Source organism: Lagopus muta, chromosome 1 (assembly GCF_023343835.1).
Source record: "Lagopus muta isolate bLagMut1 chromosome 1, bLagMut1 primary, whole genome shotgun sequence".
Lineage (NCBI taxonomy): Eukaryota > Metazoa > Chordata > Aves > Galliformes > Phasianidae > Lagopus > Lagopus muta.
The window spans coordinates 13,427,926-13,636,989 of record NC_064433.1 but is presented as its reverse complement, the minus strand read 5'-3'; the positions used below and the strand labels follow the sequence as shown (position 1 = coordinate 13,636,989).

Below are 209,064 nucleotides of genomic sequence, written 5' to 3'. Positions count from 1 at the left end.
GTCGTTAACTTCAACACATATAATTTGTCTTTCCTTTTCAGACCCTTCGCGGCGCATCATAATGGTGACCAATCTCATTCTTTGCCAGGCTATTAATGCCACCTCTTAGCTTCTTCTCATTCTGTAGTCATCTGTTATCCTGCCCCTCTGCTCTGCACTGTGAGACCTCACCTGGAGCACTGCATCCAGATGTGGTATCCTTTGCACAGGAGAGACATGGACCTGTTGGAGAGCATCCAGAGCAGGGCCACAAAAAAGATCCAAGGGGTGGAACACCTCTGCTATGAGGACAGGCTCACAGGGCTGTTGTGTCTGGAGAAGAGAAGACTACAGGGAGACCTGAGAGTGGCCTTTCAGTATCTGAAGAGGAGCTGTAAAACAGAGGGCAACAAACCTTTTAGCAAAGTCTGTTATGAACTGGAATTTCACACTTGGAATTTCATCAACCTAATAGAAACCAGGAGAGGGAAATTGGTTTTGTGAGCCTCTGCAGATGGCTCAGCGGTGGACAGGACCCACTGACAGACATGGAAGAGTTTGGTGCTTCTGACAACTGTGGAGCATCACTGAGGATTCCAGAGCTGTGACTGCAGTTTCCCAATTCCCAGGCTGTCTTGGCAGTAGAAGAAATGCGAAAAAGAGCTTTGTGTCATTTTAATAGTGCTGTCCTCCTACCAATTACTGCTATAGCTGCTGTGCAAGGTCATACCTTCACCCATCTGAGGCAGACATGATATTATCTGCCTGAAAATATCTGTCTGGGCAATCCTTCAGCAAGACTTCTCCCACACATCAGTCCAACTTTTTTTTTTCTCCTGTAACTTCTTGTTTCTTTTATGTTGCACAAGAGGTTCCCTAAAACATTTTTTCCTCCCCCAGATTCCTACAGTAAGTACGTTAGTCTACAAAATCCCTGTCAGTAATTAAGCAGCTCATATGTTACAACCTCTGCTTGGTATGATAATTACCCTACTGCTAGCTCTCCCTGTTGACTATGTTGATCTTCCATCCACTACCATTAGCTTAAATTGAATAGAATTTGGAGTGGTATGAAGTGCCTTGCACAGGGAAGAACCAGCATTTTGAAGGACCTGCAGATGCTACCTCAAGGTAAATAGCAAATACTATCATTTCTATGCATTTCTCAAGTTTTCCAGTATATTCAGCAAATTTCATTACAACTTTCTTAAAACCAGTAAGCAGTCTCCAACTTAAAGAACTAATTGCCTGTGTTGAAGACTGTACAGGCAAAATCCTTGAGACTGACCTTTCTACAGCTTGGGGGCAGGAAGGAGGGAATCTCCAGTTCTGTTTCTGAGATAAAACAGGGCATTATGATCAGTAGAGAACATCATGCCTTCAAAGTGGCATATTTGGTCATGTTCTGTGATGATGTTTCTGAGTGCAGGCAGGCAAAGAACAGAGCGTGTTCATCACCACTTTCTCTTTCCCTTAGACAAATGCTCCTTTTCACATACAAAGGTATAAGAAAATATGACTGCAACTCTAACTTGATTTTTTTTTTTTCCTCCTCAGGTTAGTTTAACAACTAAAAATACTCTATCATGAATGGCCTTAATATATCATTCAGGTGGTATTCTTAAAATTTTATTTTAATCTCAGTTAAAATGTGACTATTGGTTATTTAATGCAACTTAAAGTAAGTAGTTTGTTGTTGTTGTTGGAAAAAAAAAAAAGACCAGCCGTGGTCACTACAGTTCTGGCCTGTAATAAGTTTAAGCTTATGATGGCTTCATGTGCTCAGGCTCACCAGGAAGGGAAATCAGGACAGCATGTGTTGGCAGGTGGGAGTGTAAATCCGGGTAGGAAGAGAATTCATGTCAAGAGCATGTCAAATCAGTCTCTTCCAAGCAAGATCCTCAAAAACCCAAAGGTGTATTCCACTCTGTGGAAAAAAATAATAAAGGAGAGCATCAATATCAGTACTCACTCTTCAGCTTTAACCCCCCAGGGGCACAGACAATCAGGCTGATAAGTTGTAATTTTACACCCTTTGCACCAGCTGCACTTAACTTGTCTGATTTTTACCTATGTCACTAATAGCACCACAGAGAATTAGGATGAAAGAACTATTAAAAGCCTAATGTATTTTTTCATATGTAGGTTGTTTGCATTTCCGATGCCTATTTTTGAACCTTGCGTGAAATGAAAAATGGAGGTGATAATTCATTAGCAAGTAAAATCTAGAAGTAAAGCATTATGAAAAATAACTGTTACGGAGGGAGATGGAGAACTTAATGCTCAAGGTAAACAATTTCAATTAGGAAGTTCTTTGAAGTATGATGAGAGCAGTCAAAAAAGAATCATACAGACTTCCAAAATAAAGACCAAAAAATTATTGAAATTTATGGAATCTTTTAAGGACCATTAACTCAAAGGCCATTGCCTTTAAGTTGATTCTTATTTTTTTTCCTCCCCCCATTCTATTTTAAAAATGAAAAGGCGTTCATTTTTCAAATTGATCTCTCCAGTTCCTTTGATCAATTAGTCTGCAACAGGAGAAAGGTAGAGAAACATATTTTGTAGCTATACTATCAGAATTTTAGGCAGAGAAGATTGTTCTGACCAAATTTCTCTTAAAAATATATATATATATGCATATAAACAGCTGTAAACAGTCAGGAACTGTGCTATACAGAGTAATTTTAGGTTAGGAATATATGTGTCCAGAATGTTAGGTAAAACTTTAATCACTGAATTTGTGGGGTAACTGTGAAATTCATTTATACCTCTTGTTTCTCTGTTAGAAGTTTGTTAGATGCCTGAAGCTTGGCAACACTGCACACAAAACAGGATGTTACTGACCACGGGTCCAATGTCTCTGTCTTCATGTGGCAGCACTTGATTTTTGCAAGGGCAGTAAAGAGCAAGTGTTGCAGGGAATCTGAGCTGGGGGAATCATTTCATATTTCTGCCTGCACCCATAATTATCTCAGGAAGCCTTTCACCTCCAGGCTTTGGAAGATCTTTCTGTATACTTATGCTAGAACATTGTGGGTGGGAAGAATAAAACAACCAAGGCAGTCTGCATACAGAGCCTGAACTATTACTGCCAGTGGGGCCAGCTGCTCTCTGCTCTCCTAAGGCCACTGAGCAGCAGGTGTACATGCATGGTGCTGGGTGGGACCACCTCCTGCAGCACAGCTGCTGCCTCATGGGCGGGGGGGGGAAGCAGAAGGCTGCAGAAATGGAGAGAGAAAACGAGCTGTGCTGCTGCTTGGCATGTGCCTGCCGGCTCTGACCGTATCTGCTGTCATACCTGGTTTTCCATAAAATTTCGTTGATTGTTTTTGATCACTGGTATTGGTGTGAAATGTTGTACCCTAATAAGCTACCAGCAAAATGCCTGTTGTCCTTTGCACAACTGGATCTAGCCATTAAAAATGCTTTAGAAGTCACAGCATAAATATCAAACGTTGATAGACACAAAGCTGAAATGGACTGTGGCAATACCCATGATATGCTTTTAATCACAGCAGTGAATTACATTAAAATCTCACTGTCCAACGCTCCGTGTTTTGCTCTCTTTTAGGCTGTGGCGACATCTTGGCATTCCCTCTTCACATGCCTAATTCTTCACATTGTTTGAGGACAGTATGACCCAGAATACACGTAGTCCTTTACCTGTCTATCAGCACCTTCTTTTCTGCTCTCAGGAGATACTGTTGATCCTTCTTTCTCCTACAGATTTGTCCAAACTTGTTAGCGCTGGCAAAAGTAATCTCCATTTCCTCCTGGCTACTTGACAAAAAGAGGACAATGAACTTCTATCTGCTGCCTAGAAATACAGTAAACATTCATGATTTCAAGTACGGTGATAAGAGCGTATTGCACCACAGTGCCATCTCGTAGCAGTTTGTTTGGCTGAGCATTCACTGGGCCAGCACATCACCACTGTCAGCATGCAAATAAGCTCTCCCATGCAGCTGAGAATGAGGGCCAGAAGCCTGAAAATAAACCAGCAAAGTGTGCATGTTGTAAGGAATGAGAGATACTTGCCAACTTTTAATCACTGGGCTTAATGACTGGCAGGACGACATTTTTCTGATGGGGAAATTATTTACACGCAGTTGGAAGGTCAGGTGGCTGTCTGAAACACTCAATGGCAAAATTGGAGTTAGCCTTTCAGTGAACCACGTTGCTCAGGTACCTGCTTGGTGTTCCAATGGGAACGTGTAGTGCATTCTAAGTGCAGCCACCTTCACCTTCTTCTGTCAGACATTTGCCAGTGTTGATGATGGGGGAAAAATACTGAAAAAGCCCTAAGTGATGAATTAGAATATTACTTTAAGTATTTCTGCTGCCAGACAGTCATGTAGTCCCTGCATTACTACATAAGGTTTAAAATGTTGAGAGAGGTAGAGGAATTTCAAATATGTTTATTCTTGTCCAGATAATCTCTGAATTTAAACTCTAATAAAGCTTTTCACCAGAATGAGATGTGAACTAGCCAATACTTTATTCACACTTCAGTTAAACAACATTTACCTCTGCAGAAAGGCACTCGAACTGTACAGTCTGTGCTACGCTGTTTCTGTGGAAACTGTGTGTTGGAGTGGAATAGGAAAAGTGGTGGAGAAAAGGAGAGCAGTAGCATTTTTGGCTGAAGTCCTGTTGGCCAGTCCCAGTTTCATCTAGGATAAGTCAGCCAAGCAAGGCCTCAGTGCTGAAGCCCTGACAGTTCTTTTTCCTCCTCCTCTTAATTTGTGCCGAGGGAGGAGCCTGCTTCACAGACACCATTCAGAAAGTGCTTACTAAAGCAATTTATCTGTACTTTTCATGCGACAAGAATTTTAGTCAGCCAGTAATGTTAGTCAATAGCTGCCTACGCTGGTAGGGTAAGGTTTGTTCTGAAAAGAACTTCCACTGACGCACATATTGCTCAGTCACTGGTCTTCTAAAAAGCACCACTGTATTCTTGGAAAGAAACTGTCCTCTTCCAACACTGAAAAGACACAGTTTTCATCATTCAGGGGTTTCCAAAATATGCATATGTTTGATGGAATGCCAGGAGAGACACGCAGCATCGACCAGTAAACTCAGCTGTCTTATTTTCTCTTCTCTGGTAGCTGTTTCACTGACATTCATATTGTTTTCTCCTGGAGTAAGACATCTTTCTTAAAAGTAAAATGAATTAACAGAAAAATATATTTTATTGTTCTTTCTGTTTTTATGATTTTGTTTATCAGTGATTGTCTGCTACCTGTGTGTGTGAGTCAGAGTGAAAAATCTACCATGGTAAAGTTGTGATTGATGTCTTAATACTGTCTGGGGGGCTGGGGGTCTATTTCTTCCACAAACACACAGAAAATGACTGGCTTCTGATTGTAGTCTGAGGCTCCAGGTTGGAGGGCCAGGGCTTTGTGCTTCCTAGCTTCAATATACACATTGCCACAGAGTACCAAAAGGCACTGTGCAGCACTCATGACAACAATCAGTTCAGTAGGGAATTCTAATTTACTGCAGGAGAAGAGACAACAGAAAAAGCAGTTTGCAAGAATGGACAGTACAATATGGGAGAAATTTCAGTAAGGAAACAGCATTATCTTTTCAAATTCAGGCGTTAAGTGTGTTCAGACCCTAGAATTTCAACAGAGTTTCTTATAGGTAGAAGCTAAACGGAAGAGCCTAGATCATGGTGATGTTGACTGTACGTGTTCGTGCTTCTGTATGGAATCAGGGACACCTGCTTCTTAGTCTGCTGCTGCTTCAGCTTCTTGCTGAGACATTAAAATTTCTTCAGGTCTCTCTTTAGTCTCCTGTGTGTGCTGGAATTGGCAGTAGAACATGAAGAACTTTAACTGCATCAGTTCAAGGAACCCTGTGGGCCTTTCCCATTGTGTGCCTGTAGTGCATTGTGCTATACATGAAAGAAGCAGGAAGGGAATAGAGAGAAAAGCAGAAAAGCAGGCAGTTGGTATCAGGCACTGGTGCTGCCTTCTGTCTTTTCTTTAGTAACATTTTCATAAACTACAGCCGAGTTGCAGTTCAACTGAACTTTTAAGTTTTGTTTGATTTGTAACCCATTCTACATTTTTTAGAATAAGTGTTCATTGTTTCCACTTGGCAGGTCTGACTGCCCTCCTTATGTTATTCGGGCCTTAAGTTTGACAGCTTAAGGAATATCTGTTTGTTGAAGTGCTTATTGATGCTCACCCATTTGTAAGCAATGGCAAGTTCAGGCCATTCAAAGACATTGTTGATACAGACAGAGCACAATGAAACAACACTCCATTAACCCAAGTTACCTAGTGCAGAAAACGATCACGTTTATATCAATATATGCTTAAAGAGACAAATTAGCTTTTTATTCACTGTAATCCATAAAATTCATTAGACACAAAACATTATCAGCAATAATCAGTAGCTGTTTGTCTCACACTCCTCCTTACAGATCTGGACCTGCCCTTTACAAATTGAAGAAATGTGAAAAACTTTCTCCAGAGCAGAGTGAAAAAAAAAAGTCCTATTCCTTCAAAGCTGTGATACCCACATGAAGGAAACGATCTTCACAGCACACTGTGGCTCACCACTGAGCTGCAATATCACACAGCAGCCATAGGTGGCTAATTTCTACAGTAACTCCCATGCACGACGTACTCTTCTATGAGTAGACTATCCTTCGCTTAGGCCCAAAAACTACTGATGTGACAAGGGTATGCCATGTGACTTGGGCTCCAAATTACCAACATGCTCAGTAATGGCTTATGAGCAAAAATACACAGTCTGTCCCAGCCAGACTTGCCAAGTACACACTCAACAAATTGCAATTGAAACAATGTGCCTTAAGACAAGTTGCAGCTCAGACTAACAGAACAATGGTTTGCTTTAAAAAAGAAGATACCAAATTCAGAATCTCTACTGTGAAACTAGACAGATCACATAGCTGACTGGAGACTGTTTTACTTAAGAACTAAAAATATTTGCAAGAGAGGCAGTTTTATTCTAATTCAGGTATATTTGAAACACACTGGTAAAAATGTGAAGAGAATTTAGGCATTAGGAAGAGTGCAGGTCAACTAGTGCACAAAAAATTAACTGAAAAGAACAGAACTTAGTGCAAATGAGAAAGTATTTTTTTACAATCATTACTGCAATTTCTCTTACATCCCTGAATCAGAATCAAAGTGTAAAGCTCAATGCACATTTTAAAACTATTGCTATTTATAAATTGTATGTTCCTAAGCTGAAAATAAATGCGATGACAACTGAACCAAATTCTTTCTGATTACTCAGCTTATCAAATTTGGAAAGCCAGAACTCTGAATTGCAAAAAAGCTATTTTCTCAAATGTAAAAAAGATACAGAAATTTCAAGTGTACAAATTACACAATAATTTATACCAATCTTGTCTAATTCTAAACGTTGAGTCAGCAGGTACATTTTTAAGACAAAACTTACGAATCTCTGTCTGAAGTTTCAAAAGATTTGGCAATTCAGGTGCAGACAGATTCCATTACAAAGTGCCAGGAAGACTCTGACCTATCAAGTCACTACCTTGTTTTATAAGCAGTAAAATTAATGAAAGTTGATTTTTGATTAATTGATATCCTATATCCCCTACATCTTCGTACTATTATACTATCAAAGCATTCTCCTATCAAAGACATGAGGTCTTCTTCCTCATGTCCTGCACTTCCTTCCAAGACCCTCAGCTATATTTCAGTTCCCCGTCTTGCAGTACTCTAAGCTCATTTGTACATCCTTCTAGACACAACCTTTTCCCCCTAGTTGCTCTTTTTCAACTAGTTGCCTGGTTCATAGCAGCAGAATGGGTTTCACTCACTGGTGAGGATGAAACAACTCCTGTCAAATAGGCTCCTGTGTTCTTTCTTTCCCGTGAAAAGAAACATTATTAGTGTCTATCCTTAGTTTCTCTGTAGTAACTTTGAGACTTCTAACCTTCTGCCAGATCAATGTGAAACTGGAAGATGAATTAAAAAATTATCGGATGGGAACTAACCCTTCATATGAACCTTGTTTTCTTATCAAATAAGAAAAAATTAGTAAATCCTATGAAAAAGATTAGGAGTAACATAGTAATTAGAGTAGCTTTTGACATGCTTCACTTAGATATTTTAATTAATTTGCAGTATTACATTGCTTGAACTCAGTACAAATACATAATTTTCCCCTTCAGGAAAAAAAAAAAAAAAAGAAGCTTAAGATGATCAATTAGGGAGAGGTAAAGCAAGTTACAAAATGTGTAACTTATTCAGAGTTAAAACTTTAAGAACCTAAATTAAAGTTCTGACATTTGCAAATGTTCTGGTGCTAGAGTTTTTGGCATTTTAAAATGACTCCATTGCAAGCTGTTCAGTGTTCATGCAGGGGAATGCAATTTGATACGTATTTCTATTTACATTCAGTATCTTTGGGTATACAAAAGGATGATTTTCCTACTTAATTAAATAATGTTTGAATAAAAAACTGCTGAGTGCCTGAGTTAGTTAACTGAGCAAATTAATTATATGCTACTTGAAGAAAAGCAGGGAAAGCATCTGAAATATCTGATTTACTGTCTGCTGGGGAGGCATGATTAAGCAGTGTGGTTAAACTAGGAGAAAATTGTTTTTTATGCACGCAGTATCCAACAAACTCATTATTAGTCTATTATAATCCAAAATGTCTTGAGTCGTATCTGAAGTGCAGGGCAGTTGTGGTGCACGAGGTCCCTACTCTGATCATGCAGTTCTTTGGATGGTTGCCCAGACCAGAGCATGGCACAGCTGCTTTCCTGCCTCATCTTGTTCTGGAACCTGCTTGGTTCCCCTTAGAATTGTAGAGTAGAATCATAGAATCACAGAATGACTTTTTCAGTGTGGAAAAGACATCGAAGATCATCTAGTCCAACTGTCCACCTACCAACGAAATTCCCCGTTAAACCATGTTCCTTAGTACCATATCTAACTGCTTCTTGGACGTCTCCAGGGACAGTAGCTTCACCACCTCTCTGCACAGCCTATTCCAGTGCCTGACCACTCTTTTGGAGAAATTTTTCCCCGTATCCAGCCTGAACCTCCCCTTGTGCAACTTAAGGCCATTCCCTCTCATCCTATTGCTAATGGATCACTACTACATGAGATTACTTGCTAGTAAATTATTCTGAAGCTGTAAAATTTGATATACAAGTAATTAATATTCATGCATTTTCTAACAAATTCAGTGAAAGCAGAGATTGTTTTTATGGTACTCCTTCCACACATCCAAACAAGGCGCTGGGGAAGGTTGGGCATGGCCAGATTGCATTTCAGTGTACAGTTGAGAAATCAGCTCTTCTGATCCTCTGTAACTGCAGCCTGTGTTAACAAATTTAAGCTAGCTTTAACTAGTTATCTTGGTTTCTTCAGCAGTGTAGCATCTAATTTTCTATCTTACTTACTCTTCAATTCAGTAATATAGCCCACAGCAGCCAGAGACTGCTGCTATTGAACCCAGGATAGCTGATTCGCAGTTAACATAAACCTTCTTATGCAACTGATATCCATTTCTTTGTCTGCAGTGGATGTTTAAACATAATTTCAGGAACACAAGTTTAGCCCTGATGATAAAGGGTAAGCTTGCTAGGCTATGGTGGAAAGCTATACCATGTCTTTGCAGAGATATGAAAGATTAAAAGTTACATAAAGCTACTGATGTGTGAAAATGGGATGGAAGAGGACACGTCTCACACTTACATACCTTGTGATCTTGTCCTGAAAAAGTCACATTAGGAAATGTTCTCGAAATCCTCTAAGTCTGGTCTTATCTGCATAGCCAAGGGGATAAATTTAAGTTAAGTTTTGCTTTCTTACTATCCATCCCATCTATTTTACAACAGTAGATGAATTACAACATGTGCACCTGGATATTACTCTGGAGCCCACACAGTTATCAGTCTAGCTCTTCATTTTCCATTTATCTCCTCAATACGAGGGACCGTACAGCAGTTTAAATTCCTGTATTCACACGGTTTTCTCAATTTCTGTATAGCTATTTCAAGCAATGCAAAAAGATACTCTCAGCTGTGTTTCAGCACATGTGAACTAGATGGAGACTTGCACAACCTTCTAGTAGTCCTCTGGGGTAAGCTCAGAAAAGAAGGTTATTTTGGATGACACACACTTACAGATGGTTACTTTTTATAAGTTTGAGGAGGAAAGGATCGAGCAGGGAGTAATTCAGTGCCAGGACAAGAAAATTAAAATCTGCAAATACATCTGCTGGAACAGTCACACTGGACAGCTTTTGTGGCAGAAGAATTTGTCTCAAATTTTAGATGAGGGCAAAAAGGGCTGTTACTGTAGGAAATACAAGCAGCAGAAGATGTGAAGTGGTAGCCTATGCATGAAGTAGACCTGAAAACAACCAAATGGACAGATAATCTATACTGTGATCATTGATTTATCAGCAATGGACTCAAAAGTTCAGTCAAGAACAAAAAGTTCAGTTCAAGAAACAGAACTGATGACAGGGCCACCAGGTAAAGGTTTGTTCTTTTTTCTGTATAGAGTTACAGCATCACCAAATGCTGTAGCCAGTGGAGGTACTGCATAGCAGATGGTATAGTATGACCCTTTCTTTAGTCAAGAACGCAAGTGGCATTACTTACATGTCTCCTTCTCCCCTCTAGACCCTTTGTTCTAGTACGTATCTACATAACTTCCAGCTGGGGAAAATGTACCTATGCAATTAACGAGTTACTCTAGTCAGGATTTAACTGATACCTATTAGATTTATTCAAAGCTGAGATTAGAGGCTTAGCAAGATCCAAGTGCACATCTTTTTATCTGTAACAACTGAATTCTGTGAGTGTTACACTGACGCTAGCATTGAAGCACTATCCCAGAGAGTGTGCATGGTGTGTCCCTCTTGTACTGAGTGAAGAAGTCATTTTGTGCTTGCTGTGGTGTCTTGTCACTTTTAGTTCACAGTATGCTTTGTGGCCAAAAAGATAAGAAACACATTTATTTTTAGCTGACCTTGGCATCCCAGCTTAATGTCCTGTTAATGTTCACCTGCATGTTTTTCCTGTTGCTGCTTGATGAGTCTTACAAATAAAATACGAGAAAATCACAGTGGTCAGTTAAATTGCTAGAGAGAGCCAACTTCCCATGTCCGTTCTACAATTTATTAGCTCTCTCCAATTAGCAGTTTGCTAATTGGTCATCAGATCATAACAGTCTTCTGCCAGATGCCAGGAAAAATTATTCCTTCTTTCAGTTTGGGACCTCCAGCGGATTAATGTATTCTCATGGCACTGCTGTTTGAAACCATGACTGGTAAACAGCCCTTTTATCTGAAGGTCCCAGTCCCTCAACAAGAGCCTCCTTATCATCACAATTTCTTCATAAGAATACATTAATATGAAATACTACAAGCTCTGTAGACTGGCAGCATGCAGTGTAACTGTTTCTAAGCACAAGAGGGAGATGAACTGACAGCATTCTAAGCATATAAAATATTAATTTAAGGCTTAGTATGATACAAAGCATAACAGGGATGATTTTTTTTTTTCTTTCATTCTTTCTGTGGGAAAAATCAGACAGGTACTTTGTGAAAAGGACTCTGATTCAGCAAAGACACAAACCAACTAACAAAAGCAGAAAAAAAATCAAAAACAGATTTCAGGATAGTCTGCTGCATATAAGTATTGGACACAGATCTAACATGAACCTTAAAGTGCAATAGAACAGGAACCTGGAATGAGGAAAAAGTAATTTCCAATAATTTAGGCAGCAATTGGAAAGTTAGAGAATGTAAGTTACATAATATTGTCTTGAGTCACTCTTTTCTATCATGTCCAGCTTTCCATCAAGCTGCAGAACAGATCTTTACCAGGCTGTATGTAATATGAAGGCACACGTTTCACACTATCAGTATCCTCGGCTGCATGAGGCAGAGTGTTGCCAGAAGGACCAGGAGGTGAACCTTCCCCCCCAGCCAGCCCCACTGAGGTCTCCCCTGGAGTGCTGCATCCAGTTCTGGGCTCCCATCACAGGAGAGATATGGGCATACAGAGCCACCAAGATGGGTTAGGGACTGGAGCACCTCTCCTGTGAGGAAGGCTGAGAGAGCTGAGCCAGTTCAGCCTGGAGAAGAGGAGGCTTGGGAATCTCATCAGTGTTTACAAATACCAGAAAATAAGGTGCAAAGAGGAGCTCTTTTCAGTGGTGCCCAGTGACAGGGCAAGAAGCCATGGTCACAAAGTGGAACAGAGGTGCCACTGAGCACCAGGCTGCACTTCTGCACTGGGTGGCTGAGCACTGGCACAGGCTGCCCAGAGGCTGTGGGTCTCCTCACTGGAAATATTCAGAAGCCACCTGGCCACAGTGCTGGGCACCCCTGCTCTGGGTGTCCCTGCTGGGGTAGGGGTGCAGGATTTTCACATAAGTCTTTAAAATCACACTGCCTGCTTATCTCTTGTTTAAACCTTGGGGATAGGGATCTGCAAGGTCATCACAAAGAGCAGCTGAAGGAGGAAGTCTTGTGGCAGCAGGATGGTCCTGTTTTGGTTTAAGGCTGTGGGAATAAGCAGATAATGTTTCAGCACAGAATCCTGAGGGCCACAGTGCCTGAAGTGAGACCTTTTACTTCATTAACCATGACATTAATATTAAAGTTAACACCCCTCAGTATGTTAATGAGCTCTCAGGAGTACGTGCTGAACATACATAACTGTAGTGCTCAACTCTCATCTCAAATCATGCCAAACATCACCCCAAGATAAGGGGTTAGGATATAAGGTAAAGTTTATCTCCGTGGGGGTAGAAATGGGGAAGAGAAAGGAAGACAGATTGAAGGAGAGAAGAGATATGGGAGATAAGAGATGGGAAACTGCATTCCTCTTCTTCCACCAACACAGGGACTCTTTCTTGCTAAGCACTGAGCCTCACCTCTTGGTGAAGAGCACCTGGGACAGCATGTACTGTGCTGGCACCATTATCATATGTTAGCACTATTGCAGCATTTATCAGAAGCAGTCCCAAACTTATGATGTTCATTGTTTCAATACATCATTTTTCTTTTTAAATGTTTGTGAATATGTGCAGTGAAAGTCTGGGCAAGGGGGAACACTGGCAGACAGGCACTGCTGAAAATGTCCAGTGAAAATCCTGGTGGGCTGTGACAGAGAGGTGTTTTGTCAGTCTGTTCAGTGAAAGCCCTTGGCAGGGGAGCTCCGGCATGCAGTCAAACTGCTCTTGTTGTGACAGGGCTTGGACCAAATGGCTCCCTGACGTCCCTTCTCATCTCAGCCATTCTGTGATTACGTGGTCAGGTTCTTCAGCTGTATAAGGAATTCCAGAGTTTAAAGAATGACAGCCAACCATAAGTTCCTGAAGTGGAAGATCACTTGGACAGATGTGTTTTTTTCATATGAACACAAGGCTGATTCTAGAAACAAAGAACAGTAACATGCTGGCCATGAAAATTTCTATTACCACTGAGATATGCCCCGACCCTGGAGGTGTTCAAGGCCAGATTTGGATGGGGCCCTGGGCAGCCTGGTCTAGTATTAAATGGGGAGGTTGGTGGCCTTGCCTGGGGCGGGGAGGTTGGAGATTTATGATCCTTGAGGTCCCTTCCAACCCTGGCCATTCTGTGATTCTGTGATTCTGAGAGATTACTATTAATTTCACTGCAAATAGGATTAATGTGTATTTTTCTTATTTGCAGGTTTTTAACTGAATGTTTGATCTATTATTTTGGAGAAAGGGAGAAGATCCAGGGAGCCTTGTTCAAAGCTTTGAACAGGACAGACAAAGATGATATAACCACAAGAGTAATTAGATGAACTGGTTAGTAAAGTACTGAGTGCTCATGAATGTGAGTAAAAATCCCAGTACTTACAAGTTACTGACATATTGTATGAATGCAGTTTTACAGTGTAGTGATTTTAAAGGCCTGGATCAAATAAATATTGCAATCAATGCATAATCTTTAGTGACAATATTTACATTCTTAAAGTTTATTATAAAAGTTTGCAGCTCTGAAAGCAAAAACATGTGAATATTTCCTACCACAGTCATTTATGTCACTATAATGTGGGTGTAAAACATGGTTAAATCAAAACCAAAAAAATTCAAGCCCCATGAATTCATTTCCAAGGAACAATGCACAAGCCAAATTGCAGTGGATTAGTTCTCTGTGCTTTGAATGAAAACATGGCTGACTGTTTAGAATATTTTTACTGTTATTTATTGTTATGAGTCTTATAGCAGGAGAACAAGGAATTCCAAGTGGCTGGAGGTGGATGATTAGTCTTTATTCAATGCTATGAATCTAACAAAGTTCATTCATTCATGAGTGTTCTTTGTGAGGGATGGAAGGAAGTCCTGGTTAGCTAACAAGCTAAACCAGTTCAATTCTAATGATAAGCTGTGGCACTTTCTGCTTCTAAAAAATTAATGTTGCTGTTTTATGTGGGATAGATATGGTATAGGCATATCCAGACATAATGAAACTGAATGGTTAGTTCAGACATATTATGAACCAGGCCAGCTATGCTAGTGACTATTGAAACTGGCATTTCACTTTGTAAGATCCAGTTGCTGTTACTTTGTAAAATTTTAATCATACGGGATGAAATATCCCATGCTGTATGATGATACAATCCATGCATTTTAAAAAATGATGTTTTGATCAAATTAAAAGAGATCTGAGGTACTTCTTCAAAATGTCCCTCTAGCAGAGTAGTTTCCTGACTACTTTTTGTGTAATCAAGCCTAATTAAGCAAAAGCAGCACTGTTATGTACCTTAATGGTAAACAACACTGTACAGATCACTAGCTGTTAATGCACGTTGCCTGTGTAACAAAGACATTATTTACCAAACGGTGGCTTCCTACAAAACAGGGCAAGCATACTGTGCCATCTAGATAAAGTTCTCAACCTATATCCAGGCAAACCAGCTTGACTAGTGCTTCTTTATTGGCAATCCCACTGACAGAAGTTCATTTCAAAAGGAGTCCTGTCCTTCCTGAGATACAGCACAGCAGGGCAATGGTTATTTGTCTCCCAGAGAAGAGCTGGCAAGGGCATTGTAGCTATGTCACACTGAAGGATGTGCTGAAGAGGCATCTGGGACACTACTGACACAACATGGTACCATCCTACTAGTCAGCTGGTGTCTGATTTTTTTTTGAAGGCTGTGAAAACGTATCAAGAAAAAGTACAGAGGAGGTTGTGGGGAAGAAAGAGTCTTTGCTCTTCAACAAAAATGAGTCGGCTGCTTGCTCTTATACTGAGCTTACAGTTTGTCCCCAGTTTTCATTGTGACTGTTGTTTGTGTAGTCTGAGCCAAGTGCAAGGAAACAGGGTAATCCCTACAACTAATATGTAATGCATTCTCATCTTGCTGGTTGACAGTCTCTACGTTTAAGTAGGAGCTGAGATTTCTTAAAAAGAAGCCTTAGTATCAAAGATATGGCTTTGCATTCCTATGAAAATCTGAAGTTTGTCAAAATTATAAGACTCTGTAGAATGGCATTTCATGTGTTTGATAGAGACGTGAGACTTTAGTGCATTCCATGCTCAGATAAATCTCTCATGCACGACTAGACTGCGCGAGATTTGGAGAGAAATAGTAGGCATGAACCCAAACTACACTGTTGAAGAACCTTCCCTATAATTGCTTATGTTGTGTTTGGTAAGGAAACTGAGAGCAGTCACTAATCTTTCAGTGATCCTCTCTCATCCCTTGCTGACATTTAATCAGCAGAAGAAGAAACCATCTGATTTAAACAGAAAAAAAAAGTCAAGAAATTGGAGCAAGAAAATGAGGGAGGTTGAGATGGGAAGGGCAAGCTGGGTAAAGAGTCGGTAACCAGGAGGAGTGGGAGCTAATGAAGTAAGTTAAGGCAGGAAACAGAAGTGTAACTGAAAGGGTGTTTGGAAACCTGCTTTAAGTAATGAAAGACGAAAGGAGTCAGTGAGTCATCCCAGAAATATGAGTATTTCAACACTAGATTGACTAAACCTAGAATAGATATTATCATAAAAATATTGCTACAATCTATTTTAATCCTATTTCAGGTCTGAGTTAAGTCATGCCAGTTCATGCCCTATTTTACACTAGAACAATACGTATCTGGGTTGAAACAGCTATTTCTGGGCATAGGTAAGTCTGCAATTTGATGTCAAATTGGTTTTAAATTGGTCTGCTTTGAACTTATTTTTCTTCTTTCATTAATAATCCCAATATACTTGATAAACAAGAATTCTCTACCAGTGTTAACTCTGCAACTGGCATACACTCTACCATTTTACAGGTGAAGAAAATCAATCAGCTGAGTCTTGGAATTTGCTTTAGGGAGAGCATGACGAATCAGTCAATGAGCCAGGAATGTAAATTCAGGAATTTCTGACCTCTTGCTTTCTTTCTAGAAATTCCAACTCTTGCTTCCTGCTACATTTTTATCCAGTTATGGTACAAAGATAACAATCCTGCTTTTCTTGTTTAATGTGTTCATTGCTCCTACTGTTAATTGAAGTCATTTTCAAGCTGTGATGAACCAACAGTCCTCTCATCTTAAAAATCAAACACAGCTTACTAGTCACTGTTGGTGAATACTTCCTATCTGTAAATTTGTTTTCTGTGTTGCTTTATCTGCATCCTAGAGGTTGGAAAAAAAGAAAAAGAGCACATTGGCAGCAGAAAATTCTTGAAGTGAACAAAAGGACAGACTCATTGTTAGTATGCACACACAAGTGCATCACACTTACAGAAATGTGGAATGGGGGTGGGAACTGTAGGAACAAGAGACAAACGTGAAAGGCGAGAGGATGAGAAGTCTGGACTTGCATGTTAATAAGAACTCCCATTTAACTGGGAATTTCCTATCTCTACAGAGCTCTTTTCCCACCATGCATGTTTTTTTTCTCTCTTTGCCTTACATGTTATTTCTTATCTTATCCATTCTGTGTAAAAGCAGCATACAATTAGTTAATATCCTGATTTCTGAGGAAGTGCAATTCAGACAGCATGCTAGCACGCACTGGGAAAAGTAATCTGAAAAGAACTGGTTCAGTAATCAGGGCAAAAGCTTTCAACATCCTTCTGCTGAAGGAAGAGTTTTGAATTATTCTCAGAAAGCAGACTATCATGTTTTCAGGACCACTGCTATTCTGCACAAATGTGTTCCATTCATATCTGAGAAGTAAATGTGTTTTTGTGTAAGAGGGATATTTCAAAGCTGAATGAAAGGGAAACAAACCAAACACCTGTGAGGTGTCAGATGTCTGATGCAAATGACATTAAAAAGAGGTAAAAGCACCATTCCATAATTAAATATTTTTTCTTATCCTCCCCCTCCTCCTCCTCCCCCCCCCCCCCCCCATGCTTGCACCTAAGAACACGTAAATCTGTTGTTCTTCTTTTCTGGGTAGGTAGCATCACCTAAATCTCATCTTGCCCTTCCCCACTGTGCATGAGGCCCACGGTAATCCTGGTAATAGAACAAACATCTGTTCCAATATTGTGTTCAAAGAGAGACAGCCAGAAACAATGGCATTCTGCCCTAGATCACTGTTCTTTATGTTGTTTATTGATTTTATAAATGCATTATTTTACTTTTTAGTCTGTATTCTCTCTTGATTCATCATTTATTTTTGAAAAAGGTAAGTTACATACAACAAGACACATATTGAGATAAGGATGGAGAAAATCACAGAATTAATGGATTCAAGTAAACGTAATTCAGTGCAGATCCACTTGTAACAACGTCTTGAATTCTTTTTGCAACTTTCTGCTTACAGCTTGGGTTGTCAGGGAGGTACATTCTCAAGAGTCTGAGGCATACCGTTTCTCTTTTTTATATCTTTTTTTTTCTGAAATACATATAGCTTCCACTGAGTTTACTCTCCAATTTAGTTAATTGCAAATGGTAATCCTCTCAATATATACAGAGTCTCAGTGGATTTCTGCACTCCTGCCTGAGCATTATCTGAGTGGCTTTTCAGGAAAAAAAAAATCACAACAAAAATCAGTAAGAATACAATCATAAAATATATGCCTATTGAATAGAAAGAGATTGACTGTGTGGAATACACCCACCTGGTCCTACCATAATCCCTTCTCTGTGCGCTAACAGATTGTTCCCAAGCCCTGATTATGTTGCTGACATTATGCTCATGAGGGAAATTCCTTCCCGACTCCAGATTTGGTGAATTTTTAACCCTGCTGATGTAAGCAAAGCACACTGTAGTTATCTAAGACCCCATTTTCCAATCAGTTCTACGTACAAATCTCCTACTGAAGTAAACAGAATTGTACATGAGTAGATGAGAAAAAGATTGAGACCCTAATATGATTTCTGCTTTACAGCTAAATCTAAGAAATGACTTTAAGCCATTATTGCTGAAAATAATAAAACAGTCTCACCATTTTCTACATTATCAGCTACTTGTTTCTACCATCATCTGTACAGGCACAAGTATTCACGCAAACCAGTGCCAAATCAATGGAGTTAAAATTAGCCTAGAAAAAAAGGGTAGATTTATAACCTTCTTTCTAACATTCAACTACTATTAATTTTCATGCACCTATACTTTTTGAGTAGGAGGACTTCAAAATGTCAGTATACTCTTCAGTTGCTTTATCATCACACTGACCAATCACTAAAAGACAGACCACAGCCAAGGAGATGCGTAATGTACCAACACTGCATGGTACCCGAGTAGTATATTAAGTTGGAATATATTTTTTGTCTTTCCTTATGATGGAGGATGGAAAACAGATTTTTTTTTTTAATTTAGAAATGCAGCTGTGGTGCCTCATGTTGGCAGCGGAGAGCTGAAGATTAGGACTTCATGGTCCTATTGTTCTCTGTTCACTGGGCTCTCTAGCCAGACAAAAAAAGCATTATATATTGTGGTCTGCCCTCTCTGAGTTGTCTAGCTTTGTATTTCTCTTCCTGTCCCATTCCTGCACTGAACTAACCATTCGATTTGCTGTCTAGTTGAAATCTCTATGATCCAATTACGATGCCTGATTACTGCTTCCCTTCACTCTCACAAGACCTTGACTACAGTTCTTTTTAGATCTTCATCCTTGTGGATTCTTTGTTTTGCCATTTAGGGAGGCACCTCTCTTGAAATTTAGTGACTGCTCACTGTTAGCTTTCGTTATTATGGCTTTGAATTCCAGTCTCAAGTGAAGGCAAGCAAGAAGATGCACCAGCCTCACACTCAGACTGGAGCTTTCGGCGTGACCCAGATCATACTCTGCATAAAGCATCATTACAAATTATGACTATGCCAAATTTCAAAGTTACAACAAGTGTCAAAAATTGAGCACCGCAGAAATAAGTGCCAGTTTTCATCAGGTCAGATCTGAGAGGAACCTGGCATCGTCGGCACCAAGATACTGCACTGCTGTCGCGGTCTGCAGGAAGGAATACACCTGCAGGGCTGTTGCTCGTGACAAATAACTTAGTAAGAATCAGAACGAAGGACACCTAACTTCCCTTGGATTTGCCATGAGGTTAATTGCTTCTGGCACCTGACCCCAGTCTCACCATAAGCCAAAGCCGACCTAGCTTCGAGCGGCTGCCGGGGGCGGGCGGACACGGGGCACGGCGCCTCGCTGCGCTGCCACAGCGGGCGCTGCCGGGGGCGCCGCGGGGGGCGGGAGGAACGCCCAGCATCCGCTCAGCGAGCTGACAGAGCGGCCGCACGGCACCCCGGCGGCTCCTGGAAGGGGTCAGAACTGCCCCAGGCCTGCTGCGACACGGAGCAGTTCTTACCCGCCCTGCATGCTTCGGGGTGGTACGAAACGGGACTGGGAGGGCGCGCAGGGCCACCACCCCTGAGAACAGCGCACTGAAGTACATACAAACAAGAGAAGCCCAACAGTTCCCGGCGCGGGGCCGGTCTATTTACCAGGACAGCCGGGGCAACACGCCAGCACCGCACCACGCACCTACCCCTCCGCCGCCCCTCAGGTGCGCTTCGCCACCTGCCGCCGCCCCGCCCCGCTCCCGCCTTTCCGGCCGCGGCTCCGCCACCAGTGCCGCGCCTGCGCACTGTGAGGCGGCGTGCAGCGGGGGTGTCGCTGCTGCCGGCCGGTGCCCGGAGCGCGGACGCGGGGCGGCAAGCGAGAAGGCGGGGCAGGGCAGGGTCGGGCACGACTGGGCTGGGCTAGGCTGGGCTAGGCGAGTCGGAAGCGGTGCTCGCACGGGCCCGGCGGGAGCGTGCGGCTCGATGAACTCACGCAAAGGTACCGCGACGGGAAGCGGGGGGTGGCAGCCGGGGGCTGCGTGGCCATCCTAACACTAACTTCGGTTGTTCTCCTCTCGGCAGTATTGGCCCTGCAGGCTCGCAGGCGGCGGCCGAAGCAGCCCGCGGCGGCCGGCAGGAGGGACAAACACCCGCCGCCCCACAAAAAGTGAGTACGGAGCGCCTGGGCCGCCCGGGACGGAGCCTCCCTCCCCCAGCTGCTCCCCGTGCCCCTCCCGCTCCGCTTCCCGCCCCATAACGTCCCGCCCGCGCCGCTCGAGATCGCGCCTGGTGCAGGGCTCGGCATCCGCACAGCGCTGCCCCGCACGGTACGCCTGGGGCTCCGCTGTCTGTCTCTCGGTTGGCCCTGCTGTCTGGCTGCGGGCGGCCCGGTGCCGCGGTACCATTGCTGCCTGCGGGCACGTCCTGCCCTGGAAATGGCGCGTCGGCATCTTCAGACCCCGTTGGTCCCGCAGAAACTGGCACAAGTTTGTGTTTCTTCTCCTGACTTCATGTAACCCTTTACATTCCTGTCATCCTCCACATTTTCTTGTTCTCTGATACGACTTTTACCATGTGTTCAGGAACACTCCCACATCTCTGGACTGCTCCTCTGCCTGGGATGCTGCTGCACTTTTCTCTGATTTGTAACTGCTCCCCATAGGATCACATGCTTCTTTCTCTAGCTTTAACTGTACTTTGTTCAGTGAGGCCCTATTAGTGACCCAGTATGTGCAACCTTGTCTCTTGACTTTGCTTTTGTTTCATGGAGGTCCTGGTGTTTGTACACCTCTCAGAACTGGGGAGCTGGCTGTGATGGGTGGGCACGTGTGTGTGATGGGGTAAGGACGTGGCCATGGGGTGCAGTACGTGATGCAGAGGGGAGTGCCTTTCCATTTTATTTCTGTGAAGGAAATAATAAGTTACCTCTGATCCCAGTGTTTGTTTTCTTAGAAATGCTGAGCAGGTTTTTTATCTCCCTTTGAGATGAGTAAAACCCTTGTAGGATGGAATTCCATTACAGTGATCATCGGTCTCTAATGGTTGTCTTTCACCTACATCCTGTTCTGCTGGTGCTTTTTTTGTCCAGGGGTGTGCAAAAAACATCCTTTTGCTTTCAGTTGTGTGAAGCTGGAATTGCTGCAATGAAAATTAACTTTGTGCACAGGAGGCACATTGTGATGGAATTGGTTCTGTTGTTTCCCAACACCTTTTGGATTGTTGGTTTGTAACTTTATGTACATTTGTTTTGCTGCTTTGAAAACACAAATATATCTTATTTTATAGGAACTGTAGGTTTGGAATTGCGTTTGCAGCTTTTGGATGAGTCTTAACCACAAGTTTATTCATTTTTGTTCTAGTTAGATGATCACATTTAGTACATTCTTTTTTTTTTTTCTTCTCTTTTTTTTAAACCAGGGCTGACTTGGGATGTTTTGCTGAATGAGTTTGTAAAAAATTTGCTTTCGCAGCCACGTTAGTAAGCACAGAACTGGTGCTTTTTTAGTTAGAAGAAACTGGCTGCTGCTTCATCAGGGAGCACAGCCGGCTGCTGGCCGGCTGCCATCCTGAGTCGGCAGTTCCAGATGCGGTGTCCCAGTCTGCTCAGTTGCCTCGGGAAACGGTGGTTTTGCTGTGGTAGACAGTGGAGCCGTTGCTTCTTTTCTGCTATGTTTTTCTTCTTCAAACTGCTCTTCTACTATTGAGACCGACTCTGTTTTGTGCTTCTTGGGAAATGTCTTGCGAGAATTCTAGTCTATACAGTGCAATAGTTTAGGATCCCAAAGTAAAGTGAGAAAACAAATGTTGACAGAAGTGTCAGGTTTGTTCAGTTCTTAGCCTTGCTTTAAATCCAACTGCTGCTGCACGTACTGGTGTGCTTGAGCTGCAGTTATCTGATACACATCAAATGCATTGGAGCTGCAAATGAAAATATTGTTTTGGGGGTAGAAATTCTGTACCAAGTTCCTAGTAGCAAATTACATAATTATGAATTACTCAGTTTCAAACCAAAAGTAGGGTGTTTTTTTTGCTTGTTTTTGTTTTTTTGTTTTTGAACTGTAGTTCTTAGGCATACCCTTCTCTGTTGGGTTGAGACTTTATAGAGCAGCTTCCATTGTTGCTGGTAACAATGTGCTTCAAAGGAGCTGTGGGATTCCTCCTCTAGAATTGGCAAGGGGAGCTACATCACATTGTAACTTACATGCAGGCTTTTGTTTGAATGGTATTAGGATAATGACACAAGAAGGAGAAAAAAAATTGCAGTGCTCTTTGATGCTGAGTGGCCTTTTGTCTGTTATGACCTTGATTGCCTTGGAGGGCTGTGTAATCAGTCCTGGGATTGCTCAGTATTGACCCCTAAGTCAGTGATGAGAGCTGGTGGAGGTGAACCCAGACTGCTTTTGAAAAAGTGAGAGTAGAAGGTAAATTAATTGTGTTATGAAAATAAATTTGTTTTGAATCAAGTCTATATCTAGAACTATGCATAGTAGCAGAAATTACAAATTGTGGATCTGAGGAATCACAACCGCCTGAAGCTTAACAAGAGCGAGCACTGGGTTCTGCATGTGGGATGGAGCACCCCTGGCTCTGTGTACTGACTGCGGGATGAGAGGCAGGAGAGCAGCCCTGTGGAAAGCAGTCTGTGGGTTCTGGCTTATGGCAAGTTGAGCATGAGCCAGAAGTGTGCCATGGCAGCCCAAAAGGCCAATGATGCCCTGTGGGGCAGCAGCCCAGCACTGCCAGCGGGCGAGGGGAGGCCTTGTCCTGCTCTGCTCTGTGCTGTGCAGCCTCACCTCCTGCACTGGGTGCAGTGTGGGTGCCACAGCATCAGAGGGGCATGAAGCTATTAGACAGCGTCCAAAGGAGGGATATGAAGGTGGGGAAGGCTCTGAGGGCAAGGTGTGAGGAGCGGCTGAGGACTCTGTGTTTGCTCAGCCCAGAGCAGAGGAGCCGAGGGGAGGCCTGATGGCGGCTGCAGCTCCTCAAGGGAGCGGAGGGGCAGCGCTGAGCTCTGCTGTGTGTGACAGCGACAGGGCCCGAGGGAACGGCATGGAGCTGCGTCAGGGGAGGGGCGGGAAAAGGGGCTCGGGAAAGGCTCTGCACCAGGGGGCGGTGGGCGCGGAACGGGCTGCCCAGGGCTGTGGGCACGGCGCGGAGCTGCTGGAGTTCAAGGAGCGTTTGAGCAGTGCTCTCAGACATAGGGGTTGAATTTTGGGCGGTCCTGGAGCTGGGCTCAATCTTAGAGCTTCTTTTCCAACTTGGGATTTTCTATGGTTCTATGGCCTTACTTCTCATTCAGTCATCCAGACTACTGGAAAAGAATAATATCTTATTAAAAAATAATGGCTAGCTCTTGACTTTGATAATAATAGATGGACTTGTATGCATTGTGTACGAACTGCTAATGTATTTTTTTGAATCCCTTTGCACAGTATTACAGTGACTTTAATTACTTTTTGCTTGCAGAGCTTATGAAAACTGTTTTCATCTGCTTTTTTGTAAAAATAGAAGTATGTCTCAATATATGTATGTTATGTGAAATGTTTCATTTGCTCATTCATTTTTGACTACCAGCGGTCTGAAGCCGTAGTAGGTGGGTATCCTGAATACACACCCTATTCCAGAGTGGATAAATTTAAGACGTCTGCTCAATGTTGGTTTTAGGGGTTTATTCAAAATGTCAAGTTGATAGGATTGCAGCTCTTGTTTCCTTTCTTGATAACCTTTTGCCTTCTTGCTAAAAATAGTTAATTGGAACTTAACCTTCCTGTTTCTATCAAATTTTCCTAACATTTCATTAAGCTGCCTGTACCACAGGGCTGCAGCTGTCGGTAGTTATCGTTACTTGTCCACTTCACATATGTAGGCTTTGGGTATTTAACACTGTGCTTTCTTAAAGAGAGCAGCATTCAGAAAGATCTGGCAGAAAGATATGAAGTTGATTTTAGTTAGCTAGCTATAATACTGACATCTTCTTTAAAGAATAATTTCATAGATTGATTTTGGAAACTTAAGCAGAAGATGTGATGTGTTTGAACATGAGTAGCAGAGTCAGTCTAATGTTCACCTTTATAATGTGATAATAGAGCAGATACTGGACTTTTTGTGAAATCTAATGGAATCTAAAGTAGGTTTTGATGTAAAGTAGCATGTGTGTATTACTAGACTAGATATGTTCATTTACTTTTGAACTTCTGGTGTAACGTACACAGAAAGCATCACGCATCTCTACTACATCTGATTTCTGAAATGGAAATAGCTCCGGAGTTTCTCATATGCTCAGAAGATCCATTTGCAGAGTTGTGCACTAAAAGTAGTTATTGTCATATAAGCCTCAGCACATTCATTATCTTACAGATGTCAAGATTTGTGCCTTTTTGATTAAGCAGTGAGTGTAGAACCTGAGACTTTAATCTCATTTATAATAATTACATTTGATGAAATAACATTTCTATTGAATAAAAAGAGTGTAGCTCAGCACAAACCTCTTGAACAAGAGTGCCTTAGTTGGGAAAGGAAAGTGACTGCATTTTCTGTTTTGAATTGTATTGAGATGAGTGGTTAGGGTGTAATTTCAAAACAAAGGACAGGGCCACTCCTTCTGCAGCTCATTTTGTTTTGTTCAACTTTTACTAACTGTAACTATAGAGTAGGATGGTAATAAATTTTATGGGCAAGTCCTGGATGTGGGTTTTGAAATAGAAAGTCTTCCTTTTGTTATTAAGATGAATACAGCCTGGAAGTTATTGGCTTCTATTTTTAAACTAAGGCTTGAAGATATATGTGGCAATTTTTATTGAATGAATGAGAATGCCAGATTGTATCATGAATTTAATTTGGTTTGACAAAAATAATATGATGGTTCAGCGTTTAGTTTTGGATAACCTAAATTCTTTCCTTCATGTTGGTGTGTAAGAATTCATTCCTATTGCTTGGCTTCTTGATGATGTCCTAAATATCCTGTTTGGCCATTTTAACAATTCATTGTGTGGGAAGGGGAAAAATGGCTAGAGGATGCAGAAAATGTTACGTATCTTGACATAGCACAGAAGTAAAACTAGGTAAGAAATCTGTTCTCACAGGTGTGCTAGGTATGCAGTTCTTTTGCTGCTGCTGTACAGCGTGGTGTTTCTCAGTTAAAGTTAGTATTCATTCTCAGGCATTTTCTGCAATAGGAAGTACAGTAGAAGGGTATGTGTCTAAAGTAGAAATGTGAGACAGTGAAAACGCTAGATGAAATCATTGCATCAGATCGAATGATCTCAGTTTCCTCATGTAGAGGAGAGGTGCTGGTCCTGCTGAGGAGCAGACACGACATTTGTGTTATTAATTTATTCTTAAGGATTTTCTGTTTAAAGCTGATTTCTGTTCTAAATTTCATTAATGTTTTTCAAGGCTTGCTATCTTCTATTGTGTTTTCAGACAGCAAGCTAGAAGTGGTCTTGACTAATGAACCATGGGGCAGCAGTGCAAACTATGTATGCTGCTTGTAACCATTCCTGTGCTTGGAGTGCGTTCACTGCATGCTGGTCTATTTGCTATCATAAAGTCTGCAGTGAAAGAGTAAATCTACTGAAAACTGTTTTTCTTTGGTCTCTGGCTGTGATTGCCTAAGAGGAGGACAGTGAGCTGTAAAACTTACCTAGCTTCCTTTTCGTGCTTCCCTTGAAAGTGAATATATTATTAGAAAATACTACTAGATCTTAAAGTAATCTGACATATGGAATTTGTATATATACACAAATGTGTACAGAATAATGTATATAGAACCTTAAAACTATTTTAGTCCTTCTTTGAAGCCTCCGTCAAGATATGGATGAGGAAGACTAGATAGTTGGTGTCAGGAAGTTACAAAAGTTTTAATGCTTCCTCAAATGTTTGTTGTGCTTGGATAAAATCATCGCTGTGACAACTAAGTGGTTTCTCTTAAGAGTATCATCCATCAGATAGTTTCCGTGCACTTAGGTGTTTGTTTGCTGGATGGGTTCTGTTAGTTGACCCAAGGCTCTTTGTATGCCTCTGAGGATTCCTGTTTGAGAATGACAGTACATTCTCACAGTTGGAGGCAATCTTGTGTCGCTTTCTCAGTTGCAATGTGTTCAGGGGCTGTGAGTGTAAATGGTGACTTAAAACATACTGTCAGGTGCCCCTCTGTGCTTGTTGATGCAGGCCTGCCCTGAAAACGCTCTCACAAAGAAAGAAGCTTTTCCCTTCTTCCCACAGAAGATCACTTCTGTGTCATACCTCACAATTTTTGTAGTGCAGTAAAGCTTTCTCAAATTCAGAAATAAAACAGTGAATCCCCTCTACGGATGGAGGTGTCATCCCCCATGGATCTGAAATATGATTTTATGCTGTTCTTAAGCAATGCGTATAGCTGTAGGTTCCTGAAAAATCTTCAGTGTGTAATGTACTTCTAGCATGAGTTTGAGACAGTCTTTCACGTCCTGACGTGTTGAATTGTATTGAGAGAAATGCTGCTCAAGAGGGCTGGTCAATGAAAATTGGTTTTGGCTCTGTATGGTTCTCAGGGTGGTAGCTTTCTGTCCTAGATGGTGTGATATAAAACCAAGATGATAATTTAGATTCAGAATTTAAGAACTGTATCAACAGTGAGCCATGTTTTTGTTTGTTTGTTTTTGGACTTGGAATAGTTTGCTGAAGACTGTCAGAAAAGGCTGTGTTCATTTTTAGGTGCTTTTAAAGAGGATTGGGAAGGATTCAGAAGGCTAGTACCCCAAGTTATGCCAATATCTAATGAAGGCAGGTGAGGTGATCTCAGTCCTGTACAGAAAGATAGGGATAGGATGGTTAATAATAAAAACATAGATCGATAGCAGTTGGATTCATAATCACTTCATTTTCTTAACGGATACAGTTGTAATTCTGTCCAACTCATACTTCTGTAATATAGCCTGCACTATAATAAGCAGTAACTGATTCTGTTTCAGTGGAGAATTTGATATTGGGGCCCTTTTTGTTAGGTAGTTTAAAAAAAAAAAAAAAAGAAAAAAAAAAAAAAGATTTGAAGCAAAAAAATTGTCTTTACACCTGTTTTTCCACTATGCAGTGTTCATACCTTTAAAATACCATTGGCTTTCCTGTATTTGAAGTGATAATCCCAGCTTTCTGGTTTTTCTGTCTGTACCTTTTTGTCTTTATGACTCACATTTGCTTTCTTATTTCTCCCTTTTAATTCAGCTGTCATGTTGTAAGCAGGTAGTATTCTTCCTTTTGTGCCCCCTTCTGTACATCAGTAACACACCCTTTAGGATGAGCTCTGTTGTTAGAAACTATTGTTTGGATGGTTTCCTGATCATATATGTGAGAACTGGTTGGGAAGATGAACATAATGTAATGAAGCACACACGAGGGAGAGTAATTGCAGCAATCTATATCTGTTGAAGAGGAAGTTAACCGTAGAAAAAGGTTTTGTGAGTAAGTTTTGGGCTGAAAAGATGGTCAAGTAAATTTCAAAGTGAACCTCTGTCAATGTAGTAACATTTTTGAGTTATTGTGTACCATTTTTAAGTTAGCCTGGGTATTTGGCAGTCCTGTGAGAAAAACGGAGTAAGTTTAAATACTGTCTATTATTTCTGTCCAGGAAATCAGCTGGCATGTTTTTAACTTCTGTTTGGCGTCCTTTGTAATGAAGTCATATTCTGGGGAGTCTCTTGGTGTTAATGCTAAAGGAATGTTATCTTGGATTTGTTGGCTAAAGACAAACCACAGAACTGACTCCTGTGAGGCAGTGTTTCTTGATAGTGTTGTTGCCTTATTTTTTTTTCCTCAATTCTAAAGCTAGTCAATTCCAAATCAATAATTCAAATGTAGGAGGCTAAAAGAATCAAGGGCTTCAATTGCCTTCAGCTATTGTCAATGCTTCGTTTGCAGTTTTTGAAAATGGAAGTGAGAATTCCATAGCTAAATGTCAATTATATTTTCCTATCCCTGAGGAAAAACATTTAGTATTTCTGTTGCTTTTTGCTGAGATAGAGGTCAGAGCTGGTCAGGTACAATATCTCTATCTTAAATTCTGACATTAAATTCAGTTGTTGCTAATTTTTAAACTGTTCTATAATGATGCTGTTCTTGTATTCATGGTTCTAAATAAAATTCTCTCTGGGGACGTGTTTGTTTTATCTCTTCATTGATCTGTTTCTTCTGTTTTCTCTCCCCATTCTCCCCAGTTATTTCTGTACTTGATTGTTGTTCCCTACTTGCTGCCCTCCTGCTGCTGTCACCCATATGTGATGTTATTCAGTCTGGAACACCTGCATTGGTTTGTATGGTTTGTAATAAGAGATGAGTCTCCTAGGTAGCTGCATTGAGTTTGCAGATGTTTGGCTGTGGTGCCCCTGTGACCGGCTGCCTTGGAGGTTGTGGTGAGAAGAGGAAATGCATAACTGAGCTGTATCTGCAGGGCAGTGCATGCAGTCAGCAGGACAGGATGCCTCCTTCCTCCTCTAGCCTGTGTAAGGAAGAAGCAGCTGTTTGCTCTACAGAACTGCTTTTGGTTCAGGACTGGATAGTGATAGGACAAGGGGGAATGGTTTTAAACTGAGATGGGAGGTTTAGGTGAGATATTAGGAGGAGGTTTTTCACACAGAGGGTGGTGACGCACTGGAACAGGTTGCCCAAGGAGGTTGTGGGTGCCCCATCCCTGGAGACATTCAAGGCCAGGCTGGATGTGGCTCTGGGCAGCCTGATCTGGTTGTTGGTGACCCTGCACATAGCAGGGAGTGAAAGTAGCTGATCATTGTGGTCCTTTTCAACCCAGTCCATTTTATGATTCTGTGACTTCCCTGCCTAAACTGTTTGTGAAGGATTCAGTGTAAAATTCTGAATTCCTTTTAGGCAGCTTCTGAAGCTTAGGCTGCAGCCAGGGTTTGTCCTGCTGAGCTCCGGGCGTTGAAGCAGGCTGGGTTGTGCTGTTGAACAACAGGGAGCTCTGGAGCTACGTTAAGATAGCAAGTTTTATTTCTGAATAACTGATTCCCTGAAGAAAATGAAGCATTATGATCCACTTGGAAAGTAATTGAAAGAATGCCAGTTAAGTGCAGCTGAGGGGGTAGGTTAGGGAGGTACACAGCAAGACAACTATATTTGAACAAGACAAATAAAAGGAACTATTATACAGTAACACAAATGAACTTGTATTTCTGTTTGAAAAGGGGCTGGTGATACACAGCCTTGGAGGTGTGATGAACAGGAAGTGATGCTGCAGAGAGCGAGCTTTGCAGCAGTGGAAGAGTACTGAGGTAGGAGTGAGCTTTATCTTAAGCACAGAGTGAAACACATTAAGCATGAGCTGCCTCAAAAGGTTGTTCTTTATGGATTGAAATTCCATGGTTACTTGGAAGAAGTATTGTGTTAAGGTTCCTTCTGACCAACTGTGCAAGAGAAAGTTTAATAGAGCAAAATGTGTGGTTCCTGATATAACTGTTGAAAAGCACTAATGTAAGAGCAGGCTAACTTAAAAACAGTGAAAGTGGAAATGATGGAGGCATTTAGGAACCATCTAAATATGCGAAGTAAGAAAATCCCTGAGTAGAAGAGATTTGCACTTCTTTTCTTGCACAAATATTTTTATTTTTGAGAGCTAATTATAAATAATTTTAAACAATTTATGTGACTGTTTAAATAGTTCTTGATATTTATGCTTATGTCACGTGGTTCTCGTCTTACCATCTCCAGAATGATGCAGTAGAACATGAAATTGCTGAAAGGTAGGGATAGCAAAGGTGATCAAAGGGATTGGACAGCTTCATTTATGACTGGTGCTTTTCAGATACATGAGGATGGTTAAGGGATGTCCTGTGGTTATGCCCGAAAAGCAATAACTGGTATAGAATGTGGATTACAAGTAGCTTGTTGTCATTTTTTGTTACAAAGCAGTGATATCTGGAGAGTGACTTTCATGTGAAGATTTTATTTTTTTTTTAATGCAGTGTGAACAGCAGAATGACTCTTCGCCATATGTTGTAGAGGCCAAGCTGTAATGAGTTGAAGAGGGATAGAATTGTAGAACCATCAGTACTTCTTAGATATATTGTAGTAGAGGTGCAGTCTGACTTTCCAAGCAGGTGTTTGCTGAAGCAGTCATGGAAGTTCTTTCTAATTTAGAGCCACTTCTGTACTTATCTCTGATTATGTTTCTGGCACCTAGTGGTATGATACTGGCCTGGATAGACACTTGATCTGAATTAGTGTGGTAGCTCTTTGATTTGTAACACCTCCTTAGACGATCACTTGCAGTATCTGAAGCACCTGTGATCGGTATCTTTAAGTCCAGATGCAAAAAGGCTGGAGTTATCTAATGTGCTGTTCCCATAAGCGGGGAGAAGCTGGGAAACTGAAGTTAACAACTAACTCATATTCTGCATTGAATGAGTAGAACATATATTTGGAAAGAGCACTTGTGAACCCAGTAACCCAGTGTAAAGAAGAAGGGGCTGCAGGCATGCCTTAGCCAAGGAGTACAATGTGCTGAAGGAATGGGAGTGCTGGAAATGCTCCTTTTCCCGTAGACTTCGATGCCATCTGCAGGTCTGAGTGTGATGCCGAGGTGAGGCTGGGGCTTCAGATTGTCAGTGTGTTTGCCTTCGTTGCTGTGAACAGCTCTGTTTTAAAGCTCTGGTTCTCATGGTTACAGAGTGGCTTGGTAATTCACTTGCCTGTGAAACAGGAGTTAAGATGCCTGAGGAATTTCAATCTTGTTATTTCAACCTGCCTTGAGCAAGTGTCAGTCACGGGATTACAGGCTGTGCTGGGTTTTGGGCTCTGGGAAGGACAATACTTTACATCTTTCCTAAATAATCAGGAGCAGAAGACTGATGGAGGTAGAGGACAAGTGATTAAAATGGAGGCTTTGCTCTTGAGGTTTTCTAATACTCAGGCATCACTTTGCTGACTGGTTGAGGCCATGTAACTCTAAGTTGCAAAATGAAGGTAATGATTTGGACCTGGATGTATTCAGATGCTTAAATCTTTTTTTTTTTTTTTTTTTTTTTTTCTTCTTTTTAGTATAGCAGTCGTAATTCATCATTTTATGAAACAAGGAGTCCTAAAGGAATCAGGAACTTACTCTTCTTTCAGGTTCCCTTTTGTGGTGCCACACGGCACAGTATGACAGATCCAAGAATCTCTTCCCAGATGGGAATGGTTTAAAAATCTTAGCAGTGTCAGGGGAAACTTGAAAGGGAGCAGCAGCTTTGTGATACTATTATGAGATCTAGGTCAAAAGAATAAGAATGATCTTTGCAGATGAGTATCCAAAATCATTTTACCTCTGTCCTGTTGCTTGGGGCTACATGTCTAGTATATAAGCAGCGCAGGTTGGTTTCTGCATCTCACGATGCTGATCCTGGATTTTAATAACATTCAACTAGAATTTGATTAAGAGCTTTGCTTCTTTTTTTCTAATGTAAATTAGAGATTCTCGTATACTTGGTGTTTCACAGAAGCGCTTGCTCTGTATCAGCTTGTAAATCACGCACTGTGTCAACAGTCTTGAGAAGATAACACAGCAGTTCTGGTAGGTGCTTCCAGCATTCTGTGGTTTACAGAGTCGCTTTTTAATGGGGGACTGGCAGTCTTGGGAACAGGGAGTTAAGTCACGGTCAGGGCTCTAAGCAAAGCTGGATGTGAAAACAGTGTGAATATCAAGCTGACTTAAGATGTGAGGCTGAGGCTGCCAAATTTTTAATTCACCAGATACTTGTTTGATAACTACTTTGATATTTAATATGGAATGATTACTTTTAAGTATTGCATTCTCATTGCTATTCCAAGTTGTGTTGCTGTTTAGTAAATCCAGCTCCTATAAACTAGGTAAAAGCTAATGTATTCAGTAGACCTGATTTCCCTCAATTGTCTAAAAACAGTTTTTGAGGGTTGATGAGTTTATCTTAGAATGTTAAAGGAAAAGTAGTAAAATTCCTCCATATTCTACGTGAGACGCATTGTAGAAAATCAAATTATTTTTCCTGTTATTTGTACTGAGAAATAGAATAACTGTTTTCTTTAATGCTTATTTTTGAGGCCAGAAATGCCTGTTGTGTATAATAAGAATGTTTATCTTAGGGGTGAAGATCTCATGATAAACTAGAAGTATACCAGACTCCCTTCCCTTGCCCTTCTCTGGGACATCTATGTCTCAAACCTTGCCTTGGCTGGTGAAAAGCTTGCTTTTAGTAGCTGTGGTTGAAAAGAGCATTACAATAAATTACAGGTCAATATGTGTATTGAGGGGAAAATATTGAACTTTACTCTTAAATTTTTCTGTCTTTTTGTCATAGCTTTTTCCACGTTATGCCTGATACACAGAATTCACATTGTAGACCACTGGTGATTAGAAGGGAATGTGATTTGGATAGTAGAATTGGACAAGATCAGTGGACAGCGTTTATTTTTAGGGATATTTGACTCAAGCAAATGCTTTGTTTTCATTTTGATTTATTTGAAATATCCTTTCATGGGAAGTTCCATCTATCTCAGTATGTTTTGTAGGAGAGTACAGGACAGCATCAGGGGCACCAGATGTGGTCGGCCTAGTTTTGAGATGCTTAGCCATTTAGCCGAAGGTGTCAAGTTAGACACTCAGTATGAGTTGACACTACTGGGTGAATATGATGGAGCAGTTGGTAATTTTGGTCTGTCATTCTTTCTGGTAAATTAGGAGTGTTTTCTCTTCAGGCTAGTCTATGAGAACGCATGGCCGGCAGTCCCACAGCTGGCCTGTGGACTTTGCTACTTCTCTTTTGCTGCTGTTTCAATGTCTCAATCCCCAGATGCAGCTGACTTTCCTTGCAGGGCAGTCTTGAACCTTCTGATTAATTCTGGTGTTTGTGTGTGGAATTGTCTGTGTCTGCTGCCAGCTTCTCTGACCTCAGATCAGCTGGGAACCCAGAGATGTGTGCCTGAGCTACTGCAGTTGCAGGAGAGCCAAAGAAAATAAGCACTGGGAACAACTGCGTGCAGAATCTGTTGTTTTGGAGTCCTGAAGCAACTGGAGAGTGCAGTGACAAAGCACTTGGAACGACCAAAACTGAAAGTACCTCAGCATTTGCAACTTAAATAACAGACAATAGGAGAGTGAGTGTGTTGAGGTAGTAACTCAGGTAGTTTAAGAAAAGGTTAAAAAGCAGAACAGAAAACAGCCAAACAGTGCCTTACATTTGTAATAGTTCTTACATGTTCCAATCTACCATCATGTGTTTGTTAGTTCTCTGACATATCTTTTTTTTTTTGCAACAGCTTGCTAAATGCTAACATGGTGGTCTGATCATAAAAAACATGTAAATTAAGCACCTTCTGATGTTGTAACTGAATTCATTACACCACAGCAAACCAAACACTTGAAGTATGTTAAAGTTTTAGTGAGTAAAGTGATTAGTGATTGTTGCAAGAATTAGCAAATAGTTAAAAAAAAAAAAAAAAAGCAGAACCAAAACAGCATGTGTGATATTTCACTCATAATATCAGAATGTAGTGGAGAAAATGTGGAGAACTTACCTGACTTGTTTATTTATTCAGAGTGTTTTTAAGACAAAGTTCTATTCAAGGGCAATGGAACTGAACTTGTGCTATCTTCTTCCCTATTAGAGTTCACAGCCGGAGATATTAACTTGAACTGAAGCTGCACAAGGCTTAAATTAGTATGATTTGTGCATGGTGGAGTATTGGGAACTGGCATGTTTGATTTTGCAGTGATTGCTGTAGAGCAGGAAGGTGAGCTCATAGCTGGTTCTGAGAGGCTTCTTCCCAAAGCCCTTATTCCAATCTTGTTCTGCAGTAGTATTTCAGTTTGGTGCCATGAATTTTACATCAGTAAAGTGTTTGTATCCTTAATTTTTTCCCGCAATTGATGATATGAAATTGACTTTGCCAACATGTTTGTTTTGAGAAAAATGACCTTAATAAAAACAAATGGTGTATTTCATAGTTTGTAGGTGATTGGTGTAGATAATAAATAGCATGTATGTATGTATACTTATACAAAATATTGTCTTTACATAAGCAACTTCATTTGGGGATCTTCATACATAGTTTTTACTCAGTCTCTCACCCCTCTATGAAGGTAACAGTCCAATAGCAGGGATGAGGTTGGCAATCCAGTAACTTTAAAAAAAAAAAAAAAAAGTTGATAATAATATTGCCTTTCTTTGTGGGTTGGCTTCTTGGATTGTACCTCTCAAAGCATGGCAGTGTTGTAGGCAAGTGTAAGAGAACAAATTGCTTTGTTTCTGTTTAAGATGGTTCCCTTCAAACAATTATTTGGATGGAATTAAAACTTAATCAGGAATTAAAATCACCTTCATCATATTTCCTGATATTAATTTCTGTTTTTTTATCAGAGTGATGGAGAACAGCAAAGCTTGGATTTGCTGAAAATAAATTCATACGAAGAATAAAAGCAGTGTGAATGGTGACATGTCTCAGTGACATATACTGTCAGTATATACTTGTATGTGTATAAATAAATAAAAAAAGCTATTCCCTTCCCTAGCAATACATTGTTTAACTTTTTTTTAGAGGACAGTAAATTAACTGTATTCTGAACTCTTTTCTTTATGGAGACTGAGAGATTGAATCTGTTTGGGCTTCCATATGCCAGCTGAGTTCTTTCTCAGCCTGAAGTTGTTCCCTGCTCATCTCCCATACTGGCAGTGTGGACTTCCCCCAGTGATTGCTGCAGCATTATAGAAATGAAGCTTGGACCTGTGTTTTCGCAGAGAAGAAGAGGCACTTGTGCATCCATCTTTATGCCTTCTCCTGACTTTGAGAACCTCTTCTCACTGCGTCGTTGCATCTCAGTTTCAAATAAGGCTTGAGCCTGTTATGTTCAAGGTTCTGTTAAGAACAGAAGAAATGGTCACTGTTTGCAGAGCCAGGATCATCAGGATGCTGGCAGTTTGTTCCTCTTGACTCTGAAAACTGCCTTGGTTGTATTCATGTGTTTGGCAGTGCATTCCACAGTTGGTTCTTTCTTCACTTTCTTTGCTGTCCTGTTAATCCATATGACAATCCAAGTTAATGCATGAGGATTTTTGTGTAGTGGTGTGTGTTGTTTGTATTCTTTGTTATCCTTGTTACCCCGTTACCCAGCTCCTGGGCTGCAGTCCTTGGACCTGTTGCTGACCACAGGTGAGCTGTTGGTAGCTCTGGGCCTCTGTATCACCCTGTGACTCTTCTAGTCCTCTGCACTTTTTCACATCTTTACTGCTTTACGCTGCTTTTTATTCCAGCATGTGAAGTAGTTCATTTAACACAGAATAACTAATATTTATTGCTATGTTATTCACAGATGCACACAATAGTTGTTGCAATAAATAGTTATACAAAGCTAAGCTACAGCTGCGTTTAGCAAGTAGTGGTCATTTGATCAGTAGACTGTTGCTCTTAAATACTAAAAGCAAATCTCCAGGCAGGTTGAGACAAGTGAGGCAAACCTCAGTAAATCACAGTGCCTTTGTTAGAACCTGACCGCAAAGCCCATGGCCAGTTAGGAGCAAAGGCAGCACCATGTTTACTGGGCTACACTGGCTTGCTTTGTGTGGTCTGTAGAGAGGAGTAACCATTGCTTTTTGTTCAGGTAACTTCAATGCAAATATACTGAATTCATGCTTATTAGCAGCAGCCAGGAAATGACAAGGAACAAATTCAGTGCTAATCTGGTGATGCCTCGATTAAATCGCATTTTGTATCTTTTTCCACAAAAATGGATGACTGTGGAATTAAAAAGATGAAGCTCAGGACTGCACATCTGAGGGGATGCTTGCAAGTAGCTCTCCTACTGTGCCAGCAGTACATTTGGAGAAAGCAGCTCTTTCTGTCTATTTGCAAAATGTTAAGGGGATTGGCTTGGAGTTAAAAAACAAAGGATTTAAATTTTACAGGAAATCTGTATGGCCTTTAACTGTTTTCTGAGCATTCTGTCAAATGATCTCAGTGCTGAGAAGCAGTATTAGATAACAAGAAACTTCTCATTTGCTACTTGTATTTGTAAAGGTCTCTTCAGGTTGAACCTTTTTGAAGTGGTGTCTGCAGTGTTGGTGGTCTGTGGAGCAGCTTTTGGCTTTATTTGTTTAGATGTTTTTTCAGCATTTCATTAGAAAGCTGTCATTTCTTCCTAAAGGAGCTCTTATACTTGTGCTCACTGAAGAAGCTTTTTTAATATTTAAGTGGACGAAACTATGTAACATTGCATATTGAATAGAAATTTTAGCTGAAATCATTGAAAAGGCTTTGACAGCGCTTGCAAGGTCTGGTCTGTCTTTGTTATAGAAATTCTGACTGTATTCTGAAGTAGTAAATCTATGTCAGGAAAGAGAGATCTTAGAAATACTGTAGAGAATATATAGTGTATTTCAAGGTTGAAAAGAAAAAAAGAATGATCTTAGTAGCATTCTTCTAAGATTTACAAGAAGTATAGTTATAATACCAGTCTATTCTTCACATTTCTATGTAAATATATAGCATATAAGATGTGCTATAATGATACCAGTTTGATTAAGGAGAGATTAAAAAAAAAAAAGAATGCAAAGTAAATAATTAAGCACTATTACACATCTCAGAGTGCTGCACAGATTAAAGAGAAGATGTATGAAAAATTTTGATTTTATGTTTATGTAATCCCGTATCACAGATTTCTTGGCACTGTAGTAACCTTGGCTCTGTTTTGCTTTTGCTGTAGTTACACCTCTCTACTTGCCATCACAAATCCCAAGTACTTCCAATTCTCTTCCTTTGCCCACTAACTCATATCTTAATGCTTTTACTGTCTCCTGTTCTTCACTTGGGCCCCCCTCAATAAATGCAGCTGTTTTTTTCTCTTAGGCTTTATGTACTGCAATGCTGACCCTTCTTTGCTGAAGTCAGTCGCCATCTGTGTGAAGATCTGAGCTTCTCCTGCAGCTATCCCAGTGTTTGTGATGTGCTAGCTGGGCAGGCACTGCTTGTGGGCACTGCCTCCAAGTTCCGCCTGTTGGCCAGCATGTGCCTGCCCCTCAGCAGCTGGGCAAGCCAGGTGGGAATGCTGGGCTTGCCCTTGTTTTCCATTAATGAGGGACTAACAAGGATTTTTTTCTTCTTGGCTGCCGGCAACAAACCGAGGCCCTCAGCCGCTCCTCACACCTTGCCCTCAGAGCCTTCCCCACCTTCATATCCCTCCTTTGGACGCTGTCTAATAGCTTCATGCCCCTCTGATGCTGTGGCACCCACACTGCACCCAGTGCAGGAGGTGAGGCTGCACAGCACAGAGCAGAGCAGGACAAGGCCTCCCCTCACCTGCTGGCAGTGCTGGGCTGCTGCCCCACAGGGTAAGGCTGGCAATTGTTTGAGAGAGTAAAAATAAAAAATTGTTTACTAGAAGAAAAGCGAATTTAAAAGCAAACTACTGGTTGAAAATAATTGTTCAGATTTGTTTCTGCATGCTTGTTCTGTTTCCAAGAATAGGGAAATAACTGCTGCTATACAGTTTGAAAACAGTGTTGCAAGTCTTTGATTTAAAATGTAATTGATACATTTTTTTGTCTATTTGTGTTTAGCAATAGGGACAAATGAGCAGAAGTGCCAAAGTCTTGTTGATCAGCCATTACTAATGCTGCATAATAAAGAATTAGATTCCTGAGATGTAATATGAATGAAAAACAGGGCTGTGTGTAACCACAGGACTGTGTTATGTGTAAATGTTGGTTTGGATCAGAAGGAAAAAGCATTGGAAAAGCTGTGTAAACACTAAAAACTTATTTTCATGTTTGTCCTTTTTTTTTTCTTTTTCCAGCTAGTAAACCTGACTTAATAATAGGAATGTTTGAACATTGCTTTATCTCTTGTTAGATAAAATAGGGCTTGTTCTGCATTTTAGTTAGCATAATTAGGGTGCTCAGATCTTCTTGCCATAACAGCAAACCCACCGTAAACCAAAAGCAAGGCAGGTGGGAATATGCTCTCCTCCACTTAGTGTTCAAGGAAATGAAAGGGATAACTTCTAAAAATCGTGTTCAGTAGCTGTATTTTTTTCCTCTGAAATTACATATTTGAAACATATTTGGAAACTTACTGAACGTTGGTTTATTACATAATGTAAACCAAATTATTTGATAGTAGTGTCTTATTCTGTCCATAGAAATTATTTTATTTTAAAAAGAATTTACTACTTTAGGCTTAATTGACCTTGACCATTTCCTTTGTTTTGGGTGGACAGGAATATTAGACTTTTCTGTATTGGGGAAAAAAATTGTACTCAATAGATTTCTCAACCTTGCTTGAATGTTGATGTTTTCATGTTGGCTTTTGTGATTATTCAGTCCTGTTGAAACAAACCACTAGGTGGCAACATCAATTAAAAAAATTCTGAGAAGTGCAATTAAATTTGTCATCTAAAATGGGACACTGAACAGTAGGTTTGGTTAAAGTGAAAGCATAAACTTTCTTGTATGTTAATTTATCCTGATCTGGGAAGGAGATGCTCTGCAAAAAAAAGTGCTGGTTATTCTTAATTAAGAACTGTTAAGTGTGTACACTTGGATACAGAGGAAGTATTGTTTTCACTTTCATATGTTTGCAGTATATATTACGCATTTAGAAGAATGAATTGCAGCCATACTACTTCTTGATGAAGCTTGTTTTAGCTTGCCAGTTAGAATAAATTAGGGGGGTATCAGTGCTACTTGAAAAACAAATTCCTTTTGGCGTGCATGTAACGCTGATTGGGAACTCAATAAAATCAGTCGGAATTTACTTACTGAGGATAAACTTAGGAAGTAGTGAATGTGTCTGTTACCAACTGACTCCTGTTAGAGGATGTGCCAGTTGCATCTTTGTTGCTTTTGGTGCTGCTGGTTCTGTAAGGTAGGATGGGTTTGTACTGAGACTTATCATTAAATAGCTTGCAAATGCAGTCCCTTTCTGCTTTCAGCTTAGCACATTTAGAAACCATATCCGTATGTCAAAGTACCTGTCTTATCAAGGGTATCTTGTCCCTTTCTCTAGCTATGTATATTCAGATGCTGCCTGCTGAAGTTGATATCACAGCCTTCCTTGTGTTATTGGGAGTACATGTAGTGAAGCTGATGGCAAGCAAACAGTGGTGTTCCCACTTGAGTGCTGTTTTACTGAGCTCTTATGCACCTGCTCCATCGAGTCTGTACCATTCCATGTGTATTTTTAAAAATATCTATATAGGATGCTGATTGCTTACTTATATTCAACTTGTGTGATAATCTATCCCTCTTCCTGGTATCTTTATTTCTTAGGATTTATTCCAGATCCCTTGTACTGTCACTAATGGGTAAGTTGCTGTTGTGTTCCTGGATATTTTTGAGAAAGGAGTGGTTTCTTTTGCTTTAATTCTTGGCAGGTTTTAATTTGGTCAGGTTTTGTAATCACTTTACCAGGCAAAGACCAGAGGAGCTCATTTATCTTGTATTTTTGTAGGGAATAAATGTTTTCCTGTCTGCCATGTATTGCAGTGCCTTGGCTTCTCAGTCCTTGCATTATACATCTTCTCCTGAAGTATTTATGGTATGGGTGATGTAGCAGAGGCATTTCCTTAAAGTACTGTTTCTCAGGTAGTGTTGGAAGTGCTAGTGTGCTGCTCTGGGTCCAGTTGGCTCTGTCAGAGATCAGGTCATACTGCTTTTTAGAGAGATTGGGTGGTGCTTCATAAAGGAAGTGTTCCCAGAAGTTCCTTTGTCAACACATGTGAAGTTCAGGTGAATACAGATGATGCTCGTGTGTTTGTTTTCTGTTTTGCTGTTTTCTGTTCTTACAGGTTTGATCAATTCTTTCATCTGTTTAAAGATAAGTAATTACGTCATGTATGGTATTATTGTCAGGGTAACTTGATTCTGTGCATGCATTTCCCTCAGTAAATGTAGGTGACTTACTCTTGCAGTGTAGACATTTAAGCACTACGGGGCGGTGGAGAAGATTTCAGAACTTTATTCTGCGGTAAGATCAACTTCTGTGGAGTTCAGTGCTTAGATTTTATATAAAGTTTACTGATTCATAATTCATGTGGAGTGCCCTCAGGACATGCAGAAAGTGCTTCAGGGATGTGGGCAGTGGAGCCACATCAGTGCTGTGTCTGGGAGAACTGAGTGGGAAAGGGAACGTGAAAATTCAGTTAGACAAAACGTGTTGGGAAATGCTGTGAAGAATTGTAATCCTCTGCTGACCCAGAGTACAGTTCTGACTTTCTTGCTGTATTTTTCTTCTTTTTTGTAATTTGTTGTTGTGTTTTCCTGTAGGTGATGGATCTACTTGTGTTTGAGGTGGTCTGTTAGTGCAGGGTGGCAGCTTGCCTGCGTTACCTACTAGGATGTGGTTTCTGCCATCATGTCTGAATTCTGGTGGGTGTTTCTTCTTCTGTTTTAAAGAAATATCTGTGATTCTTCCAGCTGTTCATTTTTCTAGGGTGTACTGTAGCCAAAAATAATGCAGTGTCATTTCTCCGTAGCATCTTTCCTTCCAGGTGTGGCACATAACTTCACACAGCATGTGTCCGTGCCCTTGTGCTCTTCCTGCTCTGAATGCTTTGCTTCGTGTGTGCCTTTCAGAGCACTGCCAGGTTTGTGCTGTGAATATCACAGTGCCTGCATTACAACAAGCATACCGTGTCCAAGCCTTGCCAAATGTTTTGCCTTTAACACTTTTCTGTAGTTAGTACCTTGCTGTTGCTGCCTTACCTCTTTAGGCAGCTGCTGCCCAGCTGTACGTGTAATGCTGCAGAAAGACAGGATGTGTACTGAATGTTCCTCGTCCTTCAGGTGTCTGCTGTGGTTTGCTTGTTCTGGCTGGTTTTGTTCTGATGATTAAATGGCCCTTCAGTTTTCATTTTCTGCTGGGGGATCCCATAAAGACTCAATCTTGACTTCCACTGTTCCTGTAAAAGTAGGGTTATATTGACTTTAGCTGGGTTTCTCTCTAAACATGTCCCTGCTCACAATTGTGTCTGTGAAAACACTTTTTTTTTTTTCTTTCTGTAAAGGAGAATCCTTACTTAGGTAAAAGTGAACCAAAACCAACCAACCAAAAGGTGCAACATGTGGATTGCTTTGAACTGCTGCCTCAGGAAGTGTCGTGTCAGGCTGGTGCTGGGTTGATATCCCTGCATTTTTGTCCAAAGCTCATCGAAGTGGGAGGTTTTGTGGGACATCTGTTCACTTGTCTGCCTCACATGCAGCAAATGTCAGCTCTGATTAACTCCTTCCATTTCATCTGATTAAATTCTTTTTTTTTCCCCCCAATATTTTCCAACCTAAAGCCAAATTATTTACCTTTCTGCTTTTTGAAGACAGAGTAAATTCTGCTGATATGCACTTGGTTTCTGGCTTCCACTCTTCCAGAGGAACAGGAGCTGGTTTGGGAACTGCAGGTCCTTTTCTGGTAAGGGCGATGAGAATTTCTGAAGAGAAGACTGATGGAAGAGATGGTCTCAGGCAGTACATGAACACTCAGTACCCACTGTCTCTTTGGAATTTCTTAGAGTAGTTTTACAGCTTCTTGTTAACTTATTTTTTGGCATTCAGGAAGTGCTACCAGTATACATGGTGATTGTAGACCACAGAAAACAAAGTCTTTGGGAATGAATCACTCCGTGGCAGTGGTTCCTTAAGTATGACAGGCTGTGAAAAATGATTTGCAGTGAGTTTGCAGAATGCCATGAAATGAGGAGTTGACAGAAAGGGCTGGCTGGTGGCGGTGGTCTGTCAAACTTTGAGGAATGTCAGTAGTCTTGGTTGCAAAATCTGTAAGGTCCATCTGTTACCTGTGTGGTTTTTCATTCTTCTTCACTGCTGCTTGCTTTTGAGAAACAAGATTAGCAAAACTGGGCTCAATTCTTGGTAGCTGTGATACAAAAACATTCCTTTGTGTGTAGTAGAGCTATTTTTCTTACTTGCTTTTCCTTTGAAAAAGAACAGCAAATGCAGTGCAGTTTGGCTGCAGGGAATTAGATGACTCATTTAGTAAGTACTGAATACAAAGGCAAATAGTCTTTCTATTGTATTACAGTTTTCTCTTGTATGTTTCTATTCTCTCAGATTTTAATAGGGAAATCAGCCAAGCAGCCTAGTCTCAAAATGTTTTGAAAGATAACTGAGTTGCACACTACGAAATCTGGGTGCTCCCTTTAAACTGAAACTTCATTCTATTTGTGCTCAAGTATTTGTTTGTGTTTACAAGCTACGTGTTGAATTGTGCTTCATTTCCACCATAATAAAATGCAACTACTCTGTCAGACATAAAATCGAAAATGTTAAGAGCTGTGTAAATGATAGAAATGTTAACTTTGGTAAGTAAAATAAATAAAATGTTAAAGGCAAAACAGTTGGCTATTTATGTGCTATGAATGTCAGCATAAGGACAAATGCAGCAAGGGAGAGTCAGTCCTACATGCTGCATCCCTCCCACCAAAGGAAAAAAAAAAAAAGAAAAAAGGTGCACTTTCTTACAGTTCTCTTCAGTGGGTTTTTTTTTTTTTTTAAATTATTGAATTGATTTCTGATAAACTTGCCACAAGGGTCTGGGAAACCCATGGGAGTAAGCAGGATGCTACCCATCACTTTGTGGTGCTTCCCTATTCTGTTTGTATTGCATGGTCAATAAAAAGTCACATACTCCTTATTTAAAATGCTCAGTGGAGCCGGGTATTCAGTTGATTATTATTAGGACTGTGGGAAGTATATAGAAAGGTGGCTGTCTCTGTAATTGTCCTGATGTTACAACCATTGTGGTTTTCCTCACTTGCAGGGTGTGTCATGTTAAGTGTTATCCTGCTCTGAGGCTGCCATAAAGGATGTGAGCTGTTGAACTGTTCATGTTGTCTGTGAGCACCATCGTCTCCTACAATAAGGTTTTCTTTGAATGAAAGTTTTCTTTTTGTTTTTCACTAGAACAGTGATGTTTTGATGGATTTGAGAGAGTGCAGTAGCTGATAGTTTTGTCTGAAATAGTCAAGTGGAAAAGCTCATGCTTCTTCAGGTTATGGTATGTGCAGAATTCTATTCTTACTTGTTTTAAGCTGTATGGATAAATGAAACTCTCCGTGATAGCCACTAAGTATACAGATGGGGCTGCATAAAGTGGAGCTACTTGGTTACTGCAAACCCTAGAGACTTTTGAGATCTTCCGGAGACCTAACAGACTTAGCAAACAAATTTTCTTATGAGACCATGAGACCTTAAATGGAGTTGGAAAATGGTGGTGTAACCATGTGGTGTGTCCGCTGGACTGAGGTTTCTTGGAATTTTGTAGTCATCACCTTGCTGTAAATGCGAAGGCTGTTGTGTGCAGCTCTTTGTCTTGGATAGCTGTTTTGTGCTTGGCTTATGTGTCTTTTTACCTTTTGGAGAAATCATTTTTTTCTTCTTCAACATTCAATCTAAAGGGAATTCCAGTGGTGGCTCTGTTGGGCTGCATGATAAAGTAGGGTGGTAAAACTAGGGCTGACTTGTCAGACTTGAGACGCAGCCCTTTGTTTGGCATTTGTTTGCCATTTCATAAACTGAAACATTGTCTTACTGATATACCTATACTAATTGACAGTTTTGTTATAGATCATTGATGTGCAATTGATTTTTATCAATAACATTGGATCTGCCTGTAGGAGTGGAATTTTTGCCCTGGACTTTTGCTGTCTGGTTGCAGTACTGCTTTGATCTGATGGTGCTGTAGATTTGCCTGGCACTTGAAAGGGAACTATACTGCTGCAAAGATAATTCCTGTGCTGCAATTGAGATGTACAGCTTTGGAAAAGAAGTATCTGCTTTCTTCAGACATGGAGCTTCTGTTGAGCAGGGCACTGGATCTATGACTCACTGCTGGGTGACAGTAGGAGGCTGCAGAGGAAAAGCTGATGGAAGCTCTCACTGCTGTGTTGTATATGACCAAATCTTAAAGGGTATATTACTTGTACTGGTGCTGCTTTATTTTGGGCTTTAGACTGTGAGTACATGTGAATGTCTCAGCTGTGCTGACCAGGAGCGTGATTTTACAAGCGTTTCAGGACCACAGCGCGCACTTTCTGACCCACTGGGGTTATCATTTCCAACAAAGACCCACTGGGGTTATCATTTCCAATAAATAGCCGTGGTTCAGAGGCTCCCACTGCAGTTCTGTGAGCAGAGCAGTCCAAGCAGTGCTCTTGCTACGTCATAGGAAAACACCAGAAAGTACAATGAGTCACAGCTTGATTTTAATAACAGAAGACCAGGGAGAAGAAACTAATTTTAATTTAAATGAATTAGATCACTGAGAAGGCTGCTTGGGGATTATTTAGAAAAAGTAATCATAGAAAATGGCATATTAAATTTTTCTAGGTCACATTTCGGGAATGAAGTTTTAAAACAGACATTAGGGTTTTTATTCATATTATTTGTGAACATTTCCATGGAGATATAAAAACAAAGCATCCAGGAATACTTAGCTTCTTATTTAGGCACTTATGGGGAAAAATATCTCAGACTTGCAAAGATAAACCTTACAGTAGCTTATCGTGGGCTGAGGCATGCATAATTAAAATATTAAGTCACAGTGGATTATTCCAGCATGAATCTACGTCTGAATTTGCTTCGTTATTTGATTATGACGCTGCTAGTGATGAACTGAAATCAAGACCTTTGATAATAAATCCAGTATAAGAAGCTAAATATGATTAGTATCTAAATATTCTACTGATTTTTAGGTACTCAGAGCAGTGGCATATGTTTGAATCAAGTGTTCTTGAGTCACTATTTTAAAGGCATCTGTAAATCAGACTCTTACTGTGCATAAGACCTGCATTTAATTCTGTTTTAGGCACTTCAGGTTGTTTGGTTGTTTTTTTTTTTTTTAATGTTACGTGTAGTTTATGTGTAGCATGTGGGTATACTGGACTGAATTTGACACTGTCCCTCTGCTGCCATCTATCGCATAGCAACAAAATGTGATGGAATATTGGTGGGAAGGTTCAATGTCTACTGCCAAACCATCGACGTCTGTCTCTCATATCAGAGGAACAACATAATAAAATAGGAGGCATTACTTACATTGGCCCATGGTGTTGGAGGTAGGTTTTGGTGATACGGCATAGAGGTTGAGACTTTCCACCAATATTCCATTTGGAACAGATTGCCCAGAGATGTGGTGGATGCTGTGTTCCTGGAGACATTCAGGGTCAGGCTGGACCATGCTCTGAGCAACTTAATCTAGCTGAAGGTTCTCTGTGGAAAGGCAGCCGTTGACGTTAATCGATGCTTGCTGAATCGTAGAGAAATAGAATGGTCTGGGTTGAAAAGGATCTCGAAGATCATCTAGTTTCAACCCCCTTCCGTGGGCACGGTCACCAGCCACTACACCAGGCTGCCTAGGGATGGGGCATCCACAACAACCTGTTCCAGTAAGCTACCCTCTGAGTGATAAACTTTCTCCTAATATCTAACCTAATCTCCCCTGTCTTAGTTTAAAACTATTCCCTCTTGTCCTATTACTATCAATCCTTGTAAGCAGTCATTCCCCCTCCTGTTTATATGCTCCCTTCAAGTACTGGAAGATGTTTATGGTGACTAAGCAGTGGATGTGAGCACAGCGAGATGGTGGATGGTGCGTTTTGGCAGTGGTGACTGAATTAGGGGGTCACCTCCACTGGTGTAGATGTTTACAAGTGTGGCATGCGGACTCTTGTTCATTGCTGTCCATGGTATAGCAAACCATGGTATCTGTTGAAAAATAAATGTTTTGGAAGTAAGAATTTGCTCTATCAAGCAGTGTTATTGCATTCTTTGTCTCTGTTGTGGTTTGAATAAAAATAAATAGAAGGCATTACTTTTGGAGCAACCTATGTAGATCATAAGCTCTGTAATTGTTTTCTGTAAATAACACTGAATATTGTGGTAGCTCACCATCTGCCAGCTCTCCAACAGAGATAAATACTTTGTGAGAGGGTAATTTAATAGAGTACAGGCTTTATGTTCTTTCATTTGCATCCTCCTAAAAAGTAATTTCAAGCTGAGGGCACTGGAGGCCCTGTTGGGACCTTGCTCATCAGCCTCATGAACTCTGTCTACAACGACGACTGAATTTTGCAATGTGAAAAATACTTCAACCACAAACTCAAGTGTGATGATTGCTTGTGATGTCTTTCATTGAAGACAATCATAAGTAATTCTTCTAAATTATTGTATATTTCAGTTAGAATGAATAAATGTACAGTAGTCCGTGCACCACAGAATCACAGAGTGGCCAGGGTTGGAATGGACCTCAAGGATCATGAATCTCCAACCCCCCTGCCACATGCAGGGCCACCAACCTCCCCGTTTAATACCAGACCAGGCTGCCCAGGGCTCCATCCAACCTGGCCTTGAACACCTCCAGGGATGGGGCATCCACAATTGCTTTGAAAGCTGACTGCCTGGGGTATTTCTGCTTTTTTTTTAGTAGTGTGCCACAAATATTAAAACATTGTCCTACGAAACCCTGTTCTACAAGTTGTATTTCTGCCCCTTCAGTTGCCTTCTCTGTTTTCAATGGGACATAATTTAAATGCACCATGTTAAGTTAAAGAGCTTGTCAAAGAGGTGAGATGTTGTGCGATTCAGACTTGTATTGCGACTGTGCAAACATGAAGCCAACAGAGTCTGCAGAAGCTTTTTGAAATACTGTACAGATGTCCCAAAAACTTGAAAATCTCTGGTGCTTAAAGCTCAGCAATTTAAATAATTTCATTCTCCTTTGTTTTTCTTACTTTTGGACTTGGTTTAATGGAATTTATTTTAATGGACTGCCTTGTTGCTAGAAAAGCAAGGAAATTGAACTGCATTGTCCTGGTGCTAAGGAGAGTTGGAGCCAAGTGTAAGATCAGAGAATTATTACCACTGAACTCTTCAAAGACTTTCTTCAATGCGCAGGTAGTGATTACAGCAGCGATAATGCAGTGAGATCATTACCATTCAATTATTTTAATTTGACTTAAAGTAGGGCTTTCTCTTCAGTAATGAGAAGAGAAGCAATTGATTGACAAAAAGGTTTCAATCTGGTTATTAGCTGGTGTTTGTTTATAGAAAATCATTCTGTGAATGCTTTTGAATTTGATATCTACAAAAAGCTGTTGTTTAACCTTTTTCTCGCATGAATCAGCAGGCCACACACAGTGAGAAATTTTGCATGCTACGTTTGCCCTTGGAATAAGTGGTGCTTAGAGCTCTCTGCTCTTAGGTGGAGTCTATTATAGCGCAGGCTGTGAAGAGAAGATTTAGAGTGAATGCTGTAGCGAGTAAAGGCTACTATCATTTCTTTAGTGTCATCACAGAATTGAGCCAAGAGACCCGTGGCCCATTTTTAGAGGGCTAGTTGTATAATTTAGTGTCTTTTGTGGTTTGGGGTCAATTGCAGAAAGGAAATGTTGACTGGTGGTGTGACATTGCTAAGAATTACTACCAATCAGTAATATGGTGCAGTTACTGATTTCCTGAAGCAGAAACATGTGAATTAAGAAAGATATCAGAATATAAAAGTACTGCAGTGTTCTAAAATTGCTGCGTCCATATGGGCAGAAAGGAGATAACCTTAAATTTGCACAGCAGTGTTCTTGAAGTAAACTGTTTTACTGATAACCTTGTAACCTTACTACTAAGCAATACAAAACAAATACAGAATTCAGTTAGGATGTATAAGAAATGTGGATTTAATTGAGAAGTATATGTATCCTCATCCTAATGAGGTCATTTAACAACTAAGAGGAAAGTACTTTAAATTATTTGATAGCAGGGTAATTTTTGAAGACAAAATCATTTAATAATACTTTCACATTCCTGCTGTATGTCCTGTGAGGCAACACTGCAAGGAGATGATGAATCACTTCTTCAAGATTCTGTATTTTGCATACTGTTAATCCACTATATTCAAGATAACATCTTGCAGATGAAGCTGTATTGGACTATCAGCTTATTTTATCTGAAGTTAGTTTTCAATCATGAGAACGTTTTTTTAAAAGTTCTTTGTGAAGTTCTTCATGTGCTGTTGCTGAAGATTGAAATGCAAAGGAATCTCAATTGAGGTTGGGAACAATAAAATGTACTGCCTTTCTGAAAGGTGACTTTTCAAGTGGGAAGATATAGTTTGAGAGGAAAAATATGTATGCCTTATCCACCAACCTGATTACTATAGGATCGTCCCTTCTAGTCCTTCCAGGAAGCACATGGAACATATTCTATTTCTTGTTTTGACTGAGTAATCCTTTAAAAATGTCTCCATTGACATTCCCTGTTTTGCTAATCCAGCTCATTTTTCCTTATCTGCACTTGCCCACAATCTCCCTCCTTCATGTCCTCATCTGTCTCTTGTTATCTGTCAATGTTGCAAACCTTGCCCACTCATTCCTTATCTCCTGAAAGTGCTCCATTCTTCCTCTTGTGGTGTTCCTTTTCCTATAAATACACTCCAGAATGAACATGTAGTTGCCTTACTTTCTCAGTCTGCTAAGGCATTTCTGCTCTCATACCCATAAAGAATTGAGGATATGATGGATATGGTTGGCAATCGCATTGCTCTAATAATAAATGCTGTGTGTGGAGATGCATTTATAAGTGCTTTTATCTCCCTGTGTCTTCCTTCTCTCCCTCTGGTGTATTCTTTGCATTCTTAGATTGTAAACTCTTCAAGGAAGCAGTCTTGTCATTGTGCTTTATATGGAACAGTGTGTTCTAACCCTAACTGAGGCTAATGTAACGTAAACGCTATATAAGAATACATTATTATGTAAGATGTTCTGGCTGGTGGAGAGAGGAGCCTCAGCATTTGCTAGGAAGTCTGCGTCTGGTGGCGATGTTAGAGCTGGAATATGGGAAATGGGTGTCTTAGGGAGGCTTTGAGGTCTGACGCGAATGATCCATGGCTGTAATGCCAAGGGAGATAAAAATAAGGACTTAGCATGAAAGCATATCTTAAAACAGCTTTAATACCATAGCGGTGAGATGTGTGTAGAGCATGCTTAACCCAGCATTACTTTGCAGAGGTTCAATAAATGCCTACAAACACGCGCAGGAGAAAAGCTAAGTGATTGTAAAAGACGATGCAACAATCCTCAAAAAAAAAAAAGAAAAACAAAAAGTAGAATTGTCATCTTGGGTTCTCCCTGACAGCTGGCAGTCTTTACAGTTGCTAAAAATAAATGCGTTTTGTGCTTTGGGTGAACCTGTTCTGCAGTGCTTTTTCAATAAAACAAATGGAACCCGACGCAGGGCATGGTGTATTTTAAAATGCTTGTTTTCCTAGTTACTGCCTAATAGTTGATACACTGCTTTTCAAATTCTGTAGGTGCTGCTGCTGGTTTTTGAGCCATTGCAATGCTGTGTTGTATCAAAGCTATTTGAGAAAATGAGCACAGCCTGATAAAAGTTGCCATCTGAATAGATAATATTTTCCCTGTTTTTAATCCATATTTATGATTTATGCTTAGACTTATACTGCAGGCTGCTCTTCATCTCCTGTGCTCATATATTCAGATTCTGGCAGAAGTACCTCGATAATTTCCTACTGCTGTCGCTATGTAACCTGTGCTGTCAGGAAAGAAAACATTCTGTTAGAGTTCTCATATTATGCACCGTGTAAGAGAAGACAGTAGGTCCAAAGCACATTTTCTCTGAGCATGTTTTCTCTGAGTGGATCTCAAAAGCTGTCAATATGTGGCTTAAAGCGTACGGATAATCTGTTCAGTGTATAAACTGGTCAGAGGGAAGGCCAAAAAGGAGGAAAAAAAAAAAGAAAAAGAAAAAGAAAAAAACCCACAATCCTTGATGTGATTTAAGAACACATACTTAAAATTGAGTCAGGAGAGGCTGGGGAAGGCCTGCTGGAGGGCTGACTAATACAGTAATGTATGTGCATCACAGGCTTGTGTTGGAATGTCGTAGCAACTGATGCTGTGCAGTGTGTTGTCTCCCCTTGTATGGCCTATCCGTCACTTTAGTCTCATAATGGTGTCAGATTTAGCCTAGCAAAAAGATCTTTAACTTACAGAGGGGACCAGATCTTGGCTGTAAACTTCCAAAACTGTGTGAAAGCAAGATTGTTAAACTAACAGCTGTCTAAAAAATTTGGTTCTGGTGAGGAAGGAGCATGGAGGAAAGGTCTTTTAAAAAGCAGGCTAATGAAAGTGAGGGCTTTATGTGTGAGAGTTATTGAGAACAGTTTTATCCAAAAACTCTTGCATGAAGAGAGGCCTTAAGGCGCAGCCCTGCCCAGCTGCAGAAGCCTTTCTGTCTTTTGTTTCAAAGAATCGATAAGGGAAACCTTTCTGGCAGAGATAAAGGTGCACTGCCTGTGTTTCTTGAATGCTGAAACTCTGTGAGAAGGGCCAAACACTGTGGTTAATACCCAAATCGTTGAATTTTGAGCTGTGTTGTACTTCCTATATATTTATGACCTTGTAATAATGATTAAGGATTCCATGTGTGTGTGGGCACTCTGCTATTCCAGGCGGTTTTGCAGTATGCTGATATTCCCATCTGTGTTACTTCTCAAAACTGTGAATCTGATAATGAGAATGAATGAAGGAAATAGTGCTGAAGTGTTCTCTTTTTATTGGCTTTTTTTCCTGCTTAGGTTTTTTGTAATTATTTTTCTCTGCTGACATTTGTGTATTCTTATTTCAATATTATTTTTTTCTGACTTCTGTGATTGCATTTATAACACTATTTCTTCTCTGTTACCTGCCTGATTTGTTTGAACATTTCTTTGAACTTTGTCATATCCAAGTTATTTTCTTTTTCAAAGAGGAATAAATGTTAATATTTATGCCCCATCCCTGGAGGCACTCAAGGCTGAGTTGGATGAGGCCCTGGGCAGCCTGAACAGGTGGATGTAACCAGCCCGCAGCAGAGGTTGGGGCTGGTGAGCTTTAGGGTCCCTTCTGACCCAAGCTCTTCTGCAGTTCACTCTGATTGATTGATTACTTGCCTCTATATAGGAGGATTTATATATTAGCACAGTGTAGCGTATTAGTATAGCTCCTTGTTTATCAAATGTGGATTGCAATGAATAATAGCTGTTTTAAAAGGTTGTTGAACACCTGATGAATCCACTGTCAAAACGATATGCAAAAAACCGAAAACAACAGCAACAAAAAATCTAAATCCATGGCCTTCTGTTTCTAGATAGGATAGGTTGCTCTGAAAGTAATGCCTTCTGTTTATTTCAGTGGGAAACTACAACAGATACTGGCTCCAGGGGATGGGAAAGGCCTCAGCAGGCACCGGCACTCATCGGTCAGCACACGGGTGGTTGGTGCAGGAGAGTGTCTTGCTTCAATTATCAGAGTAAGAGGGGAGGTTCTTTGGCTTATCTGGTGTGAGACTCAGACACAAGTAAGGTCAAATGTTGCCCAAATCGTTTATTTTGATTAAAGTGATGGGGAAAGGGAAGGCTAGTGATTATTGTGAATTAGGGCAATGGGGAAGGGAAGGCAGGGGATAAGAATGATAGGAAAAGAGCAAGAATTATGTAAAATACCTATGGTGACCATCTACAGGCAACTGTAGGCTATATGCTGGTTCTTTGTAGACTGAGCCTTAGACTTATTGCTCTATTAGTAGAGCAAATTGAAGTGCAGATATGTGCAATACAAGCAATTGAAGATATTACTGTCTGAGCTGTCTCTGTTGGTATAACAGAGCAGTCAAGTTTGGACTCGTACCTTTGGGGTCAACTGCCTTTCTGAGCACCTCGCTCAGCGATCAGGCAGAACGTTCTTTTGTTCTCTGGAGGTCAGTAGCTCCTGACAGAGAGCACAATGGATAGCTGGGTTTGGTAGCTTGTGAAACTGTTCCAGCTTTCTGAAAGGACGTTTGGATATAGCCAAGTGAAACACAAAATAATTTATTCTGCACTTTCTTACATATTCTGGATCTATCCTGCCGCTTTTCTATCCAGTCATTTAGTTAGGAAAGGAACAAATTAAGGATGTGGTTTCTTGGGGAATAAAGCAAGTCTGAATATTTTATCTCTTTCCGCCACCTTTCCTGTTTATATTTTGAAGTGGAAGTAATGCGGGGCTCTGTTAAGTCTTGCTGCTTTTTTGTTCTTGTTGAAGAAGGTTCTTGGTGACTTACATCAGTTGGGAGTTTTTCCAACTTTAGCATAGCAACTGGGGATGTTGCAAGTTTAATTCCTCTCCTCACCCCCTTGTCCTCCCCCCCCAAATCCCAACCTAACAGAACATACAGAAGTCTGAGGAAAACTTTGTTTCTGAGTTCACCTTTTTTTTTTTTTTTTAATTTGTGATGTTATTCTACAGTCTTAATCAATTTTTGTTTATAAATCAAAACTTAATTTCTAATGTAAAAAAGCAGATACAACAGGTTCTCTAAATGCACTTTGGGCTCTCAAAGTAGGTACAAACTGTATTCAAGATACTGTACTGCCCAGTATGCAAGTACCTACGCAACAAGGTTTTAAATATAAGATGCTGTGTGTGCCTTGTGGGCCTGCTGCCCTAGCTGCTGTTCTTGCTTGGTTGTGGTTGGAGCAGCAGTGTTGGGGAGTAGCTGTGAGCTTATTGTCACAGCCCTGTTTTGGGAGGAAAGGAAGCAGGTTGTATTTTTCATTGTGTGTTCTAGTGTGTCTTGTAGTTGCTGCATAGAAGAGCACATGCTAATCTTCTTTAAAATGTTGAAAGCACTGTTGCCTGCCTTCTCCTAAGCAACCATACATTGACTCCGTTAAGTTGAGCAGATTTGCTGCATTCACTGTCTTCCCTTGCAAGATACAGTCCTTTTTTTTTTTTAGTTTGCCTTTCTTCCTACACTCTTCTGAGCTCTCTCATCCTTCTTTTCTCACTGTTTTCAGCTATTTTTGCCTTGGCAAAGTACCTTTTCATCGTCTCAATGTTCTTCTCTTGTCCTCCCAGAATCTTTTGCTTTATTTTTCTCCTATTATGATTTTTTTCCACGCTCTGAATGAATTCTGCTGATTTTATTTTGGTCCATGTCTCCCACCAGTACTCCTTTATCTCTCTTTCTTAATCTAGCTCTCAATATTTGGAAGTAAATTGTTGATTCTCATGACTTAACAAAATAACACTTTTTGAAATAAGTTTGTAAGGATTGCTTCTTCTGATAAAGTTCATTACTTCTTTTTTTTTTTTTCCCCTGTTTTCATGCATATAGAAACAATCTCATTATGGGTTTGAACACCAGGAGCAAATAACGCTTATATAAACCTATATTCAGAGTATCATACACATGGAGTGAAGTAGTTGTGTGTAAAAATGCACATAAGCTCTGAAGAATATTTCCTTCGCTGTGAGAGGAGCCAGGATGATCATCAGTCAGCTTTGTTGGGGCTGAGCTCACCGGTCATGTTGGAACTTGAATTATCTGATTTTCAAGCATGTATCTTATATGACTGTAAACTTGAATACATCAGGGAATGCTAAGGAGGAAAGTGAAACTGACGGAGAATTCAGGTGTCTTTTTTTTATCTTCTGATGCTCTTTCATGAGGTTTTTAAATTTAACTTCTCTTTAATTTTTTTCCTACCTCTATTTCTGTGCAGGGAAATGCTGCTGTAAGTAGAGTATCAAGGGGAGGTTTTTTTGCAGAGCCTTAGAATCATAGAATCGCAAGGTTGGAAACAACCTGCAAGATCATCTAGTCCAACCACCCTCCCATTCCCAGTACCACAAGCTACTACCTTCAGTGATTGCCTGCAAGTCTGCTTTTTCTTCCTGCTTGCTCTTCATTTCTTGAGGGCTCTCTATGTTGGTCTAGTTTTTTTGTGAAAGTCATAGTTAGTGTGATGGCTCCATGTTCAGCATTGTATGCTACTTGAAGTGTTGCCCCACCAGCTGCCAAAATTAGGACTATGTTGTTAAAAATCGTGATTTACAGAGGCTTCTTGCCAGTAAAGAAGGGAAGGCATCTTGCTCTGTTTATCACTGGAGGAGGACAGAAATGTGTGGGAGTTCTGACTTTGTGGCTTGGAGAAGAGGAGGCTGAGGGTGTATGGACGTGCATGAGGGACAGTAGCTGATAGCTGTATGCTAGTTGTATGCTTTTAGAGGCATCACTCAACAAAAACTACTTTGTGCCATGTAGAAGGAGAATGATGAAGGACAGCATGATTAGCTACTGAGGTGTCACCACACAGTTGCAGTGGATGGCAATGCTTTGCCACCTACACGAGTCCTCAAAGTATTTGCAGCCAGCTTCTAGGCAAGACAGGTGTCCCATGAAATTGCTTAACAAGTTATGGGGAAGTTGTGGAGAAGGGCAGAGGTTGTTGGAAGAAAGAAGGCAGAGTTAATTTGCAGAACATGCTCTGAATTTTTCATCAGTAGCAGCTGATTTTGATATGATGTAGATGAGACTTAAAATAGTGGAGATGTAAATTGCCTTACTGATTATAGGATGAGATCTCATGTCTGGACAGCCCTCTGCTTTCTATAAATTCCTTTATGGTTGTCACTTTGAACTCCCTTCTTTCCTATATAAATATTTTGTGTCTAGCTGCCAGAAGACTTTCACAGCACTTCCTTAATTGAAAGCACCCCATCTTTTTTCATTCTGTGTTTGAGTATAGCAATATGCTTATATCCTATATATGCAATGATAGATAATCAATGTGTGTGTGTTATAACTACATTCAGATTTTAGGAAGACATCTGACAATTCTTTACGTTCCCTGCAGCAAAGAAAGTGTAAATTGAGGAAGGTTATGGCTGAAGTCTAAATTAACAGAGTTAGGGTGTTTAACATTTGTATCACTTTAAATAAATACCATCCTGTGTTACTACTCTCTCCATGCAGAGGGTAAGGAGAAAAAAGAGATGAACCTTCTGGTGTCATTTCATGCAGCTGTGTAAAACCAGGGCATCACAATTGGTGATTGAAAATGGCACATGCGGGAAGCACACTTGCAATATAATTAGAAAATCTATTTATATGTATCTTAGAAATAAGTAGATCTATTTAGTTTACTAGAGTTGTATTTTAAAATAAAAAAGATGTTATATATGGGTGGAGAGCCACCCTTGTGCTCAGAGATTTTTGTTCAGGCTTTGCTACTAGTTGTCTGTTACCATAGACTGATGCAGTGTGTGGTCTCATGGTAACGGTCGCAGGCTGGTTGCTGTTAATCTAACTGGTCCCAGCGGAGTATTTCAGTGCCCTTGGAGAGTTTGTATGGGCCATCAGTTTCTTTTTCAATGACAAATTAGCTGGAAAGCGTATGCTGAAGGATGCCAGACTCCTCAGGTATGGAATGTTGAGGTTTGTTGCGATATTACAAAGGCTGCTCTGAGGCAAAGCCTTCAGTGACATTGATTTCCAGCATTTGGTCTACACGGCTGATGTGGACACAGACTAGTCTATTCTACAGTATTTGTACACTGTCGCAGTTGAGGAACTGCAGGAAAACCCCTGAGTGTTTCGGTGTTGCTCAGTGTGTGGTGTATGGGTCCAAATGCCTTGCCTTTGGACTACCCCTGACTGCTCTGGATGCCTCTTGTCCCGTCTTGCATATCTGCTTTTCCAGTTTTCCTGTTGCTTTGTCCCGCATATGCAACAAGGGACATGCTTAACTGCTGTTTGACAGAGTGCTTTAACCTTTCTGCTGAGCTGCATTTCAGGCAGAAGCAACAAAACAGCCCCAGGTCCCACTGAGAAAAGGTGGCTGCAGGCACGGAGATGGCTTGGCTTATGCTGTGCTCTGTGTGACACGTACTTCTTGATGGAACTTTTTCTTAGAGCTGATTGTCCTATTATATGGAGCTCAGAAAAGGCCAAACAGGTCCTGTCTTGTTTTGTGCAAGAACAGAGCTGAGGACACCCTCTTTACCATAGTGTAAAAATCCAGTAAAGCTATTTGCTGAGTAAGAAATGTGAAAATCTTGCAAGAATATATGGAGAAAATGGTCATGTAGATACTGTGATTATAAGCATAATACAAAACATTGGCAGAACATACTAAAAACATATAGTAGGTATGCTGTAATTTTTTTTTACCAGGGGATTTGTAACAAGAAGTTAAAACTTTAAGATCTTCAGAACACCAAGTAATAATTTAGTCAAAGGAGAAATTTTAACCCAGAGTTTTAAGATTATGGCATGTATCTAATAGTCGTGACCCAATGGATTCCTTTTGGGAAGGTAGTGCAGCTTCATCTCCAGTATCTACAGGTCTGGGTCAGCCTGTAGGTGAGGTTTTCTGAACCTCGCAGTCCTTAGAAGAAAACATGTGTTTGACTCGGTCTGGATGAACAGAAAACTATTTTGTTTGAGACTAAAATTTGCTTCATTTTTCTACAGTGTTGGAGCAATTTAACTTCTTCTTGCTTGGAAAAATAGTATCTGAAAATGAGAATGGAATGCAGTATTTAGTTGTGTTATACACCTGCAACAAAATGCTGCTGTCAGAAGAATCCTAACCCAGTAATGATTGTACAGTGGATCACAGAAGTGATGTGTTAGGAATACTTCAGACTAGAAATCAGAAGTTATCCATTTAAGTGGTAAAGACATTAAAGCGATCCAGTTTGAGCGTCGTTATCACGTCGGATGTGGCTCTTCTTTCAGCTTTGTCAGAAAAGCTGACCCTGCACACTCGTGAGCCATCTCCCTGCCTTTAGCCAACAGCTGGAAAATACTGCTGGCTATTTGCTGTGTTAGCTGCAAGACTGATAACTTCTTAACTCGCTCCCTAGCTGCATTTATTTACAGCTGTTCCCTTATGATGCTTTAATGATGGTAAGAAGGAGAAACCAGCAGCTGATTTTAAAGGACAGGAGAAAATGTTTTTAAGATATTGAGTGAATGTCTTGCTGTGTTGTTGAGCTATTTTTATATTGTGCCCAGAATATATATGCTATAGAAATAAACTTTCCCTCTCAGCACCTCTGAAATATGTTCCTAACTCTGTCTTTGTCCCCTCCAAACATAACCTTTCTCATAACAAGGATGGATAAATGCATACACATGGTTAGAAAATAAGCTCAGTGATATTTGGGGTTAATAATTTTTTCCTTGGTTTGCTTTACTAGTATTTAATCTGACAAGTAGTTATGCAAAAATATGCTTGAATATTGTAGTTTTTCCTTTGAGGAGTAGCTTTCTGTCCAACCGCAGGTTTTCAAATGAACATTGGGCAGAGTAATTATTGGGTCTTTATTTTTTCCTCCTCCTTATCCACATTTAAAGATTTCTAAGCACCAGGGGAGGAGGAGGTGGGGCACAAAGGGAGGTGGGAAGAGGGAGAGAACAGCAGCAGTTTGTGCTGGAGGGCAGCTGGGGCTGCCTGCATCATCAGCCCGAGAACTGGGAGAATGAGGAGTTCCTCTTAATGCCATCTTCATTTTTTTCCAAGGTGTTTTAATGGGCAAATACTACAGCCTGGCAAAAGATCAAATGCCAGGTTATGTCAACGAGACTTAGCTAAAGTTGTGTGGACAACTTAAAAATAACATTCAAATGCATAGTTACACTCTGCTGTCACGCTGCTTCCCTGACTGTATAGTGGGTCTTTTTTAGACTATATCATATCCTTAGTGCATTTCTAATGCCGACTGCTTTCTCAACTTCATCTTCAAACTTCAAAAATTTCCGTATACAAACTTTAAAATAAATTCAAAAACTTGACAGTGTTAAATTATTCAGAGGTATTAAGCATGAGGCTTGGGCTGTGTATTTATTTGAGAACAGAATATTTCAACAGATAAAAGGCATATTCATCTCTGTATTTTATATGCTTTTTCCCCTTTTAGAGAGGCTTGGATGGTTTTGAAGCTTCTGGTTTCCACCCTGCCTTGCTTTTACAGAAGTGAGAAGCAACCACTGAAGATCTGTGCTGTCTTCAGATCATCTTTGGCTGCCCTTGGTGTTAATGGGGACAAAGCTGAACTCCTGGCAGCGTGCTGACACACGGTGTCTGTAGGAGTTAACCTTGTTATGTCACTGGGTACAGGCAGGTGGTAGCAGCTGTTCTGAAAGAAGACAGGTGTTCTTCAGAGTTTTTTGTACAAGTACTATTTTTTTCAATCTTGACTGAAGCTCAGGGAACACTCAATTTGAGAGGATACCAGTGATACTCCTATAGTTTCTTAAGAATGAAGAAGGAAAAGACATGATATTGTTAACGTGAGGTAGGGAAAATGTACCTGTGACTCCTGAGTAAATGAATCCTTCTTCTGATGTAAGGGAAAGTGAAAGACTTTGTCACATTTTTATCCTAACTTGTACATATGTGTGTGTACACGTGGGGGGGTTGTGTTGTTAAAAACAAACATGTTTACATTCTGAGCAGTAACTGCAACAGCACTGGTGCAGAAGTGTGCAGAATACAGCAACTGTGGCTACTTGATATGCCCCATTAGAGAAGGAGGAAGTTAGCTTTGTCAATTCAAAGTGGACAGTTTTAGAGTGGTGATTTTATCTTTTGAATATGCATAACCTTAAATGTTCTGCTGTAATTTCTTCATGCTGTGAGCGTGGATAGGGTACTGAATAGGAATAAACTGAAAATATTAGTGTAATCTCCGAACAGGAGATTGCAAACAGCAGGTTTCTATTGCTCGTTCTTTATTTGGGAAGTCGCTGTCTGATGTATCAGTATTGCTGTGAAGGTTGTGTGTACCAGACCTGAAAAAGTCTATATAGCTACTATGTTATTTTCCAGTGTTAAACTGCTAGAACTGCTATTTCTGCTGGTGAAAGAAGGGAATGTTTGAGCTTTTTCTGGATGCCTGGGCAACCTCTGTATTCTTCTCAGCATGTATCTTCTAGACATCTTGGAAACCAAGATATCCCTGAATGTGCATGAACCTGATGACCCCCATGAAACTTTATGACGTGATTGCTGTGGTTATGCAAATCAGGAACCTCTTCTGCAGAAGGAACACACAGAATTATCTGCTGCAGTGGAGTCTCTTGTTCCGTTCATAAGATCAGAAAATACCAACCAGAAATTCACTGAAGACTGTATGGATTTCACACCTTTAAGAATGTAACAAACAAACTTGCTGTTAGCTTCTCAGAGTCTGCGGGATGACAGTGCTGGCATCTGGCTTCAGTCCCATTGTATTCACTGCCACTTCAGACTGCTTTTTACGTTCCGAAAGTTGCTTAGGAATTTCAGTTACAGTCTTGAAATTCCATGTGAACTAAATCTTTCTAGTGTTTGTAAAGATGCAAGAAGGAAAGATGTCCACTTTATACTTCGCAAGTTTTGTCCTGTTACAGTAGTACTGAAGCACTGAGGCGATCCCTCTAATTCTTGCTGGCCATGTCACGTTGTTGGAAGAGAAGTTTCATCATAGAGCAGCACCACTGGAGGTCTCGTGTCTGTGATCTGCTATCGGACTCACCTGAGCATAACAAGCACTGCCTTGGGACACATGCACGAATCTTTTCCCTCGTTTTGGAGGCTTAGCAACACCTGGAAGAAGGATTTGTTCTAGAGTCATTATAATTGCTGTTATTCTGCACTGCTCCAGTTTCTAGTTCATCACTCATTGGTTAAATGTAGGCTTGCTCTGAGATTGTGCTGTCTTCCGAAGAAGCCCGTGGTATTCAAGCAGTTCACTCTGTAGAGGTATGTCTTACTTTGCAAGTACGTTAGCTTAACGAAGCCAAGGAGCAAATCTCTCAAGCTGTGTTTAGACATGTACTTGTTGATTTTGTCCTGCTAACTGGTGTCTTGGCAGGACAATTTTAATTTATCACCACAGTGTAAACTGTCTAATGCATCACTTGTACAACGTCCAGAGCTCAAAAGAGGGCTATGTCCACTTAAAATCAAGTTAAAGTTCACAGAATCATAGGGGTTAGAAGGGACCTCCAAAGATCATTGAGTCCAACCCCCTGCCAAAGCATGTTCCTTACGCCAGGTTGTACAAGTAGGTGTCCAGGTGGGTCTTGAACATCTCCAGGGAAAGAGACTCCACCACCTCCCTGGGCAGCCTGTTCCAGTGCTCCGTCACCTCACTGTAAAGAAGTTCTTGCGCACATTTGTGCAGAACTTCCTATGCTGCAGTTTCCGGCCGTTTCCCCTTGTCCTGTCTCTGCACACTGCAGAAAAGAGTCCATCCTCGCCATTCTGCCCCCCACACCTTAGATATTTATAGACCTGGATCAGGTCCCCTCTCAGTCTTCTTTTCTCAAGGCTGAACAGACCCAGTTCACTCAGCCTTTCCTCATAGGAGAGATGCTCCAGGCCCTTCACCATCTTCGTGGCCCTCCGCTGGACTCTTTCCAAGAGATCCCTGTCTTTTTTGTACTGGGGAGCCCAGAACTGGACGCAGTACTCCAGATGAGGTCTTACTAGGGCAGAGTAGAGGGGGAGGATCACCTCCCTCGACCTGCTGGCCACGCTCTTTTTAATGCACCCCAGTAAGCTATTGGCCCTCTTGGCCACAAGGGCACACTGCTGGCTCATGGCCAACCTGTCATCCACCAGGACACCCAGGTCCCTTTCTGCAGAGCTCCTCCCCCAGCAGGTCATCTCCCAACCTGTGCATGCAATTATTCTTCCCTTGATCCCTTGTAGAGCATGACTCTACACTTGCTTACCTCATCTGTTTTTTTTCTGCCCAGCTCTCCAGCCTGTCCAGGTCTCTCTGAATGGCAGCACAGCCTTCAGGCGTGTCAGCCAATCCTCCCAATTTTGTATCATCAGCAAACTTGCTGAGGGTGGCTACTATCCCCTCATCAAGGTCATTGATGAAGATGTTGAACAAGACTGAACCCAGCACTGGCCCCTGAGGAGCACTACGAGTTACAGGTCTCCAATTGGACTCTGTGCTGCCAATGACAACCCTCTGTACTCTGCCAGTCAGCCAGTGAAATGCAGATTGAAAACTTACTTAGAGTATGTTGTCTGATTTGTTTTGCATAATGTTTTCAGGTCTGTCTTTATGGGATTGGGAAGTGGGATTGTTTATTTTAGCGCTAACATTGTAAAGACAGTCAAATTACAGAAGGATGAGTGTTTTCATATGCAAAATGTAGGATTCAAGCTGCTGTAGTTCTAACATGACTAAAAGAAGCAAAAGACAGCAGAGAATAGATGAGGACACATTGGTGATGAAGGAGATATTTAAAGATACCTTAGAAGGAAAGCTAAAAGCATCTTCAGTTCATGTCCTATTGTATGTGCAGAAATGGAAAGAAAGGCACTGAAGTTATTTTTTGATTAGAGTAGATCAACAGAATGAGACTGAGTCTACTTATTAATTAAAAACTGGGTATATTTTTATTGCTTACTTTGTTTTTTTTCCTTCATGCACATCATAGAAATAAATAGCTTCATTTCTTTAGCTTGTTGGGAAGATTTCTTCCATGATTCTTTCTGACGTTGTTCTAGATTCCTTGTGCAAACTTTGTTTAGGTTTCATGCTTGCAATCTTTGGCGTGATGCTTTCCTAGAAATCCCTCCTGAGTTTAAAAATTCTGGCAGCACTTCTTTGTAGAGCCCACCCCTTCAAGCTTCTTGTCTTTCCTTTTCTGACAGAAAGCTGATTGCTCTCAAAAAGGAAATCCCTCCCCATTTTAGCATTAGCTGATGCTTTTTGTTGGTCTAATGCATGACCTCCACCTGAGCTTCTTGAAGGAGATAAAAAAAAAAGGTTGTACATAGCTTTGCTTTGATTAATAAATATAAGAAGTTGATAAAAGGAGATGATTATGCAACCATTTGGGGCATTGCAGAGCGTTTTTGTTTTCATTCAATTGAAGTTTGTGTAGTATGGCTTTAGAGACTTAGTGCATCTGCTTTGCTCAGGGCTTGGATGTGAGCCAGTTGTCTGATACCTGATCTCTATACAGTGTAAAATTAGTCAGAGTGAGCTGATAAAGTGTATGGAGCAACTGAGGGGTTAGCTGCAATGCTGCTGGTTTCCCTCCCTGAACTGGTATTTTGTGGCTTCTTTCTGTTATCTGCTGCTTTTGGATTTGCTGGCACAAATTTTCACTAATTTTTCATCTTTTTTGTTTTGTTTTTAAGCCACACTATTATGGTCTGTTCTTCTTGATGTGGTTCCTGAATAGGCCAGTGTTTGCTTCTGGTGCCACAGCAGATGGGATTAAACAAAAGTTGGAGTGTTGGCTCTACATGAAGTTGGAAGGGCTGGAGGCAAGAGCCTTGAAGGAAGAGCTGCTCAGCTGTAGGACTCTTTTTTTTGAAGTTAGCTTGAAATTTACCAAACATCTCTATAGTTCACATTCTTCTGGCTGTGAAGGCTGGCTGAGTAGGTGATAGAGACCACTTTTTTTTTTTTTTTAATAAAGGGATTTTTTTTATTTGGACTTGTGCTGCAATTTGTGTGTTCTAATAAATTCTGTAAGAGAGCTCAGATTTCTGGATATGTAATTTAGAAATAATCAAAATACAGAAATGATCACATTGCTATTTCTGCAGCTGTCTTTTTCCCATGGTTTAGAAGGCACTTTGTTGGAAATAAAACTCAAATAGACTTCTATCTGTCTTATCTGGTGATATCATCTCTGTGATCAGTTTTGTATCTGGAGTGATAGCTGTGTGTCAGCATCTCCTCAGGGGTGTGGTATGCTTGTGCAAAGGTACAGATTTGCTTTTAGACATGGGGGAAATGGTTCTCTTGCAAAAATCTCAAATAGCAGAGACGTAAAATGGTGCAAATCCCATCTCGAATTCATGAGAGATGGGCAGAGATGGAGAAGGAAAAAAAATCACTAAATTTAAATAACGTTGTAATGGAAATGTTGTTAACAAGTGAATGGGACTCCTCATTAGTAATACTAGAAATTATTCTTACTGTGAAGTCTCATCTGAGTTAAATTCTTATCATTGTGTGAAATAAATCTTAGTTATCACTGAATAAAAGGTAAATTAAAACAATGGTGCAGAAAAATGTTTTGTAACTCTTAGAGCATCCAGGGACTTCAAGTTTGCAGCAAAGGAGCTTGCATCTTGGATTTTTTTTTTAATATCTTTTAGAGTGTTGGTAGCAGTAAGACATTAATGTAATAATACGTTCTATGTGAAGATAATATGGAGGCTTGCTTATGTAATGAATCCGCTGATCATTTTAGTCCAAGCTCTTTGAATTTTGTTTTGCCATAGTCCCAGTCTTCATACTATCTCTTTATATCAGTGGTTTTGATTTTTACGAGGGTTAAACAAATTCAGAAGCAATACAAAGTCATGTTGGATTATTGAGGTATGTTCTTAGTCTAAGATCAGTGGTAGGCAAAGTGAGCTTCAGCTCACACCTCTGTGTTGTCAGCTTCATCTCTGTCCAGAAAGGCATTAAGAAGCTGACAGAGCTTCCCTCAAGCCCTCAGCAATTCCATTCATACTGGAAAATAAGAAAACACGACATCCCAAAGCTGTGAGCTTTCTCCAACAAAGCTGTCCAAACCTTTCATCTTCTCTTTCCCACAGAAGTAGCTATTAGCTTCCAGTGCTGACAACACCAGTCTGTTACAAAATGTGTAATGAGGTGTCCTGTTCTTGTTGAACACTATTGGGTCAGAACAGAAGGAGAATCAATTGGGAATGGTGACTGTGCTGGTCCTTAAGAAAAGAGGCCGTGTGAAGCTTAAGTTACCAGCTGTGTGGATCAGATCATAGTGAAATGCAGTACAGATCTCCAAACCTTGATATGCCCTGTGTTGAAGGGAAGCAAAATTCATGCTCTGAATGCAGGTGGGCTCTTGCTGTGCACTTGGTTGTGTTCAAGAATAAGGATTTCTGGCCAGTGGGATGCTCAGAGTAGAGGAGACATGTAGGAGGGAGGGCCACCTGCCTTTTGTGGAGCAGGTATGAGTCTCTGCATGTATGTGTTTTATAGCAGTGCATGTTAGAAATGCCTGTCAGTAGTTTTGGCAGATACTTGAGAACTCACAGGCATTCTCTTTCAGTCACAGAGGTCATGGTGCTGTGCCCTATCTGGGGCTGGCCTCAGGTCTGGTAGGTGACACAGTGAGTTCTGCACCACGGCTTTCACAAGAATGCTATGTGCGTAGGGTTACAGTGGGTGCTGGGGGAAAATACAGTGGTGTAGACTTCGTTTTAACCTGGGCAATACAAGATAGACAATAGAGATTTCTCAGAGCTGTTTTTTGCCTCAAGTATCTATTCAGCTTTAGTCTGAAAGGTGGTCTCTCAATATTCAGGCTGAAACTTGGTGGAGTAGCTGTTCATTTACAGTACACTTTGAATTTTAGTGCACGTAAATATTTGGCACTGAATTTGAGCCCTGCAATAAATGTTTTTGCTCACACCCTACCACAACTGTGTGATCTGTTTCATCTTTTGCACTGCAGTTTAAACACAAAGATGCTGTAAAACACTCCTTTACAGTAACCCTAAGATTATGGAGTCTGCCTTCCTTTGTTTCTTTAGAACAATTTTTGAAATAATTATCAGAGTATCCAGTGCATTGTATAATTTGTATGGTGAATAGCAGTGGCATAATTTGCACTAAAAATCAGTTTTAAAATACTGGTATAATTGTATATAGCTAGAAATTAGGAAGTGTTAAAGATTTCTGTGGAGTCTTAATTTATTACAGCGTAGTTCTTAGTGATGCGTAAGAGTTATTGGGGTGGCCAATAATTCGTATTAAAATAAAAATACGCATGTGGCCTAAATAGGAGCTGCTCTGGGCTTCAGGTGCTGGGGCCTGGAGGTGGATCCGGCCAGCTCCTGCTCCAGACAGATGCAGAGCTGTTGGAGTGGGTCCAGAGGAGGGCCACAAAGATGCTCAGAGGGCTGCAGCACCTCTCCTGTGAAGACAGGTTGAGGGAGCAGGGCTTGTTCACTATGGAGAGCAGAAGGCTCCAGGAGGACCTCACTGTGGCCTTACAGTACTTGATAGGACAAGGGGGAACAGGCCTGAGCTAAAATAGGTGAGATTTAGATTAGGTATCAAGGAGATATTTTTCACTGAGAGGGCAGTGAGGCCCTGGTACAGCTGCCCATAGAGCTGTGGGTGCCCCGTCCCTGGAGGTGCTCAGGGCCGGGTTGGATGGGGCCATGGGCAGCTGAGCTGGCGGGGGGCAGCCAGCCCACAGCAGGGGTTGGGGCTGGGGGGCTTTGAGGTCCTTTCCAACCCAAACCATTATATGACAAGAGAACTGAGGTCATTTGTGGAGGCCTCTCCAGTCTGTGTGTTTTGGGGAGAAGCAGTGGTGTGCACTTAGACCAGGTGCTGATCATTGCTGCCCTGCCAGCAGGGCATGTGAATGCTGAACCTAACCAGCATTACAAATTTTTTTAATGTCTATTTAAGAAAAGTACATCCAGTTTCTCTTTTTTGTTTTCAGAGAATTCAGAGACTTTGTTGTGTCTGTAACATTTTGAAAGAAAGAAAGAAAGAAAAAAAAGCCATGTTGAAGCCTTCCCATCCTAGAATTCCCATCCCAAATAATAGAAATTTACTTGTGTGAAAAAAAAGTGTGAGCAACCGAACTTGGTCTTAATGTTGCCCAGGATAGGTGAGAGCACTATTTCTAACTCTTCTAGGGTCTTAAAATGATGCTCGCATTCATGGCATTATTCCTTGAGGTTGTTTTAGTCACAAGCGTCTTTACCATACTGCTCATCATAATTCATTTTTCAGCTGTCTCTGTACATTGTTTCTGGAAGATCCCATGGAAGAAGCCACAGATGGCACAGGAGTGCCTTCCCCATAGCCAGAGCTGAGCTGCTGTGTATGCTGTGGTGCTGGAGAGGCACTGGGCGGCTCTTTTATGGCAATAGCATACACCAGGTTCTGTAGTGGACGTTTCTACTCTTTTGTTGTTAGTGCTACAGTGGTAATAAACAGATTATAAAAAAAAAAAAAAAACCAGAAAAAAAAAAAGGAGGAAATTTAACTACTAGTTCTGAAAGTGATTTGAAGAAAATTTAACAGAGCACTAAAAAAAGAAATCGCGATGTGTGGAGCATTTTCCCTTTATGATTTCTACCCCATGTATTAAAGTACTGATTTAATACTTCATTCTTTGTGACAAAAATGATTCAAAGAGCCATATTTTTCAGGGCTTTTGAAATGGATGTTTCTGAGGGTGTCGATCCGCATTTAGGCAATTAAGGGGAGAAATACTATGTGCCGTGAATCATCAAGTCCTCTTTTTTTCCCCAGAAATTGGAATTTGTGCCACAATTAGTAAGCGTTGCGATAAGAATCACCTCGTGCGTGTGTCAGCTCTGCCTGAAGAAAGGCAACACCCCTCTGCCTAAAGAAATGGTTCCTCCTGCTTTCATAAACAGTCATGTGCAGAGTTCGGCAGGGCCTGATGCCCCCGGAGCTCTTTCCTTCCCAGCCTGATTGAATCGGTCTTCACAGAAGTGCTGCGAATCTTGTGGCCTCGTTTGAAACAAAAGGGATTAGGAAAAAACTCCTTTGGTTGTAAGACTTTGGAAAGCCAGGGCAGGCAATCTCGGCTGTGAATATTTTCTGATTTTTCCAGAAATCAAGCAGAAGATTGAGCTGCTGATGTCAGTTAACTCTGAGAAGTCGTCCTCTTCAGAAAGGTACAGCCACATCTTTTGCATGAACAATTAATGGTGTAGCATTGCAAGCAGCAGCACAGGGCTTTTTTTTTTCTTTCCCATGTTAAGTTTGCTCGTGTCGTTTCTGCATTGCATGCTGGTGATTGTAATGTGTTAATTGAGCCTCTGGTTTTGGTTAAGCTTTGTGCATTTTTGCAAAGATTTATTGATGGCTTTTTTTAATGAAGTCTACTCGGCTGCAGCATGCAAATGGCAATACAGCAAGCAAGGCTGCTGTTTGTGTGCTGGGGTTGCAGACCTCCTTCCTTTTCACTTCTGTGCAAACGGCGTCGTGATTTCTAAATTCATTTTAAAGATTTAGTGTTTGTGTTGTGTTACAGGAGACCATTCTCCAGTTACAGAGGGTTCTTTTGAATTGAGATTAACAGAAAACGTAACTTGATGAAGCATTTCATGTCCTGTTATGGGGAAAGGGAGTGCCCTTTGCAAAGTAGCTCAGGAATCACAAATTCCCAAATTAGTCACATTCTGTGAGATAGATGTGATCCTTGTTCAAGTCTGTGCTAGGAAATGGAGCAGTCACTGCATGCAGTAATGGTTCATGCCTGCAGGTAAGGACAAAATGACTCAGAAGTGTTTTTAAAGCAATTATTTTGTCTGTCAATCAGATGATTATGATTTTAAGTAGCTGTTTCATTTTAAAGAAATATTTGGAGGCACTGAATGCACTTTAAGTTTTCTGACACAAAATAACCTCCTTGTGATTATTTTGTTGGTTTTAAATTATCCAGTCTGTTTTGCTTGTGACTGGATTTCAAGGTAAATTTTGATTGTAAGAATTGCTTAAACCTGGAACAGAATAATATTTTCATCAAGTTATTTACAGCAGTCATTTCAGCTGTGTGCAGAGGACCATCCAGATGCTATATTTTGCCATTTTGATATTGGGCTTTGACATTAAAAAAAAAAAAAGGATATTAATTTTATGTACTCAAACTGCATGGTTAGCTGAAATTATTACATAAAGCATATTTTATTGAATGTTTCATCATATAAAGACACAATCTTGTATTGAATGCTATCTGAAGGAAGCACAGTAAAAGATAAACCTTTCAAAATGAGCAAGGACTGTGTGGCATGCATGATTGAAGAAGGTCAAAATGAGCATTGTGCTTTGGTTTATAAGTGTATTTCTGCTAAGGCACGTAGAAGCAAACAGAATTGCCTTTCAGTAGCTGTGGTATAACAAAATACCAGCAATGAGAAATCCAGAAAATGGTGGGGGGAGTGGGTTGTTAAGTCACCTTTCCAAAATGGAGAGATGTAAGAACAGCTTTGAGATGTATTTTGTTTGGTTATTCAGAATGATGAATCAGAAAGGAAAGAGAATATTAGTGTTTATCTGTTTGCTTCTCTCTGACTGTGATGCCTACAGTTTTTAAATGCAAAGCTAATAAAATGGTGGTGATAACAGAGAGGATGATGGGCTGAAAACAGTAAAGGAAACAGGTGTGAACTTGATTTTTGGAAAGGTTTTTACTATGGAGTTGGCATTGCTAAGGGGGATTTCAGCATACGATTACACATTAATGTATTTAGAAATGGGAATTTTATGCAGCTCCCTAAAACGGATGGGTCTCATTCTGAGCGAAGCGTGCTCTTAGTTGAACTGATGGCAGTCTAGATGAATTGGTCCCCGTAAAGGATTATTGCACATAATTAGAAATGGATGCATGTCTGAGATTAATTTAGATACCATTCATTAAAAAGTAAGATTTCATAACAGCACGATGAATAGTTTTGCAATAAAGATTCAAATGTGAATGCTCTGTATACACACAGACTTCTCTCTTTTGAGGATTTAATTATGTGGTAAAGTTCACCTGGAGAGGGATTTGGCACATCAGCTGCACAATTTGTATGGTCAGTTATAAGTAATAAAACCCAATTTAATGTGTTATCTGAGATTTTTTTAGAGTAACCACATTCTTTTCCTGTATCTAAAAATAGACTGAATTCTTTTTGCAAGCTGTTATGAAACAGTGCTGTCGGTTCTGTGAGCTTCCAGTTCCTTTCGGGGCCCTTTCCAAAATTACTGTGTTTTGAAGAAATAAATACAGTACCACTGAGTGTCTGAACTGTAAAGCTGTCCTCGGTGTAGTGAAATTGCAGCGTGTTTGTAGCTCACATGCACAAAAATGTTTTTGACAAACACATTGAATTCACACTTGTATATTTTTTTTATTACCAATTTTTACCCTTCCTCATTGTGATTGATCTGTTTAAGAAGCTTGAGTTTCTGAAATACTAGGTGGGAGACCTGGAAGAGAGCATGGCTTGTTTCTTGTTTCCCACACCAGCAGACTGCTAGACGTGCTCGCATGGCAGGAGAGGAAGGGAGAGGAGCTGCTTTGTACCGTACAGAAACAGGAGGAAGGAGGGAGCCCGTCACTGGCCTTCTGGTTTGTTTGCTTTGTGTTTTTACTGCAGAGTTGAGTGTTTGTAGCTTTTCCTGCTTGCTTGGCAAGTTCAGTATGTTACCCTATCCTGGAGGGAAAAAAACAACAAAGTGGGTAGGAGGAAGCTGGGCTCTAATGGGTGGTTTGGCTGTTACAGGAGCTCAGAGCATGAGGAGTCCTGCAGCATTCTCAGGATAGTTGCTTGTTGGGTTTTTAAGAGGCTTTTAGGAGACATTAAGAAGAAAGTGAGATGGACCAATGTGCTGAGTATCCTCTGAGATGTTAAAGATAATACAGCCCTGAAAAGCAAATGAATGCAGATCTGAGATGTTTTTCTTAATGAGATTCCTCCTCCCTTTCCCCCAACTACTCCTAGAGAAACTTGGACTTGGGGGTGGCGTAGCACGGGGGGTTAAGGTAGCTGTGTCTTGGTATTCTGTGGCTATTGCGTCGGGCAGATAGAATGAGCCAGCATGTTTGAATCCTAGCAATGTGAGCAGTGGGTGCCTGGCAGCAGCCTGAGCCAGGGAGTGCAGGTAGCTGGGAGCGAGGGCACGGCGGGGCTCACAGTCTGCCCTGACTTGTCACACCAACTCCGTTTGTTTGCAGAGCTGAGATCTGAAAAATACAGGGGGAAGTTTGGGGTACACTGAGAATGTTTTTGTCCAGCGCAGTGCCTACCTGGTTTATTTATTTAAGGAGCAGCGATGAAGCCCAGGGGTCTTTGTGTGAAATTCCATGAAAGCCCATGCCTTGCAAGTGCCATTAGCAAGCCAGCAGCAGGCAGAGCAGGGTGGTCTTGGGAAAAGCCTCAAAGAAAGCAAAACTGTCTTTATTTCTGTTGTGTCAGCTATACCCTTATCCCCTGTACAGAGTACTTGGGCCTTTGAGCTGTACAGATTTTCTTTTTGCCTTTTTAAGGGCTTTGTAGAACTTCTGTTGTGTTTCTGTTCCATCTTGAAAAATGCCAATTCTTCCACCTGGATCACTTTTTAATGTTTGGATTGTTCCTCATGTATATAACAGTTTTCTGTGTCACAGGACAGGACAAAACACTTGGCAGTCTTTTTGTTCTTCTTTTCTAAGCTCTGATTCTGGATTCTAAATTTGTCAGTGATGCAGTTTTACCACAAGATGTTACTGCTAAAGGTTATTAGTAAGGCTGGTATGTCTGACTGACTCTTACTGCCTTTCTGCAGAGGCTGCGTTTGCATTTTGCTTTAAAATGGATTTCTGCTTCAGTGTTCTTCCACAGCACTTGGAAAATAACAGAAACAAATGATGACAGCCGAGCACTCATGAGAAGTTTTAAAGTAGATAACCAGTACTTCTGTAATTCAATTTTTGTGATTTTTGAGGGGTTTTGTAAATGTCAGTAAAGGGAAAATATTTTAAATTGACAGCAGGACAGCAAAGTTCTTGTTGCACAGCTTGCAGAAGTATTTGGGGTGGGGTGGTGCAGCCAAAGTTTAAGGACAGCTGTTCTTTGCTTTTATTTTTGTTTCTTTTGTGTTGTTCTTTTTTTTAGCCTTGAGCTATGTAAACCCCTCTCTGTAATTTATCTTTGCAGAGAGAATTAAATGCACGTCTTCATGCTTTAACGTGGTTTCTTCATCAGGTCATCCCAAGAATGCTGTCAGGGAAAGTAAAGGAGGAATAAATCTCAAATAATGGTTTGGAAGAAAAAAGTTGGAGACTGAGTACTGTTTGTTTCTTTTCCTAAGAAGAGATCTAATGTTAGTTGATATAAGAGGCATCGTGAATCACTGTGATGTAGGATGATTCCTTTGGGTGTAGGAACGTGTGTCTTTTGTTTTGTTTTATTTTTAACTTAATTGTGGATGCACTGCATCTCCTAAGGCAGAAGTGTCATTTGTACTGAATAACAGAAATAAAACATGTTTAGAAGTAGAAGAACCATCAGCTCACAACATCCAGTATGACCTGACATTGCTGTGTCAGATAAATGCTTTGGAATAATTACTCCATAGCAGGGCATTATAAGATAATAATGTGTTGTTATTCTTGTAACTAACACTGAAGCAAAAAATCGTTATTAGAACAATGGAACCATTTAATCAGTTCCACTAAGTTCTAAAAGTATATTTAAAATGTCATTTTAGATGTCTTCCCTCTTTATATTTTTTAAAGTGTAAAAGAAATATTACTTCAATTTCCAGGCATTTCTGTTTATTTCTAGTAGTTGTACAACTTCAGTTTTTTGGTTTTGCTTATTACAGTATTGAACAATGTATGTTAATTCCCTGCTTCCAGACTTCCAACTAGTTCTGCTATTTGTTGTACTTGATCTTAGAAGTAGGGAGGAAATGATCCTGTCCAAATGTGGGATGGCAGCTGTTTATCCAGGGCGGCATTTCCTTCACTGGAGGATGACAGTGTGCCTGTTGAACCAGACTTAATTGTAGGGGACTAATATTGGCCAAAACAAATCCTACCATTTGTGTATTTTTTGTGTCAAAGGCTTCACATGCTCACTGTTTTTGTGTGGCAGACTTTTAAGGGAAGTATGAAAGGAATGTACAGACAGGGAATGCTGCAGCTTGTCATTGTGCATGTGTAGAAAAAACAACCAGTAACACGTGTAGAAGCAGTCTTTTTCTTTCACAGTGATACTCTGAACTTTCTTTTAGAGCAGTCAGTGCCTGTATCGGCTCATGAGTATGTTTTGAAAAAGTTTAGAATTGGAAGTATTTTATTTTTGCATGTTGGATTTTGTTTATTCCTGTCCGGGTATGGAATTTCTGCCCTATGTAAGAAAACCACATGTTGGTATTTGATCACAAGTGAAAAGTGTTGTTAGTATTCCTGTTATTCATTTATCTCCTGTGTATGACTTGATCTTTATTTGTTTTTGATCTTTAAGAAATTTTCATCATACAGTTATCAGTGAGATATTTATTACAGGAAAGTTTTTAAAATACCTTCTGAAAACGTGAATGTTGGTTGTTGGCACTGGTGGTTGGTATTCAAATGAGAGATCTTTGGGAAAGGGAGGGACAGATGGTGCTGGGTGGTTGCATGAGATTTTCCTGTGTGAGAATTGCCCTTTGCTGGAAACAAATTCAAGCAATCCAGTCATGATTATAACACAATAAATGGCTAAAAAAAAAAAAGCATGTAAAAATTGGAAATAGATGTTTTGAACAATATACTTTCCCTTTCCAAGGTAAATTAATTGTATCCAATTCCACTTCAGAGTAAAAAGTCAAATAAAAAGTAATGTATAGCTGTAAGCACAGCCTTTCCTATTACAAATTTAGTCCAGTTTTATGACTGGAGACTCTTTTGCCTCTCACTGTCTTAATCATGACTTCACTAAATATCCACTCTGGGCCCAAGGTTGTATGGGTGCATTGTCTGATAGATTGTGCAGAGCAGAATGTACCTATGCCTGATTACTGCTTTTCTGTTGTCAGTGCACTGTGTTACAGAGTAGATTAACTTGAGATTTCTGCATGTTCTTGTTCTGTATTTGCAAATGATTAATAAAATGTTTAGATGTTATATAATTCCATAAATTCACTATGATGATACTTCTGCATTTTCATTGGTACTGCAGTTGAGGTACTAAGCAACAAGTTAAGCAACTTTATATTAGTTAAGCATTCCATTTTCTTGTGTATTCTGTGTATTATCAGGATGATTGTGGCCTCTTTCAGAATATGCGTTCCTGTGAGTGTTGCCATGCAGAGGATATCTGCCAGTCTTACTGTTTGGTTGAGGAATAGCTTTTCTGTCCAAAGGTTTTACGGCGAGAAGCTCTGACACAAGAAGCCCTTAGAAATGCTGCACTCCTTAGTTTCTCTCCCAGATGATTCTGTATTTTCTTCAAGACTCACTCTTAGGCTTGGGTGAGCTCTCTGACAAAATCCAAACTGTCAGTGTTGACCTAAAAAAAACATATGTGAAAGTCATTTCATCTAGGGCACCTACCAGAAGCATGCTGCTGATAGTGACTGGATGGATGATGTGCTATTTCTCTTTCCTTTGCTTCTCTCTTCCTCTCTCTCTTTGTTCTTTAACAACTCCAATTGGAAACAAACGCATGCAGCTCCAAGTTCTGCCTATTGTTTATGTTACAAACAAAGGAGCCAGTTCTCTACTAAGTTCCTTGACACAGTGGCTTTCGTCCATCAGCCTGGTTGATCGCCTCTCATCGTGGCTGGACAGTGCTCCAGGGCAGGACCACATCCCAAGCAGATGTTTCAAATGGATGAAACTTTGGCCATTCTGTTTATCAGCCTGTTCTAATAAATGTGTTCAAACTGTAGCTTTATATTGATGTCCTCCAAAGCAACAAATTGCTATTACATAAGTTTGTACTGTAAATCATTCATACATTTAGTAAACGATCATATTTCTTCTCTTGAAAGCTCATGAATGTGGATACTTCAACATTTTGCTAGTTAATCTTGAAGACTTATCCTCCCAAAAAAACCTTGGGCAGCACAATTCCATGGAAAGAGAGAAGAAGTTTTTAGAGCTCCTTCTTTGGCAAAAATGTCATTGAAGTAATGTGAAACATTTTTAAAGTTCAGTGCTTTGTTTTTCGTGAAGTAACTTCTTAGGCCCAAACAAAACCTACTGGCATGTTTTCACAGCCTTCCAACAAAGGCAGCAACCTCTTATTACTTCTGCTCCACAGTACTACTGTACATGGGAATAGCTTGTATCTTTTGGGGGGTCAAAGAAGGCCATAGTAGTGTGGAAACTATTCTTAAGCTGCATGTTTTTTCTGTGTTGTCAAAGCTAAAATGCTAGAACAAGTTTTGGCAGAAACAGAACCATTTTTGTCATTAATAATACTATAAAGACACAATGTAATTTTATTTTGTAACCATTACTGCAGGTAGTGTATCAAAATATCCAACAGTGATTTTTTTGTTGTAATGGAAGGAGACTCAGAAATGCACGAGGTTTCTGGTGGACAGCCAATTTGGTATTTTCTATCCTAACATCAGGGCCTCAGATTCACAGAATCACAAAATCGCAGGAGTTGGAAGGGAAGAGATCACCAAGTCCAACCCCCTGCTAAAGCAGGTACCCTACAGTAGGTCACACAGACAGGCATCCAGCTGGGTCTTGAATATCTCCATAGAAGGAGACTCCACAACCTCTTTGGGAAACCTGTTTGAGTGCTCCATCACTCTTACCGTATAAAAGTTCTTCTGCATGTTTGTATGGAACTTGCTGTATTCAAGTTTTAGGCCATTGCCCCTTGTCCTGTCGTTACACATCACCGAGAAGAGCCTGGCCTCATCCATTTGTCTCCCACCTCCCTTTAGATACTTAAACATTTATCACATCCTCACTCAGACTTCTTTTCACTATGCTGAACAGACCCAGGTTGCCCAGTCTTTGCTCACACAGGAGATGCTCCAGGCCTTTAATCATCTTTGTGACTCTCTGCTGAGCTCCTTCTAGGAGATCCCTGTCTTTTTGAACTAGAGAGCCTAGAGCTGGACACAGTAATCAAAATGTGGCATTACCAGGGCAGAGTAGAGGAGGAGGAGGAGGAGGCAGATTGCCTCCTTTGTCCTGTTGTCCATACTCTTTTTTTTACATCCATGTCTCTCTGGGTCTTGTTGAATTGGTAGCACAGCCTTCTGGTGTGTCAGCAAATCCTCCCAGCTTTGTATCATCAGCATTTGTATTATCTTATTGTCTCTCTTCTCCAGCTGCTACGGCTACTGTTCAGAAGCATTCAGTTCCTGCCATGCCCATGTACCAGATGAACATACCAACCTCTATTTATTCCGTTCCATAAACTATAACGGAAGATGTTTGGAATTACCTCTATTCTATATGAATCCTTCTATAAAAGGATTGCCTTTCCCACTGGGAGCATGTGTAGTGGTCTTCTCAGAGTGATACTTTTTCATCTTTGGTTTTGTTGGTCTTTCTGATGGATTCTGATGCTTATGTAACTAGAATCAGGAATTTTCACTGCTGTTAGGTGACAGCTCTGAGAGATCTCCACTTCTGAGAACACTGAAATACTACTTTTGACCAAGACTTTCCTAAGAGACAGGGAAGAGTTGAATAAGCACAGCGAATATGAAATAGAAGTTTATCAATTAAAACATTGAGTTCTAAAATAAATAAGAATCCAAAGCCTTTGTATACTTGGTTTGAAATCTCACTTGGCTGCTTTCCAGGTAATTAATATTTTCGAGTGTTAATCTAGAAAGCCAAATAAAAAAGATGGTCTTCCTCAGAATGCTTGTATTTCACAGTGGAAGAGCACCTACAAGCAAGTTGTTGGTGCACAAGTAAATAAGTACTTTATTAAAGTTTATTTAATGAACTGACTTTATTACAAGTATGTTTGAAAGGGGGGATCTGGGTGGATTTCTGAGGCTATTAATTCATGTAATCTTTTCTTCTGACATTGTAGCTGCAGTATGCATGATTTTTCATACAGAATAATTGAAATTAAAGATGCTGTTATTCTTTACGGAATGATGTTCACAAGTTTCTCTAAGGCATATCTTAAATATGTTCCTGAAATTGAATTTACATCTACTATGTCTTATCTTTTTGCTTTATTTGTGTTACTCTTCTATTATAATGGTATATAATCGAGTCCTGACTTTGTAAGAAAACATAGGAAAGGTGCAGTGACAATTATTTTTGAACGTGTTTAGCACTCAGGAATTTCAAGGGCTTTAAAAGGATGCAGAGGACGTTCAGTTGAAGCTAAGTAGCACCTGAGAATGCTAATATTTTTTCTGCTGTCATTTAAATACTGAATTGTTAACAAAATGTCAAAATGACAGATTTATACTCTTCACCTTCAAATGTTTACTGATAGCTTTGCTAAGAAATTTGTGTCCTTTTAGCCATGTCAGTTGTTAGAATGATCAAATCTGGAAGGTTTTGGGTCCTATGGGCATACCTCCCATCCCAGCTAAATAGCTAAATGCAAGACTGCTGCAGCTTTGTGTCCAGAGCCAGCCCCTGATGAGACTGAACACTTATTCCCTGTAGGTGTATGCACGCACATAAGATGCATACGTAGCTGGCCACACAGACTAGCAGAGATTCAGAACAGAGCTTTTGGTGGCACTCACACAAACATATATGGAGCACTCAAAACAGGATCTGCATGGCCAACCCAGTCCTCCTCCTGCTTTCCAGCTACTCAGCTACTAGGTCAGATGCCCTAGTTGTTGGCCCATAGAACCTCTGAGGTTTATTCTTGTTCCAGTTGTTGGTGCTTGGACCTCTTATCTACCTGCTGGCTAGTTGGGATTAAGTTCACTGGAGTTCCCACACTCAAAATACAAAGTGCACCCACAGAGAACATAAAAATAGAGTTTAATGACACTGTAGGATAGACTGTCATGATTAAGGGCAAGGCTGTCAGACAAGTGTTCTGAGCCATCTGCACTGGGCCTGCCCCTTTCATCCTCCTCTTTCCTCACTCTTTTTGTATGCCTGTTGTTCCCTTATCCACCTTTATCTTTCTCCACCTCTAGTGCCTTTCCCTAAATATTTCGTATTGTCTTGCATATTTCCACAATCCTATGGCAAATTTTACCCAATCCCAAAGTATTATTCCTTCCCACATCCCATAAATCTTGTATTCCTAAGGCAGTAACCTTTAACGTTCAAGGTGCTCTTTGGGGAGAGAGCTTCCTCCTCGTTCATCTTGGTGGGTTTTTCACTGGAAGACAATGATTTAATTGATGGTGTTGGGAGGAGCTGATTCAGGAGCTCCCTATTTGCAGATTAGGTTGCTGGGATTTCTCTACCCTTTGTTTTTCCGCTGATTCTTGCTGCCTCTGTATTTACAGTGGTTGCCCTTTAATCAGATAATCTAACACCAGTCTTCAGTCGCACCTGTCAGAACTGGACTTGGGCCTGTTTGGATTTTTGACAATCTGGCACGGACATCTAAAAGATTACAATCAGCTGAAGATGCAAAATCATCAATTCCTCTACTAACATTTCTCTGTTTTATTTAATTTTGAGCTGGAGAGTTTTGTCTACTTAACTGTGTTTTATAGACTTGTGTGTCTGGAAAGGAAAGCAAGTGTCTTCTTACGAAGTGTGTAACATATATCTGTGCTTCAGACTTACACCTGCTGGAGTAGTTAGGCTCATATGTCTAATGAAGGCAGAGCTCAGTAACGACCACAAATGAGTAAGTGCTACTTACTCCATCAAACTTGTCCTTTGCATTTGTTGCAAAACCCAGTTGAGGTAAAGTAGCATATGGACACACAGTATAGCAAGTAAGGAGTTCTGGAACATAACCCAGTTCAGACTGGGCATCTTGCCTCTGCTCATTCTGGTCCAGAATATAAAAGAGCTGTCTGATGGTGGCAATTAAAAGAAATTTTTTGTACCAGTAAAAAACTATACAGGCACACGTGCAAAAACAACCAGCCCCAAAGCAGTCATATATCCTTGCTTAGAAGAGCCATCTTTAAAGTGGACGGGAAGGCTATCATTAATTTGACCTGCAAGTATCAAGAGATTGCTCAGTTCTGTTACAAGGTAACTTTGCAGGCAGAAAAACAGCCCACAACACTGGTTAGCCAATATTTGCCTATCTGACATCTGTATTTGGAAAACCTGGCAAGTAATGTTTCTAATGTAAGAGCCCAAGAGCTAACTAATGCTTGAGGCTTTGCCAAATTGCTTCTCTCAGGAAGAAAAATAGATTGTGATTTGAGGATTGTGAGATTTTTGTGCCTGTGTGTGTGTGCAGCCCTGTTTATTTACAAAGAATGTAAACAGAGCTCTGTTTGCAGGAGTGGAGCAGAAACACTGTGCAACAGGCCACTGTTTTGCTGATGTTTTCAAGTCTGCCTGTCTAGCTAGTACTGTGCTCAGGGAAAAATGAAAAAAAGGGAGAATGAGAAAAAACACCCAACTCTCCTTCCTGAGATCACAGATGCAGTGTTTTTTGCTGTTTCATTTATGCCTACTACATCGAGGCATCTGTAACTGCAAGTAATTTTTCTCAATTCCTTCAACTTTGTCATTGATATTTATGAAATTCTTTAATCCGCACACCTTAAACTCTGACAGGATTCGATGTGTTCATGTGTTGAACAGTCCTTTTCTCTACTTATTTATCTTGTTTATTTGCAACTCTTGTATGAAAGAGCTGATATGACTTTCTTTTTTTCTTCGGACCGGAGGTGTTTAGCCCAGCAATCAGCCTTGATGGCAGCTGGTGCACAACTACTGAGAGCTCAGAATGATCACAGACATTAATGTGTAGGTACCAGTGTCGTAGTTGAAAGACAGTTACAGAAGCAGTTCTGTGGAGCCTGCAGTACCTTTCTTTGCATGCTGCTCTCCGTTCCCTCCCAGGTCACAGCGCCTGGCAGCTGAGGACTCCTGCCCTTTGCTGAAAATAGCCTGCTTGGGACTTCCTTGCAGACAGGTGTGAGCTGCTTTGGGCTCCGTCTTCCCAGGCATCTGCCAGCTCTTTCCTGGCCTGCTCTGAAGCAAAATTTTTTAGATTTACTCCACTCTGCATTTTTGTGTTCCTTCTAGCTTGTTGCTTTTCTCTCACAGGCGGCCTGCCCATGGTTATTGCATGGTACTTGGTCACTCTGCTCTGCTGGTCCGAGCTGCTGAGAAGTCAGCAGAGTCTGATTGCCATGCAGACCTGTTTCCTTCTGGAACTCCTGAAAGCTGCTGTGGTGCTATTAGCTTCCTGGCACTCCGAACTTCTCTAAGATGTAGTTATTCTGTCCACAGCTAGCAGTTTGTGTGCTGCTGCCTGTGAGAAGAAATCTGAGAGTCATTTATAGTGCAGCTTTATGCCAGAGCTTTCCCTTCACCCTGCCCCAGGCCTCGTTTTGTTGTCCTCTCCATGTGTTTAGATACCATCTGCTTGCTGTCCTTTGCAAGTGCTTGCCTTTATTATCCCCTGCATTTGAATTGTCACTATTTTTTGTTTTTAGATTTGTTTTGAAGTAGTGGCGCATCACAGAAAGATAGATTATGCAAAGGAAAGCTATAGACATATATGAAAGAAAATATGGTGGTACTTAGTGTACTTCTATATGTGTGTATTTTTGACAAAGGTTTTGTAATAATCCAGGTATCAAAGAATAATTAATGTTAGAAAAGGCCACTAAGGTCACCTAGTCCAACCATCAACTCCATCACCTCCCTGGGCGATTTCAGAGCGATATATTACTATTGCGTCTTACTTTCTGATGCTCTGAGTTATTCATAGTTAATTATGCTTTCCATCTATTAAATGTTCAGCAGATTCTAAATAAGATTTTTTTTTTCTTTCTTTTTTTGATTTGTGGTAAATTTATATCCATAATTGTTACAGAGAAAGCTTTTTACTGAATTATATTACAATGTAATAGTTTAACTCCTTCAAGACGTGTGACTGATTTGCCTGTCATAAACCAAGTAATACAGAAATGTTCCTGTTCTTGGGCAATCTCATCTTAATTCACCAATAGCAAATGTGGCTAAACATCATTTTGGTTTCTGTGGAAGCTGTTGTGAGACAGTCACTGGACAAACTGTAGCTGTTTCTCCGTAGAAAACTATTTTTGCCTATGACTTTTGTATTTTTGGCTGGTACCAGCTCATTCTAAGTAATCCAATGTAAACTGCAAATACTCAAAATTACAAAATATATGCAAGACTACTCGTTGAGTACACTTAGGGTCAGAATTTGGTAATTATATTTTTTGATAGAAAAGGAACATACAGTTTATTGGAGTGTTTTATCCTGAAGTGAAATGATATCATCTGTATTTTAGTATGAACAAAAATGGCTAAAAACTGCCAATTCTGAGTGTAATGCAGTTAAGTGTCAGCATGGATAATGATGCACAAGGATTTACAAGGATCGTACAATACATTTGCTGCATTTGTGTTAGATAGGCCCATTGTGATAATTAGTGGATGTAAACATGAGTGATTTACATTGTGTGTACTGAAAACACTGAACATTATCAACTGGAACATTGTCTCCTTCCTTTTAGCCTCACCTGCATCTGTTTTGTTCCTTGTGTCAGTTGGTGAAAGAGACCATGGGCAACAAGGTAGCTTTTCAAGTAGTGCTGATAATCTGTTCTAAGATCTGAACAATGAAGAATCAGGAGGCAATCGAAAAAGAAAATAATTCTTGCTGAGTGAAAAAGTAGAAGTGGTTTTTTTTTTTTTTTTTTGGAAGAAGGATTATGTAGCATTCATAGGGGAAAATATTGGCAGGAATTTAATATTCGTTTTGCTGGTCTGCAGAGTTCAATTGCACACTGCTTCTGTGATTGCACAAAGTATTTCTTATTTTCACTGTAACAGCATTTATGTTGTTTAAAGAGAGTTTGAGGTGGTGAACTAAGAATTATATTCTCTGTAATCCCTGTGCTCTGATCTTTTTTAAAGCCATGTGTAAATTAGTGCTTGGTTTGATGAGAGGCTTGATGGTTGAGAGAGGAAGGTATTGCTGTGTCTCACCTGGTGTGTTTTTTCAAGTAATGTAGTTCTTTTTTAATCAAGTCTTCTTGAGATAGGAATCAAAGTTTTGTAATATAAAATTTAAGTAGAGTTTGAAAATATTAAAGTTTCTTTCTGGGTAATTTAGGCATATTTGTTACTGATGTTAGCCTTCAGTGATATAATTTTATCATAATACAAAAGTCTGCTTTCAGTTACAATTTTGTCCTTGTGCATACAATAGAAATCCATCAAAACACAGACCTCAGTTTCTTGGGCCAGACTGGAGTTCTTTGCTGTTGTGTAGAGCTGTGTCATCAAAGTATCAGAGGAGATGATGTGTTCTGAGTGAATCACTGACTGAATGTTAAGATGAAAATTTAAGAGTTTGTAAGTTTTTTCATTTTTATTTGATATGTTAATTTCAGTTCAGAATGCAAATCTTAAGGGAAGAGGCAATTTCTATAAATTACAAAATGTACTGTTTGTGTTAAACTTAAGGGGCAAAAAACATTAGTTTTATGCCCTTCATGCTAGTTAAGTTTGGTGGCTATGTTTAGGTGCTGATAATTACTGCTCTGGTGTTGCTGACATGACTGGTTTCTTTTTTGTAAATCAGTTAACTCTACCCTATTTTGCTTAAAGGATATTGTGTATTCCTTAGGGTTTCTTGCTTTCATTTATTTACTTATTTATTTCACATTTTTGGCAGCTGTACACTGTTATATCAGCATACTTCAGAGCAGGTCTACCTCATGTTGAACTGGAATCTGCAAACTCGTAATTAAGATGGTGGTGCTGTTACGTAATCAGGTTCAGTGAGGATATAAGCACAAAAGGGAAATGTATTCACAGGAGATGCTTGCCTCTCTTTTGTTGTTGGATTGTCATTTGTTTGCTTAGGAGTTTCCCTTTAAGTGAGTTGGTTCTTTAAAAATGGGGCTTCTCATGTGAAAGATGCATGTTTATATTTCTTCCAAATGAAGGTGACTGGTGAAAGGCAGGGGGTATATACTCTGAGGAGGACTTTTTTTTTCAGCGTTTGCTTTTTTAGAAGGAATGAGACCTCAGTTTTAAGAAATGACATTTAATGCCTTCCAGTAAAGCATAATAATACACGTACATGCAGTGTCCTGAAACGATCATTCTGCATAGCAATAGCTAAATGTAACATTTAACTTATTAAGTATTCCTTTGCCTTTTTATTAACAGGAGATGCTGAATTTAAAAATTCACCTGGAGTTCTCTTGCACTTCTATGAAGTTAATCTTAACACTTCAGTGCTCTTTTGTAAATGTTTTTTATTGCCATTCCCACTGTTGCTACAAGTGCTGCTTGCAAACATTTAAGCTAAAGGAAACAGCTGTGGACTGAGGCTGGTAAAGCTCTGATTTCAACGAGCTGTGTCAATTTGTACCTACACTGACTGAAATACTCATCTTCACCTCACACTCCTTTTTCTGTCTTATTTTTACTTGTGCTGATGATTATAACATTCTTGCCTTAGGAAAGCTTGATGCATCTCCCTCTAGGGCTCATCAGTGCTGTATTTGAATTATCCTCGGGGTTTTCAGCAGCACAGCAGAAGTCATTACTTTGCCTCAGGATCTGATTGTGCTATGTCTGAAATGATCCCAGCCTATGGTAGCAAAATGAAAGGGGCCCATGTTCGATTATCAAACCCTTTCACATTCACACTGCTTTCACTTCAAGGACATTTTGTTAATTCTTCAGACCGGTGTCATTTTTAAATCTCCATGTCTTGTGTGAGGTGTGGATCGTGGAGGCGGGGAGGTTTCGCAGTGGTCATTCTGTACTGCTTTTAATGTACTCCAGTTTACTTTTAGTGCTGCTTGTACTCTCTTGAAATTGTTGGATGTCACAGTGGGACTTGGCAGTTGTTCTCGAGCCCTTGGCACATGCTTGCACAGTGCCGTGGGGAACAGCTGCCTGCAGCCAGCAGAGCAGTGGTGCTGCTGCGTTGGGCTGCTGGGATTAGTCTTCAGTCCCCCCCCACTGAATCCTGGGTGCAGTAAAGGTTGTCCACATCTCTTTTCACTTTGCTGCAGGAGGATTCATTTCTGGCACAGAAACAGATATCAGGAGAACCAGTGATAGCTTAAGCTGCCCCAGCTGTCTCCTAGGTGGATATATCCCGGATTTCCGGTTGGCCCCTTCTGTAGCAGGATTTTGGTGCTGATGTCAGGACAAGCTTACCCAGATTACTTATGGTTTCTACTGAACCACAGGGGGATAAAGAAGTTTTGCAAATGATTCCCACAGAAAGGCTGACCTCAACCTAGCAATTTGGCAGCTGCAAGGTGTGATTGTGCCCCACCACTGCCTTTTGGCCTTGCACCAGCTGTCCTGTCCCCCTCTGCACAAGTTTGCACCAGTTTACCGAGGTGTCAGGAAATGCCAGAGCCTGCATGATGGGCATGATGGGGCATGGTGGAGTGAGGAGAGAAGGTGTGTGAAGGCAATATTTGCATATTCATTGAGATATATTTTTTTCCTCTCTCTCTCTCTCTTTTTTTTTTTTTCCCAATAGTAAAAACATTTATGCTTAGATCTTAAAAATTCTCCCAGGGTTTACTTGCATTTGTTTCAAGTTGTTTTGTGGATTTTTATTTTAATTGTAGTCCTCACTATTGCTGTAACAGCAGTTTGCAAACTTTAACACATCAACTAAAAGAAAATGTTGTGTTTCAACTCTTGAATTCAGCAGCAATTCTGGACAGAAAACAGTGTGTTAATCTGGATGAATGCTCATTTATTTTGCCCAGCAGAGTTTATGCATCACACCTTATACCCGAATTATGTAGCCCAATCCTAGTAAGGTTTGTGACTCTCATCTGCCAGTACCTTCTCCATAGGCAAACATTTATTTTGTCTTATTGAATGATTAGATATTGAGGTTGTCAGACTGTCACAGTGCTTAGATATTTGGGGTTTAATATATATTAAAATTAAATAAGAATAATAAGGAAGAGTCATCAACTGTTCTTGGTTATATGGTTCCCATTCAATAATTGCAAAGTCAGCTGCTGCTTGAGGGTTGAGGTGAAAGAGCCGAGTTGCAAAGGACAGGCTTGTTTGCACTTGCAGAGCCTTATCACCCAGCTCCTTTCAGTTTGAGGGGATGAAGGTTAAGACTTGTTTTCCTTTTGCTGGATCCTGAATGTCTGCTGAAATGTTCAGGAGAAGAAATGATGTTCCTATCACCTCTTCTCAAAAATGACGAGCATAGCAGGTTATCCTAGCCTTGTAATAGTTTATTTTTTTCAGTCTCTCTCCATCATTAGTTAATCCAGTATCATTCTTATCTTCTATCTCACAGATCAATGGCAGCTGTTGATCTGTGTGGTGTAAGGCATTTAACTTGCTGTCTCAAGAGTTCTTCTGAACAGCGGTGGAACTGTAAAGCTTTGTTGAAACGTTCTTGTTCTTTTTGACAAAGGTTTGAGAGTGAAGGATGGAAAAAGGAGAAGGCACAAAAGTGCAATCCGTTTAGCACAGATTTTCGGAACTGCTATTATAATCCTCCAGAGTAGGGACTTCATTCTTGAAAGGGAAAGTGGAGGAGGAAGGGTTAACAACATCTGTGGTTCCCTGGCTGTGGAATTCCAGTAAGATTTTCATTAGTGGTTTAATTTAGCTATAGACTTATAACTAATGTAGTGTTTTCACCTTTGAACTTAGCATATATGGCACACCTTCCTTGATACATTGCCCATGTGTTTCTAAAAATGAAAGCACTGAGACAAGCCATCCTATTAGAATGCATGTCAAGTAGCAATGTGCTCACAGTGTAACATCCTCCTTAGTTTGTCATGAATGGCAACAAATAGTTATTTGTGAAATGAGAAGATCTTTTTATCTGTAATCAGTATTAAAGCTGTTAGACAAATCTTGGAGAATTCTTCTAACTGCTGGCCTCGTCCAGCAATAACACTGAAAATAACATTTTAAAAAAAGTTTTCTGAATTTAAAGAAAAAAAACAAAAAAAAAAAAGCCCTAGAAAACAATCTTGGAGTGTGTTTGCCCAATTCAGTGATCTGGGTACATCAGCTGGGAGCAAGAGATCTAAATGCCATCAAAGACATGTTTGAAAAATGAAAGCACCCATTATAGATCAGAACAAATGTTTTAAGTTCACTGTGCCCAAAATCTGGTATGTTTTTGTTACAGCAAAGATGTTTAAGCTTTGAAGTTAGAACAGAACAGAACTGGATCATGTTAGGAAAGTCATCTGATCTAAGGCTTGGTAAGCCCAGTCGGCAGTGTTGATAGGCCTGCTGGGATGCAGGAAAATGATATTTGCAATTCAGCAGGCCTTTGACAAGGTGAGTTCCTGGGCTGGGAGTTGCATTTGCTCTCTCTGGATTGTTTTAAACGATAGAGGGATCTGAGAAAGTAAGGTTCAAGTATCAGTGAATAAAAATATTGCATGATTCACTTCCTTTCTGAGAAGGAAAAGGCAACAACCGGCAAAGGAATCCTGTTTGCACAGCGCAACATAGGAGCTTTTTACCTGTGGCAGACTGTTCCAGCTCAAAATTGAGATCATTCTCTTCTTTATAAAATTTCCACTCATGGGTTGTCAACATTGTTAAAATCTACACTTGTTCAAAAATGCTTTGTTTTTTCCTTGTAATTTACAATGTAGAATGTCAAGTTAATCAAGTCAGCGTTCTGTAGTTAAGATAATCTGAAGCCTAAGTAGTTTTCTAAGGCAAGGCCACTTGTACTGCACAGACTGAGAGTATGGGAAGATGCTGATGTGTATATGTGTGTGATTCAGTGTAACTACAGGAAAAATGTCAAGGGACACTCACTTGCATTTATTGTAACGTCAGAATTTTGTTCCTTCTGAGAAATCAGCAATGAGTCCAGTGAACCACATGTGTTTAGTCTTCAAGTATTTGTGCTGCGTATGTTACTACACAATTTTTGAGGTGTGGTAAAAAGTTCAGTGGAAGAGATCCTTCCTATAGTTTTACAGATGGCTTAAGTCCATGTTTAAAATCTCATTTTACTCCCAGCTTCTGTGCTGGCACCAGTATGCTTGATGCATTTCAGTTTGATCAATCTGAAGCCCCTTTCAGTGGAGCAGCAGGGGGCAGGTTTCCACTGAATTAGGGCTTGTATGGTGGCCTAGGCACGAAAGCTGACAGAAGCGGTGCCTGGAAATGTGCTGGACATGAGCAGAAGGACGGTCTCTCTCTGTGGAAGCAGACTGAAGCCCAGATTCACCCTCAGTCCCAGGGGGGAAAGAGGCAGGCGATGAGCTCCCTGCCACCAAAATAAGGAAAGAAGAAAGGTGATGACTTATTCCTTCTTCTGCTGCAAATATTCATCTGTTCTCTTCCCTATCTTGCCCCAGCAGTGTTGCTTGTGGGGTTCTTTTGCACACTGATTCTAAATTTCGGCCAGCTTGATTTGCCTTGGGGATTTTTTCCCTGGATTTTTCTTCCCTTTAGCAGAAAGAGAGGTTGCAGTTGGAAGCAGGTGGGAGAAGCCAGAGTAGGAATTATGGCCTCCTGCAGTTGTAAGCTAAGCACTGATCATACTGACTTGTTCTGAGTTGAAAAATGGAGGGGTTACTGGAAAAAAAATAATAAGGAAAACTCTAAGAGAGAGATACTGTGTGCATCAAAGTGTTACTAATGTAAAATGAAGCTCGTGGGGGAAAAATGTTTGCATTTACTGGTGGTGTACAGTGTCATTAGTGTCAATATTGGAGAGGTACCAGCTCCATGAAAGTCACAGCTCAGTGTTGTAATAGGATCATAAGCAGAAAGTTAGGGAAAAGTGACCAACGTATCAATATCTAGCATCCCATCTATAAAATATTTCACTCAGTGCTGTGCTTACCATCTCATGTAATAGGGAAAGGATTGAGAAAAGTGATGTAGTTGTTGGAGGATGTGAAACAAATTCTGTACATGGAATGGTGAAGTAGGCTAGGACTCCATGCTGGCATGGGAGTGTCAGCGAGGAGATAAAAACGTATAAAATTGTGTCACAAAAAGAGTAAATAAGAAACAATTTTTCACTGTTTCTTCCAGTATAGGAAGCTTGCAAACAGCATCTGAACAAATAAAAAAGGTAATCAGTCAGTCTTCAAATGTGGGTACTTCAGTGCATGGAAGTCCTTGCCACAGTGCTAAATCTTCATCAGTTCAAGAGGTGATGGTTTAAGGTCTTCAGCTTCTTCACTGAAGACTGTTAAATTACCATGTGTGGCCCGAGAAGTCTGTATGGTAAATTATTGCAGGTTGGACAAGTTATTTGGCTGCTGTCATGTTTGCCTCATTTTTGTGCTCATCCATTTTGGGAAGATGGACGTTTCAGCCACTGCCAGGAATAGGGTGATGAATGAGATGCAACTTTGATCTGACCCGGAGTGGCTGTACTTCTGCTAGCAGAGATTGAACTAGCTTTGTGTATAGACAAGATAAATTTTATATTTTTGGGATGATTGATTTGTAATGTGAGAATGGCCCAAGTGGGGCTAGACTTTCTGTTACTGAAAACTAAGGACCTTAACTGGCACTTTCCACTTTTGAACTGATCATTTAAGAAAAGTATTTTTAATATGTTTTTTAGGATAATTACAGCTGTTGATTGTTGTTTTTCTGATTAACAGTTTTGCTGTTTTGTAGTTAAATTTCAGGATTTTGGCTAGATCACTTATCTGCATGTGGAGCCTCTGCAATTTCATGGAAGTTTTTGAAGAATTTAGGCCATGTAGATGAGTGAATATAGCTTAACATTTCTAGATAAGATAAAATGGGTATGTTGGTTTTGAAATTGATCATAAAATTAAAATACAAACTTGAAATTCTTGTTCTAGGAAATAGTTCTGTAGTAGTCCTTTCTTGTTAAGAGCATTCTAAAATGCCGAATGGTAAGTTGTTGAAGCCATTCCAGGTGATAAGCAAAAAGATATAACTATTTTCTTCCCAATTAATATTTTGAAACTACCACATATAGAAGAAAGAAGAAATAAACTTGTACCTTATTTTTGAAATGTATACAGAAGTTACGAAGGTGTTCTGAACTCTTCCCCTCCTACTCTCCGAAATGTTTTTAATATTCTCATCCAGCTTTTTACATGTTTTAAATAGAATTTCAAGTCTGGTATCCCCTCTGTTTTGCTGGTTTTGCTTTTTTTTTCTTTTTGGATGAGTCAGATGTGCATTAGTAGTTCTCACTGTTTTAATTAAAGTGGCAGAGTGGTTGAATCCTTAACAAGCCAGACTACGGTAGGAGGGACAGAACAGAAAAAAGCCTTCACATCTCATCTGGATTCTTAGGTTAATCATCCAGAGTCTCTCCAAAGTCATAATCACATAATTCTTTTAAACACCTACAGATTTTTCTACTGTAGACAGTAGTTTAACATCTGAAGTAAGAACAAGGAAGAAAAATATTTAAAATTAAAACCGATAAGTTACAGGTTTTCAAACATAAGAAATTTGTGCAAGGGAAAGTATATCATTTTACATTTTCACGTTCAAAATATCTTTTTTTTTTTAGCTTAGGGCATTAATATGGTGAGCAGGTACAAGACAATTTTTGGTGTCAGTAATAGGGCACTTACAGTATGTGTGTGGTAGATGTGAGGTGATGGGCTTCACATAAACTGTCTCAGTACTTACCTGTTTTATGGTTGCTTTACACGTGCATGGCATGTGTCTTAAATATACCTTTATAGGAGCAGGTGAACTGGAAATCACATGCAGAACGAGTAAAGCCACAATACTGTTTTCAGATCCTTCTTTAATATGAAGTTAACCAAACCCAGGCCTTTCTGTTGTGAGAAAAGTAACCATCCCTGGAAATTTTCACTTGTGTTGTTGTCCTTATTTGAACAGTTGCTGAATTAGGCTCAGGTCTCAGTGTTAATGCTTTAGGTTGCAATCCTCATTTTGTGGTGCTCTAAAAATCAAAGGCATTTAAGATTCATTGGTTCTTTTTTTTTCTTTTACCATGCATTCAGTAATTTGCTTCTGCAATATTTAAGTTTTAAGCTACTATGTAGCCTATTTCTACAGATAAACAAGGCTCCGATTTTTATTTAAATAGATTCAACGGCTGCCTTCCTGTTTACTTAACTGCTATGTAAATTGCATGTAAATTCCACTCTGGTACTTACATATGGCAGCTGGCATCACATCCGCCTTGTCATTTATGTATGTTTTGGATCTTAGTGATTTTCCGGCTTAATTTCTACCACTCACAGCAGTTCAACTTGAATTTTTACAGGTTAGCTTCAGCCTTTGTTTGCGGTAGTACTGCCATAAGTTCGTTGTTTGCACCTGTATCATGGAATTGTTAAGGTTGGAAAGACCACTGAGATCATCCAGTCCAGCCGTCAACCCATTCCCATGACCGCTTCAGACCATATTCCTCAGTGCCACATCCACCCTTTTCTTGAACACCTCCAGGGATGACGAATCCACCACCTCCCTGGGCAGCCTGTGCCAGTTGACACCATTCGAATTAGTGACAATCCGATTGTATTTCCCACAGAAAAGGCTGGTTTATTCTACACACTCATCTTTTTGGAACTGCTAAAAAAATACTTTACAAAACAGAAATGGTTGATGTAAACTGAAGGAAATTGAAGATTTCCTTAAAAACAAACAAAAACCAGACCAAGCAGAAAATCCAAATAGCATTAATTCAGCCCACTCTGAGATTTGTAAAGGCAAAACTAGTTTTTAAGAAAGTACAGAATTGTAACTTTGTGGTTCTTGAACCTGTTTGTTTGGGAAGTTAGGTTTAAAACATGGATAATTTAGGTCCGTTACTTTTAAAAGGTGTGTGGTTGTGTGGGACCACAGTGCAAAGTTTTGCTTTGTGTCGTATCCGTGACTTTGGAATTCTGTGAATGCCAGCTATTTCTTGTTGTACTTTTCTCCATGCTTGACAGAAGAATAGACTGTTCTTCCTTTGTTCCCTTAGGAAAGGGAAGTAAAAGTATAGTACAAGTGCAAAAATCTGCTAAAATTAGAAACCTGAAATAAATACCAAGGCAATAAAAGTCTTGTATATCTCAAGTCTGGGTTTTTGTGGATGCTCTTCATGTGAACAGCTCCTTGTGGTCTGCTAGGAATGGAAGTTCTTGTCACCACAGGCTGTGACCAGTCTGCCGTTTCAGAGGCAGGAAGTTTAACTCTGGATATAGGGTGCTGTATAAGTTGTCTAAATCAGGGAAACTGTGGTTTCTCCCTACTGTCAACAGGGAGAGTAAGTTGTCATAAAAGCATGCTTTAATTCATTGTGTTTTATTAGACACTCTCTTTTTTTTTTCCCCACAAAATTCAAAGTTATTTTTAGAGTTGTTTTTCCACAGAATTCTCTACAGCACTGTTATAAAGAACCTCTTCTCTGTTAACTGTCAGGCCCTGCCAGTGATGCTCTATTTTAACAAGAACTCTTTTGATTTTGGAGAGTACAATATATTGGCAAGTGACTTAAGCTCCAGGCTTTGTTTGATATTAGTGTAGAGACATTCAGAAACTCAATCCATGTCTAGAAAATGCAATGATCCTCTTCTTATGAGACTTTGTTTGTTTAATTCCAGAATGAGAGTATAATTGCATGCTTTCATGTTATGTTTGAGTAATATTTTGTCCCTTTCACTCTGTTCATTTCTTAAATTAAGAAAAGAGAAAATCCACAGCACAAGTAATAAACGTAATATAATAATACTTATAAAAAAGCTTTCAACTTTCTACATCCAAAGATCCATCCAAAAAAGAGCATCTCCACTTCTGTGCTAAAGCTCCCTGATTGTACTGATGAAGCTCCAAATGTTGGTAATGCTGTGACCTTACTGTGAGGACGGAGGAGTTAAAAGACTTGAAGAGCAACCTAAAGCACCTCTTATGGTGCATTTGGTGCATAGCCCACATCCCACCGAGGAATGTCTCCCCCAGGAACATCTTAGCCTGAAGTGCTCAGTATCATCAGCGTATATCAGCTCAGGCACACCATGCAGAAATCCATGGGACCCTCTGGAATAGAGGCTGCAGAGGCTGGTGCTGGTGCTGCTGCAGTGCCCTGTTGGCCATCGGTGAGTGGGCACTGGGGCATGTAGTGAGCAGCTTACCCTGCATGTACTCTGCTCTGTGAGAAAGGACAATGCTGAGCATGTGGTGGCAAGAAACTTTCTGTTAAAAGGTTACTGATATTCTTGGTTAGTCTTATTTCCTCATATCTTTAAACTTTTCTGACTTCAGCAACACTATGGTGTGCTGATCTTGGAAGACCTAAATGCTGTTACAAATGCTGGATGAATTTGCTTTACATTTTGAGATTCGACCATTTGTTTGAAGTTTCCATAAAACAGTTCTTTGTCCTACCATTCAGGGTAATCTCTCCTGTTTTCACTAGCTGATATTTGACCTGTTTCCAAAACATCATAATGCGCTGGAAACAGTACTGCAGAAAAAAGGTTAAGGGCTGTTTGTGTTACATTTTAAACTTATTATTTTAAACTGTTAGAGCATGGCTTACTGTGTCTTTTGAGTTCATTTGGGAAAGGCGTTTGTTGAGGATTAGATCTCGTGTTCAGAGGTGTTTTGACATAACCACAGCCCCTGTCCTGGAAGGATTGAGGGCATGTTCTGCTGGTTTGGATGCAGACTTGCAAAACTGTCACTTGCTGTTCTATTCATGCACTCTTGGAGCACTAGTTTTTACATTTTGCTGTCCTTCTTCTGTGCTTATTTTAGGATGATATTTTGCAAAATACGGTCTCCTTTATTTTGGACTAGAGACTGATTTGTAAATGTGGAATCTACAGAGCATATTTTTAACAAAAGTTTATTTTTAATTAGTTTCTATTTTCCTTTTTTTTGTTATTTTTATTTTTTAATAATAGTATTCCTCCAAAGACCTACATTCCAGATGTTTTTAGGATTTTGATTTAGAAGAAAAAATCAGAAGAATGCTTTGTTTATTGCCACACTCTCCCTTTTTGACCTTAAGCATTTAACTTCATGCAGAAGCATTTGTCCAATCTTAGTGGTCATTCATGCAGCAATATATCTAATATAATAATAATGGCACAATTATTTGGCTTGCAGAAGATGAATTAGTAGTCTGACTTCAGATCAGCCAGTGTGCAGTAAAGAGGAACATTTGAATAAAGTTTCTGTGAAGTTTTAAATTTAACAGCTTTATGTGGGTCATTTGGGTGTAGTTCCTCGTCATTATTTGATCCTAGATAGAAGAAAAAAGCTCACAGAACTGTTATTTTATTTTCAGCTGCAGTCTAAATAAAACTGTAGTGCAGTTAAATAGAAACTATAGAAAATGCATTTCTATTACCTGCATCTTTTAGGTGGGGTGCTTGGTAAACCTGAGCAGTTTTGTAAGAATTTTAGCTGTTTAGGCAGTCAATCTATTTTAGAATTGGTCCTTCCCATGAGAGAATTACTTCCCATGAGTACATTTTTTCCACTCTCTTTCAAAGAATAGAGCAATTTAATTGGGGTGGGGGGGAGGAGGAAAGGTGGGAAGCATCTGAGCATTGCAGGCCTGGTAGGGATTTCTCTAAGTCTATATCCAAAAACCTTTTTTTAGACATAGAATTATACCTTGTTACTCAGCTTTGCAGAACTGTTACAGGCTGGGAAAATTTAAAAAATAAATAAATCTAGAAACTAATTTCATTATGTTGCTACGGTAGTATTCTTCTTCATAAAGCAACGCATGGCCTGATGGGTTTCATCCCTTCCCTCATTTTCTATCCTGTCTCCTCCATCCCTGCAATTGATACAGGCACTCTGTGTGTGCCTGCCTCTCAGGTGGGCACATTCTCTGAGCAAGAGAATGTGTTGAGTCTGTGCATGAGCTGCCTTGGGCTCCTCTGTAGCATCACAAATCCATGCATCTAGTTTCTTAGTATAGTGTGCTTGCAGGTTCTGTTGCTTTTGTATGTGTACTTTTGCACATTTTCATTTCATTACAGTGCTCAGAATGGTTCTGCATTCTGATCCTTATGCTCATACTGCTGATGAAGCTTCTAGGAGCTATATTTTGCTAATTAATTAATTCAGGATGGAGGTTAGCAAATAGTTCTTTTTCAAGAGAGTGGTCAGGTGTGGAATGGGCGGCCCAGGAAGGTGGTGGAGTCACCATCTCTGAAGGTGTTTGAGCAACATTTAGATGTTGTTCTCAGGGACATGGTTTAGTGGGAAATATGGGCGATAGGTAGACAGTTGGACTGGATAATCTTAGAGGTCTTTTCCAACCTTGATGATTCCATGATTCCAATTTTCCATAGGCTGTGGTTGCACTAGATTCAGTGGAAATTGGAAATATCTAGGAAATGTTTCCTGGAACATTTTATCCCTGCTTAGAGTTTTACTAATTTTTCATTTAGAGTACTTTGAATCTAGTATGTTCCATTTACTGGTTTTATTTCTGTTTGGTTTGCATGCACTGATATAAATGCAAGAACTGTCTCTGATAGGGTGTTTAGCTTAAGTAGTAAGGCATTAAATTAAGCGAAAGAAAAGTAGAAAATAAAGTATGCCAAAGTGAAGATGCTTTGAAAGCCCACTCTCTAGAAATTAAATAACAGTATCACAGTAAGGTCCATGGAGAATCCATAGCGCTGTGGAGGATGCCAGAGGACACCTTGCTTCTGGTGACAGAGGCTGTGGCTGATCTTATAGGTTTATAAATGTATAAACTGCTGGAAGTAACTGCTGTGTTCTCTAGGCTGCTTAGTCAAGATTTTCTTGAAGCTCTGAGCTGGCTGTCCTGCACTAGCTGAAATGATTCTGGACTGCTGTGAAGAGATAACAAGGCAGCCCGTGCATCTGCTTTTAAAACTACTCACATGTACCTTTGCATTTGGTCACTATGCTATTTTTTAAGTGCCTTTTATTAGAGAAGTATTGTTTTTTTTATCATAGCATAACTCTGTAAAATGTTTGATTAATTTTGGTCATGTTCAGGGAATATAAACATTTAGTTATCACTGGAATTTATAACTGGGAGATGGTAGTTTTTAATTTTGTTCTCTACCAATAAAAACCAAAGTAATTTTAATACAATTTATTAATATTCCATTAATCCTTCATCTGAAGTTAAATACTCGTCTTGTTACTTACCTAATGCGGAATTGCCCCTTCTTTCTGCCACTGTAGAGGGAATTTAGGACAACTAGGTTTCTACTTGGTTACTCTGTTGGGGAGGTGATGCTTTCTCTTCCTGTCATGTAGTTTCAGAAGTGTAATGATGAATGATTTTCTCCACTTTCAGTCTGATCTGTAGCACTGAGGATTTTCTTGTCAATACTTTCTTCCTGTTTTGTCGATGACAATTATTTCTTCTTTATATATGAGTCTCTACAGATGTGACGACTATTTTGAAGTCACAGGTTGTGCTGATAAACTGTCTGCGTTCTTTTCAAGCTCAGTGATGCCCAGATATTATCTTTGATGCAAACGAAATTATCTTAAAGAGCATGACTTCATTATTTTGCAAAGTATATGTTCTGATACCCTCTGTTGCTAATTAAAGTACTGAAGTGTATGACTTCAGTAAATATTCTGTAATTTCAAATATCTTTACAATTGTAAATCTCATTTCTTAAATCTAATGAGATACAGAATTATTTTTATATAAACGATATTTTAAAAAGAAATGTCATTTCCTTTTAGAACTACTGATTAATCTACTTCTATTCAAAGAAGTGATAACTCATATCATAATCACACTCTCATTAGAAAATAATTAGGCAGTTCTAGGGAGCCACAGTCTGTATGAGGTAGTCATAGATGTAGAATCTAAAGAACAAGCAAAAACTTTAGTCAAAACTAGTTCCATGTTTTCCAGAAAATATGCCAAAACTTATTTTGATTTTATTATGATTTTATGCAGAAGCATTATGCATTTATTGTTTTCTTTTTTAGCGGGATGATTCTTGGTAAAACAAAAAACTGCATCGGGCTTAGTTCACTATCTTGGTACTAGCATTTTGGATGTCCAAATGGCAAAATGGGATTCTATGTAGCTAAATGTCAGTGGTATTTTGTTAAAAAATAATCCTAATTTTTACCTATAAAATAATGGATTTTGAGGTGATAATCATTTAGGGAACTGACTCTGAAACAGGTGTTCCATAAATTTATGAGTTTTGCATTCAGTAATGGTCAAAAGAAGCAAATACGTGATTAGGAGCAAAGAAGATGCCAAAGTAGAAAATATCATAATAAAATATCATTAAATCATTGTATAAGCCCATCACAGTGCCTGAGTTGCATACAAAGGGTATGAAAGAAGAAGGTTTGGGAAGAGTGGAGGGGAGGATCTTGAATTACGGAGCAGGTTTCCTGTGAGGAAAGACAGAATTGAGTAGGATTCTTCAAGACTGAAAAACAGATGGCAGAGGGGGATACAGTAGATATCTATAAAATTGTGAGCCAGGAAGAAGGTGACAGCAGAATGACTGTTCACAGACATTTTCTGTATAAGAATCAAGGAATGTCATTTGAAACTACAGGGTGACAGCTGCAGAGCAAACAAAACAAGGTGATCCTTTGGAAAAGTGTTGTTATGCTCTGGAGTTTCATGCCACGTGGATACTGTAAGTTTCCATGTGCTCAAGGACAAATTGGTTAGAATGGTGCAATAAAAATGAACTAGAAGTTGCAGAATGTATATGAATCCCATCTGGCTGTGTCAGAGGTGCCATTTCTTGGAGACCAGGAGACTGCCTGGGGGAAGAAGGAACTTTCTGTCTTAGCTTGTTTTTACGCTTTTCTTTGGATGTCTGAGCATGGCTGCTTCTCAGACATGGCATACTGGTGTGTGTGGATCTGCGATCTCTCCTGTTTGAGCCCTTCTAATATAATTGCACTCAAGTTCTTGGATCTTCCATGGGATTTCTCTTTCAGGAAGGATAAGTTGTTCTCGCTAATGTTTGCAACTTTAAGCATTTGGAAAAAAAAAGCTGTATAGATGAGAAAGAGTAAGACACTGTATTCTGCTAATAGACTGAGTATTGGCTTATGATATATGCTTGAACAGACACATATGCTTGAACTAAAGCCTGTTTTTCAGATCATGTGGCTCATTGACTTGAACCTGGCTTTGAGACTCCTTCCCAGGCTGCGTAGGTGTAGTGTGTGTGTGGGTCCTTCTCCTCCTCTCATATTTCTAGTCATGAATTCTTCCAGACAGAAAAAATACTTTAAAACTTTTTTTCAAAACATTTTACCTATGAAAGAGCGTCCAGAGAAAGTCTAACAGAGGTGAGGGAAATGCTTTTTTTCTTCTAAGCTTAAAAATATCCGCAGCATTTACCAGCCATTTAAATAGACTCTGACAGTAATTTCCATTCCAACTCTTGTTTACAGTAAGCTGTCTAATTCAGTTGGTTTGGTATTGAAAACATCTCTGGGACATTAACCACTCGTTGTGTTGTTAGGCATTTGGAAGTTTGAGTATCCTGATCTCACACGTGATGGAAAAAGGTGAGCACTGGCACAGCTTTCTGATGGCTGTGGATCTCCTCCTTGGAGATCTCTAGAAGCCACAGGCCGTGGCCCTTGGCACCCTGCTCTGGCTGTCCCTGCTGGGGCAGCGGTTGGGCGGAGGGACACAGAGGGCACTGCCAGCAACAGCCGCTCTGAGAAGCTGCACAGCTTGCACTCAAAAGAACCAGAACTGCAGAATTCCTGCGGTACTTGTGCCTGAAAATTGTTTGAAGGATGGAGGCAGGGAGGGTAGGAGAGACATATCATGTCATCTTATTAAAACAAGGGAAATAACGAAAGTTAGGTTGGCCTTCCTTTGTTTAAATGTTCTGTGACAAATAAGAATCTCTGTAGTCATCTGTTGTGGCTTTTTGAGAGTAAGATATAGGAGCTGTCTCAGTTTAAGGAATGAATTTGAGTTTTTTCATGGTACAGTGCAAAAATACGTGATGTTATTTACTAAAAAAATAGGGGCCTGCCTTTCTCTTTGATCAAAAACAAGGAAAAAAGTGGAATAGTGAATTCCGCTTCCATATATATTTCCTATGATATAATTTTGAAGCTAGTAATATAAATACATTCTGAATGTCTGAATGAAACAATCCAAGAATTCTTGAAGCCACTTTAACCAGGCCTCCACTGAAATCATAAACCTTGCATATATGGGCTCTGTTGCATATTATATAAATATGACTTAAGCTCTTTTCCTGCTCACACGGAGCCCATGTTGGCAGAGGAAAGCAGGGCCAGTTTCCATGGCGACGACGAGGCACTGTGAGGAGGCCTGCGGTTGGTATTTTTATGCAGGCGAGGAGATGCAGACCTACATTTTTAGCTAGGAAATGTTTCAAACCGCAAAAACATCTAGCAACGGTTATAAACCTATTGAAGAGGTAGATCTGCCTAACAGTGGAAACAGAAACCTCTTGTTTGCTTTTTGCAATAGAAAATTTATCTTCATTATGTTTCTCTGATGTTACCGAAGAGCACTGTTGAATACATACACAATTATTACTGATGTATTTACGTGGAAATCAGAAGGAATTTTCTGTACTTAAGGGGTTTTGTGCTGTGGCAAAATAGGGACAAAACGGGCTGATTTTTGGCCCAGCCTTTTAGCCTTTTCCATCTACTTTTTAACCTTCTCCAATCTTGTCTTTGAGGACTTTGAGAAAAATCTCATTCTTTATGGCAGTCTTATCTCTATGTTTATTTTCTCTGGGTTATTGGAAGATGATCCTTACTTGCTTGTTCTTTTAACCTTCTGTTATCATTCAGTGGGACTTAATATATATATTTTTATTTATAGCACAACCGTAAGGATGAGGAGAACTCTTACTCTGACTTCTTTATTTTCTTTTTCTCCCTGGCACTGAACATGTTAAAAGATACCAGGCCCCTTATTAGCTGAAGGCTGCTCAGTAAAGTTTTACATTGCTCCTCTCTGTATGTTTTTGCCTGCCCTTTGTGTGTTAGGTACTGTCAGTATTTCTTTAAATAAAAAAATAAAAATGGTTGTAGCTGATGTGCAGATTCCTAAATGCAAGTCAGATGAAACTGGAAAAATTAGGGATATCTGTTTTACAAAGTGTCTTCTGTGTACCTGTGAAAGTGTTCACATGGCAGGCTGGGACATTACACAGAGGTAAAGATAGTGAAGATGTGTTTAAAACAAATAAAAAAGGCTGCTTCGTCTGTCTTCCTGGAAGATATATCTTGAAGAGATCTGAGAAGATCTTCAAGGTAGTTATTTTCCATTGATATTAAAGGAAAAGTTAGGAGTGAGGAAACATGATATAAAGGTATCAGGTAGCTTTCTAGAAATGTTGCAGTTGCATTTGGTTACCAAATGAAGGAGTCTCTAAGGGAAAGGAGTTCTGAAGCCTGCTGTTTCTCTCTTGGAGTGGTCTGAGGTGAAGCTTTGCTCATCTCTTTGCATTTCTCTATGCCACCTACACTATAAAGTTCTACCTTGGTGAAGTGGGATGTTCTGGGAAGTCAGAAACTTCTGAGAAGATAAACCTATCTGGAAGCAATATTCTTCAGAAGTGTGAAAGGCTCCGTACATCTCAGTGAATCATCTTTCTTCCCCAGCCCTAGCACTGTACAGCTAATCTGTATCTGGTATTTCCTAGCGGGAATTCATATCTAAAGGGAACTGATTTTCCCTGACTGGGACCCTTGTGGAAATCCAAGTAGACTAAATGAGGGGGAAGCAGCCTCTTTTTTATGTTTCACACTCAATATCAACCTGAATTAAACACAGAGGCATTTTACTGCTGCCCAAGGCTTGGCTTCCTTGTCATGCTAATGATTTAAAGATGTCTTGCTTAATAGTGGAATATCCCCACCTCATCGTGCATTCAGCTTCTGTTCCACCTTCTGAGAAGTTTAGCACTTTCAAGTTTTGCTATTAAATGAAAACCTGTGTGCATAACGAATGCATATATATCTTGATTCAGGAGCAGAAAAATGTATTTGCCTGTGCAGTTACTATCAGTGCATAAGGTGAGATGAGCCTGCTCAGTTCCTCTCCTGAAACAGTGATAAAACTCAGAGTTTCCTTTAGCTGTTTTCCATCCACTGTTGCTGGTAGCCTACGTAGCTTCTTGAAGACTTCACTGAGGCTTGTCAGATAACTGAGCCAATGCCAGAGTAGACTTTAGCTGACTTTGGCACTGACTCAGCTCAGTGAAACTCAAGGCAATGCATAACAAACATATGTAGCATGTCTTAGTTTTAGCACCAGTCAGATCAGAAGCTGTGCCACCACAACACCTCAGTATTTCCATTTTCATCAACAGTAAACTGAAAACGTTCCTTGGATCTCAGTTTCTGCTCTTCTAGTATACAGTGGATTTGAAGATATAATATCATCATCCTTAATTGTCCTGAGGAGTTCAGCACCAGCCTGTTTCTGTTTTGAATTGTGCCATACTGATTGTCTTTGACATTTGACTTCTGAAACCTGAAATCTTGAAAGTTCTTCAGTTTTTGTAAGAGTTCTACCTAGTGGTCAAGTGTGGATACAGGTTTAATTGTGAGAAAGAGGTGAAATAGGGGTGATAGCTTCCCACTAAGTAATAGTTGCTATCAACTTCCTGTTGTAAATTGGGTTCAGAAGTTACCTTTGCTAAATGATCTTGTCTTTCTTGAGGCTTACAAATTACTGATGTAGTGTGGGAAGCTTCAGTCACAGCACTCTGGTATCAGGACACCTGGTTGTGGAAGGATCTTATTCTGGGAGGCAGGCTCATCCTTGCAGTTACATCTTTTTTACAAGAGCAAATGTCCATCCGGGATGCTGTGACAGCTGGGATTCCTTGAGTGTTTTTTCACCGTGGATTAGAATCTCTGTTATTGTTAGAAATAGGAATGTTCTGATAAGTGAGTCATCCAGCATCCATGCTGTGAGATAAAGCACACCAAGGGCAACTCTGATGGTTGGATAATCCTTGCTCTCAGACTTGCTGACATGAAAGAGATTCTGAAAACCTCATAAGGACTTACCACAGTTTTTGGTGACCAAAACTGGCACATTCAAGCCAGCTGGGCTGGCTGGACAGGGCTCTAAAATACTTCCCCAATTTTCCCGAGGCAGCCACTGCTTGGTGAAGGTCCAACTAAAGGAAAAGACCTTAAGCTGCAAGCTTCAGACAAAATGGAGAGCTTCAAAATGAGCCCTACAGCCCATAAGGTGAGTGGTTGATAGGAATAAGGACTTGAAAGGCATTTCCTTGTCAGTGTTGAATGAGCAGAACAGCACAAGGAGGAGTAATGACCTCTGCACTGTAGGAATGTGTGGCAAGATAGGACTCTGAATGCAGCTGCTTTTGGGAAGCATATGGTATGACATTTGCATCAAATAAATAGAAGATACCATATTCTGTAAGAGACACAGATGGTGATTGGGCAAGAGATCAGTTCTAACTTTGCATTAAAAAGTAAAAAAGCTAAGGTAGGAAATTTATTCTGAGAGCGAGGCACTTGGAAAGACTTATTTTTCTCAGAAACTGAAGCTATTGTTTACTTTGCTACCACCTCTACAAACACAAGGAAATAAAAAGACTAAGTCATAAATGCCATGGTGCATTACTCAAGAAGAAAATGAAGAAAGCCTCATTGAGTCAGTCTTGCTACAGTGTGAAAATGCACATAGTGGGGATGAAAAGTCAGTCTCTAAATTTATCAGCCAGCATCATTTTAGTTGGTGTCACCGTTTTGGATTGTAACTCAAAGCTGAAGAGTGGTCATGGTCCTGTGTCCAGAAGAGGTTGCCAGCGGCCTTTTATTTTCACTGCTATGAACTATCTCTCAGATTCAGGAAAGCTCAGCTACAACTGTGCAGACTTGTGCAGACAGGAAGAAAATACCTTGTTTGTGCTTACAGGCTGCTCATTTCTTGATCCTAGCTTATAGTCAGCATCCAGGTTTTAAAATTACTGCAATAGAAGAATGGATTATGAACATTTTTCACCTCCAAGTACAAATGCAGCCCTTACAGTTTTTAATGCTGTATTTATTAGGGAGAGTTGTGAGAGAACAAGGGGTAGTGGCTTTTAACTAAAAGAGGGGAGATTTAGCTTAGGTGTTAAGAAGAAAGCCTTCCCTCAGAGGGCAGTGAGGCTCTGGCACAGCTGCCCATAGAGCTGTGGGTGCCCCATCCTTGCAGGCGCTCAGGGCCAGGTTGGATGGAGCCCTGGGCAGCTGAGCTGGTGGGGGGCAGCCAGCCCACGGCAGGGAGTTGGAACTGAAGGGTTCCTTTTAAGGTCCCTTTCAACACAAACTGTTGTGTGATTCTGTTAAAACCAGTGACTCACTATTTGAATGAATTGTCTTGAAACACATATACCTGAAATTTGACGTTTTTCTCACTTTTGACTGATGCTGAACTTTGCAATTACTTCTTTTATGAATTTCTGTTATGAAAAAGAATATTTCAATTAATATGAATGAGTAGACATGCTCACATATTGTATTTGCCCACATATATTGTATCCAAATGGAAGAATTTTAGCAGCTTTCAAAAACTGGCACCATTTCTTTGAATGACACATATTTGTAACACGACTAATGTTGAAGGTAAAAAGTTTTGAAATTTTATTTAGTTTGTTTCTATTATTTACTGTTACTACTTTGTATTTGCTGCAGATAATAAAAGTTTGCTGACTTAATAGTGTAACCTAATTCCTTCAGGCTCTTATCTTTTTTTGTTTCCTGCCTTCCAATTGTGTTTCCCAGTATTTATCCCAAAACAGTTACCTTCATCTCCCTGCCCTATAGATTTAGGTTTCCAAACAGTAAGTAGGCATGGAGATGAAAAATGTTAGGTTTTTTTTTTTTTTAATTTAACATTGAGGTGATCATCTAAAATTGGGATTACATTTTCCTAGGGTGAGACTCGGGGAGAAAAATAGCAAAGGATGTGCTGCTGCTGGCAGGGTTTGATTAACTAGTGAAGAATTACAGTTTCACTGTTCTTATTAAATCTTTTCTAGTAGGCATTTAAACAGGTAAAAAGGGCTCTGAATGCTGTATTTGATTTATTCCTGCTCAGTATACATGTGTATTTAGTATATTTAGTAGTGCATGTATGTTTATATTGACTCCAAGGAAGCTGTTGGCTTTTATTGTTGAGGTATTGGTTGGGAAGATGTTTTGATGCTGGATCTACTTGTTCCAAAGGGGCAAATAGGTCTCTGGGAGGGCAGAAGATGCTTCTGCAGCCTCCCCTCCACAACTTGCAAATTTGTTGCTAGTAGCAACTGTAGGATACTGAAACCACAAGCAGCAAGTTTTCGGATTGAATCTTATTAATAGACAGACTAGAAACACTATAATTATTGAGACAAAGAGAAAGTCAAAAATTGAATACTACAGCGTAGCATACAGAAAAGAAAGTAAAAAGTTAATTTCCATTTAGATACTTGTGATTCATTCTGTTGAAAGTAACCATCAAAGAGCTTAACTATAGTAACAGGGAAGAAGTAGTCCGAGAAAACAGTAGCAATGACCTCAGCTGCCTGCCAGCGTTTCCTGTAAGGTCCTCCAGTCAGTCAGAAGTTGAAGTCCTTCCCAGAGAGATGCAGCCACACAGCGTGAGTAGGGACTGTTCTCACAGGAGGATTTGGTGAAGGTGACGCGTCAGTGGAGGCTATGAGACTGTTTTGTTTTTTTTTTTCACCAGGTTTTTAGTGTTTGTGTGGAGCAGTGACTTCCAATGGAGGTTTCATTTAGGCTCCCATTAGGGAGCATATACACAAGGGCTGCTCTAAAAGTAATGATTGCTGTTTTATTGTGTTGGCCTGTGTCATCAGAGGTGGATGTTGGTGGTATGGCAGTAGAAGTTGAACCTTCCCACCAATATCCTGCTATATTTTGTTGCCGTGTGACAGATGGCAGCAGAGGGGCAGGTCTGACAGAATGAGGTCTGACATGGAAGTACGTATAAAGCAAAGGTGTGGAGTTCAATTCCTCCATGTGGAAAACATTGCAGCCATTGACATCCATCGTCATTTGCTGATGGTTTGTGGAGACCAACCAGCGGATGTGAGCACATTCACTCACTGTGTTTCAGCAGTGGTGACAGCGACAGTGGGTCACCTTCCCTGGTGCAGATGTTATGAGCATGGCATGCAGGCTCTTGTCCATCTCTGGAGAACATGCAGAGCTAATGGTGGTGACTGTGTTGAAAAATAGTGTTTTGTAGCTGAGACTTTGCTCTATCAAGTATTTATTGTGCTCTTTGTTGTAGTTTTCACTGAAATAAATAAAAAATTGGTTTTGGAGTGACCTGTTTAAGAAACTGTTTATTTTCCATCGATCAGCACATATTCCACAGGTGCATTTCTCCTCTTTGGCTTTTAGAAATTGTGGTGCAATTTTTTTTAAATAATTTTCTCAACCTTTACAACATTTTACTGCAGGCTCAAACTGTGGGCGGTTTGTGTGCTGCTGAGTGCACTTCTAGGAATTTTCTTTTCATGTCCCTAAGTGATTCTGTGTTTTTCTAGGCTGTTGACTTTTTCCCCATGCTAGCCTGTCAAGGAGAACTAGTCTGGAAGGCAAAACTTTGCAAGAAACCAGTATTTGAGGAGAAAACATGATACGTTCAGTTAAGAGTGAGGCTTCCTGGATAGATTTGGCATATGTTTTGCCATCGTAGGAAAATTTTCACATAATTGCAACTGTTTGAGAGCACAGTTTGGAGGGAGACTTTTAGAGCTTGAAAACATTTGTTTCTGGAACCTCAGTGTTACTTTCTCAGAGAAAATCCATAAAAGCAACCTTTTCTGATGTACCAACCTGGCAGACTTCACTGTTTCATGTCAGATGTAGTTTGTTATAATTTTAGGCTGCTGCTGGTTCCTTTCAGCTCTGCAGTGGGCTCCTACTTTGGCCCTGCTGATCTCATGGTGGTGAGAAGTTCAATTCATGGGTTTGTTATTCCTCATGGCTATGTAATCTCCAGCCCTGAGGCAAGGGAGTGACTCCATGGAAAAAGATGTCTCACAGTGCTGCCAGGCTGAGGTGGAAGCATGAGGAGGCTTGCAGCACAGGCTGCTTGAAATTGTATTTATTTATAGTACTCATTGTTTGGAAAGGAAGGCAGAGTTCTTTGGCACTTTACTTCGACACTGGTGTACACTAAAGCCCAAGGTTGCCTCCAAAAGGGTGAAGGGAATGAAAAGTTACTTCTCTGTGTTGGTGTTTGGTTGAGGTTGCAGAAGCCATTGTGTTTCAGCCTCCTTTGCTCCAGGAGGGGTTTCCGCTAGCACTGTGATGGATACTGTGATGTTAACCGTCCCAATGGGATGACAGTTTTATTTGATAACAACCAGATGTGGTAACTGCTTCATGCTTGTGACACAGAAGCAGTCTGTTATTTTTATGCATGGATATTCTAGAATTGGAAAGTGTATTATTGTTCAGCAGTGGTATACGAGCACTAATTGACCTTTTTGCTTAAATAGGGTGCCTCTGCAAGTTTACTCAAACAGCCTATCGGAGCTAGTTAAAAATGTGTCTCCTTATAATCTACTTCCTTCTTTGATTGTAAAAACTGTAAGCTTATCTCTGGTATAATTACAAATTATTATAATATGGAATTACAAATAATGTATAATTGTTATTAAAATTAAAAATTATCTGTAATTCTAACAAGACATTTAAGATCTTATTTGAAATACATTGTTTTGTTCCTTGAGCAAGAACTTAGGGGTTGTTTTGATCTCTTACGTTTTTTTCTGCTCGATCTATGCATGTATTTATTTAGAAAACCTTCATTTCAGTCTGTCTCACATTCAAAGAGCTTACTGTTAGCAGTCACTTGTCTAATTAAACTAAATCTGCATTTGGGAAAAAGAATAGGCAAGAGTTCAACTAGTAAAGCAGACACCATTTGGGTACAAGAGAAAGAGGTCCAAATAATTGAATCCATGAACAATCAGTAGTAGCTGGAAGAGACTTGTGTATAGAGATTTCGGACTTCAAGCTTGGCAGCACCTGGGAGTCCTGCCCTGAAGCATGAAAGCTTTTGCCTTCTGGAGCTGGAGGGAAGCATTGCTGGAGCTCCTTCCAGATGGATCCACACCCACTCAGAGCTTTTGTGAAGCTCACATCTCGGCATTAGGGGGCTTACGGAATGTTTCTGCTGGTCCTTAGCCTCCCCCCACCTCCTTGTTTTTCTCTTCAATTTGAAATTCCCCAGAGAGCCTCTGTGGACATGTCAGAAGTTTCATAACATTGTTAGAATACCGTTGTTTCCAAATTTTATCTTATTAAATATATGAAGGAGTAATTTAACTTCTTTTTAATCACATTTTCTGTCAGCAAATAAACTTCCCTGGATTTGTGCATTTGAAAATCTTAAGGATGCTTTTTTTCTACCCCTATGTTGGGGCAACTCTTAGCCTACTCTCATGAGTTTCTGGCTCCCCCAACATTTTTGTCATATAACTCAGTTTTCACTTTGAGACAGTGCCCTTCTAAAGGCAAGAGAATCAAATGCAGGCATTAGCTGTGTTCAAGGTGAAGTTTTGTTACCAAAAAGTAATCTTTAAATTAATAAATCCAGTAGTTCATGCTTCCTGCAGTGTTCACAAAGGTCCCCTCCTGGGTTAGGCCTTCACACATGGAGAACACCATGCTGGTTTTTTGCTTAATCTCACCGTATAGCAATCTTGCCTGCAATGCATTCTTACTCTATTGCTATTGCTTACTATTCTTACTATTGCTTGATAGTAACAGTAAAAACATCTTTTTCATATGATGAGGGTTTTGGATGAAGAGGCCTGAAGCCTGTTTTACATGTTAGTCACGAATGATTCATCTGCTGAGGAAGAGGAAGGCGTGCCTGAGGAGGAGATGGCTGCCCTGGGTCAGCCTGCAGTGTGGCCGCGTTCCCCCGGCTGGGGCGGCTGCCTCAGGAAGGACACAGGGCTGCCCTTCCAGCAGCTTCTGGCTCTTGGCCTTCCTGAGTCAAGGGCGGTTTTGTGGGAGCCACCAGTAGGCTTTTGTGCCGTGACTTCTACTGATCCTTACTTGAGTCTAGGTGTGCTTCCCTCCTCTGTAGTGTCCTGGAAGGAAAAAAAAAAAAAAAAAGGCATCTTGCAGAAAGAAGTTACTTTTATGTAGTGTTTTTCTGAACTTGACTCAATTTGTGTAGGGTGTGGCAGTGAACAAACGCTTCCCATTCATTCTTCTGTTCCTCTCAAGATTTTATAGATCTCTGCTGACTGTTTTCCTGACTGAGGAATGCTGGCATGTTCAGAAGCTTCCCATATGGAAGGCATTTCATGGTTTTAGTCACCCTCACTGCTGGGTGACTGATTTTCCCTGAGACTCCTTTTAGCACTTAGCCATATTCAGCTTTGTGTTTGCTGTATGGCAGAAATGCTCCAGCTTTTCTTTTGTTAAATTAAGCAATTCCCAGTTAAAAATAGAATTTCTTTGTATTTTGTTTGGATTGTGGTGTGTTTAATATGGAGCAATTAAAAGATAAAAACATCCTGACTAGTGTTTGCTAATTGTTTGTTGTTACTTAGTTAATATACTTGTAAGGTTTGTCGCTGTAGCCTGTGGAGGTGGTCAGTGCTCTGCATACCCACTAACAGAACATTGCGAATCTAGAAATAGTGTCTCATCTTCTTATCATCAAGTATTTATGCTTGGATGATGATGAATAACCTAGTAGTGGTAGACCACAGAGTACCAAGTGATTACTGCAGAAAAAAGAAAAGTAGATTTAGTATATGTGAGTGTGTGTTGCATAACGCATGTCATTACATCCAACATTTTAGGAAATTAAGAGTAATAACTCGAAATAATGCAGCTGTTGAATAGTTTATGGTATGATAGTTTTTTTTGGCAATTACATTTCTGAAAAGGGAGCGGAGGTTAGCATGCCTATTCGTTACTCACAACTTTCCTAATGTCTGAATTGTTCATGTTGAAGATGTGTAAAAGCACACTTCAGTGAAAAACAAAGTCCCATTTTAAGAAGTTCTATACTATAGAAGGAAATCTAGGCTGAATGAAGTATATATTCATGTCATACTTCACATAGGAAGATACTGTTGCAACATAGATAGCATCTTATCTTTCCAAATTAAGGACTAAGAAATAGCAAAACTGGAGATCTCTTGCAGATTGATGCCTCAACTCAATATTGTGAATTGTGTCAAGGCAGAAGAGCAAGCATCAGTGATGCTAGGATGAGCCACTGAACCTGTAGGCAGAATTTAAGCAGCCAAAGCAGTGCTGAAGACTTGATCTTCATCTATACCTCAGAAATGGAACAGTGAACATAAACAAACAACAGTGTCCCTTGCTAAACAAAAGCAAGCAGATGGCAAAAGAAGCCAGTGATACAGAATTAGCAGTCAGGCTGGTGTCTCAGAGCAGCATTTCTTTCCATCGCCTTCTTCACACAGTAGCATTTAATTGCTTTAAAAGGTACAAGCAAAGCTAAAAGAACAAAGGTCTTTCTTAGTTTAAATCAGTGTTTTGTTACTTGCAGATAAAACCATAAATCACCTCAGAAGGAAATAAAGTTATGTCCTTCCTTCCTGATGTGCGCAAAGGAAAATAGGAAAATGCTCCTGAATTCTAGGATACTGAGTGCATGCAGATTGTAGATAGGAAAAAATAACCCTTTTCAAACCCAAATCAGATACAGAAGCTTGAGAAAGATGGAGAAGCGGCCCTGTTTTGCTAATTGGTTTCCTTAGAAATAAATTCCTTCCTCTTGGAGGGAAATTCTTGGTATTCCTTGACAGTTGCTTCAACATGATTGACAAAATGTATAATGCTTCCAATTCCTTTCAAAGCATTGCTTTTATTCTGTAAATAAGTAGCTCTAGTAGTTGTTTGCTTAAAGAACAAAATCAGCGCAGTTTCAGTCGATTTTTTTTAATTATTACCTGCACCACATTGCCTCAGTCTACCCTTCAGTTACTGATTTTGCTGCATTTGTGTCCTTTTACCTGTGACCAAATTAATAAAACTAAAACTTAATCCAAATGATGTAAAATGATGGTACCATCCAAAACTGTGGATATAAGCACTAGACAGTGTTTGAGATATATTATTGTAAGTGCAGGTTCTTTTACTGTGTTTTATTTAACTTCTTTTTTATTTGTAATCTTTCAGTACTTTATATGATATGTGATCAGGGTATACAAAATGGAATTGTTCTCATTTAATGGGGTTGCAAGGTTTGTAATGCAGAGCCTTTCACAGAGATTTGTTTATAAGAGGATGGAAGCTTTCTGCCAACATGGGCAATTGGTTTGCTGACCGCTTGAGACCAGACTGGTGGAAACACATTATCTAAGGTGTAGGGAGTTGAATGGTGGTCTGAGGATGCACTGTACCTCCTTTTCTCTATGTCCGTTTGTTTTTCTCACGTTGTACAACATGGAGACACCTGTTAGGAACAGAAGAGGAATGATAAAGGCAAAAGAAGGTAGAATTTATGGAAGCAGGAGCACATGGAAGTATGTTTGTTCTTTGCCTTATGAATGGCTCCCTTCTCTTGCTTCCGTTCTGTCCTAAACTTTACACAGTTAATGATTAGACGTATTTATGTACCTTGGGTGGGTTTCTCTCCATAACGTATTGTCTTGTATAACCACTGTATTTCATTAATAAATTAGTTCCAAGTGCTCTTTTTTAAATCTGGCCATTTACTGAAATAATAGAAGAATGTTATTTTCTGAAAGAAATATCAGGCAGATAAATTTGGTAAGCATGCAACTTCCAGTAATGTCCTTTAAAGCAAAAGCACAATAGCAGCTGCTGTGCAGGCGGTGCATGTTGCCAGTGGAATTTATTTCTGATCAACTGTGTACTCTTCTACTCCAAATGCTCTTTCTTGAATAATCGCAGTGTGTAAAAAGAAAGAAAAAGTAGTGGTGGGCAATGGTGAGAAGAATGAATAGAGGAGTATGGATAGACGTAAATACATTTTTTATTTGTGACCAAGGAAGTACTTGATTCTAAGTTTTAGGAGATTAAAAATTAACTAACTGCAAGGTTTTTTTCCAGTTGTAGTTATTTGAATGAGAAAGTAGTGTAAATTTGGTGTTTTTTTTAGACAACTTAGATCTGAAGGATAAATTTGTATGCAAATTGTAGTAGCTCGGGTGTCACGTATACTTCAAGATGTTTTGCAAGTATATAATTTTGCAATTATGTATTTTTATTCTACATGAAGTTTGAGTATCAAAAATAACATAGGAGCAGTACCTCAGATGTTGGAGAAGGTTTTCTTGATTATTTGACAAACAAGGATGCTGCAACTCTGGATTCCATTTTTAAGTGTACCAAAAATACCAGACCAAGCTGCCCAGAGCCACATCCAGCCTGGCCTTGAACGCCTCCAGGGATGGGGCATCCACAGCCTCCTTGGGCAACCTGTTCCAGTGCGTCACCTCCCTCTGTGTGAAAAAATTCCTCCTAATATCTCACTAAACCTCCCCTGTCTCAGTTTAAAGCCATCCCCCTTGTCCAGTCACTATCCACCCTTGTAAACAGCCATTCCCCCTCCTGTTTATACGCTCCCTTCAAGTACTGGAAGGCTGCAATGAGGTCTCCCCAAAGCCTTCTCTATAAACATAATAGGATATAAAATGCTTCAAATAACAACGTCCATTTTCCTATTTTTTTAGAACTGTAGATGAAAGACATCTAGAAAACTACTTCTTGGTTGGTGTCAGTCTGGTGGTTGTTTTTGTTTTTTTTTTCTCCTCCATTTAGCATGTGCACAAGAGTGCTGTATGTGGCTCTTGAACTAAATCTGAAGATTAATTTTTCTCTTTCTTACTAATAGCAGTTTTTTGCATATTGTGTACTGACACAGCTTTTTGTAGTCCCAACAGCAGCTACAGATAGGGAAAAGTGTGTTAAGTTGCCTGGTTTATTTTGGCATCATTAGAAAATGGCTTCTTAATAGGTATTAATGATATTTTTTCTCATTCAGCTAGCAGGAAAGAGATTTTAAATAACTCAATTTTCTCGGTGTCTTTTAAAAAAAATATTTCTTCTCAGTCATGCTGAGAACATAGGTCTCAGATCTCAGTTGCTTATCAGTAATTCAAAATTCTGGTCTCTATCAGGAGCAAGCTGCCCAGGGAGGTGGTGGAGTCACCAGAAAAGGGTAAATGTGACACGGAGGGGCATGGTTTAGTGAACATGATGGTGATGGGTTGGTGGTTGGACCAACCTATCTTATCTTAGCGGTCTTATCCAACCTTTATGATTCTTGTACTTTCTGTGTCTTGTTCTTGTGAATAAGTCCAAATTCACTGGAAACTTGCTTTTGTTGCAAGCAGGTGCCCTCCTGGGACATCACAAGATGATGGTAAAGATACCAGTGAGGACATGAGATTTCCCAAGGTGTTTTCCCTCTCCTCTGGACAGCCAGGCTACCTGCTGGCCAGACTCTTCACTAAGCATCTTCTCTTTCACCTCCAGGCCAGAGCCTCAGCAGAAAGCTCCCTCAGCACCTCCACCCCCACCGCCACCCCCACCTCCACCCCTGCCGGAGCCAACCCCGCCAGAGCCAGAGGAGGAGATCCTCGGGTCTGACGATGAGGAGCAGGAGGATCCCGCGGATTATTGTAAAGGTGGGTGCAGCCCTGTGCTGACTGCTGGGGTAATGGGCATCATGCACATTTTCCACACGATTCTGAGGGAGGTTTTTAAGGACCTGGTCATTGTTTATGGAACTTAGACAGAAGTTGTGAAAAACTGTTTGCATAACTGTCTTCAGCTCAACTTTTTCACTAGCCATAGCTTTTGCATGCATTTTGCAATTAAAAGATACGTAAGGTACTATATGTCTGTTCTAGTTATAAGAATAAACTTTTCTTGACTGATATTGATTGTAAGAGAAACAAATATCCTAACTAAAATATGTTTGTATTACTCTAATACACTATGCATTCTAAAATACCTCAATGCATTTGACATCAACTAAATATGTATTTGAATCTATATCTTCTCTTTCTCATACCTGCACAAGCGTATGATACATGCTTCTTTTTGTACATTGTCTTTCATAGATCTCAGCATTGTTCGATGTTCTCTGCATTTTTATTTTAGTTTGTGATTTCTTTAGCTTTTGTAGTTACCTATGTCGTTGTTAATACAGATTTTAATATAAGAGTAACAGGTGAATGCAGGTAGCTTTTTGCATAAAAACAGGACTGCAGTACAAGAGTTCAATATTTTACTTTGGTTCAGTGTTACACCTAATGCTCCAAGTCTGTTCCCATTAGGATAAAGTATACAGTGTATTCAAGAATCGTCATAGGTAAGAGATCTGTCAAAATGTACTTACTGCCTTGAATTAATTTTTTAGTACAGCCAAAAGGCACTGACGTACATTGACTTAATCTGTTATTCCACGTTCCTCAAATCAAGAAATATTTTCTATCAAATATGATGCTGTCTTAACTCTGAAAGTTCTCTGTAAGCCTGCAGATGTGCCATTTTAGGAATCCTTTCTCCCAGCTTGGAATAAGCTGTTCTGTATTTCCATATCAATAATTGGAAGTGACATTTTCTTCTCAGTGTGGGAAGTAATAGTAATACGTGATATTTCAAGTGTTGAAGTGGGTTACAAATTTTAATAGTGAAAACCAAATGGTAAACTCAAGTTAGATTTTGAAGTCTGCAGCAAAGGAAAGAAAAACTCATAGGGAAAACATGTTTGTATTAAATTTTCTGTTGCAACATGCTTATTCCTTATGATAACTCTTGGTACCTGTAACATCTTTCATCAGTAAGGATGGATTTGATGTTTAAACATCTGCATCTACTTGAGATTAAGCATTTCTAGGCCCTGCTTAATTCTTCCCTGAACTAAGGACTGCATTTAATTTCAGATAATCCATTACTGTCTGTGTTCCATTATCTTTTGCAAAATATCACCATCTGGAGTGGCTAGATCACAAAAAGAAGAAAGAAACAAATAAAATCTAGATGTATAGTTTGCTTGTAAGTCACCTGTTCTAGAGTCCCTGTAACTCCAGTCAGTTGTCAGTAAAGTGCATGTCATGTTAAGAATACTTGCAGGTTTCTTCAGAAATTAAAGGGAGCTTCCATACACTGGAAGGCCATTCTGCATTCCTATAATCTCGAAGTTCTGAGCTGATAGAAGTACATTTAAGATGGTTCTCAAGCTCTGGCTCACTCTGATGTCATAATCATTTGTTTCTGTGGGAACAGCATTTGCTGCTCCAGTGCGTGTTTTCTCTAGCTGTAACTTCCAGTAAGATTGATCAGAATGCTTCCTTTTTTAAATGTTGCTAAGGTTGAACTGTGGAAGGCCACCATGTTATGTAAGAATCTGAATGGAATAGCTGGATTAGGAAGGTCTGGAACCATATAGATTTTGTTTAATTTATCTGAGGACCAAATAAGTTATTTAGTAAAGAATTGCAGGGATGGCTTTTAGAAGTATTATTTCCAAATTTCTCTGAAAGATGTTTTATTCATTTGAGTATGTTTTACTGTCCTGGGTAATGTGTACGTATATAAAGTGAACATTTTACCTGTTAACAAAAATATTCAAGTAGTGATTGCTATAGTTACTGATTCTTTTATATACGTATATATATGTGTGTATATATGTATATATATATTTTTAAAAGAATATTTTACCATGAGCTGAGCTCCCATCTTCACCACATCACATGCTGATTAGTAAATAGTTCCCAGTCATAGTAGTATTTTTCATCAGGGAATTGGATTAGTTTATCACCTGATGTGAAAGAGAAAGCCTGTGTTCCCCTGGACCTTCCTCCAGAGCCTGTTAAAATTTCTGAAATGGCTGCTATTGATGCCACTGAATTTAGATTAAATGCTTTTCAAATGTTTATTTGTTTTGAGAAATGGAAATATCAAAACTCCAACTATGTGATTTTTCAAGGGGTACTTAGACAGTGCAGTCCTGACACACTTGGAGATTTTTTTGAAGAGTTTGTTATGTCATGGATGTAATTGGAATTCTTTGCTTCTCTGATCATCTTCTTTGCCCCCTGGAGATGTCTCCCATTCATCCAGTTCACAAAGGGAATAATTCCCTATACAAACATAGAACTAGCTAGCTACAATTACCAATACATTCAGGAGACATTTAGAAATAATGATCTCATTTTTTCTGACCCTCTTTCTTGAGTGCTTGTAGCTAGCTAGCTGTGTGAGAGACTTTTTTTTGTGTGTGCTGTAGTGAATAGCACAACAGATTTTTTGTTACATTATCAGTAGTACCACTTACACATTGTATACTTTCAAATGCCAGTGTTGTTTTTACAAAAATACATCATTTCTCTCAAACTTCTAATTATGCTTTCTGGTTGTTAGTATTTGGAGATAACTTCCATATCACGAAGAACTTAAGTAATTGCATTTGCCATAGGATTACACGGGTCTTTAAAATGCATTTAACTGTGTTGTTACCCGATTGTTCACAACCTATGCACAAATAATATGTTGCTGACAGCATCAGGAGGGGTCAAGGAATAACACATACAGGAGCAGTAAGGAATATTTCCAGAACTGCTCCTGTTGTGGCGTAGGACAGTAGAAAATATCTTACGAATTTCATATATACTAATGAGTAAATATCTGTTGTTGTATTGTTACGATTAGTTATGTGTCTTGTAGTGGCCAAAATAGCCCAGCTTTAACATTCATAGTTATTATATTATCGTCTTATAGCCATTATTCTTGCTATACATAGATTTTACTACAATCACTCATCAACCCCTGGTTTATTGACTTGAAGTCAGTGTCTTTGATTTCTTCTGGAGCGCGTTCTCTCTTGTCTGTGCTGGGAAAAAACTACCACAAGTTCTCAGTTTTGACCCTTTGAAGCACAACTGTGCCAAAGGATATCTTCAGAGAAGCAGATTTAAACAGCACTTTTTAAACAGAACTGTTCATAGAAACATATATTTAAGTCTGTCTAAATTCTTCATTGTTGAGTGTTAATGCTGTTACTTAGTCAAAATGTAAATAGTTTAAAAATTACTTGTAGCCTTTGTTTTATGTGCTTAAAGGCCTGCTTATACCTTTCTTGCTATGCAAAGGGCTGAGTAAATGATGTTGTTTTCCCACGGTCATCCGAAATTCGGGAAGAAAAAAAGCCTCTCCTAACTCCAATGTGTTGCTGGAAATCTGAGATTCCTGTATTCCTCACAGCATGTACCAGATTTGATAAATCAAGCACACGCTCCTGGAGTTCAGGTTCTACGTATAAGTAGTTGAAGCATATGTATGTGATGCACTGGCATGCATATTCATTCTTGTCCAGGAACTCACTAATATATGCTAATGTTCAATGGTCATACGACCACCTGCTTCCTCCCCTTTGTTTCTCCTTCGGCTTCATCACAGTGACTTTTAGCCGACCTTAAGCTATTTTTCTTCATTTGGCAAATTTCCATTGCTTGTTATGCCATAATAAGCAATTTTGTATCTTGGTGCACTGTAACTCCAAACAGTTTATGTGGAATTCAAGAAAAAGCCCTTGCACCTGGTGGATGCAAAGATAAAAGTACTCAGTTGTGAGTTCAGTGCTTCTCTGAAGCCAGATCATTGAGAAAAAAAGGGCTGTTCATATACCAGTCAAAGCTCAACTGGAAAGTTTTAGAACTAGCTCTTATTGATGCCTTTTACCAAACTAATATATGCGTCCTTAAATGAATTTATTGATTTCTGTTACTCAACCAACCTGTATCACCATGTTGTCCTGAGCAGATATAATTATGTTCAGAAATGATTGAATAGAACCATACGTTTAAGCAGATTGTAAAACACGTCAGAAATTTTTGTATTGTTTAATTTAAAATCTGTGTTGCAAACCGTAGACAGGTGTTAAAACTAGGTGTTGTGTACTTTTATGCAGAGGATAAAGCTTCATGCTTTGTCTCTGTTTTCTTGCAGTGTTATATGCAGGACAAAAATCAGAAGAAATGATGCTATGGTACTGAACCGTGTGTGAAAGATTTTTACATAATCCTTGCTGTCAGATCAGCAGACTTGATGTGTTTAACTGATGTAAACCTTTTCAGTAATAGAAAGGTAGAATAATGTACTTGCTCTCTTAACTTTCCTCTCACATCTATTACTCGATCATCCTGAGTTTTATGGAAAGAATTTATCAAAGAATACTTTTTGTTTGTTTGTTTGTGTTAAACCAGTTGGTAACTGTTCTAATATAATCATATTCATCTGGATTTTGAAATATTTTTATCCTCAGCTGTTTCAGCAAGGATGGCCAAGCAGAAATTTAAATCAGTAGTTTTGTTTTGTTTTTAATGTTATTTCATATCAGCAATATATTATCCAAGCTTTAGAATTCTGTGAAACATGTAATCTTTATAATTTTGTCGCGTAATTGTATTAAATTTATTAGTTTGCTCTGGAAGGCTTTGTGACAAGCTCACCAATAAGCTCCTGACCTTCTGTCAAGGCAAAAGATGCTACTAGCAAAGGAAGGATATAAATATTTTTAGATTTGATGCCGCTGTTCCACAGATAAGAAAGAGATAAGAGCCCACTCCCTGTACTAAATCCAAGGAATTAAGTAATAAATTGACATCGTTGTTTGAGCTGGGCTCCGGTTCGGACAAGGTTTTCGGGAGATCTCAAAACAAATACAATGACTTAGGGGAAGCAGTGTTTTCCTAATTTGAAGTGGAATAATCAGTAGTGAAGGATTCTGCCAAAGGTCAGTTGAGTGTGACATTCTGAAAGACCAGAAGGAGCCAAAGAGATAATTCCTTGATGCTTGGCAGATGGGCAACTCTTGGAGAGTTGTAGCTGTATTATTTTTAGCAATTTAGTTAAAATTGTGAACATTTATTAGTGTGTTAGGTCCAAATAATAATCTTGTGTGATCAGCTTCTTTTCCTAAGCTTAAGAATGCCCCTTAAAATAGGAAGGATATGAAAAAGCTTCACAGTGGAGCTGTGGACATCACCTCTACCTCTTACAGCCACTTCACACTGTGTTGAAACCTGAGTTCCAGCTGTAGGGTTGGCCTTTCTGACAGTGGGACTTGGGGCACCAGTTGGGACTTCGGCGATGTGGTTGTGCAGATGGCCTGCAGATGGGTTAAAATGCGGTCTTGGGCAAAGTCTGCAGCTCCCTGCCCCCTCTGCTTCATCACTATCAAAGCCTCAGACTTGAGAAAATGCACTGCTGCTGTGGTTCAGGATCGAAGCAGAAGAACATCACTAAATTTGACATTGTTCTTAATATTTTCTGGTGAGGTATTTTATTGCCGCCTTTTTTAGTAGAAAGCAAATGGGAATTAAAACAGTCTCTGTTGAGTTTTTGCAGTCATCCAAGAATATGTTGGCTGAAGAATATTCAAATATGATAAAGAAATAACGTAGATCTTTCTTGTATGCTCTGTGAAGTAGAAGATAAGCCTGGGGAAATACAGAACAGATGGTAATGTTTCCACAAATGAAAGCCATAAAGGAGAAGGACCAATAAACTCTATAGTATGTACAGGGCATGAGTATTTTCCCTCCAGGCCAAGTAAGGCAGAGTTTTTAACATTAGAGTTAATGTTTCTTTTTAAATTTCCTATATATAGCACAGGACAATTTGAAAAGGAAAAGTTATACTATGAGGAAAAAATTATTCTGCAAGATTTAAATGAAAAACTGAGTGGTACTGTTTGTTTCCTGACTAATCTTCTTCTGCTTTTTTTTCATGAAAGGTGGCTATCATCCAGTGAAAATTGGCGATCTCTTCAATGGCAGGTATCATGTTATTAGAAAGCTAGGATGGGGACACTTCTCTACAGTCTGGCTATGCTGGGATATGCAGTAAGTGAACGACTTATTTCCATGCACTTGATTTTTTTTTTTTTTTTTTGGCACATGATAAACTTACGTAGATGTATGCAGTCTTTTTCTGCAGGAAGGTGTCTGTATTAAAAGTTTGCTCTTGGTTAAGGCTGTAATTTATAAAAACTTCTCAGAAATGTGTAACTATTCTATTTGACAGATTAGCTTTGCCTATTGAATTTACATGTTGTCTTGAACATGTGAGAGGAAGATAATATTTTTGTTTCTGTTGCATCTTTAATGAAAAAATATAAGTATTGTGATACCTCTTAAATACATTAGCTTCAAGGAGATAAAATATTTAATAAGACAGACAATTAACAAAATGTTATTAGAAGTTGCTTTTCCGTGTAGTTTCAGTTTTGTAGTATTCTAGCAGAATACGTTAGGTAATGAAATATTATATTTAAAATTTCCAAACTTCAAAATGTCTCTTTTAGCTTTGAGCACTTGTTGAAAATATTTTGGTTTTGTTTTTTCTAGGGGAAAAAGATTTGTTGCAATGAAAGTTGTAAAAAGTGCCCAGCATTACACAGAGACAGCCTTGGATGAAATAAAGTTACTCAAATGTGTACGTATCACTCATGTAGGATGGTGTTCAATACCAGCCATAACAGTAATAACAAATAAAATTAAAAAATGTCGTGGGATATATTGTTTAAACTTTTTTTTGCTAAGCAGCTTATTTGTTATGTTACTAAAGCTCCAAAATATTAACATTGGGCAGAAAGCAAATTCCTTGGTGTTTTCCTGTCAGTCGTTCCCTGAAATGTCTGCCTTTACACTCCTGGTTTAGGTTCGTGAAAGCGACCCTAATGATCCCAACAAAGATATGGTTGTACAACTAATCGATGACTTCAAAATTTCTGGAATGAATGGAATACGTATCCTTTTGAAAACATTGCATCTTCAGTAATAGTGATCTGTGGAGATAAGTAAGCTCTTCGTTCTGGCTATTTTTAGGTAGACTTAATTTAAAACAGTGGTGCAGAAACATCAACATAAGTGTAGATAGAAGGAACAGTCCAATATGTGATACGCTCACTGGGGTCAAATAGCTCAGATTTTTAAAATACAGTGCAAAATAAAAATTAATAAAAGACATTAATCCTGTCACAGTCTATTAGAACTACAAAGGATAAGATTGTTTAGAAACAGCAGTTTTACTGAAAAGATTAGTAATAGGTGAGGCTTACAGTATGCATGTTCTGCTCTAGACTATTAAGGAGAAAGAATGTTAGTGTCGTGAGGAAGCTTGTTTCTGTTTTCTTCGGTGACGTGTGAGGGTGTGGAAAAAGTTTTCTTATTATGGTTTTTTTTTTTTTTTTTTGGCTACATGACCTTGTGAGTTTTTTGGCCAAGATTTTAAAGATTTTTATTCTAATGCTGTGAGAGAGGGAGAGGGGGATGGAGAAAGAAGTGCAATATGTGACATAGCATTGTTCTCAGGGAAAAGTTGGGGCCTATGAATATATTTTTACACTTGACCTAAAGTGAGTTATCCTTGCTAATTGTATTTTAGCAGCTTATTATGTTACTATTCTTTCATTGACATAAATACAACTGGTATTTATTTGTATGCTTGTTGTGTCTTGGAGAACTAACAGCTGTCCTCATTGTTCATACTACTCAACCAAGAGAGCTCCTGCTCTACTGAGCTCAAGATTTTGGTGATGTGCCGTCAGTCTTCAGAAGATTAGTTTAAGATATTCCTCACTGTCTCTGGTCCTCCAGGGGAGGAATCTAGGAGATGACTGCCAGTGAATTTGAAAGCATCCTCCCGGGAAGAAATGTTTGGTTTTTGTTCCACCCATCTGTCTGTTGACATTAGTTATGAAGCCTTAGAGTTTGTAATAAGAAAGAAGGGAGAGTATGGGGACATGTATTCTCATTTGCAGAGTAGGATCCTAACCGTTTTCTTTCATTTTATTTGGTGCCTGGTTGCTTCATTGGTTAGCTGTCATGCTAGAAAGCTGCTTCAATGTCAGTGAAGCCAATGTAACCTGCTTTTTTTGTAGGTTTTATCATCAAATTACCATGAATTAAAATAAACTATACAGTTGCTTGCAGTCATTTCAACTTGTTTAGAAATGATTTATGGCCAAGGAACTTGTTAATACAATGGGGCAAAGAACCCTAATTGGGGTTTCTCAGTGTTGTTGGACTACAAAAATATCTTTGAGCTGAAATGCTTCCTGAGAAGTGCTATATAAATATCTCTATTGTCTGTGTTCGTTCACTAAAAAAATAATGTCATCAGAGCACTTCAGCTCTTAAGACAACTGTTCTGGTGAAAACTAATTGAAGTTATTTTTAGAAATCAGAGATTTTAACTTGCTGTTTTCATTGTAAAACAGTAATATGAAGTGGGGAATAAGAAAATGTATTTATACCTATGTGTAGAAATAATTTTTATTGGTTTAATGGAGTCATTTCTTGGTGACATTCTTAAATTATTGGTGAGATACACATGTTAAAGGTAAAAGCCATTTCTGAAGAAGATTATGAAGAGTAAACTTTGTTACTAATAGTATTTTGAAAACGTATCCAACTATAGCATTTATGTTGACAAAGCCAAAGGAAACTCTGCTGGTGAAAAATAACAACTCAGGTAGCTTTGCATCAGCAGATTAAAATTGGACATCTGATAGTGATTTATTCTATTTCAGTTTTACCTTCATGCTGAAAATTCTGGCAGTTCAGAAGTTGGTTTATATCGAAAGCAAATGTTTTAATTACTGGGAGAGAAAGGTATAATAGTCACCAGTGCAAATATGATAGCAAGTATCTTCTGTTATGAGTTGTCTCCTGAGCAATTTGTGCATTCTGAGTAGCGTGACTTATTTGATCAAAATTTGGCTCTGTTGGTTATTTGATTAAGTCCTTCTGGTCTTGTAGGGGAAAAAATATCTTTGGTGCAGGTTCTTTTAGAAGGGAGCAGGTAACTTTATAGCATCTTGCTGCTACTGGATTTCATTAATTAAAAAAAAAAAAAGGCTATTTTAGTGCTATGTTAGTGTTATGGGATGATCAGGCTGAGAGACAGACAATATTTCATGCTGTGTTATTTCTGGTGTCCCTTGGGAAAATCACTAAATATCTGTTCTTTGACTGTTCTTTGACTGTTGATTACGGAATACCTTCAAAAGTCAAAGAAAGACGGGGGAGAGGTGGGTGAATCCTTCAGGTGGCCAACACCACAGAATGTAATGGAGATTCCAAACAGGGAAGCTTGTAAAGAACGCTGAGGCACAGGGCTGTGAATATGCAGAGCCATTGGCCTGGGCTGTGTGTCTGGAAATAATCACCCTTCTCCTAGGAGCTGTAAGACATACTTACAAACATGTGGATTTTAACCACGTATGCTGTACGCTAGACTGATAATTTTTGTTAGCTACTTGTGCGGTTTAAAAATACTACAATTGTATGTATTTTATTCAGGAAATAACAATTTCTGAACGTGGGCACTGTAATTTTTTCAGTAAGTGTAGATCATTAATTTTATTTACACTGGATGTTTATTAGAATCTTAATAAATGATTGAACATTTTTTAATCAGAGGTTCTGATAATCACACAATGAAACAAGTGTTTGGAGACAAGTGAGAAAGTGAAGAAGGAAATGATCATGTATTACAATAATTCTGTGATTCTGTAATTGTAATAAATTTGCCTTTAAAGAATAAACAGCACAAATTAAATGCCGTAGGGCCTTAATGCTGCTTACACAAAAGTATCTGAGATACATTCAAAAGTGCTCTGTGTTGGTACCAGCATTTTGTGTTTTGTTTTAACTAGTCTGTAAGCCTCATCAGATTTCTAAATAGTCCTCTAGTACGTTTGTAGATCAATAGATAGTTGCATGTAAGTTTTTAGTCAAGAAATAAGTTTTAAGTACTTAAAGCTGTCAGCTGATACACGTTATGTTTGTTCTCTCTTGTTTTCCCTATCTGCTAAGTTTCCCTCGTTCAAGCCTTCCCCAGACTTTGCTTCAAAGAACATTTCATAAGGGATGTGTGTACGGTGTGGGCTTTGCGTTTCTTTTTTCTGGAGGACTGTGTGGACACACTCATATATCAGGCACTTGATGTCGTGGGATGATCCCAGAGCTCACGAGGCTGGATTCCTGATAATTAGTGCACAGCTTTCCTCACTGTTTGTGGGCACACTGGCTCACGGTTAAGGTTCTTCAGGTCATGACAATGAATCAGACAACAGTCACATTTACATGTCTATAATAAACCTTGATTCTTCAGTGTGTCTTTCTGCCATCCCACTTTCCTCCCCAGTACTGAGCATGCCTTGGGTTTATCAGAGTCCTCATGGCAAAATGCTGCAATCTCTCTCAGGTAGATGTCACTCCTCCTGTAGCTCTCCCTCTCTTTGCTTGACTCTGCCATTCCTCCTTGCATCTTCTTTCTCTGTATCCTGTCCTTCCTTGCCTCTCAGCTCTTCAATTCCCAGTATCCCTTCCTATTCTGTTTAATGACAAGGCGTAGCACTCTAATACATGCATGGAATGGCACGAATCTGCACTGGAGAGTCTGCTGCAGCAGTAGTCTGAAGGATGGTGAGCAGGTGTCCTAAATTTCATTTCTTAATGCTGCAGTGTCTTGCCTTCCTGGAATAAGTGTTGCTGTCTTCCTGTAACTTCACAACTTCATTGTGTGGGCTAAATTGATAAGCCGTGTAGAGCTAACGTGCTGTGTTCCTCCTCTCTGATGACCATGTGCTGCACTAGTGACTTTTGTTCGTTGGGTGCTTGTATGGTAAAGTAAACAAGGCTGTTTCTTCTTCTGAATTGAACAGAGTTTTATAATATTTTGAGTAGGCTGTTCACGGTCTCTCCTAATATTGGAGTTGAGGAGCATCAACTAAGTTGAGCAGGTAGCAGCTATCAGAATAGTACAGTTATTCTCAAAGTGCTTTGACCAGTCTTGAGACATCATTCAGTCTAATTCTAGTTTAAGGATGTAGATTACAAAACTTCACATGGCTTTATTCATATGGGTGGGTGCTTGAGAAGAACGTAAATGGTAGACCCATAGACAAGGTATGCATCATTTTTACTCGGGACAGTGACACTAAGATCATCATCAGGATGCTAGGTATTAAAACCCTTGCTCTCGTCCGTACACTTCACTGATGGTCTGCTATTGGAAAGATCCTGAGTCAAATTAAACTTTCTGGCATTGTTGTTTTTGCATGTTGCTTTTTCTTTTGTTCCTGAGTTCTTTGCTGATTGCCATTATTCTTTGCAGTTAAAACTCTATGAAGTAAGGGATCCATTCTCTTACTACTTCAGTCTTTATTTTCAAGTGTTTCTCAATTGAACCTAATCAGAAAGATGTTTAGAATAGTTCTTCTTCTAAAACACTACAGCTGTAGTCTGCTGTTGTTAAAACACTCTATTTTTAAAAATTTATTAGAAATTAGAGATGATAGAACAAATCAGTACTTTGAACTATTTCAAAGAAAACAAAAATGGATTACTTATTTTGTGACTTAATTACTCACCCTAACACTGCTTTTACCTTTAGAAATAAAGGACAAGAATACATTTAAAATGTATTTAAAACATTTAAAATGTTTTATTTTAAATTGGTCTGTTAGGGCATGGTTCTTTTTTCCTGTTTATATGTTATTGAAATGTAGTAACCGTGTTTTGATCAGTTAGGGGGGAACTATGATTACATGATGATGATTGCTTTAGCCAACAAGCAAACAAACGTTTGTGGTTCATCTTATTAACAAGTTTGTTTGGAAATTGTCCTTAATTAAGCCCCAGATGTTTGTATGGTCTTTGAAGTACTTGGACACCATCTCCTAAAATGGATAATCAAGTCCAATTATCAAGGCCTTCCCATCCGTTGTGTTAAAAGTATAATTCGACAGGTAAGATTTGCTAATGTTTTAACTTTTTCCACCATTGTTAACATTCTGAAGGCTAGAATGGTGACATTTCAGCTTAATTCTTATTAATTATTATCTAAGATAAGATAATTTTATTATTAAACCCAGGGAGCTGGGGGGTTTGTAGGAACCTCTTATTGGGTAGCCTGTGTTTCTGCATATTATATTATTTTTATCAAGATATCCCACTGATAAGGGAGTTTTCAGTCCTGTTTTGGTTAAAAAGCTGAAACAATGGGTCTTATCCATAGATTTTTTGTATTCAATTGCAGTTTTGGTCAACAAAACCATCAGCATGATATGCTCCTTAATAAGCTTATCTGTTTCTGAAAAAAAAACCTGATTCTGAAGGAAAAAACTGTTCTTTGAAAATTATTACTTACCTGTTTTTAAGTTCTTGTCGAGTCAGAGACCTAACCAGATGAAACCAGGACAACTTATAGGGAAATGTTCTTTCGAAATATATTCTCTTGCTGTATTGTGGAAACCAAATTGCTGAGAGGTGAAGAGAAGTATTGTCTCAACATGAAAAAACCATGAAAAAAATCTGTGATTCTGTATACATACTAATCCATGTGCAGTTAATACTTTGCCAATACATAAATAATTTCAGATTGCCATTTAAGTAATTTGTATTGTCTTTCAGCAACATTACTTCTGTCGTATTAATAACCTGTCTATTGAAATAGTTATTTGCTTTGAAATCTTTATTGTATGTCATCTGATGAATCTCAGCCTATCAGCTTTTTAATCAGAATTACTGAATGCTCTGATGCAGCTGTTAGTAAGTAGTTGAAATTGCAGGTCCACTAATTTCTGTGCAGCCAGGTGGCTCACGTACCCAAAATAAGAGGCTGTACTGATGCAGCGCTCCGGCTGCACAGAGCTGTGTGCTGTGGAGCAGGAATGTGTCTGTTTGTGTTGGTATGTGTCTATAAATATCCACGGTTTCCCGTAAGCATTGTCATTTTTTTGTTTGGAATGTTCTCACTATGTTGCACCATTGTCCTGGAGGCTGGCCAAAGGATGGGAATTTACAGTGTGCTTTCTTTATACATTGCCTTTAGCAACAAACCAGTTTTTGGAGCTCCCTGCTATGATTTATGTGCATTACAATGGCTGTTTGCAGAATCAGAGCGTAAACCACTGAATGGATCCAAGCTAAAAACAATCTCTTTTTGGATGGAAGCTGGAAACTTCTGAACACAGCTTCATGTGGTCTTGCCTGTAACCTTGCAAAGGAGAATTTTGAAGTGTGGCGTTCAGGGATGGTAACCAAAACCCAGTGAGAAGTGGGGTTAGCAAGGAGCTGCCTTAGGAATGGAATTATATGGGAAGCACAATGGAGAGGTTTTGAAGAACATGTTCTCCTTCCAGATGCAATCAGAAAACCGGTGCCACGCGTGTTCTAAAAGTTTATTTGTAAAACTTGAATATGAAACAGTTCAGTTATTGCAGTGGTGCTCAGCAAAATAAACTATTTTGTTTCAAAAAGTATTATAGCTGAATGCTATAATGAAAAAGAATTTTTTTATATTACAATTGGGAATTTTTTTCCCACTTCTTTAGTATTTTTGAGCATTGGGGCGAAATTAAGGGTTAGTTTAAAATGCAGCTGAGAGCTGAGTTTCTTAATAAGAACCTCATACTCATTTCAATTTTAAGCAGTACTTCTTCCCTTGGGGCAGAGCTATATGAAATGTCATGCAAGAGATGCCTCTGTAGAATTGAAAAAAGGGTTGGTTGCCACAGTTTCTTTTGTGTAATGAAGGCAGAAGTTAGAAGTGTGCGTTTACTTAATTCTAGGATCCTCATTTTGAGTTCTGAAATACATAGCATCAGTCTGTTTTAAAGGAATCATCTTCTGAAACTATTTACTAAAGCCAGCATTGTGTTACTGAAGCAATGAAAATTTTCACTTTTGCTTTTCACCTGTGGTACAGCAAGTAGTCTGTTTAATGTGTCAGTGTGATGTAGCTCCCTGAATGCAAAAGGAAGAAAAGAAAAGGGATTCTTAATTAGATACTGCAAACGATGATGGTATTTCTTGATGTGAAACTAACCATGTGACTTTTACAGGGGAGGAAATACCGTTTTGTAATTTGCATTTGCAGTAACAGGCCCTATTCTGATTTTTCAGAGCTGCAATACATGGTGCATGTAATTTTATTTTCAGTGGAGAAATAAATAAAAAGGAGAATTGTTTTCCCCGTTGTCCATCATCTCAGACTATGATGCAAAAAAGTACATACAGCGTGCATTTAATTACTGGTATGGTGGTATAGTACACTTGCAGGTTTTAGGATAAAGCAGTCTGATCTATGTTTTAGGATTGCTAAGAGCATCATTTCTCATTATAAAATCCTAGTGGTCCTTGTGGTAAGTCAGTGTGCTCCAGAATTTTTTATTTTGGCCTCAGTTTACACATATTTAATTGTTATTGTCATCTATAGTGATGGAAGGAAGAGGTTACTGAGATCAATCTTTGTGTTCCTATTGCTAAGGGGGTCTTTTCTAGATTTTCCAGCCTCTCACTAATAGCCAGTCTTCCTTTCAGATTTCTCAATTTGTGATACACTGTATGTTATTTTTATTGACTTGGCACATACTCAAGTGTATGTTGGATTTGCAAGAAAAATCCAGATTATAAAGAACACAGCAGTTTTTAGATGCACCATTCACACTGATTTTGAGCCTTACTCAAGTGAACACGCAGCTTTTACGTGCTCATGATAGAAGGCTTTTCAGAAGGTTGCTATCTGGGGCTAGCTCCAGAAGAGAAGGCAGGGCAAAGCATTTGAGATATTTCTAGGGTGCATTACCCTCAGTGTAAACATCAAACACATGCAACTGCTGTTCTCTTATCTGAGCTCCCAGGCATGCAGGATGAACGTGCCAGTCTGGTACTAGCTCAGTACTGAGTGGTGGGCTGATGTCTTTGTATTCTGTTACTACTATTTAGAACCAAGATCTTTGTTTTTAAGGCTCACCCTTGCCAGTTATGTTTTCAAGGATCATCAGAGCGCGGAAGTTAGCCATGTGCTAGTTTACTTATAAAATACCTAGAATGGCACTGTTCCTGTAGTTGAAGCTCAGGAGTCTGGTGGTCTATTTCTTGCTGTACAACATTCTATAAGAATTGAAAGAAATGTTTTAAGTGGGGTCACCTAGGTTTCGGTTTCTTTGTTTTTCTTGCTGATGTATTTTTTACAGTATTTATGAAGCTTACTATAGCAATAGTTTGGTTTTTTTACCCCCTTTCATTACCCTGTACTAATTAATTGAGGTAATTGACATTCCACAGTTTATACCTAAGTCTCACCTAACATACTTCTAAAACCACACCAGCTGTTGTATTTCTGTGCTAGTCAGAATCAGAGAAAGCTTTGTCATTATGTTTTTATTTTAGTCCCAGAAGACATTTTCAAGAATTTGGATATGCAGGTTTCATATGAGCTTGCCAAATTCAGTCTGCAAAGAATATGAAGGACTAGAGGAAAAATGCAAGTAACAAGTACAGGTAGACAGTTCTGTGTGTGACATCTTGGTCATGTTAAAAGCTGAATTACTGTTGCAGTTGTAAGGCAAATTGCAGTTAGCATTTCACCCGCTGTTTCCCTTATTGCCTTCTTTTCCAAAGGAAGATCTGTCGAGTTTTTTTACACGTGTGCAAACCAGCTGAAGAATGGTTGGGAATTGAAAGTCTGAGATCAGGTTGCTGTCATTGAAACAGTTGAGCCTGCCAGTGTCTAACTTGTCAATGTCTCTAGAACTGGGTTTATGAGCTAAGTATACTAGGCCACGTATGGACGGTAGGCAATAGGTTGAACTTCTTTTTCTATACTAATAAGCACATTTAGCTTGTTCTGGCTTACAGGAAACAAAAATAAAATTCCTTTTTCAATTAGGTTCTTCAAGGTCTGGATTATCTACACAGCAAGTGCAAGATCATTCATACGGATATTAAGCCAGAAAACATTCTGATGTGTGTGGACGATGCCTACGTTCGTAGAATGGCTGCTGAAGCTACTGAATGGCAGAAAGCTGGAGCTCCTCCTCCTTCTGGCTCAGCAGGTATGACAGTGTGTTTAAATGCAATGTAGTAAATTACTGTAAATTAATCTGTAAATTAATGCTAGCAATGTTTTATTTAATGCATATGAACATTTTAAATCACAGTCACAAAGTGGCCAGGGTTGGAAGGGACCTCAAGGATCATGAATCTCCAACCCCCCTGCCACATGCAGGGCTGCCCAGCCTGGTCTAGTAAATCGCATGTAAAAGAAAAGTATGTCCACTGAACTCTTATTCATATTCTGGAGAGCTAAAAAGGAAATGTTTTCTTCTCAGTTTTTCATGTTCAGGTTTTTGGAGTGCCTGCAGATTTATTGGAACACAGTCCCACCCTGCAAGCTGCAATGACTTGCATCTTTAATACTGGCAGTAATTAATAGTCACATCTAACTTTTGTGTCTGGTTCTATTACAGTATCATCAGTGTTCTTTTGAAATTATCTGTCTTTTCACCAGTTGTAACTTATTCTCAAGATGTAGCAACAAGTCTTGCAGTCCATAGCTTTTCATTCTTGCAAACAGCATTTACTGTACTTGAATGAATACACAAGAAGCCCTTCTTCCCAGCACTGCACGTGAAATATTTTGTTAAGCTTGCCAAGATCTTAGATGGGAACTGCACGTTTTACGTTTAGGTAGGAGGAACCAAAGGGAAGGAGCTTACAGCTATCAGTGAAGACATGCCAGAAGAAAATACGGCTTTTTGAGAGATTTTCTGTGCATGGTCACTGTTTTATTTTGTAGTCCAGCAAATCAGCTACAGGCAGTGGAGAGACAAAGCATTTGAAGCTTTTGTAATGTTACCAGAAAAAATATATTATGGATTAAATTTATAGAGATATAGTACAAATACCTACTATATCAGGAGCAATCGTTGTGGCCTAAATCATAGATATTTCCATGGTGGAACGTTCTTTCCAGACTCTGCATTTCCTAAAGCTCTTTCTTTTCAACATCATTTTTTGGACTCGGTATATGAGTATGAGTTTTTCTTTGTTGAGCTAACAATGATTGTGGTGTTTTACAGTATTATTTATGTTGACATGCAGAATCTTATAAATTGTTAGTATACTGTGTTGAATTTTACATAATGGGGAATCATACTGCTAAAGGCTGTATGTTGCCTGTGTGGGAAGCAGACTTGACATTGCTTCCTGACATTAAAATAAACGTTATGGAAAGTATTGATGGAATTCTTATCACTCTTTGTTCTTGGCAATTTGCAGTTACATATGTGGCATTCCACACAGGGACTGAAGATGTGTTTTTGTTACAGCATTTTAAGAATAGGTTCTGCATACTTGCATTTTTTAGAGGTGATGATAGTCAGATTTAAGAACCTTTGAGACAGCGCTGCCCTTTCAGGGACACAAATGCAGTTTTCTGCACCTGTGGTGGTGGTGATGGTGATGGTGTTTCTATGTGTGGCATTTTGTTGTTGTTGTTACTGTTCTGTGCATTTTCACAGTGACTTGTAATTGCAGCAATCATTGATGGTGTCTGTCTGGGACATGCGTAGGAAGGGGTGCATGCTGGAGATGCTTTCCCTGGTGTAGTGCTGTTTGCCATAGGCAATTCTTCATGCTTGCAGTCCTATCAGAGTACTCCACTTCAAAAGGAAGCGTGAATATCTGACTTTTCTGCTCAGTCCAACACAACAGTCACCTGCGTTGATACTGCCTGAACTATTTAAAATCTGCCTGCCTCTGATCAGTCAGCTGACTGCATGCATTTCATCTGTGACATCTCTGAAGTCAGTTGAAGTTTTCTGTCTACTCACGACTGTTTTGGAGTCCTCTATCTGAATTTGATCAACTCTCCACTGGCCACAACAGAGAGAACAGAAATTAATGATAAATCCTTCTAATTCCAGACAGTCTAATGGAGACACTGTATGATTTCAGACAGGAGGCATTTGTGAAGAGTTAAAATGCTGGTTGAAAATAAGATTTTAAATCATTGCTTTATCACTTGTAGTTATTCCTGCAAAAATGTATATTGACTTTTTTTTTTTTCTTTGCAGTGAGTACAGCTCCACAGCAAAAGCCTGTAAGTATTGTTATATAATTCAGATCAACTATCTTACTTCCTGTGTTTCTGGAGGTATTTGTAATTATTAGACTGTTAGTAGTATTAATACTTTTTTAAAGCTTCCTTTGAATGACACTTTTATGTTTCAAAGAACATTTTTCTTTCAATGTCTTTGGCCTGACCAGTTTTAAACACCAGTTTTAATGCAAATTCTAAGAGAATTTCTGATGGAAGTTCTCTTAGAAATACTGTAGCTATACCAAAGAAAGTTAAGCATGGCCACTGTAATCTCTCATGGAATTATCCGTTCATTTTTATCCTGATGGGAATGCATGCATGCACCAAATATCATGCATTGCAGATAGCTGCAGAAGTTCAGTGCCTTAATCAGCAAGCTCTGAAAAGGTAGGTTTTTTTCATGAGGTCTTAAATATCTTTTTGCCATTTGCTAGTAGAAGAACCTCTGATAGCAGAGCTGTTTAGTAGTTGAACCTACTAAGGCTGAACCTACTTTCTGCATTCAGAATCTGTATATAGTTTAAGTATGCATACAACATGAATGGAAGTTAGAATTAACTGTCTGGTTTTGATTGTCATGTAACTTGTTTTGAAGGTGATGGCGTTTATGGACAAACCTTTGAGAAAAGAATGTTTCTCATTGTTTATTGCACTTCATTTTTGAACTGTTTGAGGATATTTATTATGGTATTATTGTGGTATCTGTACAATGAATGAAGATTGGATTAAGCTAATTTACCTACTAGTAAAATTAGAAGTCAGAATTCAATTAAAATATAATAAATTGTTTCAGCCTTAGCAAGAATCTGGTTTTTTTTTTTTTCCTTTGTTGTTAGACCTGGATTTTTTAATCCTTATGTTATATAAAATGCAAAATGTTTAATGATCACCATCTGTTCTTTGTGAATCATATGTTTTGGACCAAAAATAATGAAACTGCTTTCTTTTCACAGGGAAATAACTGAACAGCAAAGGACTTATTTCAAATTCTTTAGTATTTTCAGTCTTTTTGAATTTCTTATGCAATTTTTCTCAGCATATTTTTGATGAGCCTTACCTGCATGGTACAGAGAGAGAATTGGTGTATATAGTCTATATGCAGATAAATAGGTATGATAGCAGAACATCTTCCACATACAATAGTATCGTCTGCTGATCTAGATTAAAATTACTGTTCTGGTTTAGGTTATAGGAATTTTATAGTGTCATCTCAGTTGTATTTTGTTCTTGGGTCTAATACACAGCAATGCAAAAGCATATACGAGCATCTAAGATTTTATAGTTTCATTTGATACACATAACCCGAGGTTGTACTTCATTTGAAGTAAAGTAGAATCAACAGTCTATTTACTATATTAATTACTACCCAGTACTTCCAAATAAAAAAGAGCCATACTGCATGCTTTTGGTGTAAGATGCCTTGAGGAGAATTGTTCAGGGTTTTGTTTGGTTTGTTTTTATTACTATTTCAGGTTGGGAAAATATCCAAAAACAAAAAGAAAAAAATGAAGAAAAAACAGAAGAGGCAAGCAGAGCTGTTAGAAAAACGCCTGCAGGAAATAGAAGAACTGGAGCGAGAAGCCGAAAGGAAAAAAATAGAAGAAAATGTAACCTCAGCTGTACCATCAAATGAACAAGAAGATGAGTACCACCCAGAGGTGAAACTAAAAACAGCTGATCTCGAAGAGGTCGTAGATGAAGAAACTGGAAATGATGATGGTTAGTGTCATCTGCTTTTATTGACCTTGAACTACTGTTTCAGAAGGGAAAGTAGTTGCAGCTTACTCACAACATTTTGTGTTAAAATTCTTTTTTAACTTAGGTGGTTCGGAGCATAGTTGTTAAGGTCCAACTCCTTTCTTGTTTCTGTTGCTTTCTTATAAACTATCTCAGTTTTGATGGAATTTTTATGCGTGTTTTTGTTCTACTCAAGCTATAAATATTCCTATCTCTATGGTGAATCCCTGTTTGACATTGACTGAGTTAAGGATTTGTAGCTCTTGCTTTCAAAACTGTTTATAGATTTCATGCATAACATTCTTCTCTTGCATTGTTTCCTCAGTTACACTATCCTGAACCACTTTCCGTTGCTATTTTTTTTCTTCCAACAACCCTGTTAGTCCCCTTTCTTACCCTAACTTAGATTTTAAAGTCTCTGAATGTTCCTTCTGCGCTGTGTTGGAAGTCAAGTACTTACTGAAGAGTTCATTTGTGAATGTTTGGTTTTGAGATGGTATGTTGATGTGTGATCTAATATGTTGCTTGTTAAAATTTTTCAGGTGAAACAGAAGATCAGGATGAAAAAGAAGACACAGAGAAAGAAAACACTGAAAAAGATGATGATGTTGAGCAGGAACTTGTCAGCAATGACCCTACAGACCCTAAGTGGATAGAATCACCTAAAACAAATGGCCATATTGTGAATGGCCCATTTCTATTGGAACAACAGATCGAAGATGAAGATGACGAAGAGGAAGAATGTCCAAATGCAGAAGAATATAATCTCGATGAGCCAAATGCAAAAAGTGATTACTCTTATAGCAGCTCTTATGAACAGTTTAATGGTGAATTGCCAAATGGACGTCATAAAATTCCTGAGTCGCAGTTCTCTGAATTTTCAGCTTCAGTGTTCTCTGGGGCTCTAGAGTCTGTAGCTTGTGGTTCTGCTGTTTCTGAAGGATCAACTGTAACAGAAAGAGAGGAAAGCAGCCCATCTTATGACAGGAGCAGAACGGTTTCAGCTTCAAGCACTGGGGATTTGCCAAAAAGTAAGTATTACTCTTGCTGGCATGTGCCATCCATGCCTGAAGTCTCTCAGAGTTGTAGGTGATGCCTTACTGTAGAATGAGTACTGGAATTAAACCTTATGTATGTTTTATCTTTGTTCAGTGATGTTTGTATGCAAATGCCATGGTTTTTTTTCACTTGAAAATTCAGTTCCAAGTCTTTTGAGTAGGCTGTCACATGCATTTTTCAGTAGCATTTCGGTAATAGAGGAGGATTCTATTGCACCATTTCCTTTACTTTGAGAAGTAGAACTAGAATTCTGTGATGTTGCCTTTACTTCACTTTTAGCTGAAGTTTTAAATATTTTCACTTTCTGAGTTAGTGCCAAACCTGCTTATGTTCTGGCCTGCTCCCTGCTTGACTATGAAGGGTGCCTACTGTAAAAACGGTGCCCACGTGCCAGCCTCTAAAGACTGCTCCTCTGCAGTGTGCAGATTGCTCCCAAATCCTTGCTTTCCTAGGCGCTGCCCAGACTTGGGCATAAAATGGGATATGAGGTCAGATTAGTCATAGTAGGAGAGGGTCACAGCTGCAACTCAGGACTGAGAACCACTTTTTTCATTGCTCACTGATTTAATCTTGGCTTTGCCTGCAGTGAACATTTTACTCATTGACTATTACATCATCTGAATGCAAAATCTCAGTCATGATTATTTAAAATTTGCTGTTTTATCTTTGAAGAGTTATAGAAAAAAAGCAAAGCTGATGTCTAGAAATGAACAGGAGACTTTTGGGTTACTTTGGTCCCAAAACGTTCTGGTTAACATTGACCTCCTATAACCAAGTTTCAAGGAGGAGCACATGTGTTCGTTTTTAATGACTTCACAAAATGTAAGATAAAGAATTGTTTGAATCGATGCGAGTCTTTTGCTAGTACCATGGGCATTGATTACATTAAAAAAAATAAAAGGAGAGAGGATCAAATGAGTAGAATAGAATAGGTTATGTTAAGAGACAATTGTAATAATGTCCTTAAAGGCAGTCAAAGCATGCTCTAAGTAAATTGGATGCCTCTTCATGCATTCCAGCCTAAGAGTTTGATCAATGCAGCTTGGAACACAAAACAAAAGCTACCTTGTTCTGTTAAAATAAATCTACCGTCTTAAACTTTAAGAGGAAAGTAAAACTGTTTTTTTTTTATGCTTTAGAACTTGTTTTAAAGTGTATTAAATAAATTACTGTTATAAAATATTTGCATTAACAGGTCATCTACACAGGAAAGAGAGAAAGAAGGTGATATATGAAAGTATGCTTTATTCACATACACTTAAGGCCAGAGGTGTTGTGAGATTGTTTAACCTGGCTTCCTTTTAACGTCAGGATTTTTGCCATTGAATTAAATAGCTCCCATAGGTTTTATTTATGGTGTCATTGGCTAAAGTATAAATGCATGAGTTTCAGCTTCAATAGGGAAAATATTGAAAGACTAAATCTGTAAGCAAACAGAAGAAAATGAGGTGGTTCAAGAGAAAATCAGAGAGCCTGCGTGAATGTCGTCCTGGATGAAGTTACTGGATTTAAACACAGCTGTATTGAAAAATACAGTAGAGTGTATTTCCTCATTTTTAGAGCTTTGAAGAGTGTTTCACACAGTTTATTATAGAATCTATAGAAGGTAATCTGCAAATAGACAGGAAATATGCAATAAAATACAATTGAGTAGAGCGGAATTTCTGCAAGATGTCAAGATTCAAGCTAATAAGTCTTCCAGTCCATCTTCTTATATTCTGTTCTCCCGTAAACAGTGGCTTCTTAATGCTTTGTAGCCTCTTAGAATCATATATCCATAGAATATCCCAAGGGAAGGGTCCTGCAGGGATTATGGAGTCCAGCTCCTGGCTCCACGCAGCACCGCCCAAAATTCAAACCCTGTGTTTGTCTGAGAGCAGTGTCCAAATGCTCCTTGAACTCCAGCAGCTCAGCGCTGTGCCCACAGCCCATTAAGCTAAATTAGAATGAAGAAAGGTATGTCAGTTGCAGGCCATTCAGTATTCAAGTGGTGCTACTTTTTCCATTTTATCTTTAGTGCTCTTTTCATGTATGGATGCAGACTTCCTTTGCTTGTCTCCATATAGTCATTGCTGTACATTCTTATGTAATATGGTCTCACTAGTGTACTGGCTGATCTGCATTCAGTGGGTGAGCAACTACTTTTTGTCAAGTTTTTACCTTTATTTAATTCTTTCTCAAGTGTATACTGTGTGTGACCAAACGCTCCTAGGGACAGATTTATTAATTTCATCATGACTTTCCTCCTCATTCTAGTGTTTGAATGTTTACTAAGTATATTGTCATGGTGTGACTGTGAGAAGAGGAGGTGTTATTTCTCAGTTTTACAGAACTAGGGCACTTAGAAGTGAAAATTAGAAATGCTCACTAAGTTTGCCCTCAGGTTTAGTACCATAGGATGCTTTTTAAGAGTACTTGCTAAGAAGTACAGCTTTTTTGACTTCACAGTCAGTTGTGAATTATCAGTATTTGTCAAAATCAGAATCCGAGGTGTCTCATTCATCTCTCAGAAAATACAGGACATAAACTCACTGAGTTCATGAGAAAAACACAAGGATGTAGGCACTTGCCTGTTAACCTTTGCCTGTTCCCTGTGTTAATGGGAGGTTGCAAAATCCTTTCTAATGTTATTTTCAGATGCCTTACTAATGAGGCCTTTTTTTCCCTCTTCATTCTCCTGCTTGATTTACTGCAGTCCTTCACCTTCAACAAGATGTATGGGAAGGATTTATTTCAGCAATAGCAAGGCTACTGAACTGACTCTTGTTATTTTATGAATAAAGCATGGGTTTGTGTTTCAAAAAATTAGACCGTGCTATGCTGCTTGGTCTTAAGGGAAGACTTTAAGTAGTTCCTGTCTTTTCAGGGCTGGAATGCAGCTTTAATGCTCTCTCAGTGTGTTTTACTTTTATGCTCTGTTTTGGTGCTTTTTTTAAACTCGAGTCTTGCGCTCAATTGCAGCTCTTTTAGAGGACTGTTTTGTTGAGGTCACTGCCTGTTGTACCTTCTGCCATTTAGTGCTTTCTTTTCTTCCCTGGTAAGCTCTGCCATTTTCTTTTCCAGATGGACATTATTTAGTGATTGCCCATTTGCACTTGCTGTCCCAGTGGTTCAAGATCTGAATCTCATTTCAGTCATTCCTAACTCATACCGCTAGACTTCTTCTCTTTTTCCTCCTTGTCTCATATGTAATGCATTTTCTTCTTGTAATTTACTTATGCAAGTTTAACTGATCATTATATCCCCATTGGATTCCCAGATGCCTTTCAGATCTGGCATCTCTTTCGTGTCTCACCATCAGTTTCTGGTTGAGCTTTTGTAGCTTTGAGATGAAGAAAGTGATGGTTCCTCTGCTTTGTCTTACTTGTGATACTTGGTTCTTCCACATTTAAGACAACCTGCTTTCTTTCCCACACGTATTAGGAGTCAGCAGGTGGTATGTAAAAATACAAAAAAAAAAAAAAAGAAGCAGGAGTCCTCAAGCATTGTATGTTGGAATCTGCACTGTGCCAGGAGAATATAAGGATTGCTGGATTAATTGCATCGCAGTTTTGCAATTTTACTTTGAGTCACGTTCAGTGCAAATAGATCCTTCAGAGAACTTTGATTCAAAGGTGAATTATCTGTGAAATGGTAACAGTCTCCCAGGCTCTGAAATCAGCCACGTTTGATCATTCCTTATCCAGCAGGGCAGATCGAAAAACAACAACAACAGCAGCCAAACTTCATGTACCTTAACCAAGAATGGAAGTGACGGATTCGTTTTCTCAACCAAACTGTTCAAAGAATTTCTTTCATGTGGAGTTTGAGTTTTAGCATTTTTTGTCATAGAACATGCTTTATTTTTTACTTAGCTACTAAGCCACATATTCTAATAATAGGTATATGGCAGTTGTTAACAATGTGCTTGGTATTTGTGAGGATGTTTAGAAATCAAGGTAAGAAATCTGTTTATGTTGCTTTAATTTCTCCTAATGTTCAACAAAGTCACTTATGGAGAATGAGTAGCATGTTCTGAATACTCTTCTGCTTTTTGTTTGTGTTAGCAAAAACTCGTGCTGCTGACTTACTGGTGAATCCACTGGACCCAAGAAATGCAGATAAAATTAGAGTTAAAATTGCTGACCTGGGAAATGCCTGCTGGGTGGTAAGTGTAACTCCATCAATTCGACTCTCTAGTCTTCACTATTTAGAACAGGCCTCTTTCTTGCTCATTTTTGCCATTAATGTGATTCTTTCTGTTTTAGCATAAGCACTTCACAGAAGACATCCAGACAAGACAATATAGATCCATAGAGGTTTTAATAGGAGCAGGTTACAGTACACCTGCTGATATCTGGAGTACAGCGTGTATGGTAAGAACTATACAATATGTATACAATAAGTATTTTTCAAGAACAAAATCCTGAAAATAGTCATTTTCTGAGGGAAGGAATCTGATGAGGATGGTTCTGATATTTTGACACAAATGTAATACTATAAATTATAAACTATCAGATAGCACCTGATCATTGATCTCTTTTATTTCAGTATTTTAAGCACCTTTAATCAACAGGAAGTATTTTGGAGAAATGTTCTAGTTTTCATTTCAGGCATTTTAAACTGGCAATTAAAAATATGTAAGCTTGAAGGGAAAGACGGGTATATTTTAAATGTCAGAATCTAATTGAAATTGTATGACTGCATATTTTGTCCCAGTCTTAGACTATGCAATCCTGCCCTGTTTCCTTTTCCTTGCATAAAGTAATGAAAGCCTGAAATACTTCAAATTTTGCCAACTTCAGTGGAAGCATTCAACAGGTAGGTTTGCAGATCACAGCTTTAGACTACTCTTGAAGGGAAGGAATTTATTCTATTGGAAAAAAATATGTGGAAATGTTCTGTTCAATCTGTTTTAACATGGTAAAACTGAAGTGATGTATTTTTTAAAAGCTTCAGAGTGTAGGAAGAATGAAAGCCTAATTGTTGCTCCTTCTGAAATGTTGATTCTGTTTGCAGTCTCACTTTCAGGACAAGTAAGCTGCATGCATTTTCTCATTAAAGATAGATTTGGAAGTACATTTAGAAGTACCTTTGTCTATTTAAAAAGTGAAAACTTATTCAAGTCATTATATTTTACAAATACATGTCTGAAACGAGTAAGTGTGTGATGAGGAGAACACTTAAATACTAGACACAGTTTGCAGGCGTGGGTGATGAAAAGAATTGCAGAACTCAGAGAGGAGGAGGACTGAAAGGAACATAAAATCCTACAGATGTTATAAGCTCAGCAAGCCATGTGTTGGAAGTAACTAACTATAAGTAAATCTGCAAGTATGTATTCTCTGGAGTTCAGCACTAGTTTTTGTTTTAGTAGATGGAGAAGAGCATCCATTTCTAAATTTACTCTTCCGTTTTGAGGCAGAATGCAGAATTTTGCTGTTACATTGAAAACAAAGCATAGAAGGTCTTCCCCAGTTTTGATCCTGAATTCTTTATTTATTCTTCCCATATTTAACTGTAAGAGTACTATGGAAACTTTTCATTCCTTACATCTGATATTTTGCTAAGTTCTATTCTACTCGATACCTTGTTACAGTATTGAATGCTCTGTATTACTGTGCAGTCCTAAAGGTTGCACTGGTTCATCCTACATCCTGCTAATGATACTCGGTGGGAGTTGTAAAATACTTTCTTGTTCCTTTTAAATAGAGAAAATGGCTTCTGAAGGGTGGGATCTGTGACATGATATATGAGTTCTTATACTGCAAGGTCTTTTACCTGATTTTAAGTATTTGTAGCAACCAGATGGGTTTTGAAAACACTGTATGGTATAAGGGGAGATGAAGAACGTGCAAGGAAATATTGGGCTCATCCTACCCCTTCCATTTGCATTCACTTTCATGTTACATAAGCTCTATTGCTTTCTTCATGCAAATCCTTTTTAAGCTCAAGAAAATGAACCCAAAACCTAAAGAATCCCTCCCACTGATGGTGTCTTAATTCAGATTCATAATTATTAATGAAATTTCATTATTTTCATGGGAAAAAAATAATTCTGCTTTTTTTTATATATATGTAAGGCTTAAATATAGTAAAGCATTTGAGACAGAAATCATGGAGTTCTCTTTGTCTTTGGCTACAGACATTGTATTTTTGCCCTTAAAAACAGTAGAAATACTGAAATCTTACATCACTGACATACAACTGTTGAATGCAGTTGTCTTCACTGTACAAGTGCAGTCGTGTAAAAGATAAAGATCACCTCAAAAATTCAGTTTAGAAACTCCTCAGGATCTGCTTTCATTCCTGTGTGGTTAGGAAATGGGTCACGGCAGTGTAAGTGCTCATCCTGTAGCAGAGGAAGCACCGTGGGAGGTCGGTATTAACTGTGCAGACCTTAATAGTCTTTCTGCAGAGAGTTTTTGACAGATTAAAAGCCAGAGGAACATGGCTGGTGTGGAAACGCAAACTCTTGATTAACTTATCTAGGCCATTTTTGGAAGTCGTGATTTGATTCTCTCCAGTCCCTAAAGCATCCAAGAACTGAGGTTCTGAAGCGCTGTGATGCCATGACAGTCTCACTTGCTTCCTCAGGTTTGGATTCTTTGTTGTACTTGGGTGTGATTCAGAAAACAGCCTTCTAGGTTTCTTTGCTCGTTTCCATATTTATGCCAGTTTATCCTGTAGTGTTTACACCTATGTTTTCAAAGGGGACTGTCTGCTGAAGCTGGAGGCGTTGTTTATTTTGCTCTGACTGACTGAAAATACAGCTCAGGTATTCTGTGAGCTGTGCTAAGACAGGTTCAGTGGAGAGGAAGGTGATTCTCCACCTCCTTGAATTCTTGCTTTGCATATATGACAGGTCCAGTGTTATTAAGAACAGTTTTGATGTCTGTCCTCTGTAAAATGAGTGATTCAGCAGTATTGCTGTTATTTTATTCTCTGCAAGCATCCATCCTATTTTACTTCATATGTATACATATATATATAAAAAATATGAAATATGATATCACTGAGCACACATAATGTCTGCCAACTCACCCCTGTGCTAACTGCATTCAGTATTTTCCCTTAATTGCTTTAAAGAAGGGAGGAGGGGCGGGTTGCTAAGGGCTAGCAATATGTTAACAAGAGGCTGTGAATTTGAGCTTGTATTCAGGGTAATTCCTCTAATAATACCTCCCTGTCAGAATAGTATTGAATGCTTGTCCGGAAGGGATGACATTTGGCTTTGCACTGGGAGGTGTGATACAATTACAGATCCTGTCCTTCGTTCTCATAGTGGTTTTGATATTGAATAAGCTTTCTTGTCTCAATTTATCTATTGAATGCTAACACACACCTTGCAGAAGTCTGTGCCTAATATGCGTGTATGAAGTAAGGTGAACGCAAAGTAAGACAGTATTTGAGCAAAGATGAGACATTAGGCTTTTAAAACAGTTGTTCAAAACTCTGAATCGTTGTTCTCTGAGCCTGAACAGAAAGTTGAAAATATTTTTGTCTCACAAGGACAGAATTGCATGGTAATGTGTCTGATAGATGTTTGCGTATCCAGGACCCTCAAATCAGAGATTTCTGACCATTGTCCTCACAGAGACCGATCCAGGTGAGCTCCTCACTCCTGTGTCTGCGTAGCTCTTTTTGACAGAAGACTTCCTGCTTCAAAGCCATGGGCAGGTTGTTCAAATTCCACAGCACGGCTACCAAACCCTCCTGGAAGGGCTGCTTCCCGAGCGGTCAGAGCACTGCACCAGTACAACTCATGCATGAAGACTGCTTGCCTTGCAGAATAGAAGGGGATTTGCCATCTGCTATATATTCATTAGCGTGTTGGATACTCTGTTGAAAACACCTCGAGCTTTTCCTCTTGGTTTGTAGATTTTGTGAAGGACTATCTGAAGTGCATCGGGACCAGGCTTCACATGGTGTCTTAACTTGATTTTGTGCTTTATGCTTTATTTCAGCCTGAGGTCTTTCCTTACCTTTTGCTTGTTAATGAAACAACCCCTTTCATTGGGATTAGCATTGATTATGCGAGTAGAACTACTGGCTTCTGTGTTGACTTGTACCTAAGGCACAAAGAATTATTGTCAAACACAGAGGTGTACCACAGACTCTGCAGCAAACTCTGTTTTTTCTAATGCCATCTGTTGAGTGGTTTTATTTGCTCTTTAGTAACAAGCATGAGGATGATGATGATGTTTTTAACAAAAGCCTCAAATTACGGTGCCCTGAGCATGCAAAGGGTCTGTGTTTATGTGTGCACAGCTTCTTTCACAATGCCCCCCTTAATCTGGCTGTTAGGACATGGTACGTTGTGTCTGCATGGAGTGCTGTCCTTGGCTGAGCTCTGCTCATATGGGTTGGCTTCATTGAGCCACCAACTCCATGATTTTGGTGCAGCATCCTAAGAGAGAGCGGAATTGTAGCATTTGTGTTATCTTTAGTGTGAATATGGTCAGAGATTGTCATCGGGATTAATTGTGCTGGAAATCTACATAAGAAGAGTCATGTAAGGACTCTACCTACCTGAATACCTTATGATGTAACTGAAGCAAGGTAAGAGAAGGAGAAATAACTCAGCACTAAAAACCCTGTAGTTCCCTTTCTTTTGGTGTTATGTCAGTGAATAAGCAGCGCTGTGAGCCTGCAGCCTGTGGGCTGAATCTTCTAAATTTAGATGATTCACCGCGGCCCAGTTCTTGTACCCCAAACAAGAAAAGTACATTTTGAAACCTGATTTAGGGAAGGAAGGAAGGAAGGTATTCTCAGGCCAGTACCAGTCCTCTGCTCAGCTAATATGAATTTTAGAGTCCTAAGAAAAGAAAAAGGGAAAAGTGCAGGATGATGAGCAGCTTTGGAGGCTTAGAATCACTGCACGCGTGATGTGCTGTGGAGCTAATGGAGTTAGGTGCCAGTGGGGTTTTCAGGGCTGTGGCAGACAAGTTGGTTACTTGTTCTCTGCTCAGCAAAAAATGATAAAAATGTAACGGAATTTTTTTTCCACTTTGATGGACTGGGCCTGAATGATTGTTACAGCCATGTGCTGGACATCAGCACGTTTTGCAAAGGAAATTGCATGGTGCCCTTCTTCACCAGCATGGCCTACTTACGTGGGATGCAGAACTGCTTTCATCCAAAGTGAGACACTGGGAATCTCTCCTCACAGTATATTCTGCAAAATCCTGCGTCCCCTCGCTGTACTAAATCCTATTTTAATTATGCCAACAAGGAAGAAGTACATTTCTCATTTTCACCCCCCAAAAAGGATGAGGTCTGGAGCCAGGAGTGCCTTTGGCTGAATTGAAACTGCCCCTGGATCAGGCTGAATTTCTGCATTTGCTTTATTGAGAGGGTCACTTTCTGCAGAGCATAAACTGAAGAGAGACACTGAATGATTTAGCATTTCCTGAATCTCAAAAGCCATGGAACAGAGCACTCCACTGCTGCTGCCAAGAATTGCTGGCAGGATGAGGGAGCTAGCATTGGCTGAGGGCATCCCTTCGTATTGCTCCTGGAAACGACTGCAAGCACTGTGATTCCACTGTTTATTTTTTTTTTATTTGGACTGGAGGCAGGAAAAGCACCTGAAAGGATGAGTGTCATCATCTGACTTCTGTTGCTCGTTATGTACAGCCTTGTTTTAGCTGCGGGGAGATGACTGTATCGCAAGCTAGAACATTAACAAGACAATATGTTTCTAAAACACGTCTGAGCTGGCTTCCTGGTGAGTTGTGGTTCCTGAAATATCTTGTTTTTAAAATGAGAAGCAGCTAATAGGTCATAGTTGTAGATGGGCAGGAAGTCAGAGAAGGAGAGAATTGTACTTGCTGTTTTTTCTATCCAAAGAGAATACAAATGATTAAAGGAAATACTACCAGGATGAGATGAAGAAGAGGGCAGGCAAACAGCTTTCATAATAAGAGAGAATGCTATTACAGCTTGTGGTACCAGGCAAGCAAGCTTACAGGTTTGTTGTTTTTTTTGTGAGCCATTCTATTCATATGAGAGAGCTCTGAGGACAGAAGGAAGAAGGAGCAGAGCATGATATGAAGCAAGCTTGTGATGTTACATGTAAATGCTTGTTGTTCAGCCCCTTGCTTAATTCTTTGTATCGTGCCCTGTGACGTGGAGAGAGCTGTGCTTACCTGCTCTTTGTGTTGTGTTGTCAGCAGGAGGAATCAGCCGTGTCATCGCAGGGCCACAAGTACCGCTGCAGCCACGATGTGTGAGCAGCGCAGTGCCGTAGGCGTGATGGCATGTGCGGTCTGCACAGAAGCAGAAACATGGAAAACAAGAAATGCCAGAGATAAGAAAAGCTTCAAGTCACTATGCACATATTTTTCAGTAGGCAGATACAGTACAAAATGCTGTTATTAATCACTGTACACCCTTTTGCTTTGAAGGTGGTGGGTGGACAACCTGAAACATTCAGAAGAAAGTGGTTTTTCAAAGGAACTGAGTTTCCAGAGCAGCCACTCAGCATTTGCATGATTCTGAGACTGGAGTTTTATCAAAGAACAGAAAACTATTTCCTATTTAAGCATCCCTTGCATGTCTGTGTTTTGTGTGTCTGGCCTTTCTTACCAAGCAGCAACCGTGCAAAATCCCTTTTATATTTTTTCACTGCCTGGATATTCAGAGTAAGATGTTCATGGGAGAGCAAACTGTTATCTGGTGTGCTTGTCTCACTTGTTGCTCTTTTTTTTTTGTTCTGTTTTGTTTTGTTTCCATGCTCTCACATACCTGTGGAAGAGCATTTTTAAATCTAAGCCTGTTTTTAAAGCAGCAAGTCTTCTCATTCACAGCTCTTCATTTCGGCTGAAACTCTGTCCAAGAGCTGGATCTTGTCTGACGAAATCATAATCCTGGCCTGTAGTTTGTTGTCCTTTTTCAGCTGGGGCTTCATAAGAGGAATTCAGGGAGCCTGATGAAAGCCAAGTGAATTATTCTTTTAGTTCTCTCCCAGACTTCTTTCCCGAGGCATGCAGCCATTTTCAATCACCAGATTGAGTACACAGCTGTCATACACTGAAAATGTAGCTATTTCCAATTGTGTGATTAGACACGGATCCATAATGTACGATAGCAGTGCCAACAATTCAGTATTGTGGTGGCTTCATATACAGCCACATGGCAGGGAAGGAATGGCAGCCTCTCCAGAGCCTACAAAAGCAGCAGGGTGACCATTTATCTGAAATGTTCTCCATCTGCAGATGGTGAGAAACAGTCTAGACTGTTTCCCCGTGATAACCTTAGAAAAGTGGCGAGTAGCAGTTGCCAATGCAGTCAGCAAGGAGGGCTGATTGCCTTGGGCTTTTGTGCCATATGTTAAGTGTGCTTTGTCTCATTTGTTATCTACATATAATAGTTGCAGTGCTGATTTCTGTTGAGGTAAATGTCAACATTAAGAAAAAAAGGATGATAATTCAAAGTTTTGAGTTTTTGTCAGAAAACGTAGTATTAAAAAATGAATATTTTGAAAAGGAAAGTAATTACATTAGTACGGCTAGCTTGCATTTGCAGGACCATAGAAATGATAGGCATATTGTGTTTGGAAGGGACCTCCTGAGGTTCAGTGGTCTGCTTGGCTCCTGCTTGAACCATGCTGAATGTCAAGGCTACATCAGGTTGTTCAGAGCCTCATCCCATTGCGTGTCACGTACCTGGCCAGGTGGCATTTCCACAGCCTTTCTAGGCAGCCCATCCCAGTGCACCACCAGTTTCTTCATAGGACTTCTTCCTTCTGTCCTGTTGGAATTTCCCATATTGCCACCTGTTTCTATTCCCTGTTGTCCTTTCACTGTACCTTTCTTTTCAATCATTGCCTTTCAGGAAATGGAGTACAAGTAAATCCCCCGTTTGCCTTCCATCTCAGAGGTTTTCCCCTGATCTTTCTGGATTCTCTCCTGTGCTGGTGTTCCCAGGCTGGTCACAGGTCTCCAGATGTGGGTGTGAGTGCTGAGAAGAGGGGAATAATCCCTTCTGCCCTGTGCTGGTAATGTGCTTGTTACTGCAGCACTGCACATGCTCAGCCTGCAGCATTCCCTGAGTGCTCTGCCGTCCTCAGCTCTTCTTACCATCTGCCAGGTCTCTGGGTCCTGATTGTATCACAGATTGACACCCAGTTATGAATTGGGTGGTTCTCTGTACCTGCCGTTGGATGTAAAGTACTGAAAAGTGCTCAGTGCCTACAGAGCACCTGAGTTCTGCCAGAGGCAGGGTCCTGAATCCCAGCTGCTCTTTGGGTGGCACTTATCAGTGATTGCACGCACTGCTGGGTGCACCCACTGTGGACATGAGCTTAAAAAGGGGAACTCTGGCTGTTATCACCCAGAGGTTTCGTTTTCCTTTCAGCTGTTTACCTGCTTGTCAACATGCTTTTCATGCTGACTCTGTTTTGGTTACTTTATGGTAAAAACCTCAGTCAAGGATTTATTGTCCTTTAAAGGAAGTCTTGGGAATGCCATCTATCGTATGTTAACTGGCTGTTGCCCTGCAGGGCTCTAGGAACCTATTGCCCGCTGGTTCCAGATGTGAGGGGTTTTCCTGCACGAATGCTAGGAGTGTTGTTGGAGGTATTTATTGCAGCACCCAGAGGGCAAGGCTGTCTCTGGGCTGTCCCTGCGTGTCTGACTCAGGAGTTGTTATGGTTTTGGTGCAGAGGCCTGTAAGGAGGGTCACAAACTGAAATGTCTGAGGTTGCACCCATCCCGGGCATGGAGTCAAAGCTGTACAGCAACAGAGAGAGGGGAACAGCATCACAATTTTGAAAAGCTTTATTTTCTCTTCAGCAGGAGAGTGGTATAAATATCCTAAATCTGTGAGGGCTTGCAGCTCTCGTTAAATAGCATCTGATCTAAAATTCTGTGTGCTGCTGTGGAATGCTTGCTTCTTATGCTTCTCTCTGAAAGGTTTTTACAGTTTTTCCAATTTAATCATTTTAATCCCACGCAGACATTTTGAGCTATTAATACTTCATTTTTGGGGACAGAAGCAGTATTCCTTTGCAGTTCACCTTTGTGACTAAATTCAGCTACATTTACATTGTTCTCTAGGAATCTGTGTTAAAGAGAGAGAAGTTTCTTAACGCCCTCAGAAATCAGCTCCTTCTGCATGTGTGCTGAGAAAGTTAGCTCTGGTTTTTACATGGATGTATTTCCCTTGGCTGCAGAGGGGGCACTTGTGGCTTCTCAGTCTCATCTTGAGAGAGTAACAATGTTGGGTTGGCCGTGTTGGGTTGACTGTGTGTAGCTCCTTGCTGTCCTAAAAATGTCTTCAGTTTAAATAGCTGATAATAATTTATGAAGTCTCTCAGTTTATTTTTTTTAAGCTGTAAAATAAAACTCCCAATCTTGAACTCGGAGTAGAATAAGAAAAAATATGAATGACTGTTTGTGAGTGGTAATGTGTTCAGAAATGAAAGACATCTGTAGGATCAACAAAAATGTCAGCAAAGGGTATTTTTGCTTTCTCAACCACTGTGTGAGATGGCACTGAATTGTTCTGGCTGTAGCCCACTTGGATCACTCTGCAGTTCACAGCTTGAAAAAGTCAAGTGCCCATAAGTAGGTTCAATTTACAGGTGATTCAACAACTCCAGATCATGGATTGGAACAGAAAAGTGTATATTTTCAGGAAACAAGTATTTTATAGTAAATGTTCTGACCAAGTGAAATTCCCTTATAAAGCTGTGCCAGCAAGCTCTGTCTGATTTTTGGAATGGTTTTGCTGGTCTTGGAGATGGAAAGCAGCTTGGTATTTACACCACCTGGAAAGAATTAGATTCCTGTGGCTGCCTGGGTAGTTGGTGAGCAGAAAGAGAATCGCTTGACAAATCAGGTCCATGTTTGTACACGAGTACAGGCTCCCATCAGTATTTTATTCCTTTGAGGCTTTTAATTCGCGTTACATCTGAAAGGAGAAACTCTGCTCATAAGTAGAAACGCTGCCCATCGGTTTTGTCTTGACCTGTTGCAGGGTTTGCATCCCATGGGAGCACCGCAGGGACCCAAAGGGATCGGTCTGTTCTGATTTCCTTCATCAGTGTGAGCCTTGGTGTTTTATTTACCCCACGATCGCAGTACTTACTTTGATGACTTCTGATTCATAAAAAACACGTTTTTAGAAACTGTTGTAGATTTAGAGTCAACAAGGAAGGTTACCCTGTTTGATAATTTGAAGTCATTAATTATAGTTAGAAATGAATTTTATTTCCTGTGCAGACATTTGTATTTCAGTCCTTGGCATTTTTATCTCTGACAGATAATTAGCCCTCAGGTACAAGCGTAGCTCCTTCCCCTCTGTTTAGAAGAACCTGTCTCACCTCTGTCGCTCGCATTTAACACAACTAAGGCCCAGGATGCTGGCTAGGCCGTGGTCCCGCGCTCCTTGCCCAGCTCCTCCATTCGCCCTGGCTGTGCAGGCAGACAGTGTTGGGCTGCACTGCTGGGGTGCTTGGTGCTGAGCGTGGGGCTCCCTCCAGAGCCCAGGTTCATGCTGTTCTCCATGGCAGGACCTGTGGTTCCCAGGTGAGTAGCCCTTGCAGAGCCTCAGGTCCCACTGCAGGCCTTTGGCTTGGAGCATTGGTTCCCTCTTTGTTCCGATCGATGTATTGCTGACGTTTTAAGATTAAAAGCTTTATTTCCAAAATACCCATTAAAATGTCTGTTATGTTATGTTATATTATAGGCATTTGAGCTAGCAACTGGAGATTATTTGTTCGAACCACATTCTGGTGAAGACTATTCCAGAGATGAAGGTATGAACCCTTTGAGATACTGTGTGTTTCTGTACATTTCCACCTTCTTCTTAAATTTCTAGCAAGCTTACAGTGGGCTTAATTTTTGTTGTTGAGTGAATTGTGCAACACATTGTTTTCAGAACATAAATACAATTTTTTTCTTTTTAGTTGTAAGTTCCATCAGTAGCAGTGGGTGGGCAAAAAGTCCCTTCTGCAGATATTCATCTACTTAGCAACTGCCTGAAGGAATTAAACTGCCCCTCTTGTAAGACTGCATTTGTGTGGAAACTTGACTGAGAATAACAACATCTTAGTTTAGAAAAGAAGCATAGAATTTGAACTCCGTAGCATTTTCTAAGATTGGCACTGGAATAATGTTTACATTGTGTATTTTTATCTGAATTAGACGACTACTAATTTTTTTTAAATGAGAATTAACTCCTGCTTCCATCTGTATACCTGTCCATTCTCATGCTTGTTTGCTTGTAAGTGCCCTTTGCAGTGGTAACGTGGGCATCATTCATTGTTCCTAAGTGCTACTAATGATGCCAGAGCTCTGCTGATCCTGGAAACCTCTGCATGGATTTGCTGCAAACATTGTTGATTTGAAACTATTTCTGATTTTTTACTAATTCCAGTTTCTTTCCTCTTCTTTTTATCCCATCCTTTCCCTGCCCCTTCCACTCCCGTATCCTTTTTTTTCTCTCCCTCATAGACCACATAGCACACATCATAGAGCTGCTAGGCAATATCCCAAGGCACTTTGCTCTATCTGGAAAATATTCTCGGGAATTCTTCAATCGCAGAGGTAGTACCTCTTCTTTTTGGCAGGTGCCGTGATGCAGACAGAAGTGGAATTGCTGCTGCTGCTGGTAGCACGTCCCGCTGAGGAGCGGTTTCTGAAATCGTGCAGCAATAATTCAGTTTGGAAAAGCAAAACATGCGGAAATCTGTGGCAAACTGATTTTTTATTGTACTTTTTTTAAACCAAAACCTCCTGACAAAAAACTGTTGGCTACCTCTTAAAGTATGCAGCAGAACTCGCTCGTGGCAGCCGATACTCAGCTGTGGTTCAGAGAAAGAGGTTTTGCTGAAAGCATCTTTCCGAACAACCACGGGGCGCCGCGTGTGTCTTTTTGCCAGGCTCAATCTATTTCTGTCTGTACCGGGCCGTGTTAGTGTGTGCATGCACCGTACTGATTAAACTGTTGTATGTTTCTGTTTTGCTGGCAATGTTCTCCAATGCAGACCACATAGCTTTGATCATTGAACTGCTGGGAAAAATCCCTCGAAAATACGCTATGTTGGGGAAATATTCCAAGGAGTTTTTCACCAAAAAAGGTAACGGTATTTATGCAACACTAATTTAAAGCATAATACTATCCAAAAGGAGAGTGTGTGCATTTATGGGTACTGGAGACATATTCCACTTAATGGAGAGCTCTTCTTTGGAAATTATTCTGGTGTGAGCTTGATTTTTCAAGAAAGTGAAAATTTGCAGTACTCGTTTCAGTATTTCATTTAAAATTGTTTTGGGACATACTCAGCAACATGTGAGCGTTACAAATGTCTGTGCGAGTCTGTCGTCAGATGTCCATGTAAATGTCAGCTGTGCACAGCTGTGAGCTGCTGGAGCAGAGCCGTGCCCTCCTTCGGTGTGTGCTGCTGGCACCCGCTGACACGCAGGGAGGGCAGCAGGCTGCAGGCACGGGGTGTGCGAGAGGGCAGCGCTCCAGAGTGGGGCACGGGGAGCTCCTCTGCATCCTCCTCTGCAGGAGGGTGGATGAGGACAGAGCGCTGCGGCCGCTCCGTGCTCTCGCTGTGAGCGCCTCCACTGCTGTGGGCCGTAGCTGAGCTGTGTGTCGCTGCACGCAGGAACAGAATTTTAACCCAACAAACATGCTGGCCTGTTAGCGCCCGGTACTTGACCAGGCTGCTCTGAAAGACATGCTTCTTACCCGGGAGGGCTTGTCCATTCTCCGTGTGTTCTTCCCTTCCTTTCCCTGTCAAGTGCTGGGGTAGCACCACGGCCTGCCCTGCCAGCACTGGGCCACGAGGCCGTGTGGGGCCGGGGGGGCACAGGAGCTGCGTGTGGCAGCTGCTGGGCTGCTACTGTGGGCCTGTGGGGGTAATGAAGGCAGAGTGGCAGTGGCTGCCTTAATGGGGAGCCTGAAAGCCCAGGACGTCAGTGTGGAGGAGAGGGGGCTGCTGGGTTTTTACAGAGCAGTGGTAGCAGTGGAAAAGCTGGGAACAGCTGTTGTACAGCAGGGTGAGTGCCAGGGAAATGCGGCTGTGGGCATACAGCAGCACTTCCCACCTGTGGGCAATGAGTTTGAAGAGCTGCTGCTACCTGGGACAGGCAAATCAAGGACAGAGGGTCCAGGAATGTGCAAAACAGTGAAATAATGGGGCAGGAACGGACCCCCCAGCATCCCCAGTGTGGAACTTGAGTGATCATTTAAAGTCTGGACCGCACAGAGATTGTTGTTACTGCATCCCATCTTCTTAAGAGCTTCTACAGCCTTCACAGAACTTCTGGGAGGAAGCTCCCATCTGTGGTGCACGTGCTGCCCAAGCACACTGGTCCCAGGTTCGTCGGTGTTCTGAATTCAACCCCCATATTACAAAATAAGAGGAGTATGCAAAGGGCATGACCTCAGGTGTCATGGTGACAGCCACCCAACACCAGCATCCCAGTGTGCAGTGATGTGCATTTTGTGCCATCGGAGCATGGAAAGAAGAATATACAGGAGTGCTCAGGGGAGAATACCTGTGGCAGATGCACTTTGTTCACAAAGTGGATGGCGACGTTGGATTTCCAGGCCTTCTGATGTGTTCGGGTTTTTCCTTGAGAATATAGTGCCTAAAACAACGTAATTTAAATACAAGGATGAAGACGGGCTTTTTTCTTTATTTTTTTGGTGTGATGCAGTATTACTCATGAGACACTGCTACTGGAACCATCCCCATGTGAACTGCCAGAGGACACTCTGCTCTCCCTCCTCTGTCTCAGTCCCCTCCTTCCCTACTAGACAGAAAAAAGAAGGAGGGCACTGACACGCCGTGGGCCGCACATCCCACTTTCTGTTGCCGTAGCAGTCTTCTCTTTCTCTTGCCAGGGATTGACCATTTGCAGTCTTACTGAGTTGGAGCCTTTATGACAGTGCCTGGAGAGCTGCTTTTCAGGTGGCACCATGAGGAGAGCCTTCTGCTGTGCTGAGGTGGCAGACATGCCCTGCTGGGCACGTGGCACTGCCAAGCGGTTGGCTCAGGCTCCCAGAAGCAGGCTGGGGGTATGGCTGTCTTTGGCTGCCCTAGAACTTCCATGACCACAGGGATGTAGGCGGACTCAGAGCCGACATCATATTGCCCATGATGGGCAGCAGGTTGCAGGCGGCTGATTTCAGCTGCTGACAGTAATCAGTTTGCCAGACCGCTCTGCTTAAAATAGTGTGACTTGCGTGCCCTATGCAGGATGACACAGCACGTCTGTGAGACTGTGGATGAGTTGTGTTCAGCCTCCAGTGCTGGCTGAGAACCCACTGGCAGCCCCAGCAGTTTGTGGAAGGTGCAGAATCGTGATGAGGGTAAAAGTGCCCACAGAGCTGTTTCTGTAGCATCGCACAGGGGCTGAGGCCCAGGTACGTGCCTGGGAAGCAGGGAGGTGGCAGCGGAGCAGGAGCAGCCAGAAGAGCCTTTCTTTGCCATCAGTGCTGACAGCCTGCGGATACACGTAGGTATATTGCCAAGCCTGATGGCAGAAGAGCTGTCACATCCTTCGTTTGGTCTGAATCACACTGCCAGGTTGGCCATGTGCCACCTTTTTGGTGGGGCTCAATGCTCTGGTGGGTTTGAAGATGATGCGGGCAGCACTGGTGGCCACATTCTGCGGGAGCAGTCAGCTGGGCCCCTCAGAGATGGAGCAGAGCCTTCAGTGCCAGACCTCTGTGTTTGGCTTGGTTTGCAGCTAGTTGCAGCCACACCGATGGCAAATGTCACGTAGCATGGCAGCGTGACCCGTGCTGCTGAGACTTGTGCGTTAAGATTGGAGCAGTTTTTATGAGACTCGGGGGTGTGGGCTGATGAGAAAGCAGAGCCTTCAGTATTCCTGCTGCCTGCGAGCGCGCGATGGGGTGCTTTTGTGTGGAGGAAACAGAAGGAAGGCCTGCAGCTCCTCACAGGGAGCGGAGGGGCAGCGCTGAGCTCTGCTGTGTGTGACAGCGACAGGGCCCGAGGGAACGGCATGGAGCTGCGTCAGGGGAGGGGCGGGAAAAGGGGCTCGGGAAAGGCTCTGCACCAGGGGGCGGTGGGCGCGGAACGGGCTGCCCAGGGCTGTGGGCACGGCGCGGAGCTGCTGGAGTTCAAGGAGCGTTTGAGCAGTGCTCTCAGACACAGGGTTTGAATTTTGGGCTGTGCGGTGGAGCCAGGAGCTGGAACAGTGATCCCTGTGGTGCCTTCCCCCCTCCGAGATGTTCTGAGTTTCCAAGATAAGAGGAAAACACAGGCTGGCCCCAGTGCTGTGTGGGTGTAAGGATCCCTCCTTGGTTTCACTGGCCGTGCTCATTGCCAGAACCTCAAGCAGGCATGTGGTGCGCTGATGTTTCTAAATAGCGCTTCTTGGAGAAGAACTAAACAAGGATTGGTCACTACTGGGTAAAGGGGCATTTTTCTAATGCTGGTAATGTTTGTGTTTGCAGGAGAACTCCGACACATTACGAAGTTGAAGCCTTGGAGTCTTTTCGATGTGCTTGTGGAGAAGTACGGCTGGCCTCACGAAGACGCTGCACAGTTTACAGATTTCCTGATCCCCATGCTAGAAATGGTCCCAGAGAAACGTGCTTCAGCTGGAGAATGCCTTAGGCATCCGTGGCTGAATTCTTAGCAGAATTTCTCAGCTATAAAACAAGCCAGCAACCACTTTTCAATGCATCGGACCTAACTGGTGACTGTCACAAATCCTCTAGCAGGATCACACGTGAGCTGGCTTCAATCCTCAGACCTTTATTTTGCTTGAGGTACTGTTTGACATTTTGCTTTTTGTGCACTGTGTTCTTGGGGAAGGGTAGTCTTTTTGTCCTCAGCTAGTAGTTTACTCACCCACTTTCTTCAGAAAACACTTAACGTGTCTTTAAGCATTGTTTCTTGTGTTGTGTGGCATTCAGATGTCAGATTTTTGAACAAAAGAAACTTCCTCCCATGTGTTTTGGCAAGTTTTGTAACTATTTATGAAAAAACTATTTTAGCTGATGCATATTATATAATTTACAAGCGTAAGAAATTTATGAAGTCAGAAGCGAGTTATGGCAAGGAACTGTACAATTTTATCTTCTGGCAAAGGGACGTCATTCTTGTATTATAGTGTATGTAAATGCACCCTGTAAATGTTTATTTCCATTTAAATACGGGACCGGGGACTCAATTTCAGAGTAAAGCTACTAAGTTTTAGAGAGCTTTATAGCAAACCAATTGCATGTAGTGACTTCAGACTGCTTTAAGGAATTGTGTAAACTTTCTATTCTGTAGCAGTTCCCGTTCATTGGATTTTAAACAAAGTGGCTCTGGTTTACAGGATTTCATTCCCCAAACGGCACTTTAAAGGAAGGCTAGACTTCTTTCTAATAAAGTATGCATTATCATTTAGCACTCCCTTTTAGAACTTTTGCCTATTTTAAGTGCTTTTAAGGAAAGAAAAAAGCAATTTCCCTTACAATGTGATAGTGAAGACATGGTACCATATGGTGTTGCCTTTTTCTAAGCACTGTAAGTTGTACTATACCTTAAGAAACAAATTAAAGGTCGAGCATGAGAACCACTCTGTGTAGAATTACTGATCTTTTATAATAAAAGTGTGTGCTTGAGTCAGCAAAGGGAGGACAGCTGCAAATATTTACAGTGCAGTGAGTAAAATGCAAGAAGCGAGATCATGCTCATCCCATTCATAGCTTTACATGTTTCTAAAACAAATTGCACTAGCTTTATTTTTCCCATAACTAGACATACAGCTCTTTGTACGTTGCACGCAAAACTACGCTTTCCTAGGAAAAAAGCTACATAGACTGAGGCTTATAGGCAATACAGATTTTAGAATGTACGATACGGAGGTGTGTTTTGGCCTCTTTTAGAAGTCAGTGGGATGAATGTAAGCTTAGTTCTGATTTTCATGTAACTATGGTGCCACTTTTTACTGATTTTGTCCATATGAAATTTATTCACATGCCTTTGCAATAACTAGATTGTGAGAAAATAGCCCCATGCTGTAACAATAACCAGTTGTTTGAGGTGCTTGCAGTTGTCTAATTAAAGTGTTTTGTTTTTTCAGTGTGCTGTCATTGGCATCTTTGATAGCCCTAAGCCACTGTTGGCTAGAATGACGCGCCGTGCTGGCGGTGGGTGGGGGTGACCCAGGCTGAAGCGCAGCTCTCTGTTCACGTAACCAACATGGCATGGGGTAAATCCGATCCTTCCGCAGGGGAGCGGGGCAGGATGGGCTGCAGTTGTGGGGTGCTAAATGAAATGAGACCAAACTGAGCCGTGTTTCATTCAAGGTGTTTTAACTTGATGTAAGCAAGCAGCCGCTTACCCCCTCCCTACGCCCCTACACACCTCATCCAAAAAGAGACCCTGCTGCCAAGGAGCACGCCGCCAAGGCTACGGTGCAGAAACTCATCCTGTGCTGTGGCCCTGCACCAATGGGGTGCCAGCACCGGGTCCCTCTGCCTTCTGCTTCCCTCTTCTCGCAGGAACCGTTTTTAAAGGCCTCAAGGATGACACTGATGAGAAGAAACAAAAGGCTACAAAGGAATCCAGAGAGGTAAAGCGTTACGCTTCACACTTGGCCATGCCGTTGGTTGTGTCTGGATGCTGCAACTGATTTCAGGGCTGTTCTTAAATACACAGAGAATAGCAGCGTTTGCATCAGTTTAAATGCCAGTCGAATGAGGGACTCACCGCCACTGCACTCCTTTCCATTTGGTTGACCACCGCGACAGAACCAACCTTAGGGGGAGAGAGAGCCAATGCTGGGCCTGTTCTGCTGCACCCGCTCGCACGGTAACTGCAATGCAAAGTGCTAACAGTTATTAGGTCATAGATGGAGGTGGCTCTGGTTAACCAGCTGTGAACTGTGGCCATGATTTCTCAGGAGTGTGTTGGGTTTTTTCTTTTTTCTGCTGCACTGGTTGGTAGCTGGGCAATTTGCTTCAACTGCACGACCGCACAGAACACAGCGTGTTCCCTATCACGTCTGTGTGTTTTACAGAGCCAATGCCTGTTCAGGGAAGGAACAGAAAGTACTTTTCTGATAATTATGAGCAGATAATTTTAAGTAAACCCAATAGTGTCTGTATGCTAAGAATTACCACTTTTTCTCAGAGAGCAGCAATTGTCATTTCCCATCCTGTCCAGTGGCGGGTTTTCCAGCAGCCAGAGCAGAGGAAGGTGCACGCTGGTTTTCTTCTCTGGGTTCTGAAAGAGAGCCAGCAAGCATTTGTTCTGTTACGTGAGCAGAATTCAGCACTCACTGCTGAGCTGCAGGACGCTCTCATACTCCACAGTCACGCTGTAATGCCTCACTCCCACCATACTGCAGTAAGAGCTCCAGCAGCAGCAGGAAGGCACGTACTGACCTGTGCAGCCGGTGCTGTGATTTGTACCTAAGACCAGAACATCTGATAGAGCCCTGCTGCACCATCGTGCCGGCATACGTTAGACACATTGGTATGCATGGGTTAACACCAAATAAACTGACATACTTCATAGATGTACCCAGCATTACCTGACAGCACACCCTGCCTGAATCAAAACAATGCTTCCTCACCTCTAAGCTCAGCAAGGGAACAAAAATCCCCCTCCTGCACTCACTTCTACAGCCAGCTGTGCAATGACAGGAAGGCCATCAGCAGACACCACACAGGAGGAACAGCCACTCAGCAGGCAGGGCTGCTCTGTGCCCACAGCCCTCAACACACAGCACCCCTTCCGGACAAGTGGTTAAAACTGACATAATTGTGATTTATTAACATGAATTAAAATGCCCAACCAGTGCTGCAATGTGACAGTATATTAAAAAAAATTAAAGATCATATACTGTACTACTTTCACAAAGATCACACTTTTTTTTTTTTTGCAAAAGAGACTTATTATATACAATACTCTATCAAATGAAAGCAGCTTTAAGCAATTTTACAAGCAAAAGAAATACAGTATTTACAGCACTCAGACATTAGAAACGGTCTATACATTAAATTACATTTTCTGCAAATAACTGATGAAACAAAAAGCCATGTCCACACCAAAACTATAAAAATTTGTATTGCATTGTTTTCTATCTCTATGCACACAAAACTGTCGACAGAAGAAAATGGAAAAAAAAAAGTTGTTAGTGCCATCACTTAGCCTGTGTACTTACTTAATTACATATGTATAAAAGTAATATAGAAAACATTCACTAAATGAATTTAACTGCAACGATAAAACTTTAAAGATTATGCAGCATCAAACCTACTGCCAGAAAAAACAGCTGGAATGTTCACTTACAAAATAAAAAGGAATACCTAATACTGGCTGAACAGCACGTTTCTGGGAATTTTAAAAAGCAAAAAATGGAAAGATACAATGAGAGCACTGGTGTTTGCTTTTATACAAAGTATCATGTACAAGCTTTAAAAAGTACCTCCCATAGGTACATATGAAATATACACAGTTTATATTACAGCACATTTAAAAATGTTAGGATTAAGGGGATCCGTTTTAGTGCCACCCTGAACCATGGTAATTGTTCTGAAAGGTGGGCGGCACCTGTGCTCTGTGAATGGGGATCTGTCCGGGCACCGGGGACGCCTGCTGCGGTCCTTGCACTGCGTGCGGGAGCGTGACTGAGCCAGGGTGCGGGCAGAACCCTGAAGCGGTGGGGGTCGCAATACTGTTTGGTCCTTGAGGTTGGATGTGGGGACCCTGACCGGGGAGCGGACAATGAGGCCCTGTTCCAGCAGGCTGATGTTGAGGTCCGGGTCCTAACGTGGTGTGGTGGGGGGCTTGCGAGGAGTAGGAGGACACGCTCGTGTGAGCGCCTGAGGGAAAGTGGGGGGGTCCTTGATGTGACGGGTGGTGCAAGCCTTGTGCCGACGCCGGGTGGTGCCCCGAGCCTATGACATTGGATGGGGGAGGCGGAGGGGGAGGAGGAGCAGAGTTTACAACGTGCTGGTGTTGTGCTTGCAAACCTTGGTGTCCGGCTGGAGGATGAGGAGGCTGGTGGTGGGGAATGGGGCCCGGCGGCGGAGGCGGGGGCGGCAGATGGTGACCGGCAGCTTGAGAGTGAATGTGAGATCCGGGAGCCACCGCCACGGCGTGAACCGGGCCGACGACGTGTGCTACAGAATGCTGCTGATGGGTGCCCTGCTGCTGAACCAGGTGAGGGCCCGGAGCCGGGGGCGGCGGCGGAGGAGGAGGAGCAGCAGACGCTGAAGCCTGGTGATGAATACTGGGGGTCTGAGAGGGCAAGAAATGCCCTGCGGTTACGTGGTGTCCCGGCACTGTCTGCTGACCCGCAGAGCCGGGAAGTGCTTGATTTGGTCCGGATGAAAACACAGTCTGTTGGGGGATGCTACCCTTCAGCTGACTGTAACTCTGAAAGTTTCCAGAGGGCTGCTGGTTCTGATAGTAGGTGGAAGAAGGGGGTGGAGGAGGTGGGGGAGGTGGTGCATTGCTGTTCAGATTCTGTTGGTTGAACTGGCCGTAAGAAGCCGAGGATTGTCCTGAAGCTGTCTGAGCGAACAGCGGCCCGCTGGCCTGCTGCTGATTACTGGGCTGAAGGGTTGGCGCTGCGGGATAGAAACCACGGTGCGTTTCCCTCTGGGGCGTCCCGACTTGAGGTGACTGTGGGTGATGAGGTCTGTACGGAGATCCCAACTGCTGCGAGTGAGGCTTTGGTGAGAGATAACCGTGCTGCACGGGCGCGTGGGGCGTCGATGGCTTCGGGGGATTTTCTACGTGAGGCGAAGGGGGACAATGGAGCTTCAAAGGTGCAGAAGGCAACTTCTGTGAATGTGAAAGTTGCTCAGCAGAACTGCGCAGATGTGATTGAGATGGATGAGTTTTTGAAAGTGCTTGCACGTTATTTGTCAGCTGTTTTTGTTGCAGCTCTGATTTTGGATGATTCACGCCTTCAGCCTCTGGTGCATTAGCTGCAGTGTCCCAGTGTGAATCTGGCTTCGTGGGTGTTTTTCCCAGTGATGGCGCTGAAACTGCAGGACTCGGCGAAGAGGGCTAGAAAAAGAGTCAGGGCAAAACGTTCAGAACATTTTAGTTATGAAAGCATTAAAACAAGAAGCAGCTTCTCGGAATAGCGCTCTCTTATGATGGCAGAAAAACATTAAGGCACAGAATGCATTTGACATATGACAACCTGTAAGAGGAGGAAGCTTAAACTTAGCACAGGCATCATTTCTAGCAAGTACATACCAACTGTACTCCAAAATCAAAGACCAGCAAGTGCATCTGGAAGTAGTAACAGAAATACGGCCTGTCGGGGCTAAGTTAGAATCTGTTATTTGTGAGCTTCATATTTCCAAGTCTGAAAGGAATCATTACTACTAAAACAAAGTATTTTTCAGAGTGATTTAACATCCTAGAACTGGCAAAATGCAAGCAAAGAGACTGGTCATTACAACCTGAATTGCTGCATTTCATAATGCACGCCACTCCTCAGTGGCTTTCTTCATGTCTCACTGCCTCTACTGAGAAGCAGTGCTAGTGCTGGCCTGGCAAGAGCCAGCTCCTGCTAACAGGAGCACTTCAGCCATTTTACTGCTGTCAGTTCTTCAGCATTTCACCTGCAGAACTGACACAATACTGAATCCACTGACAAAACCTCTTCTGTGCCTACAGAACACACCATAGAGAAGCAGATATGGCTACTGGAGGAAGACAAAGTTTAGCATGCTGGAAGATCTGCAAATGTGCTCACAGATGTTTACCCATGTTATGTAATTTAACAGAAATGTCACACATCTTCATCTAAGTAGTAAAGCACGATGCCAACTGGAGACACGTACACATGGTTACATGCACCTGCATACGCAGTGCATTACCTTGCTTGCTTTTGAAGGACTCTTGCATGTCTTCTGTGAAGTATCTGGGGATGGACATTCAGAAGTAGGCTCCGGATTTTCAGAATCAGGTTCTACAGACAAAAGTTAGAGATTAATATCATAGTGAGAAAAAAATTATCTTGCAAAGAAAACTAAGCATCTTGTATTTGACTTTAAAAGAGCTACTTGAAGTTTCTGTAAGAGATCATTCAAATACATCAAGTGTCATACAAGGTCATCTGCTTACTGACCTTCCATACATTCAGTGAAAGAATGGACCTTAAGCTGCAACTGGAAAACGAGATTTGAATGAGATGAAGGTGGGAGACTGAACATGGGACAGTGAGCATGGACTACAGGGTGATCTCCCCCTACAGATGAAGCAGATCCAAACACAGCACCAGAACAATTAAGGGCTACAGCGGGGGAACTGGTTAGAGGGATCCACCTTCAGTGTGATAAGTGGGGAGCTATTGGGAATAGGTGAACGGCTGGACTGGATGATCTTTTAGGTCTTTTCCAACCTTGGTGATTCTATGATTCTAAGTGAACTCACCACAGTCCTTGTCTTTCCTATGATCACTGAGAAGCAAAGCTCTATGATAACTTCGTTCTCTCACTTGTTCCACGGAGGTTGATGCAGTCCTGGAAGAAGGAAGCATGTTCTCATTTAAGATGATGTACTCCCACAGACCAAATTTCAGACAATATATATGCAAATACTGGGGCACAAAGCTCACATGGTTGACTGCACTTAAGAGCCAAATAACTCACCCTACAGGAGAAATGCCATTTGTTAGCCATTTTAGGTCTATTTTCTCACATTTTAAATACACCAATTTCCTGCAACCTTGTTACATTATGAGAAATATCAATTCCTTTCTTCCATACACGTGTGGAGTTGTTTTGTGGTTTATTTTTTAATTCTCAGCTGACAAACCAAAATGCACATTACAAAAAATACAGGTACTGAGTATTGCTTCATCCTCTCCATTTGTAGAAAGCAGCCTTCAAAAGCCCTATCTTTACTAAAAAATAACTTGCTCTCTAATAACGGATCCACACCTGTGAATATTACACAATCACAGGTGTAAACTATTTAAGCTTCCAGATTTACCTTGCTAGATAGTGAGTGAAATGACAGCTACGCCTCTCACAATCAGTTACACACTCACAACATGATCGAGAACAGTAATGACAGCACTCTAATTATAAACTCCATTATTCTTTTAGGCAAGAACATATGGCAATACTCTACAATGCAGTTGCAACTGAAATAAATGTTGGAGTTCAGCCTGTTCCCCACATTCTTTCCTTGAAATACATACACTGCCTTCTGTGTAATGAACTTACAGCCACGTTTCAGTGAGATACTGAAAACTGCACCTACGTTGTCCCTTAGTTGGCTCCACAAACTCCTTCTGTTCTGGAGCAGCTGGAGCATCTATGTAGAGTGGTGCTCAACGCCTCAGCCCATGTTCACCTGCAACACTCTCAGGCCTTCACTACCGCATAAAGAACTGCAGTGCTTATTTTGTTCCAGTAATATTCTGGAGACAGAGTTGGCAGAATGACTAGCTATTTTCAGGCTACCAAAGAACGCAGTGGGAAAAGCTGCACAAATTGAAGCCATCCTATGTCATTCTCCTTCACACTGCATCTGCTTTTAAGGCTGTTGGAATACCTGGCAGTACAATATCTGGAGTACAATACAGCATACAGTTTGCACCCAGGGGAGCCATCCAGCCACCACAAGCAACTATGCAAGTGTCTCCACACACTGCCTACCTGAGCAGAAGGAACTGCTAGGTAGACTGCACGCTGTCACTGTACACTGTAAGTAACAGCAAACAAAATTGCATCACTGAAAAAGACTTCCCACAGTCTTCTGGAAGCTTCTGTTCATCATCACAGGTAATTAATTTCCTTCTTCCCTGCGGTACTTCTGTAAAAGCTTTTGAAATTTAAGAGAACAAATCTTCAGCCACAGATGAAGCAGTGGCAACACAAGGAAGCTTAACGCAGAGCTGAGGCCGTGCTGAAAAGCAGACTCTGCTCTCACAGCACCCTCTCCTCTCCATCCAGCTCCCACCTTCACACACCTTACCAAGAACACTCTGCAGGATCTGTGCAACTGCAGAGCAAATGCAATGCCATTTTATTTTGAGGGCAGTTGTGAATTGTGAGAAAACTTTATAACCTACAGAACTAGGTGACCTGTCTTGTTCAAGCTAAAGCTTTATTCACTCTTAAAAAAACAACTACCCTGAATAAAAATAAGTTGACATATATAACAGATAATTTTCTATACATTCTCTTCTTTATGAGGTATCTGCTATACTGCTGAGGTAAGAGGTCAGACAACTGTTCCAATCTGAAAAAAGGGTTGAAAAAGATCAGTAATCTTACTAACAAAACAGACTCAGAATAGAAGTGACACAAAATTAAGCAAACAATGTCTCAGAACTTTTGTCCTATCGATTTGCAACTTACCACTGAACCTCAGGCTCGTTCTTCTCACTGGAAGAAGTTTCCTTGGTTGCACTGTTGTTGCCCACATCTTCTGGAGCTGCATTATAAACAGCAGTTGGCAGTGGTACAGGCAGGCTTGCAGTGTTGTCACTTTGCTCCCCATTTTCACCACTGTTGTTAAACCCATCATTAGCACCACTGTTACTACTTATGTTTCCTCCACCAGCAGCATGAGGAGATACAGTAACCAAGGGAAAGTTTTCCGTCTTTGAGCCACTTTTTCTAGCTTCTCGTTGTCTCTTACGGTATTCTAGCAAGGATACCTATGGAGAAAAGATCAGAAGAAAGTTGACTTGCTTCCCTCTTGACATTTTCAATTGAATACATTTCCTCAGTAAGACACCATCTACCTGGTTCTAAAAGAAAATGCATGGAGCTTAACAGAAAATGCTTCATCAGATTTGGAGCAAATTTACGGGGCACCAAGGTAGTAATGAGTACAAAGAAGATGCCAAGAGAAGGAGGTGTGCATTTTGCCCAGGGAAGAGGGAGAAGTTGACGCAAGTCAAAAAAATTTGCTGCTGAATTCATACTGTTGGCTGAAGCTACAAAGTACTTTGTGGATCCTCCTGGAAATGCAAAGAACATACTGATAAAATAATGCTGAGTTTGAGACTGAATCACTTTGACCCTGGATCCTGTGTGAAAAATCTACTAAACTTCGGCTTCAATCTCATGATTTATGCAGGAGAGTCTTTTAGCTCTTCATATACTTTTCTTAGCATAAAGAATTTGCCTCATGACATTCTTTCCACAATTTATTTTAAATCAGTGTCTTTTCTGTATTCTACAACGTCAATTCTGAAAATACTTCAGTGATCAATTTCAAGCAAAACGTTTATTACCAAAACCAATGACCCAGGAAGAGATGAGCAGTCCTTCTTCCCATCTGTGTGCATACTTTACACACATTTATGTGTGTATATTCATATACACACACACAGACAAGTTCTCATGTAAAACAGAACACAAACTTCCATAGATTTAAATTCAAGAATATTAATAGATTACTTCCACTGAGAAAAAAAAAAGATTTTCAAATGCTTTCATTATGTATCTTCACAATTTGATACAGAATGCTGAAATGCTGACATTCAGACATCTTTTTTTTAAGGAAATCTGTGTTGTGAAGTCTCATTTCGTATCTTTCCTGCTACGTATCAGGGAACTTGCTTAGTCCTCACTAACAGCAGACATCCAATTCTACTCAGAATTAGAAAGCAAGAAGGCTGCTCTGTCCACACCCCCACGACTGTTTTCTATCCATTAAAAACTCATCTGTATGGCAGCATAAGAAGTCAAAACCACTTAATTTTTTCTAGGAGAAAGTCAAGGTTTAGAACCGATCTTGCTCTGAAATATTTTATACTTTCCACATCACAGGAATGGGAACCCGTGAAGATTGAAGCAAAGCTTAAATGTTAAGAACAGATTACATCTGTGATTTGTGGCCACCATGTACAGCCATACTGAAATGAGAAACTCGTGAAATGCCAAGAGAAGGAAACATCCATAGAGATGCTGAGATACAGAACCCCCTCCTTTAATAACTGCATAAGGACATGTGTATCTCACCAGTTCATGGGCTTCTACTGTTATTCTACAAAAATCCTGAATTCTCCCCTCACCTTAAGTGAAATTTGTCCCCCTTCTTTTAGACTGCAAAGTCTAAAAGTATACTTGAATTTGTGTGCGCATCCTTACAAAACCAGAAAACCATTCTCTCAGAGGTACAATTTCCTCTGGTTGATTCCTCAAAGCCAGATTTTAGACAGGAATTCTGAGCATGTGCAGGGGAGGCAGAGGGAGAACCACAAGTTTTTCATTTGTGCATTAGTGCAGTGCAAGCAGTAACAACCAGGAAAAGAATGCCTGCCACTAAGAGAACAGGGTGTTACCGATGCACCCATCAGGTGCTGCTGCGATTTGAGGAGAAATTCACTTCACCTTCAGATAAAAGAAGCAGCTACACAAATCTTAACAACTGCTGTGTTCAGCTGGCTTTGCAAAAGCAGCAGGGATACAGTAATATGAACGGAACTACTGAACTTCTCAGGGTCAGGACCAGGTGAGAACACAGCTACTAACTCGCTACAGGTATGTCTGGGTACAAAGAGAGGTAAAGCAACTTGTGACGGTACAGTCATGGCCACTCCCTGGCAGGATGCACCCCGAGAAGTGCAAGGGAACCTGATGGGACCAAAGCACCACTGGGCATGAATGTACACACAGACAGAACTCACCTCCAGTCCCTCAACTATTACTTCCATGAAGAATATAAATCACTAAATTCTACAGACTGTTACAGGACACTCAGGAATGGCTGCATCAGAAACAACTACTTTTAACATTTGTCAACCTTTCTGCATGGAATCAAGGAGTTTAACCTGACAGTAGTCAGGACATCCACACAGGTTAACTTCCAACTTCATTTCCAGCTGAGCACGTTGAAAGCTGTTACCTACAGGGGCTGTTTGACAAGAACAGCAAATTTAGGCTGCGCTCGTCTACCAAAGCAGGTGCTTTATAGAGAAGAAATAAAGGATTCCTTGTATCTATGGATTTGTGTTTGCTAACAGCAAAACAGAGTTACTGTAGGTACATAAAAACGAGAATTCTGAAGCATCAGAATCATAAACCTGCTAATGCAACTTGTAAGAATTCAGAGATTTTCTCTGTACGTGATTCGGTTGGCACCATTCTGTCTAACAGAATATTTTAATACTTGGTAGCACAAGCAACCGTTTAAAAACCTGAAAAGCAGTTCTTTATTGAGTAATTCATTTGAGCCTCATATGAAATAACATGAAGTAAACATAATTATATTTTTATATATTACTTTGAAAATCTGCATTTATTAATGGATGTATGCAACTTTCCTCTTTCCTTTCCTTAAGTTCTCCTGAATAATATCTACATTAAATATAAATCAGCCAGATTTTTTTTTTTTTTACTATTATTATTAATGCTTCATTCTGCCACAGAAAAATATGTAAGATATATAGCCTATGTGAGAAAGACAAAATGATTCTTAAAATTATAACCTTTTTCTTCTGTGGAGGATTCTGGGGTGTGCAATTCCCATCCATCAAGTTGTCATTATTGACAGTCCTTCCAAAGCCAGATGCAATTCCATCTTCTGAAGTACAAAAAACAGATGCTTCCATGAACATGCCTCTAGCATCGTCTTGAATCAGGCACTTTGACTCACTTATTCTGAATCCACCTCCTACCTCCAACTGATGTGAAGGGGTCAAGTCCCTCAAATTAGAATTCATTGAGAAATTTACACCTGTCCTGTCGGGACTTTTTACCCAGGAAGAATAAATTGTGCCCCGTCCACAATGAGCAGTTTCTAACTGGCTGCTTGAATCAGTCCTATCATGTGTAGGGGCTTCCAGGTTTTTATGCAGTGTGCTTTGCTCAATTACTTCGAGTCCCAGCTGGAGGTCTGACACAGATTCCATTTCTCCCGTGCACTGCCGTGTTGCATCAGTCCTGTTTCTTGGACTGGAATACCCAATAGTCTTTATTTCCTGCAGGCCCATTTCTGTCAGGTTGGAATTTCTGAAAGAATTCAGTGCTAGAATCGATGCTCTGTCATATCCCTGCATGAAAAATAAAGGAAGAAAACATGTAAATTCTTCTTCCATATTGCAACTGTGGAGTAAAATCATTCTGACATTCATCTATGCCTTTAAGTGAGGCATAAGGACTTTGCACTACCATGAGTTTAAGAAATAGCTGTGTAGCAAGATACTTTTCTCTACTACTGCCATTAAAAGGATTTAAATTAAAAAAAATAATAATAATATTAATCCACATCAAAAATAAGCTTTCAGTACCAGTATTTGCTTATGACCGGGAAACGAAGAAGAGCTTCAACAGGAGCAAGTCCCTGGTAACAAAGGAACTGAACTTAAACATAAAACGGATCTTTGGTGTCAAAACATTTATTTCAAGAAAAAAAGATGGTGAGAGGTTCCAGGACACTGAGGAATTTTAAGACCATAGTAAATTCATGCTTCTGCAGAGGAAAAAATATTAGAAGCTAAACAAATCGACTTAAGTATTTCTTATAATTGTACTAACCATAAAAAGCTCAGCATATGCCCAAGCTTAGAAGTATCCTTACTAAAACATCCTGTTTTATGGCTTTATAATGCTTTTTCAATTATTTCTTTCACAATGCAAAATTCTTAAGCAGAATTCCTCTTTTTGAGTCAGCTAAATGCTGAAATAGTCAGTTATGTTAGTTTGAAAGTAGCTGTTAAATTCAATCAACTGCTATGACTGCATGAAAAGTTTTGTGTTTCAATATTTGTTAACACTTTGACTTAAAAATAATGAAGTTTTCTATGTACATATGTACTTAGCCCACAGAAAGAAAATACCTGGGTCATTCATTTACACCAGAAGTAAAGCTCTCTGGAAACAACCACCTGAACGTTCTATCACTAGTTACTTTTACCTGTTCTTTTCAGGTGCTATTAAGTTCACAGTTCAACACAGTTATGCAAATGTGGTAGCTGTCACACAGCTCAAGTTCCACAATGCTGCGGAACTTCTCATCTTTCAGACAGAAACATCCCTGTAGAAGTTCTCGTATCTATAAGCCAAGTCGCCCCCTGGTGGTTCGACCGTACGGCTCGAGCGCACGGAATGGAGCACACCCTCACCCGGGAAACTCCGGGCACGTGTCCGTAGCACTCGCTGTACCTCAAATAATCCACCAAAACCATAATATTTATCCCTCTGTGCTCTCTCAGTCCAAGTAAAATTAGGCTCAAGCATTTAAGAAACACTGATTAAAAAGGAGAATGTTAACTGAAATCTAGATACAGCCCAAAAAACCCAAGCGTTGTTTTTCTGTACTCCTCAGTTAAGTTGCAGATATAGAAATGAAGTTAAGCAAGCATTTAGAGATTCTAGCAAATGTCCTCACCTCTTGAGAGTAAGCTCGCCTTTTTATTTCCGGGGAACTGTCGGGTGAGGAAATATTCTAGATGAACAAGAAGAAATGGGAAGTCAATTTAACTGTTAGCGTAGAGAATGTAAGACACCCCCTTCTAATAGGACTACAAATAATGATTTACACAACAGTGATAAAGAATCTGAAATGCATTATAATTCTCACCTCAAAGTGCATGGTATTTCCATGTATACATGGAGTTACAGGAGTAACTGGTGAATAAATGGGTTTGTAACCATTTCTACAAGCTTCATCCTCTGTTTTTACCCTAGGAGGAGTAGCAAACATCAATGGCTCTGAGGCAGCAATGTCAGCATGAGTTGGTGTGGCATATGGAGAAGGAGTAGGTGTAGAGGTTTCTGAGAATGCAGACTCCAACAGCTGGTACAGTCTTCGTTTTTTTAGAGGTGTTGTAAGATCTGCATTAAAATCAGAAAAAAAAGCTAGATAAAGATACAGCAATCCCAGTTAAATGCTTGAAGCAGTAAAGTTATAAATTCCATATTCAAACATTACTAAGACAAACACCTTGTGGGCAGAATTCCTGAAGAATAATTAATGAGAAGCAGAGATCACTATTTTCTTCCTTACCTTCTTTTTTTTTTTTTTTCCTCTGCTAAGACAATGGAAGAGATAATGGAAGAACTGTTTACACTTCCAAACAAATGTTCACCTAAGAAGTGGAAATTCGACGGGTCATCTAATATGTTCCATATCCCTAAGAAACTGTGTGTAGCTTCTAGCATGTTTCCATTTCTCATTATTCCTGAAAAGCTGACTAACTTTCCCACGTGCAATGGGGCCACTGATTTGAAAGTAAATCTAACCCTAACAGCATGTACAAATGATTTATAACCTAAACTCTTCCTGATATTCATACTCCAAACCATTAGCCTTTTTGTTGACTGAATGTCCACATTTACTATGAAAAATGGTTGTTCCTTGTTTAGTCTCAATTATACATTAAAGAAAGAGGGAAATTATTTAACTGAGCTTTTCTTTCCAACAATCATCCAAAAGCCAAAACATCAGTAAACAGGGCAAATATTGTTGGAATTTTCATTAACTCATTGCTTTAAATAACTTCAGTCCTCCACATCTACCTACTCCAACATAACTTGTATGTATTTTATTAGTGGAACCTTCACCTGTTAAGGAACAGCTGTCATTCAGTAATAACGGGCTTTTATTTTCACCGTTGATGGCTGGGCTTCTAGATCCCTCTAGCGATGGCGAGTTAAATCTATCAATCACTGTTGAGTTTTCTTCTTCCAAAGCCTGCTTCAACCAACGCTGTAATAAAGTAAGTTCAAATTAGTGACTTAACAATTTAAAGATACACACTGAAATGTGTATCTACAAATCATCTGCCAAGCAGCTTTTCTCTGCCAGAATTCACGCTAGGAAATAAAGACTTGTTTTTAAGTAATTAGGCATGAGGAACCGTAATGAAGAGAAGCATTACCTTCTTACAAGAGCCAGTCATGTTTTCCACAGGTTCTTTTTTCCTCCTCTTTTCTGAAAGGAATGGTGAAGTGAAACGAATATAGTGCTTTGGAGTAGAGTATACATGTGGGCTGTAGGTGAGACCTGGCAGAGAATTGAGTTGCGTAGCCAGAACTTCGGGGTCGGTGGTTATACGCAGAGGCCTTTCTGAAATGCTGTCTGTAGGCTTCCCTGTCTTATCACTCTTCTCACTTAACCATTCATTTACCAAGTGCTACACAAGGAGGAAAAAAAAAGTGTTTTTTGAATGTTTTCATTAGTAGCTTTCAAACAGTTTTTGGTCTTCTTATTCACCTAGTCACCCATTACACAAACCAGAAAACAATTTCCAGGCTGCAAGTTTACCAATACAAATATTCCTTGTACATGAGACTGAGAACATGAAAAAGGCTTTGGTGAAGTTAACCAGGCGATGGTAGGAATCAGTGTAGAATTGTCCTATGTAACAGAGGTTTTGTTGTTCTGTTTCTGAAAAACAGGCCAGTGTACCTTAGTTCCCATTAACAGGGAACAAGAACTAAAGCAACTGAACTCAAATATGCCTGCAAGTATTTGAAATTCTTAAGAGGTTCACACTCAAATTCTTTACATTTTCAAAATAAGCAGCTTTAACCATCCTCTGCAATACAGGCTGAAGATAAAAACTGCCTTCTTAGTTGTAAGATGGGTGGTTTTAAGCTTTTATCAGCATTACTAGGAGACATCTCAGAAATACTGAAAGCTCATATTTTGGAGATATTCTGTTTACTGCCACTAAGATACCTTATATATCATATGATGAATAAAATAAAAGTTGACTGATTTCCTTCCCTCCCCTTGAAATTAACAGTTTTACTTATGTTCTGTATATTTATACACACACAAAATCCAGTCCATTTAGAAAGTACTGTCCTTAGAAAACGTTTGTTCCAAAACTGTGCTGAAAGCTGTATTAAAACTCAATATCTAAATGGATGCAATGCAATATTTTTAATTTTCATAATTAATATCAGTGAGCGGCTGCGTAATTTTTAAAGAAAATTAAAAAAATAATATGTAGTTTAAGAGGCAGCTGTTAAAAACTCCATGAAAGTCCATCTTCTTCTTACCCATCCCTTAAGAGACATACCTTCTTTGTTTTAGGATACTTAGTAGGACATTTATTAAGTGCTGGAGCTTCTGTTTCGGTAACCATTTCCGTAACAACAGTTTCTGTTTCTGGCTCAGCTACCAGTGCAGCATTCTCAGTTTCATTATGTTGTGACGTTACTTCCACATCAGGAGAAGATGGCTGAATATCTGAACACATGCTCACAGTTCTGTGCCGTCTACGCTGCTGTCCAATGTGAGTTCTGCTTCGAGAGAAGCTTTTTCTCTGTTTAGCTCTATTAACCTTGGCTGGTGTAGGCTTAGTGACAGCTTCCTCCTTTGCTGGTTCCTGGTACAAAACACCAATCTAGTTAATGGATCTAACGCATGTAAAGCTACAGATCTTTTCTCAAGAGGAATTGTAAGTTCTCTCTTAATATGTCTTTATTATCTGCCTTCATATAATTTCTATTTTTACAACTAAATACTTCATAGTTAGACTTCCCATACCTTCCTCCCAGCGTTCTGGCAGTGATACATCAGGTAATTCACACAGACCAGTCACTGGTCAGACTACCACAATTTTCTGTAACTGCTATATCACATTAGTCTGTGGGCTAGAAATCAGCAGCTTACATCAGAATACCTTTCAATTCAATACAGTTTTTCTCATTTATAGTTGACTGATATAGTTTACTAATATATAGCTTAGCACTGTTGTAAGATAACTAACAGCAAAAGCTGACAGAACAATCCAAACTGAGAAGCCATACGAATATCTGCAAGGGCAGAAGCGCACTAGTAACCAGCAACAAGAGTAAAGATGACCTGTTCTGAATAATCTACTGACAAAGCATGTCTTTTCCCACTGGCTACAGAAGGTGTCTAATGAATACCATCTCCTATGCCTAGAATGAGCACCTATTAACACTCCCCCAGTATCTTTATGTGTGGTTCAATATCCAAACAGAGAAACAGTGCCATGTTAAAAGCTAGCCTTAAAATAAAGATTCAGATAACTACCTGAATAAATTCAGTGTCATTGAGAATCTGTGGTTCCTTGCATTCTGATTTAACCTCAGTTTTTGCTGTGCTGATCCTTTCCAAAGCCTGTTCTCTTCTTTTTTCTCTTTTTTCTAATCTGGCAAAAGCTTGCAAGATAGCTTCCATTTTCCGTTCTTCTCTTGTCTGATGGATATAATAATAATTGTCATCACATTTCAGTCATAATCATAATCCTTCACATACATAAATACTGTGACTTTTTTTCTTCAGAACACATACAATGTATGTTGACATGCAGATCAATTTCAGAAGAAACCCAAAGGAAAGGGAGATGTTAGAGTAACTGCAACTACTGCAGACTTAAAAGAAATGATTGTGTTCTCATCAATCCTGATGAACAGGAAGAAAGTCCTACTTTGGATTTAAGAACGTGCTGGAAATAATTGCTTATTACTACATTGCTAGCCTCATACATTATTGGCTCACTTGTTTGTATAGTATTGAAAAAACAATGAGTCACTCATGACCAGAAAGATTAAATACCAATAAACATGCAGAATAAACACAACAAAAAATTTCATTATCCTCTGACTCAGTTTTCCAAGTGCCAAAAGCTGTATCAAAACCTGCATCCAGCATCCAAGAATCACTATTTCAAAATAAGTAAACGACACATCACACACAAGTTACATTTCATGTCAAACCATAATTCAAGTCCTAGTCCTTTTACAGAGGTAAATATCCAAGCACTGCTGAAGACAGTACAGATGCTGTGGAATTTGGCTGCTTCTATTTAAAGCTTTAATTATTTTAAATGCCTGCAGCTCAACAGCAGCACACTGAGAGCAACAAGCGTTCATCTCAAAGAAAGAATGCCCCTAAGTATATTGCTTATATGAGTGAATGAGCAGCCCAGTTTTGTTTTTGCCACTTCTGTTTGACTGGTGAAACACAGGCAAATTGAACTTATTCACCATCTTCACGATGGAGCTAAAAGGATTATTACTATTTATAGTGCTGTTTATAAAGGAGCTATTAAAAACAATGTGCAATAACAAAGAGCAAAGAAAACAAAATCTAGTTTTTGTTGTTTTAAGGCAATAAAAGTTTATACATACACATAAGACAACAGAAGATAAAAGCAGATTTTTGTCAGAAAGCAATGATAAAGCCACATGAAATGCTCTCACTCAAATAGCAAGCCTTCAATTTTAAGCTCATGTAAGGATCTGTCTTCATATATACTTAGATTCTAGAAGCCTACAGAAAGCAGCAATTAGCATGGGAAGAGCACGTGTCACTAAGTCTTAGTGACAACTTCAGGCAACTACTTGCTTCCCAACTTACCATCTTCCTTTTCCTCTCTGCAATCTGCTCCTCTGATTCCATTTCTACTTCATTGCTAATGGGAGTTTTTTCTTCTATATCATCAATAAAATCTGGCTCCTGAAAGATGGAAATGACTGCTTTATAGAAGCTCTGCTACTCCTCCAAACTAGGGAAAACTACAAGCTACACAGAACTAAGAATCCTCAGATCACAACTTCAAAAGTAACCAAGCCAATAAACGAAGACAAAAATGTAAGAAAGCTAAGATCCACTCATGCCTTTGCATAAACCTATAAACATAACCATCTGACCAAATCTTTTTCAATCTGAGCTTAGGACATCTGCATCTTTTTTCTTAAGCATACTGATTTTCATTTTAGGGTCCCATGCCCACCCATCCACCCCCAGAACAAAATTATCCACATTAAATCTCCAAACCAACAGAGACTTATGGGCCACTGACCCAGCCAGTTCTTTATCAGTCAAAGAATTAGGGAGCTTTATGTTAAACACCCATTAGTGCAATGCAATGCATACTGTCATGCCAAAAGAGATGTTATCATAATTGCATAGAATTTTTTCTTAGCTCACAAGTGTATTCCCTTGAAGTGACATTCTTCATTCACAACCTCACTATACTGTCTAATGACTGCCATGACCTACAGAAATATTAAGTTAGCTGACTACTGAAGGCCCTGTGATTTCAGAAAAAACAAGCAGTAACTTTGAGAATTCCTCTGTTCATTATTTCTTCACAAATCTTACCTTTTGATAAAATGATTACATGAAATTATTTAATATAAATATACTTTTAAGACAAATATTTTTCCCATCTGCTTTGTTTTACCTTAACATTATATACTTCACAAGAGGAAAAAACGTATCAATTGACTGGATTCTATATTTAGACACATTTAACAGCTTTATTCTTTGCACAACACTTACTGTTTTAAGTTCAGTTTGGAAAAACATTGATGTCTCCTGTGACTGCTCTGTATAGGCACTGTGTATTATCACAGAAGCCCAGGAGAAGGTTCCAAATACCAGTTCTCATTTGTTTAAAAACAACAACAACAAAAATCACGTAGACTGGAAGGTTCATATAGTGCCTTTGCAGACCTTTTTTTTTTCTTCTTTTTTTTTCTTTTTCTTTTAACAGTCACATGCCATGCCTTCCAGTCTTCCAAGCATGTTAAAGCAATGTAAATATGCTCCTGTCACTGTTATTACCTTCACTCCTACTGGCATTAACAAAATAAAAAGTTCAAAGTCTCTCCCTCTTAGAACAAAAAGTCTCTCTCCCTCTATGTAAAACATATCACAAGCCACTGTATTCAAAGAAAGATTAAACTGTACTTTCCCTGCAAAAACAAAGGTAGATACCATGGTAACCATCTTCTCACATGAAGAATCCAACATCTGCTCTAGAAAAGTTCATCACTTGCTGATTTTATGGATCTCTCTCAATAGTTCCTTTATACTGACAGATCTTAAAATTGCCATGGTACTACCAGCTAGCTTTACCACACTTACTTCAAAACTCACCTTCTTCTTCCCAACCCTCCAAACTCTATTTAGATTTCTACAGCTTACAGGACAGACAGAAGCAAAACTCAGTATTCTGAACTAAAGTTTGATTTGTTACAGAAGCAGCCCTATTTGCTGCTATGTTTAATAGACTGAATTTCTGAGTAATGTGGCTTTTTGGTTACTTGCATTTCAAGAAAGACTGGGAGCTCCTGAAAACATGACATGAGTCTTTTACATTAGAGGTCCATACAGAAATTCAGAGGAAAAAGTGTACAGTTAAAACTCATAAGGGAACCAAAAACTTTAATCCAATCAAACATTAAGAATAACTGGACACATTATGAAAGCCCTATACAATTCGTTCATCATTTTCCAATAAATCCACACACCCGTTTCTCCAGCTACTCATTAAGATTACTGTAGTAACCACTAAGGAGACTATTTGTATTTAAATCTGTTTTGTTATCCTTTTTGTCTCAATACCTGGTTATTGGAAATGGACAGCCTGAGGGGAGAGAGCTTCCTCTGCTTATTATCTGCGATTTTCATTTTGGTGGCTGCTCCTTCACAGTCCAATGTGATGTTCTGATTTTGAGTCTCCTTTTCTCTTGAAACATCCTTCTCTTTCTTTCCCTTTTTCCTTCTGGTTTCATATCCCGTATTGATGTTTTCTGTAGGCTCAGAACGTCTGAGAACCGGACATTCAGGATTTTCTTTGAGGCAAGCACAGTCCACTTTGTATTTACTACAAGTAAAAAGAATGCAAGCAAGCACATTTTGATCAGGCTGTAAAGCAATGGTACTTTACAACGTTATGTCATGTAAGTGGTAAATTTCACATTAAACACCTGATTTGATGTGAACTAAGCATATGAAGATCAGCTGACTAAAGCTTTCACAGGATATACTAGGAAGTTTTTTTATTTCTGCAAAGACAGTAAGCAATTTACAAATTAAACACTGGGAAAACCCAGATATACATGCCGTTCAGCCAAGCTGACTTATCAGCAGACACAGAAAAGTGTGAGCTTTGTGCAGTAAGATGTGAACTAAATGGACTGCTCCTGGACTTAGGTGCACATACAGAATTACTTGGAACACTCAGGTACAAAATCACATTATTAAAGCATACAAGGAAATAAATAATATAAAGAACAAAATCCCCCCTGAATACATCATGACTTGGTAAGTATTTTATGTATTTCAGAATAACATGTTCATATACTTACCAATTTCCATAATCAAAATCAAATGCTATAGTAATCTCTGCTCCTTTTGGAATGTTATGGATGGAGTAAATATAAAGATGAATCGTTCCATCTTCAATTACATGCCTCACCTATAGGTAACAGAATATTACTTTATTGTAACGAATTAAAAATAAACAAATAAAATTATAATCAGTGCTCAAATTATCAGTTGGAGAACTTCAAAAAGAAAAGAACATCTAAGTAAACATAAGCTAATTTAAGTTCATGTAAATGCTCACCTCTGCATTTGGTGTACATGAACGCCGGATGAATCGAGCTTCGTTTCCAAAAGTCCTTGCATCAACACACATTTCCAGCCCATGAAACTTGGAATAAAATAAAACAAATGGATATGGCCTGAAAAACAGAGAAGAAAACCAGCCTGTTATCTTTTTAAAACTGTAAATACAACCTACTTCTTACATTAGTTGTTTTTGTATCATGTCGTTGCCAACACACTCTGAATCTGTGGATTAGTCTGAGAACCATCCATGAGCGTTTGGAGCTGCATTACTCTACTGGGTGCATTTCTCCAACTGTATTCTTGGAATGCTGAAAGTCTGCGTCGCAGCCCTGAATGCAATCTTCTGCATAGGATTTACAGGGAGGAATAGCAACAGAGCAAGCACTAAACATGGAAGACACAAAGCTAAGATTCTTCAGTGTTCTTAATAAACTTTTTTTGGTAACAAGTTCTAAACTGAAACTCCAGTAGAAATGTAGATGCCTCACAGAGCTGTCTCCAAAAAAAAACCACAGATGAAACAAACCCCATCCCTGCCTATTTCCAATAGTAACCACTTGGCACTCAACCCCCTTGAGAAAGCTGGACATCTAAACGCTCTGCCAAGATGTATTTCTGCTACTGCAGATACCTGGGTAGCCTTCCATCTTTACTGAGCACAAGATCTACACTCGCTCTTCTCCAACAGGCCTCTTGCAATGTCTCGTTATCAGGGTGTCCCTGCATTTAATGGTAGGGGGGAGAACAGTTCAGATGAAGGAAGCAGTCGTGAATTTGTATTTCTCTGTAATCCACAAACCAGAGAACCATGGCAGTGAAAAGTGCCGAGCTGACCATGTTCAGTTCTGTCCTTGGCCTGACAGAACGAAAATCTTTCTCAAAAGAAAGCTTTTACCATTACCTTCTGAATTATTTTACGACAGCAGAACCTGTCAACCTCTGGTTTACACTGCACAACTCCCAAATGAGAATACAGGAATCCTTTAACCAGCTGAGAACAAAGAAAGAGGAAAATAATTTCTGAAAAAAATGTTCTAATGATGCTCAGAAGAGAAGGGGGGAGACCAGATACCAGCTGCAATTACTTCTAATGAGACAACAGTAAAATGCAAGACACCACAGGTAATAAAGATCCCTTCAGCATCTTCAGTACAAGTCTGGCACAAATGTTCTAATAGTTATTAAAACATCTGGAATAAACAAACCTTTTAAAGAAATATCCGTTAGCTTCGAACTGTTCTCTCAGCATGAACTTTCCTCTGTATTCAATAATAAGTGCATCAGGAGGCAAATCTTTGGCAGCTTTTAAAATTTTCTTGTTTTTTTGCACGTAACTCTATAAAGACAGAAGTTAATTTATGAATTTCATTTTCTTTCATTTTTTTCCATTATTATTAACAGCAGATTACACTTTCACAACTATTAAACAATGCTATATGAACTAAATACTTCTTTCTTGCTATTAAAACTGCAGACTAATTTGATCAGAATGTCTTGTTCCACTACCAATGCAACTAGTCACTAATTTCAATTCAAGAAATGCCACTGCCCTGTATTGTGGCATGGTGAGAAAACAACATACTGATGCTCTCACTTCAAGTATTATAACCCTCAGTACACTTAGCTCTCAGAAGTACATGCTGAATTCCTGCATATTGCTTTGAAAAGGCTTCAATTCCTTCAAATCAAAACAGAAACATGCAGATACACACATTCATTATTCACTCAAGAAAAAAACAGAACAGGAAAATATCAAAATAATAAAGAAACCTAGAAAAGTTTGCAAATTTCTTATACTTATTTCCATACCTTTAGATGAAAGGATGGCTTTTAATTAAAAACCAATACATACCCTGACAATTAGTGAACTCACACCTCTCAAAACTGTCACCGCCAATCAAAAAGGAAGTAGCCTCTATGTAGGAAAAAGGCTCTGTAAGCAGGGATATTCCTCTAAGGAGGCTGTCCCATATGCCATGATCGTCTTTGAGGAAAAGAAGCAAAGATGCTTCTATTAATCTGCTACAGTAACTACTCCTTGAGATTTCTGCTACAAAATGCTAATGTCTATTACATGGCTCCGATTTTAAGCTGCTAAGTAACTGATGCCAAGGACAGAAAAAAGAAGACAATGCACAATCTCTTCATAAACTAGAAATTACATGATCACAAGAGTTGAGCACCAGTTGTGATACCAACTACTGCCAGAAATGTCTTTCATGAACTAGTAAGTTATATTCTAATCCGAATACCTAAAAATCCAGAACCAACTTACCACATCTTCTGAAAAACACAGACTGTTAACACGTTGATGTACAGAGCAGAGAAACAAACTCTGACGTTTATTCCTACTCTAACCATACCAGATAGTCCTTACACATCAGAGAAGCGGGAGCAGAGAAATTTACTGTGTTATGCTCTCCACAAAAGAAGTATTTTAAATGACAATTCATGTTTCAGGCTTAACATAGCATCTTAACTATTCATGAAAATTGATATGCAAATATAAATGTAAGTGGCTATCTTGGTCACAGCACAAATACAGAGCAAGCAATAACAACACATGGCACAGCTCCTCACCTCTACTGGAGGTTTGAAAATCAGATTGCTGGTGCTGACTTCTTTCTTGTCATTTCCATTGCCTAATCTCAGAGCTATTTTTTGTGCCTCCCTCTGAACACCCTCGCTGTACTGGTTATTATTTGCCTCTTCGTAACGATCCATCCATGCTTTGATTTTAGTTTCCCATCCAAAGTTTGAACTGTCAGTAGGATCAATCTCTGGAGCTGAGCCCTGTAAATTAAGTAAGCAATCACTTATTACAAGGTAAGAAAAAAATATAGTTTTTGAAAGACATGTTCCCACTAGTAAGCTCAACAAAGTAAGTCTACAACATGCTACAAAATGAAGGGTAAAGGTATGCCATTGATTTAAATTTGTTTATAATGCAGCCTTGCTCTGTCTTTGTTGTATCTATGAAAATTAAGACCTGTCAGTACTGTACTTCACATGCACTTTCCCCTTCACTATACAAAGGGGAAGTACAGTTTGTAGGGAGTCCAATTTAATGCTCTGAATTACTTAAAAGCATTTCACTGAATTCAGCAGCATTATATCTGCCCTTCAAAAACTGCATCATTTCATAAAAATTGCCCAACTTCAGGAATACACTCCTCTTAAACAGGGATTCTAGTTTTTAGTGGGACGAGGATGAAGACTGAAACTGTCTCCTCCTGCAATATGAGTGCAGGAACTGAGATCAAATCTCTCTCTCCCTCTACTCAATTTTTATGAACATATGCAAACCAGCTTCCATTCCATTACACACAGATCCAAAACCCCCTTCCAGCTTCAAGGGTTATGCCACATTTTTCTGCTTTGCACTTAGCTAAACTTCACAAAGCCTATCACTAATACATTAAGGTGCATAGACTGTAAACTAGTGTTAGAAGCTTAGCACCAATCATTTTGTTCCCCTTGCCTGTTCCTCACTAAACATTTTTTCCCCTGCAGCACTCCGGGTCCTTTCACTTTTAAAGAAAGTACCATTGTACCTCCAGACCTCACAAACAGCAGCCAGGCTGCAGCCAACCAGTGCTCCTTACGGACAGCAGCAGCCAACGCTCCCTTTTCTATCCACCTGAGCAGAGACACTATTAAACATTAATAAAACAGCAAGTGTTCAGCAGTTTAATTTACCTGTTACTGATTATATTTATTTTATGCATTGCAGGAACCATACATACAAACAGCATAAAAAAAAAACTGTGATGCAAGCAAACTATGAAAAAAAAAAACACAAAAGCAACAGAACCATACAAACACCACATCCAACAACAAAACAAAACAAAGATTGTCCTCTGATTTCCTGATTTTGTCTTTTTATTTTCAAGTCACAATCGTACCCCTGAAGCCTCAGTTGTGTCCTACTTACTGATATTTATCTCAAGGATGAATGAATTGTGCAAAACATCTAGCTTTCACACTACGCGTGTTTTTCTCCCACTTTAAGCAAGAATGCTGCAGCATTTAGATCTTGCAAAGCAGCCATCCCAAACACCATTCCTTTAGCTGATCAGTCCTAGCAAGAAGTGTCCCACCAGATGGATACACCTATGTATGACAGAGCAGAACTGCTAACTTAGCTCTCCGAGTTGGAGCTATTAGGTTCAGATGAGACGTACACTCAACTTTATTCCCCTTCATACAGCACAGATGTGCCCTGAACATTTTATTGACTTGATAACCAAATATTCTCAGAGAAAAAAAAATTACACTACTTTGCTTGAATCTGTAGAACAAAAAGAGGAGCCTTCCATCTCAGTTTAAAATTCCCACAATAATCATGCAGTAACTTCATTAGAGTAATTTAGTACATAAGTATTACAAAGCATCAAGAGCATATCTGCAGTTATGCATTAATGTAAAATTAAGGTGTGAAACAAAACAAAACAATCACTAAATCACATTACCTTTACTCTTGAAGATTTTCTGGATCCTTCTCGAAATGCCTGAAAAAAGATTATTGTTTATTTTCTTATGTAGCAATACACAATCTCTTAAGGAATTCAAAACCAATTAACTCATTAACAATTCACTGCAGACTATTCTCAGTAAAGCATGCAAGAAAACAGGCAAGTTACAACGAAATTGCAGGAAGGCAGCAGCTTGTCTCCAGTAAAATGTAATAAAAACTAAAATCAGCATTTCAAACTGAAAGTGCATTGGATTTTGGCTCTAGAAGGCCATGCACCTAGTCTGCCTGCCTCTCATATTGCATAACTTTCAACAATTTCACAATGCAACAAAGAGCTGCTCCAGAATTACTTATTGAACAGCTCCATACTTAGCAGGAGAGTGCGTGAATAGTCCAAGTATCTCACTGCACTGCTAGTGGAATGAGCTGAGCAGGAAGCAGCTAACAGAGATAACCTATGAAATTAATTTTTCTTCTGCTATATTGGGAGATAAAAACAGAATAGTATGTTGCAGTAAGTCTATGTGCAGAACCTTTCTCTCAAAAGGAAACATACTTAAGATCTCCAAAAGGATACCAGTAACCATTTTTCACTTCTGAGGGACAGAATTCTCATCGAAGCCAATGAAATTTAACTACAGAAAGCAACTCACTGCTTTAGGAAATGCCATGTACTTCACTCCCTCACGTAGAGAAAATACTGTTCACATCTAAATACCACTGCTTCTATACACTGTTTACCAAATTATTTTAGATAACACCAGCAGCACATTTCCACACAATTTCACCTCAAATAAATGGAGATATGTCTCATCAAGTAGAAAACATTTCTGAACATAAATTACCAAAACTAAAGATTCCAGGCACAGAATTCTTCTTTGGTTACCAGAAGTCTGCTCATGAAGTCTGCTTATAGCTATAGTAAGTGGTGCAGCAAAATGCAATTCTCCTTACAAATTCTGTCTCAATTACAAAATTCAAGTGTCATAGCTGTACATCTTACTTTGAATTTATGAGGGAGGAACAAGCAGGGAAGACTGTAACACGCACTGCAACAGGGCACTTCATTTCAATGTAAACCCAGGTAGTAAAATATTATTAGTAACAACGGCCTGAATTTTAAAACCAAAGATGTCACACAGCTGTGATTTGTAACAATTACAGAAAGAGAAATCAGATTCACTCACTTTTTTACATTTTGCTATGTTCTGCTCTTTCTCCCCACTTTTCTTCCTCTTCTTATCATTGACCTTTGTAACTCTTGGAGAAGCTATTGTAAATGTAGTTGGTGTGTGTTGAAAAGCAGTATACAGTTCCACAGGAACTTCATCACCACTCTCTGTCGCACTGGTATCCCCATCTTTAAAACAAAGAACAGCTTATAAGCAATCAGAAAGAACATTAACTAGTTACTCTGTAACTTCTTTTAAAAGCAAAAAGCATGTACTGTCAAATACTTCAAGTACTTGTTTGCAAAGTTTTCCAACAGCTTTAACAGCATGAAAACGAATAACCTGTGAGAAGCTGGCCATCAGCAGGCGTTTGCAGTACCAGGTAAGAAAAAAATACCACACTAATTCAACTTTTTAAATAGCATTACTGTACGGTATTTCATTTTAAGCAACATTAGTATTGAAACAACAACAAAAGCAAAATATTATTCATCAGCTCATTCATCTCTGTATACCCGGCCTGTACTTGTAATATGGCTACAAGATTCTCTTGCATGATGACAGTCTGAAAGGGATGAAAATTATTACCTGCCCAGCATTTCTTTTAAAATCCTATTAATCAGTCACGTCCAGACAAAATTTTGACTGTTATGTGTCCTTTCCAAGGTAAGTATGTCAATGTGGCTGAAAGCCTCTTCTCTTTAAAAAAAAATAAAAATCCCCTATCAATAACACACTGCTACTCCCCACAAGGAGAAATGGTGTGTCTACTTTTCTTGTTAAAACAAGACTGTACACAAACTGATGCAAATTTTCATCGTGCTGTTCACAAGAAGACCTAAAAGCTGAAGTATGAAATTCAGCACACATCATCACTTATGTCAGGTAAATACATTTCCTGACCTTAAACAGGATTACCCTAGATCTGTCACGATGAAAAGCTGTCAAGTGTGAGGAGGTTTGGAAGAGAGATGGTACAAACAGATAGGAGACTACAAGTGCTTAGTACAGACGTCTCACATTTTAGCAGCTTTTCAAATATTCAGCCTTCATTAAATACATTTCACACTAAGCAAGGCTTTTTGAAGCTGCATGGAAGGCTTAACAAATACTTAATAAAAGAGCAGAGAAAAGTCTCTGAGATTAAAGGGATGTTGCCTTAATCAGTACACTCGACAGCTCTGTAAAGAGATCCTGCTACTCAAGATTTTCCTTGATCACAACGTTCCTTAAACAGGATTACTCTCTGCACAATAGTAAGCAATCCAGTTTTACTATATTGGTTCTTCTTTTAAAGTCTGTTAGGCAAATAATTATACCTTACCTATAATAAGATGATATGGGAATATCGATGTTTTAGAAGCTGATCATATTTTCTTAACTTGATGCATGCCCACTGGGACTATTTTATGAACTAGCATTAAAAGAAATGCAGAAGCCTAACCAAACAATAATTTTCACATATAGTAGATTAAACAACAGTTAATAAATGAAAATTCAAGGCAACTTTGAAATCATCAATGTTGCATTCCAGACATGAATGCCCACAGCATCATTATGTCAAAGGCAAATAAATAAGCAAACAACAGACCCTACAAAATACCTTATTCCCCAGAGAAGTATAATGCTATTATTGTTGTCTATCTATAATGTGCTCTAGCTTTCTGTAAAGAATAATTACCTCAATTGAACATATAATTACACGGAGTTGTTTTGACATGCTCCTTCCTAACCTACATAACCTGCTTTCACTTTGAAGAGCCTCAGCAGAGCACTCTAAGGGAAGATTTTGTAGTGTGGAAGACAGGGTACAGACACTGCAAAAGTTTCACAGAAAATGATGGGCCCAGACTCCTCCCTCCATAAGCAGCAAGTGGTATTATCAGCACCACTTTAAAGACCAGGCAGCTTGAAGCAACATCCATGAACAAGTAGTAGATCTAGAAACTGTACGTTTAAAAATACAAAAAGCCATCCTTGATGCAAATAACTAAGTAGTTCACACACATGCACACACACTCCTCACTGACCCACAGGAAATAATCTAATCCACAGCAAGCAACATTACATGTTTATACCAGAATAACAAACCAAACTCGACCACAAACAACTGCAAGCACCAGAACTACGGACCAGAAATGCTCCAAGGAAGAAAGGCAAACACACAAAACTCACCCCTTGGTATCACACACAAGTGGTACCGCTAAAAACTCTTTTCCTGAGGTAAAATAACTGATCTATTTCTTCTCCCCACAGTTTAGCTCTGGATGGAACAGGGCTAAGCTCAGCAACGCTTTAGAAATCATTAAAATAAAACCCACTACTCTGTATTCTCACATCAAATTGAATAGTTACATTATGTGTAAACTTCAAGAACACTGTAATCATACTCGAAGAGCACAGGAGGGCAACCTGGACTTCCATCAAACATCTGTAACTTACCACCAAGTTACAAGCAACATTCTGCTGCTTTCAAATACTTTTATTAACAGAGCCATCTGAATCAATGCTTTTTTGCTCTTCCTACTTGGTATCATCCATTGAAACTGGCCATTTTCACAGGTCTCTCATGGTAAACTACTCATACATAGAATTACTTTAGGCTTGACTGAACCACGTAATATCAACAAACACAAGAAGTACATTCAGCCACGCTGAATGAAAATTAACCAGAAATTAATGGATGCTTGCTCTCTAATTATGTACTGTAAATTACAATTATTAATAGCACACACTAAGTCACAGCCTAAACAGGATCAGAAGCGTAGGGCTTACTCTTTTTTGATACTTAAGATTAACCATATACTTTTTTTTCCTATTAACTGCATAGAACGGATTTAAGACTGATCAGGACTAAGGATTAAGTCAAACTCCAGCTCCTACGTAAGATTCTGACCACCTCTATTCCTGCAAACGATCACAGTGTAACTACAAATCCTAAGAGATTACTTAAATAGCACGGACCATCAACTTCTGCTGTACTGTACATGAATTCAAACTGAACTTCACAGTGTCATCATACCACTTACATATAACAAATGTATTTGTTTTACTGTTAAAATAAACAGAAAACACATTCTAGAACTCTGAAGAAATACATAAATTTGTAATACCTAGCATTTCAGTCAAAACTTTTATAAAGTAAGTTCTGTTCTGTAAAAATGAAAGCAGGTAAAGCCAAAAATAATAGTGGTGCTCTAAATAAGTTATTAACATCTTCAACCGTCAAAAGCAGCTTGCTCATCTTGCACATACCCCCACACTTCAGAAACAGCATTTGGAAGTAAAACATCTGAAGTTACAGAACAGAGATCATCTCCTATGTTAGGACTTTTGTAATAGCTTCAAAGTAATCACCTGACAACCAAAAACATGCCACATTTTGGCAATAGCTGGACAGAGCTCCTGACAAGTTATATCAGTTGAGCTTTCCAATTCCATAAATGGAGAGCAAATTTCACAAAACAAAGAAAAGGTACTACAACAATAAAAAACTGTATTAATTTTTGTAGTTGACAAAAACACCAATACACATAGCCAACAAATGAGAGTCAGGATTCCTTCAGAATTATGCTATACTGTTTTAAAGCTCATTTAGTTATTTTATTTTTTATCAGAGTCAGGAACATTAGCAGCAGTAGAGTGGTTTTAAGATGTCAGTATCAGGATGCAAGTCTACACTGCTAAGGAAGAAATGACGGAGCAATGAAGTCATTTTCCCCCAGAGAAAACAAACCCAGTAACCCCTCTCTTAACCCAGAAGAAACCTCAAACTTTCCCATCTATTTTTAGTAGCTCACTCAAAGTATTCTTATGATTATAAAAGCTACATTCATTTTTATAAAATCTTAAGGCTCAGACTGAATTTCTCTGCAGCAGTCAGAAAACAACAACAAAAAAACCCAACAGGGATGACATCTTTTAACGAAACACTTGGAACTTCAACTATTCTGATGTAATGCTGTTGTACATGATAAGAAATACAAGAACCTATAGTCTATAAGAAATAGATTCACTGAACCTTACATTCTGAATGCAGTCAAAATTGCAGAGAACTGTGTACGCACCCTTAAGTCCACGCAATTGATAGTTATTTTACAACCTTCAGTGAAAAAAGTTTAAGTTTTACCCACCTGACATATTTTCCCTTTTCCTCCTCTGCAATAGCACTGCCCTTTCCTTATCCAAGTTCCTGAAATTAAAGAAATAACTTTTACTCCATGCTTTACATTTATGGATCCATACATCCAAGAATTAAAGCAGACTTCTTGTTTCCATTTTCCAGTGACCACAACAGAATAAACTGTATACAAACTGAGAATTTAAATACTCATGAAAACGTAAACGTTGCTCTGCTTCATTCCACAGTAATGCAAAGTAAAGGGCAGCATTCACATCACTTGGAAAACATACCGAAAATGGAGGTAGCTCAGAAGAAAGATCGACTGTTGGCCCACGGATTACAAATAAGCAGGCATTAAACCATCTTCTTGCAGATCTAAATAATCATTATGATATAAGATCCTAAGATGACAGGGCTCAAACATTTTGTCAGAAGAAAAAAAATCATTTATTTGTAATTAAATGTGTTCTGAACACAGGTCTTTTATTCACTGTGCAACTGACAATCTGCAATGTAACTAAAGGAAGCATTTTATGCTGCATGTCACAGGGCAACAATCATTAGTCAGGTACCATCCACCTACCAACAAAACAAAATGCCTTCCTAGTAGTGTCTTATGACTTCTAGACTGAGAAAGAGGATAAAAGGTACCTATTTCAGAGCAAGAAATCTTTGAAGCGAGGACTGCAGCATTTTGGAATGATATCCAGAAATGTACTCAAAACGGATGGATCAGTTAACAACCTGAAAGAGCTCCTGTAAAGAATCCCCCACATTTGACAGCCATGAAACAAAAGATAGAATGAGTTTTCTCAGGCTGACAGACAAAATCCAGGAGATGCTGCTATGGCAGTAAGTGTTTCAAGTGTTTATCACTGTCAGCTAGCGAGGTAAAACAACAATCAGGGAGCACATGGAAATGGATATCAGTATGATCATCTGCATCAGAAACATGCCTCCATCTATTCTGTTGTGTTTGTTGGGTTTTTTTTTTCCCCTGAAATATTCTCCACTCCTTCTAACTATCTGGAGTTCAAAACCATTGAACTACTCACCTTGGTTGACAACGTTCACACAGATATATGTCAGGAATATGCTGCCTGTCAATTCCCATACAGTCAATGTGCTGCCAGACACTAAAAAACAAAACCCCAAACTTTTAGTTATTTTAAGCAAAATTTTAGAAACTTTGTGCACACATATCCTATTTTTTTTTCACCGTGATCTTAAAATAAGGTTAAAAATAAGATTTAAAATAAGAGTAAAGGTTACCAGAATTAAGGATGACTGAAAACAAACAAGTTTGTTACACATGCAGCTGGCTGAACGAGGCTCAAATTAATGTTGTGACTAGCTGTAGATATTATTTCAGAAACACACAATGACTTCATAAATTAAGCAACATCAATTTGTTCATTGGAAGTCCCAAAGCTCAATTTTCCAGAATCCAGAAATCTATTAGCACCCACTCACATTAGTATGCCCAAGCAGGTACTTAAACATGAACACAGAAGTTTAAACATTTAACTTTGGCTTCCAAAATAAGAAACCCCTAGGTTTAAGAATTTCAGTAACTAGGGAAAGACTAAGTCAACTCTCATGAAGATGAAGAGTTCTTATCAGAAAGATGATGCATACAGAGGCTGATATTTGAGAGGTTTATGTCCAATCACCTTGTTTTCTTCAAGTTATTTGGTTTACACATACCTAATTTACCAAGATACTTCATTATTACTTGGTACATGCAGATGTTTACTTTGCCATAATAACAAACAACTTGGAGAAAGTACCAGACAGACACCTGTTTGAGAATAATAAAATCCTTCCTGGAGTAACAATACACAAATAAAGGCATGTTAAGACAGATAGGAATAAGGTGTGATAAACTCATTAGTCTTCATCAACTACTTTGCCTATTAGAAAGCCATACAATTTTCAAACAATGTTCTGATGAAGGAAATGTATTCTTTTCTATTAATCAACATACTTAAATCACTATTTAATTGCACTTAATATTACAATGCAGTTCTAAGTCATTTTTACCTTCTTGATCCATTTAATATTCATTACCTGCATTTGTCACAACAGATCATATATCCATCATCATGTGTAAAGCCACAAATGCATCTGGTAATATCAGTTCCATAGCTTCCATCCTCTGATGTACTGATGGTAGTAGCACTGGAGGTTTCATCAAAGTTGGGAGTGGTAAATATGCCTACTTCATTCTTGCTTATAACTACTGATGGAGGAGGAGAAGCTGGAGGCGTTGGAGGAGGCCGAGCACCATAGTTATGGTCCTAGATTGGTTTTGAAAGGTAAGTTGTAAGTATTATATGCTCTGATAGTTATTTAAGCCAAAGTAGAAGAACTAACTTCATAAAAAGCCTCTAAAGCTCTAAGCATTTGTAAATAACACTGCACAGTTTTGTTTTTGTCATTGTCCATTCTTGGTTATGTACCTTCTCAGCTGTGAGGGTGGTGAGACTGGAACAGACTGCCCAGAAAGGCTGTAAACGCCCCCCTTCCTGGAAGCATTGAAGTCCAGACTGGATGCGGCTGTGAGCAACCTGGTCTAGAGGGAGGTGTCCCTGCCTACAGCAGGCGGTTGAAACTGCATATCTTAAGCGTCCCTTCCAACCCAAACCGTTCTATGAGTTTGTAATTTACATAAAGTTAACTGTGTTCTGCATTGAGTTTCCAATCAACCACCTTTAGTCAATTTACCCAGACCTCAATAAAATGCAAAACTGTAAGCAAGAATCAGCATTCTTCTATTTCAGAACAACAGATTTTACATTATCTATGTACATACAATATCTAGTGAAACTTACTGCATAGGGCAAACCAATGTAGCTGTGTGAATGCGAGCTGCTGGTATACAACTGGTGCGGATAACTGTTCGATTTTTCAACTACCACAGGGCTAGCTTCTACAGATTCTGGTCTGCAAAATCAAATCAGAAGAAGAATAAATACAGTTACACTAATAAATGTAAATATCAAAGTGTGTAAGCTAACATAACACTAACAAACTTCATGCGCTTGTTTCACAGCTGCTAAGTAATTACTTGCTCTTCCTGTTAAAAAGGAGCATGCAAATAGGTAGAGGGTAAATCTGGGGGGAAAAAAAGAAAAAGGAAAAAACATTCAACTCTGTATTCGTTTATCCCTTCAGAGAAAAACTCTCACTTAAAAAGAAAGCTTTCAGAGTTACAAAGAACTTATGCCTCTGTAGTTACAAAATCTTCCTTGAAGGAAAAAAGAAGTCCACATTAAATCACTTCACATAACCCACAAATTTGGCTTATGAAACAGAAAAGGATATTATGCAGTTTGTCAAGGATCTATTAAGCTGTAATAAAGGCTAAACAAAGGAGTTCAGCTTAATGACAAGAGAAGGAAGCAGTTATACACACAGAATTGCAAACCTATTGACACAGCTCCAGCACCAGCTGCGACGCTGCTCAACTGTGCAATGCCACCTGGCGGTTGCACCACTGCATCATTCTCAACATTTTCACAAACCAGCACCGAAGCAGAGCAGTACCCTTTTTACAGACAGAAACCTTAAGTAAGGCAAACTTATTTATTAAAAACGAAACAAAAAGCAGTTCCCGAATTATATTTAGCTAGAAAGAAAAAAATGAAAAAACTGCTAGATAATGCTTTGCAGTAAAAGGTTGTAACAGTCAACCCACTGCTTCCATGATCTAAACTGCAACACAAGATGAGAAAGGAACAGTAAAACAGGAGCCTCCGAGTCCAAGAAATTGCACCTTTCCTCAGCAGTTACATTTATGTCAGCATCCTGAAGCTTTTATTTTTTTTAACCCCCATGACCCACATAGACAAGTACAAACTCCAAATGAATGCAGTTACCTAGCTGCATTAAGAATTTATTTTTCACATTGAGACTGAACAAAATATCTTTATCTAATAAACTAAAATGGCTTTTGACTCACAATACAAATCGAGGCTAATTTCTTCCCTACATTTAGCTTTGTTATGCATCAAATATATTTCCCATCACAAATAGTTCAGTAATTCCTTGAATCAATGTTTAAAATGATGATGGTTGTTCTGAACACTGCTAATTCAAAAACCTGTGTACTTTTCTTCAGACTCTAAGATATTTGAACTGTTGTCGTTCTGCCATGAGGTGACACTAGGCTGATGGAGGAGAAAAGCAGCAATTCCCCCTTGTTACTAATGTTTTTGTAAGAATATAATTATTCTTCCTGGAAACAACACAGAGCACTTTTCTATCTACTTGCAGATGTCCTACTAATATCTTAAGCAACCTGCTCCTTATTAGCTTTTCCCTATGTGATACTACCACGCAATAAAACAGGTTAAAAAGAAACACTTGTTAAAATTACCCATAGGTGAGAATGTTAGTTAATGAAGTCCAAAGAGGGAAAAAATCTTCTGAAAAATACTAATGTTTCTCACAGTCACCAAGAAGGGTGGGCGAAAGAGGAGGATATTCATCAAACACGATACAGACAAAAAGGACACCAGTTGGACAAAGTTCTTCCAACAGATCTCCCTTTCCATTATGACTATCCATATTCTGATATGCAGTGCACCTATGCAGTAACTGCACACCATTAATGTCATCTAGGTAATCCTTCCGATGGTCTTGCCAATCTAAATGCCAGCGGATTAGAAGTTGACCTTTCATCCATGATGTCTAAAATAAAATTCTCTTTTTTCCTCTCCAATTCAAGAGTCTCCATCACTGTATTGCTTTCATTGTTATTCTTCACCACTTACTGAATTGGAAAAGCAAAACCATGGTTCCATGCCCACCACTATGGGTTCCAAGCTCTACCTCGATGGTTTTCTTGAGTATATGGAAAATAAAAGCCTCCATTTTCAGAGCAGGAGGGTTTACTCATACAGACTAGTGGGGAATTCGTCTACAGTTCATCCTTAAGTAGTGCTGTGATTGATTTAGGAGATTTTTCTTCACTGAAAATAAGTCCATCTTACCACGACCTAAATACCAGCTGCTTCGACACGGGAGCACGCAATGAAAATATCAGAATGGAAACATATGTCCTAAAAAGTGAGGTCATGTGTGTCATTAACTGACAACAAAACTAAGAAGGTACTCCTGCAAAATATAGAGCAAGAGAGTACACCCGACTCCTTAAATGTATTTCTACCTAAGCTAGAAAATTATAAACCACTGAAGAGTAAAGCCATTAAAGTTTAGATGAAAGCAGTTGTGGAAAGCAGAAGAATTAAAACATCTAAAAAGGAAATGCATTAGACAAACAAATGCAATCCATTATCTCCAACTATTCTAAGACCTGGAGAACACAGAGTGCAGAGCCAAAACCCAAAAGCCCAACTTTCATTTGAGACTGAACGTGTATTGATTAGCAATTCACAACCGTGCCAAATATTCAGAATTAAAAACAAACAAACCAAAAACAACAGCAAGGAGTATTTAAAAAAAAAAAAAAAAAAAAAAAAAAAGTTTCTTCTGGGTTAAAAATATTCTTGTAACTCAAAAAAGAGTTAAGAAGTAACAATGTCTCTCAGATAACTTTTAACTCTGCAGATGAAGACTCTCACGTTCTCATCGTTCCCTAGTGTTCATATTTAAAAGTACAGTGCAAACTGAAAAAAAATATTCTGCATGCTGCCAGCAGATGGCAGTAGTCAAAAATTAAATAACTGACACGAAACCAGACAGTTAAAATCAGACCTTACATTCACTCTATTAAGGGAATCAATTATAAGCCATTCTAAGCAATAGCAAATTCTTTAAAATGTTCCCCTTACTGCTTTCAAACACCGTTTCGTTTCTGACTGAGCAGAAATTACAAAAGAAGTGAAGGTGGATTCTGACCAACGCTACAGATACGATCAACATCTGGGGGTATCAACTACCTTCATAGAATTCCAGGTACTCAAACAGAAAAGAATCTCAATAAAACGGAAGTTTCCATATCCTAAGGCTAAGCTACACACCTACATTCAAAAGCTTAGCTAACAGAAACTCCAAATGAAATCTCTTGCTTCCAAGTATGCTTCAGTATCAAACTGCCATTAGTTTAACTTATCTAATTTTTTGTAGAATTTGGGTTTGTTTTCCCTTTGCACCAGCTCACCTGAGTTACGTCTGGCTGAAGGTCAGCTAAGAGAAAGGAGTGCAATGTATTTTTTGTAAGAAGCAGCCAACATTTTGTGTTTCAAGACACTTCACTTAGTCAAACTCATCTGATGGGCTTATAGCTACCTAGAGAACAAACAACATGACCATTTGTTCAACACAGCTTTCCCACTTGGGAAAGCGTCACAACTCACTATGACCACTATAAAAACAATCTATACCCAACATATCTACTGAAAAAAAAAAAAACCAAACAAACACAAAAAGTACATTTAAAGCAGATGGATGGCGATAGAAAAGGGTAAAAACTGTGGAAGTTGTTAGGTTAGGGACACCGTTTTGTGTCACATTTCTTTAGATAATGAAGTTGCTTTCATATCAAAATAAGCTGATCATGCAACTACATATTTCAGCCTATGCCTGAGATTACATTAATGAATCTAACTGCCACCAGTCACTTAACATCTGAAGAACACCAGTACCTAATCAGGTCTTCGTGTCACAGCATGAAGCAAATAACACAGTGAACGATCATGTTTGTACTGACAATTGCATTTATTCACTCTAATTTCAGCATGGCTTGTTGCATCTGCAAGAAATGTCAGTAACCTCAGGGATGGAGACCTTCTCTTCTCTAAACGTAGAAGAAATCCACACACACAAAATAACAGAAAGTGTGGACAGTTCAATTACTGTTTACAATTACAGTTCAATTACAATTAGTAGAATTACTTAACACAGACTCAGAGTTTTCTGCACCAAGGTAAATAACTGTCCATGATGTGAAATAGACATCAACAAAACAATTTTGAAAACTTGAATGCATCATTAAGTTTCAAAGTAAGAATTCTTGATTTCCTTCAGATAAATGGCACCAACTGCCTATGTTAGTGGAGTTAAGCTCACACAACTGGAAACAGAGAAAAGAAACGGGCATTTAAAAAGCTGTTTGAAAGTTTTTTTTTTTAACTGCTTAACAAATTTTCTTTGAAGTTTGGAAGAAAAGACATTCCCTTCTTAAATGGAGTAAGATTACTAGGACAGCACATATTCCAAAGCAAAGACTGTGTGTATGCTGCTTGTATCAATACCAGCCCAATACCAGACCAACCTCCACTCAGAGACTGAGTGCTTACTGCTGCTTTCTTGAAACTAAGTTCTTTACCAAAAGAAACTGTCCCCAGCATGGGAAATCAACACATATTTTAAATACTCGGGTTAAGGAAACACTGAGTTGTGAAACATTTTGTGTGAAAAGCAAGCCAGACAGTAACTGTATTTCTCAGTTTGCTAAGCAATAAAAAAACATACCTCTGTAGAACAGTTCACCTTCGTTCCTTCACTCTCCTCAAAAAGGAAAAAATGGACTTAAGAATAGATTACTGCTTAGAGTTATTAAAAATCCAATATAACTATGGAGACTCCCAAGTCTTCTCCAACTAAATGTATTAAAGAAAATCCTCAGTAGGAAAAAAAATAAGCAATAGAAATCAGGAACTTAATTAGTAAATTAACATACTTACTCTGAGCCTGCAGCCATTTCCAAATAAGAAGTATCTGCTGTGTCAACCCCCAGTGGGATCACTATGCTCATGACGTTCGTTTCTGATAAATTCGATTACTACAGAGTCCTATGCATTGGTATCCAAAACACTGGGGCATGCCAGCCACAGTGCTCATTGCAAACATCTAAGTGCATCCACAAACCCTGTGAAAAAAAACAACACAAAACAAAGCAGAAGATTGAGCCAGATGTTTTTAAAACAGACGACTCTATATCACATGTATATCTGACACAGTAATTTAATGTTGCTTTATGCGAGCAAAAAATGGATAGAAAATTCAGTTTTCTTTTGATATCAAATACACCAACGATGATCTTACGACTCAGAAATACTACAAACTGATGAAAATATAATCATTTAAATTGGTGATCACAAGCATTCATTCTTTCATCATACTCCATGGCATAACAAAGACTCGCTTCGAAGGAAACATGCTGGACATCAAGTACACTTCCTCACTGGTCCATTCTGTCAGAGCTTATTTGCTTTAACTTTCAATAGTAATCTTGTAACAATTTTTTTTGACCTGTTTCTCAGAAAGCATTCCTGACTTTTGCTAGGGACTTTTTTTGAAGTCAAACCTCCAACGCTTGCAATATAAACTAAATGCCATGAAAGAAAGCCAGAACTCCCATTCAGTACCTCTTAAAACCAAAATAATTATGATGATTACAAATAATTATATGAAATGACATTTTCAATCTCATTTTTATGGATTACTGTCAGAAGACATACACAGCAAGGGGACTTTTTTCAGAAGTGATTTTCTTAAGTGGCAAACAAACAAAAAAAATCAGTAGTAGTTTTCAGTTGTAGAGGAAGGATTCATGCAAGTAAACAAAACCAACCCCAGTTGCTATGGCAGTTATTACTGGTCACCTGCTGCTATTACTGAGTAAGGGGAAAACCAGACAGAACACAGAAGAGCTGTGAACTAGCACCTCTACTCACAGGTTAGTAAACTAATGTGATTTCACATCCTGATGGAGACATGTAACCACGCAATTGAAGCAAAATGCCCTCATCTTCACTACTTGCATAATGAAGAATTGCAAAGTCCTTCCCACAGCAGAACTGCAAGAATCTAGATCACTCAGCATTGAAGCACATGCAGTAAGTAACAATACATACAATTCTTCCATCTGACAAGCACTTCAGCTAAGATGTAACACTACAAAAGCCTAACAATTCTGAGATCCAATATACTTTAACACGCTCCTCCTTGCCAAACACACCGCATCACCAAGGAAAAACCAGCAAGCCACGTGGAAAATGGTGCACTTGTAAAAAGGACTTCTCAGAAAAGCAATGCAGGCAAACTTGAATTTGCTTTTGTTGATCAAGTCAGCATCTCCAGAATGATGAAGGAGCATCTAAAATAACGAACGTCTCTAAGGGACAGACTGATAGAAAGTCTTCACCCAATACATTTGATCTCATTCCTGAAGCCTGACATCTCAACCTGCTTTTTAATGTCTAAACCTCCAATTCACTGCTCCTCAGGAAAGCAGCAGTCACATGTCAGTCCCAATGAGGGGACCTGATCCAGGTCTATAAATATCTGAGGTGTGGGGGGCAGAGTGGCGAGGCCGGACTCTTTTCAGTGCTGAGTGGAGACAGGACAAGGGGAAACGGCTGGAAACTGCAGCATAGGAAGTTCTGCACAAATGTGCGCAAGAACTTCTTTACAGTGAGGTGACGGAGCACTGGAACAGGCTGCCCAGGGAGGTGGTGGAGTCTCCTTCTCTGGAGATGTTCAAGACCTGCCTGGATGCCTACCTGTGCGACCTGCTGTAGGGAACCTGCTTTGGCAGGGGGGTTGGACTCGATGATCTCAGGAGGTCCCTTCCAACCCCTACAATTCTGTGATTCTGTGAGTCACCAACTGCAATGGAGTAGAAAACAATCAGGCCAACCAGCTGTTGCTTGAGCAAAGCCTCTTGCTTTCTCCTGGTAAGAAAATGTTTGGGGTTTACTAAGTATCACAAGCATCACACTGTATCACTAGCTACCATAAAATTCAGCATCAAAACAAACTGTTTTCAGGAACAATCAGTGAGAAAAACTCGTAAACCAACAGCAGGTATAAAGAAATAGCAGGCATAAAAGAAACCCCAAATCCCTCTCACTATTTCAGTGAGTGTTCATAGTGTTGCCACAGTTTACTCGCAGGGTAGAAACCCTGCCCTACAGAAACCTCATTTACAACTTACACAAAACTTCAGTTTCCATTTAGTTCCCTTTATCAAAAGAAAACAAGTCTGAATTAATTACTACCCAAAAGGAAATTATCAACTTGTTTAATCCAGGTAAATCAGCTACCACACGTTAAGACACGCTGATCCACTGTTATCTTCAGTTGCACCTACACTAACAAATCATTAGCATAATAGGGATTTTTACTTTACGCCTGTAATTAGAACACTCTAAAAAACAACTTCAGTATGCTACAAAGTATGTACATTTTATAGGGCAGGTAGTGACAGGACAAAGGGAAATGATTTTAAACTAGAAGAGGACAGATTTAGACTAGATATTAAGAGCAAATTATTCACTGTGAGGGTGCTGAAACACTGGAATGGGTTGCTCAGAAAAGCTGTGGCTGCCCCCTCCCTGGAAGCACTGAAGGCCAGGCTGGATGGGGCTGTGAGCAACCTGGTCTAGAGGGGGGTGTCCCTGCCTACAGCAGGGGTTGGAACTGCAAGATCTTAGAGGTCCCTTCCAACGCAAACCAGTCTGTGATTCATTCTATGTCCAAAAGACACAGAGGGCACCACAGTCTGGGATCAAGGTCTCATCTACAGTGAGGTTTCTCAAACTCAATATAGCTTTCGGTGATGGTGGTCATTTTTTATTTTTTAATGAATTTTCTAAGAACAAAAACCACAAAAAAAAAAAAAGGACCCACAAAAAAAAAAACCCAACTCACTAGAGATACAATCATAAAAACTATCCAACAATTAACAACACTGATGACAGATTTCAGATGAAGGAAAATTATGTTCTGCCATGTCACAATGAGAAGTACTATCATGACATTAAAATATTTCCAGCATTTTTCATAAATTATATCTGGACTACAAAATTTGGACAGTTCAGAACAGACAATCTAATCATCAGGATGGTCATTTTTCCTTGCCCATCCTAAAAGTCACTGCTTATCCTGTTAAGCTCAATACTTTAAATAAATCATAAAACACTATCTGGTATCGTAACACAGCACTTTTCAATTTCAGCATTTATTTCAAGTCCTTACTCTGCCAGAATCCTGGAAATCTGGCACCCATGGCTATCTAAAGAAATTGACATAGGTGCTTTTTACTGAAGGTGCTTTTTACTTTATTGGCATCACTGAAAGAATCTTGGTAATTTCTCCAGGTCACCATTTTCCTCAATACTACCACATCAGTACAACTTCACTGCGTGAAAAACACCCTATTTGAGAAAATTCTGCATTTATTTAGCTGTAGCTAATCAGCTTGCCTTACCCCACTAATATGACTATCATAAAACAGATGAATGTTTTTATTTAATCTGGTTAAAACATCTAACTTGTGCACGGTCCACCTCTTGCAAAAAAACCCCACACTTTTCCATTTTCACTTAATCGCAGTGCTTTACAATTTCTACAGCAATTCTTCTCCCTAGGGAGCACAAATGACTTTGCTGACTTAACTGCCTTATCAAATAAAAGATACTTGAAAATTCACCACTGCTTCTCACGACTTATTTTGCTCACGATGCCAGAACCAGCATTTTTAAATGAATGGTGCTCTAGCAGAGGAAGCGTAAGAACACAATACATTCCAGATTATTTCATCTGTGTGGCTTCATACAAAGAACATCATTTATGCATTAAACAACAGAAAATAAGTTACACATTATCCCTGAGGTATTGCACTTACACAATATTATTCTGTGGCTTAATGAAGACCACATGTTTCCTTTCTGCTTGTCCTTCTAAGATCAATTATGTGACAGAAGATGAAAATAGTTTTCATTGGTACATGGAGGAGGAGAGAAAAAACACAACCGCAAGAACAGAGGGTCTGACTCTTCAGTCACAAGTTAAAGGGGTCATCTCCTAAAGTTACACCAATATTTTTGGACCTAATTCTACAAGATTCAAATACCCAAAACAAAGCACAGTTCTGATCAGGTGTTGGTTGAAGGGAACTACAGGCCTCCTTTATCAGCATGTCTTCTCACCCCTTCCCCTTTCATTTGTTTCTTGGGGAACCACCAAAAGCTACACTGAATAGCTTCAGGAAACAAGCAGTTGACAGATCACCCTCACAAAGTGCACTTGAAAATTAAGAACTTGAAATCTAGCCAAACTGTTCCAATGACACCAACAAAGTTTCACAATCGGCTATCAGCCAGCTATCAATCATCCTTTAAACATAAAGAGTCCACACAATTTCTTCCATGGTGTTTTCTATGTAGGCTTTGTATTTTAGGCGCTGTTGTTTTGGTTTTTGTTCTTAACATATTTCATACATCCATATATTTTTATAGGTAAACTCTTTCAACATCATATAAACATTTTTCAAGCCAAAGGAAACCAGGCAATACTTGCCGTACTTGGAAAGGTACAATTCATACTGGTATCAGCTACTTGAGCCAGCAGTGTGCTCCTGCAGCTCAGAAGGCCAACAGTGTCCTGGGCTCCATCAGAAGAGGGGTGGCCAGGAGGGACAAGGAGGTGATTGTCCATCTCTACTCTGCCCTCAAGAGGCCCCATCTGGAGTACCGTGAACAGGTCTGGAGCCCCCAGTACAGGAAAGACATGGAGCTGTTGGACAGGATCCAGAGGAGGGCCACCTCCTCTGTGAAGACAGGCCAAGGGAGCTGGGCTTGTTCATCTTGGAGAAGGCTACAAGGAGAACTCAAGGAAGCCTTCCAGTATTGAAAAGGTGATTTTTAAAAAGGAGAGGAATCAACTTTTTACTTGGGTAGGTACTGATAGGACAAGGGGGAATGGTTTCAAGCTCAAGGATGGAAGGTTTAAACGGGGTGTCGGGGGAAGTTCTTCACAGAGAGTGTGGTGAGGTACTGTAACAGGCTGCCCAGAGAGGCTGTGGATGTGCCATCCCTGGAGGTACTCAAGGCCAAATTGGGTGGAGCTCAGCACAACCTGGTCTAATACCAGATCTGGATGTTGGTGGCCCTGCCCGTGGCAGGAGGGCTGGAACTTGATGATCCTTAGGGTGCCCCTCCAGCCCCAGCCATTCTATGATTCATTCTATCATTCTACGACTCAGTAGCTCAACTTCTGCATGACATTTCACCTGACTTGATAAGATAACTAAGAAGCCTGCTAGAACCTACACCGTATGGACAAGCACACTAAAGCTCTCATTCAGGCGCAGAGCTGTAAAACTTCTAGGAGAAGTTAAAGGTAAGAGGTGATGGTAGCAGCAAGCGTATCAAGCTAATCTCGCGTACTTACCACAAACAGGTAACTACGATAACCAAATGGGGGAGGAAGGGACGGGGAAGAAACCTGCTTTTAGCATTCTATTTGTTATATCAGAGTTAGTTTTTCAGTTTTGCTTGTTTTAAACACAATGTCACTATTGCTTGTGTTTTCTTCCCCATAAATGGGTTTCCATATCTCTCACAGCACGATAGATAACAAGGAAAAATACTTATAAAGTAGGAAAAAACCATAAACTTTCCTAGTAGAATTGAAAGAGTGTTGCAATACAACATTTATTTTTGAATTAATAAAGGGACATCAGTGAAATTATAAACTAAAGATATAATAATTTTTTTCTAGCTTAAGATCAGAGAATTTGCCATATAAAGACTGCGCTAACCTCAGGAAGTTGGCTGCTAAACCAGTTCAAGCTTCCTACATCAGTCAGCATTACATGAATACACGGCCTTTTTTCCTGTTCCTGTTGGACATTTTGTGTGACTTCAGTGGATGCATGAAGAACCTTGATACATTTTCCTACCAATTGTCCCTACCAGTCAACATCTGCCAAATAATGTCAACAAAGGGGAAAAAAAAAAGTAGTCACATATTTTAGGCATCTTTGGGATTCCATCATAGAATACTTCAGGGTCTACGTTACCACCAGGGCATCTGTAAATGTAGGACAGAACTGTAAGGATGAAAAATCTAATCAGAACTCTGGCTATTTTGAGAGAGGAAGCAGCACTAATTTAAGACAAATAATTTAGATTTTACATTGATGCACACAAATTTACCTCAAAGTCTTGATCGAATGCCACTGCAAAGATTAACACAAATTACCATCTCTATTTCGTCTGCTCTGCATCTTCACAAGGTCTGCATACAATACAGACATAACTAGGGGGGAAAAAATAAATCATAACTTTCTAACCTAAACTCATCGTCCCACACCCTTTAACTACAGGCAAAACATTATGAACAATTTCCTGGAGTAAGGTTTAGGTATCAGAATACACGCAGTGCGCATATTAAGGCTCTTCTTTGAGTGGCATGTACAGATCTGAGGGAATTAAACTGGAGCTTACTGGAACAAATGAAAATTGCTGATAAGAAGTTACTTATCTGCACAGTCAATTTTCTACCCCTTACGGGCCAAGGAACAGCAGGAAGGGTAGAGAAGAGTTATCGCGTTTACAGATAAAATTCAAACACAAAATACATAGACTAGACGCATGGTAGTCTTGAGTCAAGCCAGACCTTTCAGTTCAACTACCAGACGATGCTGATCTGGTTATAACTTCAAGTCAATTTGAATGTAAAAGCAAAATAACTACACTCATACAGCATCAAACCTAACAACTCCAGCTTCTGCTCCCAAGAGAAAATTCATCCTATCTGTTCATCTGGGCTCCACACAGTCACACAGGATCACTCTGAAACTAACTACGGGTTTCACAGCAACGGGGTTCTTGTAAGCAAGACACAGAGACCGACAGGACTGTGTTATTTTCCTGCCTCCAGTGACTTGTGCTGACATCGGTGTAACTTGTTTACAGAAGACATCTCAGGTTAACAGAGAGATGATCAAGAAATACTATTGTTTGATTTTCTTACCACATCAGGAAAAATAATCTCTATGGTATGCTGGTGCCTGCCTTCCCCTCAAAAATATTTTCTTTGTAAGGGGAGATAGATAAAAACATTCCTGAAATGTTGGTACTCAATGTAACACTCAGAAACTCAGTTAAGTACCTTAAAATCAAACCTATTGAATGTACTGCAAAAAGGCAAATTTAGAGGATAAACATTCTAAAAAGTCTCCTATAAGTTATTACGAGTTTACTGAATATGCAATTTGAACATCTTCCTCCCCCCTCAAGCCCAATTACATCATATGCTCATACATGTTTTGCAATCATTAGCAAAAGCAGTTCTTGTCATGCCTGCCTTCAGATTTACAGGCCAACAATTTTAACCTGCAGTCATGGGAACCACCCTTCTCACTAAGAAGTCCACAAGAACGTACCTAAAAAATGTCAGTACACTATATACTATGTTTTAACATAACCTATACAGGAGAAATTTCTAAGTAACAATGCACCTATCATTGCAGTGTGTCGCAGACCACAAATTCAGTGTGGAAAACTTCCGTCCTGAACTGTCCTGCAGCCAACAGCTCAAAAACTTGAGCACCCCTACCTGCTTCCCTGCCTGTAATCTTTCAAAAATCCATTTGCTAATTGGAGGCATGGGGTGTTACATGGAAAACACAAAACAGTAAGAAAAATTTATTAAAATAATCCACGTTTTACTAAATTTCAACTTTTTATCACTGCTCTGAGCAAACTGACATTTTAATGGAATATGCTAGGTGTGATTCAAATATGTAACAAAAGTTAACTATAGCATTTGTACATATATACATACGTATGCATCTACACACACATAGCAATCTGGAGCATATTTATATACACAGATTAAATACAACATATAAAAGGAATTCGAGTATTTATTTATTGCTGACCGCTTCCAAGAAGATAACACATCTTTAACCAGACCTAGAAGCAGAATACATGAATAAAATGACTAATCTTGCCTACAAGGAAGTTCCTTCTCCATTTCCCCCCAACATGCTTCACCATAGTACAGATTTTGCTAAGAGATTAGGAGGGATATCCAACTCCCAGGCATTACATCACTGAAGCTGTAGTCAGTAGTCATGCTCAGTAACAACTATGACTTCAAATTCAGACAATTGCTGGCTGCTGCTCTCTATGGTAACCTAACAGAAAAGTTAGCAGTCTATTTCAAATTTAGAATGAGACAAAAGAGGGGAGAAGGTTAAAAACAAACAAACAAAAAAACCCAACAGTGAGATATTGCACACTCAGATTCAGTATAAACAATAGGGTACCATTAATGAACAACTCCTGTATACCACACAGAAGAAACAATTTGTTCTAGAAGAATCTGATTTCCCGTGCACTAGTAGTTTGTACTAAAGCATTCTCACAAGACCTCATGCTGTCTCTATCTCACAGCAATGTCCTCCTCCTTATCTTCCTCATCATAATGTGCCTTACCACAAGCCCCTCAATTCCCTCCTGTGCCAGCCTCACCGACATACACATTGTCAGCAGTCAGGTCCACCTCAGTTCCTTCTCACAAGTTGTCACGTAGCAAAAAAAAAACAAAACAAAACAAAAAACAAACAAACAAACAAAAAAAAAACACCCAAAAAAGTATCTCTGTGGTTGGTTTGGAGTTATACAAATGACAGTTGCCAGCACAAAGAACAAGGAATGGCTGAATATGCTGCCTCGTCTCTCCCAGGACAATGCTCACAGCTGTCCCATCCCATTCCCTTCAGGATTTTCATCGAGTTTCAACAGTGAGAAGTTAATAAGTGTATCAAATTGTATTTTAAAGCTAGTCATCATTAAAACAATTTATTAAAGAATCAAGGTTATTACAGCCAAACTACTACAGGGTAAGGCTGCTCTTCATCCCACTTTGCTTTTAATCCAGCCCCCAATACAGTCAAAGCATACTTAAGAATATCCTGATACAACAAATGCAAAACTTTACAATCAAAGACCTTAGTCCTGTTTAGAATGACAAGCCAACTTCATAAACTAATCTTGATTTTGAGTTATAAAACAAAGAAAACTGCCACCTCCGCTGGATTCGAGTTCCATGTAACAAAAACTTGAGTCTCCACCACTGAAGTATCAATTCTCCAGTACGCACATCATTACTTGCATTACCTCAACCCTAATCAGTGGATATAAGGCTGTACTTCATGAACTCAGCACAAGTCCAAAAGCAGTCTGTCAGCCAAAGCTTCTGCTATACAACAAGCCAGTTTCCAAGCGTTCCAGGCTCTCCCCCCCCTTTACCATCCCATCCAGGAGCACTGCTCTCACATATTCTTAAAAAGTGATGGTACTTATGCCGGACCATTAAAACACATGTAAGACTTCCCCTTACCTCTTCTCTCTCTTCACTCCTCCTTTTCGTCTCTCAGTGGAAGTTAAACAAAATATGGGACTAGGAAGAGAAAAAGAATGAGTGGTAGAGGGGAGACAAAGGCAAATGCAGTTACAGAAAGAATAAGAACTAATTTACTGAAATCTACCAAAGCAATTGCAAGCAGAGGCATACAGAAAAGAGCACGCTTGTAGATTTGTTCTTACATTTACAGAAAACCAATGCCCCAAATTAAAAATTAGCTGCCAATCCTCCAGTTTGCCTACTTATGCTCACTATAGACTTGCCATACTTCTTAAAGCAAACCAGGCACAAAAGGCCCACCCACCTGAGCACTAATTATTTGAAGGGGAGAATCAAGACATTAAAATATACAAGTGCAGTGTATGAAGGAGCTTAAGAGAAAAGACTACTTCTTGACAACAATATTGTTTACTGCTTTTTTTTAGGGCCACGAAGATGGTGAAGGGCCTGGAGCATCTCTGCTATGAGGAAAGGCTGAGTGAACTGGGTCTGTTCAGCCTTGAGAAAAGGAGACTGAGAGGGGACCTGATCCAGGTCTATAAATATCTAAGGTGTGGGGGGCAGAATGGCGAGGCCGGACTCTTTTCAGTGGTGAGTGGAGACAGGACAAGGGGAAATGGCCAGAAACTGGAGCATAGGAAGTTCTGCACAAACATGCGCAAGAACTTCTTTACAGTGAGGTGACGGAGCACTGGAACAGGCTGCCCAGGGAGGTGGTGGAGTCTCCTTCTCTGGAGACGTTCAAGACCTGCCTGGATGCCTACCTGTGCTACCTGGTGTAGGGAACCTGCTTTGGCAGGGGGGTTGGACTCGATGATCTCTGGAGGTCCCTTCCAACCCCTACAATTCTGTGATTCTGTGATTCTGTGATTCTGCTTTGAGAACCATACACTAATTTCAGCTATGTAACATTCATGTGTTGTACTGTATCACAAGATATAAAATTCAAATATTAAGAAAACTAACAAATCAATTTCCCTGCTAAAATATCTTGGGTTTAAGTCATTACTGCATCAGCTGCCTCCTTGCAAGCACTTTTCTCCATCTAATGAAAAATAACTGTTGATTAAATACACAGGCTTTTTTTTTTTTTTAAACTTACAGGGATTCCTTAAGAAAAAAAATAAAATTCAAATCTGTTCCCAGAAGTTATTCTTCATCATTTCCAAGTATAAAACGTTTCTGCAAGTACATACAGCCAGTTTTCCATACGCAAAGTCTGTAGGCAGTGTAAGTGTGAGAGATAACTAAACGTAACCATACAGATAACGGCAGCTCAGCCACTGGAGGACTGAACTCCAAGGGCCACAATTTCTCACTTAAAGGAAGTCAGGCTTCTGGAGGGAGAGGGAAGGTGAGGCTACAAATACATACACATAACAGCAGCTTAATCTCAGCATTTTGCTGACTTCACAATATCAAATAAAATAACTCACATTTCTGTGCTGGATAGTAAGATTTGGAGGCCTACTGTAATTAGGTATCTACTATACAGTAAGTAAATTGTTAACAGTTTGATTCAAAGTCTGACTTTTCAACCAAACTAATTACTGTTTTGTTTTCACTGAGATAGATTACAAGAAGAACAACAAAAAACAGTTCTCCTGTCTTATCAGTGACATTTGACTCACATGAACAGCACAACAGGGCTTCCACTTTTAATTCTGCAAATAGTTTGTAGACATTCAACTGCCTGCTGCAGTTACACACAGAAACCTAAGCACAGGCCAGGCAAAGCAGCACAGCAATCTTCCAAACAAACCTTAATTCTTTCCAGCAGATAGAAAATCCTTTTTACACAATTTTAATCGCAAGTCAATCTGGACTGTATTTCTTGGCAACAACCTGGAGATATTTTGATGTTCTTTACTGAGGTTTTGGGAGGGAGAAAGCAAGGGAACAGACAGGGGGAAAAAAGATGACTACACCATGTTCAAGGACAGCCACAAAAAACACCAGAGTCTGACATAAAAAATGAATAAAACCCACTTTATTTTCAATTGCAATCACCCTGCAAAAGTATACTGACTGATAGAAGAAACTTAGAGATTCCACATTCGTACCATCATACATTTGTGCTTTCAAGTAAGAGCTCAGTGTGTATTTTAATTGCAGCAACAAAGATAAGAAATGCACAATCTTGGAATAAACACAGCAAAGAGATTCTGTTCAGCAATAGAAGCACAAAATACAGCTTTCACCTCTGAATACTACTGCCACACAGAGGAAAAAAAGATGCAGAGCTTCTTTTATTGTTCCCAGGGAAGAGAATGTAAGTGACTGGAAATAAGGAGAGAGCACTGAACAGATGTCTGAATGCTTTGTATGTTTTCATCTTTAATCAATGAGAGTAACACCATTTTTGATAATGAATATTAAGATTCCCATCAAGCCTTCCTACTCCATTAAAAAACAAACAAAAAAAAAAACCCAACCAACCCAAACTCACTGCTTTGATGAGACATCTGAAGGAGCAACTTATCTTCATGGACAAGAAGAAAGCCATTCTCATTTTTAAATCAATTATGTATAGAGTTAGTAGTAATTGCTTCACAGTTCTACCACACCTTCAGAAAGGGAATGAGGTGTAATCTCACCATACCTTCCCCAAGAAAACTTTAAATAAACTGTTATAATTCTCAACCCTTCACCTTCAGTTTCAGTAGTAATACCCCAACCATACTTCATTCAAAAAAGTTTCTTCAAACCAACAGTTAAGACAGGATTAACTGTCTAGACTTGGAATATCAGCTGTCTTGTGATACTGAAACACAGTCCCATTATAACCATACTAATTAGGAGTTTGCTCCTTTGTCTACTCAAGGCAAAATAAGAGCATCACCCTCTGTGAAAGGGGAAAAAAACCCAACGACCTATCTACAGACACAGTCCAATTAGAACAGTTAAGAAATAATGAACACTGAATCAATTTAAATATTCAGAACTCCTCCAGTTAAACGAGCCAAACCTACATCCCATATATGCCCTCAATTCTCATTCTGGAAATATGGGATGGTCATTTAACCATTTTCCATATCACCTATTCATGAAAAATCAACAGTGCACAAGCGCCTATAGAGGCCCTTCTGTTAAAGCTGCAATCTAAATTACAACAACGTCATTAAAATCTACTCATGTAATACCTTCTTTGAACCTGGCAGTATTTCTTTCTAAGATAAAGACACCAAAGTGAATGATTACCTACATTATGGTGCCATAACACAACACACAGAATGCAACTACAGATGAGAACAAACTTCTTAAAAATCTTATCTGCACCTGAAATGTTACATTTCAATCCGTACATCTTCCAAAAGCTGTTAACCTAAAACTAGAATCTCTCTTACTTTGGTGTTCCACCCTAGGCCTAATTTGCCAAACTGCTGGTCCCCTGCAAGCCTCATGTAAGTTTTACAACACTGCGTGTTAATCTAAGCTGTGTGTAAGCTATCACATGAAAGGAGAGCATTCCTTCAATAAAATATGCAAAACTAGAACATTTCACTTGCACAGGATGCAATCTGCATGCCACTGCCATTATTTTTCATTTGTGCTTTTGAAGCAAACAACTTCAGTGGACACCAATTCAACACAGGTCCTACAAATATTCTAATTTATTTAAAAAATTAACAGATAAAGCATTTAAGTCAGATGTTAAAAAATACATCTTGTACAACAAAACTCTCTTCAAAGGCTTACAGGCAGCCTCAATTATTAAAGTCTTCTAACAACCTGCAGAGTTTAAAATCTTGCCAGTTTCATTAACACATTAAGATTTGCAAAAGGAAAGAAAAATAATCTCAGTATCTGCTAGCAAATACATGAAACCTTGACAAAGCTTCTTTTAAATAAGCTCTTTGTTATGCCTTAAAGGTAACAACCGTTTTGTCTTTGAACTTGATTATAGCAGGCTTTTTTTGTAGGTCACGAGCAGAATTTTGGATCCTGAAAGAGATTAGGTCAACTTTTAAGGGTAAAGTTCTTCTAATAAGCAGATGACTGCATGAAACATTCACCGTTCACCCTTAAAAAGCTCTTATTTATAATTGACGCTGCAAATAATCCAGAACTTAAAAGAATAAGGAACAAAAAGTGTTTTTCTTTCCTTCCTTAATCCACATTCTACATCTGCTGAAGCAAGTAAGGTATCTCAGTTAAAAAAAAAAAAAAAAGCTACATTTCATTCTTAGCAATAAATCAAAACTACTGTTTGCACAGTGGAAACATCTGAACACAGTACCTGCTCCAGAAACACTGTCCAACAAAATTTGCCTTTGCGAGGAATTCACAACTGACTGTTTGTATGGAAGTCACAAGACCAGCAGCATAGCTGGACTTGCTTAGGATCATCCGGAACTCTGAATCGGCTTTTCTTTGATATCCACATCACTCTACTCAATTTTGTTTGATTTTTATGTGAAAATGGCAGAATTTTATATCCCTCTGTTCAGAGCAACGGCACGATTCCATGACTACATACATCATTCCTCAACTAAATCCCACAAGCACTCTTACTAAAATTAAGATTGTTCTTAAATCAAACCGGGATCAGCCTTCCAAGTGCACAGCCTCCATCCGGCACGACGCCCATCACTGCACTTCAGCAGAATTATTAATCCAGTTGTGTGCACTGAAACCTAACCAGAGATTTGAGGTAATGGAACTCCAAACAGTAACCTGAATTTCTGTACTAAAAGAAACTTCCCCTAAGCACAGCTTCAAAAGGCAGCGTTTTTTCCTCTTTGAAGCTTCTGAGATGGCCAACAGCTTACCCCAAATGCATACAACAACTATGACAGTTGAGCAGATTCTTCCTGCAGATAGGAAAAACCCAAAGACAGTTGTAAAACCACTTGTGTGACCTCTGTATTATTTTAACACATTAAAATCGCAATTGTAACAAAATGTCTGTGAATTAGAAATCCCTTAAAAAATTCAGGTTGCAAGCTTTCTCTCCAGAACTTTTGTTAGTTGGCACCGGGAAAATATTTTTGACCGATACATACTTGAACAAATCAACATCAATGAAGTTCCAAAATAAAGCTGGAATTTCCTTTCTAATGTCTCCTTAAACAGGTCTGTTTTCAGATCACAGATAGTTTTACAAATGGAGAAACTGAGTCAGAAAGACAAAGTGACTCACTATAACATATACAGGAAAGCTGGAACGACCAAATCCCCAAAAAGGCCTTAATGCATAAAAACTGCAATCCCTAGCAATTGTACTTGGGTATTCCAATTTCTGAATTTCATTTTTCCCCCCAACACTACTTTCTGTAAACTGTACAGAATTGTTTCTTTTAATGTTAATCTGGAATTGGACATCTGCCCGAGAACATGACTGAGGCCATGAAATAGAGCGGTGCAGCCCTCCACGTTGTGATGTTAAAAAAAGTAATCAAGAAAACACCTCGAAAGAGGAAATAAAAAAGGCAAACGTCTTTTTCAAGAGGCTCATACCTACAACTCTTCAGCACCGTATCAGGGTCCTTTCTAATAAGCAGAGAGTAAGATGTGATTTAACATAAATAAATAAATAGAATTTGTATAATATGAGGAAGGTATCATTGGGAGCATGCATTGTTGGCCCATTAACGCCTCACTTGGTGGTTGAAATCACACAGCTTTTGGCCTCAAAGCATACAAAAAACAAGTGTTAACAACACCGAAAGTCTTCCCATCTGAACGTTCAACCTCAGGTGTACCTTAAACCACACATCTGTGCTGTGACATATACGAGCAGTATCTAAATTAAAATCCTTCAGAGACCGAAGACAGTTTTGCCATTTCAGTACTTCACTTTTGATTGTTTCAATCCAGAAGCTTCTAAAGCTATACTGGAATACAAACTCACATCTCTTCAAACCGAGGACAATATTAAAGACAAAAACGACAAACGTGAATTTCTTTTTTGTTGCTGCTGGTTGAACATACAGTATGCAGTCTTTATAGTTTGTATCAAAGCACACTATACCAACCACCAAATCCTTGTGACTTCCCTTCCCCCCACCCAAACATATTTATAGTGGTGATACTAAAAGGTTCATATTTCATTTTGGAAAAAAATTAGAGGTTAGGAATTGCACTTTCACTCAGTACAATACAAATGTATGTGTCTTATCATACATATGTTTTATGTAGGAATACACAAATTAAAGAAAAAGCCTAACACTAAGATTGCATGGTACCAGGAGAAATTCTACGCCTTTAACAGAGTAACAGGTTCTAATCCTGCATGCATTATTTCCCCAAGCATTAAGTTCTTTCAGCATTCCCAAACCATGAAGGCAGGGGATTACCACCCCAACGTCCAGCAAAGGTATTTCCTGGAAGGTGAACATGACTTCACAAATGTGATTCCACCCAGAATTTGGCTGACTGAATTAGAGATCTGAATTTCCTTAGGTTGAAAAATATTACTGCTTTTAGGTTGGTAAGAGGATGGGCAGACACACTGTGCCTATTGCAAAGGCAGGAGCTTTTCCAAATTACTACACCGGCAGACGTACCACCTTCCAGCAACCCATACACACCCCTCAGAGAAGCACTCCTGCCTCTTTCCACCCCCCGCTTCCCTGACAAGAGTGGTCTCGTTCACTTGCCTTTCACACACATAACCAATAAAATTAATCAGCTGGAACACAGCATTTTTAAATTGCAGCAAAGTCAGGAGATGTTTTGTGTGTTATTTGAAGAGAACGGTCTTTTCATTTTAACAGAATAAGGCTGTAATACGCTGCAGACAAACGCGCTGCATGGGGTGTGGAGGACCCAAGCTGATTAGATTACCACAACATCAGCCTGAGGCCGCCATTTTTAGAATCTCTAAAGGACAAAAGAGGGAAATTAAAAAATTTACTCCACATTTTTTGAAAAGTAACTTTAAAAGTATGGCCATTGCAATCAATTAATTACGCTTTACAACTACGGCTGTGGATAAATCTCTCTTTTCTCCAAGCAAAGCCCTCAATAACTGCAACGTTTCATTATTATTCCTTCAATATACTGTAAATAAACACACTAACACATTCCTGAACCTAGCTGCAGCACTGAGCCCCTGCCCTCAGCGACACGGTGTGCACCATGTTAGGGACCTCCTGACTCCTGGCCACCGCGCGTCCCTAATGGCCGAGTATAGGGGGAATACAGGACCCTTGTAATCAGACTATATTATGTTTCTCTACCCTATTTAGAACCGTACAGTGAACCGTTTGTTTCCCCTCCCCTATGTCTGCAGCGACAGGGGCTGCTCCACCAGTATTTATTTCCTTATGACTAAAATCCGCCAGCCTAGCAAGGCGAACGCTGGCTACAGGCACTGAAGCAAGAAAGGGATGCGCCAATATCACTACTCACAACCCCGAGAAAGGGGGTGGGGAGAACGATCCCTATTAAATTGGCACAGAAACTCCTGAGGACAGCTTCCCTGCACCAGGTTACCCAGGAGCAGAGATAGGAGCGGGGGGCAGAGGGGAGGCGGGGGTGGGGAAGGCAGGGAGATTAGGCCTACAACGACCATTTTAGTGTCACAAAGCACAAACATACAGGATGGAGGAAGAGATCTCCCTGAGCTTCATACAACTCGATACGCAGTCCCAATAACACTCAAACCCCTTCTTAAAACCCACCCGCCTGAGGAAGGTCTGTTTTCACCTAACAGCCTCTCCCGGCTCTTTCTCCAGACATAATGTATAAATCTGGCAGAACTGCCAAAAAATTCCCCTCAGCTCCTCCAGCTACAGTAACCCGCCATATTCACAAGCTATAGCGACAGTCTGCCATTTTTTAGCCAAAGCCCACAAAAGGAAAAACGAACGCAAGGCAACTCCGGCAGAATCCAAACCCGTTCCAGGGGCAGGCAGCCCCAGTCAGTGGGGCAGAGAGCCGTCCTACGGCGTTCACCCCCTGCTCCCAGCCCCCTCCCCCAGCACCCGGCAGAACGCGGTGGCAACGAGCACGGACTCACCTGGAATGGTGACAGGCCCACAGCAGCACACCTCAGCCGGGCCCCCTCCTATCCCAGCCCGCTGCAGCCGCCCTACTGCGGAGAGCCCTGCCCTGGGCAGGACCGACCCCCAGCACTCTGCTAAAAGAAAGAAAAGAACGGGGAGATCCCACCTCCCCCGGCACCAGCTGAGTGCGCAGCGCCCGGCGGGGTCCGGCTGAGAAGCGCCTCTGCCTCGGGACCTGTGTACAAACCCCGCTGCCGCCCCTGCTCCCGTGTCTCCCTCCTTTCAGCCTCCTACGCTCCCTTCTATGTCACTGCCTCTCTCTGGGAAAATGGCGTCCGCTCTCCCCTCCCTCCCCCTGCACGGGGCTCACCCGCCCCGCCTGGCAGGGGCAGGGTTACCAAGGCGAAGCCAAACAGCCGCCATTTTGCTTGTGGGCTGGAGCGCGGGCTGCACCCGCCGAGCGCTCAGTGTCCATTTTACAAAAGCTCTTTGCGCCTTAACAGAGAACGGCGGGGGCCAGGGAGCCGCTGGGGGCTGATGGGGGCGCGCGGGGCGGGGGAGGAACGGCGAGAGGGGTCCGGCGCGCGGCCCCGAACGCCGGCGGGAGGATTGACTCAGAGGCTGGTTCTCTGGGGCACCCACCCCGGCGTCCTGCTGGCGGCCGGCATCGCGCTCAGCTACGTCGGCTCGTCGCTAATCTCAAAGAGAGGGGTAAATTTTCCTCACGAAGCGGAGCGCACGAAGAGCCGCACGGAGGAGCGGGGGGGGGGGGGGGGGGGGGGCAGTGGGAGATTTGAGCGGGCCCGCGTCACGGCGGTGCGGGGCTCTGAGCGACTGCCGGGGGCTGGGGCGACAACGCTCTTTTCCTCAGAGCGTTCGGGAACGGTGCTCCTTCCCCTCAGCGCCGATCCCCGTTCTCCTTCGGGAAGCGGCGCGGGGGGAACGTTCGGCTTTGTGCGGACCGGGCGGGCAGCTCGGCTCCGCCGCTCCCCCCGCCACGTCCCCTCCCCGCTCTGCCCGGCCTCAGCCCCTCCGGCGCAGTGAGGGAGGGGAGGCGGCGGCTGGGGTTTCATTCGACGCCCACCAGGGGCTGAGCGAGCCTCCTTCAGTGCGCAAACGCGGGGCACCGGATAAAAGCGGAGCTGGCAGCCGCTGCCCTGCCTCGATGGAGCCGCCACACGCGGGTGACCGGAGAAGCCGCTAGCGGCCGCGCCGTAGCCTAAGCGTCCCCCCGCCCCTCGGGCAGAGCTTGGGGCTCTAACGGGTGCTCTGCAGCAGGAGGGAGCTGAGGTGAAGGGATCCGCTCGGACGCAGCGGAGGCGGCTGTGGCGGGGCAGTGAGCCTGAGGGAGGAGGGGGGCGATTAAACGTCTTGTGACATGGCGGAGTCTATGGGTATTTTTTCCTGTCTAACTCTTCTGTGCGTGTGTCTCTTGTTTCTCTCTTTCTCTCTCTCCTCAGGGTGCTTGGCCGGGGCTGCTCGCTCGGGTTCTGCCTGTTGTTGCGCGAAATGGCGGCCGGCGGCTCGGTGGGTTTGGTCGTCGGTTTTTTTGTGTAATTTTTTTTTTTTTTTTTTCTCCTTCCCCTCCTCTTCCCCTCCCCCACTCGTGCCTCGGCTGCGCCTCCGCAGCGAACCGCG

General features: G+C 40.0%; 2 protein-coding genes across 9 annotated transcripts; one reads left to right on the top strand and one right to left on the bottom strand.

Annotated features, from left to right (window-relative positions):
• The first annotated feature begins 20,055 nt into the window (after nt 1-20,055).
• On the top strand, nt 20,056-154,170 carry SRPK2 (SRSF protein kinase 2). 5 transcript variants are annotated; one of them, XM_048942521.1, is made up of 17 exons: nt 20,056-20,218; nt 20,302-20,386; nt 110,094-110,245; nt 116,362-116,470; nt 116,975-117,062; nt 117,288-117,375; nt 122,279-122,385; nt 126,312-126,477; nt 128,500-128,525; nt 129,998-130,244; nt 130,805-131,293; nt 135,368-135,468; nt 135,569-135,676; nt 145,995-146,064; nt 146,762-146,854; nt 147,295-147,387; nt 150,744-154,170. In XM_048942521.1, exons 1-17 carry the CDS (start codon nt 20,203-20,205, stop codon nt 150,926-150,928), a joined length of 2,223 nt encoding a protein of 740 aa, XP_048798478.1. In that variant the 5' UTR covers nt 20,056-20,202; the 3' UTR covers nt 150,929-154,170. The 5 variants fall into 5 exon arrangements, with proteins under 5 accessions (XP_048798478.1, XP_048798469.1, XP_048798448.1 ...); XM_048942491.1 differs by lacking the exon at nt 146,762-146,854 and having other exon boundaries at nt 20,058-20,218; XM_048942499.1 differs by lacking the exon at nt 147,295-147,387 and having other exon boundaries at nt 20,058-20,218.
• KMT2E (lysine methyltransferase 2E (inactive)) lies at nt 154,036-207,766 on the bottom strand. 4 transcript variants are annotated; one of them, XM_048942450.1, is made up of 27 exons: nt 207,674-207,749; nt 207,441-207,560; nt 199,451-199,510; nt 189,994-190,178; nt 185,176-185,287; nt 184,412-184,641; nt 183,397-183,477; nt 182,352-182,410; nt 178,234-178,406; nt 177,042-177,080; nt 175,150-175,362; nt 173,775-173,905; nt 172,565-172,682; nt 172,305-172,414; nt 171,559-171,820; nt 169,564-169,662; nt 168,235-168,399; nt 167,252-167,560; nt 166,103-166,357; nt 165,786-165,930; nt 164,803-165,056; nt 164,611-164,667; nt 162,710-163,273; nt 159,627-159,928; nt 157,690-157,778; nt 157,134-157,225; nt 154,036-156,309 (listed from the first exon to the last, which is right to left on the bottom strand). In XM_048942450.1, exons 4-27 carry the CDS (start codon nt 190,062-190,064, stop codon nt 154,795-154,797), a joined length of 5,445 nt encoding a protein of 1,814 aa, XP_048798407.1. In that variant the 5' UTR covers nt 190,065-190,178; nt 199,451-199,510; nt 207,441-207,560; nt 207,674-207,749; the 3' UTR covers nt 154,036-154,794. The 4 variants fall into 4 exon arrangements, with proteins under 4 accessions (XP_048798407.1, XP_048798391.1, XP_048798398.1 ...); XM_048942434.1 differs by having other exon boundaries at nt 207,441-207,766; XM_048942441.1 differs by lacking the exon at nt 199,451-199,510 and having other exon boundaries at nt 207,441-207,766.
• Nucleotides 207,767-209,064: the final 1,298 nt, after the last annotated feature.

Bases quoted from the DNA above. Each gene is read 5' to 3' on its own strand.
- SRPK2 (XM_048942521.1), top strand. The intron at 110,246-116,361 runs GTGGGTGCAGCC...TTTTCATGAAAG, and splicing joins TCCCGCGGATTATTGTAAAG to GTGGCTATCATCCAGTGAAA. The intron at 146,855-147,294 runs GTAGTACCTCTT...TCTCCAATGCAG, and splicing joins GGAATTCTTCAATCGCAGAG to ACCACATAGCTTTGATCATT.
- KMT2E (XM_048942434.1), bottom strand. From the start codon at position 190,064: ATGAGCATAGTGATCCCACTGGGGGTTGACACAGCAGATACTTCTTAT. The intron at 172,683-173,774 runs GTTTGTTTATTC...TCTGTTTTTCAG, and splicing joins AACGGATATTTCTTTAAAAG to GCCATATCCATTTGTTTTAT. The intron at 159,929-162,709 runs GTTATAATTTTA...TTTTCTCCATAG, and splicing joins ATCCTCCACAGAAGAAAAAG to GTATCCTTGCTAGAATACCG.